Source organism: Solea solea, chromosome 11 (assembly GCF_958295425.1).
Source record: "Solea solea chromosome 11, fSolSol10.1, whole genome shotgun sequence".
Taxonomy (NCBI): domain Eukaryota; kingdom Metazoa; phylum Chordata; class Actinopteri; order Pleuronectiformes; family Soleidae; genus Solea; species Solea solea.
Genome location: NC_081144.1, coordinates 1109909 through 1385580, shown reverse-complemented (window position 1 = coordinate 1385580; position 275672 = coordinate 1109909). Strand labels below are relative to the sequence as shown.

General features: G+C 41.2%; 17 protein-coding genes and 3 non-coding genes across 30 annotated transcripts; 12 read left to right on the top strand and 8 right to left on the bottom strand.

Moving 5' to 3' along the window:
* The first annotated feature begins 402 nt into the window (after window positions 1–402).
* LOC131468175 (tumor necrosis factor receptor superfamily member 14-like) lies at window positions 403–1910 on the top strand. The gene is made up of 3 exons (XM_058642163.1): window positions 403–570; window positions 1058–1145; window positions 1628–1910. Exons 1-3 carry the CDS (start codon window positions 429–431, stop codon window positions 1857–1859), a joined length of 462 nt encoding a protein of 153 aa, XP_058498146.1. The 5' UTR covers window positions 403–428; the 3' UTR covers window positions 1860–1910.
* Window positions 1911–10478: 8568 nt separating this feature from the next.
* LOC131468181 (tumor necrosis factor receptor superfamily member 14-like) lies at window positions 10479–11884 on the top strand (the record flags this gene model as incomplete). The annotated part of the gene is made up of 3 exons (XM_058642174.1): window positions 10479–10599; window positions 11083–11170; window positions 11653–11884. Coding segments are annotated over 3 exons (441 nt in total), but the record flags the coding sequence as incomplete, so codon positions are not given.
* A 2644-nt stretch (window positions 11885–14528) lies between these two features.
* Window positions 14529–20375, top strand: haus7 (HAUS augmin-like complex, subunit 7). The gene is made up of 9 exons (XM_058642147.1): window positions 14529–14634; window positions 15229–15344; window positions 15449–15534; window positions 16090–16151; window positions 16273–16463; window positions 16923–17034; window positions 17126–17338; window positions 18808–18919; window positions 19146–20375. The coding sequence occupies exons 1-9, from the start codon at window positions 14578–14580 to the stop codon at window positions 19205–19207; spliced, it is 1011 nt and encodes a 336-aa protein (XP_058498130.1). The 5' UTR covers window positions 14529–14577; the 3' UTR covers window positions 19208–20375.
* A 452-nt stretch (window positions 20376–20827) lies between these two features.
* mrpl49 (mitochondrial ribosomal protein L49) lies at window positions 20828–21656 on the bottom strand. Its single transcript, XM_058643236.1, has one exon. It carries the CDS (start codon window positions 21636–21638, stop codon window positions 21102–21104), a length of 537 nt encoding a protein of 178 aa, XP_058499219.1. The 5' UTR covers window positions 21639–21656; the 3' UTR covers window positions 20828–21101.
* A 16289-nt stretch (window positions 21657–37945) lies between these two features.
* Window positions 37946–41842, top strand: si:dkey-93l1.9 (uncharacterized protein LOC562339 homolog). The gene is made up of 4 exons (XM_058642444.1): window positions 37946–38083; window positions 39178–39412; window positions 39940–40075; window positions 40168–41842. Exons 1-4 carry the CDS (start codon window positions 38030–38032, stop codon window positions 40250–40252), a joined length of 510 nt encoding a protein of 169 aa, XP_058498427.1. The 5' UTR covers window positions 37946–38029; the 3' UTR covers window positions 40253–41842.
* Window positions 41843–41924: 82 nt separating this feature from the next.
* emd (emerin) lies at window positions 41925–47491 on the bottom strand. Its single transcript, XM_058642446.1, has 8 exons — window positions 47285–47491; window positions 46000–46071; window positions 45286–45364; window positions 44517–44612; window positions 44173–44207; window positions 44059–44084; window positions 43404–43466; window positions 41925–43311 (listed from the first exon to the last, which is right to left on the bottom strand). Exons 3-8 carry the CDS (start codon window positions 45362–45364, stop codon window positions 43119–43121), a joined length of 492 nt encoding a protein of 163 aa, XP_058498429.1. The 5' UTR covers window positions 46000–46071; window positions 47285–47491; the 3' UTR covers window positions 41925–43118.
* A 70-nt stretch (window positions 47492–47561) lies between these two features.
* On the bottom strand, window positions 47562–50839 carry LOC131468337 (tubulin alpha-1C chain-like). The gene is made up of 4 exons (XM_058642443.1): window positions 50689–50839; window positions 49143–49365; window positions 48873–49021; window positions 47562–48782 (listed from the first exon to the last, which is right to left on the bottom strand). Exons 1-4 carry the CDS (start codon window positions 50689–50691, stop codon window positions 47811–47813), a joined length of 1347 nt encoding a protein of 448 aa, XP_058498426.1. The 5' UTR covers window positions 50692–50839; the 3' UTR covers window positions 47562–47810.
* A 1020-nt stretch (window positions 50840–51859) lies between these two features.
* On the bottom strand, window positions 51860–113743 carry flna (filamin A, alpha (actin binding protein 280)). Of its 3 annotated transcripts, XM_058642440.1 has the most exons (49): window positions 113488–113743; window positions 103772–104243; window positions 85722–85970; window positions 84259–84356; window positions 82295–82442; window positions 81270–81388; window positions 81102–81179; window positions 79774–79936; window positions 79502–79702; window positions 76048–76185; window positions 75040–75166; window positions 74724–74860; window positions 74429–74625; window positions 74148–74261; window positions 73534–73677; window positions 72880–73003; window positions 71763–71923; window positions 71583–71673; window positions 71270–71439; window positions 70910–71027; window positions 70395–70507; window positions 70123–70272; window positions 68837–69155; window positions 67814–67987; window positions 67550–67712; window positions 67305–67465; window positions 66594–66761; window positions 66369–66492; window positions 65317–65473; window positions 65049–65238; window positions 64177–64200; window positions 63424–63671; window positions 61934–62008; window positions 61103–61202; window positions 60851–60991; window positions 60621–60749; window positions 59997–60170; window positions 59745–59906; window positions 59460–59663; window positions 58745–58897; window positions 58538–58660; window positions 57664–57930; window positions 57443–57580; window positions 57177–57292; window positions 55778–55910; window positions 55471–55647; window positions 54503–54721; window positions 54210–54407; window positions 51860–53449 (listed from the first exon to the last, which is right to left on the bottom strand). In XM_058642440.1, exons 2-49 carry the CDS (start codon window positions 104139–104141, stop codon window positions 53265–53267), a joined length of 7632 nt encoding a protein of 2543 aa, XP_058498423.1. In that variant the 5' UTR covers window positions 104142–104243; window positions 113488–113743; the 3' UTR covers window positions 51860–53264. The 3 variants fall into 3 exon arrangements, with proteins under 3 accessions (XP_058498423.1, XP_058498425.1, XP_058498424.1); XM_058642442.1 differs by lacking the exon at window positions 61934–62008; XM_058642441.1 differs by lacking the exon at window positions 64177–64200.
* A 24556-nt stretch (window positions 113744–138299) lies between these two features.
* Window positions 138300–143596, top strand: rpl10 (ribosomal protein L10). The gene is made up of 7 exons (XM_058644009.1): window positions 138300–138422; window positions 139891–139949; window positions 140760–140867; window positions 141072–141210; window positions 141314–141476; window positions 142100–142280; window positions 143398–143596. The coding sequence occupies exons 1-6, from the start codon at window positions 138400–138402 to the stop codon at window positions 142253–142255; spliced, it is 648 nt and encodes a 215-aa protein (XP_058499992.1). The 5' UTR covers window positions 138300–138399; the 3' UTR covers window positions 142256–142280; window positions 143398–143596.
* On the top strand, window positions 140461–140593 carry LOC131469297 (small nucleolar RNA SNORA70). Its single transcript, XR_009241785.1, has one exon. It is a non-coding gene; the product is annotated as a small nucleolar RNA SNORA70 (small nucleolar RNA).
* On the top strand, window positions 141902–142034 carry LOC131469307 (small nucleolar RNA SNORA70). The gene has a single exon (XR_009241795.1). It is a non-coding gene; the product is annotated as a small nucleolar RNA SNORA70 (small nucleolar RNA).
* Window positions 143214–143346, top strand: LOC131469306 (small nucleolar RNA SNORA70). Its single transcript, XR_009241794.1, has one exon. It is a non-coding gene; the product is annotated as a small nucleolar RNA SNORA70 (small nucleolar RNA).
* A 1507-nt stretch (window positions 143597–145103) lies between the features above and the next one.
* Window positions 145104–152186, top strand: dnase1l1 (deoxyribonuclease I-like 1). Its single transcript, XM_058644160.1, has 9 exons — window positions 145104–145243; window positions 146480–146664; window positions 146793–146881; window positions 147619–147708; window positions 148694–148800; window positions 148902–149014; window positions 149107–149264; window positions 150544–150640; window positions 150763–152186. The coding sequence occupies exons 2-9, from the start codon at window positions 146506–146508 to the stop codon at window positions 150922–150924; spliced, it is 975 nt and encodes a 324-aa protein (XP_058500143.1). The 5' UTR covers window positions 145104–145243; window positions 146480–146505; the 3' UTR covers window positions 150925–152186.
* An 844-nt stretch (window positions 152187–153030) lies between these two features.
* Window positions 153031–155986, top strand: las1l (LAS1 like ribosome biogenesis factor). Its single transcript, XM_058644114.1, has one exon. It carries the CDS (start codon window positions 153205–153207, stop codon window positions 154954–154956), a length of 1752 nt encoding a protein of 583 aa, XP_058500097.1. The 5' UTR covers window positions 153031–153204; the 3' UTR covers window positions 154957–155986.
* A 627-nt stretch (window positions 155987–156613) lies between these two features.
* crebzf (CREB/ATF bZIP transcription factor) lies at window positions 156614–159712 on the top strand. 2 transcript variants are annotated; one of them, XR_009241739.1, is made up of 3 exons: window positions 156614–156828; window positions 157828–158890; window positions 159305–159712. XR_009241739.1 is itself a non-coding variant. In XM_058643354.1 (2 exons), exon 2 carries the CDS (start codon window positions 157881–157883, stop codon window positions 158658–158660), a length of 780 nt encoding a protein of 259 aa, XP_058499337.1. In that variant the 5' UTR covers window positions 156614–156828; window positions 157828–157880; the 3' UTR covers window positions 158661–159712. The 2 variants fall into 2 exon arrangements, 1 of the variants encoding a protein (XP_058499337.1); XM_058643354.1 differs by having other exon boundaries at window positions 157828–159712.
* Window positions 159713–176167: 16455 nt separating this feature from the next.
* On the bottom strand, window positions 176168–230121 carry atp2b3b (ATPase plasma membrane Ca2+ transporting 3b). Of its 4 annotated transcripts, none has more exons than XM_058641910.1 (26): window positions 229502–230121; window positions 221131–221925; window positions 216486–216683; window positions 214211–214468; window positions 213368–213493; window positions 212353–212478; window positions 208554–208595; window positions 208029–208193; window positions 207079–207150; window positions 206856–206998; window positions 205933–206065; window positions 205172–205281; window positions 204873–205007; window positions 202289–202395; window positions 202109–202184; window positions 199585–199743; window positions 199302–199481; window positions 198075–198162; window positions 197572–197678; window positions 196454–196645; window positions 195234–195447; window positions 193194–193405; window positions 188980–189087; window positions 187834–188016; window positions 185087–185173; window positions 176168–178503 (listed from the first exon to the last, which is right to left on the bottom strand). In XM_058641910.1, the coding sequence occupies exons 2-26, from the start codon at window positions 221381–221383 to the stop codon at window positions 177973–177975; spliced, it is 4005 nt and encodes a 1334-aa protein (XP_058497893.1). In that variant the 5' UTR covers window positions 221384–221925; window positions 229502–230121; the 3' UTR covers window positions 176168–177972. The 4 variants fall into 4 exon arrangements, with proteins under 4 accessions (XP_058497893.1, XP_058497891.1, XP_058497890.1 ...); XM_058641909.1 differs by having other exon boundaries at window positions 178339–178503; window positions 185014–185173; window positions 229502–230118; XM_058641908.1 differs by lacking the exon at window positions 185087–185173 and having other exon boundaries at window positions 229494–230120.
* An 11569-nt stretch (window positions 230122–241690) lies between these two features.
* On the bottom strand, window positions 241691–248936 carry ccnq (cyclin Q). The gene is made up of 5 exons (XM_058644135.1): window positions 248517–248936; window positions 246705–246888; window positions 245324–245456; window positions 244488–244706; window positions 241691–243553 (listed from the first exon to the last, which is right to left on the bottom strand). The coding sequence occupies exons 1-5, from the start codon at window positions 248665–248667 to the stop codon at window positions 243464–243466; spliced, it is 777 nt and encodes a 258-aa protein (XP_058500118.1). The 5' UTR covers window positions 248668–248936; the 3' UTR covers window positions 241691–243463.
* Window positions 248937–249988: 1052 nt separating this feature from the next.
* Window positions 249989–253066, top strand: cfap126 (cilia and flagella associated protein 126). The gene is made up of 5 exons (XM_058642173.1): window positions 249989–250044; window positions 250150–250212; window positions 250715–250789; window positions 250907–251083; window positions 252836–253066. The coding sequence occupies exons 1-5, from the start codon at window positions 250018–250020 to the stop codon at window positions 253064–253066; spliced, it is 573 nt and encodes a 190-aa protein (XP_058498156.1). The 5' UTR covers window positions 249989–250017.
* Window positions 252724–262779, bottom strand: LOC131468468 (alpha-1,3-mannosyl-glycoprotein 4-beta-N-acetylglucosaminyltransferase C-like). Of its 2 annotated transcripts, none has more exons than XM_058642753.1 (6): window positions 261772–262779; window positions 260950–261004; window positions 258078–258176; window positions 256446–256596; window positions 255149–255403; window positions 252724–254349 (listed from the first exon to the last, which is right to left on the bottom strand). In XM_058642753.1, exons 1-6 carry the CDS (start codon window positions 261909–261911, stop codon window positions 253439–253441), a joined length of 1611 nt encoding a protein of 536 aa, XP_058498736.1. In that variant the 5' UTR covers window positions 261912–262779; the 3' UTR covers window positions 252724–253438. The 2 variants fall into 2 exon arrangements, with proteins under 2 accessions (XP_058498736.1, XP_058498737.1); XM_058642754.1 differs by adding an exon at window positions 259699–259820 and having other exon boundaries at window positions 260950–261882.
* A 94-nt stretch (window positions 262780–262873) lies between these two features.
* Window positions 262874–275455, bottom strand: ap4b1 (adaptor related protein complex 4 subunit beta 1). Of its 4 annotated transcripts, none has more exons than XM_058642750.1 (15): window positions 275422–275455; window positions 275267–275344; window positions 274592–274727; window positions 273678–273902; window positions 273094–273224; window positions 272545–272692; window positions 272158–272443; window positions 271154–271252; window positions 270495–270606; window positions 269396–269479; window positions 269190–269293; window positions 267892–268099; window positions 267305–267619; window positions 265122–265247; window positions 262874–263424 (listed from the first exon to the last, which is right to left on the bottom strand). In XM_058642750.1, exons 3-15 carry the CDS (start codon window positions 274702–274704, stop codon window positions 262904–262906), a joined length of 2472 nt encoding a protein of 823 aa, XP_058498733.1. In that variant the 5' UTR covers window positions 274705–274727; window positions 275267–275344; window positions 275422–275455; the 3' UTR covers window positions 262874–262903. The 4 variants fall into 4 exon arrangements, with proteins under 4 accessions (XP_058498733.1, XP_058498734.1, XP_058498731.1 ...); XM_058642751.1 differs by having other exon boundaries at window positions 274592–274720; XM_058642748.1 differs by having other exon boundaries at window positions 275267–275434.
* Window positions 275456–275672: the final 217 nt, after the last annotated feature.

Sequence of the window (275672 nt, the reverse complement as noted above, 5' to 3'; positions counted from 1 at the left end):
GAAGCTGTGCTCCAGGTAGATGTTGTTGTTATCATGTTTCCTTCAGTTAATCAAAAACCTGTTTAAAACTAAAATTATTATAAATTAATTCACCCTTTTCTACTCAAATTTGAGCCGGCTTCTTCTCTGAGAAGTCAGAAATTAATCAAGCATCATATTCAACCAATAAAACTATTGTTTTCTGTTTATGAATGTAAATTAAATTATTCCAATTTGATTTTTTTTGTAAAACGGTAAATTTGACAATAATAATTATATTTTATATATATTTCACTTAAAGCGCTTCTACATACTGATGTATTAACTGTTACAGAAGCTCTTGTGTCCTTAGATAAAGTTTTATGTGTGGCAATGGAGTGAATGTGCTTCCGTCATGTTTTTCCTTCAGTGATTACCTCTGTGTGTTGTTGACAGATTCTGGCCTGAGGATGGCCCATCCATGCACAAGAATATGGGATGCACTCTATGAGCCTCTGGAAGGATTCTTCTGTATAGAATCCAAAGGCTTATACTGTGAAGCAGCGGAGAAACACAGCCAGTGTAAACCAGGACAGTACATCAGAGATAATGGTACGTATACATGTGTGTGTGTGTTTACAAATATTATTTTAGGTAAAAAAAATAAAATGAAACCATTCTAAATGATGAGGTACCGACAGAAGGCAAACTGTCATGACCCAAATCACAGCTGTCATGTGATTTGTGACTAATTTGCAGTCACATCTGTATTTATTTGTAATTGGTAAACAAACATTTTCCAAGTAAACTTGATTTTATGTGCGTTATTTAGAACGCAGGCGCATTAATATGAAAAAGTCGCGACCTATTTGTGTGTCCCGACCCAGTGTTTTGGAACCACTGAGCTGGACCGCCTTTTAAAATGGGCTGGTGATGGAAATTCACTCAAAAACACGTCGTCCCTCCCTCGGGTTTTATTTTTGTAATGTTTTCTTTGACACTTTGAATGTTTTTGTCGGATGTTTTGATGTGATTTTAAACTTGTATCCCATCATTCTGTGTTCACTCCTCACTGTATGTGTCATTTGCATTTGTACAGGAACAGCGTTGACAGACACAGTTTGCGCTGACTGCAGTGCCGGGACATTTTCAGATGGGACGTTCACCACTTGTCGGCCGCACACGCAGTAAGTGACGCTTTCACGACACGTCCATCCTAAATCAGTCACAACATTACATTTTGTATTTGTATTCAGAGTGTGGACGTGGGACGGGTGTGGCCTTGGACACTAGACAGAGGGGAGCAGACTGGGTTTGGACAAACATCCAGAAATGACTTTTTGGGCTTGGAAACTTGTCAAACTGACATGGAAAATTCAAGTTCTTTCAGTGAAATACGGTGTGTCCATGGGGCCCGTGGAGGATAAAGCGGTAGAAGATGGATGGATGGATAGTTTAGTATTTGCTTCCTCCTGTCGTGTAACGATAACTTGCTGTTTTCTTGCTGTAACCATAAATGAAGTCTACAAACACCTGTGACAGGAAAAATCCTGTGTGTTGACTTCAGGTCGAGCTCTAGTCGGGTTTTTATACGGAAAATGGTTTGTTTTTAGCTGCAGGTAATGTTTGTGTGTTTGTGTCCTGAGAAAATGTCCCTCTGTTGTTGCAGGTGTGGAAACCTGCTCAGAGAAGGAACTGCTTCAGCTGATGCTGAATGTGGGGAAGATGGTTCAAGCAGCAAGGTCACTGTCGCCGTCGTCGTCGTCCTTTTAGTAGTTTTCTTATGCGCTGGTATAAGTGGAGCTTTGTACTTCCTGAAGAAGAAACGTATATCAGGTAGGGTCTGTGTGGAGTTACAGATGTTAACATGGTTCAATGAAAATGATAATGGTTTCTGCTGAGTCATGCCACTGCTGAGATGTTATTCATTGTTTTTGTTTGTTACAGACAAACGTGGAACTGTCCCAACAAAGGTATGTCTGTTACTTTCATTTTGACGCCGTGTGTACGATTTGCTTTACATTGTGGGGGAGGAGTCTTAGTGATGATGCGCATTGTAACAATGTTTATCTCAATGACAACAAGAAAGAGAAAGTCTTAATACTGAGGTACCAGAGGGAAGAGGGACAGAATGTCAACAGCAGCGATGGATAGGTCGTTTGGTGAAAGATGACATCACTGATAATTATTCTTTTTTCTTTTTTTTACATTTCTCTTAAAAGGGAGAGGAAATCAGAATGATACAACCACCAGTCTGAGCAGAAACAGGTGAGACAGTAGTGTCATGCACTATCTTTCTGTGACGTAGTAAACAGTATGTACAACTGAGTGTTTTCTTTGTTCTGTAAGTCAACACAGAGGAGATGATGGCAGGAGGAAGGACAGCTGTCTGTTCACTGCAGAGTGAATGTGTTCTAATATCCAGTTCTAACCTGCTGGGTGCTGTCACATTTTCTTTGTAGAGTACAGAAATTAAACTGCTGCTGTCTCTGTGAGACTGTGGGCAGCACATCACCCTCACACTCAAGATTCAACCAGCATTTGCCTCGGTGGCCCCCTGAGCCACGGACTGTCCAAGGAATGCTCCGTAATAACAAGGACTTGGTGAGAAATTTTGCAATTGGCTGTCTGAGACAACAGAGGCGTCTGACAGGATGGTTACGGGCGTCCAGTGAAGCACCAATGCCTTTCGCTTTCTTCAAAACAGACAAATGCAATGTGTAATTATAACGAGATAGTTTCTCGTTATAACAAAATAGTTTTTCTCTTTTTCTCGTAATACTGAGCACTCCACTTTTTTTTGTATGTGTGGCAGCAATAAGCTTCCGTACAACGCTGACTGACAGCAAAGGTGAAACTGAAACTTGGAGCTTTTTTGTTCACCACTTTTAGTCGAGTTGTGACCAAAAGGAACCATCGATAAGGAAGTGTGGGGTAGAAGGGGTCAAGCTCTACTCAAGTTGTCCAGCAGAGGGCACTGTGAGTGCAGCTGACTCCGGGCTCTTGGAAACTTTCAGTCAGTAAGATGAAGGGAAGTTAATCTGGGAGTTGACGACAGAAGAATAATGTGTCCCTGGATCGTAAAAGCACGCCGCTGCATTATAAGGATCAGATATATTCAGTCTGTCAGTTGTGTGATATATCGGGTCGATCTCCGTGGATTTGTGCATAGTTCATAGTGAACTCTAAAAGGGTTGAAACAGTGCTGGTCATTGTTGCTGCATCTTTTCCTGCCAACATGAAGGTTCAAATAATGCCCTTTAAAGTTGTGGAGCCCAGACAAAATGTCCCCGTGTAGACAGGTTTGCATGCTTTTTGTCACACACACACACACACACACACACACACACACACACACACACACACACACACACACACACACACACACACACCTCTCTATTCATGAACAGCATTCTTAGTGAGGACAGTGTTGCAACAACTGGTGTTACGCATCTGAATTATCCTCTGAACTTTGAACTTTGATTTACCTGTGGATTTATGCAGTGACAGTGTTGTAATATTGGGTTCAAAGTCAAAATTAAGTTATAAGAGAAGTAGGTCCACACACCTTTTATTTTAGCTTGTATAAAAATGTATAGAGCAGCAGAGGAGCAATATTCACCACATGACTCATCGCCCATCGATGTATGTTTTTGAAATTTAAAGTCTGCAGTGTAGACTCCATAGAGAATAAGGAGGAAGGTGTTGATGGTAATCCAGATTAGGATTCTTATTGGATTTGTTTGTGATTTAAATTTGTTTTAAGAATGTCTGACTGTTTGAAAATCTATTTGATGTCATTTCTTCCCCTCTCTCATCATAGCTTCACTCTATTGGTTAATGAAAAAGATTTTGATTTCAATGTTTGCTGAGATCCTTTTGTTGTTGTATTGTTTTATGTCTTCTATTTGTTTTGCACTGTTTTCTTTGTAAGAATAAAGTTTTTTTACATTTATTTTCAAGAAATCAAGCATGTATCTGTAGTGAGGGAGAAAAGCAGCAATGGGAGAGTGGTAAAATAAATGGGAAGTAAACAAAAGTCAAGTTTACACACAATAATGCAGTGAAATATCACAGATTAAAGAGTATGTGGAAGAAGATCTCAGGAGGCCTGGGGTTTTAAGCATTAATAGACTTATGAATGGAACGGACAAACAAAGTCATATTTGGTTGGTAGAATGGCTGACCCACACTCAGCAGCAGGAGCAGAAGGTTTGCTGTAATGCACCCGTTAAACAATAATAAGAAGAAGAAGTGAAGAGAGGAAGAGGGTGTAGTCTGGTTTGGGGAATTCCTATGACGTCAGCCCGTTGTGTCTCTTGTGATACGCTGTGATGTTTTAAAACAACAAATGCCGAATTGTTGTGCATTGTTTGTCGCCCTGTAAAATCAAAACAATGGTTTCCCCTCTGTTCTGTTGAATGTTAGCTCCACAGTCATTCACTAACCGCTCCAACTCACCGGTAACAATCCTCACTGTGTTCGTTGAACACTCACTAACGTAAAGCACGTTTCCCAGTAATGACGTAATGCTCACGTGAAAGGTTTTACGCCAAAGATTGTAGTTTCCTTATCGTTATTATTATTATATTCAGCGATTTTTTATTGACGCTTTTCTGCCGTTGACGTTTTTTTAGATATGTTGTCCGTGTCGCTGTTGTTTGGTAAGTGCCACAGCAGAGCTAAAGCGTTTCCCCGAAGTACGTCGACACAGAAAGTTAGCATTAGCTTAGCGACATGTGCTAACTTAGCTGTGTGTGTGTGTTTAGTTGTTAGTTGTTGGCCTCATTGTTCCCGGGTCGTGTTGTCAAGAAAAGGAGTACAAGAGCCGTGACGGAGACTGCTGTTCGAAGTGCGACGAAGGTATAAAACACGACAGTTTAATTCTGAACCCCCACTTTACGTGTTAGGGGAGACCATGGATGTATTATAAGAACCGGATAGAGCGCCGCTACTTTGGCTCCGTTCATTCCTAAAGAGTTGCTCACCCAGTCGTCCATGGGTCTTTAAAGGCACTGGACCACTTCAAAACTGTGCTCTCCTGACCTCTAGTGGCTCAGTCTAACATGCACTATATATACAGTGGTATGCAAAAGTTTGGGCACCCCAGTAAATGTTCATGATTTTCATTTGTAAATCATTGGTCACTTTCAGTTAAATATATCATATAGGAGACAAACACTCAGACAAAAGCTGAGAGCTGGCAGCCCGTGGCCAAGTGGAAAGGGAACTTGACTTGTAACCGGAAGGTCGCCGGTTCAAATCCCCACCCGGCCAAAAAGGGCTGGGGTACCCCTGAGCAAGGTACCCAACTCCCAATGCTCCCAGGGCGCCACTCAGTGTGGCAGCCCACTGCTCCTAATTCTAGGATGGGTCAAATGCAGAAGAATACTTTCCCTAAGGGGATTAATAAAAAAATTAAACTTTATTAAACTTAAATCTCTGAGATAGCTTTCTGTATCCTTCCCCGAAACCATGAGGTGAACAATCATTGTTTTCAGGTCATTTGAGAGTTGTTTTGAGGCTCCCATGTTGCCACTCTTCAGAGAAGATGCAAATAGGAGAAACACTTACAATTGCCCTCCTTTCTCATGATTGGATTCACCTGTGTATGGAGGTTAAGGGTCACTGAGGTTACCAAACCAATTTTGAGTTCCAATAATTAGTGCTAAAGGTATTGAAATCAATAAAATGACAAGGGTGCTTAAATGTATGCACATGCCTAATGCTGTTTAAATAATTCTTGCACACTTTCTGTAAATCATATAAACTTTATTTCACTTCTCAAATATCACTGTGTTTGTCTCCTATATGATATATTTAACTGAAAGTGACCAATGATTTATAAAGGAAAATCCTGAACATTTACAGGGCTGCCCAAACTTTTGCATACCACTGTATATATATATATATATATATATATATATATATATATACGCAACATATATAAACAAAAAACTGCCCACAAACCCTCCTGATGGCCCTTTATATCAAATTTCAAGAGATACAATCTATGAGGAATACTGTAAAATCAGAATTGCATGTTTAATATTATTTAGAAGTTACTTAAAATTTGTGAAGGAAAACATTATTTTCCAATTGCAAAACTCACTGGAAGTCTTTATTATTCTTATTCTTATTATCTATAAAAGTCTCAGATGACAATGTACAGCGTGATAGAGATTTGGAAAGTGTCAAACCTAATTTAAATGTAATGTTAGTTTTCATTAAAAACATTGACTGTAGTTAAGTGATAGTGTTTTTTAAAGGTTTGTATTTATCTTCTTAAAACAGGCTCACCAAGTAACATAAGATAATCCTTTATTCGTCCCACAAAGGAGAAAACATTGTTCTATATTGACTATACAGTACAGTGAGTATTTTTTGATGCAGTACCACGAGTGGCCACCATGACAAAATTGTCTTCAAGGCAGAGGGGCGGTGCTCTATCCGGTTCCAATATACGTCCCCCAGCTGACGGCTGCTAGTGCTTCGTACTTGGATCGTGCGTGTTGAATATTCGACCTGAAACTTCTTGGTTTCACTAATAAACGTCATCAGAACTTCACGTGACGACTGGCTTAGTCTGAATAAATAAAACCTGACTGTTCGTGAAGGTAAGTAGTCTTGTAGTCTTACGTGTTTACTTCTTGTGTTACATAAACACTGAGGGAGCGAGAACCGAAAGAGAAAGTAACAGTATTTAACACAAAAACCAAATCATCGTGAACAGTGAGAGACTTGACTGTTAATTATTCATACAACACTTTAACTAACACTTAAACACAAAGAGCAGCACACGCATGGTGGATTGTTACAACATGTTTCTGTCAGCCTGTTTATCTTGTTCATGTAAACGATACGCTGACATGTTATTTTACACTTCTTAGACTTTGGCCCCTAAAAGTCAGAATCAAAACAATTTTTTTCTAAAAAATTAGACTTCCTTTCTTGTCATCTTCCCTGTTTTTGATGTATTGTCTTATTTTGAATGTACATTTTGTTATAATGTTGATGTTGCTCCATTATTTGGAAATGAAATGTTTGTTCACTGTTGTTCCCCATGTTTGTAAAACTTTGATATTTACATACATGTGTTTTTGATTCATACGTAGATTATTGAATAATTGATCATTTAATGTTCACAAAAGATACTTTTTTTATTTAGGGTCATTAAGCACCACCTGGTGGCCAAAATAAAGCTTTCACTGTCATTCACAGGTGATATTGTAGTTTTCTTGTTAATGTTTCATGTTTCTGTCAGCCTGTTTATCTTGTTCATGTAAATGATACACTTAACTCTGAAAACTGCATTGTTTGTGATCAAATTAATACAACAATAATAATAATAATAATAATAATAATTAAAGTTTTTGGTCACATTTTAAGAACCCCACATGTGTACTATTGTACGACCTTAATGGGAGCAGCCCAACCCCTTTCTTTTTATAGGAGACTCCCTCCCATTGGCTCAACTCAGCATTGACTGCAGCTATCAGACTAGTCTTCAGAGATAATGATATATGATAAATTTCCTCCATAGTCTCAGATTGGAGAAACTTAAGTCTTGGAAAACCTGAGTGGAAATAAAAAGGAAAACTAAAAATATTCTCTTCATGTGTAATAAATATCTTGTGACAAGATGTTTGACATATGATGTGAAAGTGAGGTCTGTCTGAACACTGGCTGTCAGTACCATGTTCACTCTACCAATTATGCAGCAGAAATCTAACTGCAGCTCACTTTATCGCGGTGAATAATTGGGAATAAATCACTTAGATTGTAGAACCTGCTGAGACGAGAGCCTTTTTTTACATACAAGAGAAATAACATTGTTATAAAACCAAAATACTACATAGATAAAAAGAAAGAGAGAAAAGAACATACAAAAACAAACATTGACACAAGTACATACACAATTCAAACTACAACACTAGGCTCTGTTGGAGTTTACTGTTAGTTTTTAAAGTTTTCTTCTTTGTTCTCTTCATATACAGATCTTATATCTCCCTCAGCACAGATCTAATTGAGATGGTGTCTTCAGCACAAGAAACTCCGCCAAACACTCTGTCAAAATGTTTTCTGTGAGAAAACCTTTAATAGCAGCATCTTTGTTGGTAACGTATTTTTAACCTCATCTCTCTCTTACTGTTTGCTGTTTACCTTTTAACTCAAGCATAGATGTCATCACCCACTCAGTAGAGGGTTCTTTTATGTGGTAGTGGAGTTTGGCCATGAGTGTGAGAGTGGATGGCTGTTTGACTCTATGTGATGAACTGACGACCTGTGTAGGATAAAGTGGTAGAAGATGGATGGATGATGGATGGATGGATGGATGGATGGACGGTCACCAGTGTGATTGGCAGCTGTATCCTCCAATAAGAGCCTGGTGGCAGTTGACGTCTGTGGATTAAACACTTCACAATGGGAGTTGATTTGGCAACAGTAGCTATAACAAGCTAAAGAGCTTATTTTGGTCTGGTCATCCTCGGGGTATCCTCTTCTTCCTTTTTCCTTGAACACCTCGCCTCTTGTACTCTGGCTTCCTCCCACAGTCCAAAAACATGCAATGTGGGGATAGGTAAATTGGACACTCCAAATTGACCATAGGAGTGAATGGTTGTGTGTCTCTATCTGTGTGTGGCCCTGCGATGGACTGGCGAACTGTCCAGGGTGTACCCCGCCTATCGCCCGTTGTAGCTGAGATTGGCACAGCACCCCCCGCGACCCTCTGGCAGAGGATAAAGCGGTAGATGATGACTGACTGACTGACCTCGCCTCTTGTCGTCAGTCATGTCAACATTTCTGATCAAGAGATGGGGAAAAAAACCTTGCTCTGTTCTCCACAGCTCTGCGTGATCATTGTCTGCAGAGGACGTTCACGTTGTATTCCATCATATTACCAGGCGGGAACTGAGTGCTGTCCGAAGTGTCGACCTGGTAAGATTCCTCCGAGTGATCTTTCATTCTTTTTAGTATTGTTATTTTCGTTAGAGTAACGGCTGCAGTCTTGTTCTTGTAGCCGGAGAATAAGCTGTAAAGGTGAAGGCCCTTGCTTTACAGCAGCCGTAATGTGGAATAACATTAATAACACAAACAAAAATGAACCACAAAATCAAAATCCACATATTCCAAATACAATATCAAAATGAGTGTTTTGTCTCCTTATCAGGACATTTCAGCATGTCCACAGACACATTCATTTGTTTTGGCTGTTTGTTGGTGGAAAAAACCCCAAAACCCTACCATCAGAGAACTGGCAATAAAAAGTAACACAACATCTCTGACAGCAGCTTAAACTTGATTTCTTTCTTTCTTTTTTCCTCAGGAGAGTATGTAAGAGCAGACTGCTCGGATGAATCCAGCACTAAGTGTAATCCCTGTAAAGACGGAACCTTCAATGATGTTAACAGTGGACTCAAACATTGTTTGAACTGCACAAGCTGTGCTCCAGGTAGATGTTGTTGTTATCATTTTTCCTTCAGTTAATTAAACTTTGTTTATAGTAGCTTGTTTAAAATGTTATTAGAGTAAAAGTTACTTTTTTAGTTCTTTTTTTTCGTGCAAAAGGGACAAGGGGAAATCTCACAGTAATTGTTTTTAATTAAAGGCAAACCTTTACAAATTAAAGTGCTGTCAAAATAAAATCTGTAAACACATAATGTAGCAGTAAAATATATATATAAATATATTGATGTTGCTCCATTATTTGGAAATGAAATGTTTGTTGTTGTTTCCCATGTTTGTAAAACTTTGATATTTACGTACATGTGTTTTTGATTCATACGTAGATTATTGACCAATTGATCATTTAATGTGGAGGGTGGAGTGACTCAGTGGTTAAGACCGGCACCCTGTGTGCGAAAGACATCATGGTTGCAATGGTCGCAAGTTTGACTCGACCCCTGACTGATTGTACTCAATTCCATTGTAAGTCGCTTTGGATAAAAGCGTCTCCTAAATTACATGTAATGTGATGTTCACAAAAAATTTTTTTGGGTTAGGGTGATTAAGCACCACCTGGTGGCCAACATAAATCTTTCAAAAACTTGTTTAAAACTAAAATTATTGTCATTTATTTGACAAATAACAAACAGAATTCACCCTTTTCTACCCAAATTTGAGCCGGCTTTTTCTCTGAGAAGTCAGAAGTTAATCAAGCATCATATTCAACCAAGAAAACTATTGTTTTCTGTTCAGGAATGTGAATTAAATAATTCTAATTTTACTCTTTTTTTGTAAAACGGTAAATTTGACAATAATAATAATTGTATTTTAGTATTTAATTGCTTAAAGAGCTTCTACATACTGGTGTATTAACTGTTACAGAAGCTCTTGTGTCCTTAGATAAAGTTTTATTTGTTGTAATGGAGGAAGTTTGCGCTGTGCAGTTCTACCTGTTTGCACACACACCACATACATACCTTTTCATCTTCAGTCATGTGATTGATTCCTTTAGTGATTACCTCTGTGTGTTGTTGACAGATTCTGGCCTGAAGACACTCAGTCCATGCACAAGAATACAGGATGCACTCTGTGAACCTCTGGAAGGATTCTTCTGTATAGATTTCAAAGGCTTAAACTGTGAAGCAGCAGAGAAACACAGCCAGTGTAAACCAGGACAGTACATCAGAGATAATGGTATGTATACGTGTGTGTGTGTTTACAAATATTATTTTAGGTAAAAAAAATAAAATGAAACCATTCTAAATGATGAGGTACCGACAGAAGGCAAACTGTCATGACCCAAATCACAGCTGTCATGTGATTTGTGACTAATTTACAGTCACATCTGTATTTATTTGGAAGTAGTAAACAAACATTTTCCAAGTAAACTTGATTTTATGTGCGTTATTTAGAACGCAGGCACATTAATATGAAAAAGTCGCGACCTATTTGTGTGTCCCGACCCAGTGTTTTGGAACCACTGAGCTGGACCGCCTTTTAAAATGGGCTGGTGATGGAAATTCACTTAAAAACACGTCGTCCCTCCCTCTGGTTTTATTTTTAATGTTTTCTTTGACACTTTGAATGTTTGTGTCGGATGTTTTGATGTGATTTTAAACTTGTATCCCATCATTCTGTGTTCACTCCTCACTGTATGTGTCATTTGCATTTGTACAGGAACAGCGTTGACAGACACAGTTTGCGCTGACTGCAGTGCCGGGACATTTTCAGATGGGACGTTCACCACTTGTCGGCCGCACACGCAGTAAGTGGCGCTTTCACGACACGTCCATCCTAAATCAGTCACAACATTACATTTTGTATTTGTATTCAGAGTGTGGACGTGGGACGGGTGTGGCCTTGGACACTAGACAGAGGGGAGCAGACTGGGTTTGGACAAACATCCAGAAATGACTTTTTGGGCTTGGAAACTTGTCAAACTGACATGGAAAATTCAAGTTCTTTCAGTGAAATAGGGTGTGTCCATGGGGCCCGTGGAGGATAAAGCGGTAGAAAATGGATGGATGGATAGTTTAGTATTTGCTTCCTCCTGTCGTGTAACGATAACTTGCTGTTTTCTTGCTGTAACCATAAATGAAGTCTACAAACACCTGTGACAGGAAAAATCCTGTGTGTTGACTTCAGGTCGAGCTAGAGTCGGGTTTTTATACGGAAAATGCTTTGTTTTTAGCTGCAGGTAATGTTTGTGTGTTTGTGTCCTGAGAAAATGTCCCTCTGTTGTTGCAGGTGTGGAAACCTGCTCAGAGAAGGAACTGCTTCAGCTGATGCTGAATGTGGGGAAGATGGTTCAAGCAGCAAGGTCACTGTCGCCGTCGTCGTCGTCCTTCTATTTATTTTTTTATGCGCTGGTATAAGTGGAGCTTTGTACTTCAGGAAGAAGAAATGTATATCAGGTAGGGTCTGTGTGGAGTTACAGATATTAACATGGTTCAATGAAAATGATAATGGTTTCTGCTGAGTCATGCCACTGCTGAGATGTTATTCATTGTTTTTGTTTGTTACAGGCAAACTGTCCCACCACAGGTATGTTTGTTACTTTCTTTTTGACGCCGTGTGTATGATTTGCTTTACATTGTGGGGGAGGAGTCTTAGTGATGATGCGCATTGTAACAATGTTTATCTCAATGACAACAAGAAAGAGAAAGTCTTAATACTGAGGTACCAGAGGGAAGAGGGACAGAATGTCAACAGCAGCGATGGATAGGTCGTTTGGTGAAAGATGACATCACTGATAATTATTCTTTTTTCTTTTTTTTACCTTTCTCTTAAAAGAGAGAGGAAATCAGATTGATACAACCACCAGTCTGAGCAGAAACAGGTGAGACAGTAGTGTCATGCACTATCTTTCTGTGACGTAGTAAACAGTATGTACAACTGAGTGTTTTCTTTGTTCTGTAAGTCAACACAGAGGAGATGATGGCAGGAGGAAGGACAGCGTCGCTGTCTCCAATGTCTGCAGCAAGCTCTTCCGGATGTTCTACCAGTCTGTTGTTGCCAGCGTCCTCTTTTATGCTGTAGTAGGCTGGGGAGGAAGTACCAAGAAGAGGGCGCTGAACTGGAGTACATCACTTCAATATCACACAAAAGTAATCTGAACAAACTGATGAACATTTTGGACAATGACTGTCATCCACTTCACGGTATTATCACGAAGCAGAAGAGCATGATGTACTGTACAACTGACAGACTGAGGAAGTCATTTGTCCCCAGGGCCATACAACTCTTCAATGCTTCACTGAAGGGAAGGGGAGAGATAGACTCCACCCTCTCCTCCACTTCCACTACCTCCTATAATAATGTTTGGGTAATGTACTGTATTGACTGTTTACTGCTACACTGTCTACAACTGTTTACTGGCTATATTAGCCATATGCACAACCAAATCTTTAACTAAATGGTTGTTATTGTTATTATTATTATTATTATTATTATTATTATTATTAGTAACAAATTTAGCCTCGCTACGTTTTGTAAAAGATGTGTCGACTGTGATTTTTTGCGTTGACTTATTGTTTCGACCTCTTGTGATATTTGTGTCGCAGTCGTTTACATACTTTTTCTAGCTCTTGGCGTCAAAAGTCAAACACCACCAGGGTAGTGTTCGATTGGGCGGGGAATAGTGATTTGTCGTTCGTGAACGATTCGTTCAATATGAACTAATCTTTTATATGACTCGGGAGTAATGTGTCGTCTCAGCGAGTGATTCGTTCATTTTCATGCAGTACCTTCCTTCGCCACATGGCAGGCAGCTGCATAAGCTCAGTCAGCAGGACAGGAAACAGAAATGATTAGTTCACGACTCACTCAACTGTGCGTCCGTCCTCAGGTCCTCGTTCATTTGTCACGTGAGAGCTACCTAGTCACCGTCGTGCTGTTAGACAACAATGGCAGAGAGGATACAGGACACAAGTCACTTTATTGTGTATTTGCTTTCCTAGATTTTCATATGGTTTGAATTGCCTGTGGCATTTTGTTTATTATACTTTGTCAGCTGAAGCAAACCATGTTGCCTTCAGTGTTAAGTGTTTGAGAACCGCCACAAGAGGGCTACAGCGCCACCCGCTGTAAAAATGAACAAAATGCCTCAAAAAAAGATTTGTTCAATTTATTGTCCCAGAGTAAAAGATCCAAGTCAGTAAAAAGAGTCAAACTTCCAAACACTAGTGGGGAATCATTTAGTTTGGTTCACCTACTCCAGGGGTAGGCAACCTTTGGCACTCTGCGGCATAAACACTGGAATAGAATGACAGGGATGTTGGAAATGTGTTTGTATTTTGTGTCATAATTTAACTTTGTGTTATTGTTGATAATGGCACACTAGATGAGCAGAAGATTTCAAACTGGCACTCCATGTCACAAAGGTTGCCGACCCCTGACCTACACACTGCACTTTCTCAGGGGGATCATACAGTTTTTACCGCTCGCTCACCATTCCTTTGTTTTCTACTTTATTAGTTATCTTGGCATTAATCCATGTTTTGTTGTAACCTTTTTGTCTATTAAATGGTAACCTCATCCGAACATGGACAATTGTTTGTTGACTCTCATGCAGAGTTACTACAGGAGGGCAGGAGAGTCACTATAGTCATGGTGTATGTGCAAAATGTGCATGTTCACACTAATTTATTTAAACATAAAAAAATGAAACTGCTTTCTTTTTTTAAAGTGTGTGTGCTGACATCTGAAAAGGAGCTAAAATAACAACATTAACAGATATAACTAATAAAAAGTGACTTCAACTTCTACCAATGTCATTTTCTAGTAAGATAATTGTACTTTTACTCAAGTATCCCCTTAACAATACTGATATATACAAGATTGTACAAAATAAAGTAATAAAATAAAAAAATAGTCTATAGTAGAATCAAATCAGGTCGTTCCAATGTCAACAGCACATCCAAAAATAATAATCAAACAGGTTTGTGTGAGCACTGCCAAGTTACACACACTTATACAGTGTCAGAAATATCACAAACAGAGTATGTGTAGAAGAAGAGCTCACTTATTAATCCTCCGAAATAACAAAGTCATATTTTGTTGAGCCAGCACGATAAAGGGCAACGTGTGATCCACACTCCGGAGCAGAAGGTGGCGCTATTGCACCTATTACAACGGACGATGATGTTGATGAAGAAGAGTTTGAAATAAAAAATGGCGGCTGGTCTGAAAGAGAAGGAGCTCGCGCGACTTGTTTATGATGCTTTACAGGTAATATTTTAAATAACATCCACTATAGTCCACTATTACTGCAAATTAATGTCATTGTCTCTTAAATGTGACACATAACGCTTACACAGTATGTTAATGTGACAGCGCGTAACGATAAACTTCGCCGTTAGATCGCGAAGGCGTTTTTAAACATTTGTAATATGGTGTTCTGTCTTTAATGTAGTCAACAACATGATGTTGTCATTTAATTATAGTTTCTCTCGACGTACGGCTGAGCTTACGTGAGCGTCTCAGTATCTGTATGAACTTAACATGGCAAATGTTACTAATTTTAACATTTTAATTTTTTCACTTGATCAAGCCTATTCTAACATTCCACACTACAAAATAAGTCATTAAAGTATGTTTGATTCGTGCTGATATCGTATCGTATCGGCCAATACTCAAGGCTGCAATATCGCTATCGTATCAGAAGTGAAAATGTTGTATCAGGACATCCCTAATAGTTTGTTTTTGTTTGAAGTTTTACTGTCATGAAGCTCTGGAAATTCACTGTTTTTTAAAGATTTAAATAATGCAAATACTGTGGACACAGTATTTAGGATTGTGTGTGTGTGTTTGTTCCTTGTTGAGGTTGCATCTTGTCCACTGGTGGAAGGTCTGTACTTGGAGGAAGAAGACAGCATGCTGCAGCTGCTGTGCACTCCCTCTCAGCACCGCACCGACATATTGACGTGGATCTGCAGCAGGTGGGATGCACTCCATCCAACATCACATCAGCGCTCATCCTTCATAACCTGCATAGAAGTAAAAAAACAAAACACCTCTGACCTGTCTGTCCTACACTTTACAGTATCAACCCACATTTCGCCACTTCCAAGGCGACGTCGGTCAGATCCAGAGACGTGAATGTTCTGATGAAAGGTGACATTTATAAAGGTAAACTATCCAACACAGTGTGTCGTGTGGTGTATTTTTGAAGAGAAAGCCAGAGTAGTTTATGTTTTGCTTTTTCCTGTTGACATTACAGTGGGGGAAATACTTGATTGATGCAGTACAATTCTTCCTTGAACAACCATGAATAAATGCAGTATTAGGATAAGAACTTTTTCCAATAATTAATACAAGTTCTCTGATTTTTCAGCTTCATAAATGTGAATATTTTCTTCGTTTCTTTGCTCCATATGACAAAGAAATTATTAAAAGTGAAACGTTTTGAGACATCATTTCCATTTTTCTGGACATTTTCTGACATTTTCTGGACCACACAAGTACTCGATTATTAGAGGAAATAGTCTAGATTGCTGCTTGCAAAAAGAACATAGTTTGAATGAAAATAAGCTTCTCCTTCTCACTTGATTTTAAACGTCAATAAACATTTTCCTAATCAATAATCAATTTGATAATCAAATTTATGAGGTGCGCAGAGATTCCCGCTCGTAGTTTACACTGATCCCTAATGTTACTGCGGTATTGTGTGTTTTGTATGAACAGAATTGGCCTTGTTTGGGCAGGAGCTGATGCTGTGCAAAGCAGGGGACCTGGACCTGGTCAGGGTGAGAGGCTGCATTGAATCCGCAGTGACGTAATAATCGTTTTAAACACAAATACATAACCACGGTAAACACAAGTGTCAAGTCTTTTGGTTCTGTTTTCTTTGTCACACCGTGTATCCAGGGTGACGCGAGTCTCTGTCGCCAGCTTCGGTTCCTGGAGCAGCTTGTGTCGCTGCTCCCAGGCGAGAAGAGTTCTGCAGGTCAGAGAGTGGACGGAGAGCTGCTACTGAACGAACTCTTCACCGCAGAGAATCTGCCTCACCTCACGCAAATGCTCGAACCGACATTCGACCCCTGGCCTGCGCACATCAAGTACAGTGTCTCTGATTATCCTGTCAAAACACAAACATACAGTATGTCGTCTATAGACTGATTAATCGAGACGATATTTGCCTCTTTTTCCTCATATTTTAATCTAGAAGAGCTTTACGAGTTCGGAGTTTGTCCTCTTTCTCCAGGACTCCTGAGTAACTTGATGCAAACTAGAGATGCTCGACTTTAGCCAATATCCAATATATCGGGAGTGCCTGGGCCAATAACCGATACCGATATATAGATTATCTTCATTCTGCATTAAATACACATGAAAAAAAGGGGCAAGCACAGACGTCAGGGAGGTAGCAGCACATTCTGCCCACTGTTTTAATCATCACTCCTATCGACGGATCTGGGCTTGTTTGCTGATTTCCGATCTCCGAACATTTTAAAAACCGTGGCGATACAGATATCGTGGCTCCCTCCAACCTCTTCCTGCTTCTGCTCACCTCACAGGGCATTATGCAAAGGTACCAAATCCTCTGATACGCCGAGCAAAGAAGAGGATACTGATGTTGCTGCCCTCCTTCAAGTGACTCAGTCAGCACTGGAGCAGCTACAGTCTGAGGTTTGTGTTTTTATAGATCCTTCAACCTCAACATTTGATCGCCGTTGCTGCCTGAAGTCCGTGATCGTAGCAGCTTCTGTTTTCTCCTCAGTGCGAGTTCCTGAAAGTAAAGGAGCAGAGTCCTGGCGTTTTCTCTCCCAGCTCATTGCGCGTGGCGGCGGGCGACCTCCAGCAGCTGATGGCGACTTTCAGCCACGTTTATGAAACCGATTTGAGGTCTTACTGCAACAGAGAACCTCCCAGCTTCAGCACAGAGACCGATGTCTTCCAGAGAGTGCACCGACTGCTGCTGGCCTGCAACACGGTAATTCAGAGGTTGTTGTATGAGGACCGGGCACATTCTCAGTGAAACACAGCGGCCACTCAAGAAAAACAGACTTCACACATTTAACAAGAGGCTCACTTTATCAAATCTACAACAACATAAGTATGGACTGTCTTATCTCAGTGTTTTCAACTGGGAACTGGAATTTTGTGAGTTTTGATTTGTAAACTGCTCAGTGTTGTAATCTACATGATACGTGTTTATACACTGTATATCCACTACAAAAGGGCCAGGATTTCCTTTTTACCTTTTTAAGAACGCGCATGGATACATATCAACACGGTTGTTTTGATAGAACTTGAACAAAAGCAATTGTTTTTGCAAATAAAAAGTGAGGACGGCGAATACTAGTAAACTGGACTCGTCAAGCTCCACCTCACAGTTTACCCCAAATCTATCTACAGTGATGTTAGCCTCATGCCACTGGATGGAACACACAACACCTCACTTTCCCACACTAAAGTCCATAGAGACATTTGGCATTTGTAGCTCGCAGGGAAACAGGAGTTGCTGGTTCTACTGCTGCCTCCTTTGGTAAGCGTAGTGGCATTCTAGTTACAAAAATGGCCACAACTCATGGTGGTGTGTAAAAATGAGATCCGCCATGGGAATAAGTTTGAAATCTTTAAAAAACACCTACAAAAAAACAGGTCCCAAAAGACTTAAAACAAGCTTGTGCAAAAGGACAAAAATACTAAGACTGTGACACAACCCATTCGGCCGTCTCACACACCGACATGGTTAAAAAAAAAAAAAAAAAACACTTCTTCCGTGGCTTCCCTGATCCTAATTCCCTGCCACTCCTGAGCTGTGTCTCCCTCATCAACCTTTGTGTGACTAATTAACCACCCTGCCCACAGGTGTGCATGTAACCCATAGCAACCACAGTGCCTCACCACTGAAACACCCACATTCATTCCTACAAGTGCACACACACACACACACACACACACACACACACACACACACACACACACACACACACACACACGCATCCAAATTGGCAACAACAGTCCGTTTGTGGCACTTAAGTAAATCCTAATTAGACATTTTAAAGTCATTAAATTCATTGAAGTGACAAAATAAAATTTTAACTTGGTTATGGAGGCAGCAATAGATCAACAACTCAACAACTGTGATATAAAATCTGTGTTTTTCTCTATGGGGTTTGGTGCAAGGAGCAATGAGTGGGTTTCAAAGGAGTAAAAATATTTTACCCAGTTGAAAATGACTGTCTAACTAGAAAAAGCTGCTAGATCATCATCATCAGACATATTCTTACGTTACTGTACACTTTAACTGACATAGATCTTATTTGGCTAAAGTGGCTAAAAATCAGTTTTTCCTTTACGGGGCGGAGTCTCAGGCTGGTTCTCTGACTCTGCGTCCGACGAAGCCCAACCTATGGAATCATATCCCACTGATGCCTTTTTTGTCTCGTTTGTTAGGAGTTGGAAATGTTTAATGAAGTATTGGAAGCTTCTGCCTCCATGAAGGAGGAAGTGAACTTGCTACAAACGCAGCCTCGGTACTGGAGGAGAGGGGAGAAGCACACGCTACGTAAGTTCTGACTGTTGGTGGAGGACGCTTGTTTGCGTGTGCTGGCAACACCTGCATGTGTACATGTGCCACTCTAATATATATATATATATATATATATATATACATATACATATATGTGTATGTATTATCTCTGGAACAACTTTTGAGGGAATTTCAGGACATCTTTGAGCTCCAGGAACCAGCAAACAAGCTTCGTCTTCAATTTATTTTCCTTTTTTTTCAGAGAACCAACTGACAGAACTTACAAAGCGGAATCGAGAGTTTCTCTCCCTGATTCGGTCATGATGGACAGGAGCTGAGACCATCGGGCCGTAAAACACTCGGAACAACTCGGTTATACTGAAGACGGTCTCATCTGTCCTTGTGCTAAAAATGTTGTCGCCGTGAACGTCAGACGAATGTTGACCAGTGAGAGCGACACACTTCCAGCTCAGCGTCTCTCATCTCAACAAAGTCAGTGCAGACATAGGTGGTTTACAGCTGATGGACTAATTTATATGACCAGAATTTAACATTTGCCTTAACTTATATTGTCCTTTGAAATCTTAATAAATCAAAGTATTTTTTAAATGTGATATATATGATGTCGGTGAACAACGTGCCACATAATATATATATATAAATACTTAAGCCATTATTAGATGATGTGTCAATGCATCACACGTTTAATTCCATGTGTTTTAAATTGAAACAGCCTCATATAGACCTGCTCAGTAGCTGTCAGTAATAAATGCAGGTTTTAATCCATCAGCCATTTGTTCCATACCAAGCCGAGACTGAGAAACACTGCTTTTTATGAATCTTCCAATTTAATAAATCCAATCTTTTAGCAGCCAAACATGCTCTATTTTTTCTTTTTCTGTGTCTCTTTTAAATCCAACCACCGCTACTACCATTTCTGTGAATATTTTTAAGATTGATGTGAGTGGGAAACACTTTTCTGAAAACTACTCTTATGAATTATAAATCAACTATTTAAGTTCGGTAAGGAGGAAGTTAAGTATTTGCTAATTCAAAATCGTTGCTTCTACATTGTTTAGTATCAGTTTAAAGGTGTGTAAAGTGTTAAATGTGTAGGACGGTTTTTAAGTGCTTTTTTGGAGGCCATCATGTTATCTACAGAAGCCTCAAAGATCCAAAGTTAGCCAGAGCGTGTCTTTACATTGTGTTCTCAAGAACCTTTTTAAAGCATAATGCGTGAAAGATTGTGATGTAAACTATTCACTCACATTGCCTTGGTTTACTTGGATTAACTGCCGGAACATTAGTGTCAGTATTGAGTTGAACTTTTGTTCATGTTGTTTTACTAATTTTGTGGGCATTTCTCACATTTGGGTTGTTTAATTGTATGTTTTTATGTCTATTTTATGAGCATACTATGTGCATACAACACTTGGGTGCAACTGTTTGAAATGTGCTTTATAAATAAAGTTGGATTGGATTGTAAAAACAACTCAAGTAGATGCACAAACATAACTCTGTCATGAACGTTTGCAAATGAGTCCTCATTTTGTTCATCTGCAGTCTCACTGTTAGATGTCACTAATTCTTACTCTTTCCAATCTACATTTTAGTTTATAAACGTTAATATTAAATACACAAAACTATTCCATACATGACTTTATACGTGACTTTATAAACTTCATGAGAAAATTCTAATTAGTAAAAGTTGGCAGATTAATAAACAATCAGTCAATACCAATTATTTTGTATTAATAAAAATAATAATAATTATTATACTAATAATAAAAATAGAAAAAATAATCAGGGTAGCTTTAAATAATACCTATAAAGCAGATTCAAGTTGATGAATACTGATTTATTCTTACCCGTTGTATGACTGCTATAGGAGGAATTGCAACCTGGAGACTAAAAGTTTATAACCAAATAAATTAAAACAATTAGTTAATTAATACACTATAACTTTAATTCAGAGAGAACCTTGGACAAAAAGGTGGAAGAAAGCCGATCTCGTGATGATATTAATTGTTGTTTTCTTGACATAAAAGAACGAACATCCTTTTAATATCATGTTAATACCACAGCTTCATCATCTCTCTGGTGGAAGTTCAGAAGTTCAGTAAAGAAATCAAACACTGTCTCTTCATACAGAGTTCAGTCCAGCAGATGCTGAGTCTCTTCTCCATGTCCTCATAAACAGCTGTGTTGTCCCCACAGCTCAGAAGCCTTTACTGACCAACCATTCCTTCAGCTCCTTGTCATAGTGACCTTTGACCCTCAGGGTCATGGTGACCTCGTTGACCTGTGTGGGCAGCTCCTTCCCCGTCACCTCCATCAGAAAGTGCTTCACGTCCTTCTCCAGAGCCCAAATGTCCCCCTCCACTCTCCGCACCAGCGTCGTCCTGCGGCTGCCGTGGGTCACGTCGGTGTACACGGGGACGTTGTGCATGCGAGAGCGGCGGATCATGTAGGGCAGAGGCGGCGGTGACTCCGCTGGAGGAGTCCAGCCAGACGGAGGCGGACCGGTGTGTTTAGGCGGAGTGGGGACGCGAGTGGGCGGGATGAGCCGCTCCACGAACCTATACTCCTCCGTGGACTCGATTATCCCCGGCGTTTTAACTTGTCGAGCGGCGTCACAGACGAACCTGAGCCCGACAGCGCTGACAGGAGCTACCGATGTCCGGCCGTGGAGCCTGAAAACTCCGGGCAGCGACCTCCGCAGCGCGGCGGACGTGAGGGCGAGGCAGGCGGCCATGTTGTGTGTAGCAGCCTCAGCACCCGACCCGGAAATAGTAAATGACTTCCTGTAAGCGCGAGGCAGCTCCGTTTAAATATTAAAACGTTAAATTGGTATTTCTTCCTTTTTTTCCTTTTTTTTCTTTCTTTCTTTCTTGTCAATATGGCAACATAATACAATAAATACATTTATTGTATTATGTTGCCAAAAATGCATACATGAGCTGCCGGACCAGGACCAGGACCAGGAGGAGCTGGAGGAGGACGAGGAGCAGCAGCGGGGACAGGTGTGGTAACTGCTGCTTAAAAATGTTCCGCACATTTCTTAGATGTTCTGTTGACGCTCTGTTCACACCTGCTGTTCACATCCGACCTGAGGGATCCGATCACAGGTGTTCAGATTACACCTGCTACTGCTAATGCTAATGTGACGTCACTGCTCCACATGTAAACACACACACCTTTCATTTCTCTTCATCTGGAAATGATGATTCTCAAATGTTTTGTTTTTTCTCCCACAAACCAAAAATTATTCGGTTTGAATTCTTTCTTTATTAAAAGGAACAAAGAAACCGGAAAATGCTCAACATTTGTAATAAAAAAAATTAAAGTATTTGACAATTCATTTAGTAATGGTTTAATTATGCAGTAATCGTTGCTTGTTTTATATTTTAAAAAGAAATCATCAGACACACCATGATGCGATTTACCGCGATAATTGAGAAATCATATATTGCAATACACTGACTCAACAGTGCTAGTGAAAGTGAGGACTGAAATGTTCATGTATTTAGTTCATTTTTAATGACGTTTATTTGTAAAAATTAAAAAAATAATAGTAATACTCTGTGTCTCAAATGCGAGATTTCAATGTATTAGTTTTTCTACTAATCATTTAAACAGCGTCACATCCTGTGTGCAACCATAGCAACCAAGACAATCCCATCACAGATGTATCAGCGTTGATATATGCTGTATATATGTCTTTGCTTTGACTGCAGAGGTAGTTAAGTTCAGGTGTATATTAACAACATCTTTTGTTTTTTAAAGAATTAAATCAAGCTTTGTGATTTTCCAGTTTCTTAAATGTCGACATTTTCTCTTTTCTTCGCTCCATAAAAACAAAGAAATCATTCAAACTCAATCATTTTTGCTCTGTGGACAAAAACAACCTTCATTTCCACGTTTAAAACACCCTTTTCGACATTTTAGGACATTTTATGGAGCAAACCATCACTCTTTCACCTGTGATTTCATCCCCTCACACGGACGTTAACAGCACTTGTCAACAGAGCCTCTGATTCATGTGTTCACATCACTTTTACATTGTTAACAGGTGAAAACTGTGGACGAGTCAAAGTGGCAACATTCAATCAATAAATACACCATTAAATAAAATAATGAATTTGGTATTTTAATGAATGAATGACACATTTAATAATGAGACAATTATGTATTTAATTCTAATGTGAATGAATGTGAGACACATTTGAGTCATTATTTGATGGTGTATTTATTGATTGAATGTTGCCACTTTGACTCGTCCACAGTTTTCACTTGGTAACAATGTAAAAATGGTATGAACACATTAATCACAAAGAAGTCTCATTCATGTGCTCATCATTTTTAAGCTGCAGTGACTGGACACCTGGACCCAACTGTGTGGTCAACAGTCCAGGGAGTGGACCCCTGTCAATTTTTTTTGTCTTTTTTTAGGAAAAGTTATGGAAAAAAATATGAAATAAAATGGTATAACCCCCTGCTGACATACTAAACTGTGACATTTTTGTCTAATTTTGGACGACATACTAAACTGTGAAATTTTTGTCCAATTTTGGACGACATACTAAACTATGACATTTTTGTCACATTTTGGACGACATACTAAACTATGACATTTTTGTCACGTTTTGGACGACATACTAAACTATGACATTTTTGTCACGTTTTGGACGACATACTAAACTATGACATTTTTGTCTAATTTTGGACGACATACTAAACTATGACTTTTTTGTCTAATTTTGGACAGCATACTTAACTATGACATTTTTGTCACATTTTGGATGACATACTAAACTATGCCATTTTTGTCACATTTTGGACGACATACTACACTATGACATTTTTGTCTAATTTTGGACGACATACTAAACTATGACATTTTTGTCACTTTTTTGACGACATACTAAACTTTGACATTTTTGTCACATTTTGGACGACATACTAAACTATGCCATTTTTGTCACATTTTGGACGACATACTAAACTATGCCATTTTTGTCAAATTTTGGACGACATACTAAACTATGCCATTTTTGTCACATTTTGGACGACATACTACACTATGACATTTTCGTCACATTTTGGACGACATACTAAACTATGACATTTTTGTCTAATTTTGGACAACATACTAAACTATGACATTTTTGTCACATTTTGGACAACATACTAAACTATGCCATTTTTGTCACATTTTGGACGACATACTAAACTATGCCTGTTTTGTCACATTTTGGACGACATACTAAACTATGACGTTTTTGTCACATTTTTGACGACATACTAAACTATGCCATTTTTGTCACGTTTTGGACGACATACTTAACTATGACATTTTTGTCACATTTTGGACGACATACTAAACTATGCCATTTTTGTCACATTTTGGACGACATACTAAACTATGCCATCTTTGTCACATTTTGGACGACATACTACACTATGACATTTTTGTCTAATTTTGGACGACATACTAAACTATGACATTTTTGTCTAATTTTGGACAGCATACTTAACTATGACATTTTTGTCACATTTTGGACGACATACTAAACTATGACATTTTTGTCACATTTTGGACGACATACTAAACTATGCAGTTTTTGTCAAATTTGGACGACATACTAAACTATGCCATTATTGTCACATTTTGGACGCCATACTAAACTATGCCATTTTTGTCTAATTTTGGACGACATACTAAACTATGTCATTTTCGTCACATTTTGGACGACATACTAAACTATGACATTTTTGTCACATTTTGGACGACATACTACACTATGACATTTTTGTCTAATTTTTGGACGACATACTAAACTATGCGGGTCACACGGTAGTGTAGTGGTTAGCAGTCTCGCCTTGCAGCGAGAAGACCCGGGTTCGAGCCCCGGTTGGAACAAGGGCCTTTCTGCATGGAGTTTGCATGTTCTCCCCGTGTGTGCGTGGGTTCTCTCCGGGTACTCCGGCTTCCTCCCACAGTCCAAAAACATGCAATGTGGGGATAGGTAAATTGGACACTCCAAATTGACCATAGGAGTGAGTGTGAGAGTGAATGGTTGTTTGTCTCTATCTGTGTGTGGCCCTGCGATGGACTGGCGAACTGTCCAGGGTGTACCCCGCCTATCGCACGATGTAGCTGAGATTGGCACAGCGACCCTCTGGTGGAGGATAAAGCGGTAGATGATGACTGACTGACTAAACTATGACATTTTTGTCTAATTTTGGACGACATACCAAAATGTGACATTTTTGTCACATTTTGGACGACATACTAAACTATGCCATTTCTGTCTAATTCCGGACGACATACTAAACTATGACATTTTTGTCACATTTTGGACGACATACTAAACTATGACATTTTTGTCTGATTTTGGACGACATACTAAACTATGCCATTTTTGTCAAATTTGGACGACATACTAAACTATGTCATTTTCGTCACATTTTGGACGACATACTAAACTACGACATTTTGCTCACATTTTGGACGACATACTAAACTATGACATTTCTGTCTAATTTTGGACGACATACTAAACTATGACATTTTGTCTAATTTTGGACGACATACTAAACTATGACATTTTTCTCTAATTTTGGACGACATACTAAACTATGACATTTTTGTCTAATTTTGGACGACATACTAAACTATGACATTTTTATGAAATTTTGGACGACATACTAAACTATGACATTTTTGTCTAATTTTGGACAACATACTAAACTATGACATTTTTGTCACATTTTGGACGACATACTAAACTATGACATTTTTGTCACGTTTTGGACGACATACTAAACTATGACATTTTTGTCACGTTTTGGACGACATACTAAACTATGACATTTTTGTCTAATTTTGGACGACATACTAAACTATGACTTTTTTGTCTAATTTTGGACAGCATACTTAACTATGACATTTTTGTGACATTTTGGACAACATACTAAACTATGACTTTTTTTGTCACATTTTGAATGACATGGAGCAGTAATAACTTAGGGTTGGTGTTAGCTCATTTGGTAGAGCTGCAGCCCTATATTGAGGTTACCGTTCTTATGCAGGTGGCCCAGGTTCGAATCCCTCAGTGGACGGTCCCTTCCTGCATGTCGTTCCCCATCTCTGCCTCCCCGTTTCCTGTCTCTCTGCACCATACTATCAATTAGAGGTATTAAAGCCCAAAAAATATACTTCGGACGACATACTCAACTATGACGTTTTTGTCACATTTTGGACGACATACTAAACTATGACATTTTTGTCACATTTTGGACGACATACTAAATTATGACATTTTTGTCTAATTTTGGACGACATACTAAACTATGACATTTTGTCTAATTTTGGACGACATACTAAACTATGACATTTTTCTCTAATTTTGGACGACATACTAAACTATGACATTTTTCTCTAATTTTGGACGACATACTAAACTATGACATTTTTATGAAATTTTGGACGACATACTAAACTATGACATTTTTGTCACATTTTGGACGACATACTAAACTATGACATTTTTGTCTAATTTTGGACGACATACAAAACTATGACATTTTTGTCACATTTTGGACAACATACTAAACTATGACATTTTTGTCACATTTTGGACGACATACTAAACTATGTCATTTTTTTCACATTTTGGACAACATACTAAACTATGACATTTTTGTCACATTTTGGACAAAATACTAAACTATGACATTTTTGTCACATTTTGGACGACATACTAAACTATGACATTTTTGTGACATTTTGGACAACATACTAAACTATGACTTTTTTGTCACATTTTGAATGACATGGAGCAGTAATAACTTAGGGTTGGTGTTAGCTCATTTGGTAGACCCTATGTTGAGGTTACCGTTCTTATGCAGGTGGCCCAGGTTCGAATCCCTCATTGGACAGTCCCTTCCTGCATGTCGTTCCCCATCTCTGCCTCCCCGTTTCCTGTCTCTCTGCACCATACTATCAATTAGAGGTATTAAAGCCCAAAAAATATACTTCGGACGACGTACTCAACTATGACGTTTTTGTCACATTTTGGACGACATACTAAACTATGACATTTTTCTCTAATTTTGGACGACATACTAAACTATGACATTTTTCTCTAATTTTGGACGACATACTAAACTATGACATTTTTCTCTAATTTTGGACGACATACTAAACTATGACATTTTTATGAAATTTTGGAAGACATACTAAACTATGACATTTTTGTCACATTTTGGACGACATAGTAAACTATGACATTTTTGTCTAATTTTGGACGACATACTAAACTATGACATTTTTGTCACATTTTGGACGACATACTAAACTATGACATTTTTGTCACATTTTGGACGACATACTAAACTATGCCATTTTTTTCACATTTTGGACAACATACTAAACTATGACATTTTTGTCACATTTTGGACGACATACTTAACTATGACATTTTCCTCACGTTTTGGACGACATACTAAATTATGACATTTTTGTCACATTTTGGACGACATACTAAACTATGACATTTTTATCACATTTTGGACGACATACTAAACTATGACATTTTTTTCACATTTTGGACGACATACTAAACCATAACATTTTTATCACGTTTTGGACGACATACTAAACTATGACATTTTTATCACGTTTTGGACGACATACTAAACTATGACATTTTTATCACGTTTTGGACGACATACTAAACTATGCCATTTTCATGAAATTTTGGACGACATACTAAACTATGACATTTTTGTCACATTTTGGACGTCATACTAAACTATGACATTTTTGTCACGTTTTGGACGACATACTAAACTATGACATTTTTGTCTAATTTTGGACGACATACTAAACTATGACTTTTTTGTCTAATTTTGGACAGCATACTTAACTATGACATTTTTATCACGTTTTGGACGACATACTAAACTATGACATTTTTATCACATTTTGGACGACATACTAAACTATGACATTTTTATCACATTTTGGACAACATACTAAACTATGACATTTTTGTCTAATTTTGGACGACATACTAAACTATGACATTTTTGTCTAATTTTGGACGACATACTAAACTATGACATTTTTATCACATTTTGGACAACATACTAAACTATGACATTATTGTCTAATTTTGGACGACATACTAAACTATGACATTTTTGTCTAATTTTGGACGACATACTATACTATGAAATTTTTGTCACATTTTGAATGACATGGAGCAGTAATAACTTAGGGTTGGTGTTAGCTCATTTGGTAGAGCTGCAGCCCTATGTTGAGGTTACCGTTCTTATGCAGGTTGCCCAGGTTCGAATCCCTCAGTGGACAGTCCCTTCCTGCATGTCGTTCCCCATCTCTGCCTCCCCGTTTCCTGTCTCTCTGCACCATACTATCAATTAGAGGTATTAAAGCCCTAAAAATATACTTCGGACGACATACTCAACTATGACGTTTTTGTCACATTTTGGACGACATACTAAACTATGACATTTTTGTCACATTTTGGACGACATACTAAATTATGCCATTTTTGTCTAATTTTGGACAACATACTAAACTATGACATTTTTGTCTAATTTTGGACAACATACTAAACTATGACATTTTTGTCTAATTTTGGACGACATACTAAACTATGAAATTTTTATCACGTTTTGGACGACATACTAAACTATGCCATTTTTATGAAATTTTGGACGACATACTAAACTATGACATTTTTATCACATTTTGGACAACATACTAAACTATGACATTTTTGTCTAATTTTGGACGACATACTAAACTATGACATTTTTGTCACATTTTGGACAACATACTAAACTATGACATTTTTGTCTAATTTTGGACGACATACTAAACTATGACATTTTTGTCTAATTTTGGACGACATACTAAACTATGAAATTTTTGTCACATTTTGAATGACATGGAGCAGTAATAACTTAGGGTTGGTGTTAGCTCATTTGGTAGAGCTGCAGCCCTATGTTGAGGTTACCGTTCTTATGCAGGTTGCCCAGGTTCGAATCCCTCAGTGGACAGTCCCTTCCTGCATGTCGTTCCCCATCTCTGCCTCCCCGTTTCCTGTCTCTCTGCACCATACTATCAATTAGAGGTATTAAAGCCCAAAAAGATATACTTCGGACGACGTACTCAACTATGACGTTTTTGTCACATTTTGGACGAAATACTAAACTATGACATTTTTGTCACATTTTGGACGACATACTAAATTATGCCATTTTTGTCTAATTTTGGACAACATACTAAACTATGACATTTTGTCTAATTTTGGACGACATACTAAACTATGACATTTTGTCTAATTTTGGACGACATACTAAACTATGACATTTTTCTCTAATTTTGGACGACATACTAAACTATGACATTTATATGAAATTTTGGACGACATACTAAACTATGACATTTTTGTCACATTTTGGACGACGTAGTAAACTATGACATTTTTGTCTAATTTTGGACGACATACTAAACTATGACATTTTTGTCACATTTTGGACAACATACTAAACTATGACTTTTTTGTCACATTTTGAATGACATGGAGCAGTAATAACTTAGGGTTGGTGTTAGCTCATTTGGTAGAGCTGCAGCCCTATGTTGAGGTTACCGTTCTTATGCAGGTTGCCCAGGTTCGAATCCCTCAGTGGACAGTCCCTTCCTGCATGTCGTTCCCCATCTCTGCCTCCCCGTTTCCTGTCTCTCTGCACCATACTATCAATTAGAGGTATTAAAGCCCAAAAAATATACTTCGGACGACATACTCAACTATGACGTTTTTGTCACATTTTGGACGACATACTAAACTATGACATTTTTGTCACATTTTGGACGACATACTAAACTATGACGTTTTTGTCACATTTTGGACAACATACTAAACTATGACATTTTTGTCACATTTTGGACAACATACTAAACTATGACATTTTTGTCTAATTTTGGACGACATACTAAACTATGACATTTTTGTCACATTTTGGACGACATATTAAACTATGACATTTTTATGAAATTTTGGACGACATACTAAACTATGACATTTTGTCTAATTTTGGACGACATTCTAAACTATGACATTTTTCTCTAATTTTGGACGACATACTAAACTATGACATTTTTTTCACATTTTGGACGACATACTAAACTATGACATTTTGTCACATTTTGGACGACATACTAAACTATTACATTTTTGTCTAGTTTTGGACGACATACTAAACTATGACATTTTTGTCTAATTTTGGACGACATACTAAACTATGAAATTTTTGTCACATTTTGAATGACATGGAGCAGTAATAACTTAGGGTTGGTGTTAGCTCATTTGGTAGAGCTGCAGCCCTATGTTGAGGTTACCGTTCTTATGCAGGTTGCCCAGGTTCGAATCCCTCAGTGGACAGTCCCTTCCTGCATGTCGTTCCCCATCTCTGCCTCCCCGTTTCCTGTCTCTCTGCACCATACTATCAATTAGAGGTATTAAAGCCCTAAAAATATACTTCGGACGACATACTCAACTATGACGTTTTTGTCACATTTTGGACGACATACTAAACTATGACATTTTTGTCACATTTTGGACGACATACTAAATTATGCCATTTTTGTCTAATTTTGGACAACATACTAAACTATGCCATTTTGTCTAATTTTGGACGACATACTAAACTTTGACATTTTTGTCACATTTTGGACGACATACTAAACTATGCCATTTTTGTCACATTTTGGACAACATACTTAACTATGACATTTTTGTCTAATTTTGGACGACATACTAAACTATGACATTTTTGTCTAATTTTGGACGACATACTAAACTATGAAATTTTTATCACGTTTTGGACGACATACTAAACTATGACATTTTTATCACGTTTTGGACGACATACTAAACTATGACATTTTTATCACGTTTTGGACGACATACTAAACTATGCCATTTTTATGAAATTTTGGACGACATACTAAACTATGACATTTTTATCACATTTTGGACAACATACTAAACTATGACATTTTTGTCTAATTTTGGACGACATACTAAACTATGACATTTTTGTCACATTTTGGACAACATACTAAACTATGACATTTTTGTCTAATTTTGGACGACATACTAAACTATGACATTTTTGTCTAATTTTGGACGACATACTAAACTATGAAATTTTTGTCACATTTTGAATGACATGGAGCAGTAATAACTTAGGGTTGGTGTTAGCTCATTTGGTAGAGCTGCAGCCCTATGTTGAGGTTACCGTTCTTATGCAGGTTGCCCAGGTTCGAATCCCTCAGTGGACAGTCCCTTCCTGCATGTCGTTCCCCATCTCTGCCTCCCCGTTTCCTGTCTCTCTGCACCATACTATCAATTAGAGGTATTAAAGCCCTAAAAATATACTTCGGACGACATACTCAACTATGACGTTTTTGTCACATTTTGGACGACATACTAAACTATGACATTTTTGTCACATTTTGGACGACGTACTAAACTATTACATTTTTGTCAAATTTTGGACGACATACTAAACTATTACATTTTGTCACATTTTGGACGACATACTAAACTATGACATTTTTGTCACATTTTGGACGACGTACTAAACTATTACATTTTTGTCTAATTTTGGACGACATACTAAACTATGACGTTTTTGTCACATTTTGGACGACATACTAAACTATGACATTTTTGTCACATTTTGGACGACATACTAAACTATTACATTTTTGTCAAATTTTGGACGACATACTAAACTATGACATTTTCATCAAATTTTGGACGACATACTAAACTATGACATTTTTGTCACATTTTGGACGACATACTAAACTATGACATTTTGTCTAATTTTGGACGACATTCTAAACTATGACATTTTTGTCACATTTTGGACGACATACTAAAACTATGACATTTTGTCTAATTTTGGACGACATTCTAAATTATGACATTTTTGTCTAATTTTGGACGACATACTAAACTATGACATTTTTATGAAATTTTGGACGACATACTAAACTATGACATTTTTTTCACATTTTGGACGACATACTAAACTATGACATTTTTATCACGTTTTGGACGACATACTAAACTATGACATTTTTATCACGTTTTGGACGACAAACTTAACTATGACGTTTTTATCACATTTTGGACGACAAACTAAACTATGACGTTTTTGTCACATTTTGGACGACATACTAAACTATGACATTTTTGTCACATTTTGGACGACATATTAAACTATGACATTTTTATGAAATTTTGGACGACATACTAAACTATGACATTTTGTCTAATTTTGGACGACATTCTAAACTATGACATTTTTCTCTAATTTTGGACGACATACTAAACTATGACATTTTTTTCACATTTTGGACGACATACTAAACTATGACATTTTGTCACATTTTGGACGACATACTAAACTATTACATTTTTGTCTAGTTTTGGACGACATACTAAACTATGACATTTTTGTCACGTTTTGGATGACATACTAAACTATGACATTTTTGTCTAATTTTGGACGACATACTAAACTATGAAATTTTTGTCACATTTTGAATGACATGGAGCAGTAATAACTTAGGGTTGGTGTTAGCTCATTTGGTAGAGCTGCAGCCCTATGTTGAGGTTACCGTTCTTATGCAGGTTGCCCAGGTTCGAATCCCTCAGTGGACAGTCCCTTCCTGCATGTCGTTCCCCATCTCTGCCTCCCCGTTTCCTGTCTCTCTGCACCATACTATCAATTAGAGGTATTAAAGCCCTAAAAATATACTTCGGACGACATACTCAACTATGACGTTTTTGTCACATTTTGGACGACATACTAAACTATGACATTTTTGTCACATTTTGGACGACATATTAAACTATGACATTTTTATGAAATTTTGGACGACATACTAAACTATGACATTTTGTCTAATTTTGGACGACATTCTAAACTATGACATTTTTCTCTAATTTTGGACGACATACTAAACTATGACATTTTTTTCACATTTTGGACGACATACTAAACTATGACATTTTGTCACATTTTGGACGACATACTAAACTATTACATTTTTGTCTAGTTTTGGACGACATACTAAACTATGACATTTTTGTCACGTTTTGGATGACATACTAAACTATGACATTTTTGTCTAATTTTGGACGACATACTAAACTATGAGGGCCACACGGTGGTGTAGTGGTTAGCACTCTCGCCTTGCAGCGAGAAGACCCGGGTTCGAGCCCCGGTTGGAACAAGGGCCTTTCTGCATGGAGTTTGCATGTTCTCCCCGTGTGTGCGTGGGTTCTCTCCGGGTACTCCGGCTTCCTCCCACAGTCCAAAAACATGCAATGTGGGGATAGGTAAATTGGACACTCCAAATTGACCATAGGAGTGAGTGTGAGAGTGAATGGTTGTTTGTCTCTATCTGTGTGTGGCCCTGCGATGGACTGGCGAACTGTCCAGGGTGTACCCCGCCTATCGCCCGATGTAGCTGAGATTGCACTCAACTATGACGTTTTTGTCACATTTTGGACGACATACTAAACTATGACATTTTTGTCACATTTTGGACAACATACTAAACTATGACATTTTTTTCACATTTTGGACGACATACTAAACCATGACATTTTTATCACGTTTTGGACGACATACTAAACTATGACATTTTTATCACGTTTTGGACGACATACTAAACTATGATGTTTTTGTCACATTTTGGACGACATACTAAACTATGACATTTTTGTCTAATTTTGGACGACATACTAAACTATGACATTTTTATCACGTTTTGGACGACATACTAAACTATGACAGTTTTATCACGTTTTGGACGACATACTAAACTATGACGTTTTTGTCACATTTTGGACGACATACTAAACTATGACATTTTTGTCACATTTTGGACGACATACTAAACTATTACATTTTTGTCAAATTTTGGACGACATACTAAACTATGACATTTTCATCAAATTTTGGACGACATACTAAACTATGACATTTTTGTCACATTTTGGACGACATACTAAACTATGACATTTTGTCTAATTTTGGACGACATTCTAAACTATGACATTTTTGTCACATTTTGGACGACATACTAAACTATGACATTTTGTCTAATTTTGGACGACATTCTAAATTATGACATTTTTGTCTAATTTTGGACGACATACTAAACTATGACATTTTTATGAAATTTTGGACGACATACTAAACTATGACATTTTTTTCACATTTTGGACGACATACTAAACTATGACATTTTTATCACGTTTTGGACGACATACTAAACTATGACATTTTTATCACGTTTTGGACGACAAACTAAACTATGACGTTTTTATCACATTTTGGACGACATACTAAACTATGACGTTTTTGTCACATTTTGGACGACATACTAAACTATGACATTTTTATGAAATTTTGGACGACATACTAAACTATGACATTTTTTTCACATTTTGGACGACATACTAAACCATGACATTTTTATCACGTTTTGGACGACATACTAAACTATGACATTTTTATCACGTTTTGGACGACATACTAAACTATGATGTTTTTGTCACATTTTGGACGACATACTAAACTATGACATTTTTGTCTAATTTTGGACGACATACTAAACTATGACATTTTTGTCTAATTTTGGACGACATACTAAACTATGACATTTTTATCACGTTTTGGACGACATACTAAACTATGACAGTTTTATCACGTTTTGGACGACATACTAAACTATGACGTTTTTGTCACATTTTGGACGACATACTAAACTATGACATTTTTGTCACATTTTGGACGACATACTAAACTATTACATTTTTGTCAAATTTTGGACGACATACTAAACTATGACATTTTCATCAAATTTTGGACGACATACTAAACTATGACATTTTTGTCACATTTTGGACGACATACTAAACTATGACATTTTGTCTAATTTTGGACGACATTCTAAACTATGACATTTTTCTCTAATTTTGGACGACATACTAAACTATGACATTTTTTTCACATTTTGGACGACATACTAAACTATGACATTTTGTCACATTTTGGACGACATACTAAACTATTACATTTTTGTCTAGTTTTGGACGACATACTAAACTATGCCATTTTTCTCTAATTTTGGACGACATACTAAACTATGACATTTTCATCAAATTTTGGACGACATACTAAACTATGACATTTTTGTCACATTTTGGACGACATACTAAACTATGACATTTTTGTCTAATTTTGGACGACATACTAAACTATTACATTTTTATCACGTTTTGGACGACATACTAAACTATGACGTTTTTGTCACATTTTGGACGACATACTAAACTATGACATTTTTGTCTAATTTTGGACGACATACTAAACTATTACATTTTTGTCACATTTTGGACAACATACTAAACTATGACATTTTTGTCACATTTTGGACGACATACTAAACTATGACATTTTTGTCACATTTTGGACGACATACTAAACTATTACATTTTTGTCAAATTTTGGACGACATACTTAACGATGACATTTTTGTCACAATTTGGACGACATACTAAACTATTACATTTTTGTCAAATTTTGGACGACATACTAAACTATGACATTTTGTCTAATTTTGGACGACATACTAAACTATGACATTTTTCTCTAATTTTGGACGACATACTAAACTATGACATTTTGTCTAATTTTGGACGACATACTAAACTATGACATTTTGTCTAATTTTGGACGACATACTAAACTATGACATTTTTCTCTAATTTTGGACGACATACTAAACTATGACATTTTTCTCTAATTTTGGACGACATACTAAACTATGAAATTTTTGTCCCGTTTTGGACGACATACTAAACTATTACATTTTTGTCACATTTTGGACGACATACTAAACTATTACATTTTTGTCAAATTTTGGACGACATACTAAACTATGACATTCTGTCTAATTTTGGACGACATACTAAACTATGACATTTTTAAGGAATTTTTGGACGACATACTAAACTATGACATTTTTGACGACATACTAAACTATGCCATTTTTCTCTAATTTTGGACGATATACTAAACTATGACATTTTTGTTACATTTTGGACGACATACTAAACTATGACATTTTTGTCTAATTTTGGACAACATGCTAAACTATGACGTTTTTGTCATAGTTAATAATGACACATTCGAGTCATTATTTAATGGTGTATTTATTGATTGAATGTTGCCACTTTGACTCGTCCACAGTTTTCACCTGTTAACAATGTAAAAACGATGTGAACACATGAATCAGAGGCTCTGTTGACAAGTGCTGTTAACGTCCGTGTGAGGGGATGAAATCACAGGTGAAAGAGTGTTGGTTTGCCCCATAAAATGTCCTAAAATGTCGACAAGGGTGTTTTTAAACGTGGAAATTAAGATTGTTTTTTTCCACAAAGCAAAAATGATTGAGTTTGAATGACTTCTTTGTTTTTATGGAGCAAAGAAAAGAGAAAATGTCAAGACACAGAGTACTACTATTATTATTATTATTATTTTTTTACAAATAAACGTCATTAGAAATGAACTAAATAAATAAACATTTCAGTCCTCACTTTCACTAGCACTGTTGTGTCAGTGTATTGCAATATATGATTTTTCAAATATTGTGATAAATCGCATCATGGTGTGTCTGATTATTTCTTTTTAAAATATAAAACAAGCAACAATTACTGCATAATGAAACCATTACTAAATGAATTGTCAAATGCTTTAATAATCGATGAATTGTTTGTTTTTTATTACAAATGTTTTAATAAAGAAAGAATTCAAACTGAAACATTTTTGGTTTGTGGAAGAAGAAAAAGAAGACATTTGATAATCATCATTTCCAGGTGTGTGTTTACATGTGGAGCAGTGACGTCACATAGCAGTAGCAGTAGCAGGTGTAATCTGAACACCTGTGATCGGCTCCCTCAGGTCAGAGCGTCAACAGAACATCTAAGAAATGTGCGGATCATTTTTAAGCAGCAGTTACCACACGTTAGTCCACGTGTTTGTTCCCCCAGCTCCTCCTCCTCCTCCCGTTTCTGTCTCTGCGTAGAAGAAGCTCCGCCTCCGACAAAGGAAGTGGAACATTCCAAATAGATCGACTCAGAGGGGAGGAGTGGAATGTACCAAGTCATGGAAAGTACACAAAGACTTTTACATCAGTGTGTGTTTGTGCAGGAGCAGCTCCACCTGTAATTCATCAACGTTCATGTCCTCGCTGGACAAATAAAAGTAAAATGGCAGCTGAAATTGTTGTTATTTCAAAACATTTCTGATAAAACAGAGACAAAAAACCCACCACCTGTAGGAAATGCTGCCACCTGCTGGACTGACACACACACACACACTGGGCTGCTCTCCTCTCAGCTGTGTTTTCACTCCAAATATCTCCAAATAACGCTGTCATATTAATAAATGAGAAACAAAAAAACGAAAAACCAAATTTGTGTTTTTTTCATTTTTTTGATGTTGAGAGCAATATCCGTTTTTCTGTATTTGGTTCAATACAAAAAAGGAAAAGGGGGCGCTGTTTCCGTATTCTCGTCAGAAATACAGATTATACTTTAGTACCCTGACCTGTTGACCCATGAATGCCACAAGTAATGAAGACAAGTAATTAGATCAACATATGGGTTGGATTATTTTTACTATTTCATTGTTAAAATCAACAACATTCTATTGTTGTTGTAGCTGTAGTACACATTCAGAGGCCAGAATAAGGTATTCACATTGTTTGACCAGAAGAAACTAAATCTGCAAACATAAAACTATAGATATTATAACTGATTTGTAGTGTTGTAGTAAAGTGTATATGGCCAGGCCTCAGTGGGAGGGGTCTTTTCCTGTGTCATTGTAACTGGAGTAGCTGTCTGACTTGTTTGTCCTGCTCACTCCCTTCACTTTTCTTTCTGCTGCTTGTGTTGCACTGAGCAGCACACTCGGTCTCTATCTGTGGTGAACGAGTGAGGAGTGATCCGAGCGCAGAACATGGACCGACTCAATGGGCAGGACATTCCTCTGAACAAACTGGACGACATAGAGGTGAGTGACACATGATATTGTATTTGTATCCATCTATCTATCTATCTATCTATCTATCTATCTATCTATCTATCTATCTATCTATCTATCTATCTATCTATCTATCTATCTCAAACTATGCCAAATGTACAGCCTGGAAGAGCAGAAAGCCCTACATCCGTTTTTGATTTCACCTCTGACCCTTCACAAGGTCTGACTGAGCCATGTGCTAATCAGTGGTGCAGGTTTTCTTTCCCACAGTTGTCTTGTCTGTACAGATGTGACTCTGAGACAGTCATACCCAGGTGTGACCTCCTATGTTCAAAAGGACTGAGAAAGGACTGTAGATCTGTGATGTTACCACAGAGTAACCTTCTCTCAGTGCTGCTGCCACATTATGAGCAGGACAACAGCAGTTTACCTGGTTTCAGTTTGGGACCATCACCTCTAGTCTGTTCTGTCTTCATGTGGTGAAGTTTGTGGTTCCTAGTCTAGAGAACATGCTGTGTCTTGTTTTTCTTTTCAGCCCAGGTGAGTCATCACCTGTCTCTCTGACACTCCCTCATAGCCACACCTGAAGTCATAGTAACAACAAAAGAAACAGGTCTGTGTTTGGAATAATAATTAATAATAAAAAATAAGAACCCTGTGACGTTGTGAAGGTTCTCAGTCATTCAGGTCTTAGTCATCTTCAGTAGATAGCGGTGGATTACTTTACTTCTCATGACCTTTACGTGACCTTTACTACCTTTCTTATTACAAAATCTCTTGTTACAAAACCAAGATACTACTACTGATACTGATACCCAAACCTAGTGCAGGTTTGTTAGCACTGGTTTATGAATGAAAGCACTGAGAGTGCAAACCTCCACCAAAGCAGTTTCATATTTTTGCATCTCCACCAAAATGTAATATTTTCTTTCTGGGGTCGTGACCTATATGCCCAGAAAACTTCATCACATTCTGTCCTTTTATTTTTGAGTTATTGCACTCTCAAACACACAAAGCACAACCTCCTCATTCTGCATGTAAACATCCCCAAGTGTGACGTTGTTCTTCAACAGGAGCCGAATCTTGACCTTTGTCCTGCTAACATGTCCTCTCTGCACTCGCAGGCTGCAAAAGGCGCCTCCAGAAAACCGCTTCGCCCCATCAACATGAATCACTATGCCACCAAGAAGAGTGCGGCTCAGAGTATGCTGGACGTGGCCCTGCTGATGGCCAACTCGTCCCAGCTGAAGACCGTCCTGTATGTGGGACCTCATTACCGCTTCTACATCCCCCTCATCGTCCTGCTGTCCTTGTCCATCACGTTGCAGGTGGCTGTGGGGCTGCTGCTCGTCTTCATCGGCAAGTTACTGCGACTCTCTGGTTTCCCTCTTCATGTCGAGAGGATTTTTTTATTTAAATGTCAGAGACACAATCATCCTTATGTAATCCATAACTTATCCAAGATGTGTACGTCCAACATCTATAGGGATGGAATTCTAAATGATTTCCGTTATAATAAGTTAAATTTCAGTGACCTAGATGTCCAACATACAGTCCTAATGATTTATTTATAAGTATCACAAGAGGGAGCCTGCATTTTTCCAGTCAGGACCTCGTGATTTATGATGAACTTATTGTATTTGTGGATCTTGTGTTGTACTTTAAAATGTATATTATCTGTGATAAAAAACACAAAAATAATATAATTTTAACATCTTAATATAAAGTAAAGTGATTTAAGTGTGTCCCAGAGATATTTCTCAGTAATATTGTGAACTGCGGTACTTCTGTGTTAAAATAATCATGACCTTTTCCTTTAAAACATCGCACTCATCGTCATTTCACGGAGCTAATATTGTCTGCGTCCTGCGACTGTTTGTCAGCAGTGAAGTACGATCTGAACGACGTGAGGAAACACGCCAAGCTCAACAGGATGAACAATGTGGCCACGGTCTTCGTCTTCTTCACCGTCCTCATCAACATCTTCATCACAGCCCTTGGCTTTGAAGGACACACTGTCAGGTAGGCAAATACATAAATAATATAACTAAAACTGACGTGACGTACAGTGAGTCTGAGCTAATGACTCACATCATTTTTTACTTAATCCCCAGTTCTTCAACGTCACCTTTGGTTGCAGTACCACCGCCGAAACTTACCGTGCTGCCGGGTGAACTGAATATAACTGGAGCCATTTAAGCTGAAACTCATCTTTGGACCAAAATGAGAATGTATCATAGTTCATGTAAGCTCAAAGCCTTGTTGTTGTTGTTGTTGTTGTTGTTGTTGTGGTGGAACACTGCACAAACTCTCAATCTCTGGTCAAAGTGTGACTGTTATGGGCCTAAATTCACCGGATGGAACTAAACTTTGACGTCTGATCTCACGGATCTCATGGAGCCTTTTCTTAGGGATCGTCTGAGGCTGAAGATGGACCACCAACTACGTGTATCTTCAGCCATTAAAGCTGCAGTAAGTAGGCTGGACTCACAGAGAAATTGTTGACCCTCAGGTTAAAACCTTGCACAGACGCACTTATTATAAACATGATGAATGACCAGAAGCAAACTCAATCTCTGAAATGATTAGTTAATGTTTTATAGTCTTTACTGCCCGATTCTCTGTCTGTTACCTTGCAAACGCAGTTGTTTCTCATACCTACTCGATGCTTTACTGCGCGTGCCTGATGCTACGAGCTGGAGGTGGCTATTGGAAGCTAATGTTTCTAAAGCAATGGCGACATGATTTCCCCCGTTGTTGTCCGCGCTTTGTCCAACAAAAACACCAACAAACGGCAAGAACTGCCTGGTCCGAGAGCTCCACCTTGAGCATAAATGAGATTTGAATTGGAAAGCACCTGTGCTTATAATATTAGCATGTGATTTGACTGACTGATGCTCGCACTGCCACGTGGAACATTTCTCAACTAAAGCAAAGGCAACACAACTGGTCCTCGACGCAGTTCAGTAACGTGATGCCGACACCATTACAAAATAAGGAGCAGCGTCTCAGTTGATTTGCTATGCGAGTGTCACGTTATCAAACCTTTCCACTAAAGCTGGGGACACACTGCGAGATGTTGGGGACAGTGGGTGTGGCTAGTTGGCACAGAAATGTGTTGGTGTGTGAGGGGTAACACAATCGATGCAACCTCAGTCGCAGTCAAACAAGCATGTTTGAATGTTTGGAAGTGTTTGCTGATTACCGACCCAACTGCAAACACATGCTGCCAACAGCCAATGCAGAAAGAGTAGGTGGGACACAAGAGATAGACGACAGGAAGAAGCGTGGACATAAAAACAACGTTTACCCTTTAAACTGTTGCTCTCATGGACTCAGTCACTCTCACGAGATCCCCAGTCTTTAATAAGTCGTCATAAAAAGTTGTGTGGTGTGTCTTCAGCTTAAGGGGAAACGTTTGAATGCATGTATGCCGAGTAGAAGGGCCAATAGGAGGCGCAATCTCTCTCTCCGAACTGCCCTGTCAGTCAGGCTGGAAACGGAGGCTAGAGCAGGTGCAGGAGGCGACTTATTGTGGAATTATTGATCAATCACACCGTTGATATCCAGCCTTCACCGGCTTTAAGTTAAACTCAGGAAAGCTTGACAACTAAAGACCTCAGTTTGAAGACAGTCTTTGTAATCTGGCAATTTTCTTCACCAAACGTCTTAAAACGTCTGTTTTTGTGTTATAATTTATTGTATTGTTTCTGTATAAATATTGGTGGGACTAAACCGGTGCATACATGTCCTTGTACTTAAATGTCTTACATTAAAAAATGACTTTTATATTGAAGAGAAATCATCTCATCATTTAGAAATCATGTCCTATATGAATTCTTCATTGTCATATTCAAACAATACTCTTAAATTCAGTTTCAGGTTTTTAATGCACAAGAGTCTTTGGTTTTTCATTGCACATATATAAGAACACTTCAGCTTCATGATATATTATCATGTATGTTTAGTAAAACATCACAAAAAAGGGCTTCATTTAAGAAATATAATCCACAAATCTCTGCATGGCAGGAAAGCATTTTTGTGCAAGCAAAGCAAAGCAATTAAAGGAAAGCAGGAGCATCATTCTTTTGTTTTTCTTAGTGTCAGCACATCCCATAATAACAAACCATGTCCAGATAAACTGTGTATTGGCCCGTTTAAAATATGTTTTTTTCTAAAAACACACCTGGACAATGTGGTTCACCAGGACTGATCCATATTTGGTGCCACAGTGAAGACTCAAAGCATCTGATGATGCCAAGAAAAAGCATAGACGATGGTTGGCCTTAAAAAGGTGCACGGAATGTGGTGCTTTTTTGCATTTTTAGGGTCCACTCTACATGTGTCACGCTGCATTTTAAAATAAGAATACGACAAACTCAAACTAAGAAAAATAAGTCAACAATAACCCCAGAGACCCTCACTTAAATATTAAAGGGGAAGACAAAACACCTTGAAGGATAGTTCTTTGGGTTTAATCGCTGGGTCAATGCTGTCTGCACTGGAATCATTCGGAGCCACAAAGTCTCGCTGTCACTGAAAACGTGACTGCCAGTGGTGACAAGATATTAGATTTAAGCGACTTAATAACCAATCAATTCTATGCCTGCTTAAGTCTGCAATAACTTTGTGTTTGTTGCTTTATCTTACAGTTTAAACAAACTCAAAACTTTAGTTCAAAATCAAACCACACACCAAAGTTTACATCACAGCACACAGGAGTTGTTGGTCCACTGCTTCATACATCAGTAAATTAAAATGGGTTCTTTTATGACATTTATTTAGAAAATCTCTTAATTCGGAGTTACCTGAGTGAAAAAAAATGTAGTAAAAATGACAGTGGTAGACCAGCAGTTACCATGTCCCAACACGCTAAAAACTCTGATTTTCTCTATGGACTTTGGTGTGGAAGAACGAGTTGTTTACAAAAGTTCAGTTTCCAGGTGGGAAAGGCTTTTAAATGGCAAAAATAAACTGTCATTTCACATCACTGTAGACTTAAGTGGCTAAAATCCCCACTGGCAGCCACGTTGTCAGTGACAGTGATATATATCAACACATTAAATCACTGAACACCTGTAGGATTTTCTTCTTTGTTCATCACGTAGCAGTAGACATAGTAGAGGAGAGCTGCTAACACGGCTAACGACAACAGCAGCCGAATCACGGTCCACATGCCGCCTCCGGACTTTGTGAGCGGCTTCCTGGATTGGACTGCGCTGTGATTGGCTGTTGTGCTGGTCATCTGTACGGCAGGTCTGACGCACAAGAGAATAAAAACCCCCAAAAAACCAGCAGATTTAGACCAAGTCAACAACTCACTTGTTATAGCACACATTAACAGACTCACTCTGTGTCTTGGTCCGATTCCTCCTCTTCATCGTCCGGATCCGTGTTGCCTCTTCGTTTCACACTGAGTGGAGAAATTAAAGCACACAGATCCTTAAAGTTTAGAACCTCACAGTTATGTTAGAAAACTAATCACACAGCACAGAGAGAGACCAACAAACGGCTGGTATTATGTAAAACTAGCAATGGAGAAGTGAAAAAGTGAGGAAATAAAGGAGAGAGAAGAGAGAGAAGGAAGTGAGGAAAGGCCGTCATGGAACTCACAAAAAACCCTGGAGAATAAAATAGTAATGGGTGGTAAAAGATTGTAAAAGAGAAATTAAAAACAGAAATAGTAACACAAAATAAGTAACGAATAAATTAAATAGATGAGGTAAGAATGTTCAAGGACACTAAAGGGATATAATAAAATCATTTGTGTCAGAGCCTAGAATTAAATAAAATTGTTAAGTGTTAAGTTTGTTTTTAAAAACCTCCAAAGACGAGGACTATAACAAGAAAAAAAGATTTGGCAGAGACTTTTTACGCCGCATCCCCTTCTTGACACAACCCTCCCATTTATCCGTACATTAGTTTAATTAGTATCTGAGCATTACCTGGCATCATTATACTGAATAGATGAGGTTTATGAGTGTGTGCTATGAAGCTGTACTCACACGTTTGTATAACTCTCATGTTTGACCTGTGAAAATAAAGAAAGAAACAGACCGTGTCATGATTCTGGCACAAACGGTCGGGTAAACAGGAATAAGCGGACAATCCGGACTCACCGGAGTGTGGTAGGTGATGTAGGTTATTTCCTCCTCTGTGAACATGATTCAAAAAGATGTAAAAACACAGACGTTTATGTGGATTCCTTTAAAGAATATAATATTAAGTAATAACTAAGCTCTTATTTTGTTAAAGACGTCTGATGCTTCAGCACACGTTGGACCGTTCACGCGACTACTACATAAAGCAGATGTTCATCACATGTATAATTTCAATACTTTACTCTAAACTGTCAAGATTTGATCAGCAAATAACATTAACTAGACACCCATATACACTGGTTAGACTTTTAAAACAAATATGTGTGTTATTAACACGACCAGCAGACTGAAGAGCGTCCTACCTTCCTCTCTGTAGTACGTCTTATCGGGCGAAGCGTTCACTGAAACATTCTCCATGGCCGTTTCCAGCTTCTTCTCATACAACCTCCGAGTGGAGTCTATGTTCAGACAACATTTTCTGATCAGTTCATATAGTAATTATCATGTTGAATGTCAGAGAGTCCACTCCAGTCCGCTTTAAGGGCCCGTACACATGATAGATACACATGTTGAGGAATCCACATGGAACGTGTGAAAAACGTGAAAGCCCCCCCAAAAATGCGATATTTGGAAACGGCAACGGTTGCTTCATTTGGTCAGGTCTAGGTTCAGCATAAAGGTCAGTTGATGACCTACTGAATGGCCAGGTTTTCCAGGCATATTCTACCACAGAGTCAAGACCTCACCTCCATCAAGAATCTCTGGGATGTGCTGAAGAATGCCGGGATCAGACTACGCGATATTTTTGTCTTTCATGATCATGATTATCAATCACAGGGCTATGGAAGCGCTGTGGGTGGATGCTCGTGGTCTTAGTACAAAAGAACTAAAGATTGTGGACATGTTCCTGGGTGTCTTGAAGAGGACAATATGGACAGTCTGTCCTTCAGAGAGAACTTGAGGAATAGCAGCAGGTCTGTATGTTATGCCTCTTTAGTGCACTCACTGAGGAGCACATCGTAGGAGACGTCAGACTAAGCAACTTTACTTTGGATTCTCGTAATTGCACTCTGTAACAAACTATAAAACCAACATTGTGCGTGTGTGTGTGTGTGTGTGTGTTCTTCTTACCCACTATGGGTCCATGTTTGATGCCATACTCAGCAAGTAGACTGCTGATCTCCTCATCACTTTTCTCACTGAGTGACATCTACAGACACACACGGACAGGAGGACAGGAGGACCGGAGACAGATAAAACAGTTGACAATAGGACATGTAAAAACGTTTGTATTCATTTTTGTGTGTAAAATATATGATTAAATAAACACTTTCAGGACTCCTACTGTACTACAGCTTCACTGTTATCAATCATTATCAATCAAATGAGTCAATGTTGATTTTAGATAGATAGACAGATAGACAGACAGACAGACAGACAGATAGAAAGAAAGAACATGGAGATGACAAAATGGGGGGAGACTTGTAGAAGTGGATTAACTACAGTCGACATCTGCGCGCCAAACAGAAGCAGGTACACTTTAATAAAGTGCTGTGTATGTATTCAGACTATAGTCACAGTACAGGAAAAGCAAACCCACACTTATTAACAACGGTCATTTCACAGTAACTAACAACACAAGTTCATAAGAACCGCGATAAAGATTCACAAGGTTCAGTCTCGCGCCGCCACAAAACGGACAGGGCAGCAATTTTTGAAATATCGCGGGAACAACAAACGCGACACGAGGTATTTACGAAAAGAAAATGGTCGTTGTGTGTGTGTGTGTGTGTGTGTGTGTGTGTTTTAAAAGAACAACGAGAGAGTTTAGTAACTTTATCTTACCTCAAGAAAATATAGGCAAAACTGTCCCGCGTTGAAAAATGAGCAGAACACACAGGAGGAGACTGAGGAGAGCTGGAGCAGGAACATGGGCGTGGACAAACGAGTTTAGTGCCACACCCACACAAACAACAGTGGCACGATAACAGGAATGAATAAAGACTCATTCAAAAACAACAACTACACTATCAATTATCATTTTTTACTTATCTGTTTATGTGTGGATCCACTTTTTAAAGATGACAAACCTATAACCAGCCTTGTATAAAGTATGGAAAAGTATGTTAGCAGAAAATGACTTTGGTAGAAGTTGAACTCACGTTTTTAAATAAAATGACTTAAGTAAAAGTCTTAAAGTATATGACATTTACTGTACTTAAGTATCAAAAGTCCTTTTCTGATATAAAGTAAAAGTATTTAAAAAAGTGCGGCATGAGGATTGAGCCACGGTACCTCAGTGGTAGGGTGAACTGTCTTTCAACTGAAAGGTTGTGGGTTCAGTTCGTGGCTCTGCTGGTCTAACTGTAGCGTAAAGCAGCTCATCAAGACTAGAAAGCTCTAAATAAATACAGAGCACAATACCATAAAAGTCTTCTTCTGATTTCATTTGGTAGTAATGAGTAATAAAGATAGTAAGAGGAAATGCATAAATAACACATGTAAAGTACAGGTATGTTGTGTGTACTTAAGTACAGTAACTTTGTTACATTACAACACTTCTATTAATATTAAGCTAATATTATTTTGTATAGTTGGACCAGACATTTCCAAGAAAAACATATTTCATAGTTGAACCACAGCATTTTGTGCACTTCCATTCAAAGTGTGTAATTGAACCTATATAGCCTTCAGTCAGCTGCGATGTACACTATATGTAAAAGACTCATTCTCAGTTTGTGAAAAAATATAGCCATACCAAATTATCATATATTTAGTATGATTTTTTTTATCCCCAATTAAAATAATTTCACTAACATTTTACACATTGGACCTTAAATTGACAGAATAACTGAACATTAAGTGCAATACAACAGTGTTCATATAGTTTAGTGTAATGTAGAAGCCTATTACATTTGACAAACTAATACTGCTAAATTTAAAAACAAACTGTGTAGCCGTGTGATTTTTCAGTCAGTCAAAAAGTGTTTGCAAAATTTAGGTTTTAGAAGTTTCCTGAATACATGAACTGAGAAATCCAGCATTTTCACTGTAAATTAGTAGAATCAAACCCAACAGTGGTCTCTTGAAAGACTTACATGTGATGTCATTCAGCAGCAACAAAGATTACCTGCGTTTGACTTGATTTGCTACTGAAGTATAGCGTGAGCTCAATATCTGCTTGACACCACTGCCCCCAAGTGGCTAAACTGTAGAACACCAGACAAGTATTCTGTGGGGGGGAAAATATAAACCATAAATCCCAGACATCAAATATTTGACAGATATCCCCAACAATACAACATTTTATGTATATCAAAGAGAGGAAACAATAGTATTGTCAATTAATTTTATTAACACAGGGCATAGTTCAGACATAGACAATGCCAGGTTTATATTCTTCTATCTCTTCCCCCCCCCCCCCCTTTGGCAATAAACACAGAGCACTCTGCTCCTTAAAATACTCGACAGCGTATTCTTAATTTATCCCCAACACTTTTTAACAGACACATGAACACTGCATTGCTCCAATTAAATAACTCCTTTACCACAAGCATTAATAGAGCCCCCCCCCTCTAATGAACAAATAAACACATTCAACAAAAGTGTTTTCTGAACACATAAAAAATAGAGGGAAACACATACTATATGCCTGCTTAGTATTCATCCTCATCCACCTCATCATAACTGTCAGCTCCCACCTCCTCATAATCTTTCTCCAGCGCCGCCATGTCCTCTCTGGCCTCTGAGAACTCTCCCTCCTCCATTCCCTCCCCCACATACCAGTGAACAAAGGCACGCTTGGCGTACATCAGATCAAACTTGTGGTCAAGCCGAGCCCAGGCCTCTGCAATAGCAGTGGTGTTGCTCAGCATGCACACAGCCCTCTGGACCTTGGCCAGGTCTCCTCCAGGAACCGCAGTGGGCGGCTGGTAGTTGATGCCGACCTTGAAACCGGTGGGACACCAGTCCACAAACTGGATGGTGCGCTTGGTCTTGATGGCGGCGATGGCAACGTTGACATCTTTGGGCACCACGTCACCACGGAACAGCAGGCAGCAGGCCATGTACTTGCCGTGACGAGGGTCACACTTCACCAGCTGATTGGCCGGCTCAAAGCAGGCGTTTGTGATCTCGCCCACTGTCAACTGCTCATGACACGCCTTCTCAGCGGAGATGATGGGGGCATAGGTGGCCAGAGGGAAGTGGATACGAGGATATGGCACCAAGTTGGTCTGGAACTCTGTCAGATCCACGTTGAGGGAACCATCAAAACGCAGAGAAGCAGTGATGGACGACACAATCTGACTGATCATCCTGTTCAGGTTGGTGTAGGTGGGACGATCGATGTCGAGATTCCTGCGGCAGATATCGTAGATGGCCTCGTTATCCACCATGAAGGCACAGTCGGAGTGCTCCAAGGTGGTGTGAGTGGTCAGGATGGCGTTGTAGGGCTCCACCACGGCAGTGGACACCTGGGGAGCAGGGTAGATGGAGAACTCCAGCTTTGACTTCTTTCCATAGTCGACAGACAGACGCTCCATCAGCAGGGAGGTGAAGCCAGAGCCAGTTCCACCTCCAAAGCTGTGGAAAACCAGGAAACCCTGCAGACCAGTGCACTGGTCAGACTGGGGACAGAGAAGAAGACAGTGGTCAAATATGAAATACATCATTATAATGATTTATATTCAGACACCCTTTGATTTGAAGTTACCCACCAGCTTGCGAATCCTATCCAGCACATTGTCAATGTGCTCTTTGCCGACAGTGTAGTGTCCTCGGGCGTAGTTGTTTGCTGCATCCTCCTTCCCAGTGATCAGCTGCTCGGGGTGGAACAGGCTGCGATAGATTCCAGTGCGCACCTCGTCTAAGGAGCGGTATCAGTATCAAACAATGATCAATTAGGTGTCGCGGTAAATTTCCCAAGTAGCGTGGCACTTATGGTAACATGGTATCTAAATTTACTAGTGAGAGGTGATAACACTAACCGATAACACTGGGCTCCAGGTCGACAAAAACAGCTCTGGGGACGTGCTTTCCAGATCCAGTCTCACTGAAGAAGGTGTTGAACGAATCATCTGCTTTACCAAGACTGTGGTCGCTGGGCATCAGTCCGTCCGGCTGGATCCCATGTTCCAGGCAGTAAAGCTCCCAGCAGGCATTGCCAATCTGGACTCCAGCCTGACCAACGTGTATGGAGATGCACTCACGCTGTGGAAAGAAAAGGACACAGGGTTCATTTCAAATAAAACATTTAAATTTAAATTTAAAAAAAGAAATTCCTCTATAGCAAGTCGTCACAGGTGGAAGACCTGTTTTGCAACTAATGCTCTATCTAAGGAGGAGGGGGAGGAACAAGGCTCTTTTGTAAAAGAGCAGATACCAGTGTGACGACTTGTGTCATCTGACAGATGTTGCTCCCTCATTTCCCCTCGGTGGATTAAACCTGTCATTAGACCAACACATTCCGGACATGTGCTTTGAGAAAAGCATGAAGAACAAGAGTTTTGTTTAACAGCTTAAAAGCTTTAAACAGTGCACACATTTCTACTATTATGTTAGATACATAAAGTGAACATTAGATACATTTGAAATTCCAGTGCATAATTAAGAGGGTTTAAGACAAATATAATATACAAGTCATAAGCATGTTTGCACATGACTTTCTGTAGTCGTAGAACTTTTGTCACATTGCAGCTTTTTTTAAATTACTGTCATTTAAATAATTATTTTATCTACATTTTAGTTCATTAATCCTTTGATTAGTTTGTATGCACCAAAAAAACTGGATCATCAATTGTTCATAAAATGTCAGAAAACGTATAGAAATGTTGACAAGCGTGTTCTCAAATGTCTGGTTTTGTTGACAAACAAAAACAGTATTCAGTTTTAATGGTTTTCTTTGAAAAATGTGTGAATGGTAATTTTACGATGTATGAATCTGTGCAGCTCTGTGAGAAACCAAGATATTCTCTTCAGTCTGTATAATAACATGTGTAATAACTAATCTAAAGTGATATTTTGATACACATTTAGGCTAAAACAAATATTGTGTCTCCTGCGATTTGAAAATGACAGTAAGCAGTAAAGGGGGGGGGGGTGCACGGTATCTTATTTTAACTTTCCCATAACGTGGTTCATAAAGGCGGTAAAAGTGAGCAGAGTGTTCAGACTGACAGCATAAGTGGGTCAATTAGCAGACAAAGACAAGAAAAACAGGAACTCGACAAAACCACCTGAAGCCATTTCAGTCACGAGTCATCGTCGAGTCAAAGACAAAAACGACATATTTCATATTTCACACACAAACACAAAGGCTGCTCACCAGTCCGACATTTTAACGTTTCCTTTGGTTCAAACTAAAATGTCGACTTCAAAAAAAAAGAAAAAAAGAAAAAAAAAATCTTCCCCTTCCTTCAACAGTGAGGCCGGTTAGGCTGCAAAGTTATTACGCTAAAAAACGCCCTTGAAACGTGTGATTTTTGTCGACATTTCGACGTGAAACGAAAGAGAAGAGTATATTTCCACACTTACCATGTTTCCTGAGGGTTTTTCTGAGGAAGTCGAAGTGAAATGACTCTCACGGAACAGGACGAACGGATCCTCTGTAAGAAGTAAGTGAGCAAATGCACCTGGGCGGAGTTTTTATATTCTCGGACTGGGCGGGAGGAAAGAAAGAATAGGATTGGTCGACAAAGGGCACGTGCTCATTTCTCGGCGTTGCTATTGGTTCACGTGAACGGGTCACGTTTCCGGCTTCTTTGAAATGCCACAGACTCAACAGGGAAGTGGAAAAAACCGCAACCGGGAAGTGAAGCAATACTGACGGGTGTGATGCGTTTAAGGTCATCGGTTATTTTACATTTTAGTAGTAATATGCAATAATTCAACATTTCCTGGTTAAAATTGGCATTTCACATCAGCGCAGTCATAATATTCCTGTCCAAAGTCGCCATTTCATATATCTACACATTTGTTTAGGATAGATTTGTGCCACATAATAGATTAATGTGTCAATTATTTTCGCGATTAATCGTGTGCGAGTACTTGTTCAGTCCGTAAAATGTCAGGAAATGTTGAAAAATGTCGATCGACGTTTACCAAAACCTGGAAATGATGATGACGTTCTCGAAATGTCTTGTTTTGTTACTGCAATAAAATATAGATTTCACACAGTCGGGCAGTGAAATAGGACATAAATCCAGTTTCTTTTCAAATATGAACCACTTTTGATGGAATGTTTCTTAGGTTTGTTAACATAGTTTATTCTCTACAAAGTTTAAAGGTCCAGAGGGAACTGTGGTTCTAATACATTTGTTATTATGTTACCCATCTCTGCTCGCCCCAGGTACTGGTGATCCAGATGTGGTGACAGGAAACCGGCATCCTCCCCGAGGAAGAGTTGAGGGAAGGAAATTGTGGAGACACCAGTGCGTTTGAAGCTTAAATAATCCTGGCAGAGATCTGTGTGTTCTGTGTAGTTATTGTAAACAGCGTTGTAAAGTTAATTTGTGCGTTTTACACAGATATCGTGATGTATTGCTCTATGATTGTCTTGCAATATATTGATAAATAGTGATATTATTGTTATATCATACTTGTATATGGTATAACCAGGTTTGGCTGATTATACCCTCCATAATGTTACACATTGGACCTTTAAAAGACAGAAAACACACACCCATTAGATTAACAACAAAAAAAATACTTAGACAACTTTATTGTGTATCAAAATACTGTCTTACAAACACTTTTAAAGCCTTTTATTTAGGACAATAGGATCCATTTTTATGTTCTGAAATATAGATCATGCACATAGCAAGCTGAAAGAATGAGAGGGGAGGTGGTGGGGTGAGATAAACACTGAGCAGAAAAAGCGACATCTGTTCTCTTTTGTTTTTTTATGTGTGTGTGTGTGTTTCTTTTCTTTTTGCATCATGACCCACCACAACATCATCAGCCCTTCTGTCCTTGAACAAACTTTAACTTTAAGATACTTCCCTTTTTTTTTTAAAAAACATTTTAATTTAAAAGTTCCACAGTCAAATGTAAAGCACGCCAAAGGACCATGTTGACGCCACTTTGATTTTATTTTCTGTTATGTGACATGCAGAGCACATGTTTGCATCACGCGCGCTAAAAACACACAGAAAGCATTGTTTCCCAGCGGCAGTGTTGACAGAGCATGTGTGACGGGGGAAACAAGCAAAGAAAAGCTACTGGGAAAATGTGTCTTCTCTCCGTTGACCTCATTTTAAAAAGTATTTGAACTCTTAGGTCTAAATCCCTGTTTTCAGAACAGCAGTGGCTAAACGTGGATCACACTAGCAGCAGGTAAAACAACTGGGTTTAGTTAAAGAACGTCGTGAACGGCATGAATGTGCTGGGAGTGGAGTTTACTGCGCACCGACAACACTATGAAGACTCATAAGTAACAGATTAAAAACAAAGTGTCACAGATTAAACCCACAGGTCAGGAAGGCGCAGGCACTCTTTGCTCATATTTAACTGAATCCATTCTTTTTGTATATAAGAGTAGCTCCTCCAGTGTAAAATGTGACCTTCCGTCCAATGATGGGCTTAAAAAAAAAAAAAAATAATCTACTGCTGCTACACTATGCTAAGCTATTCTATCGTCTTACTCTAAGATCAGACACATCTGCTCATGTCCATGGCAGAAAATGGAAAATAATCTAAGGCACAACTGAATGCCAGCTTACAGTAATGAAAAAGGTGCATCTTATCCCTCCATTATTGTACAATAATGGAGGGATTAACAGAAATAAGAAATGGAGTGAAATGGCCATAAAGTGAGGAATAATCAGTGTCTATTGTTCTCTATTTTTTGAACGAGTTTCCAGTGAAAATGATGTGTTTTCAAAAATCTGACTAATTTTATTTTTTTTTCATTTTAAAGTGGAATCTAAATTTAATACCATTTTATTTTAATTCTCCACCTTTAAATACTTGCGCTGTAAAATAATTAGCACATGTGTAATGTAGGAAGGGCCATGTAGCTGTAAACTTCTTTTGGTTTTGGACGTTCAGTTGTTTTGTTTTTTAAACACTGGTTTAAGTTTCTGGGTGTGGGCTGGGCGGGGGGGCGGGGTTTAGACAGTGATGTGGTATGGGCTGCCAGGGATGTGCTCGTCACCCCATTTGACCACCAGGATGTACTCTCCCTTTTCTTTGAGCTGGTAGCTGACGTTGTACAGGCGGTTGCCCAAATGTTTCACTAGGATCTCCTCGCAGGGAACCTTGGGACCGTCCACGCCAACAAGGAGCATGTTGCGACCTGTGGATGGAGACAGAGCAGACGGAACATCTGGGTAAGTTTGACACACGACTGACCGAGATATGAAAGCATGGCGTCTCTAAGAACATATGGCGCTTTTATATTATACAGTTCTAGCACGGCTCGGCTCGGCTCGACTCGTTTTGTTTTGCTCTTCCATCAGGGATAGTACCTGGAACCTGGGGCTTTTTTTTTGGTACCTGCTCTGGCGAGGTGAGCTGGTTCCGATACTAAAATGTGACGTCAGCAGACTGCCGGTCACTGATTGGTCGAACAATTACCGAACTGTAGATCAGTTAAAAAGACATTTAGCAAAGGAACATTTATAAAATCTCAATATTTAACACAGGAGTCTGGTGTGTTTAGCGACAGCTCTGCCAAAGTGATCGTGAGCTGAATCATAAAAAAACAAACCCTTTTAATGAACTGATTCTAATGATTCAGTTGCACCGAAAACAAGTCACTAGTTTGCGTGTTTGTGTCGTGTACAAAACGACGTTGCGGCAGTTGCTATGACGACTCCTCCCATGTTGAGGAGGTGCTCTAAAGTAATGGGAAACGGCGCGACTCATACAAGACCGAGTAGAGTACAGCGGAGTAGTGCTAGGACTGTGTGTGTGTATATATATATATATATATATATGTGTATATATATGTGTATATATATGTGTATATATATATGTTGTACACATATATACACACACACACACACACACACACGTGTGACATGTGTCTTGGTTGCAGTCACAGTCGTACACACCTGCTTTGCTGCAGTCAACACTGAAGCTATTCTTCTGACCAATGAAGCCCTTGGTCAGGCCCAGGCCCTTGGCCACCACCTTGGTGGCGTCTGACTGGACGGGAGCTCCCTGCTGAGAGCAGCTGATGGCCCGGGTCAGAGGGTCAACCATCACAGAGGAGGTTTCATGCATACTGTGGCTGGACACAAGCTTGGCACCTGGAGGACAGAGAAGAGAGCGTTGGACTAATCCTTGAAATAATCCCACTGAGGTTCTTCTTTGTTTGGCATTTTTCTTTTAAAATCTTCCTTACCAGTGATCTTGGCCTTGAAGGGGCTTCCGACGATGTGGTAGGGGCCACCGTATTTGATGGAGATGAGATAGTTGCCTGGGGCCATGGGGGTGTACGTGACCCTGTAGCCCTCGGGGCACTCCACACAGTCCATCTTCACCTTGGACGGCCCGTCGATGGTCACAGCCAAAGCGCCGGGGCCCGCGGTGCTCGTGTTCACCACAAAATCACAAGCAGTTCCTGGGGAGAAGCGAGGAGAGCAGAGGATGGAGGCGAGTGTCGTGATTAAAACAAGATTTCCGATTGTTTCAGCTTCTTAAATGTGAATATTTTCTTCATTTCTTTGCTCTGGATAACAAAGAAATCATTAAAAGTGAATCATTTTGGTTTGTGGACAAAACAAGACATTTGAGAACATCATAGTTTCCAGGTTTGACGAACGCTGATCAACATTTTTTACATTTTTTTGATATTTTGTGGACCAAACGATTAATCGATTAATCCAGAAAATAATTGACAGATTAATCGATTATGAAAATAATTGTTAGTTGCAGCTCTAGTGAGGTTAAGTCGGGAAATGCATCCGATCACCAGTCACACTGTTCAAATCAGATTAGTAGCAGATGCAACTTGACTGATAATATAATATATATACATACTTATATATAAGTTATAATATAACTTATAATATAAGTGTCTCGACCTCATATTTCTGTTTAGAACACAACATACAGGCTATTGAAGCCCTCTGGAGTGAACAACTCAAAATAAACCAAGATGAATGGATTATCAGTGGTTAAGGTCCAACAGGAGTTAAATAAGAAGAACCGATGGTCGTTAATGGCGAGTCTGAACAGTTCTAATCCTCATACGTGCTGGAAGAAGAAGATCAAACTGGTCTTTGAACCTCTCGTCGTCCAGATGAGTTGGTTAAGGACACAACTTTATGCTGCTGGTGCATTATTTAATTTTTTTTTTTTTTTTTTTACCTGTGGTGCCTCCCTCTAGTCCTGGTCCATAGGCAGACACCATGCCTGGGTCTCCAGCTTGGCCCGTCTCTCCGACTCGGATTTTAAACGGACTACCGGGGATGTGGCTTCCGTTGAACTTCACATCGATGAGATAGAGGCCGTTCTCTCTGGGGATGAACCGCACTGCGTATTTATCTGGACGAAAAAGAAAACAACGAGAAGGCGAAGGGTCAAAGTGTCCAGAGACTCCACACACACTGAGACGTGACTGCAGACCAGTGTGGACATGACTGCAGACCAGTGTGGACATGACTGGTGTCATTACCTTGGTCGATCTCCGTGACACAGCACTCCTCCAGGGCTCCGGACGGGCTGTGGACCTTGGCGTCGATGACGCCCTTGGCTCCGTTGAGGCTGACGGCGAACGAGGCGGGCTGGTTCACCTTCAAACCTGACTCCTGCTCGACAACACACACTCACAAACTCAACACTCTTTCTCCATTATTTAAACCCCAGCCAAACAACTAAACCAACCCTTTAAAAATAGGTAACTCACGATTGCCTACTTAAAAAGGTCCAGTGTGGAGAATTTAGCAGCATGAAGGTGTAAAGTTGCCTTTTTCAGTTAAAAAGTTCTATTCTATTTATGTTAATGTTGGTAGATTCCATCCTAAATTCTACACACTGGACCTTTAACTGCACATATGCTGCTACTGTTTATACGTTACCTGGAGGTCGCTAACAGGGCTAAAGAGGAGGGCTGTGCAGGGAAAAGACAGAGGTTTTCTTCTATGTGTGAAGTAAAGTTCACAGGAAAATCAGAGGAAGGAAAGGAAAGGTTTCAAGAGTCAAACGTGCAGAATGTTGGACATGAATAAACCCACCTGTGGGGATGCATGCAGATGAGTATAGTTACATATACTGTATATAATATATATATATATATAAATGTATGGAATGTGTGAACATCTATTTCTAACAGAATGAAAATAGATAATTTGTTATGCTGGAAGAAAATAAGAATTTTCATGATCAGTGCACATTATGAGAACTATTTAATCTGACTTTAAATCTCGTAATTTTTATTCAGCAACTCATAATTTCGTTTTTTGACTTAAATGACTGATAATATTTGCATTTCTTCTTTATTTGTGTTAAAATTTCACTTGGAAATGGAAAGGTGGAAATGGTGACCTAATATTCTGTGTATGTACTTTGTTTCTCAGGCAAGTGATTTCAGTGTGTTTTACAATCATCACAATGATATTCTGAATGACACTTATTTAGGTCAGCGTACGTTTGCCATACCTAATTGTTATTGTGAACAGCTTTTATCTGTGTTGTTGTTGTTGTTGTTATTGTTGTTTTCCTGTGAGAAAAAAGGCCGACACAGACTGAGCTGTCGTCACTCACTGAGATGTGAGTGGAAACGAGAGTGAGAAGAGAAAACAGCCCCATGTCACACCTCTTTAACCCTTTAGCGCCCCATGTCACTTTTAGAGGCTGGAGGCTGTTGAGAGCCTTTAGAATGAGGCACGAGAAACACACACAGTCCTCTCCATATCCCAGAAGCCCTTGCACTGCCCAACAGTGCAGCAGCAGCTGCTGATGATGATGATGATGCTGCTGCTGCTGCTGCTGCTGCTGCTGCTGCTCTGTGGGCAGTGTCCTGTGGCCTGGCGTGTGTGTGTGCACACGGATGTGTGTGTGTCTCAGAGCCTCACCTGAAGACTGGCAACAGTGAGGCGACGGGCGTCGTCCGAAGGCGAGGCCACGGGGACGATGAAGGGGCTGTCGGGGATGTGTTCGTCGTTGAAGCGGATGGACACCTCGTAGTCTCCTGCAGGGGGCATGGATTTCACATCAGAATGGAACACCGAAAAGCAAACAAGAGAGACAGGGACGGGCGTCCACGGCACAGGAAATACAACATGGACTGAAACAAACATCTACGGCACATGCTCGGGTCTCATCGCAACTCTTCTCTCACCAGGCTCCTGTACGATGTACGACACGCCACTGGAGCCGTCCTTGCGATCCTCAAAGGCGATTTCGGCCTTGCTCGGCCCTTCCACAGCGATACTGAGGCCTCCAGCTCCAGCCTCCCTCGTCCAGATACTGAACTCAGCTACACACGACAAGAACCACGACAAAGTCAGGCACACAAAAACAAAAACACACACATGCTCATAATCCAGTCGCCACACTAACCTGGTACTCCAGCTTCTGCTCTCTCCAAGCCGGGTCCTCCAGCGCGAACCTTGTGAGCTCCGCCTTCTCCGAGGGGGCCGACGGTGAACTGGAACGGGCTGCCGGGGACGTGCACGCCGTTGTATTTCACACACACGGTGTGCACACCCGTCTCAGTGGGGACAAAGCGAATGCAGTAGGTGTTGTTCTCTCCCTCCATGATGTCCGCCTTGTGAACCTGACCAGACGGGCTGGTCACCTGAGCCGTCATGTCGGCTATGCTGATCTCTGCAGAGACACGCGTTTCAATCAGTGACAACGCACACGCACGCACACACACGCACACACACGCACACACACTCTCTCTGATAAATGAACATGTGGTGCATTCCAGTTGTAGTAGAACGTCAGAAACCTCACAAACCCCTCGTACAAACACACACACACACACACTGCTTCTTTTACTATTCATTACATTTTGGTCTAATTAGTTTTAATGATATAAACGCATAGTTATCTGTGAACATGACGCAGCGCTGCTTGTGGAAAATACTGTATAGATTGCTTTTATCGTCTTGTGTTGCTAAAAAATGACAGTTACACAAGTGTGCACTGGTCAGACTGTAACCAGAAGACCACGCCCACTTTTACATACAGTGATTATAGAGTCTGACTGGCATTCAGTTGATAATTTCATCTTTATATTTCAGAGCTTATGCCGTCAGATGTTTGGATATAGTTGTACTTTTGTCGTCTACCTTTCAACGCACAGTGTGTCCTTATGTCCTGAAGTACATCCATCTATTAAAAGCACTCTCATCTGGGTTTTATCTCAACAGGGTTTCTTTCTGTGACGGTTACAAAATACTGCAGCGTCATTTCCTGTTGTCCTCACCGGGGATTTTGAGGCTGAGGTCACACTGGCTGCCGACGTTGGCGACCGACGCTGCTCTCCTCTTCCTGGTGATGCTCTCCTTCATCCTGCCCTCCCCGGTGACCTTCACTGTGAACGCGCTCCCTGTAAACAAACACAAGCGCGTCAGGCTCAAAGGTTCACAACACAACAACACACTCTGACTGTTTTCCAAAAAGAAAAAGCAACCTGGCACGTGTTGGTCTGCGAACTTGATGTTGATGATGTAACTGCCAGGCTCAGTGGGACAGTAGGTGACCTTACAGGTGCCGTCTTCCTGGTCCTCTGTGTTTATGTCCACTTTACTGGGTCCCTCAATGGACAGGCTCAGGCCGCCATAGCCTGCAGTGGCCATTAACATAACATACGGATGACTTCAAATTAAAGCTAACAAACCAAATCTTACAATATCAAAAGGGTAGTATATTATATACTATATATATTAATAAATTAAATCTATAAGGCAACAATAAGTATTACTTTGCATAAAATGAAGACAATAAAATGAGTCAAACAAAAAGGAATCATTATTAAAATTCAACCAAAGCCATCTATAAATGCAAAAAAAATGTCAGTTAAAGCTCCAGGACATCGACATTGTTTGGATGAGAACGGGTATGACACACATATTTGTCCTCAGTTTGATTTAAACAGAGTTTAAGAGTTTAAGTGAAGTTGTAAATGCAGTAAAATATGGTTCAGATACAAAATTAAACTGAGAAATGCTGTGTTGACTAAAGATTCCATGACATTATTCAGACTTTTGTAATGTTTTTGTGATTTTTTTTTCTTTCTAATGTTTATTTTTTTCCTCTAAAAAAGTATAATTTTTTTAATTTGTAATTTTCCTCTGACGCTTTATTTACAAAGGTGTAAATGAATCAAACTAAACGTGCGTGCGTACCTGCGTCACGTGTGTCGATGATGAACTCGGCGGGCTCAAAGGTCCGCGCCTCGCTCAGGCCCGGCCCACTCACACGCACGCGGCTGGCATCACCGATCTCTGACTGGTTGATCATAACAGAGATGGGGCTGCTGGGAATGTGGCGACCGTTCTTCTTGATGTTCACCAGGTGCTCGCCGATCTCCTTGGGAACAAACGAGATGCCTGCAGGCCGAGAACGGGGTCAGAACAAAACCACCACAGCGATGAACAGAACAGTTTCTCCTCCGTCACACACACACTCACCGACGTGTCCGTTGCGCAGGATCTTCAGCAGGCAGGGCTCCTCGCGGCCCGAGGGCGTGGTGAGGGAGGCGGTCAGCTGACTGAGGTCGAACTCTCCGATGTCCAGAGGGATATCTGCGGCTGAGCCCACCTTCAGATGGGACATCCTCATGGAGTCGTCGCCTGGAGACACAGCAGTGACACGGACACAGTGTTATTATTTCACTCTATTATTGCAGTAAAACTAGACGATAAGAGAAAGGACAAAGTTACCAGTGATTCTAGCAGCAAAGGGGCTGCCGGGAATGTGCTTGTCGTTGTATTTGACCAGGATGCTGTAGTCTCCTGGCAGGACGGGCAGGTAGGACACCGTGCACGTCCCGTCCTGGTTGTCCACGCAGCTGATGTCGGCCTTGGACGGACCCTCGATGGCCAGAGACAGACCACCTACAAGGTGACGTGACATGAATGCTGTTGTTGTTGTTGTTGTTGTTTAAATACGAGTCAGTTAGCAGTTAAACACGAGAGACTGACAGAGGAGAAAAGTAAATAATGATGTTACAGTTAATAAATACAACTAAGATAATGTTAATGATGTAAAGTAGAGTAAAATGAACTGAAATGTAAAGTACATCAAAGTTCACTTAAGAGTCAGATTCAAAAATACAAAATAAAATAAAATGATTAAATAGACTAAAAACTTACACTATTGTTAAAAATAACAATAAATAACACAACACAAGGTCTTAAGTTTACTTAGTGTAACCTGAAGAATGAGGGTCCTATACGATTTGTGGATTAAAAGCAATTTTTATAAATTGAAATAAATCCAGTAGAAGCTTTAAAAATAAATAAATAAATAATAAATAAATATCTGCCCGGGTGACTGGTACATACCCTCTCCAGCGTCTTTAGTGTCAACAGTGAAGACAGCAGGCTTGTTGACGGTCCCATGGATGAGTCCTGGTCCGTAGGCACTGACATTTCCGCTGTTCATGTAGTCGACGTAGAACTGCAGGGGACTTCCTGTACATGGAGAACAGAGGAATGTTGATTTATGATGCCAGTTTCTCCTCCAGCACAATTCTCCATGTGTTTTCTTCTCTATTTAAAAAGGTCAATTGTACCGGGGATGTGGATTCCGTCGTATTTGATGTCCATCTCGTGCAGGCCGGCCTCGGTGGGAGCGTACTTGACGGTCACGGTGCCGTCCTTGTTGTCCGCGATGTCAGGTTTGGCCACTGTGCCGGACGGCATTCGCACCTCACCTTCAGGATAAAAAATCAAATAAAAAATCAAATAAAAAATAAAAAATAGACCTACTGTTAAGACATCACGCAAGACTGGAATTCACAATCTGAGCTCATCCATCACGATACCTGTGATCTCTCCCTTCTGGATGGTGAACGGGATGACGAGGTCAAACGGTCTCAGCCCAGCCACATCCAGACCGTTCAGTCCCATTGGCCGGTCTGTTGCCTGAGGTGACAAGAGGTTAGAGGTCAGATAAACAGCCCGGGATGATGGACGGATGTAATGGACACAGTGCAGCACAGAGAGGGGCAGACAAGCTTCCGACCACCAAACAAACAAACAAACAAACAAACAAACAATGGGACGAGACAATCATGAGGTGAAATGATGGGAGCAGATGACAATGGTGGTGATCATGGTTCAGGATGATGACACCGACACAAACTGCGAGAGGAGAGAAGAACGAGATGAGACAAAAACTCAAGAGATAGCAGCGGGGGAGCCATTTTGTAAAATGTGGAGCAGCCGACTCGTCCACATTGGCGATTCTCAAAATGGCCGCTCTTGTCTCTGGACATGGAGCACTGCTCAACAGACGGGCTGCGCGATTATTACCGCTAAATAAACAAATTTCCTGTGCTGCTGAATACAACCTGTGAGCACATGTTTTGAAGTTGAAATTGATTTTTATTATTTTTATTTCATGATGCAGCTCTGTTGCATTGTCCATGTCTATGAGGAATCCTGTTCCTGAGAGAGGGAGTGAAACAAAGAGAGAAAGCCCCGCCCCTTTTAGAGATGAAACACCTGCAATAAGAGGCTGACGTAGGCTGACGGTGATAATGATGTTTAGGATGATAGAGATGATGAGACAAGGAAGAAAAAAAAGAGGAGGAAGTTGAATAAATAAATTAAAAAATAGGATAAGAGAGGCTGGAGACAGAGTTTGTGGGTACCCAGGGCTGTTGAGCGTAGTACTGGGGCATTTGGCTCTGCTGCATGAGCTGGTCTGATGGAGCTCCTTCCAGTGCCTGACAGGGATGGGAGGTGGAAGACAGGGGGGGTTGGAGAGGGTACAGAAGAGATTGGAAGGGAATAAAACAGTCAGAGTGGTTTAGAAAACGTCTGGTGCCACCAGGAGCCAAATCACAAAACTCCTGTAGGGAGACGACCGTGACAGGGAATTCTGGCGTCTCCTGCTCGGTTTATAGTTAAAAAAACTGTCAAAAATGAAAATGTAAAAGTAAGTGACGCCAACATCTCAGCTTTTACTGGAGAGAACAGTGTGATCACAGTTAAGTTAGCTTTGCTGCACCATCATACGTATACAGTATGTACACAATCCAAAAGCCTTTCATTTTTAATAAGAAATCAGTGAATTCTTCTCAAAAGCTCAAGATTCTGCCAGGATTTGATCCACAACACTTAAAAAACTCTGTTTGTAATGAGATATTAGCTGTTGCTGAGGCGTACGATCACTCTATATGCAGACGATAGACGAGGTTATGTTGTTACATTACAGAGTTTACATCATCAGTGTTATTATTATCAGTTATAATTTAAAATCTACAATATCACACTTAAAAATGTGCACAGGGGGGTGGGGGGCAGGGTTGACAACTTGTGTAATAAATGCTTGTATAAATACTTTTGATATGGAAAAATTATAAATAAAGTTGGAAAAAAAAAAAAAAAAAAAATGTGCACGTTCTTCTTACATTAATATTGATTGTTTATTATCACTACTTTAATGTTGTTGCTCATTTATTGGTGAGCCACAGTCTATTCTATACTATTTCCTAGCGGTGGGTCAAAATATTGATGATTTGTTGATATCATTAGATGTCGTCGTTCCTTGTGCAATACTATACTCGATATTCCGCTGAAAATGAGGATATTTTGATTAACAAACTGCCAGGTGTCACTACTTGATGATGAACTGGCGAAATCCTGCACTTTTAACTTTCTCACAGATGTTTTCTTTTCATCAGAGAGACAGATATCATGATGTATCACTACATGATTGTCTTACTGCAATATATTCATTATCACAGAATATTATTGGTATCGTGGACCATGTATCACTGTGTGGTACCCTGTGATTCCCACCTTTACCACTTTACCATTTCCTATTCTATTCTCAGTAAAGTGACATGATAGGACGCAGAGTTGACAAATAAGTCTACTCTGTCCCCACATGTTGATTACTGCTTTTATACACTTTATTTATGCTTTTATATTCATATTAAAAGGTATAAATATGGTGCAACTGCTTTTGCCTTCAGCAGTTGAGTGTAATAGTTTGGAACAGTTGTCGTTCTTCATAGTTTTCTGGCTGTGTTTGTTGATTCTGCACCAGGTTTATTATCTTTTCTTCATCATTAATTCACTCCCCTATTCTACTACACTGTTGCAGTGAAAACGGCGTGTATTCGCAGTGACTCACCGTGACTTGGAAGGGACTGTTGGGGATGTGCTCCCCTCCGAAACGAACGCAGATGACATACTCGCCAGGCTGTGGCGCCGTGTAGAAGATGTCGAACGTGCCGTCTTCGTTTTCGACCACGTCCACGTCCAGCTCCGCCCCCTCGGGTGTGCACACGGTGCACGTCACCTTGCCTTTCCCGGCTGCCTTGGCGTCCACCGTGATGACCGTCTGCTCGCCAATCTGGATAGTTGGGCCGACGCCGGCGCCTTAACAATCGACAAGTGAATTATTTGTTTTGTGACTTTTACACCGACACACACACACACACACACACACACTTCATTCAGCATGCACATTCCACAACCATGAGACCAGGTTAAAGTCGAATGGAATCCAGTCGTGTTATTTCCAGCTAACGTTCAGTTTGTTGTTACTACGACTCGTACGACCATCATACACTTTTACACAGCTAGGTTTTGCCATTCCACCATGCCATCCTACCTCCTCTGTTAGTCCATTAGTCTGTCCAACACAATCGTGAGAGGCAAACAGTTACAAGAGAGAAACGTTCATGAGACGGGAGGAGGAGGAGGAGGAGAAAGAATCTGTTACAGGAGGGAGAATGAAGTAAAAGCAGGAGACACAGAGACGGGATTATCCTGTTGAAAGCCGGTGCCACTATCCTCCATGCTGACAGAAAGGAGGAAGAAAAGAGAAGAAGGAAGAGGAGTTCCTCCACATCACATGACACATGTCGTTCCGTGGGCTTACCTAAACCGTGACCGCCGATTGAGACTGACAAGAGGAACGGTGAGAAGCAGGGGCAGCGAGAAAAACAAAAAACAAAAAACAAAAGAAGTGACAAATAAAAGACAGTCAGGTGGGGGTGGGGGTGGTGAGAGGCAATAACTGTGCTCCAAACACTTGGATAAAAACAACGGTGATGGTGGAGTGTGAAGCAGGGAGGGGGGTGTGTGTATGTGTGTGTGTTTGTATACAGCAGGGACTTGAGTGACAGTATGACTGAGGAGCACAGCGTGAGGAACACAACAACACAACAACACAACGATGCACGATAAATAACGAAGACAGAAGCAGCTGAGAGAAAAGGACTCAATTTGTCACAAATAAGTATTTACATATAAATAAGGTTTCTGCTCCACCACCAGTCAGGCTGCACGACATTCACCCCGTTTATAAATTTATCGAAGTTTCAGTCAGAAACACATAATAACATCCGAGTGAAGTTTAGATTAATCATGTTTTGGTTCAGTTACACTGATGTTTTGTCACTGAAAGTATCTGTAATCAGCACAAACATAAAAATGAAGATCTTTGTAAATATCACAATATTAACATTCAGTGTAAGGGTAAACAGCGTCCTCTAAGCTAAAATAAGTGATGCAGTACTCGAGTCTCGAGTCCTGAAACTGACCGGGACAGGGATACAAACTTGACTCTGACACAAGATTCTGGTGATTTAACAAATCATCACATCGTGACGACATAAGAAAACCTATCAGAAGAAGCATAAGTAACTGAAATCTGTGATGTTTTGTGTACAGAAGTTTTTAACAGATACCCAGGGATGTCAAATTCTCTTCAAAGACAGAGAGGACGGAGAGAAAAGGACAAGAACATACCTGTGACTGTGCACTTGCTGGCGTCTCCGGTGGGCAGCGCTCTGATGCGGTAGGGCGAATACGGGATCTCGTCCCCTCCGTACTTAATGAGGATAGTGTATCTGCCCGTCATGTCCGGCACATACGACACCAGGTAGGTGCCGTCATGGTTGTCACGGATGTTGGCCTTCTTGGGTTTCCCCTCTGGGTCCTGTGGCGGGCGAGAGAAGGGAGTTACCACAGTTTGACCAACAGAGACATTTGTGTGATGTCACCGGTGAGCACTCACAGTGATCTGCACAGCCAGAAGTCCCTCGCCCGCGTCTTTGGCATCGATGGTGAACTCCACCGGCAGAGAAGCGGGAACCCCGGTGGTGTTGAGGCCCGGCCCGCTGGCTCGCACCTTACTGGCATCATGAGTGGGCAGCACCTTCACCTTATAAGGACTAAAGAGGAACACGGGGTTTTTTTTAGTTTGAAATGAAAGAAAGACAGTGAACAATAACCATTTTAGGTCCAGTGTCTTCCACACAGGAGGATTTATGAGTGTGTGTGAATATAATACACATAGGTATGTTTGTATAACTGTATACATGGTTTAAAATAAAACTCTTTTTGTGGATCAAACCTATAATATGTGCTTTAGACAGGAGGCCCCAGTGTTTCTACAGCAGCTGGAACAGATGTGCATGTTGCTTTTATGTAGAAAGACTGTATATAAGAATGGATGCAGAAAAGTATCAGTTAGCCACCAGGGGGCGCCTCCCGCAAAGTGCAAACAGAACACCATTTCACAGTGGAGGTCTACAGGAAAGTGTGACTACTTCTCACTAGATTTACAAATGTCAGGAAACAGTTTCCTGTAAAGTTAAATGTCTCCATCACTAGTTTAATCTCGTCTTCAACAGAACACACTGAAAATAATGGTCCCACTTCGATGATTATTACACTGGGATTGTCCAATAAGGGCCTGGTTGCCGTTGACTGTGAATGATCAGCTTCAAAAACTGACATGGCGGTTGTTCATGGCGGTTGAGTCACAGAAGTCTTCACACTTTGTTTTGCAGCAGAAGATTGTCTGTGCTTTTACAGCAGAGCTCTGTCAACATAAAGCTAATTCATAAACCAACACAGGGAGGAGGAAACAGCAGAGAGACCACGGTTGGTTGTGAAAAAGCATCTTTTTTTTGATATGCAAAGGGAACTGAAGTTCCCGGGAACGCTTATGTAAGCGAGGGGGCGCCAGAGTCCTCTGGTTGTTGCACTTTGCAGTCTCACCATTAGATGTCACTAATTCTGACACACTGGACCTTTAAATCATTTACTTTAACTTCGTCTTACCTGCGTGGGATCTCCTCGTCAGCATATAACACATTAATGGAATAAGGTCCCTCTCTGGTGGGAACATAGTTGACCGTGTGAGTCTGGTCACCGTTATCCACCACCTCCACAGGCTCCACCACACCTACACACACACACACACACACACACACACACACACAGAGCATTAGAGGGGTTTTGATTCCTGGCCCCCGCGACGTTGACGATGTCAGAAAACACACGTACCTTTAGGGCCTTGAACGCGGACCTGCAGCGGGGCCACTCCAGCTTTGGAGGCGTCCACAGTGAAAGCCTGGGGAATGTTGGCCCTGACATTGTTGCCCAGTCCTGGACCCTGGCACTTCACCTTAGTGCTGTCCACAGTGTCACTGACTGGCACAGAGAATGGGCTGCCTGCTCGGACACAGCGTCGGTCAATTTAGAAAATACATTTTAGACAGAAGGGCAAAGGTCACAGCAGTTTAGAAACATCTTTATTTTATGGGAAAACCTACTATTTCTTACTCAATGATCTGAACTCCCTGGACCACGTGTTAACAGGTTAGAGCAGCCACGCCGCTGCTGTGAGACTTACATCGAAGCTACTTTTCCTACATGTACGCCGTGATGCTCTTGTTGACAATAGAGCACTCACCAAGTTTCTCCACAGTGAAAATTAACTTTGACAACAGTTTCAAGTCTGAATCTGTCTAAAAAAAGTCACCGACAAAAGTCTTTCTGCACCCATTTCAGAGTCAAAGGGAAACCTTATGTAAGACATGCAGCAGCTTTGCAGCAAACACCAGGATATTTATTTAATGTGGCCTTGGTGAACATTTCAACAAACGTGTCTCTCATTTTAGGAAAACAAGCCAATGTACAGTGAGTTTGATTCAGATAACTAGTAAAATACTACAGTAAACACGTCTAATAACTCATCCAACAGTTGACGTTGACCTGTGATGGGCTGTCCTCCGTAGGTGATGTTGAGGTTGTATGTTCCGGTCTCGTATGGGATGTACTCAACACTGCAGCTGCCATCTTTGTTGTCAGTGCAGGACATTTTGGCCTCTGACGGACCCTCCATGGCCAGACCCAGACCACCGGTACCTGCTCCGCTGCAGAGAGACGTTAAAAATCGTTAAAAAGGAGCAGCACATTAACTATAGATTGAATGTTCAGCCTCTTCTTCAGTCACTTACCGGGTCTCCACTGTAAACTTGTTGGGTTTGTTGGTGATGCCACCTTTCAGGCCTGGACCGTGCACGTGGACACGAGCCGGATCGCAGCCTTCTGTGACGCCGACACGGAACGGACTCTTAGGCACCGGAGAGCCATCGTAGCAAACCTCCACACTGTGTGGGCCTGGAACACACACACACACACACACACACACACACACGTGTGATTTCAACATCCAACAACGGAAGCACAAAGTCAGCACCCATCATCACGTTCACGCTCACCTTCCTCGTAGGGAGTGTACTCCACGTTGTAGGTACCGTCTCCCAGGTCAGTGATGAGCGCGTCGGTGCGGCTGCCGGACGGGTTACTGATGAGAGCTTTGACGTGGTCGCCTCCGGCCGGTCTGAGAGCACGAGCATCCACAGTGAAGTCTGTGGTCGCCTCGCGGAAAACACCTGAAAACACAAGATCAGGGAACGACATGTTCATACTGCCGATTTCTTTATTTTTAATCTAAAACCTGCACACACACAGTAACATGAGGTGTGTGATGTGTCTAGTTTGGTCCGTAGGGGCCGGGCAAGTGGAAAAAAAGCCCAACTTTTTGAGAAAGACATTTAAATAATTACATGTATGATCAGATTTCATATAATATAAAACAAAAGTGTTCGTTTCTTGATATTAAGTGGTGGGCCACATGAAATAACCTGTGGGCCACAAGTTCATGACCTCTGATCTACCCGATACCAATAGCACAAATTTGATATCGGTCCATTACAGTCATTTTAGGCGTTTTAAACTATGAAGCTGTTAAAAATACGTTTGTGCTAACCATTTCGAGACATGTTTAAAGTCATAATTCTCCAACTGTGTAACAAATGCTTACTTCTCTTACGAACCACTCAGGCCAGACTTGAATGATTTGAAATGTGTGTTCAAAACTAGGTTTCAAATAATGTAAAATTCTGTGTCCACTGGGACTGGGGAGGACACTTTAGTGTGGACCAAAGCAGCTGAACGTCGCCATTCATCAGAGTTTGTTCAAAATATAAAACGTAATTGCACCAGCATCAAAACTTCCTGTGATATTTGAAGATTTGAAGATTTCACATTCAAGTTTTTATGTGCAAATAAAACATTTGCATAAAAACAGGTCAGTAACACTGACGAGAAAAACACATAAAACTCCAAAATTCTATTTAAAACATGAATGAATGAGGAATTATCATTAAAATAATGAAAACAACATTAAAAAGAAATAAATAAACTCTACTGAACAAAATACTTAGGACATATTGTTTTACCTTTGCCCTCCACTCCTGGTCCAAACACACGGACCCCACTGGTGTCGACCGCGGGCTCCACGTTGAGCCGTGTTGGGAAGTTGGGCACATCCTGGCCACCGTAGCGGATGGTGAGCGTGTACGAGCCGGGGTACAGAGGGATGTATGTGATGGTGTAGGTCCCGTCTCCGTTGTCCTGGATGTGAACCTCTGCCTCGGTGCCGCTGTCCGAGATGATCTCGATGGTCAGCTCGGCGGGGCCGGCGTTGGTGCAGTCCACGATGAACTCCCCCGTCTCCCCGACCTTGGCGCGCTCCAAGCCTGGGCCAGAGCAGAGAACCTGAGCGGGGAGGTGAGGAGACGGATAGTTAATGACCACGTGTGTCTCAGCTAATGATAATACAAATTACAGGTAATAGGAAAAAAAACAAAGTTATACCTAACTTTAGGAAGATTACATCAAAATAACAATCCAAACTCGACTGTTCCGTGTACAAAAGTATACAGAACAACCGCAACTTTGACGCCCCCTAGAGCCTGCATCGTGTGATATTAAGTGAAGCTTTTAATAACATTTAATCTGTATCTTGTACAGACTGACCTGAAAATTTAAATATGATAGGATTGAAGGTCTAGGAGGAATTTGTTTAAATGACACACTCAAAATGTCTGTTTGATCCAAAATGGCTGCCTTCCTGTTGGACTTGGGGCATGGGTGCAAAAGACTTTTTTGTAGGTTTCATCCTGACAGACATGTGTGCCAAGTTTCATTTGTGTAGGTGAAAGCAGTTGCGGGGGCTGTTTAATTGAAATATTCTAGGGGTGTGCAGTGATTAAAATCACTAAACCGTACAAACAAATTGATCTATAAACGCAAAAAAGGATCATCTGTCTGTCAGACTTTTAATCGTATAACAGTCCAACGGTTCAGTGCCGACTTTGACATTGTTTGTTTAAGAAATGCAAGAGATATCAGTAAAAAAAACAAGAGACACATAGCACTAGTATAAGAAAAGAAAAAATCAGTTTTAACCTATTTAATGGCAGATTATAGCGATAACTCTTCCACATTTTGACTTTTGGGAGTCTAACAGTGATATTTGCTTGTTAAATATGTCAGATTTTTTTAGATTATTTGTACATCTGAAATCTGCCAGTTTATTTGTTACACAGGGAGTAATTATAATTCCTCTAGAATAGTTTGTTTTTTAAGGACACGTGTGAAAGAGCAGTAAAATATGCTGAACGATGTGTTTCTCATGCACACTATAGAACAGATGTAGTGTCAGTCAGTAACGGTGGCTCACCTTGGAGGGGTCTGTGGCGGGGTAAGCTGTGGGGGTGAAGGGTGACCCAGGAACCGGAGCTCCGTCATAGGTCAGTTCCACCTGATATGGCCCCGCCTCCCTGGGAATGAACTTCACCTGACTGGTCTCTGGACTGAGGCCTGGCTCCACCTGGACCAAGAAAAAAATGACCAGGTTTTACTAATCATACAAAGATAAATCCAAGATTATAACTGTATAATTTTTTACATCAATAAGACTTTTTTTACGAGGGAAATCACGCGTCCTCGTACCTTGCTGGACACTGGTTTTCCTGAAGGTCCGGTGACCTTGGCGGCGACCTTCCCCTGACCTCCAGCTCCCTTTGATTTGACAGTGAATTCCTTGTCTTTGCCAACAGTCATCTCTATAACAACAACAACAACAACAACAACAACACACACACACACACAGAGAGAGAGAGAGAGAGCACAAGATTTAAAAACAAACAATAACAGGGTAACCCTATATATATATATATATATATTTTTATATATATATATATATATATATATATATATACGTATATATATATATATGTATATAAAATATTATCTTTCTCTATTGTACTGTCACATAATGTAGAAATGCATGTTTATTATTTTATTATTTGTTACCTTTATCTTTACTGTCTTTGCTGCTTTGACAATGTAAATGTCCTAATAAAGGACTAACTTCTCTTCTCTAATCTAATCTAATCTAATCTAATCTAATCTAATCTAATCTAATGAGTGAAATGTAAAACAGGTGAAGACGGGCAGGTGCGTACTGTCTCCGAGGCCTGTGATGTTGATCTTGCTCAGGTCGAGTGTCGGAGCCACGCCCACGTTGAACGGGCTCTTGGGAATGTGATCTCCACCGTAGGTCACCGCGACTCCCAGAGGTCCCTGAGGCAGAGAGAGTGGAGCGGTCACACAACGTCACTTTAATGGTCTGTGAAGGCCACCGTAGTTTCCTTGACATGTCATACATTCGATGTCACTAATCCTTACAAACTGTACATTAACAAAATAAACATTATTCACTCCAGTGAAAGGACTCATTTAAACTTGTGGGAGCTTATTCATGTGCATTGCCAAGAGCTGGATACTTTAACACGGAAGCGGCACCAGCCAGGCTCTTACTGTACCTGCTGCACAGGTGTGTACTTGACGGTGTGTGTGTTGTCGTGGTTATTGATGATTTCAAAGTCTTTGACGGCTTCTCCTTTGACGGGGCTGCTGAAGTTGCAGTCCAGGTTCGCCTTCCCTGCTCCTTTAGTGCTCACAGTGAAGTGAGTGGGCTTGTTCAATTCAACACCTGAGACGGAAGAAGAAGAAGACGGGGACAGTTTCTTATTTTGAAATGATCCAATCCAACTTTATCTGAAGCACTTTAAAACATTCCTATTCTACAGAGCGGCACAAATATCACACAGGGATCATTTGAAAGAAGTCTCTTACCACTGCGGCTCAGTCCTGGTCCCTCTGCCTTGACTTTGCTGGCGTCATGAGAAGGATCCACTTTGATCCTGATGGGCGTCATGGGAATGGCCTGAAACACAACAAACACAAGCTCTTAAACACTCACTCCTTCATGCATTCACACATTCACACGACGACTGAGAACCTGTGCGCTCTCACCTGGTCGGCAAACAGGACCATGATGGTGTAGCTCCCTGCTCCAGGTGGAGTGTATTTCACCGTGAACGTGTCGTTGTCGTTGCGAATGATGTCAAAGTCGATGTCGGCCTCCGCAGGTCCCACCACTCCGGGGGCGCACTTGATTCCTATGCTGATGTCACCTGTGGCCGGGAGGCGAACACACACAGTCATCATGTCAGCGCGGTCTCCAAGTCAAAGTCATGAGTCATTTCTGTATGTTTTTCTTTCATTTAATACATTTACTTTGTATCATAAATATGTTTTTTTTTATTTATTTATTGTCAAACTAAATATTGTTGCATATCTGGATCCTATCAGCCTCGTTCCCAGGACTTTCTCTCACTGTCGGAACACAACGATTATGTTTGCCTGGAATTAACTGCTGAAAGATTTAAAACATAAAGTCTTGGTCTCACTGGATGTTTTTTAGGAGAATGCTGGACGACTCCGAGGCAGACACACGTGTCTGTACACGTCCTTGCAGATTTATGGGATCTTTAATGAATCTGTGATTAAGATTGTGATCCTGAAGATTGTATTGGATTATTTTATGTTTTTCTATCCTTGTTTTTGAGACCCTTGCTCTAAGACGTCGACCGTAGCCAATTTATCAAGTTTCCTAAAACCTAGAACCTGTATAAAAGTTAGACGTAATACTCTGGTTACAAAAGAAACGCCCATTTTGAAGGATTGAGATTTGAGATCTGACCAGATGGACACCATGCTTGTCTTTATAGGACGACACCAGCCGTCGCTCACACTCATGTTGTTATTTATCATCTACTTTCCTCTAAAGAGGAAAATAACTTGTGCTCATGAAGAAGAGCGGAAATTTCTCAGGAGAATGTAAGACACTCTTACTTCCTTCAAACTTTGGTTAAGTCAGACCATAATATTAACCATTTTCAGACGTGACCTTCGCGTAATGGCATGAGATTTAAGGTCGGAACATTCTTTACGGAGATTTCCTGTACGCTCACATGTGACCAGGGTTCACAAAAACCTCCAGAAGATCCAGAGGTAAAAAAAAAAAAAAGGAGCTCACACGGATGTTGATGAATCAGAATTTATACAAGGAGAAACTACAAAGTCTTACCTTGACCAGCCTCTGCACAGTCCACAGTGAAGTATGTGGGCTCGAAGGCCTTGAGACCAGTTTTGGCGACACCAGGTCCAGACACCTTCACCTTGTTTGGGTGACAGCCTGCTCCGATGTTCATCTGTGGTAACAGATAAGATTGGTGACGTTACTCATCCTCGAAAAAGGAAACATTTCCACATTAAAACATGTAAAAACAACATGTAATGTAACTAAATCCATAAACCCCCCCCCGTCATAATTATATGGAAGGTAACATCATACATCTGAGCTACGGAGTCGCTGCTATCTTCTACTTATGGTTTGCCTTTAAAAACGCACTCAATCTTCATCGTGCTGTAATAAAACGCCAGGACTTTTCAGTATGAAGCCGCACATTTGCTGCTGGGGATTATTTCCACAACAAAAGCCTTTGTAGAAAAGAAATGAATGGAAACACGGAATGGAAAGGCGGGGCTTCACTGTGGAATGATACAGACGCTAACGGCTGACGAGTGGAAAGAGAGATCTTTGCAGATTCTCCTGAACTTGTTCTCGTTTGTACAGGCGCTGGGTCTTTTGTTATGTTTTGATGGTGAGAGAGACCCCTAGTGGCAGAAGATAGTGTGTGTGTGTGTGTGTGTGTGTGTGTGTGTGTGTGTGTGTACTGACCCTGAATGGGCTGTCGGGGATGTTGACTCCTCCCCAGGAGACCATGACGGTGTGTTTCACAGGCTTCCGTGGCGTGTAGGTGCAGGTGTACGTCCCGTTGCCGTTATCCTTCACCTGCACATCCATAGGATTGCCTTCACCATCCTGTGCAGGTGCGGGAAAAACCAAAGAGGTAAAGACCTTATTAATGATATAGAATAAAGATTATGCCAGTTTATGTAAGTAAGTCAGTAAAGTTTATTTATATAGCACCTTTCACAGATACCCTCGTCTAAATAAAAGCCTGCTTTTTTAAAAGAACCCACACAATTTAAGCGACAAAGTCCTTAGTTTGTCCAAGGCAAGCTCTAAAAGCAAGGACCAGGATTTTAAAATGAAGTGATAACCAGTGGAGTGATGCTAAACCTGGTGTGATGTGTGTTTGAAGTTAAACCACAGGATGTAGAGCTTCCTCTGTTGCTGCCCCTGAACTCTGGAATACGTATTTACTGATGTTTTAACTGACTTCATGTCACGGTTTTCATCCCATATTTGCACAGTGTTTTTGTCAAGCACAGCGGCTCAACAAAAACAGGACAAGTCGATAACATACGCACTCAATAACACAGCCATACCTGAGCCACAATCTTCAGAGGAGCTTTTCCTCCTTGCTTGGCATCAACTGTAAACTCTGTGGGTTTTCCTACAGCCAGGCCACTGCTCTGAAGGCCGGGACCGTACGCCTTAACCTGCAACACACAAACACAAACAAGCAGTGTTCATGTAAATATCTAGCAGTATCTATGGATGTGTATCTGTTAAAAGCAGAGGAAAAGCAGCTGGAACTCAGGTGAAGAGTCAGAAACAATAGAAAACAAACCCCTGAGATGAGCCTCTCTTTGTATAAATAATGTACCTTGTCTGGGTAGAAGTCTTTGCCCGGCGGGTTGACGATCTCGGCCATGAAGGGCGAGTGCTGGATGTCTTCGCTGTTGCACAGCACGTGCACGGCGTACTCTCCGGCCTCCGTGGGCCAGTAGCGCACATCACAGGATCCGTCTCCCTTGTCGTCACACTCGATCTTGGCCTGAGACGGACCTTCCACAGAGAAACCTGCGCGGGAGAGAGAGAAACCAAAACACATGAAGCAGTGGAGCAGCAGTTCGCCGTGTGTGACTGAAGGCTTGGTAACCCCGTCATTCTCCACTCACCCAGTGTGCCGACATTGTCTCCAACTGCCTCCACCACAAAGTCGGCGGATTTGCCGACGATGCCGCCCTCCAGTCCTGGACCCCAGGCCCTCACCTTCTGCTGACCGGCCTCAGAGCCAATCTTCACCTCAATGGGACTAAACAGAGCAGCGAGTGATGAGCTACAACGACTCAACTCAAGCGCTTGGTAACTTTGTGGGGACATTTTTGGCACGTCTACACAACATTAACATGCTTTTTGAGGATTAATACCTGGTTTTAGGGTTAGAATTGGGTTTAGGTTAATTTAGTTGTGATGGTTAAGTGGTTAAGTTACCTGCGGGGGATGTGCTGTCCTCCCCAGGTGATGGTGATGCTGTATGTTCCAGGTGTGGTGGGGTAATAGTCAAATCCATACACGCCATCGCCAAGATCTTTCCTCTTACACGGCTCCTCCAGACCCTCTGTAAACACCACACACAGAACATGATAAATAACATAGTTTATAAATGTTTACAGGGGGGGGGGGGGGGGGGGGGCACTTGGCCACTTGGGGGCATTTTAACCAACTTTAAACACAACATAAAGTCACTTTTTATTAGTTATCTTTATCTGAATTGTAAATGTTTAGGCAGATCTTACCTACTGTACCTTAAAGAGGCATAAACCAAGATCACAGATTTAATACCACTACTAATAATAATATGTCCTTTCTATTATTGTTTCTATAACGTCACAGAAAATGATAAATAACAGTTTATGAAAGTCTATGGGGATAAAGCAGACATGAATTGGTTCTTTGGCCACTTGGGGGCGATGAAACAAACTAAATTCTTACTTTTTGTAATTAAAGTGGTTTTTAAAGTGGTTCTTTATCTGAATTGCACATTTTTATACAGATCTTACCTACTGTAGATTACAAGAGTCATAAATCAAGCATATGGCAACTAATATTATTAATAATAATAATAAAAATAATAAAATGGTGTTGTAAATTGAAGAATTATCAAATGACAGCACAAAAATATACAACGATGTATATACTAATGCAAGAATTTAAAGATATGAAGATGAACTGGAGCCATTGCAATACTTTCTATGATTGTTTCTATAATTTAAACAGAAAATCGATTAAACTTGCGACTCTATCTCTTAAACCCACGGTTCTCAAACTGTGGTACGTGCACCACCAGCGGTACTTGGAGTACATTCAGAAATACTGTTCTGCAGGTTACACCAGGGTATGTGATCAGAGTGGAGTGGAGGACTTTTTAATAAGAAAATGAAACAAAACTCACTTAACATGGTCCAGTCTTTTGTGTGTGTGTGTGTGTGTGTAACTCACTGGGGCCCTTGATGGTGACCTTGAGCTCGCCGGTGCCGGCTCCCTTGGTGTAAACCTGAAAGTCTGCAGTCTCCTTCACCCTCAGGCCCTTTGGCTGCAGGCCGCGGCCCTTGGCTCTGCACAGGCTGGGGTTACACGCTGTAGAGACACAGACACAGACTGGGAGTGAGTTCTCCATCATTATTACCACAGGAGTTTTCAGTGGTGGTTACAGTGGAGGGGGAAAGAGGAACGAGGTGCACGGGGAATGATATGAAACCCAAACATTTTCCATACTAATGGTGCATCCATCACAATGAAGGGCTGCTGGAAACCTCCCAGTCGCTTGCACGGCCTTCTTCTTGTGCCTCCTTATCCAAATCTGTCTTACTCCACACAGAGTGAAGGAAGTGAGCCTCTAGTATCCTCACAGGAAGTGTGTCCTTATCTCCTAATTAAAAGTATATACGATGGAGAGAGGAGCCGCTAAGTCACAGCTCAACGCTCGGCAGGAAGCAAAGGAAACGCCCACAGGAACATGGGATATTTTTATAATAATACATGACACTCTTTATGAAAGGGGTGTCAAATGTACTTATGAATATTTTCTGGTTTCTTTGCTCCATGTAGCAAAGAAATCCTTAAAACTGAATCATTTTGGTTTGTGGACAAAACGAGACATTCGAGAACATCATCATTTCCAAGTTTGGTAAACACTGATCGATATTTTACGGCCCAAACACGTCGAGAAAACAATCAACAGATGAATCGATTATGAAAATAATGGTTAGTTGCAGCTCCAAATTAGAACGTTTGTATTAAAAAGGTCCTGTGGGTAAGAATTAGTGACATCTAATGGCGATACCGAAGGGCTCCTTTCTTCCTCAAACCTCTATTTTTCCATGTGCACTCACATTCTTTACTGGTAGAATAAGCTTCCACTTCAAAACGACTTGTCCAAAAACCAAACTATTTTTATTTTAAAGCAATTATACACTTACATAAGCATATTTATGAGTATTACATTCAATTTCTGCCAATAAAACCTCCAAAATATTAAATAAGATCTGCTTATATTAATGTTCTTACTCATGGCGTACCTTTTTATTTTATTTTATTGCTATTATAGGCGCTACATCCACATTTATTGACATTACCAATATTCTTGATTGAACAGTTCGTTCTTTATGGGCTAATTTCGCGGGATGGAAACACCCAATAAAACCTCAGTGTTGTTTCATGAAAACATGAACCACATTGTGCCAAAGGCTGTAGTTTAGACAAATGCCGGTCACGCCACACAAACACAATTCTTGACGAATTGTGTCAGCGTGTAAACGCATTACCAGTCGCGAGCTGGAAGGAGTGAGGCATCGTTCTCCGGGCAAATACAAACAACACAGGGTAACGTAATGGTGGACGTGTCAGTGGATTATTTAGTCATGGACATGCTGAAAACCTCTCCTAATACGGAGACAAAGCACCCGGGATGATTGAGTCACACATGCACACACACACACAGGGAAATTAGCAGATCAAGAAAGGACATGCAATTACACACACAGACACACACACAGACACAGACACACACACACACACACACACACACACACACACACACAGAGAGTGGGTACCCAAGAGAGATCCCAGGAAACAGGAAATGACAGCAGAAGGAAGGGGCGGTTCCAGAGAGAGGAGGACAGATACCACCAGGTCTCTACTATCAGGGACAGGAAGAGACAGGAAAGCATTAGACAGCAATGAAGAAAAAAACAAAACAGCAGAGTAAGCAAATATTTAAAGCTGCTGTCAGTGATGTTGTTTTGTGCTAAACTTCCTGTGTCCGCCGCTGCTGCTGCTGTTTGCATTTACCAACCTACTCCATATCAACCCATGAATGTGTTTGGTGAGTTTGGGATGAAGTGGATAAAGACGGGGAAACTAGAAAGCTTTACTGTCTCAAATGAGTGGTTCCTCAACAGTGGGCTGGGAACAAAATTTTCCCACCGTTTGTTAAGATTTATGTGTACGAGTTTCACATAAAATGTATAAAATATAACAGCAAGAAGCGATATCGGGTGCTCGACGTCTTCAAGGAGGGACTTTTATCAATCATAGCAGGTCTGGTTCAGGTCGGACCTCGTATCGCAGAGTTATAACAGTCAGTGTGTTTACACCCACCGTTTAATCAAGCATAAGTCTGACTAAGGGCATAGTCTGACTAAGACAGGCAATCAGGACACCTCGCCGAGTCCAAGTATACACGTGGAGGAGAAAATCGATTTATTGGCCGTGTACGTCTTGACTCTGAAATTCTGGTTCATGTGCAGGACACCTAAGCCGGACTCCAGTCAGACTAAGTGCATACATGCAGGAGTAATCGGACTATGAACCGCATTATCCAGATATGTCAGTCCGACTAAGACCAGCTCGATCTAATCGGACTAATGTGTTTACATGGCATCGAGAAAATCGAATTATTGTCTTAGTCCGACTAAAATCAGACTTTAAACATGCATGTAAACGCACTGACTGTTGCGATTTTCAGCAAGTCATCAGAATTAGTTGCGACTTTGACGCCCCCTGGTGTCTATGATGACGCGTGACGCTACATGAACTGGCAAAAACTGAAGTTAATGTCAAATCCAAACATTCACCCAAACATCACTTGGAAATAATTTGTTTACCAGTTTAAAATGATATTAGCTTTTAAAGACATGGGTATAAATATGTCACTACATTACACACAGATTTGCTCTTGCCAGAACAGAATAGTTCTTTTTAAAAAGTGGGAACTCGCACATTAACACTGCGTTGATCGGTGATAGCTTTGAGATTATAGAGCTACTGCATTTGATCCCGATTTAAACGAAACGCGTTTCACTGACAGCAGCTTTAATGGCAAAGTTCAGCTTTTTCAACTGCAGTTATACGAGGTACTGACACATGGTCAGATCAGCACGCTGCTGTCGACGGGAGCCAACTCGAGACACTGGCTGCCAACGGTAACACATGGAAAAAGAGGTTTTAGCCATTCAACCAAAATAAGATCTATCTGTTCACTGATTTATGTCAGTGTTAGACAGACTTTTCCAACTGGAATCTTTCCGGTCTCTTTGTAAACTCCCTGCACCAAAGTCCATAGAAAAAAAATGTGTAATGTTACATGTCTGGACACAGGAGTTGTTGATGCACCCCCTGCCTCAGCCGTCAGTAAGTTCAAACATGCTATCTCATGACTTCAGCGTTTGAAATCCTTACCAAACAAGGCAGCGATAGAGCAGCACCTCCTGCCTCCCTGTGAGCTTAAAACACTGATTTTCTCAGTTTACAAACGTCAGTTTTCAGCCTAAATAGTGAGATTACGAGGCAAATATATTCTGTTGTTGAGTGGCTAAATTCTAAAATTAAAAAGCTACGCACGACAGCAGTGATATTCTAACGTTCGACTACGATCATTATCTATAAGTCTTACCCTCTCCAACGCTGACAGTGAAGGGACTCTTGCTGATCTGACCACCAGCGAATGTGATCCAGAGGGTGTGCTGTCCCTCCAGCGTGGGTTTGTAGGTACAGCGGTAGCTGCTGTTGCCCTTGTCCTCGATGGTGCAAGTCACTGTGTTCTTCTTGCCGGCAGGATCCATTATCACCACCTCCACCTCGCCAACACCAGCACCTGAGAGACAAAAGTTAACTATGCATCAATGAGGCGGGAACAGGTTTGTAGAAGTGTCTCCGTTTAGTTACCTGCTGTGTAGACGTCAAAGTAGGTGGCCTTGTTGGCGATGTTCCCTGAGGGCTCCAGACCCGGTCCCTGGGCTGTGGCCTTGCTGGAGTCTCCCTGAGCCATGCCGATCTCCACCTCAAAGGGGCTTTTTGAGATGTGCTGCCCTGCAAACAGCACCGTCACCTACGATGCAGAGAGAAGAGAGATTAAAATCCCTGCTTTCACTGAACAGAAAGACTTTAAACCATGGAAATGTTACAGCAGCACCGACGGTAAAGGAAATAACTAGTGAACATGCGTTCATATAAATGTGTTATCATCACGGATATCATCACTGAAATGAATTGCAGTACAGGACTGTAATTACACCACCATAACACTAGTTGGCAGTATTGTTTCTAGGACACTGTGTGTAATGAAGCAACAGCAATTAAGCAAATCCATAAACTAGAGAACAGAATTATGTGCAGTTCCATTGTCAAATGTTCACTGATCACGACACAGTCAGGTTTTGTATTTGTTCGGCTGTGGAAACCGAGCTCTGGTCTCACTGCGATTAGTCGCTGATTTGTTGACAGAGAATCATCGCTGACGTGCGACTGAAAGGAAACGCAGCGCTGCTTTTTTGTTGTTGTTGTTCCCTGCAGTCTTCTTTCAAACAAAGCTCGTCTTCTTCTTCTTCTTCTTGTGATAAACAGCCACATGCAGAGGAGAAACGACGCGGAGCGGTGGATGTCCTCCAGTGTTTACTTTTTTATTGCCAAGCTACACTGTGTACACCGTGTGTGACGTTACAGTATTTGTGTAGCTGATGCGTGTGATGTAAACAGTTATATAAATTACACATCCACAGTCCAAACTGTACTGTGGCGAGCTGGACTGCGCTGGTAGAAAACGACGCTTACACCTAATTTGATTTTCAACATCAGTAAACATCTTCCACCATGGTTCTCAAACTGTGGTATGAGTACCACCGGTGGTACGCAAGCTTCCTCTGGTGGTACTTGGTGAAGCATCTTAATCTAATTTCACTAGTGTGAAGTATTTGTGAGGAAGAGGAGGATGAGGAGAGAGCAAATGATCTTATTGGGAATAAATCTGCCTCCTGTGACACTGAGGTGTTTGAGAACCATTGTAGGATCTCAAATACTAGTTTCAGTTCTTCCGAGTTCCATTTCGTGAATCATGTTCCCACCTAGAGGCAAATAGACGATAAAGCACAGCGTGGACTTAAATATAGAACAGCAGCTACTTTTATTTTAAAGGGTGGTTCATCACGGTTGTTGGCAAAAGATGAAACGCATGGCGGTGGCGTACGTTCAGACTCGTGCTCTAAAAATAAACCTACCTTGTGCATGCCTGTGACTTTAGGGATGTAGAAGGCCGAGTAGGTGCGGTTCTTATCATTGTTGGCGGTCACTTTGGCCTGCAGGACATTTCAAAAGAGAGAAACAGTTCACCGTGATGACCAAACGGGTGAAAAGACGTCATCTAAAGAGGACATCCAGTGTCTCACCTCCTCTCTGTGTCCTGCAGGATCCTCCACGTAAACCAGGACCTCGCCCATTCCTGCACTGATGGTCTCCACAGTGAAGTTGGCTCTCTTCATCACAACATTTCCTACGGGCTCGATACCTGCGGAGAGAAAAGAGAACAGTTTGTTTCACGTCCATGTAAAAGTTAACGACAAAAACGACAAGAAATCACAGAACACGGGTGATGAAAGAAATGTGTTTCCCTGTCAAAGTCTAGTTGGACGTGTGTTTGTGCGTCTTTCCACGGACGTGACAAAGAAATTTGCTTCCTCATAACTTCAAAGGGCTTTTTGAGAGTTAAAGGAAAAGCTCAGGTTTTATCAGCAGTGGCTTCACACAGAGTCCTGAAAGAGCCGAGACAGAGACGCTCGCTCTCACTGAAAGCATGGCTGCCAAAACCGACCAAGGAAAAAGCTCTGAGGTCAAATACAATCTACAGCACGTCTACTGCAGGCTACTATAACTTTATTTCCTCACTGTTAAGACATTTTCATCATTGTGTAAAGCACTCACTCGTCACACCAAAGTCCATTCAGAAAATGAGTGATTTTACGTCACGGCACACACAGGGTTGTGGATCCACCGCTGACTAAATCAGCAAGTTCGTGTGTGTCATTTTGTGACTTTGGTGTTTGTAATCCTTTGTTCAGATTCACCTCGTTGACACAGACTTACTAAATGACGCAGCAATAGACCAGACGGTTTCCTGTGGGCTTAAAATGGTGATTTTCTCTATGAGATTTGAGCGGTTTACAAACCTCAGTTTTGAGTGGAGGGAAAAAAGCAGAAGTAAAGCAGTGAACATATTATGAAGGTATTGTAAAAATAAGCAGACATATATTTTGTCATGTGACCTTTAAGTGAAGTTAGTGCACGTTTCAATTTCAAGGGCTTTTAAAGGGCTTTTAAAGAGTCAAGACTTGGCTTAAGGGTACGTTTTGTGTCTATAAGTGTCCTCGCTGAGAATACTGTACAGGAATGTGTGTGTGTGTGTGTGTGTGTGTACCTGGGCCATAGGCGCGGGCCTTCTTGGGGTTGAGTTTGGGTCTGAGAGGAGCTCCAGGCTTCAGTTTAGCCTTGGGGAACTGGGACAGGTAGGTCATGACGGAGTGTTCGTCCACATTGGGGTCAACGATCTCCTCTGGTGTGATCACCTAAAAGACAGTAGAGGAACAACAACAACAATAGGTCAGAATTTCCCTTGTTCTCCATCGTTTACTGATGACAGAGACGAGCCTGCGGCAGCGTTTGATTGGTTGCCAGGGCAACATCTACCCACAATAACAATCCAGCGTTGTGTAGTGATTGACTGATGCTTATCACACACGTTAACCGCTACAGAAAGTACCTGTGGCAAACTCGCACGCAGACCGGCGGGCAGAGACACGCGCACGCGCTCCCTGTCTGACTCTACAGCCCACAGACAGCAGCGGGGACAGTTTCTCAGCAGAAGCAGAGCTGACGGCGGAAACAGCGACGACCACAGAGTCAACTGTCGGCACGCGAGGCTGCAGCAGCTGCCAGCGCTGTGCCAATCATGCCAACACAACACTATCAAACATTCACCACAGCAACACAACCCACAGACCAGCACAGACAATGTACATCTAAACATCACATTTTAAACCTTCTTCTTCTGGGGAAACACTAAAATACTACACTGTTATAGTTCAGGGTTTTTTTTTGGAACCCCACAAATCTGCAGGGCCAGTTTTTGCTATGGGTAACGTGGGCGAACTCAGGGCACAATCTATGTGAGGGCGCTCGAAAAAGGAAAAAACTCAAAACAAAACTCGCCAGTTTTCTAGACAACCGCTCATTTCCATGCCAAGTTATTGGAGTGAGCGCTGAGGCGCCCTCATTGTCACGTCAACTTGCTGCGGGGAGTCATACAGGTCTGACTGACATAGACTGATCCCAGGCCACACAACACAACACAACGGCTGCCAAATAAATTCTATTTCAATCCTAAAATTAACATAGACCCACAAACCTACATGTAATAAATTGGGCGATGTGAAAAATGAAAAAAAAGAAGAAGTTTTAACGGTAGTTTCGCCCAGGGTGTAAATCTAGCCAGGACCGCCTCTGCAAATCTATACCTACTTATGTCAAGATTATTGTCTTCTGTGAGTGGAAACTGAAGCCGGTGTCACTTTGTTAACCGCTCACTCCCTGGACCAAAGTCCACAGAGAAAACCTATGATTTTTATCACAGCTTACATGAGTTGTTGATCCACTAGTGGATTCAAATGTGTTTCTTTTCTTCAAAAGGTTCAAAAGGATTTGTTCAGATTGAACTGAAGTGGCACAAACGCATCCTCAAATTCAGGAAGGTGGTTTTGGGAATAAGGTCTCGTTTCATCTTATTTTAATATTTTAACTTCTCTTTTAATACCAGGTCTGGATGGGGGTGTTGCAGTGGGTCAATAGAGTTTATTCTTTACTAAGGGGTGGGAACGTTCCCTTTTTTTTTTTTAAATCATTATTCTAGGATTCTTCTGTGTCCCACGCCTTGAAGATGACAGATACGAACAAAAATGTTGCTGCTTGACCCAAAGTCACACAAACAGTTTGGGAAAAGAAATAATAATAAAAAAGTTTGTGTCTACTTGAAGAGGTTATTTGCCATCAACAGCTGTGTAAACAAAAATGGAATCACTGTTTTCAAAGAGTTTGAAGAAAATATGACATGTTTACTGAGGTCATGGTGCTCTTGTTTTGACGTTTAACCAACAAAATCATTTAATCAGTTCGTCCTTGTTAGCTCTTATCCTTACAATTCCTGATTCACAGTTGCCCTAACCTCCCTATCACATTTCTACTTGACGGTGCATTAATGGATTTTTGTGCACCTGTAAACATGTAAAAAAACTAAAAAACAAGGACAAAACGTCACGTTTGCCAGAATTTAATGTCATTTGTCACCAATAAAAGAGGCATACATTTGTGTTGTTGATGTTATTTTACCTGTGGGATGCCCAGCCAGTCGTCAGCCTGCTGCATGGCCTCGCGGGCGTTGTCCACTGGCTTGGTCTGATCCCACTGGTCCCAGTCAGGACACAGACCTGCAGCAAAGAAGCATGAAAACACAGTTAAACACAACAGAAAACTATATTTAAAGGATTTAATGGAGGGGAAAAAGAAGAGAAATATGGCGACGTCAGCTCAGGTGAATCATTTCCAAAACCATTATGTAATAATTATGGATTATTCACATTGTTTAAGGCTAAGTGAGTGCATGAGAGTGTGTGTAAAACAGAGACCTCCAGTAAAATCTGACTCCACGGAGGCTGAGAGCTTCTTATGTTCCCGACAGTCCCGTTACATTACGGCCAAAGTGCTGACGCCACATTTTGCAGCCTTGGCGACATCCCGGAGATAAAGGGCAGAGTGAAAAACAGGCCTAATCGGAATGTGAAGGTGAATCTTACAGCTGTAACTTCAGTGTGGGCTCATCAAGCATCTCCTCCTCCAAAGATGTCTGCCCTTGGATTTTTCCATCGCATATTATTCCTCCATTATCACGCAGACGTATCCTGCCATGCGTCTGTCTGTCTGTCTGTCTGTCTGTCTGTCTGTCTGTCTGTCTGTCTGTCTGTCTGTCTGTCTGTCTGTCTGTCTGTGTGTGTGTCTGTCTGTGTGTGTGTGTCAGCAGTTTCGTGTTTTTTTTCCTCTCCCCTCAAACTTCATTATTGACTCTGTGTGTTGCTTTTTTTGGCCACTGTAGGGAAATCTTTGTACTGGCTTATCGGCGGCTCCGGGCTGACAGCAAGCCACAGGTATGCCAAACATCCTGAGTATGTAAACAGAAACCTCCATCACTATGCCTCACTTTCACTCATCTACAGCCTTTGTTGTCTTAAAGTGTCTTTCATGCTGAAATAAGTGGGTATACATGGGATTTTTCAAGTGATGGTTTTTAACGGTGTGTGTGTGTATATATATATATATATATATATATATATATTAACGTATATACAGAGGTTACAAAAGCGGCACATTTCCACCGACTCTACTTGCCTCGGCACGACACGGTTGCATCTCCACTACAGAAAAGTACCTACTTAACGTGGGCGGAGTCATCACTGCATGGCTGAGTAAAACTGCTGTGACTTCGTTACCCTAACCCTAACCCTTCGTGATGCGATGTAAAATGAATCATAACTTTGACTCAACAACACACATTTTGTAAAACCTGAAGACGTCCATATAAGGAGTTCTGTATTATTACCACTGTACTAAGGGTTAACTAGTAAAACACAGCCAAGCTTTTATTTTGAAACGGGAAAGATCCTTTCCTGTGACTAAATGTTGTATTTTTTGCAGCATTTTCACTTTTACAGTGTAAGAAATGGGTTTAATTTCTTTAAAAGCTTTAATTTGAGGCCCTCTGTTAATTGGAGGCCCCTGGCTTTGGGACACACACTGACCTGGAGCACAGCTGTCAACCAGGGCACCCAGGGCCCGGCCAGTCTGCCAGTCCCTGTTGAAGTTGGTGATGGGCAGCTCGGGCAGTTTGTTCTGGATCCATCCCAGCAGCCTCTGCTTGGGCGTCTTCTGCTTGCCGTCGCCTTCCTCATCCTCGTCCCACATGGGCATGGAGATGGAGTAGTGCAGGATCAGGGTCCAGATGAGACCCAGAATCAGCTTCAGGTTCCCATCCACGATGGCTTTAGAGTCTGGAGTTGAGAGAAAGAGATTTAAAGTCATGCTACTCCACAGAAAAAACAACAAGAAGATTTCAGAAGATAACTCGTCTATCCATCAAATTACAGTCAGGTTTATAATCACTACATAGAACGCAAAAAGGAGAATTACAATGAAGTTTAATTCTCCTTTTCTCCTGAAATGTTTCAGAATTGAAACTCTGTAATGATCCTTGCTTCAAATTCCCCTCAGGATCACGTCTGCTATCTCATCTACGTCTTTAAAGAGGCAGGGACTGCACACCTGAAGCCATAGAGTGCGCTCTGGTCTGCAGAGAGATAAAGGTAGTTAATGTTGGCTTCCACTGTGGTAATGCATGGCCTTTTTCAACAGATTTCATATCTGGATTCAGACCAAGAAAAGCTGTTAAATGACATGTGTGAAAATGGTGATCCAGGTGTAAAAAAAGCGCTGCTGCTGCTAAAGTTCTGGTAAAAAAACATGTTGCCAGGGGTGATCTATAATCTGAGCATGTTTGCTCTGCATACACTGAGATGATTCAAGCACAAAATATGAAAGACAATCAGAAAGACATAGTGTAAAAATCATGGGAATTTTCTGGATTAATCATATTGCAAAATTCCCATAAATGGCCGCACTTCTGCATCATTACAATTTCTATTTCAACAGACTCCAAAGGTCTGATGCATATTTACATAACTCTGTTGGTCTACCTATTATTGAATAATAGGTAGACCAACCGTAGCTGTTGCTGCTGTTGCTGCTGCAGCACATCTCCAAACATGTCTGCTACTTCCAAATTCCATCACAGGCATTCATCTGTGTTCAGACAGAACCACAGTTTGCACAAGGACAGAGTGATGCAACCAGAAGCTAGCCTGGGCATGAGGGAGATAACACCCCCACCACCACCTCCATCCCACACACAAACACACAAGTAGCACTTGATCAGGTTGATAAGGGAGGTCCAGCCTTGAGGAAAAGGGTGGAGCTGATGAGGACATAGTTAAGGCGGAAACTACGATGGGAGGCTGTGGAGTGTGTGCAGGCGAGTGTCTGTGATGTGTCTGAAACGTTTTAGACTGGACCATCGAACGGAGACGAGCGTGTGAAGTTCACCTCTGACAGCAGCGTCGTCCCGTTGGCAGTCTCTCAGACTTGTCAGCGCTCTGATAAGAGCTGCAGAGACACGGGGGGTTACTCTGCTCCCAGTGCTACTCACATCCATGTTGTTTGTTATTGTTGTCTAGACTGGAATAACTGGTAGTAACTCCAACACTGCAGGGGATGTTTTCTTTCTTATTCTGCATTTACCAGAGGATGGGGAGGGGGGGCCGGGGGCGAGTGAAAGGGCTGAATATTTAACGCCTGCAGCAGGAGGCACAGAAAGCTGTTTGGCAGCAAACGTTTGAGGATGGGGTCAGAAAGAAAGGAGGTCTGAACCAAAAGAGTGTGTGTGTGTGTGTGGGGGGGGGGGGGGGGGGGGTCGGTCGATGCATGATCAAGAAAGCAGAGCCACTCAGGAAATGAAGCCTGCATGAAAAAAAGTGATATCTAACACAGAAAATGACTTTGGTAGAAGTTGAAGTCATAATATTCCTGAAGTAAAAGTATTAAAAAAAGTGAGGAAATGTAGTGGAGTAAAAGTTGCTAGAAATGACTTAGTTAAAATTTGTAAAATTCAAAATAACTAAGGTTTCACAATGGTTTCAAATGAAAACAAAAAGAAGTGTCCAAGAAAAGTTTCAGATAGGGCTGGGCAATAAATAATAATCCACATTAATTATTAATTCATATTTGATTTTAATAAAAATAGTTTTTCTTTTTAATTTGTACCATTGACGCTCTTCTTTGGGCTCCCATAGTTAAAATAAGATCCATGAAAGTTGGACTATTGTTTGAAGCCAATAGAAAGCTGACTGACAAGTTATATTTTTGTTGTTGTTGTTGTTGACAGTGTTATCTTGTTCATATGCTTGTATTTTGTTGCACGTTAACCCTAAAGGGGAAACTTTGTTTGAAACCCACCATGGAACTTGTTCAGTATTTTAAGTTTTTGCAGTTGTTGACTAATATCGTACATCGAGTTCGGTGTGAGAAAATTCTTCTTAAGCTCTGGTTGTGAGTGAATTCTGCTCATAAAACCCAGTCATTTGGCAGTTTGACGGGATAGAAGGTCCTTGTGACACACACACACACGCACACACACGCACACACACACGCACACACACACACACACACCCACACACACCCACACACACACGCACACGCACACGCACACGCACACGCCCTTGTTTCTGTTCAAAAAGACTAAACAGACTCAGAATAAAAAAACAACAACAACTGGGACACGTCTCGGTACATCTTAGCCGGTTGTTGAGAGAGAGACACACACAGAGAGAGACAGAGAGAGAGAGAGAGACAGAGACACAGAGAGAGAGAGAGATGTGCTCACGCGCTGCCAACACTGTCATACATGACATGTCGGCTGCTGCTCCCAGTGGAAAAACACACTCCACACAGTGATAAAAAAATGAGTCGGGTCAGACACAGGGGCCTGTTTGGATGACCCATCACCATGGGAACTTTGAGAGAGCTGCGTCGTTATAGCGACAGAGTGGCAACTCCGTTTGCTCAGGAATGATGGGGGGGGGGGGCGTGGCGGGGGTCATGGAATGAGAAGCAAGAAGCAGAAGATAAGACAGGAAGATGAGAGATGAGAGATGGAAGGAAGACAGACAGAGTAACATGGCCTAGAAACAGGGAAAGATGTCTGACGGCTATAAATTTACATCTGTATTGACGGAGGAGGGACCGGTGAGAATCGCAGGCCGCCACTTGCAGCAGGAATGCAGATGAGCAGAGGGAGGAGGAGGAGAAGGAGGAGGAGGAGGAGGAGGAGGAGGAGGAGGAGGAGGGGTGTGTCAGTGAGTGTAGCAGCGTGTTGAACAGCACAGCACAGACAAGACCACAACATTACAGCACAGGAAATGCCACTGGGTTGTTTTTTTTTATTTATAGTTTTTACTTTTGTATTTGTCCTCACTTTATATAGACGTGTTCATATTTAACTGCATAATCAGTTGTGTAAAAGTAAAACAAAAACAACTGTGATCATTTCATCATTTCAGAGTCGACCCCCGACGCCAACCCCACAAATTTTCCTCTGAAGCCCTTGAACTGTTTCAATGAACCAAGTGTCAACCGTTAAGGAGACTTCACCGATGAGACGCTGGATATCACCTGCAACCCGGTGATATCCAGCTCCTATTGAACGACACCGTCTATTTTGCTCTAAATTAGAACATCGTTGACTAAATTGACATCATTGTGCTGCTGCCGACGAGCTGAAACTAGAGATTTAGACTATTAACTGACCTTCTTCATGTATATGGTCTGTGTAATTCAGTGTTAAACAGATGTCACTGTGTTGCTGGTTTGTTTTTATCTATTCTATTTCTACCGGTTTGTTGTTTTCTTCTGTTAAACTTTGACTGGGTCTCACTTGTAAAGGAGATTTAAATCTCAATGTGACGTCCTAGTGAAATAAAGGTTAAATAAATTCAAAATGATGGATGGGAATTGGTGTCGTCGTATATAACAATCCAAAGAGCCAATAAATCGCATGCTTCATTATGCACAGACTGTAAAAATGTAAATAAAAAATGGACAAATTAACAGCTTCATAGTTCATAAATGGTTTACAATGAGCGTATGAGACTAATATCGGTATCAGTAGATCCTGGAAAAGTGGCATCATCCCATCCCTTTAAATAAATGACAGTTTAGCGTTTAAGAAGAACTGAGTCAGTATCAGAGCCTCACTGGAGGTCAGCGCTCACCAACGCTGTGATCCGTACTCTGGGGTACAGTTGGGGCACATGTACATTCACCCTCTCACCCTCACACAGTCTAATAACGTGTGGTTAGATGTGTTGCAGCTCTTTGATTCATGACTCTCACACACAAAGCCACTAAACATGCAAGGAATCCGCCAGCATTCCCGGCACACCACAGCACATAAGCCCCGACGGAGAGGCCATATACGGACACACACTGGTCCCAAACTCTGCCTCTGCTGACTCACACACACACACACACACACCCCCATGTACTAGTGTGTGTGTGTGTGTGTGTGAGTATGGAAGTTACCTTATGGAGAGTTTATGTGTCAGTTGATTTGTTGATGCCCCTTTCACCCCCCTCAAAACTGCCATGACTCATCAGTTTGGCTCGCCGCTGCGACCCCTCCAACCTTCCACCTACCCACCCCCACCCCAGTGACACTGCTATGACATCATCACAACCCCTGACCCCACAGCGCGACCTGGTCCCTTTCAAGGAAGGAGAGGGGGGAAGAAGGAGGAGGAGGAGGAGGAGGAGGGGAGAAGAAGAGTGGTAACATAGGGGGTGGAAATGGTTCTGCACAATATTAAGGTCGCACTGCAACATCTGGAGAAGTTTAGCTTTCGAGGCTGTGGTCGGGACAAGGATGGAAACTCACAGCAGGTCAGAACAGTCCTGAGGTCTCGCTCTTATTATTGTTATACGTCAGATATGACACACAGAAATACTGGAGAAGGCATTCCAAAAGTCGCCCAGTTCCCCTCTTATCTTTTTTGTAATCTTACTGCACGGTGAAGAGCAGAAATACTCTCAAGCTGATCATCCAATGGTCAAGTCGGCCGATCGGTGAGCTGCAGGTCAAACATGTACCGACGACAGTCACATACAATTTAGACAATGCAACTGAGCAGGTTTGTTCCTGCAGCCATTGCACAATATTGCACAAGTAATATGGCACATTATCCATTTACTTCTTAATGAATGAATTGACTTTTATTTGTCCAGCTGTTGTGTTGTTTATTTTGCATCATGTATTTCTTGGAGCATATTTACCTCACTCTACTTTGGGTTTACAATGGTTATCACGTATTGTTTGTCATGTCTGTGAGATGTTTGTTCATGGACGCCTCCGCCTTAAGATTGCAAAACAAATCTAGCGGCGGTACAAATGAAGGGATATGACTTGTCTAACTACCAAATGTCTTCCTTAGGCCATCACCTACTGCACATCCAATCATTCTCAACTCTTTAAGTTACGCTGCTCACGGTTAGACAAGCACGCTAACAAACGGAACCTCGCTGGGAAAAATGCTGAGAAATCTACAAATTGAACACGTCCATTACTTATATATATATATATATATATATATATATATACACAGTATATATATATATATATATATATATATATATATATATATATATATATATATATATATATATATATACACAGTATATATATAAAACCCATCACTAATCACCTCATGTATGTGCAGATTATACCTGTGATCGTCTCACGTCATCACAAAATACAGTCGACCGGCAGCTGTAGCTTGATGTTGTTGAAACTTGTGTTTAACTGAATGGCCATGAGGAAGCAACTCTTCTACATACAAACAAATGAGTTTATTTAGAGCTGATAATTAGCTGATAACTAGTATTGTCCAATAAATGTAGGCTGTGCAGTGGATGAGTGGATCAGTCAGACTTACCTCTGCTTTTCCAAAAACACTTTCTTCTACTTTCAAAACAATCACGCCACTGGGTTGCCACTTTTTGCTTAGGTTAGCTGGTGTTAGCTAGCTAGCACACTAAGCATCTCTTTCTCTCTCTCTCTCTGTCTGTCTCTGTCTCTCTCTCTCCACCCAAAGTTTTACACACTTAATTAAAAAGATGTGTTTGTACCTCAGACACATTCCACATCTCATAAAAGTCTAAAAACAAGAGCAGAACAGGCTCCGACAGACCTGGACGGAGCAACACAGCTAATAAGCTAAGAGAGCGTCAGCCATTTTCTCTCCCTGCATCAGTTAAACAAAGCATCACAACTATAGATTTATGGTGGTTATTTTCAACAAGTACTTGTTTAGTCCATAGTAAGACAGAAAAGGTTGATCAGTGTTTACCAAACCTCTAAATGATGATGTTCTCAAATGTCTCGTTTTGTCCACAAACCAAAACTATTCAGTAGTAATGATTTATAAGTTATATGGAGCAAAGAAAGCAGAAAATATTCATTTAAACAGATTATACAAAATTTGGTGACAATTCAATTATTAACTGATTAATAATCAATGCAGCCCTGCGGTGTATGTCACACATGAATAGAGAGAAATCTGCAGTTGTCATGGAAACATTGTTTGTTTACTGTATTGTCTGGACAGACTGTGCAGCCAATTAAACAAGTCAAAGTAAACTACGTGTTTTACAGAACAATGGTACCACACACACACACACACACACACAGTCATGTCTGGAAAAATTGGTAAAGAAAAGCGGGTCAGCCTGAACACAGTGAGGAAATGTCACACATTCCACACTGCCCTTATCTCCCAAACACACACACACACACACACACAAGTCTAATATAGTAGCCTGTGCAGTATCCGCCTTAGTAAAATATTCCCATAATACAAAATAATCATGAATTAAAAGGACAGGGAAAAGTTTTACAACTGTGACATGAATTCAGTTTGTCATACAAAAGCTGAAAATCATTGACCTGGAGTTCTCTCTTTCCTTTCTTTTACTTCCCCACCCCACCTCTAACTCCATGCAACAAGCCAAGCTACTACACTTCCTCCTCTTCCTTTCTACTCCTTCCAGTCATCCTCCCTCCCTCCCTCTACTCTCCTTCTCTTCACTCCCTCCACTGAAGAAAGAAAAAAAAGTTCCTTCTGGTTTTTTAGCCTTAAAAGGGCAGAAGCAAACTGGATCTTGGCAGCCCTCCCTTTCCCTGAGCTCTTGTTACAGACAGAGGGAGGAGGGAGGGACAGGACAAGAGAGGAGAGGAGAGGAGAGGAGAGAAGAGGAGAGGGGGGGTGGAGGGCCCAGAAAAGAAAAGAAAAGAAAAGCAAGAGGCACGGAGGGAAAAGTGCCGTGTAGGACATTTTTAAAGCCTGCACTGACAGGCGTGCACGCTGAGGATGTGCCGAGATGCGTCCATGTGAGCGAGGACACTAGAGAGGCTGAGGGAAAGTGAAGTTTGGAGGTGACAGACAGGGGAAAAGCGTGTGGGGAGTGGGGAGTGGTGAGTGGGGGCAGGCTGAGGAGGTGAGAGGAGGACACGGGGCACCACACAAAAAATGATGAATGAGGAGGTTTTATAAATACCATGCGGCTTTAATCAACTGTTTGCTTCCAGGAAACATCGCAGAACTACGATCGACCATGAGAGCAGAGCATGGCTTTCCAAGTAATTGATAGTTCTCGGTCTGGCAAATATGATTCAGGTCTGGAAAAGTAGATCCCCTCCAGATGCTTTTTGGCACAGGAACACCAGCATGTGTCTATTTGTAGGTAAAATCTTGTAAAGCAACAACCCCCCCCACGATTTCACATTTTATTAAAAAAAAAAAACAAAAAACAGTTTACATCGGTGAATCGTTTTAACGACGACAGCTTTTGTGAGTAACTTAAAGAATGTGTTGCTGTCTGGACATGAGGCATCATGGGTGCGAGGGGGGGGGCGACTCTCATTCCAACTCTGATGTCATGCAATAGCCTGAATACCACTGCGTCAAATGCAAACGTGCACTCCCGCTAATCCTCACAATCCACTTGACCAGTCGCATTCCGCCCGCACACACAGGAAGCTACGATAATGATAATGAACGGGGCAGGAAGCCATTCATTTTGACCTAACGCGACGGCCTTATACTCGGCCGTTATCACACTCCCAGGACAACGCTCCTCTCCGCCCTGCACCACCACACTGTCACTGAAAATGAAAGATTACATTTGATGCCTTTTGACGTCACCAACACGAGCAGACTCTCGGTAAATAAACTACTGTATTCAGACGTCCCAGAGGGTCCATACACCGCTCTCTCCACTCATTATCCGACGACTGACGGTGCAGTTAAAGGAGCCATGGGAGCCGCTTTAGCGTTAATGCTGAACAATAATCACTCATAGTAAAATAGTAATAGGTTTAAAACGGCATTAACTCGTGTGTTTTTGGCCACTGTGGACACCCAGCTGTGTCTCTAACTGTGTCTGTCTTCTGTTTGTACAATGTGTCTTTTTTTTTCTTTCTATTGGCTGAGAAAACAGATGCCTGAAAACACTGCTGAGGACATATAAGCATAGACTTCATATAAAAATGGACTAATGCAGTGTTTCCATCATGGTACAGTTCAGTTTGGTACAGTATGGATGTGCTTGCTTGGTACGGTACATACTTTTTTGCGTTTCCATTAGGAATAGTACCAAAATAACCAGGCCCCAACTGTTCCATGTTTGGTACCCTTCCCTTGGGGTACCAGAGTAAAGTGGTAACTACCTTGCGACCGGTTTTTCATCAACGTCCACAAACTTTTCTCATAAAAAGCTTGACGTCTTGTGAAGACAAACAACCAAGCTGTTGGATGTCCTCTGTTGTTGTCCTTTGAGTGGTTGTTTGTTGCGTCAGGTTTGTTGTCAAACAACAGTACAACGTCATGCCACGTATCTCTCAGACACGGCCATCGGGGACAGTAAAGGTACCGTTCTCAGGTGAAACGCAAGCCTGACTGACCCCAGGGGTCGACCGTGGTACAGCTCAGGACGGTAAATCCAAGGGTCAGGCTTGTGTTTCGGTAGGTACTTGGTAGGTGGGGCATGAGCACAGTTGTGTAGCGTGACGTCGTACCAGTGCAACAACAACAAACGACGGCATCGGAAATTACACAACAGACAACAACACGACAGGGAAGGAAGGGAGACAGCCAGTTTAGCTCCAATATTTTGAGTTAGCATTGGGGGAGGAAATGTGATATATTACAGTAATGCAGTATTCGTTTGTTACTGATCGGCCTAAAAGACTTGCCGTACTTTTGAGTTGTTGTGCTGCACGTGCTCAGTAATGTATCCGAGACTCTCGCGTGTTACTAGCGACCTGCTAGTAAAGTTGTTAAACGCGTGCAGCTGCCTCGTTACTGAATACACCACACTGACCGTATCCCAAGGGAAGCGTGCCATAGAATGGAATGGTTGGGGCCTGTTATTTTGGTACTATTCCTAATGGAAATGCAAAAAAAACTATATGTACTTTGCTGTATCAAACCAAACTGTTCCACTCAGTGGAAACACAGCTATTGTCTCTCGGGATGAGCCAAAAGTGGTCGACTGGTATCGATCCAACATTGGCTGAAATCACTGAGAAAAGTAAAAGACTTTTTGTTCTTGTCAGTCTGGACAGTGTGTTCCTGAGTCAGCATGCAACCAGACACTGAGGAAGCTAAATGGAACTCAGCCATAATTAATTTACTCATTTAAATGTGAGTTTTTTCTACTGTGATCTGTCAAAATGTCTCTCATTAAAAAAATAGGCCCATTGTTAGCAGAAAAATATGGATCGTAACAGCTTCACCGGACAGTTTCCTCGGAATTGGACTGAAACTGGTGGGTGTGTGAGTCACTGGAGCAGCTGGAGACTGATCGTCCCTTTGGCTAATTTTATCCAAAAACAGATTTTCTTGGTGGATTTACTATCCATGTGAAGTTTAGGATATAAAAGCACTCACACTGTGATTATACATGTCGCCACCCCAACATGGACATGATGATTTGTTAGAGAATTTAAAGGAAAAATAGAGAACATGATACATCATAATGATTCACCTGAAAGTTAAATATTAATGAGTGATTCATCAAACCGGATCAATGCAGGTAAAGCAACACTGAATCACACAGCGGGAGTTTATTGCAGATTTATACTAATCTTGGGAGTAAACTGGATTTTGCCCAAGCTACTTGCTGGTGGCTGAATCACATGTGGTCTTTTAGTTGTGACAACAGCGAGTGTTTGTTAGCAACCGAGGTGTAAACACAAAGAGCTTAGCATCAGTTATACTGGAAATGAAGAGTATTTCAACAGTGAGGAATTTCCTTCATGGATCTTCATGGTTTTTGCTCCTTTTCCTGACTGACTGACTGATTACAGCCATGATAAATTGGTTTGAGTGTTTGTTTTAGTTTCTCTAATACAACCAGTTCTGTGATTTCTACGCCTAATTATATAAATTGAATATGTTTGGTTTGAGGACGTTGTCATTTTAAGGTTTGGGAAACGCAGATGGACATTTTTAACATTTTTCTGACATTCAATGGAGCAAACAACCGTTCAATTCAGAAAATTATTTTTTGTATTGACCCCCCCCTCCCCCTTTATCAAAACATGTTTGCGAAAAAGCTTTGCCAGAACCAGATTCTGTGCAACAAACTAGCTGCTGTTTCGGGTTGGATACATCAGAATGATTTTGGCTGGAGCTAGAGATCGTGCTTCAGAAAGGCCATGTTTAGTTTGCGTGCGAATGGGTTTAAGGTCATTTAGAAACAGTGGCACCATTACACAATGTTGTGCTTAACAAGCCAAGCAGTTAATACTGGAATTTGGCTTAGAAGTCTGATAGTTACAATAGATCAGTGTGTTAGAACGTGCTTCTTCTAAACTTTTAGCACAGAAACATTGTGTAACAGTAAATTGTGTCCATGTGGCGATGGCACCATCTGAAGAGAGCCACGATTATCCTGACAGGTATCGTGTTGCGCTTCAGACATTCTCAGGACCTTCCCCGGCTTTGTCAAATTGACAGATGATGTTTCGAGTGAGCCAAGGTGAGAACACAGGAGGAAAATTTCACAAGTGGAGAGTGAGCAAGTGTCCGGCCCGATCACGATCAACACAAGCTCCATCCCCTCATCTCCATGTTCAGGACATTCTCCTGCTCAACATCTGACCTAGACGATCTCCTGCTGTGCTCCTCTTATGTGAACGTCAAAATGTCCAAAGTTCAAGTCTAAAAACAGCCAAACTTAATCCCAGCAAGAGCGAAGCATCGGTTAATCAAATTACATGAAGCAAATATTCACTAGTCCAGATGGAAGTCTCAGACAAGGCCATTCTCCACATTTTTGACATTCAGAGGCCAACCAACACTGAATACTGGTTTATAAAATACCAACAGTGTGGGCAAGTGGAAAGGGAATTTGGCTTGTAACTGGAGGGTTGCTGGTTCAAGTCCCACCAGGTCAAAGGGCTGAGTGAGCCCCGAGCAAGGTACCTAACGCCCATTTCTTTATTCTGGGAAAGTTTCTAGCAGAGGATGGGTTAAATGTAGGGAAGGAATTTCCCTGCAGGGATGAATAAACACAAAAGCAAAACAGGAGTCCAGACCCCAGAAATATTATTTACCGTCGTTGTCGGACAAAATAAATAAAAAGTGCCTCACACACACACACACACGGTACAGCCACATTTTTCTGGAGACATGGATCAAACCAACTCCTACCAAGTAGTTCATACACACCAACTTGTATAACTTTTGATAACTGATTAGTAATTAAAACCAGCTGTGCTATTACATTAACCACTGTTATTGGTGTGATGCTACTGCTCACATGAGCCCATGTAGAAACTGCAGTGTTGAACCGAGTGTACAAAACAATTCATTTATTTCCTCTTTTACGCAACACATAGATGGACCTGGGTCTCATTCACAAGGACACGACTTGTGCTTCGACAAGCCTCTTCTTATAGCACTAATATAGAACATGTTTCATTATTATGTAACTATGTAACAGGAGGAGTCTGCATGTTGCCACACAGGCGTCTGTCTCAACCTGTACGTCTCTTCTCCTCCCAGGCAAAAGACAGGGGGAGGTAACAAGGTACATAGTTACACCACAGATCTATTCACCTCACAGCCTGCCCATGTGGATGATGGGAAGAGTTTGGCAGTCACTGGCATCTTGTTGTTTCAACAGAGGGTTTGAAGTGTGTGCTGCTGACAGACTGTAGCCCAGAGGACACAAGGGCAGTTGACAAATGCATGGAACGCACATTGTTTTATTAACAGTAGCCTATGGTTTTTTTGGGGTGTTGATCTGCTTCAACACAGCTCGGGTGTTTAAGATTCATCACACACACACACACACACACACACACACACACACACACAAGGAATGAAGCCAAGTGAAATGATTGAGCTTGTTCAAACATGGGTGTGATGATCACAGAGGAATATTCTTGCAAGTATTGACTCTGTGTGCACAACACAGTCATTCTTACACAACCCAATAATTAAAGATAAATGAAGAGATTCATGAATGTAATATTTTGCCAATATAGTCACAGAGAGAAGCAGGAAAAGTACATTCCGACCCAAACTGAGGCTATAAGGACAGAGGCAAACTATCATTTGGGTATAAATATATAATATAATATATTATATAATACGGGCTGCAGTTTCTAGGTGCATCTCCAAATCAAGGTAGGATCCTGAAACAGTTGAATTTTAAAGATGAAACATCATTTGACCCTGTTAAAGGACTGGTCTAATGTTTAAGATCTTTCAAAGTATTTGAGAGACTTATTCCTGTGCACAGTGAATCTGCAAGTTTACATAATGTGTATCCTCAGTGCAACAGAAGTACAAACAATGCTTTGCACGAACACGTTTTGCCAGGCTTGCCATAGCGGAGCTAACACAGTGACAGCTATAGATTGTTTTTTTGGTAGATTTTCTTGGTGGATTTACGGTCAGCGTGAAATGCTACTGTCATGTTAGTGACTTTGACGTCAATAATGTCAAATACGAGCAAATATAAGCAAAAACACACCAATGGCAGAATAAGTTGGCATGACTCAACTAGAAACGGCTAATTCGCTGCTATGTTTGTTAGCTCGACTTTGCTAGTTTGCAGAAACTGCTGCCAACACAAAATGTGTGAAATAAATTGGAACCGTTCTCACAAATCAAGGCTTTAGTGTCTGTTTAAATTTTCAACCAAGCAAGTAATGACACACTAGCTAGCTTCTTCTGTTTATGCTTTACCCAATAGCTACAAGGAGTCTAGCCTAGCTTGTCTTGCCTCGTCTACGCAGACAAAAATACAACAAATAACAGCCTTCATCTCAGATGATGCTAATGGTTCGAGTCAGGACAGGGAGATAAAAGCTGGTGGAGATAATGACATATGAGGGTTTCTTTAGATAATTGCTACTTCTTTTCTACTTCACCTTGGGGCTTAAAGAAGCCGACTAATCAATAATTATTTTCCAACATTGTCATTTCCCATTTAAGGTGGGGCCATACCAATTCAATAACAATACATTTTATTTATAGCATTTGCAACACAACAAAATCTAAATATATCTATGTTTAAAACCACTAAGTGGTTTTCTTCGACGTTCACTCATTTATCAAAGATAACGACGGATTGATTGTTCGTAATTTCCTTTTGGCTAAAACATCCAGCCCTAAATCATAATATAATGATCTAAAAACAAAATAGTTTGACATATATTATACATTCATCAAACGTTTATATTCAGATATAAACAACAAAAAACGTTTTCAAAAACTTTCACTTAGAGTGAATGTGACATTTATCACGATGAACTGATTATGATTAATAACAATAATATCTTTTCTTATCACTGTTGTTAAAACAAAGTGCTTAGTAAGAGAATTAAACCAAAGTATGTTAAACTCAAACAAAAAGCTTTCAAAGAAAACTTAAAAAAAATAAAAGGTCCTTCAAACCCGGCTGATTGATGTCGACTGACTTTATTATTTTTATCTTGATCATTTTTGGCCGTATAACCCAGTTCTAACTAGCCGCACCAATGGCTAACAGGCTAATCTGGCTAAAGTTTTACTGTATGACGGCCGCGCCAATTCTCTCATCAAACTCTTGGCGAGACGGTGAAAAAACACTAACACGTTAATTTTATTGGACAAAAATGCCACAAATACCAAACATTAAATGCTCTCTGTTTCTCAATTATAAGTTTTTCTTGAGTTTGATTGTAACGGAGATTAAAATGAGGTTTTAACAGCCTAGTTTTTTTACACTTTAAAACTAATGACAGTGTGAATTACTTTATTTATTAATGATTGATGTTTGCAGCTTTTGTCCTGTTCAACTCCAAAATGTGACCTTTTTTGGCTTTTCATTGGTAAAGCAAAGTACTGGTTTGTGTTGAGTAAGTCAGGATGGGAGTCACAGTGGCCACTGTTGCATATTAATACTTTCTACACTCGAAGAAACGATACGTAAAAAGAAGAAATGAAAGAGGTGTAGTTGTCGTTTAAGAAAATTAGGTGCAGAGAAGATACAGTCAAAACTAACTGGTGACAGGAATAAAAAAAGAAGAAAAGAAAAGAAAAGAACAGAAGCTTTAAAAAAAAGTAGACAGGACCAGAGTGCAAGAGGTCTGTGGCCAGTGTTTGGTAACTTGTGGTGAGGGTTTGCTGACTGGGTGTGTCTACTTTTGCAATGAAAGGAGGAAGTAAAAGAGGGGAGAGCACTGCCCTCCTCTCTCATCTTCACATTGACATGACTCAGAAGGAGCAGCTCCGATGAGGGTGAGTCAGTGGGAGGCACACACAGACAGATAGACAGAGAAACAGACAGACAGACAGACAGACAGGGATATGCAGGATGGCTCATTGGTTCCTGGCACTGATCCCTGAAAAAGTACCAGCAACAGAGCTTTCCAAACACAAACAATCATCTGCAGTCAAGAAAAGTTATCAACCTCGTACTGCCCAAAAAAGGAGGTTTGAAAACGGGACTTTTGCAGCTTTAATGTTTATATAGATGATATTGGGCCTGCAGCTAATGATTATTTTCATAATCAAGTAATGTAATGTATTGATTGTAATGTATATTATATTGATGTGTAATGTATTTTGCCAAAAATGTCAGAAAATATGTTTCCCAAACCTCAAAATGATGATGCTCTCAAATGTCTCGTGTGGTCCACAAACCAAAATTAATCAGTTTTTATATTTTTTGCTTGCTGGAGCAAAAAAACCTAAACATTCACGTTCAATAAGCTGAAACGCATTAATGCTTTAAAAAAAACACCCATACCAATGATCAAAATAGACAGTATCTACGCACAAGCTTGATGAACACAATCATTACTAATGATGAAATATTGCGTTGGAGAATGACCTTTGGAGAGTGAACTTTTGACTGTGGCTTCACTGCAGGTCAGTGGAGAACAAAGATCTGATGGTGCAAGTCACTGATTCAGTTTCAAGTCAGGACTGATTCAACCTTTACACGGGAACTCAAACAACATGAAACTAACTGAGTCACTTTAAAGGTAGATCGATTTGGCTGATTAATACCAGAACAATAAGAATCATTCAAATGATCTACCATAATCAGGCAATTACGTTCACAATAATTGGATGATTATTGCTTATTTAGATCATTTGCCCTAATCTTTTCCATCCAAACGTTTATTTTTCATGCATTTAATACTTACTTTGCATTCAGATTACTTTTATTTAAAATACCGACATGCCGGCACAAAATTATTGAGTAAATGTTTTTTCACCTTAAGCAATGTTGTGACACAACATTTACTTACTATTAAATGTTTTACCTCAGATTTCTGTCTATAATAAACTGGTTTCTTCAAATTTAACTCAAGAGCAAAACTAAAAACTCACTTTCTATTGCAATAATTATCAATAGCGACTGATTTGGAACTTTTTATCGTGTAACCCACAGGAGTCAAACTCTATCAAAACCACCATCCATCCAGTGTTGTGAGGAGAAGAGCAGCTGCATGTCGGCAAAGCCCAGAAAAACCCACGTCCATGTCACCAAACAGGAGCCAAGTCCTGTAGAGGGAGACCAAGCCCACTGCACGACATGAGCACAGACAATAGCCTTGTGTTCCTGTGTTTCTGTGTGTGAGTGAGTACAGGATCAGCTCTCCTGTGCTACTAGGCCTGAAGTGAATCCCCAGCCTTCACAGTTTGGCTCGGAGCGGCCCAGCCCGGCTCCGGCTCCGGCTCCGGCGGCGGCAGGGGGAACAGGAGAAAGGGGCCTGGGGCCCACCCTCAGCACACTCATGTCCCCCTCCTCCCAAAACAACCCGCCTCAAATCTGGACAGCCTGAGACAAAGCGGAGCTCCCCTGGACACCGCGGGGGGAAACGCCTGCTTTCTCACTGGAAACATGTACACTCACTTATTTTCACACCACTACACAACAGCAAACTCCACATTCCAGCATGTTTCTTTACAAGGTGACAGATGCTTGATTTGTTTTCCTACTGGGTAGCGACATGTTTCACTTTAGGCTGCGCACACACACACACACACACACACACACACACACACATCACATCCAACTACAGCTGAACAATTAATCTGTTTCAAACAGCAAGTGGAAACTATGCAAAGTGGCAAACCACAAAGGATGCCATTTATTAACAGAGCTGTTCTGACTCTACGACGTACACAACAGTTTATAGAAGAATTAGTGACATCTAATGGTGAGATGGCAGATTGCGACCTACCCTTGCCTATGTTTGTCATGGCACCAGAAAGTCGTTCTTCTTGGTTACACTAGTTGTTTTGTCTGCTTTAGAAACAGGGCCGTGCAAGATGGTGGCCTCTGCAAAGCAAGAGGCAAGGCCCTTGCCCTGAGCACGCAAAAAATGGAGCTTATTCAAAGGCGCTGCTTCAGAAGATGGCAGCCTTTGGAAAGCAAGAGTCGTGCTTAAAGTCGGAAAAAGCTATGATACACTAATACAAACAGACTTTTTCATTTATATTTCAGTGTTTATTTAACAGAAATGTGTAGAAATGCATTTGTAGCTACTGCTAATTTTCAGCGCCCCCTGCCTGAAAGAGATTTTGAGGGTAGAATATTCAATTTCTGCCAATAAACCCTCCTACAAGTTACACACTGGACCTTTATGTTCTCATATAGTACTGAAAATGATAAAATGATAAATAATATACATAAATTGGATATTTTAATCAAATTACTCAGACTGCTACATAGGGCTGAACATTAGGGCGGAGTCATTTTGAATAAATATCTAAATGTGATTATTTTGACAGGAATTGCGACATGAATTTTACATAATTATACTCAAAACCATATTTAAAATGATTACTGTGTGATATTTGTGCAGATCCATGAGAAACAAAGATGTTCTCTTCAGATTGTAGATAGTTGTGTACAGATCAAGACAAAAATGAATCTAAAGTGACATTTTGACACACATTTGAACATTACAGTAGCGATTTGGATAAAATCTCAATTTATTCTTCGGCCCTAATTGAATCATCATTTAATCATTTTAAGATGGCCATGCTGTACCAGGATTCAGTTGGTTGCAATACACAGCTTCACCCCTAGAGGCCATTAAATCCACCTCACTGGTCCTTTAATGTTTTTGATGCTGTGGTAATCCTACGTCACGGTTTTTTTTAATTATTAAATGATGAATATTGAACTTAAGCCGACTTTTAAAAGATTATATTGCAATTCAAGTCACAATATCAGTAGTTAGGGATGATCGTAATCAAAAGAAAGTCGCAATTCTATATTTTCAGCTACTTTCAAATGTTGTATCGCAATTTAAGACACAATATCAGTAGTTTGGGTTAATCGCAAACAAAAGAAAGACGCAATTATATACTTCCAGCTACTTTCAAAGATCATATCACAATATCAGTAGTTAGGGATGATCGTAATCAAAAGAAAGTCGCAATTCTATATTTTCAGCTACTTTCAAATGTTATATCGCAATTCAAGACACAATATTAGTAGTTAGCGAATGAAAGAAAGACAATTATACACTTTCAACTACTTTCATGACTCAAAGTTAACAGTGGAGACACAACCTGAATGAAGGTGAAGGTTTGTGGAAACCTTCGCTCTGGTTCTGGTTCTGGTTTTGCAGTGTGCGTGTGTGTGTGTGTGTGTGTGTGAGACCCACCTATGGACACCAGCTTGATGTTCTCCTTGTCCAGGAACTCCAGCGCCACCGACACGTTCTCCAGCTGCATCTGGCGGAAGGTGGGCCTCTGGTTGTACTTTCGGAACATCTTCTTCTGGGACAACACCTCCAGGAGCCCGATGAGCCGCAGCCCGTCGCCCAGGTCCGTCTGCAAGCTGCCGATGCGCTTGTTGACACATTTCAGATGCTCGTTGCACCAGCGGGTGAAGGTGTTCTCCTGGATCTTCTTCCACGGCGCGTCCTCGGCCAGGTCCTTCTCCGTGGCGGGCATTTCGGCGTCCTTGTCCGAGGAGAGAGCGTTGGGAGCGGGCGAGGCGCTCTGGTGGAGCCGGGGGTGGGAACCACTCATTTTTATGGTCTCGGCTGTGTCTTGGTTCGCTGGATTTCTTTTTCTGGGCGGAGTCTGCTCAGCTTTGCTTGGCCGCGCCCTCTCTCTCTCTTTTCACTTTGACTGTGTGAGAGAAAAGGAAAAAGGAGAAGAGTGAATATGAGAGTGCACACTTGGAGCCTGGAGACACTTCCTTCAACGTTACTTTAAACTTTAAAGTTAATATAAGTAAAACAATTATCGGTACACTGCACACACACACACACACACACACTCTCCCAGGAACAAACACACAACAAAACATTCAAAAACTAAATATAGAAGACAAAGAAAGTTGAAAAATGTTGATCATTCTTTCTCAAACCAGGAAATGATGATGTTGCACAGGTCTTTGTTTTGTCCACAAACTAATATTATTCAATTTTTTTAATGATTTCTTTGTTATGTGGAGCAAAAGAAAACATTATTTTCTCTTATATGGAGAAAATATTCACATTTGACACTGAAAAAAATCAGTAAACTTCTTCAAATTCTTTAAAAAAAAACAAAAAACATTTAAATTTATATTTTCACACACACACACACACACACACACACAGCATCCCATTAAGGAGTGTCAGTGACCGGTGCAATAGAGTGCAAAGTGCCATCACTTGTTAGATCAGTGCAGTCCAAATGATGTCATTAATGACTCTTTTAGTCCACGTCCAGGTTTACACACCCTGAGTTTCACAGTACATAACACCGGGGGGTTCAGAGTTGTGAGCTAAATTTAATGTGAGCTGCTCTGTGATTAGAGAAAACCTGCAATTACTGTATGAGGTGTATAAAGAAGGATAAAGACATGTTGTCTTCACTGAGTCTCAGACACAGACACTCGCTCTCATGGTGGGGACACAGCAACAATACAGATTTTTAACTAATAAAGATTTGCTGCACCAAAGTCCATAGAGAAAACCAAGGTTTTTAGCTCACAGGGACAAAGGAGTTCAGCGTCTCCTGCTCCTTCATTTGGTGAGTTAGTGTTACTTAGGTAAATCCAAACAAAGTATTTCAAAACACTGAAGTCACATAATAACACATTGGCGCTCACTCACGGAGGCAACGGTGGATCCACAACTCCTGCACTGTGATGTAAGAATCCACAATTTTCTCTATGGGCTTTGGCACTGCGAGTTTTAACAGTTCCTCGTTTTAACAGATCAGAACATTTAAAAATGTACTTTTCCAGTTGGAATAAGCAGCAAACATACTGTAAAGAAATTGTGGAGTCGATTTTTGTACTTTTTTATTAGGCGAGTCTCTGTTAAGTGGCTTAAATCTGTTTTTGTCCCCACTGGCAGCCAAGCGTCCATGTCTTAGGGCGGTTCCACAGTTAGTCCACTGGTGGCATGAGCCACAGAATCAGCTCTAACTATGTGTCAGTACCACATACAACCACACTGCAAAAGAAAATCTGAACAACCACCTCTTTAATGTTCACAAAAGTCTGAGCACAGCTATAAATAATAGTGGGAATAGAGGGAAATGTTTTCTGATTATAATGTAATTTGGGATTATGGGAGGCAAACAAGATCCTGCTCTAGATGAGTTCTCTCTCACAAAATGAACATTCCTGTGAAGTAATGTTATCAGCTGTTCTTAGGGGCCCCCGCCTCCATCCTCTCAGCTTTGGGGGCCCCCCAGGCAATTACCTGCCTTGACTATTCTGTTGCTACGCCCCTGCATTCTGCTTCATGGTCATTGCAAACAGAACAAAGTGAACTCTGAAGTCACTCACAGCGAGTGAATGGGTGAGTGTTCAGGACGGGTGGAGGTGACACCTCCTCGTCTGGACATTCTACGGCTGTGTTCTTCAAACGTGACCCATAATAACCACTTAAAGACGCTCAATGATACCGATATCACGAAAACATATTGGTATTGGCCCAAAACAAAGATTTTCAGGTCAATCAAACATTTTCCTTCTCGTTATATTTTAAAATATAACTGCGTGGAGGTAACGCTCACGTCCTTCACAGTCACATGACTGGTGGTCATGTGGTGGACGTCTGTCTTTACAGTGCGTAGAATGTACTCACGTGTTTACAGCATATTTACAGCTAAAAGCTCTTTTCACGATATTCAATCCAGTGATTTTGGCCAGTATCAGACCGATATCAGTACCAAGTATGATATCAGCTCAGCTCTACCACAGATACAAACCAGCGATTGAACTCATAGTGTTTGTTTTGAAGCTGTTTACTTCATTTCTTTCTCTTTTTGTGGCTTCTCCCTCTCGAGGGGTCAATACAGCGGCGGCTCTTCCTGACGTGGGTCGGGTCAATTTAGGAGTGTCCAATTAACAATGAGCAATGGGGATTGGGCACCTTGCTCAAGGGTACCCCAAACCTTGATTTTGATTGGCAACCCCACGCTTACAAGCCCAGTTCCCCTCCGCTTGTCCATGGGCTGTATGTCCAGGTACTTTCTGTGTTTGTTTGGACGTCAAATTCATCATTCCACGCCACGTGATCCCTGTAGCTCAACACTTTCCACAACAAAGAAGACGGTAACCATGGCAACATGCTTGAGGGTTTTTTTGAGAGGAAGTCTGCTGGTCAAAACCAGGACTTTAACAAAAGAGGAAAGACTTATTAAACAGCCTTATTTAAAAAAGAAAATGAGACAACATGCTTCCTCATTTCCAGCCCTGATTTATCCTGCATCACCTGGTGACAGGCCCCGCCCACAGGCCCCACCCCTTCACCGCAGTCATGTGTCACTGTTAATGACTCGGGTACTTACACACACACACACACACATACAAGCTTTTGTCTCTGTGAGTGTGACAGAGTGTGAAACAGAGATCAGTGACTCCTCACAGAGTCAGAGCTGTGTTTGTTTGAGTCTGCACACGAGCAACTACGAGCCGCGTGAATGTCAGCGCATATACACTGTGTGTTTACAGGCCTTATCTGTGAAGAGGTTACAGTTTGGATGGGCCAGACGTGCAGCGTCTAGACTCCGGCCTCCTCTGTTTGTCTTTGCTGTTACTGGCCAAACAGCTGGATGAGATCACTCACCAAATATGCACTATATGATGCTACTAATGACGGCCTGGCTGGTTAACAACAGCAGCAGCAGCAGCAGCAGCAGCAGCAGCAGCAGCAGCAGCAGCAGCAGCAGCAGAGGAAACAACTGCAACGATGGGCAGATTCCTTCAGAAACATCCTTCACTTGTTCCTCTCAGTCAGTTTTGTAGAAGCTAAACTACGGGGATGAGGTGGTGAATACTGCAATCCTTAAATCTGAAAGAGGAACCGCCTCAGGAGAGAGGACTTTATTCCTGGAGCACATTTAAAAACAACGGTGGTATAACGACAAGGTATAAAACACCACAGTTAAACAGTAAAATAATAAAACAATAAAAACCTAGATAGAAGTTGACTTTGAAGGCCAGAGAGAAGACGTGGGTCTTTAAAGGTCATTTCAAAGGTTCAATGGTGCGGGCAGATTTCATTTCAATGGCTAAAGCGTTCCAAGGTTTTGGGGCAGCTCAGTTTTTAAGTCCAGGTTTTGGGCAAATCTAAAAGCCCAAGAGTCCGGTTCAGAGAGGTAAGACAATAAGAGCTTTAAAAACCAACAATAACAGTTTAACATCAATCCTCAGCGAGTGGAGGGAGCAGCGAGACAGGTGTGATGTGGTCTCACTGGAGTCGTTGTTTATAAATCAGCAGACTAGATGTCTGGTCTAATCCCACGTACAGAGAATTATAATAATCCAGCTGAGATGTTATGGATCGGTGTGTAAAGTTAGGAGTTTAGTTGTTTATCTTGGCGATGAGTCTGAATTTAACGACTGTGTGATTTATTTTTCTAGATTAGATTAGCAGACGATCCACTGTGGCGACCCCTACAGGGGGAAGGTGGAAGAAGAGGATTGGTCTATTTGTGCAGTAACAATAAAGTTTTATCAGTCTGTGAAACACAATCACAACAAGTTCACTCACTCATCTTCTGCCGCTTTAGGGTGGGACGCTGGTGCTAATCCCAGCTGACATAGGGCGAGAGGCGGGGTCACGTCACCAGTCGCCATCACAGCGTTGCACATATAAAGACAAACAACCATCCACACTCACACTTACTCACTTCAGAGTGTCTATTTTGACCTAATCCCCACCAGATCTGCATGTTTTTGGACTGTGGGGGGAAAATGGAGAACCTGGATTAAACCCCACGCACACACGGGGGAGAACATGCAAACTACACACAAGTGAAGAAAGTGAATCAGTTATAATGACATTATAAAATGTGACGTGTGTCGTGTTGTTTTGTTGTTTCTTTGAGGAAATCCATCTTCTGAATCATACGAGAGGCAAACGTCAAGAAACAGATGCAGGTTCATGTTTCTGATGTGTTTTCTGATGTGCAGTAAAAACACTGCAGCTTTTTGACTAAATAAGGAGCTCAGTGCCAGGAGCCACAGTGTGGCCAGCAGTCATCAAGAATGCCTCGGCTCACTGTGTATGTGTGTGTGTGTGTGTGTGTGTGTGTCTGGTCAAAGGAGAATCTGAAGAATGCCCCTCACCCCCATAACAACCCTGCAACTGTGAGTGACTTAATGAAAGAGCTGGATATGAATCAAACACACACACACACACACACACACACACATTTACATTAAAACAACTAAACTCTGCTCCCACACGCCGTGTCATTCAGACTTTTCTGCTTTTTACAAATAAAGTATCAGTGGAGATTATATGAGAACAGCAGCAGCAGCAGGATTGAGATTACAAACATGTAACACACACATGTTCTGATCCACTCGTCTCTTCACAGCTGCAGCTGCACGACAAAGTCACTGAGTCAAAGTCTATTGTTTCACTGGAATTCACCAAATAAACACGAGACAAAACACAGGGCGGGGACAGAGACACAGTGGACCAGGACACTGAGGGACGGACCTCTCTGCTTTGTCATCTGCCTCCCTCTAGTGTTCACAGGTGACACTGCGCTTTTCTCACTTTTCTATTTAACCAGGTAACAGCAAAGTCATTAGAACATTAAAAGTTTTTCATGTCTGATCTGAACCCATTCTAAACATGATTAATCTGGATTTAATTTGGATCATTGCAGTACCAGTGGATTCATTAAAGGTTTACTGTCTTTTGTCTTTTATTTAAATAAATGTTTCCACAGGCGTCTCCATTTATTTAAAGGTAACTAAACTGACAGTAACTCTCCCTTTATGCCATTCCTTTATTATTGCCCCACTGTTGCACATTTTACATTTTATGTTTATAATTATTGTATTGCTGCGATGTTGAAACAATTTCCCCTCGGGGATGAATAAAGTATTTCTATTCTATTCTAAAGCTTCACAGTAGAATTTTGACACAATCCCATAATTTCCTCTCGTAAATCTAGTACTGAATTTAACTATAGTTTTGAACCACTAGTTTTTATTATATTTTACACTTTCTTTTAATACTTGTTCTGAACTACACTGCAGAGGACAGGATGACTTTTTGTGTGAATAAACTCAGTAAATAAACTAAATATTAAGTTGTGTTAAAGTTGAATAAAAGCTATAAAACTTTGAATGCAGGACTTTTATTTAGTATACTACCTACGGATGTATTTCTATCAATTACATTTAATTAAATTATAATTTAAAGCACATAAAGAAGATTGTTTTTCAGTGTATTTCAAAAACCCAAGTGTTTTAATGTGCTTTCAAACTGGAGCTCAGGTTCAGACACGATGCTGACTGCTGAGGTCTGAGTTAAATCATATTATCAAAGTTATTCCATTTGTTTCTCACTGTCTTAAATGTGAGGCCTTGGGTCAAAGGTGACAGCAGCAGGATGAGGATGATGAGGATGATGATGATGATGATGCACCAGAGAGTGCTGAGAGACTGTGACATGATACTGTGCACACTCAGATTAAATGAGGTTAAGTGTTAAGATGAATGTAAGTGTCACACACTCTTCTTCTTCGCCTTCTTCTTCAGGCTGATACTTGTGGTTTTCTCACCAACACACCCATCACACCAGAGCAGTCACAGGAAGTTGGTTCAGTGAGTTATACCCACTGTTGTCTATAACCACCTGACACAAGCATGCAACACAGCGGTGGAGACAGAGAGACAGAGAGACAGACAGACAGAGAGTCAGACAGACAGAGAGTCAGAAGCAGAGATTGCAGCACAGCGTGTCAGGGTGAAAGTAGGACAAGACAAGAGTCAAATAAGGACAAGTTCACCCTCTTCTTCTCATGGCACGGATCACTTCCTCCTCTTGATACTTGAGAAGTCAAAGTGCAACATGTGTCAAGAAAAGAAGAAGTCTTAACGCTGCAGGGTGTGGATTGAAGTCTTTTTTGTTTTTGTTGTACAATTTGGTGCCTGTTGACCTGTCTATAAATATAAAATATAATTCAAATATTTAAAAAAAAAATGATGTTATTATTCCATATGTGTATATTGTACATATAGATATGCATTTTTATGAATAAATGTGTGTGTTTGCAGTTTCACTGCCTCATTAGGTGAATACAAAACACACAACATGTTGTTATTATTCTGCCTCTATTTAGACGTCATGAATAAAAACAATAAAACATTATTTGAAAGAAGCATTTATTTTAGTAGCACTTATTTATTTATTTTTGTTTCTATTGCTTGTGTTTGTTTTGAGATATAAACAAATCACTTCTTGTGTGCAGTGTGGCTACACAACATTTAAAAACATGTGCTATACTAACAAAACTGTCACTTTAAGTGAAGAATTTAAATGAAGTAACAAATGGGAACTCTTTAATTTAATTACATATATATAATTACAATATGGTAATAGTACAGTACAGTATATAGGTAATAATTTGTAATTAGGAGGCAATATTATAGAAATAACATGGAATAACTAGGTAATAACAATGAAAACATTTGTTTTTCAACTTGTAACTTTAAACAATTCACTATAATATGGTAATTATCATAGCATATTACTTTAGAAATAACATTATTTTAATATTTCCTCCTTATTTTAACCACACTGTGTTACCATAGATATTACAAAGTTGGAAATAAGAAGGTATTATATAATAATACCTCACATTACACCATGTTTTAATGTAACATCATGTAAAAAAAGTGTTACCAAAAAAAGGGTAATAAAAGTAAAGTTTTGTTAAAATATTTCTAATTTAATTTAAAACAAACCAAATCTTTTCCCAGGTTATTTTAGGAGTCTGGATGTTTCGGAACAAAACAGCAGATAAGAAAGAAAGGAAATATTTTGGCCTGAAAACACTTTATATAAACCATCAGTGGACTCTTGACACTGCGATAAGTCGTCTGAGTCTCAGTCTGGACAGTTTTTGGCCCTCGACGCTGCTGCAGAGTCAGAGTCACTGGAGCTGCAGTCAACAGCCGACAGACAGACAGACAGACAGACAGACAGACAGACAGGCTGCCATCTGAAAACACATTTTTCCTCCGCACTGTTTTAGATGAAGCCTCTTCAGGAATGTTATGAGCTCAGTGTGAAATCACCTGCCGCTTACATCTATGCAGAGGATAAACACGGCACATTCCACCTATTCAATCATAACAGCAATGAGGTTTGAGAGGAGCGACAGACAGACAGACAGACAGACAGAGAGACAGAGAGACAGAGAGAGAGAGACAGACAGACAGAGAGACAGAGAGAGAGACAGACAGAGAGCGAGGCCTTCATTCACTCTGAGGACGTTTAAGTATCAAAAGTCATATTCTGATATAAACTGTACTTAAGTAAAAAAAGCTGTTGTTTTGGTGGCGAAACAGGGATGAATGTCACATTTGAATGTTTCTCAGTGCCTTATACTGTACACTCTCCAGCCACTTTATTAGGTACAACTGTTCAACTGCTCGTTCATGCAAATATCTCATCATCAGCCAATCACAGGGCAGCAACTCCAGTGCATCTAGGCGTGTACACATGGTTAGGATGAGCTACCGAAGGACAAACCAAGCATGAGAATGAGGAGGAAATGGGATTAAAGTGACTTCAAATGCAGCATAGTTGGTGGGCTGGTCTGAGTATTCCAGAAACTGGTGATCTACTGGGATTTTCACATCCAACTATCTCTAGATTTTTACAGACGATGGTCAAAAAAAAAACAAAATAAAATATCCAGTGAGAGCCAGTTTTCTGCCAGAGGTCAGGGACCAGACTGAGATTATAGAAAATAATCTCTCACGAACAACAAAGATCGACTGTGTGAATGCACAACGTGTCAAACATCGATGGAAGCAGCAGAAGATTCTACAACATGTCACACAGTTCCAGAACATATCTGTCAAATTTAGACAAATCTAACTCACTGAAATCAGAGTATACTGCTGTATATCAGCAGGAAAAGACCTGAGCCACACAGGATCTACAAACTGCACCTGTGTCCGTTATCCTGGAAGTTTCACAAATAAAAAGATTACAAAATGAGTAAGAATCTTCAGTATCTACCATGAGTGACATTGGTCCAATAAAGTCATTATTCATGTTTATGAGCTGTTTTTGTGACACATAACCACAAGTTCAAACACAGTTTTTGTTTAAATTGAACGTAAATTAAACTACACAACAAGTCCACACACAGCTCCTGGGATCACGATCATGTCAGATTTGTCCTTCTGATTCAGGGATTTTGACCGGAAGTGGATCAACAGAGATACAGACCATCACATCAGCAAAAAGTCTGGGTGTGTCATTAAAAAAACCTGTTAGTTACTGTCATGAGCTCTGTTTCCTGAAAAACACAAACGTGCCGTAAACTGCACTGCACCGTGGGAAAAATATGTTTAGAAAAGATAGAACTCGGTGTCTCTCTGCTTGTCCTGCGTCAGAAAACCACCTGAGTTTGGATGGAGCAGGTGAGTCTGCTCATGTGAGACCCGCTCTCGGCGGCGGAGGGCGCAAGTGGCCATCACTCCCTCCCCACTCCCACTCCCCCCCAAAAAACTCAAAAGCTCCAGAGCAGCAGCAGCAGCAGCAGTCAGTGTCCGTGTTTTACCTTATTTGGTGAGGAGCCCCCTCGTTGTAACGCTACAGAGATGCTGCTGCTGCTGCTGCTGCTGCTGCTGCTCACGCGAGGCTCACAAACAAACTGACGTGACATGGAAGGAGATGTTAGTGGCAGCGAATGCGTAAAAGCAGCAGAGTTGGTGGTGGTGCGTAAAAGGCGCAGGACCCCCCGCCGACAAACCGGTCTCTGTCGCTCCAATCACACTTTCACCAAACTATCTCAAACATTGTCGCAGCAGCATAAAGACAAAAACACGTGGAAGAAAGAGTCCACGCGGGCGGCATCACGCTCTCACTCTCCCAGCGGGACTTACATGTGTGGCAGCCTGTGGTCCGGTGCGTCTCCAGTGCGTCTCCAGTGCGCGCAGCAGCAGCAGCAGCAGCCTGCAGTTACCGGGGTGTTAGTGAGTGTGAGTGTGTGTGTGTGTTTGTGTGTGTGTGTGTGTGTGTGTGAGCTGCACCGAGGTCCTGGACCTCCCTCCCCACGAGCAGTCCCAGCGGGGGTGAAAGTGGGTTTATTGGTCGTTGGCGTGACGCGCAGACAAGAAGAGGTAGTCCCTCTTTCTCTTTTGCTCTTTTCTACCTCTGCGTGTGCTCGTCTCCCTCTCTCTCTCTGTCCCGCGCGGCGAGAGCCTTAATTGGTAAACGGGTGAAGCATCAGAGGTGCAGGGAGTGTTGCTCTCTCTCTCTCTCTCTCTCTCTCTGTCTGTCTGTGCGTGCTGCCTCTGAAGAAACAGATGACGTCATGACCGCGCCTCAGGGATTTTTAAAGGTATGATGTCACTTACCAACAAAGTGCACCTACCTTCTTCTCATCTTTACCTGGGGGTGGTCTCTGTGTCTGTGTGTCTGTGTCTCTGTGTCTGTGTCTGTGTCTCTGTGTCTCTGTCTCTGTGTCTCTGTCTCCCTCCACTATAGGAGACACATATGTCCATGTATTGGTCAGCTGATGTTTTAGATCATGGGTTAAAGAAAATCCCTTAAAAAACACTTTTACTCTTTGGTTTTTGGACCCAGTGTGAGACGTTATTGTTGTTTTTACCTGTGTTGCTGCTGAGGTATTTTATTGTTTAGGTCTTATGTTTCTATATTTTATATTTCCCTCATGTACAGCAGTTAAAATGCTTTATAAATAAAGTTGGACTGGACACAGTTGGAATGAGGCATTTTTACTTTTCATACAGTAAAAGTCATTGCATTAAGAGCATTAAATAAACTACACACACAAAGAAAGAAGAGTCTGTTAAATTAAAGTCTTAAATGGGTAAAATAAGTAAAAATACAAACATGAATTAAGAATAGGTTAAAATAGCAATTTTAGCAGTATTACAATAATAAACAAAGTGACAATAAAAAGTTAAAATGCATTTCACATACATATTTTACACATGCAGATGTTTTTAATCTGAGTTTTAATGAACATTAAATGCTAATTAAGATTCTCCCGTGTGCTTGGAAAGGAAACGTGAGATGAGAGATAATCAGCTGCAATATGCAACGTCACCAATAGATGTCACTAAATCCTACGCACTGTACCTTTAAGATAAAGGTGTGTTAAAAAGAAGAGTTACATTACATTACATTACATTACATGTCATTTAGCAGACGCTTTTATCCAAAGCGACTTACAATAAGAGTTTTGCGTTGTTACATGAATCTCTCCACAAGTGACAACGTGTGTGTGTGTGTGTGTGTGTGTGTGTGTGTGTGTGTGTCCTCTCTTTCCTGTTATCTGTTATTATTCAGGAAAACTAGTGAACAACAGGGACATGGAGTCGTGTTTCTCTCTCTGTCAAACCCTGCTCTGATTCAGTGTGGTGGTGGGAGGCGTGTGTGTGTGTGTGTGTGTGTGTGTGTGTGTGTGTGTGTGTGTGTGTGTGTGTGTGTGTGTGTGTGAGTGTGTGTGTGTGTGTGTGTGTGTGTGTGTGAGTGTGTGTGAGTGTGTGTGTGTGTGTGTGTGTGTGTGTTAGTGCTCTCCAGCTAAGCATTGGCTCAGGAAACAAGAATGTTCGGCCTCTGCTGTGCCCTCTACTTACAGTTCATCAGTGTAGTGGGAGGATGCGGAGGAGGAGGAGGAGGAGGAGGAAGAGGAGGAGGAGGGGGAGGTTAAAGTGAGAGTTGAGGAGAATGAGTTCACAGAAATCATTAACATTAACCACAAGTTTTTAAAATACTAACATTTTAAGTCACGAGGTCTTCTCATCACATGACACAGACTTTTTTAACTGACTTACAGTTTGACGTCGTTCACTTTGATTCTTGTGACGGAACGTCGCGCTCGTGACTCTTCCAGTGACGACACTCTCTGACCAATCAGTGGCCGGCAGTCTGATGACGTCACATTTTAGTATCGACTCTTAAAAAAGGCACCAGGTACTATCACTGATGGAAAAGCTGCTAAAACAGAGTCGAGCCGTGCTCAGTCTTGTATAAAGTACTTGAAAGTGATACTCGAGCAAAATCTTACCAGAAAATGACTTTGGTAGAAGTTAAAGTCAGATTTTAGAATATCACTTGACATTTACTGTACTTAAGTATCAAAAGTCATTTTCTGATATAAAATGTACTTAAGTATTAGAAGTAAAAGTAAGAGTATTTATCAAAGTGAGCGATTTCAAATTTGAATATGACATTTATTGTGGCTTCTTAACAATAAAAGCATAACATGTGACAAACTCTCTCTCAACCTCCCTGTGTCTGCTTTTATTTTTGAATCTTTTGGAGTTTGTGACGCGTCTCGACGTCACACTGTGTTTTAATTCAACTTTAATTAACTTTAATCAACTTTAATTCAACTAATTCAACAATGATATCTGCGTGAGCTCGCTGGCTCACCGGTCGGCTGCTCAGCTGATCGCTGAAACCCGGAGCCCAGAATGTACAACAGAAACCCGGAGCCCCGAGCCCGGAGCCCCGGTGTCGGACGCGATAAACAACAAGTCCACATGGAGCCGAAATCTGCTAACGGCTAACAGCTAAAAACAACTAGCGACAACAAACAGACATTACGTCACCAACTCAACTTTATACTCAACTTAAGTTTTATTTACACTTCCATCTTTTCTTACACACTCACATTCCGCCGTCACAGTGTCAGTGTCTTGCCCGGGGACACACCAGGAGTCGGGGACTGAACCTCTGACCTTACGAGTGAAAGCAGACCCGCTCACTGAGCCACAGTTCGGCCCCTGGAGGGAAAGACAATGTGCCATTAAAGGTTTAGAGCGGGGAATTCTTTTTTATGCCTCAGACCTTTAGTCCACAGCTGACCATACTGGAGACAGGGTCTATTTTTAAGAGCAAAAGAGATTTACGATCCTCAGACATGTGAGTGAAACAGTATTGGATGTCTGGTCGGTGCAGTGACCTCAGACACGACAGAATTAAATTAAATATAAAACAAGTTTGTGATACGGTCACTCTTAATGAAAACGTGGCTGCTAGTGGGAACACAAGGAAAAAGGCTTGTGTAATAAAATCATACATGTCTATGGTATCTTAAAAATGTTTTTCCTCATCATGTGACCACTGTAAAAATAATTCATGCACCAAAATCCATAGAGAAAATCACCAATTTAACATCACAGCACACACACACACACACACACACACACACAGTTGTTGATCCACTGCTGCCTCCGTCATTAAACTCAAATGTGTTGTGTTGTGACTTTGGTTTTTGAAATCCGTCCTTCAGGATTTAACAAAGAGACACAAACTTACTAAACTAGGCAGCAGGACAGACACCAGAAGCTCCTGTCTCCCTGCGAAGCAAAAACTTGGATTTTCTCTGTGGAGAAAGCAGCAAATATACTCTTTAGATATCATAAACTCAAGAAAAATACATGTTTTACCATGTGTCAGTGCCTTATGTACAACCACATTTAAAAAATAAACCTGAAGTCCACCTTAAAATGAGCTTACTGCTATATCATGTATTTGTAAAAGCACCACATTTATTGACCCTTTAAATTCCAGAGTGACCTGCTGAAATCTTCCTGACCCTGTGATTAGTCACTGAGAGGAAGAACTTACAGAGGAGTATGAGGCAGGAAGAGAGAGAGAGAGAGAGTGAAAGGATGTCATGGTCAAGGCCGAGGTCAGGCTTATTTACATAGCACATTTGAAAAACAACCACTGTTGCCCCCAAAGCGCTGTACAAGTTTAGATAAATGAAGTTGGTGTGGCAGACTGTTCCAGAGCTCAAGTTTCAAGTCCTGAACATGGAATGACTGAGAAGGAGGTGACCTCAGTGCTCCTGGTGGAGACAAGTAAGATGGTACGCTGTCATTTAGAGGTTTAAAAATAAGAAATATCATTTCTAAGTGGATCCTGCGTCTGCGTCTGCGTCTGCGTCTGCGTCTGCTGCAAACGTGCTGCTGTGTTTGTGAACCAGCTGTAGACGGCGGAGAGACAACTGATCAAGGCGTTGTGGTATCCAAACAAGACGTAATGAACGTATATGAATGATGTGGAAGAAAATAAGATGTCTGTGTGAACAGATGGAAGAAGAAAGAGGAGGAGGAGGAGAAGATGAGACAGAAACAGAGAACGGGAAGGAGGTGATGGATCCTTTCTCTGTGAAAGAGCCCATAAAATAAAATGTAGAGTCCGACTTATCCTTTTAACCCAAGTCATTTTCCAACAAAGAGGGGCGAGCTAAAGTTCTCTCTCTGTGTGTGTGTGTGTGTGTGTGTGTGTGTGCGTGTGTGTGCGTGAATCAGTTTGTATTAATCAGAGCCAGATGTTTGCTGATGTGGTTGTGAGCTCGTCCACTCGGTCAGTGACATCATCCGTGTGCAGCTTGTTGAAGTTACATCACCAGAGGCGTACTTGTTGGGGTAAACACATGCATATGCGCTTGTGTGTGCGTGTGTGTGTGTGTGCATGTGTGCGTGTGTGTGTGTGTGTGTGTGTGTGTGTGTGCACACTCACACATGAGGAGAGAGAGAGAGAGAGAGACAAAGAGATAAAGCAGAAGAAATTGACATTATAATGTTGTGACAAAAGCCTCTGCACACCGCGCACATTCACAGTTAATGACACACAGATCTGTGTGAAACAAACCAGTGACGGACTCACACAAACCTGCTGCACAGAAATGAAAAACACAATAAGTTATTCTTTTTCTGTCTGGGAGCCGTTTGTCCTCGTGGGGTCTTCTGCTCCCTGTAGTTAGGGTTCTCTCAGCGGTTCACGAGGAGCTTACATGTCCTCACAAGTCTCCTCCTACTCTAAATACAAACAGACGTTCTCTTTAAAGTTCACGCTGGGTTCCATCGACATCAGAACCTTCAGACGTCGGAAACGTGGGAGTGACGTCACCTTCTAGTCCACTGTGTTCCAGAGAGGAAACGTATCCTCAGGGATACCAGTCGATACCAACCTCTAAATTAGGGTTCTCAAATGGCGGGCCAGTTTGACAACTCTGCTCTCAAGGGTCTATGGATGAAAATGAAAGAGTACGACGTGTAAGACAAATACAGCACAAGTGCAATAAATGTAGACAGTGTTCTAATCTGATTAATCACAGGGTATCTGTGGATTCATTATGATTAATCAACATTCACGACGAGCTCTGCTTAACCATTTGTTTTTTATTTATTTATGAGAAATACAAATGATGGTATTATTAAAATATAAAAAAATAACTTATATCAACTTAATCATACCACAGTAAAACTCAACAAATGTGTTATTCAGAATCAGAACCTTTTCAAATCAATTTCAAACTAAATCTGTTAAAGATAACCTTAACTCGAAACAATTTGAAACACTTTTGTCAACGAAAAAAAAGCTAAAATGTGAAAATGTTAAAATACTACAATACTAAATCAGCACTGATGGTAGGTCTGGGTGCAGCTATCTCGGAATCCTGGGAGGTTGCTCCAAGTTTCCAAGTAGGAAATCTGGTCTTCCCCCGATCATCTGAAATCCCGAGTTCCGACTACAAATGGAACGCACCATGTCCTGTAGGACCTGTGACGTTAGCTCCATCATGTTTCTCTGGTAACTGAAAACTTCTGGCAACTTCTGTCTCTCTCTCCTCCATCACAACACAAATACACACAGCTGTTGTGTGCTCATGACTTACAGAGCGTCACATAAACACTCATTTTTATAAATTCAAAACACAACCAACACTAGTGTCTGTGTGTGTTTTGGCTTCAAATCCATTGAAATGATGAAATCAATTCTATCGTTGTCTTGTTACAGGTGCAACATGAGTGAGACGAACTGGTAATCACAGTGTTTCATTTTGAAGGTCAGTGTTTCCAGCAGCTGTGTTCCATGTAGTGTATGATATAGTAATAACAACTTCAGTCAAACAGTCTTTTTTCAACTGGAAACGGAAGTTTCTATAGCACTCACTCTCCTGCACCAAAGTCCGTACAGAAAATCAACGTTTTTAGTTTCTAAGAACGCAGGAGTGGGTGTTGCACTGCTGCCACATCTGGCAGGTGTGTGTCACTGAGATCACTTCAAATGAAGGATTTAAAAGACAGAAGTCCCAAAGTAAAGAATTTTAACTTATTGACTGAACCAGTAGCGGATCAACAGCTTCTGTTTGCCGTGATGTAAAATTGCTGATTTTCTCTATGGACGCATATTTCAGCTTCCTGTTTTAACAGACTAACAGTGAAAATAATGAACATATTCTCAACATATCGCAGACTCCTGTGGCATAGATTTGAGTGGTTCCTTGTATCTCCACTGGCAGCGACGGGAGCTGGTTCTGGAGGTCAGCTGACGTCCTAAATAGACTGAAGTATCAAATGTTTTTTGGGCACATTCCAGGACAATTGTGCCAGGATTGTGAAAGAATAGTTCAGGAAATATGAGTCATACTTTTCACACATTGGATTGGGTCACTACAGAGTCCAGACCTTAAACCCCACTGAGGATCTCTGGGATGTGCTGGATATGATTTAACACAACAGGTCCAACAAAGAAAAGAATCATTATAAAATGTTGTTAAATTGCAGAATGGTGCTGTTGGCCTGACCGGGTCCTGGCTGACGAGTGTGGTGTGAGGAGGTCAGTGAGATAAGTGGGGGCATCATCGTGCAGACAGTGGTGGGTGTGCAGGAGGACCTTTTGAAAAGTGTGAACATGCTTTGGAAAATGGTTAGGTTTGATGGTACCTGTGTCACAGAGTCTATGTTTATTATGGGATTGGTCAGTGATGCATACTGTTCACGATGTCTCTGATATAACTTATGTGGCTGTAATGTGTGTAATTATCATGGGCCTGAGATATATAACTGAATATATCTGCTAATGTTGTCTGTTGAGGGATAAAAATAATGAATAAAAACTTTAGTGACACAATTGAAACAGTGTCACAGCAAATGCATGACAAAAATATTCAATTCAATTCAATTTTATTTGTATAGTGCTGAATCACAACAAGAGAACATCATCGAGAGCAGAGGAACCCAACAGTTCACAACGAGCAAGATCTAAGCATCAGTGGAGAGAAAAGAACTCCCTGACACAACCAGACTCAAACAAAGGTAAACTGTTTAATGGAAAGTGATGGAGGAGGCAAACGCCAATGGTTCTTGTTCAGTCACACACACACACACACACACACACACACACACACACAGATGTTTGCATAGCTATTCTTCTTGGGACACTGCATTGACAACTATTATAATATATTATAACCTTAAACATAACCAGTTAAACCCTGACCTTAACCTAACCACAATTCAAATGTTTAGCCCTAAACCTAACCAGAAATGCACTGCCTCATTAGGACCAGGTTTTGGTCTCCATGAGAACTACTGATCCTGACAAGGTCAGCGTTAATACCAGGTTTTGGTCCTAAATAGGTATTAAATACAAGTACAAACATTCTCGTGCAGTTTGGGGTCAGTCAAGTGGGAAAAAGGCCCCTTAAAATGATATCAAGATATTTCATCATGGTATCATAATACCAATATGTGTGATGATATTTCACAGAATTTCAAAATAAAAGTGCTTGTGTTTGATATGGAATGATATATCGATCACAATAAAAACATATTTATGAGCAAAATTAATCTATCGATAAAAAACTGTCAGAGTTTGCACCAGAGTCAGATACGTGAAATCAAAAATGAGGCTTTATTGCTCTCTCAAAAACATAACCAAAAAAAGATGCTGAAGGCAAGAAAAAAGGTGAAAAAGCAAACCTATAACGAGAAAACGTAAACTAGATCAACTTGATTCTACACTCTAAGCATGAACAAGGTAACGATGAACATGGACAAAGGGAAATGAGTGACTTAAGAAGGGGAAAGGGAACCAGGTGCTGACAATCAGGGAATGACACCAGGTGCAAACACTCAAGGTAATCAGACAAGAGACAAAGTGCAGACCAACAGGAAACCCTAAACCCTCACCAAAATAAAACAGGAAATTACAAAAATTGTGACTCCCAAAACAAACATAACTAACAAATTTGCAAATTGGTTGGAGGGCCGTATGGGGCCCATGAACAATTTCCCCCCGGGGATTAATAAAGTATTCTGATTCTGGTTCTGATGAGCCAAAGGTTTGAGACCACTGCTCTAAGGTTTATACGTTTTTTTTCTGTACACATACAAGACGCACATAATTGTAAGACTGAGCAAAATTCAAATATACATGTTGATAGTGACATTAAATGAATTGTCACTACTCACTAAAGTCACTTATACATGAAAGAAGCTGTCACATGAAAAGTCGGAGTAAATATGGTGAATGCTAACCATTAAATTGAACAGAGACCATATTTAGACATGTGACTTTTATGACCAGCTGATGCAGTTGAATCGGTTTCCACGGAAAAAGCACTTAAGAGAGAAAAGGGTCTGAGGGATGGCCACAAAGTACGTGTGACAAAAAAAACATATCACAGTAACTCTCAAAGGTAATGAGACACTGTTTGTACTAACTTAATAAGCTGAAAACTGCACTCACGTCTTTATGTGTTATATGCACCCTAATAAAGTGTCAGTGTGAGTTCTTCTGCTGTTGTTGTAGACCATCTGCTTCAGGGATCTGTGTAATGCACTTTCAGAAATGTTCTTCTGCAAACCTTCGAGTATGGCAAGTGTTTAATTTGAGTTTCTTTTGCCTGTTTGTAGTTTATGTTTGACAAAAAAACAAAATGTTATATTCCAGGAACTGTTAAAAGCTGATCAGTGTATGGTTAGTGTAGATCTAAGCATGTATATATGAACTGCATGTATCAGTTTAGTTAAGTTGAGGGTTTTATTGTCCTTAAAGGGATACTTTGCATTTGTAGCTGGCAGTACAAGAACAATAAACATGATCAAAATATCATTAACGATGACAAAGGACAATATCGACACACTGCACGACTAAAATAGACAAATCTCCAGTACGGAACCTCTATCGCCCCCCTGTGGATTACTGAGTAATCACCAAAACAGTGTAGTCCGTATGACCCTACGGTTTGTGTCATGGGACCTGATTTTTTCTCCTCTGGCCCTACCCATAAACACACACAGTCTGTTTTCCATGACTTCATCGGACATTACATTGACCATTCCCAGGAGTAACGGGGGACTTTGATATCTGAAATCCTCTCAGGCCCACAAAATCACAATTCTTATCAACACACAAGACTATGAGCAATCATTCCAATACATATACATATATGTATATATATATATATATATATATACAAAAATTCACTGCAGATTAATAATCAGTCCACTTCTTTATTTAGAACTTTTTGAAAGGTTTAGCCTCACAACAAAGTGCTCACTCTCAAATTGCGTAACTATCCATCAACACAAATAAAGAATTCTGAATTAAAATGAACAAATGAACATTGAGTGCAGTCTATCCTGGGTTAGGGTTAAACAACATACAGCAAACAAAAGTGGTTTGTCACTTATTTTTGTGTAATGACATTTCATGACATACTACTGGCGTAACTCTAAAGTCATGCTAACCATACAACATGTCTTAACCTTAAATTTAATTATTTAACTATTAACTATGAGGACTTCTTTTTGTCCCCGTAAAGAAGACGAGTCCCTATAATGTGAGTGTGAAAACACATTTGCGTCCCCAAAACATGACACACACACACAGATATGGTCCATATCCACACACAAAGTGGGTATGGTTTTGCATTTATGTGAATGGATGTTTGTCTGTGTGTGTAAACATAGTACATGTATAATGCAGTATAAGTATAATGCACTGCTGGTTACTGTGTTACTGTGTCATTTTTTTAATGTATCTCTAACCCCGAAACAATAGCAAATCAGGTGGATAAAGCTAAAAGGAAGTGGAGAGTAAAACCTTATTATGCAACAAGGCACCAAACACAATTACAGCCATTGTGATGCAGTAATTACGACACAAACCAACACTTAAAACCTCCTCCACCTGCACATAAAACACTCCTTTACTTCACTTAATACTGTAAGTGGTATCAGCTCTAACCACAGGTACAGTAAAGTGTACAGTGAGCACCTGAAATCATAAAAGAGGGTCAGTGCTGAGTAAAGTCTGAGCACTGAGTCACCAAACAGCAGATGTCTGCTGCAGTCTGAGTCACACACACACTCAAGATGATGCGTGTGTGTGTGAGTGAGTGAGTGAGTGAGTGAGTGAGTGAGTGTGTTGGACATGCATGCGTGTGTGCATAGTTTGGTGTCTTGCATATATGCAGACTGTATGTCATGGAAAATGTACTAATATCTCCTGAAAGGTCCTCTTCTGGGAAAGTCCTCTGTGTGGTTGATACCTCTTTTTTGTTTCCTCTAAGACTTTTTAGACGAAACTAATCTTTTCAGGACCAGTAGGACCAAGTCTAGTCCTAACCCAGCCAGCTAGTCCATGAGGACCCAAAAAGGCTAAGACTGAGGGTCTAAGTGGGTTTGTCTGGTGTTTCCAGGGTGGCCCCACACGTTTGCCATGTTACTCAAACCATAAGGGAATGTACAGAATGTGCCCACTTAGTAACCACTTAGTACACAGGTATCCTGGAAAGGTTATGAAGCGGGCACAAGCTTGAAGTGGGCAAACATGGATGGAGCCACCATGGAAACCATAGACAAATCTGTTTGGATCCCACATTGTCAGCCCAGAGATAACCATTATGGGGGCCCACATGGACAAGCTGGCTGGGAATAAGGAATAATCTCATTTTTGAGGCTCTGGCCCTGTGATGGACTTCCGAACTGTCCAAGGTGTACCCGCCTGTCGCCCTATGTCAGCTGAGATTGGCACAGCAACCCCCGCGACCCTTGCAGCAACTTGATGCGCCCAGCTCACAGACATGCTTGAAAACAACCTGATGAAGTTTAAAATGAGAATGGGAAACAAAATGTGATTATGTGACTTTGAACATGACATGGTTGTTGGTCGAAGTCAGGGTTTCCCAATACTGGAGACCCAGTGCCCTGCATGTTTTAGGTGTTTTGGAGGTGTATTGGAGCAGGGAGACATATCAAACATGCAGGGCACTGGGTCCCTGAGAAACCCCGGTCTAAATGTTTCAGAAACTCCTGATGTACTGGGATTTTAACACACGACCATATCTGGCGTTTACACAGAATGGTCGTGAAAGAGAGAAAACATCCAGGCAAAAATGTTGTTGACGCCAGAGGTCTGAGGTCTGAGGACAATGACCAGTCTGGTTAATTACAACCAGAATACAAGGGTATTTCAAAAAGTTCTCAGCCTCACCCAGAAAACAAGGGGCTTCACTACCATTCTGGAGCATTACTGTGTACTATACAGACACAGACATCAAGTTTCATAGACACTCAAATATTTCATCCTATAAAAATCAGCAGGCGAGAAGGAAACCAAAACATGGTCAAGAGGGTGGCAGAGACAGAAGAACTCTCACTCGACGTGACACCGTCTGAATTCTATCTGTTTTCCATATTTAAATCGCACTCACATATGTCGCAAAGTCTTCTGTTACCAAGGCTTTGGAAACCGGTGAAGAAGTCTCTGGAGTCAGAGATGATTTAGGTTTGAAGAATTTATAGAAGGCAGCTCAGTTCTAAGGAGAACCGGGGTATCATCAGGCACGAGCAGCCAGACGTCACCACAGATTCGGACAAGCAGTTTGATACATATAGTCATCTGTCAATGGACTTAAAACTCTCTGGAATGATCTGCTCCAGGCTCCAACACTATCTAAGATCGGACAGTGGCTTCTTCTGATTTCTGTGGAGGTTTCTCCAACGCATAATCTCCCTTCAATGAGAGTTTAGGTGCAACAGTCCACATAGTTTTGTTTTTAAAAATATCTCCATCTACACAATGAGCCAAACAGCGACAGAAGTCATGCAAAAAATTCTAGTTCCATTCTTCTGGAGGGATGACTCCAGAAGACAAATTGATCCCACCATCCAGAGGTTGGTCCCGATCTGGACCAAAACCGGCACCGGTGTTGGGCGATTGTGTGTCTGCATCAAGGACGTTGGAGTGAGTTTATCATGACTGTGTGTAGTTGTAAGAAGACAGATCGTGTGTGTACGCATACAGAAACACTACTTTGGCGGCATTCATTGCAAACACAGGTCACACACGTGACGTAGAACAGGGCATTTGTGAACCCGGACAAACATAAAAGTGTTTACATGACGAAAAAGCTCTGTTTTAATGATACTCGGCTATGTGTGGACAAAGTGTGACTAACCCTTTACTTTAGTTAAAGCGAAGCTCAAACACCGGCGAGTGCTTTGACGTTAAAGGAGACTATGTTGATGAAATAAAGCATGAACAATATTTCTCCTGCATGTGATATTTTCTGAGTGAGACTGTGAAATTCTGGAAGAACCCATGTAGGCAGAATATCATCCTTGACAGGTCAAACCTTGAAGACCAAATGGACCACTTAATCAGGTGACCTCTGTACCTAATAAACCCCTTCTTCTTGCATTGTTGTGTTGGATCATGTATTGTTTGTTTTATTTTGAAAGGCATCATTATCTCCACCCCCTTTTGATGAACACAATTCTCTCACACCTGCTTCACAATCAAGAAGATGATTTCAACAAGTAAGATTTGATAAGAGTGCTTCAGGAACAAGTTACAGAGCCAAGCAAGAACCTGCGTGGAGGGGGTTAAAGAATCACAATAGACACGGTAGTTGGAGGCCTTTTGTCAAAGTAAATAAAACGTCTCTGACTGTGTAAACCTGGTGGTGATTCCTGTGCAGGCCTAAGTGGCAGACCCCACCCGTGCACTCTGTGCAGATTAAACAAACACTTTGAAATGGCTCTGGTTTGGACAGTGACGTGACGAGTGGAGATGGATGGACTGCCTCTGGTGAAATCCAGCTACACTCTCCTCTCCAGCCATATTAAGGAAATCTGGTGCAAGAACAGGACTGAGAGAGAGAACCTAGACCTCGTCCCAGTTCTTCAGTTCCTGTTGGGTAATAAGTACATGGCTGTTTTCTTGTTTAGTACGTGCACATCATTAGAAAGATAAGTATGTGTGAAGAGCCAGTGTATTAGCAAGTGTCTGTCTGTCTGTCTGTCTGTCTGTGTGTCTGTCTGTAAATACTGAAATTAGACAACACATCAGTGTCAGAGCATCAGTGCAACACATATACAGACTTTAAAAGGATAAAAGGAGACCTGAGCGAGAGACAAAGAGAGAGAGCTGAATGAATCAGACGAGAGGAATCTATCGCCAGTAGCTACTGGGCCATAACACACACACACACACACACACACGCACACACGCACACGCACGCACACACAGACACACGCACGCACGCACACACACACACACACAGACACACACACAGACACAGAGAGAGAGAGAGAGCGTTGATTACCTTACATTCATTTCCTGGAGATTAAATCTGTCTGTGTAACCTTAAATATAACCAGCACCAACCTGAACCTAATAATAACCCTAACACAAAAAAAGCTAAACCCAAATTGAATCTAACTTTATACCTTCACACGCACACACACACACACACACAATCAAGCAATACTGTCTCTTGTCATAAACTCTTCTCCTATGTTGTTATTGATTGTAATTCTTGAACATGGCTCCTCTTCCTCTTCTTGTATATTTCAGATGAATCTTCGAGGTTTATGTCTTTCATTTAAACAAATATAAAAACAATAAAAAAAATAGTTTAAGAGTTTAACAATGAATTAAGTGATCGATCTGTAACTTGTCATAAATCTGACATCAGTTGTTATAGTACATATTTATTTAGTTATCGTTAGATGTTATTCATTCATTCATTTTCTACCACTTTGTCATAAGCCATTTACTGTACCTAAGTCAGTCAGTCATCATCTACCGCTTTATCCTCTGACAGAGGGTCGCGGGGGGTGCTGTGCCAATCTCAGCTACATCGGGCGATAGGCGGGGTACACCCTGGACAGTTCGCCAGTCCATCGCAGGGCCACACACAGATAGAGACAAACAACCATTCACTCTCACACTCACTCCTATGGTCAATTTAGAGTGTTCAATTTACCGATCCCCACATTGCATGTTTTTGGACTGTGGGAGGAAGCCGGAGTACCCGGAGAGAACCCACGCACACACGGGGAGAACATGCAAACTCCATGCAGAAAGGCCCTTGTCTTTTCGCTGCAAGGCGAGAGTGCTAACCACTACACCACCGTGTGGCCCTACTGTACCTAAGTATCAAGAATAATTTTCTGATATAAAATGTACTCAGTGGTAGGGTGAGTTGCCCTTCGACTGGAAGGTTGTGGGTTTAATTCCTGGCTCTGCTAGTCCATGTGTCCTTGAGCAAGACACTTAACTGGTTCATGTTGAAGCATGTGAACGTGTGAATGGCAAAACTGTAGTTCAAAGCAGGTCAAGACTCGAAAAGCGCGATATAAATACAGCAATAACAAAGTATTTGTGCGTGGTTACATTACAACAATGCTTCATTGTCACTAAAGATAAGATAAGGACTGAACAGTGAGGTCAGAGCAGCTCTAAGGAGGGCTGGCTGCTGAATCCCCCCTCTGAAGTCTTGTTTCTATACTTTAATACTTCTATAAGCCTCTGTCCTCTGCTCCAGCACCATCTGTTCATACAGGTTGGGGACATTTAACAAGCAGCGAGTGCACGAGTACACGAGAGTACATTTAAACACTCCGACGCCCGTCTCCATCCACAAACACAGCCTTTTAAGGTAAGCTCTCCCGTCCCTTTCTCTCTGCCTCTCTCTAACTTCACTTTGTTTCTGTGCACTCCTCACCCTACCCTCCCCACCCTCCCCACCCCCAGGCCTCCACCACCCGCTTGTTGTGGGGTTTTTTTTCTGCTTCTCTTGCCCTTTTCACCAGATAGGCACTGATGGATTCCCCCGGGACCCCGCGTGTGCCTCTCTTGGGGTTTTCTAGTCCCCTGAACTCATCTAAACAGAATTTTCCTGAGAAGAGCAGGCAGTGAACGTTCCGAGCTGAGGGAAAAGGGCAGCGCAAACAAACAGAGGCTTGCAGTGATGTGGAGAGAGATACCAGTGTTTTTGTCTGGAGTCAGAGGGTTGTTGAGGTTCTGTTGAGGCCACATGAAGATGAAGATGAAGATGAAGATGAAGATGAACCCCCGACTGTTTGTAGTTTGGTGGCTTCTGCATTTGTGAGTGTGTGGATTGAAAGTTGGACTCCAGTACTTTTGTCCATATATGGGGGGGAGGAATGTGGAGAGAGAGAGAGAGACAGAGAGAGAGACAGGGAGAGAGAGAGCAGCTATGAATGACTGATCTCCCTTTCACTCTCCCCTCTCCTCCTCCTCCTCCCCCTCTGCCTCCTCTTTCCTCTCTCGCACTAAATCATCCAGATTTGTGTTGTTGCTTTCATGTGTGCACATGAAATGTACATGACTGCAAATGTTTATGGAGACTGTATGTACCCAAATACACACACACACACACTGGTTTCCATGACTTCAGAGGACATTGCATTGACCTACATTAATCCCTAACTACTACTGGCCGAATCCTAACCCTGACCTCATTCTAACTTTAAAACATGTCTTCGCCTTAAAATGTAAAGTAATTTACATTAACCATCACAACTAAATGTCTTACCCTAATCCTAAAAAGTCTTAACCCTCAAAACAGAGCACAGGACATGAGGACGAGCCCAAATTTCCTCACTTTCCCAATATGTCCTCACCTGGTTAATCTGGAAAAGTTTTGAACCTGTGGGAACCTAAAACCATTAGAGCCTTGTAGAACATGTAAGAACTTTTAGAACTTCCTCAAACCATTAGAGCATACTCGATCCTTTAGAATCGTTTACAATGTTGAACCTTTAGATTCCATTTGAACCTGAAACTGTAAAACCAGCTGGAACCTGTACTGTTTGTAGTTGTTTTGGTCCTCACAAGGATACCATACCAGAACACACACACACACACACACTGGGTCAAACTTCTATAAACACACACAGTGGTAATGTTTCAGAGGCTGCGTGACCCCTAATGACATCATCATGACCCCAGTGCCTCTCTGACCGTGAGTTATGTGTGTGTGTGTGTGTGTGTGTGAGAGAGAGTCTTCCTGCACATCCAGGTGACACTGTGTGAATTATGAGCATTACATCACCAGAGCTGAAACAACACAGGTACCGCACACACGCACACACACATACACTGATTAGCACATCACACCTGTGAGACACAGCTCTGTGTGTGTGCGTGTGTGTGTGTGTGTGTGTCTGGAATCCCTTTGTCTCTCTGTCAGTCATCGTTCTGGCAACACTGCGTGGACACCTGATGAAATATAAGGTGAACACATGATGAAATATAAGGTGAACACATGATGAAAGATGAGGTGAACACATGATGAAATATGAGGTGAACACATGATGAAATATGAGGTGGCAGTCATCCTCGTCACCTGCGTCTGTGCTGAATCCACTGGAAACAGATGTGAAAGGAAACAAATGATGATGTCACCGGACATGGAGGGTATCTGAAAATGATGCATTCCTCGTGTGTGACTGTGTGTGTGTGTGTGTTCTTGTCTTTGTTGCCTCTTTAGGACCTTTTCTTGGCATAAACACTGGAGTCTGCAGGACCATTAGTTAGTTCTCATGGAGACCAACACCTGGTCCTAATGAGGCAGAACTTCATTTTTTAGGAACTAGGGTTTAGGGCATTATTTGTTGCTTTGTGAGGACCAAAAAACAACATATATAAACCATATGAAGTGAGGACATTTTGGCTGCTTTTGGGGGTTAAGACATGGTTTTTCATTCAGTTGTGATGGCATAGCTCAAAACTGTGATAAGTGTTTTTATTTATGAATAGATTCATTTTGCATCATACACATGCACATATATATATACACATATTGTGAACTATAAGTTAAAAAAAACACATGTAAAAAAAATTAAATCAAATATCATAAATATTATTATTTCGATGTCTTTTTTTCAAAAACGTGGACTTTTTCCTCACTTGAGGCTTAGAGTTAGAGTAATTACTGTTTACACAGTCATATTATGGGGACTTGTCTTTTTTTATGGGAAAGGTAAGATTATGTTTTTATTGTACGGTCCTCTGACGTCATGGAAACCAGACTGTGTGTGTGTATATATATGTATCATTAAGGTAACAAAGGTATTTTTTCTTGCAGTTGTGAATTCATGACTTTTCTGACCGATGGTTGGACGTTGAACAAGCATTAAAGGGTAACATATGAAACCGGACAGACAGAGTCACAAATATAAAGGTTCATGTGATTAATGTGGGAGGAGCCAAAGCTGAACAACAGTCTATGGATTGAGTTGTAAAATAAGTTTGAAAAGTAAACCTATGTCACCAAATAACCATTGACTCCATGTATAGTGTTTATGAAGAAGAATTTGATGCTGCTTTTTTTAGTATGTCAACACTCAGTTAAACCTGGGCTGACAGAACAAGTGATGACATGTGGAAAACCAGAATACAAAACTTTTTTTGTTTTAACTTAAATTTAAAATGTTAAAAGAGTAAAGCGTGAGTTAAGGACTTAATTTGATGGAGAAATCTGCTGATTAACAGTGTAACAGTGTTAACAGTGTTCTTCTGGAACAAAAAGTGTATTGACAGAAAAGAAAAGATGCCTGGACGCAAAGATTGAACAGGTTCAGGTTTTGACGGGTGATGACAGGTTAACAGACTCTAAAGTCTTAGCAGGTTCTAAAGGTTCTAACAGGAAAAGGTTTTAATGGGTTATTGTAATAGGTTAAAAAGTTTCTCACATGATCTCAAGACTTCTAGAAGTTCTCACAAGTACAGGTGTCATTGGTTTCTAACAGGTTCAGGTTTTAACAGTTTGTAACAGGTTAACAGACTCTGAAGTCCTAACAGGTTCTAAAGGTTCTCACAGGAAAAGGTTTAATGGGTAGAAGACCTTGATGCTACTTTTTTAGTACGCATAATAAACTCTAAATGAAAATGATGCAGTTAAAGCAGGGAATAGAAGAATAAAAACCGTCAACTCAAATTAAAAAGTTAAGAATAAAGCACGAGTTGAGGGTTTAATTTGCTGATTAATTCTTCTGGAACAAAAGTTTATGGACAGAAAAGCAATTATCTTTATTGAATTCGATTGGTCGTGAAAACATGTCATTTATTAGATTAAAGATTAAAACTGTAGTTGGGCTGTTTCCTGTGAAGCCCTACAATGTAACCCTCTCTCTCCCTGTGTCTCACACACACACACACACACACACACACTCACACACAGTCAGACTGAGCACAGGGCTGCTGCTCCCACGTGAACTGCATGACATCATATGATCTCATTATTGAAGCAGTTGAGTCTGAGACACAGACCTGCAGAGACACGACCTGCACACACAGAGAGACAGTGAGACCCAGCTCTCACAGCAGGCTCCTGCACTGGCACGCTGAATGATTCATGTACACGACAGAACCACATGTAGAACACACATGTTTGTATGTCCCTGCCATGGACTCAATTCCATATACAGTAGTTTACCTTTTGGGTTTTTAATATGTTTGCTGTTTGTTCCTTTTCTTACCAGTAAAACAAAGTGGAAAAGTGGTCGTGGGCGTGTCAACACACTTCAGGAGACATGATCAGTAATGCTGCTGTGGAACTCAGAACTGGGAGTGACGTTCTCAAAGTTCTAACAGGAAAAGGCTTTAACTGGTTATTTTACTAGCTTCAAAAGTTTGTCACATGTTCTAAAGAGTTCAAGAATGTCTAAAGGTTCTCACAAGTACAGGTGTCATTGGATTCTAAAGGTTCTACTAGATTTAACAGTTTATAACACGTTCTAAAAGTTCAAACAAGAAAAGGTGATAATTGTTTTTTATTTTACATGGTTCAAACAGTTCTCACATGTTCAGAAGAGTTCTAAAAGTTCTCCCAAGTACAGGTGTCATTTGTATGGGTTCTAAAGGTTCTATTAGGTTCTACAGGAGCTAACAGGCTCATGTTTTAACAATTTATAACAGGTTCTAAAAGTTCTAACAGGAAAAAGTTTTAATGGGTTAAGTTCAAAGGTTTCTGACATGTTCTAAAAGGTTCTAGAAGTACTCAGTACATGGATTCTAAAGGTTCTAGTTGTGAAGTCCTGACAAGCTCTAAAGTCTCTCATGTATGTCTGCAGACTCCCAAAGGTTCCTGCAGATCCTAGCTGGTTCTACAGTTCCTAACATGTTCTTAAAGTCCACATTTTAAAGTATTCTAATGATCAGAGTATGCTCTAAAGTGTGGGTGGGTTCTAAAGGTTCTCCCATGTTCTAAAATGTTCTAAAGACACATGTTTTTGGTGGATCTACAGCTTTATATAGTTTACAGAATAAACAGGTTGTCCTCATGGTTCTAGAACTTTTTAATGGGCACTGACGTTTCATCAAGGTTCTACAGGTTCTTATAGGCTCCAAAGCTTCTAATTGGTTGGGTTCTAATGACCTGAGGATGAGACGTTTTATGAGAAAGCACGGTATATCTGATGGTGTGGTGGTTTGCATTGTCACCTCACATCCAGAAGGTCCCGCGTTCAGATCCCATTTCTGACCGAGGTCTCTCTCTGTGGAGTTTTTCATGTTCTTCTTCTGTGGGTTTTCTTCGAGTGCATGATCTTTTCTCCCAAACTCCAAAGATGTGCAGATTGGTGTGAGAGTTCATCTGCAAATGATGCCAAGGAGAAATGAATGAATGAATGAATGAACGAATGAATGAATGAATGAATGAATCGCCTGTTTATGTTTTCCTTGACTATGGTCTCCAAGGCAACTCTTTATTTTATAACTTCCTGAGCAATAATATGGGCCATTCAGTAAAAATAACCTTGTGTTCTGACACATAAGCTCTGAGAGCTTTGAGAGATGATCCTTCAGAGACTGTAACAGAATAACACACACACACACACACACACACACACACACACACACTGTGCTCTGGTCCTATCAGAGGTGTTTGTTTGGTAACTAGTGGACTGTTTATAAGGCAGAAATGTAAACAGGGAACAAACCCTTCCAGAGCCAGTTGCACAATTCTATACAGAGTGCACTTAATGTTATGTGAATCTACAGTCTGCTATGCACTAACATTATGGTGTGTTTAAAATATTAGTATATACAGTACATACCTAATGTTTTACGTTAACTTATATGGTTGCATGCATAACCTGCTGTGAGAGGAATGGTTTGAGTTGTATTGTATAATACATTATGAATAGCACATGTTTGCACTCGTTTAAGATTGATTTTTGCACAGCTCAGTGACTGACAGCTTTCTTGATATGTCGTATGTTATAACCACACCCAATTACAATTCAATTTTTTTTAAACTGAACTAGTTTCTCAGCAGATTTTGGTCTCTATGAGGACTACTGGTCCTGACAAGGTCAGTGTTTATACCAGGAAAGGTCCTAAAGAGGTGATAAATACAAGAACACACACACATGCTGCCTGTACACACACTCACTCACTCATGCTTCCGTTTTCAGGGTAACACACACAGGGTGTTAGCGACCACACCCTCACACATCAGTCACACTGGTCAGAGGGTGATTTGTGTGTGTGTGTGTGTGTGTGTTCTTGTATTTATATCTTTGTGAGGTCTAAAAAGAAAACATACAAACCTATTATTGTGAGGACATTATGACCATTTTGACAACTTTTTCCAGGTTAAAATTGGGTTTAGGTTAGGGTAAGGGTAAAGGTTAATGTTAGGTAATTAGTTGCGAAGGTGTCCTCAGTAAGATATAAAGACAAGTGTGTGTGTGTGAGAGGGTGTGAGGGTGTGAGGGTGTGGTTGGCAGCATCACTGATCAATTTATTTCTGTACTAAGGTTGAACAACGGGTGACAAAGTAAACCTCACACACAACATTGTTGACTTAATAGAGAATCATAATCATAATCAACAATCTTATCTTTTCCCACTGTGAAAATCTGGCAAAGCAGAAGTAAACATACCACTATTACTGCAGTGACATTTTCCTAAAAATGTACTATTTTATTATACATTAACCTGTCCTAATCTAACACATTTGTGTTTGTCTTGTTTGTTTTGTAATGTCTGGAAGACGGACTGAATGCATTACACACAAAAAATGTGTTACATTAAGTGTATGAATGCTCATGTTACATCATGTACTATTTAATGTACGGTATTTATACTAATTTAAAAGTCCATGTGTGTAAGAATTAGTGACAGACTGAAAATCATGTGCTTTTGCTTTGTTTGTCTTGTCAGTTTCGCTGCACGTTCTCACAGTTTTTTTTGTCAAATTGAATGGCTGCAGAATCATGACACTGCCATTATACACTTGAATACATACACTACATGGATATAATCTCCCTTCTAAATCAGGGGTCTCAAACTTAAATGACCTGGGGGACCATTGAGTGCCTACTGTGGTCAGGAGGGGACCAGTCAAGCCAGGATTAAAAGTTCAAGTGCTCAGTTAAAGGGTTTGCAATTTCAGTTTACCAATTTATATCATGATTTGTGGCAATAGGTCACAGAATTTCAAAATAAAAGTGTTGGTTTTGATATGGAATGATATATAAAGCACACAATAACAAACTTGTAACTGATTGTAACTAATTCATGTCCCCCGCTAGGTCAAGGGTCACTCTCCATTGCTTATTGTTAATTGGACCCTCTAAATAGACCCCAGTGTACTGTATGTGGTGGCCCCATGTTTGGATAAATGGGAGGGTTGCGTCAGGAGGACCATCCGGCACAAAAATCTCTGCCAGATCAAACATGCGGATGGATCATCAAGACAAAAAAACCCATAAATATCAAAGCCAGACATTTTTTAGGTGATATTAAGAGGTGATGTCTGCTCTACATTTTACACACTGGACCTTTAAGCTATGTAAACAGCTTCTGGCTCTGAATTCATACTTCAGTCAGTAACGTTCAGCAAACATAAACTAGTATTTCCTTCATTTTGTGACTCCTAAATCTAAACTGGAAAACCTGACACAGTCGGCTGTGTCTGTTGTAGTGATAGGATCTGGGCTGTGTGTGCGTATGTGTGTGTGTGCGTGTGTGTGTATGTGTGTCACTGGCCACCAGAAACAGGCACAAACTGTAGGACCATTTTTGGTCGTTGGTCTCTTTCCATCGTCACAACATCGTCCCTGCCCTTCACCGAGCTTCGGCTCAGAAACAGGAAAAGGTCTGGAAGAGATTCAGACAAAACAGAAGGACAAGACCAGATAGGGAGGGCGACTCAGCTGTGATAGCTGACCTTCACATGAGGCAGTACAGGCATCCCAGGCAGAGAGTTCAGTGGCTTTCCTGACTGAGATATCCGCTTCATGTTTGACTCACTCACTGAGCGAGGAGTTTCCAAATCTGGGCTGAGCAGAAAAGAACTGTCATCATGTTTTCATTTCTATTCGATTCATGATTTCATTCATTTACAGCCGTCTACACCTACAACAACAGCAGATATATACAGTTTACTCTAAGAGTAACAGCCAAAACAACACCTCTTACACCAAACATGTTGTATTGACTACAGTGACCTCAGCACGTCCCTGTGGGGCCCTGTGATAACACGCTGACTCATGTGATGCTGGAGCAGAGCTCAGACCGAGCAGAGTCAGAACCAGGAAAAGAATTCCTCACATTCCCCTCACGAAAGAACATTTGTTCTGCATTAACAAGAGTTTAAAGTTTAGATATGAGCTCATTGTTCCTTTTCAAGAATTATTAATGTGGGGTGCAGATTATTAGATGTTATATGGTGTTGTAGTGACCCCTAATGGCCATTTTGTGAAGTGCATTGGGAGCTCAAACGATCCAGGAATATAGGATAGATACAACCCCTGGCAAAAATGATCGAATCATCAGTCTTGGAGGATGTTCATTCAGTTGTTTAATTTTGTAGATAAAAAAAGCAGATCACAGACATGACACAAAACTAAAGTCATTTAAAATGGCAACTTTCTGGCTTTAAGAAACACTAAAAGAAATCAAGAAAAAAGTTGTGGTAGTCAGTAACAGTTACTTTTTTAGACCAAGCAGAGGGAAAAAATTATGGAATCACTCAATTCTGAGGAAAAAATAATGGAATCACCCTGTAAATATTCTTTCCAAAAACTAACACCTGCATCAGATTAGATCTGCTCGTTAGTCTGTAGTTAAAAGGATTGATCACACCTTGGAGAGCTGTTGCACCAAGTGGATTGACATGAATCATGGCTCCAACACGAGCGATGTCAATTGAAACAAAGGAGAGGATTATCGAACTCCTTAAAGAGGGTAAATCATCATGCAATGTTGCAAAAGATGTTGGTTGTTCACAGTCAGCTGTGTCTGAAATCTGGACCAAGTACAAACAACATGGGAAGGTTGTTAAAGGCAAGCGTACTAGACCAAGGAAGACGTCAAAGTGTCCAAATAGAAAATGCACAGCAAAACAAATGAGGAACAAATGGGAGGAAACTGGAGTCAACATCTGTGACCGAACTGTAAGAAATCGCCTAAAGGAAATGGGATTTACACAGAAAAGCTAAACGAAAGCCATCATTAACACCTAAACAGAAAAAACAAGGTTACAATGGGCTAAGGAAAAGCTATCGTGGACAGTGGGTGACTGGATGAAAGTCATATTCAGTGATGAATCGCAAATCTGCATTGGGCAAGGTGATGCTGGAACTTTTGTTTGGTGCCGTTCCAATGAGATTTATGAAGACGACTGCCTGAAGAAAACATTTTCCACAGTCATTGATGATATGGGGCTGCATGTCAGGGAAAGGCACTGGGGAGATGGCTGTCATTACGTCTTCAATAAATGCACAAGTTTACAAATGTACATTTGACATTTTGGACACTTTTCCTGACTTATAATTTTTCCAGATGATAATGCATCTTGCCATAGAGCAAAAACTGTGAAAACATTCCTTGAAGAAAGACACATAATCACTGTCAATATCATGGCCTGCAAATAGTCTGAATCTCAATCCAATTGAAAATCTGTGGTGGAAGTTGTAGAAAATGGCCCATGACAAGGCTCCAACCTGCAAAGCTGATCTGGCAACAGCAATCAGAGAAAATTGGAGCCAGATTAACTAGAAATAAAATAATGTTGGTCATATATGTCATTCATACACCTCAAAGTCTGTAAAAAAAAAAGTGCTGCACAGTATTAGCTGTTACTGTTTAAAATAAAAAAATAAACATGTTTTTAGTGAAAATCAAAAAGGTGCACAATATTCCCATTTGTTTCTACATATACGGCCCACAAACACCTCACAGTGCATTTAACAGAATACAAAACAACTATCAATGCTATGAAACCTGTCAGACTACTGTAAAAGGGACAGTGAAGGTTTTTTTCTAGTTTTTTTCACAGTGTTTCTGGTGGAACCACGATGAAGTTAGCTCATCTCATAAAACTACATTTCCCAGCATTCACTTACACGTAATACAACCATACAACCACGTAAGCTGTAGTTAAATACAGTTTTGAACGGGAACATGTTTGAATAAATAACCATGTTCGTGTTTTTAATAGCGAAAGATGGAGGCAGAATCTAAAAATAATGCGTTAATGAATATATAATATATTTTAAACACTTACTCGTCCATATGAGGAAGCGGAAGTGACATCTACTTCCTTTCCTCCATTAGGTGAGTGCGTGGTAGGAGCGCGTTTTCATCGGCTCTCTACGAAATATTCACATTTTTAAGTTCTTTACCGTAAATCCTGGCTCCAATTTCACAAATTTAACGTGTTTTTGTTTGTTATTTTCCAGATCGCAGCCATGGGCCGTCGACCAGCCCGATGGTAAGTCCCCCCTCTGCGTCGTGTTTGAGACTCGGTAGCTCAGAGGAGACAGAACTCGGGAAGAAAATGGCAGCGGCTCCGGGTCGCACCATGTGCACCAATGCCGGCGGGACCTCCTGTCACTTATACCGCTTAATGTTGCATTTAAAACACGATGCTCGGTATTCTTGCCGTCAGGTGTAACGTTAGTGAGCGTCTAACGTTGTCTCAAGTGTAACGTCGCGTCGCTGACAGTAACCGCTAGCGTGTTGAGCTAATGGTAGCTAGTTAAAAGCTAGTTGCTCGCTTGCCAGTTCCATTCCGCCACTCGTTTTCTCCTTAAATGTAACTAGTTTTAACTTTTCCACTTGTTTTTAAGGGTTGCGTTCATGAACAAGTTATCTTAAAGTCTTGTTAGTGTGGAAATGTTGACAGCTTCATGTAAAACATGCGATTTGACCTGCCTTTAAAACTAAAGCGCACACAGCTTATGTTGACAATTTTGGAATTGAAATAAATACTTAAAGTGTGAAATGAAGAAGTTATATATTGATGTCCCCAATTAAATATTATAGGGCAGGCCATTAATGCAATACAAATGTGTCAATGTACCAAATGTTCAATATATATCGACATCATTAGAGCTGCTTCTAACGATTATTAATCAAGTAATCGTTTGATCCATAAAATGAGAACGTATTAAATGTTGTTCTGTTTGTCAAACCTGGAAATGATGATCTGCAATGTCTTTTGTCCTTAATGATTCACTAATTATATGTAGCAAAGAAACAAAGAAAATATTCCCATTTAAAGAAAATAATCAGAACTCTTGTTTGAATCAGGGAAAAGAGCTTCAAACCGAGTATTCACTATCTAAATAGTTGACGATTAATTTAGTAATCAAGTAATTGTTTCAGCTCTACATTCGCTGTGAAAATATAATTTGAGATACAATTGCAAAGCATGTTTTGCCTCACACACTTATTTTCTTCATCATTTTGTGGATTAATGAAGTAGCTATTTGGTCCATGAGATGTCAGATGTTAGTTCTCAAACCTGGAAACAATGTTCTCAACTGTTTTATCCACTAACCAAAATTATTCAGTTTTAATGAGTGTTTTGTTGTATAGAACAAAAATAAAACTGGACATTTACATTTGAAGCTAAAAAACATCAGAAAACTTTTAATTATACAAAAGTGTCCTAGTGAGGTAAATGGAATATTGAAATCCAATTGCAAAGTGTCACATTCCAATAATTTAACTTGGATGAGCAACTTTGTAGATGGTCAGATTTTGTGTGACAATACACTTCAATCTGTTCCATTCAATATTATAGACCCTTGAAATGCAACCATTTTTGAAGGCATACCTGAGGTTTTTAGAGTGTTGGGCGAAGATACATTTTTTAACTTATTCTAATTTATCAGTTGTAAAAGTCCTGGTCTTAAATGGGTGATTGATTTTGATTTTCATTCTGTCCCCCTCAGCTACCGCTACTGCAAGAACAAGCCCTACCCCAAGTCCCGCTTTTGTAGGGGTGTGCCTGGTAAGCCCTTTCTGCATTTTAATCCCTCAGGAAATCCAGTACAGTAGTCGGTGCAGTGGAAATACAACTAAGGTGGCTTCAGCCTTGGACTTTAATTTAGTACACACAGTAGGGCAGGATGCCACTTGATGTTCTCTTAACTGATTAAGTTGTCACTGGTGGGACAATCTTTGTGTGGCAAGTTTTAAATTACAATATCGGTACTCTTCCCACATTAATCCATCATCTCAGGGTGTTTGTGATTAAAACAACCCCGTATTCACACCTTAAATTGATCAGAACATTGACTTGAATGTCATAATCGTTTGTGTGGCTGCTTTGTTAGAAACACATCAACCAGCACACTCTGCATCATGTACAGAAAATGAGATGGTGTTTGTTTGTCAAGCTCCATCAACTTGGACTTCTCGTCCATGTTGGCTAATCAGGTTTTACATTAGTGTCTAGTTTTTGGCTGACCACAGTCTTGACTTCCCGTGTAATAATGACCAGTGCTTTGGTTCTGGTATTTCTGCAGCTTATTAAGCCGACCAGTTCTGCTGGAGTGCGTCTCTGGTGTGCAAAGGCTGCAGACAGTAACTCTGTGGTTGTGTATGTCCTCAGCTGGGTGGTGCTGAGTGCTTTAAGGGACCACTGAGACAAAATAATGTCCATCCGATGAGGGATGATATTTTACTGCCTCTCACTCTGTTACAAATGTGTCTGATTTAACTGTTGACATTTTTGATTTAGTCATTTATAAACGGGATGGTAGTCTGTTTTGTTTTTTTTGTTATAAATATTCTCCCTTTAATTTTCTTCCCTTTATAGATCCCAAGATCAGGATCTTTGACTTGGGCAGGAAGAAGGCCAAGGTAGATGAGTTTCCTCTGTGCGGCCACATGGTCTCTGATGAGTACGAGCAGCTGTCTTCAGAAGGTGAGAACCCTAAAGAGCCACAGCCAAACATGTATATGGTCATGTGACCTGGCAACAGATATTTAGCCATTTTTGTTCCCGGTTAATCAAAAGTAATTTTCACTGGCATATGTGTGTAAAAATAAAAAACATAATAGTATATACATAGTTAAAACTGCACTAATGTCAGTTGATTTTTCTCCTTTCCCTCCCCCCTCTGTGTAGCTCTGGAAGCTGCCCGTATCTGTGCTAACAAGTACATGGTGAAGACCTGCGGTAAGGATGGTTTCCACATCCGCATGCGCCTGCATCCCTTCCATGTCATCCGCATCAACAAAATGTTGTCCTGTGCTGGAGCTGATAGGTGAGCATCTGTCTGCTTTATTGAGGGAAGCTTTATGGAGTCTGAACTGTGAGAATCAATTATGTGGGGCATGTAGCAGTTAGCTCATCCTCCTGTGTCCCAGGCTCCAGACTGGAATGCGCGGTGCTTTTGGCAAACCCCAGGGCACCGTGGCCCGTGTGCACATTGGTCAGGTGATCATGTCTGTGCGCACCAAGGCCCAGAATAAGGAGCATGTGGTCGAGGCTCTGCGCAGAGCTAAGTTCAAGTTCCCCGGACGCCAGAAGGTAAAGGACCGCTTCACACCACTGTCAACACTGAAACCTTAGACTACATTTGTGCTACATTTTCATATAAGCGGATGTTTTCAGTTATAAATGATCTGTCCTGACCACCATTTTAGTTCTGTATCGTAATCTGTGTTCATATTAATATGCCTAAAAACATTTCATGTGACCATTCATGCACTGAACATACATGTCAGCGTAAACAGTTAATTCTACTACATTGTAATGAAGAATATTTGACTGACATGGAACTGAAGTCAAAACTGAGCTTTTCTTTCAGTCGAGTCACAGCTGATGAAAACTAGTCAAACAAAAACAGCCCTTTTTGATGCTGTAAAATGCTACGGTAGTGTGGATGAGTGGTGTTTCTATAGCGGAATTTGTTTAGAAGAGAATGGTATGTGTGTGTCTTCAGTTATGAATGACTGCAGCTTATTAAGCCGACCGGTCCTGCTGCAGTGCAGTTCCAGTGTGCAAAGGTTGCAGACAGTAACTCTGTGGTTGTGTATGTCCTCAGCTGTGCAGTGCTGAGTGCTTTAAGGGACCGCGGAGACAAAATCTGTTTATCATGTTTGTTTTGTCATGTGTGTGAACGGACTTCATGTGTCATTCTCAACCTTCAGATCCATATCTCCAAGAAGTACGGCTTCACTAAGTTCAATGCCTGTGACTTTGACGACATGATGGCTGAGAAGCGTCTGATCTCAGACGGCTGTGGCGTGAAGTACATCGCCAGCAGAGGCCCTCTGACCCGCTGGAAGGCCCTTCACGCCGTGTAGGCTTTCTAACCGACAACCAATAAAAGTGGGTTTGATTACAAAAGTGACGACTTTGACTTCATTTCACAACATGATGATTATTATTATTATTATTATTATGAATCTGAAGTGTGTGGTACAGGTAAAGTCAATTTAAGTGGGGATTAATGTTAAGTGTTCTGAGCTGATCACTGAAGCGCAGTTGAGTGTTTTATTTCAAATGAACAGTGAATTATATAAACACTTGCTTAGAAATGTGTAACTTTCACCTAAATGATCAAGTTGTGGTCTTCTGCCACTAGGGGTCTCGCAACCAAAATGATATTAGGATCAAAGTGAGACTTCTTGGTTTGGCTTATTCCCAGAATCCATGGTTCAGGAGGTTTTAACAAAGAGCTCAGTTAGTGTCAGGTCTCCTCTCAAACAAACCTGTGGCCCGTGTGCACATCGGTCAGGTGATCATGTCTGTGCGCACCAAGGCCCAGAATAAGGAGCATGTGGTCGAGGCTCTGCGCAGAGCTAAGTTCAAGTTCCCCGGACGCCAGAAGGTAAAGGACCGCTTCACACCACTGTCAACACTGTGAAACCGTAGACTACATTTGTGCTACATTTTCATATAAGAGGATGTTTTCAGTTATAAATGATCTGTCCTGACCACCATTTTACTTCTGTATCGTAATCTGTGTTCATATTAATATGCCTAAAAACATTTCATGTGACCATTCATGCACTGAACATACACATGTCAGCGTAAACAGTTAATTCTACTGCATTGTAATGAAGAATATTTGACTGACGTGAGACTGAAGTCAAAACTGAGCTTTTCTTTCAGTCGGGTCACAGCTGATGAAAACTAGTCAAACAAAAACAGCCCTTTTTGATGCTGTAAAATGCTACGGTAGTGTGGATGAGTGGTGTTTCTAAAGCAGAATTTGTTTAGAAGAGAATGGTATGTGTGTGTCTTCAGTTATGAATGACTCTGCAGCTTATTAAGCCGACCGGTCCTGCTGCAGTGCAGTTCCAGTGTGCAAAGGTTGCAGACAGTAACTCTGTGGTTGTGTATGTCCTCAGCTGTGCAGTGCTGAGTGCTTTAAGGGACCGCGGAGACAAAATCTGTTTGTCATGTGTGTGAATGGACTTCATGTGTCATTCTCAACCTTCAGATCCATATCTCCAAGAAGTACGGCTTCACCAAGTTCAATGCCTGTGACTTTGACGACATGATGGCTGAGAAGCGTCTGATCTCAGACGGCTGTGGCGTGAAGTACATCGCCAGCAGAGGCCCTCTGACCCGCTGGAAGGCCCTTCACGCCGTGTAGGCTTTCTAACCGACAACCAATAAAAGTGGGTTTGATTACAAAAGTGACGACTTTGACTTCATTTCACAACATGATTATTATTATTATGAATCTGAAGTGTGTGGTACAGGTAAAGTCAATTTAAGTGGGGATTAATGTTAAGTGTCCTGAGCTGATCACTGAAGCACAGTTGAGTGTTTTATTTCAAATGAACAGTGAATTATATGTACACTGTTGCTTAGAAATGTGTAAATTTCACCTAAATGCTCAAGTTGTGGTCTTCTGCCATTAGGGGTCTCGCAACCAAAATGATATTAGGATCAAAGTGAGACTTCTTGGTTTGGCTTATTCCCAGAATCCATGGTTCAGGAGGTTTTAACAAAGAGCTCAGTTAGTGTCAGGTCTCCTCTCAAACAAACAAACCTGCTTATTAAACCCTCATAAGAATGTGAGGTCAACATTTATATATAAGTGGTTCAACCTAAAGGTCTTTTTCACCAGGTGACCATTACTTTGGTTAATACTAATATGAAACATTTGAGTTATGACGGGTTTGTTACCCAAGTATTTATAAAGCGGCACACGCATTCTTGAGTTATCAGCCTGTAACAAATGATTCCATTTAAGAGAAAAAAATTAAAAACTGTAAATGACAATTAAATGAATCTGGGTCCGGTAAAGGTGATAAATAACAAACAGGCATTTTCACATCAATTAATGTACAATATAGAAAATAGTACTACAGGTTATATACATGGGGTGAGTGAATGTGGTATCTGAGTGCAGTGCTTGTTTTAGAACCTAGATGCAGCCCTCTGTGCAAAACTACACTTTATCTATTGTTAACTAGTGTAAAAACATCTTCAATTTCTACCAAGTGAGAATAATTTCATTTAACTTTTACACACTGGGCCACTTTGCCCAAAGAATATACAATTTTTTTGACATTAATATGCTATTTGATCATGAGACAGTGGATCTGAGATGTGTCTCATTCAGGATTGAAAAAAATAAATAAAATTAACGTCAGTCACGTCCTTCAAAGAAAATGAAAGCCCTTCTCTGCCCTTTTCTGTGTTTCTGTCAAGTTTTATCAGTAAAAGATGTGACAAAAAATCAGACTGTAATAGAATGTGAATTAAACAAAGATAATGATTTTAAATGTATTCTTCATTTGACCAAGTGTGGTAGAACTGTGTGAAAATGCCAGAAATGAAAATGTACCTCATACAACCACACTTTAAAAAAACAGATTTTTACTCATTAGAATATACATATATATTCAGTGGGTTACCACTGTAAGACACAATGAAACATTAAAATCCCTTTTCAGACAATAGTTGTTATTGGCCTGTCCTGGGATTTGAACCAGCAACCCTTTCAGTTCCTCTCTTCTTGTCCCATGGGCTGCCATCTTTGTGTGTAAACTTGACTGTCAATCAAAGGACAACGAAAAAAATGACTGTCAATCAGAGGACAACAAAAAAATTGACTGTCAATCAAAGGACAACAGTGTCCTTTGAGTCCTGCAGTCTGTCAACTTCAAAGCTCCTCCTACCGGAAACACATGGTCTGTCCAGATACAGGTTTCACTAGAGAAGAAGAGAGAAGCGGTAAAGAAGGAAAGAAGGAAATAAACAAACTGGAAATCCGAAGAACCAAGCAGCTGTTGAGTGAGCGTCCTCGTCATCTGCCTTTATTCTTCTGCAGGGTGAGTCGAGGACTTAAAGTGTGACGTGTAACCTGAGACGTCTACATTTGAGAGAGTTTGTGTTTGTTTTTAACCATGTTTGTCAAACTCGTCCACTTCAGAGGCGACAGTGTCTGCAGCAGGCAACAGTCACAGATATGAACTGATAATAATGTGTGTGTGTGTGAAACTAAACGGTCACCGTTGTTAATGAATATCTCATGTTTGCCGTGACGTCATATTCTTCTTTTAGCACAGCCGCAAATCTTGAGTAAGAGTTTAACAATATGTTACCAGAAAATTATGTTTTTAAGGACATGACATTTACTGTCAAAGTCAACAATAACACACACACACACACACACATACACCAAAGTTAAGTTTGCGATATCATGTTCAACTAAGTGAGTGAATCACGATAATAGCGTTACATTCACACACGACTTCACAAAAGCAGCATTGACCTGATCACAGCAGTGAAAGTCGGGCTGAACAAATCTTAATACGGCCTGCTACAATTTTTAAATCCTATTTGTTAAAGTCAAAATATCATTTGAGATGAATTGTTGTCTTATTCTACAGACTGAAGTGAACATCTGTGTTTTTGAAAGAATGATGTCAAATTGGCCACTCCCTCTGATACCGCGTCTTATCTCAATCGTAATTCCTGTTAAAATAATCGCAATTCGATAATTATTCGAAATCCTTCGGCCCCAATTGAAAGTGATATTTGACTGAATCTATGTCCTAAACTGTCAAACTTAACACAAAACGACAAACGTCTGTTTCACTCCGAGTCATCAATGGTATGGATTTTGAGAGAAACTGTAATAGAGGAAGCTCTGCTGTGAATGAATGATGAGTCATGCTACAGGACATAACACAGTGACCGTCCTTAACGACACATTAACTGAGCATCTGCTGACTCTCATTCTTTGTGAAGATTTTATTGGACACCTTTCAACGATAGTTCAGAGACTTAAACAGTTCTACAAAATGGTCACTATATATTTGGGTATTTGACTGAAAGAAAAGAGTTGTGTGTGAGTGAGTGGACATAGCTAATACAAGTAGATGTTAGTTTGTCCTCGTGTGCAGGACTATTGGACGTTAAGGCTAAAAAAACACAACATACTTTACAAAATCAAACAACTATGTAGAAAAAAGAGTGACAGGTCTGTACTGTACTGGTCCATCATGTGTTGACAGACACTGTTGGTGTGCAGTCAAATCTAAATGTGTTTTTCTCTTTGTTAGGTTTGAGTCTCTGACAGCTCGGGGTCATGAGGTCGTCGCTCCTCCTCCTCCTCGTCCTCCTCTCCTTCCTCGCAGGTGTGACACATGTTCAGGGGGCGTCAGACTTCAGAGTGTGTGCCTTTAATCTCCATCACTTTGGAGAGTCCAAGTCCAAGAAGGCAGCTGTGATGCACACTCTTTCCCGGGTAAGAAGAATTCCATGTCAGCCCCACGTTTCTCTGTAACTGGTTTGTGCAGTAAATCAAAGAATTATTGTTCGGTATGTTTTTATGGATGTTCATGTAACGTGTTTCTATCTATCTATCTGTTTCAGATCATCACTCGCTGTGACGTGTGTTTGCTCCAGGAAGTGAGAGACAGTAAAGAGAAAGCTCTGCCGCTGCTGATTTCACGTCTCAACAGGTGACATCAGTCGCACACACACAAATATGCTGCTTTCAGAAATAGAATTAATTCCCTAACCCCAGGGGTGTCCAAATCAGGGCCAGATTTGATATTGTGAAGGTTCCCAGGTGCCAATAATCCCCCTTTTTAAAAAAAAAAAAAAAAAAAAAAAACAGTAAAAATTACATACAAATGCACTGTTTTATAATAATTAGATTTTCCTTGTCACAATTGTAATTTTTGAAATGCCACGCAGGAGTGAACAAATGAAAACATACTTACTTTCATGTAGTGGAGTCAGATAACATAATAACATCATTACGAGGTGAATGCATGAATCTGGAACTCTGGTTTCATAGTGCAACTCGGCCCTGAGTCAGATTTTGTACCGCCGCAGTTTTGGTTTATGTTAATGTATAATTTATGTCCCGGGGACAGAGTGGGACAGAAAAGGCAGAACTTTTTCATTTGTTCACTCCTGCGTTGCTTAGATTTGCTTACTTTGCCATTTAAAAAGGATAATTGTGACAATGAAAAATTAAATTATACTAAAATGGTGTATTTGTGTGTAACTTTTACTGTTATAAAATAAAAATAAAAAAAGGTCTGAAGGGATCAATGGCCTCCAGAAATCTTCACATTATCAAATCTGGCAGCAGCCGCAGCAGCAGCAGCAGCAGCAGCAGCAGCAGCCGCTGCCGCAGCAGCAGGTCGTACTCACCTCTGTGTCTGTGTCTGTGTCTGTGTCTCCTCAGCTATGACACCAAACATCGGTATGATGCTGTGGCCAGTGAGAGGCTGGGCAGGTCTGAGTCGTACCAGGAGCAGTACGTGTTTGTTTACAGGTGAGTTTCTGACTCATTTTCCTGCTCGATGCAAGAAAAATGCTGTTTTTTTTGTTTTTGTAGTCTGTAGTTTGTTTCTGAAAAGAATAAGAGTGTTTAGGACAACTCAACACTGCCTCTGCTGCTGCTGCGTCTTTGACCAAACCACCGGGAAAGTTCTCTGTTGCCTCTTTAACAGTGGTGTAGTGATCCCTGGAGAAGTGGCTATACTCTCAGTTTTCACCTTTTTTTTTAAGTAGTCCAGAAAAAAAGTTTTAGAAACAGTGACATGTAAGACTACTCTATTTAGTTTACCCAAAAATCCATCATTTCTACTTGCTCTATTATAAAATGATCATGACTTGATTAGGAGCAGTTTGTAGTAACTACTGGTCACACAATCAGCCTGGATGAATGTAAAATGTATTTATCATGAGGCAAACGTGGTGTTTCGGTTATTTTTTGCACATTTATTTAAATAAAATACTTCAAATCTGAAGTTGACAATGCATCCTTGTTCATATTCCATCTTAAATAAAACACAAAAAAGTGCACTGTCGTAGAAGGACAAGTTCTTCAACTTTGAACATAAATACTGATGATTTCCACCTCGGAGGCTGATATTTCCTCTTCATAGATTGTACACTGAACGCATCAGGAGTTGCTCGCGCTCAGTGACGTCAGCGATGGGCGGGGCTTGTGGTTGAGGAACACGGGTCTGAAGCTCAGCTGCCTGTCACACTTAAACGTTCTCACTTAAAGTTAACCAATCTAATCATTGAAAGCAGCGATTACCAGCCAATTATAGGCAGAGGAGGGTGGGTGATGGCTTCACCATCCTTGAGGAAAAAATGGGCAATCTGGCTCACAGATATTACTGAATGGTGCGCATCGGGGGGGATTTAGAAGTGGGTATACCCAATGCTGACTGAAAAAAAAGTAAAAAAGTAAACTGGGCTACATCACTGCTCTTAAATGTTCAGGTTGTGCTCTGTGTGTCGTGCAGGACGGACACGGTGACCGTCACCGGACAGTACCAGTATCCAGACGATCAGCTGGGAGATGCTTTTTCCAGAGAGCCTTTCGTTGTCCGCTTCAAAGCCCCAAATACAGGTCAGTTCTCCAACGCTCGTGGTGAGAAAAGGAAACTTGACCTGTAGGCTCTAACAAACCCCTGCATCCTTCCTCTCTTCTCTTCTGTGTTGTTTATTCAGCGATAAAGGAGTTTGTCCTCATACCTCAACACACCACTCCGACCAACACCACCAGGGAGCTCGACTCGCTGTACGACGTCTTACAACATGTGAAAAATATGTGGAAAACAGAGGTAAGAGCTCATTCACACAGCGTTATTTTTTTTTTAAATAACACTGTTTCAAGGTCTTCAAACGTCATGAACGTTGTTGTGTTTGTGAGCAGAATGTGATACTTCTTGGAGACTTCAACGCGGACTGTGGCTACCTCGCTAAGAAGAACAGGAAGTACGTGCGTCTGATTACAGACACAAGTCTCATTTGGCTCATAAAGGATAAAACGGACACCACGGTGCGATCGACCACCTCCTGCACCTACGACAGGTGAGTCATACTTATGAGTTACTAAGTCGTTATTATGAGATACTTAGTCATTATTATGAGATACTAAGTCATTATTATAGTTACTAAGTCATTATTAGTTACTAAGTCATTATTATGAAATACTAAGTCATTATTATAGTTACTAAGTCATTATTATGAGTTACTAAGTCATTGTTATGAGATACTAAGTCATTATTATAGTTACTAAGTCATTATTATGAGATACTAAGTCATTATTATGAGATACTTAGTCATTATTATAGTTACTAAGTCATTATTATAGTTACTAAGTCATTATTATGAGTTACTAAGTCATTATTATAGTTACTAAGTCATTATTATGAGTTACTAAGTCATTATTATGAGATACTTAGTCATTATTATGAGATACTAAGTCATTATTATGAGATACTAAGTCATTATTATGAGTTACTAAGTCATTATTATGAGATACTAAGTCATTATGAGTTACTAAGTCATGGTTATGAGTTACTAAGTCATTATTATGAGTTACTAAGTCATTGTTATGAGATACTAAGTCATTATTATAGTTACTAAGTCGTTATTATGAGATACTTAGTCATTATTATAGTTACTATATCATTATTATGAGATACTAAGTCATTGTTATGAGATACTAAGTCATTATTATAGTTACTAAGTCATTAGTATGAGATACTAAGTCATTATTATGAGATACTTAGTCATTATTATAGTTACTAAGTCATTATTATGAGATACTTAGTCATTATTATAGTTACTAAGTCATTATTATAGTTACTAAGTCATTTATGAGTTACTAAGTCATTATTATGAGTTACTAAGTCATTATTATGAGATACTTAGTCATTATTATGAGATACTAAGTCGTTATGAGTTACTAAGTCATTATTATGAGATACTTAGTCGTTATTATAGTTACTAAGTCATTATTATTATGAGTTACTAAGTCATTATTATGAGATACTTAGTCGTTATTATAGTTACTAAGTCATTATTATGAGATACTAAGTCATTATTATGAGTTACTAAGTCATTATAAGGAGATACTAAGTCATTATTATGAGATACTAAGTCATTATTATGAGATACTAAGTCATTATTATGAGTTACTAAGTCATTATTATGAGATACTAAGTCATTATGACATACACACTTATGACATACATTCTCATATCCTAATTCTCATAATTAGGATAATTAGAAGTCATAAGAGATGCTGAGTCTTGATAATGAGGAAAGTTCATAATCAGTGAATTGCTTAATTTTTCTGCAACAGGATCGTTGTGAACGGGGAGAGATTTCTCAGAGAAATTGTGCCATTTTCAGCCAAACCATTTAACTTCCAAACAGAATACAGACTCACAGATGAGCAGGTAACACCAGTGTGTGTGTGTGTGTGTGTGTGTGTGTGTGGATGCAAATGTGCACAGACATCAAATTTAAAGCCAAACTCTCTCTCATACTCAGTGTCATACTGCCTCCTCTCTGATTTCAGGCACTGGACGTGAGCGACCACTACCCGGTGGAAGTCCTGCTGAAAGTTGTCAAATCACGATTCCCCTTCAACGGAGCCACTTCTTTGACGTTAAGTGGCATCAAGGAGACTCTGTCAAAGCTCTGCTCTTTTTTTCTCCTCAAACATCTCGTGGTAGTTTAAAGTCTCTGTGTAAAGCGATGGAGAAAAATACCTAACTTTGTCACCCCACAGGAAATATAGGGGTGGAAGTGTTTGGTTTCAAATCATTATTTAGAGCACCTTAATTTGTTAATCATTTGTGATTATCGTATTGTACGAGGAAGGATGACGATATATCTCCAAATTGATATTATAACCCTCCCCTATTGTTCATCATTTTCCTGACTCATTAGACTCTATACTGCCCCTGTGGTTTCCTCGTGGTATTTCTCTGTTTCGTCCGCCATCGGAAGCTCTCCTGCGACAGACGAAAGTATAAATGAGCCATAGACATATTCGCTTTAGTGTGAACCAGTGGAGTGGCTCAGTGGAGTGGCTCAGTGGTTAAGACCAGAAACCCTGTGTGCGAAAGACATCATGGTCCCAAGTTCGATTCCACCCCTGGCTGATTGTACTCAATTCCATTGTAAGTCGCTTTGGATAAAAGCGTCTGCTAAATGACATGTTATGTAACCAAAGCAGCTGGTTTGGCCACAGTCCTGCTCTATGTCGCCCTCTGTCTCTATCTGTGGTAACTGCAGCCTCACATTCAGGTTAAAGGTTACAGGACAAAGACATTTCAGCTCTCAAACCAAAGGTAATATTGTCACAGCAGGTACAGTTAATCACGGGTGAGCAGTAAAACAGTTTATATATCATTACAGTGTTTTATGCCAATGATGACTCCAGAGCGTCATGAGACATGTTTTTTTAAAAGCCTTAAAAATCCTGAAGAGGAAGTCTTTACTGCATATTTGTATTTAAAAAAAAATATGTTTTTAGCCACTATTTTTTAACATATGCTATATAATGTGTAAAAAGGAGAAACTCTTTAATATATACCTTATATGCTGAGTGTGTGTGTGTGTGTGTCTGTGTGTGTGTCTGTGTGTATATATACATGTATAAACAGTATCTCAGGGCAACTGATGCCATGGACTGATGTAAACACAGCTGTGCCAAACATCGCTGTTGTTAGCAGAAATAACCCTCTATATTGGGTTTAAGGTTAAAAGGGAAAGTGCAGTGTTAAATACTTTTGATTTTGGGTCGGGGGGGATGTCCATGAAATAATCTGAAATTGTTCCAATTTGTACTTTAAGAAACAAAATATTAGTCTATTGATCCTGAATTGTATCCTTTAAACTATGTGTGTGAATGCATTTGGCATTAAATGTGATTCTAAGTGGGTTTGGAAATGTTTTTAAAAAGTCTGAAATTTGATTTGTGAGTATCCTGATTGAGATATTTGATAAATGAAAATTGTCCCTGAAAAAACATATTTTACACGGGAGAATTTGGGGAACATTACCTGTTGTTAAAAGGAGATTAAATCTCAATTTTCTTTAATATATACCTGTATATGATGCACAATTGTATTTCTTTGTAAGTAAACATATGCTGTGCCATAAATACAGATGGCAAATGGACTGAGTAAAATCCCACAGTGTTGATAAACCTGTGACTCAACAATAAACTGTTTTTCTAGTGATCCAGCGTACTGCAGCTTTAATCAAGGAGTGATTTCTCATCACTCAGGTCTTCTCTTTCACAGAAACCCAGTAATATCACCTTAATATTACTATATACATAATAGTCTGTGTCTCTTCTGAACTCATTGACTGTGTGTGTGTGTGTGTGTGTGTGTAAAATCAGAATTAGTTTGATTTGCTGGTGCCTTGCTCAGAGGCACCCCAGCGCTTGACTTTTCCTGAGGTTTACATTATTTGTAGTTCACACTTTATTTGCTTTTAAAACTTTTAGTTCAACTCTTGTTTTGTTGTGTTTGTTGAAAAATTATTTTAAGTAATTTTATAGTAAAATATATTTATTTATATAAAAACACACTAGAACTGTCCAGGGTGTACCCCGCCTATCGCCCGATGTAGCTGAGATTGGCACAGCACCCCCCGCGACCCTCTGGTGGAGGATAAAGCGGTAGATGATGGATAAATACACTAAACATAACTAAACAAATACACTAAAGTCCTGCATTGATTGCTGATTTAATCTCCAGGCCAGTAGGTGGCGGTAATGCGCGTTAAAGCTGTTTGACGCGACGCAGGAAAATAAACAGAAGAAAGCTAACATCCGGGATTTGATGTTTCCTTTAGACTCGATAACTCGTAGTTCGTGGTGTTTTGTTCACGTTGCGAGAAAGAAGAAATAACTCGGTTTGAGAGGAAGAAACCGACGTGATTGTAAGTTCTTAAAGCAGGTTTCTGTGAATCCACTGAAGTGTGCGCCGCGTCCACCGCGAACATGAAGAAGAAAAGCTCGGAGAAGAGGCGCCATGTGGTCGCGTGGCTCAACAAAGCTGAGTGGGACCAGGTTCTGGAGTATCTTTACTCCAAAGACTCGTCCTTACAGCGGTTTGCACTGCAGAGAATCTCCGCCTGGAAGTGCAGGTACGCCAGCAGCTGCCCCGTGGCCGTGGACTGCACCGCGGACCTGGTGCGGTGTCAGGTGCTGGACCGGACTGCACAGCTGAGCGCAGACGACCTGGTCCTGCTCTACGGAGCGGCTCTGGTTCGGTTCGTGAACCTGATCACTGAGCGTCAGCAGGGTAAAATGGCCCGGCCTTTAAGGAGACTGGCCGGAAACCTCAACATCCCCGAGTGGGTAGTCAACCTGAGACATGACGTCACGCACCGTAAGCTTCCCACCCTGAAGTGGTGCAGAAAAGGTTGTAAGGTGGTCTTGGAGTGGCTCCAACACGAGTACTGGTCCAGGCAGCTGGGAGGAGGCCCGAGTGAGGACTGGGACACGCAGCTGGATGGAGAAGACGAGGGGATGGACCTGAAACGTCAGGAGGACGAGCTCATTGCGAGGCAGAAAGAAATGGAGGTGTACAAGAACGCTCGTGAACTCCTGATTTCCTTCGAGAAGGAGCAGTACCAGACTTTAAATGAGCTCCCTGATGCTAAAGACAGCAGCCAGTGGCCGGAGCCCTTCGCAGACATGAGCTGGTTACTGGGTGAGATCAAGCAGTTTGCTCTGGAGTCCAGTGAGCTGCTGTTCGATGTGATGTTGGAAGAAGGATTTATGGTTCCTACTGTTGAACAACTGGAGACATTAGGCTGCAAAACTTCTGCCAGTGATTCCAAACCTAAACTCCCTCTAGCTGTGCAACGTTTCTGGCTGCCCCTCCTGAAGATGCTCAACTCCCCAGTCTTCGTTCACCTCCTCCTCGAGAAGCTCTTTGCCGAGCTGAAGCTGCTCTCCAAGGAGCCCAACGACCACAGGGCTTTCTACTTGTCTGCGTGGATTTCTGAATTCCTCCTCTGCAACAAGAAGTCCGAGATCGGCAGTGAGACCAAGAACCAGAAGAAGGCCAGAACGAAAGACAAGATCTTTGTGAATCGCCTCCAGCTGAGGTGGCAGCAGCTGCTCTCTGCCTGCCTGGACGCCCCCGGTGCCAGCACGCCTCACTTACTCCAGTTAATCCTGGATGATATGGAGCATCCTCTGCCCCAGGAAACCAGACAGGGGCTCCTCAAGCTCTGCTCCATCTACACGCAGACAAACTCACACTCAAACTTTGACCCTTACACGGAGCAGCAGCAGGAGCAGCAGCAACGACGACGACGACGACAGCAGCAGCAGCAGCCCGTATACACTCTGGAGAGTTTGCACGAGAAGCTGCGGTGTTTGCGGCGCCAAGGCCACCCTCTGCATTCCCAGGCTCACTCTGAGCGGAGCGAGTTCCACGCGTCGGCCGACAGTTTGGCAGACACGGCAAGGGTTCTGCGAGGTTCTCCGTGGCAGGTGTGCGTTGATAAGGTTTCATGGAAGGACATTCCTCTGGGTAAAGTCCCCGGACAGTCAGATGACCCCGCGTGCCTCATGTTGGAAAACTACTCGACAATGACAGTGTTTGACCAGCCGGTGGAGATGGAGAGCAGTGTGGCCCACGGTGCCACGGGAGCGTCCGTGCCAGTGAGGGCGGCAGATGGCCTCCTGTGGAGCCACAGTGACGTGAACAAGCTGAAGTCTGGACTGCAGCTTTTTTAACTTCAGACTTCACAGCTGCTCACTCATCACCAAACTGTCTCTCTAAAAATCATCAAAACCTTCACTTTGTTAAGGCACAAAACAAGATTGTTACGCAGGTGTTGGACTGTAGATGGACTGGTTTAGGGGCTGCAACTCACAAACATTAGTCATGTAAAATGTCATCAAAGTGGACATTATCAAATATTTTCTCCTAAAACCTAAGATATTCAATTTTACTGTCATAGAAATGCAACTAAACCTAAAAAAAAGTATATAATTAAGTTAATTAAATAATTAAAACAAGCTCTTCAGTTTTTCTGCTTCACAAATGTGATTATATTCTGGTTTTATTTGCTCCATATCACAAAGAAACCATTAGAACCGAATAACTGTAGACATCTGAGGACATTTTATTGACCAATTGCTCAATGAATTGAGATAATCAATGACATATTAATCGACTAGGAAAATGATTGTATGTCGCAGCCTTAGATGGCAACTAATGATTGTTTTTAAATGACTGTTTGCACTAGGGCTGAACAATTTTGAACAAATATCTAATTGCGATTATTATGACAGCGATTGTGATAAGATTTGCAATATCAGAGGGAATGGTAATTTTTCTTCATTCTGCAGAATAAGATGTGTATAGATCATGACATGATAATTAATCTAAAATGATGTTTTTGTTGTGATTTCGATAAGATTTAGATTAATTGTTCAGCCTCTAGTATGCACCACATTTCATGAAGTAACATAAAGTCCACAGAAGTGAAGCCCTCGGTTTGTTCATCTGGCCAAGTCTTAGTCATTTTAAGCCTTTGTGTCATTTACTGTGTTTACATTATTTCTAGTACAATTCAAACCATAGAAAGAGTTCAGATTTTAAATTCGTCATATAAGAGGGTGACATGCAAATGTAATGTATTTATTTTCCTTTCTCTCATCTGTCATACAAGTTCAGTTTCTGCTAATACACTTGTCTATTGGAGAACATGAGCTCTATCTTCTGTTGTGCACTTATGTTAAATAAAAAGTTTTTTCTCTCCCGAGGGAACATGATTGTGTTTTTGAGGTAAAACAACACTGCCACAGACAATAGGTACAAAATATAAAATAAATTGAAATAAAAAGCCAGGGACTTTAGTTATATAGAGTTGGATCTCATTATAAAAGCATGTAAATATGGGTGTGGTCTTTATAAATGTTGCCTTGTGGATGAAAGATTTGGCTACAATATTATAGAACTATTATATATATATAGATATGTATATTTATATATATATAAATTAGATGTCTGTATGTGTGTATTTATACATATATATGTATATATATACATATATAATATGCTTAATGTTTGATATGGGAACAGTTTTTCAAAAGTATTTGTCATATTATGAAGCCTCTGGCAAAACACAAATTCCTCACATGACTCAACTGAACAGTCAGCCTTCAATATATATATGTATATATATATATACATGTATATATGTACGTATATATACGTGTATACGTAGTTAGTGAGTAACCACGCTGTATTGTTTATCTTTCCATTTGTGATGTAGTAGTAAGCTAATTCCACAAGAGGTGGCGGTAATGCACCAAATCGTTGTTTGCCAACCGCCATTAAACCTCAGAAAAGAAGACGAAGAATTCCACAAGAGGGCAGGAGTGTAACATGTAGGCTGTGTTGTTAGTCCAAAGAAGAAGAGTGATATCCGGTCTTCGGCGTTGGACTTCAGTCAGATTCTTCAGATCGTCGCTTCATTTTCTGTCATATTTTCATGCTTTAGTCGTTAAAGAAGATCTTTTCGCAGCCAACATAATTTTTGTAGGCGATTCTGCTTCCGTGGCTTGTAATTTTTGCGTCTTTTTTTTCTGATTTGTACGGTGAGTTTACGCGGGAACGCCTCATGTCTTTTAGTTTACTTTGTGTTTTAGCTGCGGCTAACAAAAGCCGAGCCTGCGCTTGTCGCTCACGCATAGCCATAGATATTGTCTTTAAATGCACCTCAACATCCAGCGAGGATGTTTTTGGTTTTTATCTACCATCAGCCACATTCAGCTAACGTTAGCTCGGCGTGAAAGAGCAAGGACAACTAACGTCGGCTAGCAAGCTAGAATGCTAATGCCAGCGCGCTTTACTAACAACAAAAGTAAAAGAAATACAGAAAAATATTAACTCTAACGTGTAATCATAGCCTTTATAGCACATACAGTTGGACATAAGTGTTAGCGTGCGAATGATGACGTATTCATGTAACGTACGTGTGAGAAAGTATTAGTGCTAAAGCTAACAGGCCTAGCTTACATAATAAGCCTGTTACGTTGATCGTACGTTGAGCCAACACACACACACACACACACAGGCTTTTCTAAGCCTATTTTAAAATGGAGGCTGTCAGAGGGAATTATATTAAATATTAAGATGGTGAAACCAATTGTTTTCTTTTTTAGAACAGATAATATGACTTTTGACAACTTTTGAAATGCCGTGTTTATGATAAGCCATAAAGAAGACGGAAAAGAAATATCAGTAAATTACTTTACCTTAATCGTGTTTTAATTACCACCTTACAGCAGAATGTCCTAATCTGAATAAGTAAATGTTACGATTTCGACGCACTTTGTAAGCAAAATTTAATCTTATTGAGGGATTCGGGATTAATTACGTTTGCAATATTACTTAATACACAGCATTCCTTAGGTTTGAAGTTTGTCTTTGACCTTGAAAGTCTTCCTGTGTTGACTTTGATCAAAGAATAGTACTGATTGTCACTGTCGTGATCGGTGTGAAGAAGAACAAACGAACTAGCTTCATTAAATTAAATGTTTCAGCTGCTTTACGCTAGATTACCCATTTACACTGTGTCTTCTTTGTCCCTACAGGAGATAAATTATAAGATATTGCCGTGTCCTTGCAGTTCTACTGTAGATCTACGATGATCACCAGAAGAAGAGGCCGCGTCATGAACAACACTCAGTCTCTTGAGGTTGAAGTGATGGATGCAGTGGAAACTGTAGAAGATCTCCCCAGTCCTACTGAAAGCTTCCTGGCTGAGGAGATTGACGCCAGTGGAGCCGTGCTTGATGACCTGTTTGGGATCGAAGACATGGCATGGACTCTTGAAAGAGACTCAATGTCTCCCATCCTTGATATGGAGCTTGCTGATCTTGGCATGTACTACGGCAAGGAACAAGATTCTGGGTTCGACGCTTCTACAGCCTCATCTCCAGAGAGAATGGAATATGATTTAAAGAACAAGAACAGGCGTAGCCACGCAAGCTGCCCGAGCAACAAAAACGCCATCGCTGCCAGAATGAACCGTCTTAAGAAGAAAGAGTACGTCAACAGCCTGGAGAGGAAAGTTAGCGTCCTGTCATCTGAAAACAACACCCTCAAACAGGAAAATTCTCAGATGACCAAGAGAGTGGAGGAACTGGAAGATGAGACCAGGTACCTGAGAGCTGTGCTGGCCAATGAGAGCATGTTAGCCCAGCTCTTGTCCAGACTGAGCGGTGTGAATGGGATGAAATTATCTTCCTCGCTTTTCCAGGGGCCCGGCGAAAACGACCACGACTACGCCTTACCCAGGAAGCGTGTGAAAGTGGAGGAGAAAGAGACATCCGGTGGTGTGTGTCTGCACGTGGACAAGAACCACGTCTCTGTGGAGTTCTGCACCAAGTGTGCACAGAGTGCGAGCACGTCGCTCAAAATGTAGGGTCAAGTACTAATCTGTTTTCAGAATTTGAGACTGAACTTTCTTGAAGGTGGATGAACACTGTTAGCTAAAATTACCTAAGAACTGCTGAATGTGCATGTGCATTTTTGTGTGATGATGGTTTGAGTACACGTTACTGCTAAACCTTGTTGACAGTTTCTTCTAGGTAATGGTTGATCCTCCATGGGGGCTGAGTGGCTTCTGAACACCTTTACCTGCTTGACTCCATGGTAAGGATCAGTCAAGACAAGACTTCTTTTGTTGATGATTTTCACAGGCTTGAAAGCGTCCTGCAGCGACCTTTTGTAACTCCAGTTTTTATTCAGTTCTTGTTTCCAGTTAGTCGATGTTAAGTACTTTATTTCCTTTGTTAATGGTTTGTTTAAAGGAAATTGTTTAATTTTAGTCAACATGTCACTAAGTTGAAACAAAGTATCCTGAACGCTAAGATGTTAAGATAAAGGTGAAGGTCCACAAAGAGTGGGAAAAAAACGTAAATACACAAATGGGAAAGCAGTAATCTGTGGGGGGGGGGGGTAAATAAGCATATTCTGTTTTGGTCAGAACTGAGCTCTTTGTGAACTTGCACCACTGTACAAAAGGATAATTTCATTTAGCACCACCTATTTTTCTTTATGCTGAAGTGGATTCTGCTGGTGGAAGGCGAAGAGGCTGGACAAGCTGCTGCCAACGTGGCCTGGTATTTTTTTAAAGGTAGTATCGGTATCAAACGGTATAAGTGGCTTTTATTTCACCAAAACTCCACACCAGTAGCTGTAGTTGTTTTTGCAGTTTTTGGACGGCCAACTGCAGCTGCTCCTGTTTATATTTGGAGCAACGCTACCTGAAGCTAAATTGTCACAGAACTTTGTCTTGTATATATTTACATGTAAAAAAAAAAAAATTACACACATCTGCTTTAAGTGATGAAACTGATCATTTAAGTGTGACAAAATGTAAATGTGTATATATTATATAACTCTTGGATACATATTGTTTGAAGTAAATGGCCTCTGAGAAATGTTGGATCAAATAAATCATATTTTCATTAAGTTTGAGTTACACATATCTACTGTGTCTTGTTGTGCTGTTGATATTAATGCATCTCTTTTTCTCTCTCTGAACAGCAAGCTCTCTGCCGATACAGATCTTAACTTTCCCTGAACTTTTGGGTCAAGTCTGGTAAAGGTTGTCAAAAAACCCCAAAACAAATGACCACGATTTGACGGATGTACAAAGCACAGGAGTAAAGCAGGGCCAACAGGGATTTGATACATTTAGGGATCACACATTTCCTTCAGTTTTCACTGTATGACACCCACCTGTTTCTTAACATCTTGTGCCATTTCTGTAGACCTACCTGGGAGCTGAACACTCGCTGTTAACATGACTGCCAACAGAGATGGAAAGGAGAACCTATATTAGCCGCTTAAATATCTACACCTGCATACGTCTTCAGTAGCTTTGTCTCACAGTAGGGCAACCTTTTCTGGCTGGAACAGGAAGTTTAAAAACTGTCACTCCTGCGCCAAAGTCCATTAAGAAAATCAGCATTTTTAACTTGCCGGCACACAGAAACTACTACTGCTCGTTTGTTAAATTTGTATCTAGGGCTGAAACTAACAATTAATTTCTTTATTATTTAATCTGTCGATTATTTTCTCGATTAATCAAATAATCGTTTGGTCCATAAAATGCTGACAAATGTTGATCAGTGTTTGTCAAACCTGGAAATGACAATGCTCTAAAATGACTTGTCTTGTTTTTTGTTCCAAAATGATGTTTTAATGTTTTCTTTGTTGTATGGAGCAAAAAACCCCAGAAAATATTCACATTAAAGAAGCTGATACTAGTTTTAATTCTTAAGAAAACATTGAAGCAGAATTATCGAAACGGTTTAATGTGTTTAATTCATTATCATTTCAGCCCAATTTGTATCACACAATTAAATCCAAAAACAAAATATATAAAGAATTTTTGAAGAATGCTTTATTGATAGAGGCATCTAGGGATAACTGTGCTGTCATGTAAAAATGCTCATTTTCTCTATGGACTTTGGTGCAGAGTTTTAGCGTTTTACAGACTTCAGTTTCCAGCTGGAAAAGTCTGTTGATCTGTGAGGAAAAGCAGCAAATATACTTCTAAAATACTACTGTAGACCTAATATGGTGTACATGTAATTTGTAAAGTATTGAATATCACATTTATATGCTGAAGTCTGTCCCTGGTGGCATCACTGTTTTCAGAGAGAGTCCAGATACCTGTTGGGTCAATGGCAATGGCACAAAGTCAGCGTTGATAATGTGTCAGTACTTCATACAACACTCTAAAAAACAACTATCCTTTTAACAAATACACCACAGCAAGGAATCGCCTATGATGTCCATGTAATATTAAAATCATGATTTCTGGATTGACTGCTCCCTAACATAAATATCTTGTGAGCCCTTTATCCTACACTTGGACAGGTCCTCTTCCACAGAGCCCTACATCTATGCCTAAATGATATTCAGTTTGTTGTAATAAACAGTTTCACCTCTAGGTGCCACTGAATCATACACTGGTCCTTTAATGCAGATTTAGATGCCCATGGGACCTCTCAAAATGAAATAGAAAATGCTTGATTGAAGAACTCCAGGATTGCGTTTTAGAGACAATGGTAGAGACGCTGCCACAGATTGTAATTTTTGTAATAATGGGATGATTTGAATCTCTGAAACCTAAATCACAACTGGTATCTACCGGTATTAGACAGATGGTTATTTTAGACCATGTATGAACTATGAAGCTGTAAAAAACACATACGTTTTTACAGTCCGTGGATAGTGAAGCATGCCACTTGTAGGATTTTTGGGTTGTACTGGATTTAAAGTTTTTATCTCTTATCAGATCCAGTGATTTTGACCAGTATTGGACTGGTACTGATATCCATCCCCATCCCTATTAGTAACATGGAAATCCTGGTGTTGCCAATTATACCAGGCACACATCTTTCATCCATAATGTTGGACTTAGCAGAACACTTGTGTAATGCACTTAAAGGTCCACTGTGTAAAAGTAAGTAGAAATTGGCAGAAAATGATGATGGAATAATTGTTTTTATTTAAGTGTCTAGAATGAGCCATAAAATATAGATAAGGAGCTGGTACTGCTCTGCAAAGGCGGCCATTTTGGAGCACCATGTGCTTCTAAAGCCTGCAGTGGACAAACTGAACATCTTAAGTTTGTGACACTAATTGAAGGCGACGTCAGTTCTTCTGGAAACATTTGGAGAGGGAGGGTGAGGTGAGGGATTCTCAGCCGGAACATGAAACAATCACTAAAACACATAAGTTGTTGGTGAAATAAAACATCTTTTACACTGTACCTTTTACATATTGGAGAGGTTATAGACTACATTAATTTCAGACTATTTATATGGTTGTGTAATAAGTCCATGTTGGCTTGAAAGGAATTGCTAATATTAGTTTTAACTGTACATCGGCTGTCTCAAATCACAGACTGCTCACTGTGCAGTCCACTTCCACAGATCTAATTTTATTGTTAAATTAAAATGTTCTGATATAGTGTAAAATACAATATTTTTGAATGATTAAATCAATATTTATTTTATCTGCTTATAAAAATATTGACACAAATCTAATTACATACACTTCCCCATATCGTCAGGTATTATATTAGAGTTGTGATGAATAGAAATAAAATGCATGTCATGTGAAAGTTTCTCCAGAAGAGGGCGTAATATGTCCAGTACAACAGTTAGTTATCTTCATCCCTTTTAAAGGTGCATGAAACGAAAAGGCATTCCTGTGCTTTTAGTATTGTCTTTTAAACGTTTAGAAGATAAAAAAAAATGACAATACGAAATGAATAGGTATTTTCAGACAAAGACTTCCTGTTTACCTGTCATTCCATCACTTTCACATGCAGTTGTATAAATCTTTTTGGAGAGTCACTGATTTGAAAATTTCTCCTGCCTTTTACATTAGATTTATGTGTTGATTGATTGATTAATCAAACATGGCTCTTAGAAATTAATGGTCCAGGATTACTCAAATTAACGGGAATTACATTCATTCTGTTAGAATAATTGAGTTTTTTTTCTTAACATTGCTCTAATAGGTACTAAAAACTTTGATTATAGTAAATGAATCCAACTCTTCTGAGAGTACTGTATTATCTACGGTAGCCTTCAGGTAACAGAAATATCACAGACAGACCTCAGTTTGTCCATCCACAGCCACCATAGAAGATGCTGTATATTTTGTTAAAGTCATGAAAGCCCTGACTCTTACTTACGTGTGACTTTGAAAACTACATGGTTATTACTTGGCATGAGTTGATAGGATATTCTAAAAATAACTAGATCAGACGTTATTTGTTAACCCATGAAAATCACAAATGCATCACCAAGCATTAAAAACATTTTGACTAAAATGTTGTCTTTGAAAGCAAAATGAGCTCAAACCTTTCCTTCATAAACGTCATTTAAAACACGTGAAAACACTATCGCTCTGATAAAATTAGAGGAATATGTAAAAGTGGTGCGACCATTGGAATTTTGACCATACGCTACAATAAGATAATGGGGTCTGTCATTTTGAAGTCATAGATATCCTGAACACAAGCTATGAACATTTTTGTTTTTATTACATCTCAAAGTTGATCATTTTCAATTAAAAAGCGCAAATATGTGATCTTTAAGCGTATATTTCCGTTCGAGTGAAAATGTCTGATTTACTGTGGTAGAAGTCACACGTCCTGAACACAACCTAGTCAGTGTTGAACAGAACTTATGGAAAATGTAGTTTTTAATACATCTCAAAGTTGCTAATTTTTCAATTAAAAAGTGCCAATATGGGACATTTATTTCGAAATTTCTCAAACTATATAGTGAAAATGTCTGATGTATAGTTTGCTAGTACTTAATAGATAGTTAAAGTCCTGAATACAACCTTAGACCGAGACATCAGTGTTTTCATCCACTGAGCCACCTGCTCCCACAGTTCTTTAGGTTTTCTTAGAGCTTTTGTCCGTTTACATTCAATCTTGAACTCAAAAACTTCACTTCATCACCAGACTTGAACTCACAACCTCAGACATTGAAGTCTGAATCTCACAGCACAAGCTGTTCTAAATTTCGAGCACGCCTGCTGTTCTTGCTGCCGATGTCGTCGGGTGCAGGACTTGTGCTGGTAAAGGAGTAACATTTGGGTGGATTGAACCTTTAAAACTTAAGGTATTTAGACAAAGTGGTATTTTGGTGGAATCATCCCTCACAGCTTAAGAGTCAGTCTCTTAAGCTGTGAGGATCCAAACTGGGCTGGGTTGTGATCATTTCATCGATTGTCTCCCATTCATGTGTTTGTGGAAATTATTCGCAGTTTTTTAAGTTTAGTGTGTTACCCAAAATTTAGTGTCATCCAAAATTTGACAAACATGTCATAGTTAAGTATGTCGTCCAAAATCAGACAAAAATGTCATAGTTTAGTATGTCGTCCAAAATAAGACAAAAATATCAAAGTCGTCCAAAATGTGACAAAAACATTATAGTTTAGTAAGTCCAAAATGTGACAAAAACGTCATAGTTTAGTATGTCGTCCAAAATAAGACAAAAATATCATAGTCGTCCAAAATGTGACAAAAATGTCATAGTTTAGTATGTCGTCCAAAATGTGACAAAAATGTCATAGTTTAGTATGTCGTCCAAAATCAGACAAAAATGTCATATTTTAGTATGTCGTCCAAAATCAGACAAAAATGTCATAGTTTAGTATGTCGTCCAAAATCAGACAAAAATGTCATAGTTTAGTATGTCGTCCAAAATCAGACAAAAATGTCATAGTTTAGTATGTCGTCCAAAATCAGACAAAAATGTCATAGTTTAGTATGTCGTCCAAAATCAGACAAAAATGTCATAGTTTAGTATGTTTGTTATGGCTGCTGGACGTTGTCCTCCTTAATTAACCTTAGCGGAGTATGCAAATTGATCTGTGTGATTCCTCACGTACCGTTGGAGCAGATTGGCGGAGTCTCAGGAGGACCGGACAGCGTTTGGTGTGGCCATGGAACCAGAAATTGCCTCACGCCCACCAGAAGAGGACAAGAAGCTGGCTCTCAGTCCACACCCGGCGCCTCTGAGAGTCAGAGCTCCTCATGCTGAGTAGTGAATTGTGACCTTGTGTTTGAGTATGTCTAGTAATGCTGAGTGGCATATTGTTTAAAGTTGGCCTTACAAGAAATTGAGCGTAGGCCCTAAGCCTTAGGGCCGTGGACCTCAAAAAATGTTATAGTTATTTTCAAGCAGAGTTTCATTTTGTACTGTGACCGTAACCTAGCTCTTCCGTTGGAAGAGTCCTTTTTCAGTGTATTCTTGTTTTATTTGCACAGCATCGTCTGTCCTCTTTCTGTTTGCCTTTTTGTAAATAATTATCAACTCCTATGGAAAATAAATTCTTTTTTTTACCATATTCCACCTAGGTTTTATATTACTTCCTCTTAATAAGCTGAGAGGTAACAATGTTGTCCAAAATGTGACAAAAATGTCATAGTTTAGTATGTCGTCCAAAATGTGACAAAAATTTCATAGTTTAGTATGTTGTTCAAAATTTGACAAAAATGTCATAGTTTAGTATGTCGTCCAAAATGTGACAAAAATGTCATAGTATAGTATGTCGTCCAAAATGTGACAAAAATGTCATAGTTTAGTATGTCGTCCAAAATGTGACAAAAATGTCATAGTATAGTATGTCGTCCAAAAACACACAAAAATGTCATAGTTTAGTATGTCGTACAAAATTTGACAAAAATGTCATAGTTTAGTATGTCGTACAAAATTTGACAAAAATGTCATAGTTTAGTATGTCGTACAAAATTTGACAAAAATGTCATAGTTTAGTATGTCGTCCAAAATCAGACGAAAATGTCATAGTTTAGTATGTCGTCCAAAATTTGACGAAAATGTCATAGTTTAGTATGTCGTCCAAAATTTGACAAAAATGTCATAGTTTAGTATGTCGTCCAAAATTTGACAAAAATTTCATAGTTTAGTATGTCGTCCAAAATGGGACAAAAATGTCATAGTTTAGTATGTCGTCCAAAATGTGACAAAAAAGTCATAGTTTAGTATGTCGTCCAAAAACACACAAAAATGTCATAGTTTAGTATGTCGTACAAAATTTGACAAAAATGTCATAGTTTAGTATGTCGTCCAAAATCAGACAAAAATGTCATAGTTTAGTATGTCGTCCAAAATCAGACGAAAATGTCATAGTTTAGTATGTCGTCCAAAATTTGACGAAAATGTCATAGTTTAGTATGTCGTCCAAAATTTGACAAAAATGTCATAGTTTAGTATGTCGTCCAAAATTTGACAAAAATGTCATAGTTTAGTATGTCGTCCAAAATGGGACAAAAATGTCATAGTTTAGTATGTCGTCCAAAATGTGACAAAAACGTCATTGTTTAGTATGTCGTCCGAAATTTGATAAAAAAGTCATAGTTTTGTATGTCGTCCAAAAACTCACAAAAATGTCATAGTTTAGTATTTCGTCCAAAATGTGACAAAAGTCACAGTTCAGTATGTCGTCCAAAATTTGATAAAAAAGTCATAGTTTAGTATGTCGTCCAAAATTTGACAAAAATGTCATAGTTTAGTATGTCGTCCAAAAACTCACAAAAATGTCATAATTTAGTATGTCGTCCAAAATGTGACAAAAATGTCATAGTTTAGTATTTCGTCCAAAATGTGACAAAAATGTCATAGTATAGTATGTCGTCCAAAATGTCACAAAAATGTCATAGTTTAGTATGTCGTACAAAATTTGACAAAAATGTCATAGTTTAGTATGTCGTCCAAAATCAGACAAAAATGTCATAGTTTAGTATGTCGTCCAAAATCAGACGAAAATGTCATAGTTTAGTATGTCTTCCAAAATTCGATAAAAAAGTCATAGTTTAGTATGTCGTCCAAAAACTCACAAAAATGGCATAGTTTAGTATTTCGTCCAAAATGTGACAAAAGTCACAGTTCAGTATGTCGTCCAAAATTTGATAAAAAAGTCATAGTTTAGTATGTCGTCCAAAATTTGACAAAAATGTCATAGTTTAGTATGTCGTCCAAAATTAGACCAAAACGTCATAGTTTAGTATGTCGTCCAAAATTTGATAAAAAAGTCATAGTTTAGTATGTCGTCCAAAAACACACAAAAATGTCATAGTTTAGTAAGTCGTACAAAATTTGACAAAAATGTCATAGTTTAGTATGTCGTCCAAAATCAGACAAAAATGTCATAGTTTAGTATGTCGTCCAAAATCAGAAGAAAATGTCATAGTTTAGTATGTCGTCCAAAATTTGACAAAAATGTCATAGTTTAGTATGTCGTCCAAAATTTGACAAAAATGTCATAGTTTAGTATGTCGTCCAAAATGGGACAAAAATGTCATAGTTTAGTATGTCGTCCAAAATGTGACAAAAACGTCATTGTTTAGTATGTCGTCCGAAATTTGATAAAAAAGTCATAGTTTTGTATGTCGTCCAAAAACTCACAAAAATGTCATAGTTTAGTATTTCGTCCAAAATGTGACAAAAGTCACAGTTCAGTATGTCGTCCAAAATTTGATAAAAATGTCATAGTTTAGTATGTCGTCCAAAATTAGACCAAAACGTCATAGTTTAGTATGTCGTCCAAAATTTGATAAAAAAGTCATAGTTTAGTATGTCGTCCAAAAACTCACAAAAATGTCATAGTTTAGTATGTCTTCCAAAAACTCACAAAAATGGCATAGTTTAGTATTTCGTCCAAAATGTGACAAAAGTCACAGTTCGGTATGTCGTCCAAAATTTGATAAAAAAGTCATAGTTTAGTATGTCGTCCAAAATTTGACAAAAATGTCATAGTTTAGTATGTCGTCCTAAATTAGACCAAAACGTCATAGTTTAGTATGTCGTCCAACATTTGATAAAAAAGTCATAGTTTAGTATGTCGTCCAAAAACTCACAAAAATGTCATAGTTTAGTTTGTCGTACAAAATTTGACAAAAATGTCATAGTTTAGTATGTCGTCCAAAATCAGACAAAAATGTCATAGTTTAGTATGTCGTCCAAAATCAGACAAAAATGTCATAGTTTAGTATGTCTTCCAAAATCAGACAAAAATGTCATAGTTTAGTATGTCGTCCAAAATCAGACAAAAATGTCATAGTTTAGTATGTCTTCCAAAATCAGACAAAAATGTCATAGTTTAGTATGTCGTCCAAAATTTGACGAAAATGTCATAGTTTAGTATGTCGTCCAAAATTCGATAAAAAAGTCATAGTTTAGTATGTCGTCCAAAATTTGAAAAAAAGTCATAGTTTAGTATGTCGTCCAAAATTTGACAAAAATGTCATAGTTTAGTATGTCGTCCAAAATTAGACCAAAACGTCATAGTTAAGTATGTCGTCCAAAATTTGATAAAAAAGTCATAGTTTAGTATGTCGTCCAAAAACTCACAAAAATGTCATAGTTTAGTTTGTCGTACAAAATTTGACAAAAATGTCATAGTTTAGTATGTCGTCCAAAATCAGACAAAAATGTCATAGTTTAGTATGTCGTCCAAAATCAGACGAAAATGTCATAGTTTAGTATGTCGTCCAAAATTTGACGAAAAAGTCATAGTTTAGTATGTCGTCCAAAATTTGACAAAAATGTCATAGTTTAGTATGTCGTCCAAAATTAGACCAAAACGTCATAGTTTACATTACATGTCATTTAGCAGACGCTTTTATCCAAAGCGACTTACAATGGAATCAAGTAGCCAGGGGTGGAATCGAACCGGCAACCATGATGTATTTCATACACAAGGTAGGGTCTTAACCCCTGAGCCACTCCACCCCATTTAGTATATTGACCAAAATTTGACAAAAGTCATAGTTTAGTATGTCGTCCAAAATTCGATAAAAAAGCCATAGTTTAGTATGTCGTCCAAAAACTCACAAAAATGGCATAGTTTAGTATTTCGTCCAAAATGTGACAAAAGTCACAGTTCAGTATGTCGTCCAAAATTTGATAAAAAAGTCATAGTTTAGTATGTCGTCCAAAATTTTACCAAAACGTCATAGTTTAGTATGTCGTCCAAAATTTGATAAAAAAGTCATAGTTTAGTATGTCGTCCAAAATTTGACAAAAATGTCATAGTTTAGTATGTCGTCCAAAATTAGACCAAAACGTCATAGTTTAGTATGTCGACCAAAATTTGACAAAAGTCATAGTTTAGTATGTCGTCCAAAATTCGATAAAAAAGCCATAGTTTAGTATGTCTTCCAAAAACTCACAAAAATGGCATAGTTTAGTATTTCGTCCAAAATGTGACAAAAGTCACAGTTCAGTATGTCGTCCAAAATTTGATAAAAAAGTCATAGTTTAGTATGTCGTCCAAAATTTGACAAAAATGTCATAGTTTAGTATGTCGTCCAAAATTAGACCAAAACGTCATAGTTTAGTATGTCGTCCAAAATTTGATAAAAAAGTCATAGTTTAGTATGTCGTCCATAAACTCACAAAAATGTCATAGTTTAGTTTGTCGTACAAAATTTGACAAAAATGTCATAGTTTAGTATGTGGTCCAAAATCAGACAAAAATGTCATAGTTTAGTATGTCGTCCAAAATTTGACAAAAATGTCATAGTTTAGTATGTCGTCCAAAATTTGACAAAAATGTCATAGTTTATTTAGTATGTCGTCCAAAATGGGACAAAAATGTCATAGTTTAGTATGTCGTCCAAAATGTGACAAAAACGTCATTGTTTAGTATGTCGTCCAAAATTTGATAAAAAAGTCATAGTTTTGTATGTCGTCCAAAAACTCACAAAAATGTCATAGTTTAGTATTTCGTCCAAAATGTGACAAAAGTCATAGTTTAGTATGTCGTCCAAAATTTTACCAAAACGTCATAGTTTAGTATGTCGTCCAAAATTTGATAAAAAAGTCATAGTTTAGTATGTCGTCCAAAATTTGACAAAAATGTCATAGTTTAGTATGTCGTCCAAAATTAGACCAAAACGTCATAGTTTAGTATGACGACCAAAATTTGACAAAAGTCATAGTTTAGTATGTCGTCCAAAATTCGATAAAAAAGCCATAGTTTAGTATGTCTTCCAAAAACTCACAAAAATGGCATAGTTCAGTATTTCGTCCAAAATGTGACAAAAGTCACAGTTCAGTATGTCGTCCAAAATTTGATAAAAAAGTCATAGTTTAGTATGTCGTCCAAAATTTGACAAAAATGTCATAGTTTAGTATGTCGTCCAAAATTAGACCAAAACGTCATAGTTTAGTATGTCGTCCAAAATTAGACCAAAACGTCATAGTTTAGTATGTCGACCAAAATTTGACAAAAGTCATAGTTTAGTATGTCGTCCAAAATTCGATAAAAAAGCCATAGTTTAGTATGTCTTCCAAAAACTCACAAAAATGGCATAGTTTAGTATTTCGTCCAAAATGTGACAAAAGTCACAGTTCAGTATGTCGTCCAAAATTTGATAAAAAAGTCATAGTTTAGTATGTCGTCCAAAATTAGACCAAAACGTCATAGTTTAGTATGTCGTCCAAAATTAGACAAAAATGTCATAGTTTAGTATGTCATCCAAAATGTGACAAAAATGTCATAGTTTAGTATTTCGTCCAAAATTTGACAAAAATGTCATAGTTTAGTATGTCGTCCAAAATTAGACCAAAACGTCATAGTTTAGTATGACGACCAAAATTTGACAAAAGTCATAGTTTAGTATGTCGTCCAAAATTCGATAAAAAAGCCATAGTTTAGTATGTCTTCCAAAAACTCACAAAAATGGCATAGTTCAGTATTTCGTCCAAAATGTGACAAAAGTCACAGTTCAGTATGTCGTCCAAAATTTGATAAAAAAGTCATAGTTTAGTATGTCGTCCAAAATTTGACAAAAATGTCATAGTTTAGTATGTCGTCCAAAATTAGACCAAAACGTCATAGTTTAGTATGTCGTCCAAAATTAGACAAAAATGTCATAGTTTAGTATGTCATCCAAAATGTGACAAAAATGTCATAGTTTAGTATTTCGTCCAAAATTTGACAAAAATGTCATAGTTTAGTATGTCGTCCAAAATGTGACAAAAATGTCATAGTTTAGTATGTCGTCCAAAATTTGACAAAAATGTCATAGTTTAGTATGTCGTCCAAAATTTGACAAAAATGTCATAGTTTAGTATGTCGTCCAAAATTAGACCAAAACGTCATAGTTTAGTATGTCGTCCAAAATTAGACAAAAATGTCATAGTTTAGTATGTCGTCCAAAATGTGACAAAAATGTCATAGTTAAGTATTTCGTCCAAAATTTGACAAAAATGTCATAGTTTAGTATGTCGTCCAAAATGTGACAAAAATGTCATAGTTTAGTATGTCGTCCAAAATTTGACAAAAATGTCATAGTTTAGTATGTCGTCCAAAATTTGACAAAAATGTCATAGTTTAGTATGTCGTCCAAAATTAGACCAAAACGTCATAGTTTAGTATGTCGACCAAAATTTGACAAAAGTCATAGTTTAGTATGTCGTCCAAAATTCGATAAAAAAGTCATAGTTTAGTATGTCGTCCAAAAACTCACAAAAATGGCATAGTTTAGTATGTCGTCCAAAATTAGACAAAAATGTCATAGTTTAGTATGTCGTCCAAAATGTGACAAAAATGTCATAGTTTAGTATTTCGTCCAAAATGTGACAAAAATGTCATAGTTTAGTATGTCGTACAAAATTTGACAAAAATGTCATAGTTTAGTATGTCGTCCAAAAACTCACAAAAATGTCATAGTTTATTATGTCGTCGAAAATGTGACAAAAATGTCATAGTTTAGTATGTCGTCCACACAGGAATATCTCAGACCTGGGATTGAACCCACCACATTCTAGCAACAGTAGCATAGTTAATACCTACTAACCACTACGCCACCATGCCACTCATTACAGTAAAATGTCATAGTTTTAGTATGTCGTCCAAAAACTCACAAAAATGTCATCGTTTAGTATTGTGTCCAACTGTGGGAGGAGTTACGCAGCGAAAAACAGGAGGAAGAGGAATAATATCAAGCAGAATATGCGCCAAGTACGATTACAATAGATGCTTGCAGCAGCAGGCACTAATTGAAAAGACGAAATATTGACATAAAAAGTAATCACTATGACAAATTGAAAATATGAGATAAGTCAATTGCGAGATTTAAAAAGTCTTAATTTCAAAAAATTACAACTATGAGATAAAAAAAAATCTTAATCCTGGGATTAAAAGATTAAACTGTGATAATACAATTTACCCAGAAGATTTTTAAGCAACAACTTTCTTTAACAGTAATATTTGTGATTCTACTTAAATAATCACATATTCCAGACTTTTGTACATATTTTAACTTGTGATGGAGGCAAATATGATTCACTGATGTTCTCCTCTGGATTTTCTTCAGCTGAAAAAACTTCATGTTCCTGCTATTCAAAGTCTGTCTTTTACTGTCATTCCAAACACTTTCCTGCACAAAGTGTCCATGTCTGTAATGAAGCCATTCTGTCTCTGATTTTCTCTGATTCTTCTAAAGCATTTTAGAGAGTGAGGTTTGGTTTGAGGTTTGAGGTTTATCAATCTCACACTCATGATCGTCCTTGTCTCGTGTGTTTTCCCCAAAATCGAGAGAAAGATTTTTCGACTTCGACTTTTTATATAATAATTTCGATTTCTATCTCATAATTTTGACTTTTTACCTTAGTGTCAATTTTTTATCTCATTGTTTCAACCTTTTATCTCAGTGTTGATTTCTTGTCTCATAATTTTGATTTTTTTTCCTATAATTTCAACTCTTCTCATCAACTTTTGATAAAAAGTTGAAATTACGAGATAAAAATTTGTTTTCATCTCGTAATTTCAACTCTTTACTTATGAGCGTCAATTTTTTTATCTCATAGTGTCGATTTCTTATCTCACCATTTCAACTTTTTACCTTATTGTGTCAAATTTATTATCTTATCTTTTCAACATTTTATCTCATAGTGTCGACTTCTTGTCTCATATTTTCAACTTTTCTCATCATGTCAACTTTTTACCTAATAGTGTTTTGGGTATGAGATAAAATGTATAAATTATGAGATAAAAATTAGTTTTTTTCTCATAATTTCAACTTTTTACTAAATAGTGTCGCCTTTTTTACCTCATCATTTTCAACTTCTCGTTTTCTTATTGTGAACAGTCGTGATAGTTGGAAAAGTGCTGTTGATGAGGTCAGAGTAAATGATTGTTGGAAATGTAAATAATAGTCTCATCAGTCAGTCAGTCAGTCGTCATTATGTGAACAAACAACACAGGACCACACAGACTTTGTCAAAGTTATTATTGTAGAATACTTTGATGTATTTTTTCTTTCATACAGACAAAAGGTGTTGGACTTAATTCCCATTAAATTCTCTTAGATTTCCGTACAGATTTAGTCTACAGTATACAGGTGTGTTCTTTCTCATATATAGATATTTATTCGCTTAAATAACAGGCAGGTAACTCTTTAATATATTCAATAGTCTTTATGTTTTTGTTTGTTTATTTTTGTTTAGGGTTTTTTTTTCGTGGGTTTTTTCCTTTTTTTGGTCTTTCGTTGTTTTGTTTTTTTGAAGTTTTCAGCACAGTTGAAGGCTGCATTTTCTGTCTCCGCAGAACAGCACTGCATTGTGCGAGGAGGGGTGGGGGGGATGTGGGGGGGGGCGACCATTCCACACACACACATTATTTACAACAGTATGTATAATGAATAATGTAAAATCTTCCATTATCTTTCCCCTGTCGTAAACATGGCAGTAAATACTCGGCAGATCTAAACAAGAGCAGCCTAAACAGCGCACATGCCGCTGCGCACATGCCGCTGCACTTCTGTAACTCTCTAGCTCTGCGTCGGCCTCCAGATGTTCATCCTCGCCTGGGTCCCCGCGCTTTCTTTTGTCCAGTCCTTTGAGTTTATAATGAGGTACACTTTGTATCTCCTGTTCTGTATGTACATAAGTGGCGTCTCTGGTCTTTAAGAGACCCGCAAACATCTCCACACCTCGGCGCACACCAGGGGGCTGTTCCATGGACAGAAAACACAGCCCTCACAATTATGCTCAGGAGAATGTGCAACTGTTGTGTTTTTCCCCATCAGTGGCAGTAAATAAATAATCATAATATTAATCATAATAATCATAATAATATAATACAAGCGCTTCCATTTGTGTTGTTCCTCTCTTTACAAAAAGCAATAAATAAACGTCAAAAAAATAAATAAGAAGGTGTAACAGGAACATAGTACCTGTAAATCAAAGATGCACATGTGCACATTTTTGGGCGATCTGTACAGTAGTGGTGCAAGTTGTACAATTTTTATAACTTTTGATAAATATAATATATTCTTTTTCACATTTGTGTGTGTGTGTGTGTGTGTGTGTGTGCGTGTGTGTTTCCGCCATAGCTGTGAAACGGTCTCACAACATCATGATGTAACGTGGCTGGACAGATGGACAGAGATGGCTGTTGTGTGTCTGTGTGTGTGTGTGTGTGTGTGTGTGTGTGTGTGTGTAAGCCTAAAAGGTGCTGACATAGACTGGGTTAGACTTGAACAGAATATGAGTGTGTGTGTGTGTGTGTGTGTGTGTGTAAGAGAGAGAGAGAGACAGCAGATGTGGAGAGATCATAGCACACAGTAGAAGTGACAGTAGCCTAAATGGTTTTTTTTACCAACACATAAAAGAGTGACATTAATGATATCAAATGCATGCTTCAAAACAGACAGACCAATACAATGTCACCACCTGACACGGTGGCGACGATGAAGATGAGCATTCAAGACAGAGTTCTGTACAGGAAAAGGAGGAGGGGTTTGTTTTTTTTCCCAGAGAGCGCCGTGTCACGCGTCCTGGAACGGAACTATAAGTTCTCTCACTGTGTTTGCATGTGTTATAACAATCCCTGTCAGACAGCAGCTCTAATCTCACGGCTGGGAACAGCGGTTGATAAAGGCAGTCTGTTGCATATTGTCTGCCCTCAACGTTCTCTGGTGGTGGTGGTGGTGGAGGAGGAGGAGGAGGGGCCAAGTTGAAAAATCAGGGACGTAAACAGGGGGCGTGAGGAGGGAGAGGTGGAGAGGTGGAGAGGGAGGGGATGTCGAAGGTTTGCATTGCAGTCACGCTCCGAGGCAACATGATGCCCGAGGTTCACCCACACCTAGTGCAACATGGGATACAGGCGGTCACTCTCACACACCCAGTCTGGAATGTGATGCGGTTGTCTGGAATGTACATGTCACGTGGAATGTTGACGGCGGCTCGTGTCGTGCTGCACCCGTGTCGTTTACGTCGAGTGTTTCTCTGTCGCGCAGTGACCCCTGTGCCCCCGGGGGGGAAAGTACAGTCTTACCAAAATGTCATGCTGAGAATTAGATGAAAACACTTGACACACATGTCTGGCTGACGCTAGCTGCAGGTTAGCCGAGCTTAGCTTTAAACCCAGAAAACTATGGTCTCCGCTGGCCATAATGTGGTTTTGGGGAAGAGGGTTTGTTATCTTTGTAATCTGAATGATTCTTCCACTGTACTCTGTATCAGCACCTAGCTACTGTGCTAGGTTATCGCTAATACTCTCTTTAGCTGAGACAAACCGGTGAGTGGAAAGACCAAGATTATATTTTTATTAAATAATACATAGGAGTAAGTAAGTGGGAGCTAATGCGTCTAAATGATCAGTTCTTTTTTTAATTAGCATTTATTTTAAAAGTGCGTAAAGGCTCCTGACCGCCAGATAATTACTAATTATTGAGTAAACTTTAGGGCTGAAACAATTACTCAATTAATTGATTATAATTTGATTACTAAATAAATAATCAACTATATTGATAATCGATTACTCGGCTTGAGTGTTTTTAAGGAATTAAGATTTTTCAGCTTTGCTCCATAAAATAAAACTAAATCCTTTGGTTTCTGGACAAAACAAGACATTTGAGGACACTGATCAACATTTTCTGACTGATTACTCGATTAATCGAGAAAATAATCAACTTATTAATCGATGATGAAAAGAATTGTTAGTCACAGTCCTAGTAAACTTGTTGGAAGATGTTTTTGTCTTACAGACGTCGCCATCTGTGTTTCTGGAAGTCTTGCTTTTAATATGTTATTGTCTTTTGCTGCCAGGACGCAGTTTTCGTGCTATAATGACGACTACATTTACTGCACATTGGAACAGTGTTATTATTCCGTAGTCCGTGACAGGACACAACTACCAAATACCTGTGTCCGTGCAGAGCTAGTGACCTCACAGATACCGTTCAGTCCACAACATTAGTCCACTTTTAGAGAAGCTAAGCTAACCTCACCGTGCACAGACATTGTTGTTGTTTTTTTATCTTACTCTCAGCACAAAAGGAAATAAGCACATTTTCCTCCATTAAAGTGTCATAATCGACGTATTGTACATCGTGATGGTGTGTGTGTGGGGTGGGGGGGGGTGGGGGGGTGCACAGAACAGGACGCACAGACATAACACATAAGCTCTCGTTGGTCGTACCTGATAGAGCCGAGTGGACTTTGGGCCTGAAGCTTAAATAAACTGAACACTGACATTGGAACTTAACACTTGAGCGAGAAGCTGCTGATGTTTCAGGTGAAGTTTTCTCCCCACTTTAACGGTAAAAATGACAGATAGATGGATGAAATGAAACAAACCCTGCGTCCACAGTAGTCATGGAGACAGGGCACTGGTACATAACGATGAAGACGACCCAATGATGACACATGAGCAGGCTTGAAAGTGAGTGCATGTTTGAAGTCTTAAAGGGCCATCGCCTGTGCATTGTGTGTGTGATGGCATTTAAAGGGTTAATGCTTCACAAGCATTCAGCTTCTTCTTTTTTTTTTTGTACCTTCAGGAAAAGCTGAAACACACCCACACCCACACCCACCGACAAAAGACCAGACGAGACAAGGTGAGCGTAAGAAAAACCAAGAAAAACAAAAACAACGCAGACTGAGGAACCGCAAGAGAGAGGAAGGATGGACGTCACCCATGGGCTTGTGTCCCCACATGAGGTCCATAGAGGTTATACTTACATATCATGTCATCATCATGCCAGGAGACTGTAAATTAAGCTGTTTGGATACATCAAAATCCACTGTATCACCTCATGGACGAGTACGGAGAACAGATCATGTGGACTCATGGGGTGACATTCAAGGATCGTGCAGGTCGGGGCTGGAGAAAGAACAGCAAGGAACTTGAAAAGTTCTGTGTTGTCACTTCTCAGATTCAAATTTTAAATATATATATATATATATATATATATATATATATATATATATATAAACGTATGTATATATACATATATGTACGTATGTATATATACATATATATACGTATTCCCCCAGCTTTCAAATTAACCTTTTTTTTCCCCGTAGAAGAGACAAGACAATACACATACACACACTGAAAGACAGGAATTAAAGGAAAAATAAGATTTAAAAAACGGAATAGAAGAAAGAACGAGCAACGCTATGCTGAGAAATGAGCGAATCAGAGGGGCCGAGAATGAGTGAAGTCTGGAGTTAAAGCTTTCACAAAAGCCTCATAACACAAGCAAAGGAGTGGCTGTAGATAAATGACGGTGCCATGGCAGGTGTGTAAGTGTGTTGGGTTATGATAACGACGTTAATGATGGAACACTGATAGAAACAGAGTGAGTCAGCCCCCACGGCCTCATGGCCCTGGTCCTGTTGAAGCATTGAGGGATGTCGTGTTTTCTTTCTTTTTTTTTAAATGTTTTTTTTTGTTTTGGATGTCTGTCCCCGCCTCCCTCCTTAGCCAACTGTCCTTAGCTCAGGACAACGCAGCGAGAGCAGACCTGTGCGTATGTGTGACGAGTGTGCATGAGGTCAGGCAGGGGTGAGGTGGGCGGGTTCTTCGAGCAGGGTCATGGACGGGAACGGTGGGGTTTGAGGGTGGAGAGGGGGGGCGAGCGGCTGTTGTGTCGGGGGGTTGAGGGGGTTTCTCGGCTGAGAGGGCCGGAGCGAGGGCGAAGGGAGGGAAAGCTGCAATGTTCTCAGGGAGCTGCGAGCAGCAGAAGTCTCCAGCCATTGTCCACTCCCTCCTGTGCCTCCCTTGTCCTTCACTCCTTCCTGGTAGCTTGATATAAGAGATGGAAATGTCATGTGTGTCCTCGGCCCTCTCCTCCACTCCCCTTTTCCTCCCCCCCAACCAAGACTCCGTTCCCCTTCTCCACTCCCCCGCCAGACCCACGTTCAGATCAGTTATAAGGAGGTCTCCACGCAGTAAAGGTGAGCCAGGTGAGGGGCGGAGGGTTTCACTGGCCTGTCCCTGCCATGATGGTTATGGCGGTATTGGTGGTGGTTGTGGTTGTGGTGTTGGTGAGGGCTCCGATTGCTGGGAGTAACTGCATTGGTGCTGTTGTTGCTGTTGTTGCCGTGGGTGACCGCTGAACTGCTGCTGCTGCTGCTGCTGCTGCTGTTGTTGTTGTTGTTCCGGTTGCACGGAGTCACCGGGAGGCTGTACTGCCGATAGGGGCGGGTGGGGCGGGTGCGTGCTGGGGGCTGGGGCTGGGTGGGAGGGGGCGGCGGCTTGCGGAGGGCCGGGTGCAGGTGCTGGTATCTGCTGAGCTCTGATTCGTCGTCCACGTCAGTGTCGTCGATCAGCGGAATGTTGTGGATGAGGTCGTTGATGAGGAACTCCGGGTGGGCCATGAAGTTGTGGATGGAGTTGCGGGATTCCGGTTTCTCCCGGCCCTCGTACAGCGAACTACGGAATGCTTTCACCACTCGCATCTGCCGGAGGGAGGGAGGGAAGACAAGAGAGAGAAAGAGAGAGACCACAGGAAACAGAGAAGAGAAAGTCAGTCGAAAGAAAGAGGCGGAAACAAACCAGGGAAACCCAGAGGCAGACAGACTTGTGTCCTCCAGCAGACAGACAGACAGACAGGCAGACAGACAGATGGACACTCAGGGCCAGGTGGCTACAGTCACTTAACTCATAATAACCCTCTTAGTTACTTTGGTGTTCAGGATATTTTGCATAAAATGTTAAAAGTATTCTAATTGACTGGACTGGACAAAAGTGCATAAGTCAAAAGTTATTTTTTACATTTTTTTTAATTATCTAATAGGGCACCACCCTCAAGAGCCTGCTGATGAGCTGTCCATTTGAATCAGCTAAACAGCTGGTCTCTAGAACCAGGATTGAGAAACCCTTCCCCACACCTACAACATTTAAAGCCCAAAAAGTTAGCCAGTTAGCTTAGCTTCCTTAGTTAGCTAGCTGGACCAAAGTGAAATAATCTGCCTACAACAAAACTCAAATGAGTAATTTAATCTGTAAAAAACAACTGTAGATTTGTAATGTTTCACGAGAGTTTCAGACGTAAGATTGTTGTTGTTGAATTTTTGAACAGGTGTTTCTAAACTTTCACTTATTTCAACAGTCTACAGACTTAAATAGATAGTTCTGGGTTTGTCTGTTTAAAAGTGAAAATGTCATCAATGCCTGTGAAAACTGGTAGACCAGTTCAAAATATGCCAACCAATGTTAGCTTTATGACAATAACAGTTGTTTATTTAAATTAGGTTCATCTTGTAAGTATCTCATAACCTTTTTGAAGTCTCCCCTTAAAAATGTCATTTTCACTCTACATCTACAAGTTAAAGCCCATCATGGAGGGTCAGGTTAAACTGTAGGGACAATGGGTGGAAAAGGGTTGAACCTGAGACCTTTGGAGCTCTAATTTGAAGAATATTTCTTTTTTGGGAAATGTGTTTTACTCGCCTGTTTTGAGTTAGAGTTAGCCAGTTTGCTTAGCTTCCTTAGCTACCTAGCTAGCTGGACCAAAGTAAAATAATCTGCCTATGAGCAAATCTCAAAGTCAGTAATGAAAAAAAAAAATAGAAATTTGAACTAATGTAGATTGTAGAGTGTTTTGAGAGAGTTTCAGAAGTCAGATTGTTGTTATTAGACTGCTCTGAACCACGTTGTGGCATTAGTTTGGAGCTTTCAGCAGGTGTTTCTACAACCTCACCTTACAACAGTCTACAGACTTAAAGTGGAGAATTGATTGTATTTTCTCAAGTTACAAACTTGAGTCCACCTGACCCTGTTTGTCTCCAACACACAAAAGTGGAAAAAAAGAAGAAAAAAAAGAGTTTAAATGAGTTGGCTAATGACAATGTTTTTGTCAGTTCTTGCACACCAATCAGACCTCACAAGACGGGAGGATTCAGTAGCCACCATCACAAAAACCACAGAAGCTGCTGCAGACACACGTGGCTTTGTGTGCGTGCGTGTGTGTGTGTGTTTGTGTGTGTCTGGGGGGGAGGAGGAGGAGGAGGAGGAGGAGGAGGGACGGGTGATACAGTATGTGTGCGGGGGGAGAACACTCATACGTCAGCATACTGCATCACATGCGTGTGTACACACAGATGAGGGTTGTTGTTGTTGTTGTTGTTGTTGTTGTTGTTGTTGTGAGGTGCAAAAGGAGAAGAAGCAGGGATGGTGAGTGTGTTAGTTTGATGTACAGTAAGAAAAAGTAAGAACTTTGCCAAGAACCTATAGCAGTGACCACACACACACACACACACACACACACACACACACACGCATGCAGCAGCAGTGCAACAGACTAAACCAACAGTTGAAAGTTGTTTCCACATTGTGCAGCTGGGAAGTTGTCGTCCACATGCATCACACTGTTGTCAATAATGGGTGTTTGTTTAAAAAAATAAAAAGAAGAAGCATTTCATACACTCAGAGACGAGGACAACCACACACACATGCGACCATGCAGCAGTGACAGAGGAGAAGAAGAATGAAGAGAGAGCAGAGTGATTGAAAAGGATGATGATGATGATGATGATGCTGAGGAAGTTGCTGCAGGATATTAAAAAAAACAAAAAACAGTCTTGCAAAACTTGCAAAAGAGGTGACATCAGGTTAGAATGTGATCGGTTAGAACTCTAGAAAGAGAAGGTGACTGACCCAATCAGCCCTGTCACACACACACACACACACACACACATCAGAGTGAGGTCTATGAGGTGTACTTCAAGGTGCATTATGCAGTGTGTGGTGTGGTGTGGTGTGTGTGTGTGTGTGTGTGTGTGCGTGCATGAACACATTCCTTTGCCATGGGCAGCAGGTCCATGCACCCTCCTCCCCCCCCTCCCCCCCCAAAGCCCAAACAGAGGAAAAGAAGCAGCATGAGCTCAAAGAAACAGAACCCGTTGAGTGCAGATATACTGACACAGGCACAGGCAGGCAGAGCCGTACATAGAGACAGTTTGATCACACGTGACATCGACAGAGAAGAGGCTGCAACGCCGGCCACTGGAGTCCAAACTGTGACTTATGAGAGGGTGAATGCAGTCGGACCAAACTGAAAGTCGTCTCTATATACGACTCTGGCATAATATGACAGACAGACAGACAGACAGACAGACAGACGGTCAAGCAGTAGGTTCAGTGCTTATCTGTTTTTCCAAAGAGCCTGTCAGACAGTAGAAAAACACCACATGCAGACTGAGAAGGCTTCAGAATGTCACTTTCTCACTTCGTCAGCGCTTGGTTTTGTTTTCATGGAAAGAGTAAACTTTCGAGTATAATGACGCCCCACAGTGTGACCGGAGAGGTCAGGAGGTCAGCGCACTGCTGTGCTACTTATCGCTCTCTCACCCACTTTCCTTCTCTCTTTCCCTCTTTCCCTGTCGGCTGCTTCAGCAGAGCTTGATGGAAAAACGCTGACGGTTAAAAGAACGAGAGAGAGAGGGGGGTGGGGGGAGTAGGGTAAAGGCGCTGGAAGGTAGAGAGGCTGCTGTGTGCAAAACAAGTGCTGATGAGAAGAAACCCGCAACATAAATACAGAGAGAAGCTGTGAGGTAGATGACTGGTTAATGGCCCCCGTTTCTCACCATGTGTCCCATCTGTGAGCAGCACCCGCCCTTTGACACGTGATGATGGCTGCGCGCTAATCATAGCAACACCTCAGCAACACCTGCCTCAGATCGTTGCAAACGCACCCTCCTGTTCTACTCACAAGGAAACTGAGGGAATCTTTTCATTTTTGAACATGAAAGCAGGTAACGGAGGAGCTAAAGATGTGGCCCTAACGTGCCGTCGCCCTCCACCTCTCTCTCTTCACACTGTCACAGGACTGTTACACTCACTGCAGGCACATAAAAGTCACACCAAACTGGATCTCTGGAGTGGTTCTGGATAATGTATAACAATGAAACATTCAGTTCTAAAATCTCAGTATAATGAATGTTTTCTTTTAAAAAACACTTGACTCTTTCTTTACTGAGTAATAATGGAGCATAAAAGCCAGGGAGCTGATGGCCGTTGACGTCAGACCCTGCGTACATCATACTGCACACGGGATCAGTGACAGCGAGGAGACAACTGTGAGCACTGGACTAAAGTAAAGTAAAGTAATGACCCTGACGCTAACAGTGCAGAGGGAGGAGGAGGAAGAAGAAGAAGAAGACGATGATGTCTTAGCACACATTGTTTTGTTTAGACATTTCCATCAACTCTTCTTTATGCTAGAGCAATTTAGCAAATGTTAGCTTACTAACATTCAACAAAATGGTGGACATGCTAAATATTATGTTGAAAATGAGCCTCGTCACTGTTGTCATTAGCATTTAACTGCAAGCACAGTGTAATACTGCCTTCAAATAAGGTTGGTTTGACATGTTTCATGTTTTGTTAGATACGTTTGTAGGTTTAAACAACTCCGAGTCACATGACGCCCACTAAAGTACCGTCTACAGTGGTAAAAACATGAGGGAGTGACCTACTGGCTGCCATTCATATGTGGCCGCTAAAGCGATGTCCCTACAGGACAGTGTCCCAACAGGACAGTGTCCCAACAGGACAGTGTCCCAAAGAGGAAATGAGATTGAAAATGCTTATCTCTGTGATAGAAATGAATGTGTGGAGGTCCATATACAGGTCCACATGAAAGTCAGTCCCCTAGTGGTGCCTGCTCCACCGGTGCACAGTAGGTGTCCGTTTGATTTTCACCCCTGCCCTTCCAAAATGTCTGCGCAGGCCCACAGGGTTTTTATGTAAGAATAAAGGTTTGCTATTCCTAACTGTTCATCATCACTAGGCCTTTGTTTCCTGGCTGTTAGCTTGCTAAGGGAGAAGGAAGTAAGAGAGGGAGGCAGTCAGGCAACGTTACCAACGCCAACTGTCATAAAACACCAAAGACACAACTGTCCACGTCCAAAACCACAAGCTCACAAGTTCCATTTGAACTGCTAGCAAGGTGATCGCTAGGCTATTAGCCTTAATAGCAGTTTTGGACAATGAAACTATGTTTGTTAAGGATTTGTTGACAGTTACAGTTAAACTATAGCAACAACTGTCAACTGTACTGTCTGAACTATGTTTTTTTAATTCTTTAAAGCTAACAAAAACTTAAACTTAATGCTAGCTCCTTCACATTTCCACCTGGTCCAAATCCATTAGGTTCCAATCCTTAGCGATGACTTCAAAATGCAAGCATATGTCATACAGTACTGTTGTTGAAGGACAGATTAGGAAGCAACAAGGTCTTTGAATTAAGGGGAAAGTAAAGATAAGCAGCAGTGAGTTTGAAGTGCTGGGATATGAACCCACATTCTTTGACTGCATATCATAGAACTCTTGTTTTTCTCTTATTTACATCATAAAGTGATGGAGGAGAAAAAATAACAGATAACTCCTAGTGAGCTGAGGTGTCGGCAGTGTCAGCCTGGGCTTCTCTGCGGCTACACCTGAAGGTGATGGAGCAACATGGGGAGGAAGGAAGGAAGGGAGGATGGAATGAAAGGGGGAAAGGGTGGATGGAAGGGAGCAAGGAAGGAAAGGAGAAGCAACTGAGAAGACGAGGATGGAGACGATCAAATGAGGAGGCAAGCACAACCACACACGTGCATGCGCGCGCGCACACACACACACTCAGACACAAACAAGCATACGATCACGAAAAGTCAAACTACGGCTCTCAGATATGTGACATCGCACATAAACACACGCAGTCAGGCACGCGCAGAACTGACATACGAAGAAAACTCAAGAGGAAACATGAGGGGTGGATGCTACGCTAGTCAGGAGATGGAAGGATGACAAAAAGGGATGAGTTTAAGGAAAAATAAGGAGACAAAAAAGTAGAAAATAATATAAATATATAAAAAGGAACGTACTAAAGAAATCTTTTTAGTATGCTACACAAGAGCCTGTATTTAGATTTGGTACAATCTAAATACGTCTACAAACGAACAGCTCTACTTGTGCAGAACAATAAGAACACATTTCCCAGAATATTTCTGCAAACGAAGAACCTGTAATGTCTCGTAAATAAAGAAGAAAGAGGAGACAACTGTGATGGAAAGAGAGAGAGACAGAGAGAAGGAGGAAAAAAAAATTTGGTGAGACATCGTGGGGCCAAACTTGTGACGTCGAAAGCTGGAAATACTGTTACAGAAATAACCAGTTGACATCAGTTGCAGCACCGAACAACAGCGAGAGGAGCAGAAGGAGAAAGAAAGCAAGAGCAGTAGAAAAAGAGGCAACTTCTTTCAGTGTAGGGACTATTGGAAACAGCAGTGTGTTACTGGGCTTTTATACTCGAAGGTTTACAGTTTGGACAATTGCAGACGCCATTTGGTAATGTGTGGCAGTAAAAATCAAATTGCAGCGTTGGAGTCACAGAATTATTACAGCAGGACTACACTGATTGTTTTTGTGTTGTTAGAGTCATTGACCACGCTTGACCTCATTCACAGACAAGAAAGAACACACAGTGCAGGAGGAGTCACCATTTGCTCTCTGAACTGAATCAGAATATCTCAGACTCTCTTAAAAAACACGAGTCGTTACGTAAACAGTGCAAACGCTGTTCCGTTTCCACTGGGACTCCTCAGCCAGAGGGAGAACAGTGAGCTGCCTCCTGCACCGAACCAACACGCAACAACAAAACAAAGATTCTGGACTGGGACCGGGACTGGATCTGGGAACCAGACCAGATCAGACCAGAAGTACACAGCCAGGTCAGGACTGGGTGCCGTCTGAAGGGGAGAATAAGAAGAAGAAGAAAAAGAAGAGAGGACACATTGCACACAGACGAGCAGCGAGCGAGCCGGAGGGGACACAACCATGGAGAGTCAAAAATACTGCAGTCCACGTGCCGTGCAGCAGAGTGTGTGTGTGTGTGTGTGTGAGGGAGAAGGTGACTGCAGGTGTGTGAGTGTGTGAGTGTGTGCATGTGTGTGCATGTGTGTACATGCGTTCGGCGGACTCACTCCCAGGGGCTGGGCTGGTATTGGCTGTTGCGGTGGAGAGAGCTACGTGAGAGGGGGTAGAGATAGTGTTTACGTCGTGGAGCTGACTGAGCACGGAGGAGCGCCGTCTCACCGCTCCCTGAAACGAACCGCTTCGCTTGAACGTGCTCACTACCTCCATCTGCAGGACAGAGACAAAACAGCAGCACTCAGTCAGGGCAGGAAAGGCCAGTCTGAGAGCGTGTGTGTGTGTGTGTGTGTGTGTGTGTGAGAGTGAAGATAGTTCCTCCCTCAGTCAGTGTGACAGAAGCAAGAGTCCGTCATCTGCACCTCAACTGCTGCCTGAGTATTACTGACAAACACGATGGCGTCTGGATGTGAATATGTAGCCGACGGCGCGGTCGCATGTGTGTGTGTGTGTGTGTGTTCTGTACGCTCTGATTACTCCACACACTGATGGCACTTAACAGAGAGTGTGAGTCATCTGAGGATGCTCATGTTGACGCTGCTCTGCCATCTCAAGTCTGATTTCAGAGCTCTACATAGAGGTTACTCTGTAAGTCTACGCACATACTTCACCCAGTGGTTCTCTAACTTTTTACACTAACACCATTATCACCAACGTTCAAATGCAGTGGTGAAAAAAGGCCTCGTAAAGTCAGCTTCACACTCTTCTCAGGAGGCAGATTTACTTCACACACTCAGAAATCAGATTAAGACGGAGCGAGAGATAAGGTGACTCTAATTATTATTATCTAATTTATTATATATCTTTTCTTATTCGTTTCATTTTCTTTGCACTACAGTCACACACCCTGGAACCACCAGAGAACCACCAGAGGAAGCTCAGTGGAACACGCATCACAGCTTGAGAACCATGGCATCTTAGCTGTGTTCCATCACGCTTTTACCTCTTCAGCACCCGCGTTAACAGATTAACGTGTTCACACCGCACGTCTCAGGTGCATCTACTTTTGACCAATGTTCACGTGTGACGCACACACACGACGATCTGTCGATAATGATAGTGACATTCTACCGTCATGATCACATCAAACTGTGGTGTTTGGGTGATGAGCGAACACGTGTGTGAGCCACACTTTCCCAGAGACTTTTTAGTAAATAAATGAGCACATTTTTCTTAAGATTGTTGAATAACATGCGTGAAATTAAGTTGTGATTCATTTATCAAACATTATCTCCAGGAAATGTCTGGTTTATTCGATTAAAAATACAGAAATGGCAGTAAAGTCTTTTCATGATTGATATTGCAATCTGCGCTGCACTACTCTTAAAAAGTGGATTCTCATATAAATATATCTATGAAACCTCGCCTGATAACGTTTTGAGCACAGGTGTTTACGTGTCGCGCCGCCATTACACTGCCAATCCACTAGTTGGCAGGCGTAGGATTTCTCTGCCACTGTGTTTCCAGTGTCTACTGTATGTGTCTATTTCTTCCACCTGTGCGTCTTTGTAACGGGAAGACGAGCAGTTGTACAAATTGCTGCACTTCTTGACAAAACAGTCAGATTCACCCTTTGTTAAAACTCGACTGGGCTTTGGAGGAAATGACGACACCAACAACGGACCAATCACAGCTGCTCGCTGCGCGTGTCGTGAGCCCCTGAGCCAAGTGTCCGCCTCGGGTTGTTGTTGTAGGAATGACGTGGAACCGTAAAATCAGGATTGACTGATCATTCTCGCACTGAGTAGCGAGCGAGTCAGTCTGCTTTGTAATGGGCTACACACACAATGTGTGTACACTCAGGTACGCACACACACAGTCACAGCATTAATCCTCTCTCATGATCTCATCTCAAAAACCACTTGTGAGTTAGAGAACTCAGAAAACAACCGTTGGCTGTGAGAGAGAAAAAGACTGGGGTCAGAGTGTTTGGCACAGGTCAGAAGAACAGCACACACAAAGATGGAGAGACTCACTTTTGGAGAGTAAGAACAATTCAGATACAGAGATAAACCTTTGAATATCTTTCTGTCTTTCTTTCTTTCTTTCCAAAAGTCTCTGGTGTTAGTTAGTAAAGGCCATGATACAGTGAACCATGACGATTTCATCACAAAGCACTGGATTAAAGCTGCAGTCAGTGAAACACTTTTCAGTCAAATATGTGTTAAAAGTCCAGTGTGTAACATTTAGGAAGAATGCTGCGTGTCAGTGTATAATCACATTATAATAATATAACAGGTTGTTTTTCATAGTCTTAGAGTAAAACTTAACATAAGGTAACGGCCAGAGGCCACTATTTTGTGGCACCACGTTGCTACGGCAACCCCCAAACAGACAAACCATCCAGAGCACGCAGTTTGAACTGGAAGAAGACTATTTAAGACCTTTGTGGTGTGTGAAGGCCACCGTAGCTCCCTGACACGCTCTCACCGAGCCTCACCACTAGATGTCACTAACTTTTACACACTGGACCTTTTAAATAACTCTATACTCTGACAGATGTCACTGATAACTAAGTGTTGGAGAAACTTTTCCACTATTCCACACAACACTGGAACTCTCCACATAGAGGCGGTCCTCTCTCTTAGCCCCGCCCCCTCACCAAATACTTCCAGGAGACTGTGTGTGTGCCAAAAGTGGACACCACTGACAGCAGCTTAAGGAAATCCAAATATTCTGCATTATTGTGATACAGTTACATTATTTTCTTTTTGCACATTCCCAGTTTGTCCATGAAGCATCTCAAACAAACATCTCTGTATGATGATCTCTACGTGTGTTTGTGTTTTCAAGTGTGAACTTCTGGTTTTATTTTATTTATTTATTTTTTTTGGGGGGGGGGGGGGGGGAGGGGGGGTCACGTTAAACAGTACCTGAGTCTGGATGCGGTTGAGGCCTCTGAACCAGAGGATCTGTCCGCGGCGCAGCTCTCTCTCGGCACAGTCGATCTCCTCCTCATCCTCTGCCATCTCCTCCCCTTCCTCCTCGCTGGGCTCGAGGCCCAGCCCCGCCTCCTTCAGGCACGGAAGCCGCTCTGTCGGCACTGTGGCAATCACCTGGAAATGGGGGGGGTTTCAGCGTTGTCATTTGACAGAAAGACACATGTATGTGTGGGTTCAGGAGATAGAGCGGGTCACCCTAAAACCAGAAGGTAAGTGGTTTGATCCTCCACTAAAGATAATACAGTATCTTTCTATACTATATTTATTATTTAGCCTTAACTGTTTAGTATCATGTGTAGTATCACGTACAGTACAGCAGTTAAGTTTACAGAAAGTTTCACAACACTACGATGTGTTTTGGTGAATTTATTGAATATTTCTAACTTTGCGTGGAAAAATCTAAACTGGATGAAAAACTGAGGCAGAAACGAGGCGACCTGGAGGGGCAAATCTGCACAGCTGCTGATCCATAACAACATATTATGTTGGTCAGACTGCGGCTACAGTGAAGGATGATCGGGTGGCTGGAGGGTGCGGGTATTACTTGTTGAAAAAACATTGCTGCGGGTGGATTATTGATATTTAGCAGTGGGTGCGGATGACATCACAGCTCTCTATCACCTATTTTACTCTCACTGCTGTTTGATTTGTGATTAGATCTCTTTTTGTTTCGTTTAGTTGTCGGTCACTGCTTTGATGGTCTATATTGGACATTACAGCCATGTTTTTAAGCCTAAAATGAAGTCGTACAGTGTAGAATATTTTTATTTTTCACCCTCCGCACTTTAAACAAAAACAAAAAAGGCTGACAATGCGACAAAGATTCAACAATCGACTCTCAAAATGCCGTGTCGTTCCCATCCCTAGCATCCATTCTTTAATTTTTACTTTTATTTTGAAAATCAAATTGATGGATGGATAATTCCGTGTTTTGTTGGGCTGGAGAAGATTTTCAGACATTCTTAAGTTACGCCTATGACAGAGCATAAGTGGTATCTACAGTAAGTCTTTATTTCTCTAGGTAAATCAGGCCTGTCAGCCTTGATTTTGACTCAGCGAGGCTGAAGAGCTGCTTACCTGCCCCCAGAGCAGCTCTCCAACTCCCACGAAGAGACACCAGAGCCACTGCTCGATGTTGAGAGGGGCACAGCTGAAGGGCTTCCCTCCCCACTGCACGATCACGATCTGCAGCACAAACACAGACAGACAGACAGACAGACAGACGGGGGGATGCAGATTTATTCCCATCATCCTCCTCTTCCTCACATAATATACTTCAGACTTTATTCATTTTCTGTGATTTAGTTTCATTTTCTACACACTCCGGTCAAAATTCCTGGTATAAACAGTAAAAAACTGTTTTTCTGATTTACCACCAGAACACGCATGCGTACCACTGGTGGTACATGTACCACAGTTTGAGAACCATGGCTCTAGAGCCTTCGTCAATGTTCAAAAAGGCCATGGTAACAAAAACTGGGCATTTTTTACCTCGTAGCTCCAATAGGAATGTAATATAAAATCGACTCTTTTGATAATATGAGGTGACATTTCAAGCAAAATATTATGATTTTGATGTCATGGGGGTTTGAATCTCCGTTTCGGGCGCTTGAAAACACAGCAGCCACATCACAACTCTGAAAACAAAGTGTGGATGTAACGCACACACACACACAATACAGAAAGTCAATATGTCTTTGAGTTACTCTTTAAATATCATTTATTTCCTATCTGTGTCTTTAAATTTGGACCCCGGTGACACCATAATCTTATCAGTCTAATAATAATAATCATTTTAAAGAGCAACACAAACACAGCAGGAAGCAGACAGTGAAGCACAGTCATAAACCTCAGTGGGACGAGCATGCGGCGTATCATCAACACTGTACAGTAATAATAGCTGCCTGTAGGGACGAGGGATCCATCTTTTCTCCCTTATCGCTGCCACTCTCTTTCACCTTTCTTTCACTGCCTCCAGTCTTCACACACACACACACACACTCCACTTCCCTGCAGCTCCCTTTCTTCTCCCATTTCTCCCCAGAGTATCACCGAGCACTCACTGAGGAGCTTTGGGAAAAAAAATATCCGCCTTCCATCTCTCTCTCTCTCTCTCCATCGCTCTCTCTCTCTCTCTCTCCATCGCTCTCTCTCTCTCTCTCTCCATCGCTCTCTCTCTCTCTCTCTCTCCCTCTGTCATGGTTTGTCACTTGTGTGTTTGTTGTGTTGTCACATTTCCACGCTCAGTGAAGTAAAATTCACTTTAGGGCAAAACAGAAGTTCACTTTTAGAATCTTAAATGTAGTGGAGTGAGACACAAAGAAAAGAGCACTTTATTAGGTACACTATTCTTGCTACATTACTTATTATTGCATTACATAGCCGTATCAGTGATGCAATAAGGATGTTGAGTGCATACAGTACCCAGTCATTTACTTAGATGTGCGTGCGTATTAAAGCTAAGCTAATTAAAGGATTATTTCCCTAATCGATGACTTGTTATCAGAAAATGTTCATCGGTGTCTCCACAAATCGAAATGATTCAGTATTCATGATTTCTGTGGAGCAACGACACCAGAAAATATTGACATTTAAGAAGCTGTAAAACCAATAATTCCACAACAATGTCTGACGATTCATTTAGGAATCTATTAGTAATCGATTCATCGTTGCAACTCTAGTGTGTACTGTGTATGTACTGTGTATGTACTGTGTATATAACGTTACCTTCTGTTCTGACATCTTGATTTTCTGAATAATTGAATTAGGGAGAAAAAAAACTTCCTGACCACTTTATTAGGCACATCCTTATCATTAAATAATATTACATATAGTGGTTTTTTTTATCTTCTCAGGGAACAACATGAAAGCTTGAAATAAAGCACTAACAGGAGAGAGTGCAGGAGATCACATTAAAGGACACATCAGGGTGTGATGGGGGGGGGGGGGGGGGGGGGGCATCAGAGGAGATGAGTCGACAAGATGTTCTTGAAAATGGAGAGAACGCTGACCCTGCGTGTGCTGAATGCATTTGTTAAATTGTTCAATAATCAAGAACAGTGTGGTCTGTGATTGCTGCGTAGACTGTGTGTGTGTGTGTGTCAGATGATGTTTAAGTGGCCACAGAAGAGAAGAGGAGTACTTTTACGCTTCTTCTTCTTCTTCTTCTGACACATATTCTTCCTTTTACCAATCAAGCAATGGACAGTCTTTGTTTAACTCATCCTGAAATCTGCTTCTCTCAGATACACATACGTTGAGTGTATGATGTACAAACAGAAACAACAAACGTCATAAATCCAGAGTTTAACAGGCATTATAAATCCTAAAGGCCCAAAATTGATATCTCAACCAAAAGCTCTGAAAACGGGAAAACAACGGCTGCCACAGCTGAAGTGTCTTGTCTTTCTAAAGGCAGTAATTATGCTCTTTGAGTCAAATACACCTTGAAATGAGGAGGTGATTCAGTTTCCCTAGAGAGAAAAATACACGTCTTCAAAATATAACGTGACGACTATAAAAATGTGCAGCAAACATTTGATGGTGTCTGTTTTCTCGTCAGCAGTAAAGGATTATACCTTCAAGGTGATCAGTGAGTACTTTTTGCTCAGGTGTGTTTATATAGTTTGGTGAAAATTAAAGCCGCTGTATATAAAACTGCTCTATGGGTTAAAAACCTACTCTTACTGGACTCTTTTACTATGCTCTATATTGTTTTTAAGCTTTCTATATTTACTGATTTAAATTTTTGTTTTTTTATGTCATTCTGTGCAGCACCTTTTTAAATGTGCTCTATAAATGAGTTTGAGTTGAGTTTTCCTGCACAATTATCGCTACGTTATATCACATGAGCTTGAATGTGACCTATAAACACACACACACACACCCAGGATGTTCATATAAGGCGTTGTGTATTATTCCCACGGCCAGAACAAAGAGCATTAAGGGTTTAAAGGCCACATAGACCGGAAGCTCCAATTAACGCTGCGTTTGTGTGTGTATCTGCGTCATGACCTCGTTTATGAAACCCTAAAGTTTCAGAACAAACAGTTCAGCCACTGCTGAGAAAATAGTGTTGTATTGTTTTCCTGGGCTCTGCGAAGTGGATCGGCACTTCCTTAATTTGATGTCGTCATCAGAAATCCTCACCACTCCTCTCACCACCGTAGCGCCTCCCGGTGCGGGCACTCGTCCGGGCACATCCGGTTGCGTACATTCAACCGCAGAAGAAGAAGAAGAACTACTCTCGTTGTAGCTGCTGAGATGCAGAGCATCCACCGTGCCAGAGGGGGAGCTGTGTATCTGAGAGCTGGCCTATCTATTACATCACTTCCAGGTACCTGGCCAATCACAGTACAGTAGGAAAGCTCTCGTTGGCTGGCCAATCACAACACAGTCCACGTTCTGGGGGTGTGGTTTTGGTCTGAAACAGCGCGGCTGACGAGAGCGTCAGTGAGGAGATATTTTGATCGGCTCGTTTGCAGCGATTAGGAGGTTTTTAATCATGAAAACAAGTTAATATATGTAAGTAGACCTCCATAACTAACATATGTGTGATACAAGCATTCTATGTCACCTTTAATAAATAAAGACAGGTGTTTGAGTCTAATTCTACCTGTAATAATGACTTCATTAAGGAATTAACAAAAATCCAGAGGTTCTTTAACTTGGCCACAATGCCAAAACTGAAACTTCACACGGAGCTAAGTACGTCTGCGGGGCCGGCCCCCGGGCTCCGGGTTTACCTGTGGGAGGAGCCACTCACCCTGTGTGGGTTGGGCTAATCCAAAATAGGGAAAACAAGGGGGGTATTCTCTTTCAGACACGCTGTTACCTGTGAAACACGGGTGCTCTGAAAACACCCCCATTAGCACTTGGTACTTTCCTCCTGATGAAATGAACCATAGACTGTATGAAATTAACATGGAAAAAAATCAAATATTCTTCTGTTGAAGGTTAAAATCCCACTGGTTAATAATAAATGGGTCAGTTTTTCTCACACCTACTGTTCTCTGTTTAAGTATTATCACTTGATCAAGCCTATTCTAATATTCCACACTACAAAATCAGTCATTAAAGTATGTATGATTCGTGCTGATATCGGATCGATATCGGTATCGGTATCGGTCAATACTCAAGGCTGCAATATCAGTATCATATCAAGGTGATCAGTGAGTAGAAGTGAGTAGAAGTGAAAACGTTCCCTATCGTTTAGACAAACTTGAAATCTGGTCCTAACACAGACATCAGACAGCAGGGAGAGGATGAGTGGGGTTTATTTTCCCTTGTACCTGCACAGCGAACGTCCCCAGCACGATGGAGCAGAAGATGGGGTTGCCGAAGATGCCGTCAAACACGTTCCTCTCCCCGTGGATCTTGCGCGCGTTGATCTCGTTGAACAGCTGCATGAGGACGAACGTGTTGAAGATGATGGTGTAGTGCTCGGAGGGAGGCGAGTGCAGCGGAGCGTTGCGGCCGCAGTCGATGTTGAACATGCGCTCGCCTGCGCGGGGAAAAAAGACGAGAGGAAGAGGAAGAGGAAGAGGAGAGAGACGTGAAGAGAATCGTCTGCTGTTCTTCACTGTGTTTGATATCGTTATATCGTTTTTGTTTTTTTAAATGAGCCAATTGTGGATTTACTGTATGATGCAGATTTTCTTTTCCCCTCTTATTCTGATATATAATATAATAATAAATGCTACATACTGTGTAACTGATTACATTAGAGATGATGTTATTGTGATGGAGCATCTCACATAATAAGTTGACAATGAAAGCAGACCTCTTTGTAAAAAGCTAATGGTTGACATATAAAGAAAGACACGATTAAATAAGGACGCTTAAACATAATAACACAACTGCACACAGGCTCTGTTCTTTTTGCTTTGGTTTTTATTTATATACCTTGATCCTCAAAGATTGTATGACACTGTATTGATAACATCAGATAAGATTGTTAACTAAATAAATAAGTAAACTGTGTAACTGATTCATTTCGATAAGATAAGAACTACTTTTAAATTGAAATTGATTCAAAATTAAAAAATTCTGATTCAAGGTTATTAAACACATTTATGATTTTGTTTTTTCTTTTTTTTAAATGTAACCTGTATTGAATAAAGACTCATTGAGATTAAACATCTCTTGCTAAACAATCAGTGGTACAATTATAAAATCCACATAATCAGCAATTCTTTTTTAAATTTATTTATTTGTGAGGTCCGTTTAGGGCCATTTTGTCTGGTCACCACAACTTCAAAGGGCTTTTTCAAGGTTAAGACCTGGTTTTAGGGTTAGATTTAGGGTAAGGGACTAGGGGCAGGGGTCTGCAACCTGCGGCTCTAGAGCCACATATAGCGCTTCAGCTGCTCTACAGTGGCTCCTAGAAGAGCCACACCTCTTATTTAGAGATCAAGGCGATAAAGTGTTTTAATATTTTGTGAAATGAAACAAACTATCGTTCTGTTATATAACTGTATCGTATATCTGTATAAAGACCTTTAAAGGTTCATTCAAAAAAATTTGTCCCGTTCGGTACGCTTGTCACGGTTCAGTGAGACTTGCTCCACTGACCCAGGGAAGTTTTTTTTTTACATTAGGTACGAGGAGGCGTGTCCTGTTGAGTGCTGCAGGTCAGTTGCAAAAATGTCACTAGAAAGACGCAGGAGGAGCCCCAGAGTTGGAGGACGCCCCAGCAGCAGCAGCATCGTTTCCTTCTCCTGTGTGGGAGCATTTCAGATTTACTGTAACCGATGATGACAGTGGATAAAACTGTAACTGCATGTAAGCACTGCACACAGCAGTGAAAAGCTCAGTTTTGCAGACCCGCCCACTTTATGAAAGCCACACCCGTGAGCATCTTTGTGAAGCACTGACACAAGCGGTGACAGAATGGAAACTAGAATAAATATATAAACGTGTAAATGCAGCAATGTCTCTCCTCTTACTGTTTCAAAATCTCTGGATTGTTACAATGATGCCTGATTATTTCAGTTTTTGCAAGATTGCATGACATGTCCTTAAGAATATCTGATAAAAAAAAAAGAAATCTAATTATTAGGCAATAGATCTGATACATGGTATGTTATGAGTGTAAAAAAAATACAAAAAAAACAGCCGAACTGGACCGAAAACCGCTTAATTAACCGAACCGTGGCTTTTGTGAACCGCTCCACGTGTTGTTATCTTAATTTTGTGGGTCAAATAGGATTTGCGCCTCCAAAGGTTGCAGACCCCTGGGATAGGGAATGCATTATGTCTGACAGTGTCCTCACTACGATATAAAAACAAGTCTGTGTGTGTGTGTGTGTGTGTGTGTACGCATGCAATACCTATAAACAACAGGGTAAAGATGATGACCAGCTGGTACACTCCATGGCCCAGGATGTTCTTCATCATGGTCAGTGAGATGAGTGGGTTGTTTCGGCCGTAAGGTTTCCGTAGCAACAGGGCCTCAGTGGGGGGCTCGGTGGCCAGAGCCAGAGACGCGAACGTGTCCATGATCAGATTCACCCACAGCATCTGCACGGCCTTCAGAGGAGAGTCCTGCACACAGAGACATTATTATTAATAATAATAACAGTGTGAGTATGAGGGACACGCTGAAGAAAATAACCTTTATGTTATTGACAAGAAAAGTTGTAATATTAGCAAAAAAATGTGCAATATTCAGAACAATAATGTACGAGAATGAAGTTGAGACATTCAAATGAGTCGTACTATTACGAGAATAATGTTGAAAAAAAGTCAGAACATTACAATTTCATTTCTCATAATTATATGACTTTTTTCATTATTTTGAGACTTTTAACGAGAAAGTTGTAATATTCACAAAAGAGTCGTAATATTACAAGAATAATGTTGAAATTTTACAAAAAAGTTGTGAAACAACGCAAACAAAGTTATAATACTGCAAGACAAAAGTTGCAAAATAAGCAGAATAAAGTAATATTCCAAGACAAAAAGTCATAATATTAGAAAGAAAAAGCTACAAGATTACGAGAATAAAGAAGTTAAATAAAATCTAAAATGATCAGCTGTAACCTGCAACAAGATGAGACATTAAGTAAGGTTACACTTTAGTGTGAGTTTCACAAATAAGCAAATATTACATGTTTTGACACATGAAAAAGTCTCTTCTGAAGAACGAACCACAGACTAAAACAGTAAAGCTTCTCTTGTGAGGAGGGAAAATGGCCGATAAACGTGGACTACAAGGCTGAAAACGCTGCAGAGAGGTTTTTATACTTTCTGAAGAAACAATTATGTCCATAATTAAGATTTTGGATCCAGAAGGAGCAAAACTCCCGTGAGCGTGGCGGCGTCTCCGACATGAAACACTGAATCCATATGGCAGGCACTGCAGTTCACTGCGGCATGGAAGGAAATAGCTGTCACATCATCACGTGGATGGAGGCATACGCCACTAAACAGTGACTAAAGCGTTGGAACTTTTTTTCCTCATAATTTTACGACTTTATTCTTCTGTACGTCCCTAATACTCTTGCTCTGTCTCGACACATACAGTGTGTGTGTGAGTGGGTTAGCCTACCTGAGTGATGCAGGCCCCGGTGAAGGCCACGATGACAGCCACCACGTTGACCGTGAGCTGGAACTGCAGGAACTTGGAAATGCTGTCGTAGACGTTTCGCCCCCACATCACTGCCTTGACAATGCTGGAGAAGTTGTCATCCGTCAGGATGATGTCAGACGCCTCCTTCGCGACGTCTGTCCCCGCGATACCCTGGCGGAGAGGACGAGACAGAGACAGAGAGACAAAGAGAGTGAAGAGGGAGAGGCAGAGACCCGTGTGACAGGACTCATGCAACCGCTCAAGCATCCAGATCATTGTGGAGTGTTACTGTCCTGCCTCCAAGTGCTCACCCTCAGACTCACCCTCAGACTCACCCTCAGACTCACCCTCAGACTCACCCTCAGACTCAGACTCAGACTCAGACTCAGACTCAGACTCAGACTCAGACTCACCCTCAGACTCAGACTCAGACTCAGACTCACCCTCAGACTCAGACTCAGACTCAGACTCAGACTCAGAGCACCAAACATGTTTACAATACCTTTATTAACCCTTAGAACACACAGCATTTCGGCTGCTACTATGTTTAAACGTACAGTATATACAGAGGCTATAAGAATGAGCGATATAGAGTGTTTTATATCCTTTTTTTCAATGTTTAATTTTCAACAACTCTATAAACACGTGAGCAAAAAGGAATCACAATGTTTAAAATTGGATTGAATTTGTGAAATTTGGAAATACGTTCATGTTCGTTTTTATGAACAAAAAGAAAAGAAAACAGTCTCAATTTGTGACTTCTGCCTAATTATTGCTACTTTATATCACTACTAAAAACGCAAAATAAAATGAATCATAACTTTGACTCAACAACGCACATTTTTGCCTCAATATGTCTAATTATAAGGGTTAATCTACTCATACTTGCTGTTTTTTTGTCAATAGCAATGTAGGTCACACTCATTTCAACCTGTATTTCTGCACGTGTTGACATAAAATGATAAATAAACATGTATACTGTACAGACCGTACAGTATACATGTTTATACTGTATTATACTGTATATTAAGTACTGCACTTGAAGGCTTTAACACCACATAAGCATTCACGGTGAGGAAAAAGAATTGTGGGGTTACCATGGCAAAGCCCACATCAGCCTTCTTCAAAGCGGGTCCGTCATTAGTTCCGTCCCCCGTTACCGCGACAACCTGCCTCTGTTCTAGGACGGTGCTGTCAATTATGCCTGGATGCAAACACAGAGGGAAAAATACGCTAAATAAGTGTGTGTGTGTGTGTGTGTGTGTGTGTGTGTACCTGTATTTGTTACCTCTTTAGGACCTTTTCAGGAATAAACACTGACCTCAAAGAGACAAAAACATGGTCCTAATGTGGCAGAACCTCATTTTTGAAGAAGTTTAGGACTAAGATTTGAACTGCGGTTATGGTTAAGGTTAATGCTTTGTTTAGGCAGTCCAAATGAATGGAAATCAATGCCGAGGTCCAGGAAGAGTAGCTGCACAAACCTGTTTGTGTGTTTGTGTGTGTGTGTGTTTGTGTGTGTGTGTGTGTGTGTGTGTGTGTGTGTGTGTGTGTGTGTGTGTGTGTGCGTGTTGTGGCTGCATTTCATTCTGAGACTCACCTTTAACCAGCGTGTGTTTGTCTGTCGGCGAAGATCGAGCCAGAACGCGGAGCTTGGGCCAGATTTTGTCGATGCGTTCCTGTTCGATCTGTCAGACACGAGACGGAGGGGAAACATGTGTGATTGTGTACAAACACCATTGACTTATTATTAACTCGTCTTCTTTCACTAGATGTCACTGTTGACACAGATTATGGTTCAGGAAACAGAAGAAAAACACTGTCAAACTAGAACATTATTTTAAATCTACTTTCACATGAAGATAATTGCATTGAACAGAACAGCAGTAATTAGCAGCTGTCCGTCCCACTTATATTCCTGACAAATCTAGATGATAAAAATAAAAAGTAATACCTTCATAAATGAGTACTAACTAAAAGCTGCTGTCAGTAAAATCATCTTTTGACTAACAAGCTTTTCCTTTGCTGCTGTTAGCAGGAACACGTGGGATGCTAGAGCTAGCAGAGAGCAGCTAACTGCTAAGCATTGGAAATACTAAATGAAATCTAGTATTTCATAAATAAAAATCCTCAGTAATCTTCTAAAATAATGTGTAGACCAGAGGAAGAGAAAAGATATTCTTTCAAATATAAACAAATATGAGCAGAGAGGAATTCCAAAAAAGAGGCTTTAGCCAAGTATAGTGCTAACAATCTCTCTTATACACTTTGTTGGTGGATATTCAACGTGTATAATGTTGTCACGTATAAATATAATGCTTTATAATGCTGCTCTAAAGCAGGCACACTTTCACTTTTATAGGTTTAATGTTTATACAAATAAATAAAACAGACACAGGGAAAGTTTGTGTGTGAACACAAGCTTCTTATTTTTGTATTTTTGTCTTTTATCTGTCGACCTACTTAAATCACTGTAGTTGGTTTAATTATGAGGACTGACAGTTTAATATTCATTGATTATTGTGGCGTTTTTGTTTCACAGAGCTCGAGCTATTGTTCGGCGGCAGGTCCAGTGTGTAAAATCTAGGTGAAATTATTTTTATTTAGCATAAATTGAAGATAAAATATCTGCCAGATTGTATTATAGTTTTTTATTAGCCCTCACTGTGGAGTCAGCACCCACAACCCAGAATGGACAAACTAAACAAAATAGTTTTTTTAAACTAAACTAAACTAAATCTTTTACTTATAATATAATATTTCTTCATTTACACACAGGCTCCACCCATTATTTAAATTTGGATTGGATTTTCTCGACACAACTCACCTCTCCCTTCTCGTTCCTGATTCGTCGGTTGAAGTCTTTGCCCTCTAGACAAATAAAATCATCCCCGGGTTGGATGATGCCACATTTAGCAGCAATGGCCCTGGCTGTGTTAATGTTATCGCCGGTCACCATTCGCACCGTGATGCCTGCACGCTGACACTTACGGATGGCTTCAGGCACCTGAGAGGGACATACAATGCTGGTCATGTCATGGATTACACACACATTAACACACACGTGTACACTCCACAGTACACAGTACACAGTACACAGTACACAGTACCTCAGGCCGCACTGGGTCCTCTATCCCAACCACGGTGATGCAGGTCAAATCAGTCACTATGTCGGCCTCACTTTCCCAGTCTGGCTCCGGATTGCCTGGCAGGTCGCGGTACGCGATGCAGATGGTCCTCAAGCCCTCGCATGCCATCGGCTCAATCACCTAATAATCAATCAATATTGCAGCTCTGATCAGAAAACAGGAAAAATGTCTCCCCAGTTTCACCATCGTAACCACAAACTGCGACACTTTTTTACACTATTATCGATTGCATGAACCTGGATTTTCACTATATAGTTTCAAGTTTGTCAAATGTTTGATTCGATCCGTATTAATGATTTAATCAGTTTAACTGAAAACAACATGGGCGATAATGGCCTTAAATCTTATCACGATGATGAAAACTTTCAGGATCGATAATTATCGCCATAAAATGTCAGATAGTTCAAGAGTGAGTTGAGTTAATTGAGTTTTTAAGCTTCTTAACAGACAGAAAACAACAACAGCAAATTTGGGGCAAAACCTTCATTGTAACTATATGTGTTTAGATACATAAGACATATATACACATATTTATGAAATTAAAACATTTATGTTGCAATATATGTTGTTATTGAAGGGGGAGGGGCATGTTTTTCCAACTCCAACTTATTGTCATCCAACCTCAATCCAAAATCAAGTAAATAAATTGTGAGTGAGGGTGTAGTAGAAAACTGTAGGGGATAAAACTATGGAGGCAGATCAGGGACAAAGGTTTTATTCCTCTGGGAACAAATATTTTATTTGAAAAAATAAATAAATAACTGAAAACTAGAAGTACAAGAATGTATTAAAATTTTAAAAAGTTTTTAAAACAAAATCCTTTAAACAAAATTCTGGAATTCTTTTGAATAAATAATACATTTTCATGTTTTATATGATATTTTTTTGATATTTTCGATATTTGAGGTTTTATTATTTCAGTTGCACAGCAAACGTCTTTTTAACAGTATACTATTTAAAACAATGGACACAAATCTAACAAACTGTTATTGAAGCAGCAGCAGCTGCTGCTTTTAAAAATTAAAATTAAAATTAATTAAAATTTTAAATTTAAATTTTAAATTTTAAATTAAGATAATTCTGTTCCCATTAAACGACTGCACACACGTGTGGGCACCAGTTTGATTGACAGCTGGCATCATCCAATAAGAGCCTGGTTGCAGATGAAGCCTCTGAACTTCCGTTTGCAAAAAGAGCAACATGGCAACGGGTCAAATCTGGAGGCTGTCGAGGCATCACCGAGTGTTTCCTCGTGGTGTGAACCGTCGTTTCGCTCTATAATGTTCAGGGGTCACGACCTTAGCGCCTTGAGTTAATGTATGTTGTGATTCGTGGCAACACAACGCTGCAATTGAAATTGAAATGTGTGCTGACCTTTTAAGTACTTTTGAATGGTCCGTGTCAAAGCTGCAGGGGTAAAAAGACCCGCGGCCCAGTGCAGACAGCAGAGGGACGACAACGTGATGCAAAGAGGAGATGACATGAAACTGCCACAGTGCAAAGTGAACGAGTGAGGCGGAATAAAGTTGTGTGTGGAGCAGAGAGAATTATTTCTCTCACGGCAAAAGCGGTGCTCATCGCGAGCCAAGACAGTCAGAGAAGAAAAACAGGCATTATTAATCCGCACATGTGGAAGGAATACAGCTAAATATCCCTTTATGTAAAACACATTTGGAATAAACAGTATGGTGGCTCTGGCAGTGGGAAAAACCTCTGCCTACCTAATAATAACCTAATAAAAGTGTATAAAGTTAATGAAAACTCAGCTTGAGTTTTACATTGAGTTTCACCTCATTATCTTCACCTGTCCAAACTTTATGATCAACTCTCAGCAAAGAGCTTTTTTCCACATTAATATAACCAGCATTTGTTGACTTCAAAGGAATTTAAAGGGGTAAGGTAGTGACGCATTGTCAGCTAAGCCCAGCATGCCACTGAGACACAAACCCTGGTTCATAAACAACAAAAACCTACTTAACAAAAGGATCACCTCATAACATCTCTTTCTGCTTCAGTCTACAATGTCTTAAGAATATGTGTGGCACTTTAGCTCAATGTTACACAGCTTTTTCTGCAGCAGTGGATCAACAACTCCTGTGTGTCATGAAGTCAAATTGCAGATTTTTTCTGTGGACTTTGGTGCAGGGAGTGAGTGGTTTACAGGCTGCGGAACAGCAAAGATAAACAAGCAAAGACACTTCTACTCTAGATCATAATCTTAAGAGGCTAAAATCAGTTTTTTCTTGTGTCTCTGCTGACAGCCATGTTTTTACTGTCTGCTGCTTGGCACCTTCTGGGTTCAAGAGACAAAGTGGTCAGCACAGAACTTGATAGAGCAAGTGTGTATTTTATCCAGTGAAGGGAGGAGGTGTACTTGTTTTTATTAGGCAGTATAAACACGGTACTGTCAGAAAAATAAGGAAAAGGGGGAGAAAGAGAGGAGGGGGACGTCACTAGTAAAGAGCTTTAAAGGATGAAGTCTCACCTGTTTGACCATCTCGTCCCGGTCACGTGGTCTGAAACTGCGCGGCTCACCGTTGGCATCAAGAACGGAGGAACATCTACAGAGGGAGAGAGAGTGGACAGACAGAAACTTCAGTGACCAGTACGACCACAGTGACATCAGAGCATCCTCCGTGTGTCTGGCTCCTCCTCCATCACTCACTTCTTCAGTAGAATTTCAGAAGCTCCTTTGCTGTAGAGGCGGAAGGAACCGTCGGGCAGCTTGATCACCGTGCTCATGGATTTACGCACAGAGTTGAATGTGTACACCTGAGAGAGATGGAAAAAAAGAGAGATTCTGAAAACAGATGAATGTTGTACCTGTATCGTTATAATAATAAATAATGTTGACATTAACAGGACCATAGGCCCCGTTCCAAACTCCCATCACAAGTGGACAGCAATAAACCTAAGCTCTGCATGCATAGCGTATTTTATAATGACTTGTTTTATTGTTGATGCTCTTTTCATTCTTTATTGTAGCGTACAGTTTATTTCTGATTTTATTGCTGTTATTTTTTATTTTTGTATTATCTGTGCAGCACTTTGGTTAACTGGGGTTGTTTTGATATAATATAACATAACATAACATAACATAACATAATATAACATAACATAACATAACATAACATAACATAACATAACATAACATAACATAACATAACATAACATAATATAATATTTCAAATATTTAACACATAATTAAAAAAATAAAATAAAATCAATGCAATTAAGCGGAGCTAATTTACTTGACCAAAAATACCAGCACACCCTCCACACCCACACTGGCTAAAGGTTGATGTGGAAAATTTAGAAAACTTTGAAAAGTTGATTGATGGATCCAGTCTATGTTAATAATGTAAATAAAAAGCTAACTACCGCTTGGACTCACTGGATACCTGGAAACTCATTATTATATTATCACTGTAGGGGACGATGGACTGTGAGAAATCACTGAAATAACATTAGGAGACAAATGCTAAGACTCTCCTCTCCAGAGGAACTATAGTGTCATGATGCCCACATGATGGACAGCTTGTCAGGTTGACCACAGTGGATCATCGCTCCAGTCGCTGGTGTCTTCTTCTGTTGCACCAACTGTCCTCATGTTCTCCATGAACCTTCTCTTTCTCTGCACTTGACCAAACCAGCTCAACCTTGTTGTACTTTATCTCCAAACCGCTGTAACCTGAGCTGTCCCTGGAATATGCTCATTTCTAATCCTGTCCATCCTGGTCAATCCCAACAATAACCTCAGGATCTTCAGCTCTGTCCCGATTGTCTCTCACTATCGCGTCTTGTAGACCTTCCTTTTCACTGGACTCAGTAAGAACAATCGATTGTTCTTCACGACATCACTTTTCCACTAACTGTGAGTAAAACCAAAGCTGAACAATAATATTTTATTATAGAAACTAAAAAACTTGGAGCTCGGTTCACATTAGCAACAGTAAGTCAGACTCAGTTCTTGTCAGAGTTGGATTCTGCCAGGTTTGCCCTTTATCATCGGCTCTGTTCATGACTTCTGTGGACAGGATTTGTAGGTGCAGCAGGGAGGAGGTGGAGGGTGACAAGGTTTGGGGGTCAGAAGATTCTATCCCTGCTTTTAGAAGATGACATAAACCTACTGGCGTCATCAAACGGTAAACTGCAGCTCGCTTGGGGACAGTTTTCACCCGAGATGAGGATCAAAAACGTAAAGTCTGAAGAACCTATGTTCTCAGCCAGAAAAAGATGAATCATCTACTTCAGGTTGACGAGGAGTCACTCCCCCAAATTGAGGAGACCAAGTATCTCAGGATCTTGTTCAGGAGTGAGGAGAGAGTGGAGCAGGTGATACCAACACTATACTGGTTCACTGTGGTAATGTCGTTCAGTTTACTGGTCAATCTATGTTCCGTCCCTCACCTGTGGTCACGACCTGTGTCTAGTGACCAAAAGAACGAGATCGCAGATACAAGAAGCCACGATGAGTTTCCACCTTGGAGATAAGGTGAGAAGCTCAGAGACCTGGGAGAGGCTCAGGGTCGAGCCGCTGTTCCTCTGCATCTAGAAGAGCCAGTTGAGTGGGTTTGGGTATCAAGTCAGGAAGCCTCCCAAACATCTCCCCAGGGAGACGTTCTCTGGTATGTCCAACCGGAGGAAGGTCCTGAGGCAGAACTGGGACAAGCGGGACAGATTATATCTGTTGGCTGGCCTGGGAAAGCCTCACTGTCCTCCAGGGAGAGCTGGTCGAGGTTTCTATTTTCTTCTACATCATTAAAACGGCAGAGATGGTTCTTTAGTTTGGTTTAGGTTTTGTTTTTCTGTTTCTGTACATCTGTAGTTCACAGCAGACAGTCTGTAATCTGTAAGTGCATTTAAACATTTGGGTACAAATAAGAGCTAGAAGTAAGTAAGAGCTTCAAGTAAGACAAACTATGAAGTGCTAGTCATAAGTGCGATGTATAAGTTTTTTGTTTTTTTTTTTTGTTTTTTTCTTGTCGTCGTCGTCTTAGTCGAGGTAGAGTCAGAAGAAATGTGTTTTTAGTCGGCGGTGGAAGATGTGGAGGCTTTCCGCTGTCTGGATGTTGATGGGGAGCTCGTTCCACCATTTGGGAGCGAGGACAGTGAACAGTCTGGAGTTCTGCGAATGCCTCTGTGATCCTCTCAGTGAGGGGGCAGCGAGCCGGTTTGCCGACGCAGAGCGGAGTGGGAGGGCTGGGGTGTAGGTTTAGTCGTGTTGGATGTTGTAAATGGTTTCCTACCTTGTACAGTCTCTCCTCGGGGATCTGCTCTCTGACCCGGGCGTAGTCCTGCTGAAGGTCTAAAACAAACCCCAGCAGACCACACTCTGTCTTGTTGCCCACCTGCTTGGCCAAACCTCCCTCCACATCAGGTGGCTGATCAGGACGGGAGAGAGAGGGGAGGTTAGAGGGGGCGGGGCGGTGAGAGAGTCACAAAAAAAACAAGAAAAAACAGATGACGAGTCAACACAAATAAAAGCAGGGAATTCATTCCTGCAAAGAATAATGCCGTCTCTACTGTCTGTTGATGTGTGACTCACTAAGATCTTGGAAGTGTAGGCGCTGTTGATAGCAATAGCGTTGACTAATAAGTCCACAGTCCGGGGGTTGATCTGTCCAGGGTCAGGGATGACACGGTGGTGCACATCACCTGGGCAACAACGAACTCATTTCAATGCATATGAATAACAGTCGGTGTTTATTCAACCTACATGCTTTAAGAATGCTGCTGTTTTCTGAAAATCTGTGGTTATTGATCCTTACATATGTGGTTACTTACATATGTGGTTATTTATCCTTACATATGTGGTTATTAATCCTTACATATGTGGTTATTTATCCTTACATGTGTGGTTATTTATCCTTACATATGTGGTTATTTATTCTTACATATGTGGTTATTAATCCTTACATATGTGGTTATTAATCCTTACATATGCCGACTTCACGTTAAAAAGAGACAGATAAAGTGCTATAAAAGTGAATTATGTTGTGTTTCCCACTGCCCTGCATGTTTTTAGATGTTGCCCTGCTCCAGCACACCTGACTCAAACGGTCAGCTCATCATGAAGCTCTGCAGAAGCCTGATAACGACGCATGCGTTTGAATCGGGTGTTTTGTAGCAGTGCAGTAACAGTAGAACCACAGTTCTAACACATATCATTGCTTTATATGCACGTTAAAGCACAGTAGGGCGCCTCAGCTCCTATATTGGGAACGTAACAAAGTAAAAATAGCACTTCATGACCCTTCCATGGCAGTGAGGATGGTTATTAAATACATTAAACTGAAAATCTAATACCTAGGTAAGTCTGGACCACAGTCATGCGGTTGGTGGTGAGGGTGCCGGTCTTATCGGAGCAGATGGCCGTGGCGTTGCCCATGGTCTCGCACGCATCCAAGTGGCGCACAAGGTTGTTGTCCTTCATCATTTTCTACGTACGACACGGTGATCGAGAGCAGAGGGAAGTGAATGATGACGGATGAGGAGGACAGAAGGACAGAGTTGGAAAAGAAATGGATTGATGAAAGAAACACAGAGGGAGAGAGAGAGGGAGAGAGACACGGACAATGAGCAGCTGTTCACGTTGTAAATGACATCTCAGAGGCAGATTTACTGTTTTCATCCCAGATAAATTGAGAGAGCAAAATGTTGTTTGGGTAAAGAAACGTCACACTCGTGCTGATGTCACTAATATGTTGTTTGGAAAGCTGTGGATATACCCACTAATAGTAGCTGCACACCATAATGTAGTGTTTAGTACAAGAGTCCAAGACTCAGACCTGAGTCAGACTGGGATTCTGTTTTTCAGGACTTTTTCTAGTTAGGCGCTCTTTGTTCTGCACGGAATCTCACGTCAAAGACGGAGAGAGAGACAGTGGACAGTGTCCACAACACCGCTAGTAATCATGACTCGGCGTTTGTCCTGTGTAGACCTGGTCTACGTACATCAAGCAACGCATGAAACAGTAGGTGGCGTCGTAACAAACAAGGGGACATTTACCTAAATATCAAGCGTAACTTCTTTCCTGCACAAAATTCAAGCACTTTAATGACCCATGCCTATTTAAGGCACTTTTTTCACTTTTTTTTTTTTTTCAAATTCACAAGCTTTCAAGGATTACAAGGACCTGTGGGAACTCTCTCTCTAACCTTTTTAATCCCTTTTCCGCCGTTGAACACGCATTTATTTAAAAGACAGTGTTGTTGGTTGTTGGATCTACCTTGACAGAGTAAGCCAGAGAAATGGTGACAGCAAGCGGTAAACCCTCTGGCACAGCCACCACCAACACAGTGACTCCGATGATGAAGAACTTGACAAAGTACTGGATGTAGACTGGAGTACACTCCGCCATCCAAGTCTGACCTGCAGCACACAGAATAGGTCAACGTTTAAAACCTGACTTGTGATTGTGCGTTTTGTTAGAGTAGCAGACACACACAGACCTTCAACGACAAACGTGTTGATGACAAAGAAGAGCACCAGGATGATGACGGTGATGGCTGACATCACCAAACCTGTGAGGAGAGAATCAGAGGAGAAGGACATTTCATCAGTGTCAGCTTGTTCTCACACTCGCTCTCCTGGGTTTCAAATATAAAGTTTCTTCAGGCAACGAAGAACAACACAGTGCGTCATTATTCACTTCAATCAGTTACCTGTGTGATCACACCGTTTATCACTGCAGAACCTAAGTCTGTTATGTTTGTTGTTACCCAGCGAAAACAAAGCATGAGTCACAACACGATGTGGAAACTTCTCTCAACGACATGTGAAACCTGCCCAGGCTGTGGCATGTTATATTATATCTGTATTATTATATTAGATTTTATAGCTATCGTCATATCGTGGAAAGATATCTGCGATGACTTTTCCAGGTTTTAAAAGCTGTTGCATTAATTATCATCACATTTATTATATTGAATACACCTCTTTTTTTTTGTCTCCCGGCTTCTCCCTCTCTGTCAAATTATGGGAATTAACTGGAAATTTGCGATAATGGAGTGGAACTCTTGTCTTTTGGGCACTTTGCAACATACTGCTGCATTTTTGTGTCATTCTACACGTATGTCTTTGCACAATTAAAATGAAAATTAAAAATTAATTTTAAAATTTTATTTTAAAATTAAAATGAAAATTAAAAAAAATTAAATTAAAATTTAAAATATTTATACATAAACAAAGACTTTCCATCCACTTTAGCTGGTGTGAAATACCTCCACACACACTGTATGGCGTACGTAGCATTTTTTCACAAGGTATAAAACATAAAATCAATAAGAACATACAACAGTAAAATAGTAACATAATAAAATAGTCAAATCTAGATAGAAGGGTTGACGATTGTTATCCTGAAGTCTTTCTTTATAAAAGTGATTGAAAATGTTGACTTTACCTGCTTTTCCGATCTGAACGGCCAGTTTGGTGAGTTTGCCCTGTAACACGCTCTTCTCCTTCTTTGGAACGTTGGTCTTCTTCTTCTCTCTGTCCTCCATCTCCCCTCCCTCTGCACTCTTCAGGGGTTGCATCTCCATAGCAACACCCCCCCCATGCTTCTTAGCTGCAAAAACACACACACACACACATAAACACAATGTTTACAAACTCTACAGCCAATGCAGGATGAAAGAATGACATTATTGACTTAGAAACTAATCCCAAGGTCCTCGGCTAAACGTTGAACAGATGGAAATGTAGACTTTGTGGTTAGAAGTCGACCTGTTTCAGCTCCTGATCCACAGCCGTCAGAATTTTGTACAAATGACTGTAGAACAACCTCCAAAGTTTCAGGGACGTTTATATATATATATATATATATATGTATGTATGTATATATATATATATATATATATATATATATATATATATATATACATACAACCATAGAAAGACATGTACACACATACGCACACAGCCTTACCTTTGTTTTGATTGTTCTCCACAGCTCCATCAGGTTGTTTTCCTATAAAAAACATTTGATAGAAGCAAACAGAAACGTTAACACATTCACATATAAAATCATCAGCACTTCATATTTCTAATCTTAGGACAGTCAAGGACACACACACACACACACACACACACACAGAGAAAAGCACAAAGAAACAATAGTGAAGGAAAGAGCAAACACGTGTCCATACACAGGGTCAACATTTGCGTCCTCCATCAGAGGACACTGTCACTGTCACTGTGTACTGGGGTCTATTCAGTGTCTGAGGAAGGGAGCGGGACACACAGAAGTGTAGGCTCACATACCATTGGTGACTGTGCTGTAAGTGGCATCTGTGGAGATGAGCAACTGAGGACTGGCCTCTGGTCGAGGGGGATTTGTGACGAGGGAAGGTTTGGGTGGACACGTGACAGGATTGGACAAAAAAAAAAGGGGGAGCGAAAAGGGAAGAATAAATAAAATGTTTGTATGCATAACTGTTTGTAATGTGACACGTAGAGAACAAAGACAAATGAACAGAACCTCGACTCCAGCGTGACAGACGGGTCAGAGACCAAATAGTCCCACTGTAGATGATTTATGTCTCTTTGGGGCTATTTTGTCTGACACTGTTTTGTCTCTTTGTAATTGTTTCTTTGAAGTTGTTTTCTGTCTCTGAAGTTATTAAGTTTCATACTTGTTTCCTGTTGTTATGTCCTGTCTCTTTGTAGTTACATGCTGTGTCTTTGTAGTTGTTTTCGGTCTCTTTGTAGTTACATGCTGTGTCTTTGTCGTTGTTTTCAGTCTCTTTGTAGTTACGTGCTGTGTCTTTGTAGTTGTTTTCAGTCTCTTTGTAGTTACGTGCTGTGTCTTTGTAGTTGTTTTCAGTCTCTTTGTAGTTACATGCTGTGTCTTTGTAGTTGTTTTCTGTCTCTTTGTAGTTGCAATCTCTGTCTGTTGTTATGATTTCTGTCTCTTTGTACTTATTTAGTTTCATACTTTTTTCCTGTTATGGAAAAATGTCCTGTCTCTCTGTAGGTACTTTCTCTGTCTTTGAAGTTGTTTTGTTTCTTTGCAGTTGTTTTCTTAATTGTTGCTTTCTTCCTCTTTGCAGTTATTTCATCTGTCTCTTTGTAGTTACATTCTCTGTCTTTGTAGTTGTTTTCTGTCTCTTAGCAGTTACTTCATCTGTCTCTTTGTAGTTGTTTTCTGTCTCTTTGTAGTTACATTCTCTGTCTTTGTAGTAATGATTTCTGTCTCTTTGTCTCTTTATTTAGCTTCATACTTTTTTCCTCGTGTTATGTCCTGTCTCTCTGTAGGTACTTTGTCTGTCTTTGTAGTTGTTTTACGTCTCTTAGCAGTTGCTTGCTGTCTCTTTGTAGCTGCTCCCTGGTGAACGTGTTTGTATGCATGACTGTATATGCAGAGAATGAAGAAAAATGAAGAAAAATGAACAGAACCTCAACTCCAGCGTGAGAGACGGATCAGAGACGGAAAAGTAAATAGCCCCACAGCAAGAAACCACATCGCATGAGGGAGAACTAACAAGTTATGGCATTTGTAGAAGTCTTATGAATAATTCATTAACTCCAGTAAATGACTGTCTGAATGATCCGGCCCACAGAAGCTGCACTCGGTGAAACACATCCACACAAAAACGAGGACAACAAGCAATAAAAGGACTTTTTTACCCCCTCATCATCATCATCATCATCATCATCCTCGTCATCTATCTGGTTTCTGTCCAATCTCTTAGTTTTAACATGACTACATTACTGCATACAGTACATTCCCATGCAGGAGTGAGAAGTGCGGTGGTGGAGGCCCAGATGAGTGCGGTGTGTGCGCTGGTAATGATATTAACCTTAAGTGCCTGTGAAAGTCTGTGTAGCCTCTGTTGTTGTTGTCTGCAGCTCTGTTCTGACTGCGAGGCCCAGTCCAAAACAAATTCAAGCACAGACTAATGCTTCACGCTCTGACCAACCACCGCTCTTCTCTGAATCTCCCCCAGCTCCATCGCTCTCTCCCCCTGCTCTTTCAATAATTGATTCAATCTGCAGCCTCTCGCTCTCTCTCTCGCTCGCTCTCTCTGTCTCTCTCTCTCTCTCAGATTAATGGAGGGAAGGAGAAACAAACAGAGGAGACCAATGGTGAAGACGGGAAAGTGAAAGAGGGCACAGGGGTAGTGGGGTAAACAAGACAGAAAAGGGAAGAAAAAAAAAGACGCACAGAGACGTGCAACGATGAAAATGGTGGATGGAGGGAAGGAGGTGGAGAGAGAGAGAGAGAGAGGGATGAAGAGGATGTGGGCTAAATTATCTATGAGGTTAAACTGGTGTGTTTCCTGTTGATGCTCTTATCTAAAATCAGTACAGGCACCCAACTGTACACACACACACACACACAGCAGGCTGCAGTATGTGGCACTGGAGTGAGTGTGTGATGGAAAAGCCCCCACACCCCATCATTCCAACACCCACTCAGTAAGACGTCATTCCTCTGTTTTGTTCTTTCTTTTTCTGAACTTATGCGTCTGCAGATTCTTTTTGAGCATTGTTATTTTGATTGAAGTCATTTTGTCTTGCTTTGCAGTTGATTTATGTCGTTCTTTTAAGTTCTTTTAAGTATGTCGCTCTTTGAGGTTATTTTGTCTCTTTCTCTTTTTGTCTTCTGTCTCTGTAGTTATTTTTCATACTTTTTTGTCTGTTCTTGTCTCCTGTTTCTTTGTAGTTACTTTCTCTCTTTGTTGTTATGTCATGTCTCTTTGTAGTTACTTTCTTTGTAGTTACTTTCTCTTTGTAGTTGTTTTCTGTCTCTTTGTAGTTACTTTCTCTCTTTGTAGTTGTTTTCTGTCTCTATGTAGTTACTTTCTCTCTTTGTTGTTATGTCATGCCTCTTTGTAGTTACTTTCTTTGTGGTTGTTGTCTGTCTCTATGTAGTTACTTTCTCTCTTTGTAGTTGTTTTCTGTCTCTTTGTAGTTACTTTCTCTCTTTGTAGTTGTTTTCTGTCTCTATGTAGTTACTTTCTCTCTTTGTTGTTATGTCATGCCTCTTTGTAGTTACTTTCTTTGTGGTTGTTTTCTGTCTCTATGTAGTTACTTTCTCTCTTTGTAGTTGTTTTCTGTCTCTTTGTAGTTGTTTTCTGTCTCTTTGTAGTTTGTAGTTTTCTGTCCCTGTGTAGTTATTTTGTTTCAGACTTAATACTCAGTTGTTATGTCCTGTCTCTTTGTAGTTATTTGTCTGAGGTGGTTAAGGTTGGTTGGTTTTGTGTCTTGTAGTTATTTTCTGTTTCTTTGTCTGAAGTCATTTAAAATCTCTTCAATGTTTTTTGTCACATCGTCTTTTATATATAAGTATATATACATCTATACTGTATATAGATGTATATATACACATATATAATCATATAACATCGCCTTTGTTTTGCATGTTGGTTATCATTTTCGAATCACTTTATTATCATTATCATGTTTGTCACATAGTAATTTGACTGATTTTTTGACAACAAAAATACTGATTTACTGATATCTCATTTGCATACTTACTCTATAACTCCCTCATGTGTGAGAACGCATTAACTGATTTGAAAAGTCCCCCCCCCTGTGTTTTGTTTGCATCTGTTTACTTCTGCTGGTTTGCAAGTTTCAAGAATTAAGTCTCTTCATTTTGCTAAATGAGCTGAAAAAAAACAATTGAAAAAGCTGCAGGGCATCTTCAACAACAAGAAATAAAAATGTTTCAAGTGCAAATTTATCAAGCATCTCAACAATGGTTGAACTCCTCCACTTACCCTTCTTCTCCTTGCCGTCTTCCTCTAGCTCTCCAGCGCCCAGTAGAGTGAAGATGATCCCCGTCTGTGAGTTGACACCTACAGCTGTCACCAGCATCCTGCCTGAGCCCTCCATCACATGGGTACCTACACACCCAAACACAAAACAACTGCTTTAGACTAGATTAAAAACAAATAATAATAAAAAATGGTGCTTTCAGGTGTGCTCCCTCAGGTGAGTGAAAATCCCAGCAGATCAGCAGTTTCTAAAATACTCAAACCAATAACCACGTCATTCTGATGCTCAGTTTGAACTTCAGCAGGTCTCCTTGACCATGTCCACAGACAGTGAGGACAATGAATCACAAATCAGGCTTCCCACAACTCGGTTGACATCAATTTCCAGGACCAATTACCTCAAATTCAAGGAACTAATGTGCTGACAGAGTTTAAGATGGGAGGGCAACTTATACATGGCGTCCAACTTTTATTGGTTTGCAGCACGCTCTGCATCATAAATGGGAGAAAACCTCAGGAAGAACCAATATAGTGATCATATTGGACAAAAGACGTCCACAGAGAAGGTCTATGGATGTTGTGAAGGAGGACAGGACGACAGAAAAGTAAGAGAGAGGACGAGAAAATGTTCCACTGTAGCAACCTTTACAAGGAGAAGACAAAAAGAAAAGGGAGAAGAATCTGAAATAGCAAATAGATTACTCTCTAATCCAGGGGGCATCAAACTCAAATGACCTGAGGGCCAATGAGCGTCTAGTCTGGTCATGAGGGCACTAAATATGTTGGTTTGGGGGGTGTGATACGAGATATTGTTAGAAATATGACAGAGACATCGCTAATTATTATTATTATTATTACATCATTATTTCAAAAGTATAACAACTTTCATTGTTTACAGACACATAAATACACAGAAAACTGTGGGCGTGCACATGTGACCAGACCAGGAATGTAGAAAGTCTATAGAGCAGAGGTGATCAGAGATGTCGTGAGCAGGACAGGTCACGGAGAAACAAACCTGAGAGCAGCATTGGGTCCTTATCCGCAGACTTGCCTACGTGGTCAGACTCCCCCGTGAGCGAGCTCTCGTCTATCTTCAGATCGTTGCCCTGAATCAGGATACCGTCGGTTGGCAGCAGATCCCCTGCACACACACACACACACACACAGATCGGTGTTTTTAAACAGTGAGTACATACAGTAACCTGCATTCAGCTTGTTTATAAAGAGAGAGAGAGAGAGAGAGAAGGACGGGAGACGAGGGAAAAATGTGAAGAACTGAAGAAGCCTCTTGAATGAGAGGGTGAAACATCTCCAGTCAGGTCCAGTTGCCTTTCCCTTCACTCACTCACTTCACAAATTCATAGAGAAAAAAAATCTTATCATTAATATTATTCAATATTGCGAGGAGTCTATTGTTATCCTTCAGATTATTATTATATCCGTGGGTTAGTGGTAATTTTTGAGGAAGTTAACGTGTATAAAAAACATTGAAACTTGGCATGGAGGTCAGGTCTGGCGGAAATGCGATATTGGCATAGTTCCCGCAACTGTGTGTTGCTCAAGGGCTCTATAGTGACCCCTAAGGTGAAAACAGAGGCAAAATTGAGTTCCACCGAATTTCCCAAAACTTGGTGGGAAGATGTTAAAGACCAAGACGAACAAAAAAGTCAAATGTAACCATAGCCGCAACACAACAGGAAGTCAGAAGTCAGAAGTTTGAATTTTGGCAAACAATGAAAATGACTAGAAATATGGTCAAATGAGTGACTTTTGTCATCAATTGTGAATTGTGTCATGACGATATCTTGTCCCATGCTGTAATATTAACATATATAAACATTTGTAAGGGTCTCCTCACCGTATTTGACCTGGGCCAGGTCGCCCACCACCATGTCAGCCACCGGGATCTGGATGACGTTTCCTTTCCGCACGACCGTGAACCTCTGCTCCTGCTCGATGCGACTCTGCAGACCGCGGAACTGCTTCTCTTTGGACCAGTCATTGAACGCCGTCACCAGGACGACGCACACGACAGACATCAGGATGGCGGCGCCCTCTATCCAGCCAGTGTCCCCCTCGCCTTCGTCCTCCCCACCTCCTGACACGTTCCCACACGCTGGAGAGACGGAGGGACAAGGTTAGGGTTAGAGACGCGGCTAACACAGATATTGGCTTTAAAACTGGCTTTTTTTTTCATGCATATGTATATATATCTATATATATATACTGTATGTATATCTATATATGTATATATATAGATATACATATAAATATTTATATGTATATCTATATATATAGAGGCTGCCTTCAATATTTGAGTCCATCATCAATCGTGAGAATCAAGACGCACAACGACTACAAACTTGCTCTTCGAAATGAAATGAATGTGAGGAGAGTTTGCATCCTGCTGCTGTTCGAGGGAAAACACCATGTGGTTTCAGTCAGGGTCCCTTATTATTTGCTCTTTCAGTCCACTGAGCCCACGTTTTTCCTTCAGCGACCGCTCACTGTGGCAACAAATCAGTCACGTGTTTCACTCTGTGCTCCACCAGCGTCTGTCCATCTGTCGTACTAGTATCCATGTATTTGTGTTTCCTCTAGTCTTTGTTTCGTGTGCACTTTCCACACTTAAATTACTCATGGACCTACAGACGGGTGACAGATAGGTTTTTCGTCGGGCACCAGATCATCATGCACTGCCAGTAAAGCTTCAGTGCATCATTGATTCTCTGGGTCTCTAACGCTGCTCTCAGACATGCACTGACGTCCAGAGACTCTGCTGAGACTGTGTGTGTGTGTGTGAGCGGGGCTGCACGTACGAATATACACGTCCACAGAAGGTGCAGAAGAAATTGTGTGGAAATTCTGCTCACCAAAATCCCTGACAATCTCCTGCTGTGCGAGTATGAACGGCAGTTCTCAGACATAGCAAAGGCTTGAGGAGTATTAATTCAGTAACAGAAAGTGTTGTATTTATATTCAACACACGTTGAAACAGTTGTGAAAAATAATTCTCACTGTCAAAATAAGAAGACGAACTTCAGTGTGGCTGCTTTAATCTAACGTGCCTTAATGAAAAGAAAGACGTTCCATTTGGGTCTCTGCTCTTGACTTTTCCTCCCACCACGTTCAGATCTGCCCCTAAAAGCCTCTCCATGCCACCTGTGCTCCTCACAGAGAGTGGTATCATGCACTCTGGACTTGCAGTAGTCAGTCTGGAGCTCCAAACCAATTACAAGAGGTCACAAAGTCCTGGGCTGAAAGTCTGCAGTGGTTCATTAAAAAGTATCATTTAATGATAAAGTTCCACATCCATAGAGTCTGCATTAGTCTTATGTTCCACACATGTTAAGTATGAAAATCGCACTCCTTTGTGTTTCCTTGTTTCGTAGCTGCGGACTTCCTCATTCAACCTCGAGTGAGTTTTAATGGTTACCAAGACTGGACTGGATAGTGTGCCACTCACATGGAATCAAATTGGAGCTATATGTGGATTTGTGAGATGTAATTGCTGATAATTGTAGGTTGCATCATCACACGCTGTTTTTTTCTACACGGAGTGAGTGAGACATCTCGCTTTCCGCCTGCCATCTCTGCCGGGGAGCTGCACGTGCAGTGAACAGCAGGAGACGGCAGGTGAACACGTCAGAGCGACACAACTGCTGCCGATGTAACACAATCATGTTTAGATTATTCGTTTATTTCAAGTTTATTGACCGGGGGTCTTATAGAGCAGCATTAACCGTGAAGGAAAATATGCTTTTGTATCAGATTCAAGCTCTAATTTCAAGCTCATTTCCATCTGCAGTCTCTGAGACTTTCAAGGATATTTGCAAAGCCCAAAACAACCTCAAGGTAAATTGAAAACCTATTATCTAAAGAATTGTATTGAGTAATTGTGTGATTTATTATCCAATTAGGCGACTAATTGTTTAAAATAATCAGTGACTAGTTGACTATTAAAACAGTCGTTAGTTGTAACCCTGGTCTGCATGGACCAACGTAGAATTGACATCACTAGTGAACCTCTGCACACACACACACACGCACACAAAGGGACGTGTAAACTATGACCCAGCCCTTAAAACACCACCACTCCCTCACCCTCCACCCGTTTTTGCCCCCATCCTCACATTCGGTGTCCTTCCCCGGTGGCTGGTAGAAAGAGAGGCCGAGGGAGATGATGGCGGCGGCCTCCAGGATGATGAGTGTGACGTCCTGCAGGGCCTCCCACACCAGCTCCAGGAAAGTCTTGGGTTTCTTCGGCGGGATGAAGTTTTGGCCGTACGTTTGGCACCGTCGCTCCAGGTCTGCCGGGTCCCCACTGAGACCTGAGAGACACAATTTGATTTAGAAGACGGAGATGTCACTCTATTCATGTATGATCATGGGCTTCAGTGTATCTTGTAATGTGTTTATAATCCGACAACAGAAGTGGTCAAATGTTCTTCTACCAATTTGTATGTAATAGCCCCATAAAATATTTTAAGTAAATTAAATAAACACAGGAAAATCTACGAGTGACTGAAATCTCTCCACTCACGCTGCTGTAACATGAAATGAAGATTCTAAGCAGTGATGATCGGTGTGGATAACTTCATACATGTGGACAACACCACACCATTCAAGAGTGATTGGATTTAACGGGTGTTTAAACCACGTCTGAATGTGATCCATAACAGAGCATCGATTCCTGACTCCAGTCCGGAGGGTACCTCACGATATGATACCATACTGTAACGCTACCTTTTTTTGTCGTTTGCCGTCACCGTGAATAAAGGCTGTAACCGCGGTGGCAGTCAGTGCAGATTCAGCTTCGTCTCCCTGTGTCAGGTTTAGGTTAAAAACCCAGGACAGGACTGTGTGTCAGGTTCACAGTCACTATTGTCTCAGGCTCGCTCAGGTTTGGACAGATAAACTAGTCTCTGCTACAGGGACCTCAGTCGTGCTTATAATGAACACATCAGGATATATTTATCCCATTATTAAATAAGTAAATGACGCAGAGTAAGTTTTCTGTATAACAAAGAAAAGCGTTAAAATTCACTGATCAACATTTTTCAACATTTCCTGTCATTAATAATATTACGTTTTTGATTCTAATTTGTTCTTGTAATATATAAACATTCATTTTGGATCATGAATACGTGTTTTTTGTGAACACTTTTTAACATGTGGAATAATATATGATGAGAAAGACACAGGTCAGCAAAATTTCTTTGGGAATAAATGTGAGTGTGAGTTACACACACACACACACACACACACACACACGTCGTAAACTGTGACGACACTGCAACGTCTTCATCCTCCTCCTCCCCCTCCTCCTCATCCTCCTCCTCCTCCCCCCTTCAACCTCACCCCTTAGTGATTCAGTTTCCATGGTGACCAGGATAGCAAGTCCAGGGCTTCCTTCCCTTCCTGTCTCTAACAGGTTTCTGCCCAGCAACAGGTGATGTCACTCTCTCGGCGTAATGGGTCTGAGGCAGAGCCCCGTTTTCTTTTATGTGTATTTTTTTTCCTGATTGGACGTCAGGGGAGGAGGAACAGCGACGTGTGCGCTGTGATTGGACGAGAGCGGTGACTGTCGGTGTGCGTCAGTGTGTGAGAGTGTGTGAGTGTGTGTGTGTGAGAGTGTGTGTGTGTGTGCTTGCTGCAGCGAGTCATGTGTAGCTCCCAGTGTTGCTGAAGAGTTTGTGTAGCAATATGACGCTCAACAGGGTTCGGGCCAAGGCGAGGCACAGAGCGAGAGAACAGGTGACCTTATGCTGAGTAATCATAGTGAGCTGCATCCCCCCTTTCATTAGTCCATCCCTCGCTCTCTCTCGCTCCTCCTCCTCCTCTCTCTTTCTCATCTACTCGTCCATCCCTCCATCCTCCTCTTCCTCTTCCTCAGCTTCTCGGGCCTCTCTCGTCTCTTTTTCTCCCTCTCTCAATCTCCCCTTGATGTGTCCTTGACAATGCGGCAAGCTGTTCTAGCTTTCCCTCCTCACACCGCCCGCTCGCCCACCCACCCCCTCCTCCCCCCATCATCGCACTGACACACACACACACACACACACACACTCTCTCTTTTACACACTCCCATCATTTTCTCTGTCTTTCTCTCTTCAGTGTGGATATAATAGTCTCATACTGCAGTGCTGTGTGTGTGTGTGTGTGTGTGTGTGTGTTGGTTTAACCACCACTCTGCTCTGTGTATCATATTACAGATGATTTTCAACATCGACGGCATCATAATGTATATGTACATTTACCCCGGTGTGTGTGTGTGTGTGTCATACAGGTAATACTCGGGTTGTGAGGACCTAAATCTGTTCACACAGTCACATTATGGGGACATGTCTTCCTTGTGGGGACAAAAATCAAGTGCCCATAACATGAATTATTACATTTATGCTGAAGACATGTTGTATGGTTAGGTTGGTTTCTCCAGGAAATGAATGTAAGTCAATGTAATGTCCTCTGAAGTCATGAAAACTGGACTATGCATGTGTTCTTGTATGTGTGTCCTTGTGAGGACATGTTGTCTGGTCCTCACAACTTTAAAGGATGCATTAGGTCTACGATGTGTCCTCAGTGAGAATGCTGCACGAGAACATGTGTGTGTCTACGTGTGCACATGTATTCATATATTTATACATTTACATATAAGCAAACTCCTTAATCTTAATCTTAATCTTAATCTCTGAACGAGTAAAGACATTAGAGTCACACAAGGTGAGAAACATGTCGCAGAGTTTTTAACAACCCCACGAGACACCGTGTGTCATTTGTGAAAGTCAGCGGTGTGTGTGTGTGTGTGTGTGTGTGTGTGTGTGTGTGTGCCAACTGTGCTGTAGGGACAACTGCAGGTACACGGTTTTGTGTGAGTGTGTGTGTGTGTGTTTGTGTTGGGACCTGCTGCACTGATTCCTGACCAGCTCACAGTGTCAAATTAGCAACACACTACAGACTTACTGTAACTCAACACCCACCAACTCTCTCTCTCCTCATCATCATCATCTCCATCTCACAACTCTCTCTCTCTCTCTCTCTCTCTCTCCATCTCACAGCTCTCTCTCTCTCTCTCTCTCTCTCTCTCTCACCCTCTCTCTGTCTCTTGCAGACTTTTCTGGCCAACTTCTCTCTGCTGTTGTGTTGCTAGGTTACCAACTAGTTGAAGGAGTGGGCGTAGTGTGTACCACACCCCTGTTACAGCACACACGCACACACACACACACACACACACACACACACACCTACATACAGAGAAGCCCACTTTCCTACAATCACTGTAAAACCTTTAATCAGCATAATCATATTAACTTGCTAGTTTGTGTGTCAATGTGTGTGTATGTGCTTGTATTTGTGGCCTCTTTAGGACATTAAAATCTGGCCTTGTAACGAGGACCAGTCGTCCTCATGGAGACCAAAACCTAGTCCACAAACTAAGTTTTGGTCCTGGACCTGGTCAAGTTTAGCTATTGTGGTAAGGTTCTTCTTCTTCTTCTAATAATAATATGTTTTGGCAGGCTGTACACTGAGAGGTGCAACGCTGCCCCCCACAGCTTGAAGCTAATTACAGTTCAAAGTTCTTGATTTCAAGCACTCTTCTTCTTCTTCTTCTTCTTCTTCTTTCTCTACTAAATTTTCATACAGAGGTTCAAAGCCTCCCATCGCAGTCTCAAGTACTTCTTCTTCTTCTAATAATAATCATTTCCTTGTGAATATACACTGACAGGCACAATGCTGCCCCCCACAGCTTGAAGCTCTCAATTACAGTTCAAAGTCCTTGCTCTCCACCACCGTTCTTCTGCTTCTTCTACTAAATCTTCCCATACAGCAGTTCAAAGCCTCCCATCGCAGTCTCAAATCCTTCTTCTTCTTCTAATAATAATTCATTTCTGTCAGGACACTGACAGGCACAATGCTGCCCCCCATAGCTGGAAGCTCTCGATCACAGTTCAAAGTTTTTGATTTTCTTCTTCTACTATTAATACATTCTTCTACAGAAGTTCAAAGCCTCTCATCGCGGTTTCAAAGTCTTTTTTTCTAGAAAAGTTTCTGTCGCTTCATATTCTTACACACAGACCAGTTACATGAAGCAATGCCTGAAAGTCAGGTGTCGATTCTTCACCAAAGTCCTGGTTCAGTCAGTTCCATAAACGACTGTTGCCGTTCTCTTTTTGCATGTGTCTCATTGTCTCTGGACGTCCACACTGGCACAGACCGTCTGGGTGTTTTCCCATTATTTCCAGATTGCTGACTCATCCACTATGTCTCAGTCTCAGTCTGGTGAGGACAACCTCAGCCCTTCTCTTTAACTTATTTGCAACAGAGGGATTGCAGAGGGTGATAATGACCCCTCTCTGTGGTTAGGTTAAGGTTAAGTTAAGTTAAGAGATTAATGGGTTGTGGTTAAGGTTTGGGATAACGCTTTGTTTAGGCTGCAAACATTCACGTTATTGTTTGTTCTGTTTTAAATTTGTAAAATAAATAAAGTCAAAGTAATTTTTCGGTCAAATTTTTTTAGCATATCAATTTTTAACGTATGTTACAAATAAACATTTGTGGATTAGCGTAAAAAAAATAACAATTAATTGACGTTCAGTCCACTAGATGGCGCCAAGTGCTAACTCTCACGAGAGCTGTTGTGTGACTATATCGCAACATATGAAACATCGTGATAATATCATATCGTGGAGTCTCTGGCGATTCCCACCTCCAATTAACTGTAAATGTAACATAATAATATAAAATAATCGCTAATATCACATCACAACCTGCTCTGCTCACCATCAGTGACGCTGGACTGTAGTCTCTGGCAGAGTCCCTCTGTGTCTCCGTAGCTGTCCTGGATCTTCTGCAGGGCGTCGGTCCCCCTGAGCTCCATCAGATCCCTGAGCTCCTCCACTGTGACCGCGAATTCTCCCGTGGCGCCGTCCGCCCGTCCTCCTCCTCCTCCTCCTCTGCTCCCACTCCGAGTCCCTTTGGGATAAAACTCCACTGCGCTGTTTGCCATTTCGCCCATGGTGGCTGTGGTTGACATGTCAGTGAGGGTGTCCACTTATTTTTGGTCCTCCTCTCTCTCCGTAGTCTGTCCTCAAATCAGTTCCACTTTGGTTTGGTTGGTTGGGGGATGTTCATGTGCTCAACAGTCAGAATTAATATGTGTAATTAATTTTTCTTTAATATTCTTCAAAGAAATGACGGAGCGCCGTTCCTCTGTTTTTGTCTGGGCTGAGCCTCCCACTGCTCCTTTAATTCTCCATGCCAGGAGGAGGAGGAGGGTGAGGGGGATGAAGAACAGCGAGCAGGTGCACCTCAGGAGCGCTGCGTCCGAATGAATCCAGCTTCCCTTTCCTCCGTCCCCTCTGCTTCGACTCCACTCTTTCTTCGTTTCTGTCCCCCTCCCTCCAGGGTCACGGCCAGTCCATGGACGGACGGACAGGCTGACAGACTCACAGACGAGGACGGCGGGGGACGACGGACGGGTGGAGAGAGGGGCGAGCGAGGCAAAGGCGGCTGATGAATCAGAGGCGGCGAGCGGATCCAGTTCAGAGGTAGCTACTGCTGCTGCGCCACCAGGACCTGAGAGCGAGAGCACAGAGAGGAGATAAAAACGTTATCACTCCGCTCTATTGATTTCACTGTCATGACATCAGATCATCTCTGAGGGAAATAAACATGTGAAAAGTACAGTGGGATAAAAATCTACTTTTCATTCAGCACGACCTTAAAAAGACAGTGATCATTTGAAATCACTTTTAAAGAGCTCTTCTCTCTGGCCTTCACTTCAGGATGAGAACATTTTAATATTTTACTATTTTACTTTCATCATTATGTGCTTGTTGTACCTGAAAATTGGTACAAACATTACAGATGGGTCAAACTATTGATTTGGTGATATATCGTCACCCTTCCTTGTGCAATACGATGATCGATACACCGGCGCAAATATAAATATTATAAACAACAAATTAGGGTGCTCTGAAGTAAACAGTCCCTGCCAGATTCACTCGCATTATTTCTTCAAGTAAATTCTGACTTTTTTTTCTCAAAATTATTAAAATCTGACTTTTTTTTTCAGAATAAGTAAAATCTGACTTTTTTTTCTTCAGGATTCGAAAACTCAGACTTTTTTTTCTTCAGGATTCGAAAATTCGGACTTTTCTCAAATTTAGAAAATTCTGAGTTTTTTCTCAGAATTAGAAAATTCAGGATTCATTGTAAGAATTTGAAAAAATCAGACTTTTTTTCCTCAGAATTCGAAAATTCTGACTTTTTTTCTCAGAATTCGAAAATTCTGACTTTTTTTTCTCAGATTAAGAAAATTCTGACTTTTTTTCTCAGATTAAGAAAATTCTGACTTCTTTCCCTCAGAATTAGAAAATTCTGAGTTTTTTTCTCAGATTAAGAAAATTCTGACTTTTTTCCCTCAGAATTAGAAAATTCTGACTTTTCTCAGAATTAAAAAAAGCTGACTTTTTCTTGAGATTCTGACTTAATCTCTCTCTTTTTTTTTCTTTCAAAAACGTTTCTTTACATGTGGCCCTAATACTCTTCCGTACAAACCACACAAATCGGACACACAGCGAGCGCTCGGTACAGTATGTTCTCTATGACCCGGTGGAACCGCCACAGAGAGGAAGCCTCGTCCCACGTGAGCAATTAGCACCAACTGTAACTAAACACTCACACACACAGAGAGACACACACACGACACAACATATTCAGATTTCCCTATCTGGGTGTTTTACATGAGGATGAGCATTAGAAAAACAGAAGTTGGGCTCATCATTAATTCCCTTTCTCCTCCCTCCTCTCCTCTCTGCTCCCTCTTGCATCCTCTCCCTCCCTTGTTTCCTCTCCGCGCTGCCTGTATCCCGACTGAGTGTCAGTCTATGACTCAGTCTCCCCATTCGCCCTTTGAAGCTTCCCCTCACTCTCCATCTCCTCTTTTCCATCTCTTCATATCTACAGTAAAAGTCGGGCTGATGGTGAATAACAATAGTGTGAAGTGTGAAAAAAGCAGCCCTGAAAACACCCGACCACCACTTTACTGAAGAAAAAGATGTCAGTCAATGTCATGATATTCCAACAAAATATGCAACTACATTCATGGCAATATTTAACCCTCAGACCCCTAAAACACAGGCTGTAAGAATATGCAATATAAAGTGTCTTAAATCTGATGAAATTATTTCTTTGTCCATTTTCACCAACTTTATAAACACACCTGACCAAAAAACTACTCAAATATTTAATTTAATTTAATTTAATTTAATTTAATTTAATTTAATTTAATTTAATTTAATTTAATTTAATTTAATTTAATTTAATTTAATCATAACTTTGACTGAAGATTTTAACGTATAGTTTTGTTCAGTTAGACAGATATCGCGATGAATCACGTATCATATCATCGTATCATGAGGCACCCACTCATTTCCACACTTCTCCATTGACATAATAATCTATTTCCAAAAAAGGTGGCATCAACAGCAAGGTGTGACGGCTTCCAAAGACAGGGTCAGGGCCCCACAAATGGGTCGCAAGAGATTTTTTTGGGGGGTCCCTCAGCAAATCCACAGAGTTTTTACCAATCTTTTACTTAAGATTTGTGTATATCTTTTAAATACCATTCATAAATAAAGGTTTAATTAATTAACCAAATGTGGAAATGATTAATTTACTAATATAATTATCAATAAAATATCAGGTATTACAGATAAGGTTGTAGGTTATTCACACATTTGCTCTCTGCTATACAATTTGCTAATAGTTTGCTATCTTTAAAAATCTGTCCCTCTAAAGAAAGTTTGGGAAAGACGGACGTGTGTTTGCAGAAGTAATGACATTTAAGAGGTTCCTTGAATGCATCAGCAGTAAGTGTTAGGGTTTAATGGATGACATGTTAGGCTTGGGCAATATCAGGCTTGTTAAGCTGGGGGGGGGGGGGGGGGGGGTTTAGGGGGCTGAGAAGATGACGTTGTTCATCACTTCTTTAATTGTAACACAAAATATAGTAGAAGAACAGGACCTAGGAACTTCTGACCTGACATTTAAAATATGGATTTAGAATAGGAAACAATGTTGTAATAATAATAATAATATAATTATATATGAATAGAAATAATAGAAATAATGCTTCAGATAATCTCTAAATTAAACCATAAGAAAGAATCAACATGTTTGCAGAAGTAATTAAATGCATTAAGAATGCACTTTGTAGCCTCCATGTGCCTCTCATGCGCTTGAGTTTTTGCTTTTGTTTTGTTTTATCGGAGCAGATAATTATCATAAACACATAATCATTGAGATCGCGACCAAAACCACAGCTGTAGACACACATTTTCTGCAAAAAGTGCCCTTTAAATAATTAAAGCCTCTGTGTAGAGCAGGTGGAGGCCCAATCGGAGCAAATGAATTGCCTAAAATGATTAATCAGTCGACTTCAGTCCTTTATTTACTTCCTCTTAAAGTGTCTCATTACTTGTTTTTTTCTTTTTACCGTCCTTTCCTCCTCTCCTGACATTCGGTTGTTCTCTGCTTCCTGCTACTGCAATCATTTATTTACTCCCCCAATCGAGCCCTTTCTTCCGCCGCCCAGTCCCTTACTCACTGATTCTGTCTGATTTTATAACGCTCACGCGAGAAAAACCCGCTCCTCCGAAGACCGCAACTAACTCTGACCGTGTCTCTCTGTTGAGTGCAGCGCTTTGACGAGGACGACACTGCTGCTGCTGCTGCTGCTGCTGATGCTGCTGATGCTGCTGCACATGTGTATGTATATGTGTGTCCATGTGAGCCTGCATTACATAAACTCAAGAAGAAGAAGACAAAAACGAAGGAGAAACACTTTGTTACTCAGTTAGTTACGCGTTCCTAACTCTTCCACACACTCTCACAAACAGAGTCCACTTAGGCCACAGGATGCAAACATCACGGATGTACGGGGGAAACACACAAAGACACCAAGCCTCGTGCCCCGAGCGAGACATCACTTACTGTACATACAGTACACAAATGTGTCAAATGAGAGGGTGAAGAAGAACAGTGAGAGGGGTGAGAGGGTGGGCCGTCCTGCCTGCAAATGTGTTTGAACATGAAAAGAGTCGGACAAAAGGTCACCACAACCCTCAGCGCTCCGCCCATTTAGCCTGAATGTTAGCGCTGCTCCTGAACGCACCGTCCCGAAAACAAGAAGAAGAAGAAGAGAAAAGAAAGTGGCCACTCTTTTTCACTCTTTTCCTGGAGGTATTTTCTCTTTATCAGTGACAAGAAGCTTGAGCAGAGTGTGTGTGTGTGTGTGTGTGTGTGTGTGTGTGTGTGTGCGCTGAACCCAGGCTACACACACACAAACCTGAGCACATGTGACAGCAGGAGCATGCACTCGTGTGTGTTCCTATCAGTGCAAGGACATAATGGTCTTACTACATGTGTGTCCCCCCCCCCTCTCTCTCTCTCTCTCTCTCCCCAGGATCCCCACACCTTTGTTGACATCAAATTCAAGGACTTTCCAGGACCAATTCCCTCAAATTCAAGGACCGAATGAATGTGCTGACACAGCTTAAGATGGAAGGACATCTTGTAAGAGTCCATGGCGTCCAACTTTGCAGCACGCTCTGCATCTGGATGAGTGATTGTCCTTGGGATCTTGGACAGTCAGTCTTTGTAAGTTTCCTTTGGTGAGACAGAGATCTATGAAGGAAATTTCATTTCCCAGACATCACGTCTCTCTTGCTTAGCGTTACTCGCTCAATGTTCTGCACGGAATCTCACACAGTCAATGGCAGAGCGAGGGACAGAGGACAGTGTCCACAACACTGCTAGTAATTATGACTCTCTATGTACATCAGGCAATGCAGGGCATGAAACAGCAGGTGGCGTCGTACCATTTGAAACGAGACATTTACCTAAATACCAACTTAACTTTTTTCTTGCACAAAATTCAAGCACTTTAATGACCCTTGTCTATTTAGGGCACTTTTCACAAACTTCAAAAACAAATTTGGATTTCAGTTTGAACTTTGGGAGGTAAAAACCTGTTCCATTTCAAATCTACAGCCTACAAGTGCAACAGACCATCCAAGGTAATTACCACTCGGTCCAGCAGAGGGGGCTGTGAGCACAGCTGGGCTTTAGAACCACTTTGAATGCCCGCTTTGTCCATGAGAAAAATAAGACAGTAAAGCAAATCCGCACTCGGGGTAGAAACCATTACTCCATTAGTAATCGATTACTTAATTAATCTTCAACTATTTCAATATTTAAAGTTTTCTGAAATTGAATGAATATTTTTTGGTTTCTTTGCTCCATAAAACAAAGAAATCATTCAAACTGAATCATTTTGGTTTGCAGGTGAAACAAGACGTTTGAGAACATCATCATTTACAGGTTTGGGTAAACACTGATCCACATTTTATGGACAAAACAAGTACTTGATGAATCCAGAAAATAGTGGACAGATTAATAGATTATGAAAATAATCATTAGTTGGACGGAAATTCAAAACACCAAAGCATCTGGAAAGCAGTGTGTGGAAGTGTTTCGGGTTCTTAGTACGAGTAATCGTTAAGAAAATAGTATATCTGTATATTCAAACTAACTTGATTTTTGGAAAAAAGTGTCAGCCCTATTATAACCAGGTATCCATTCAAATTTACATTTTAACCAAATAAAAATAATCTGTTCAAATAAAAACTCAGTTAATGACGCGATTCAGTGATTGTATTTATAAGAACAACTTTTTTTCCACTATGACCTCACATCCGTGACCACAAGGTGGCAGCAGCGGCAGCATCTAGTTCGTTACACTTCATGTGTGTTTGAGTATTTCATGAACACATCTCAAATGGCTCTTTTCCATTAAACTGTTCTACTCGGCTTCTCGACTCCTCTGTTAAATATTGAGATTTTAGACTTTGCTAAATGTTGCAGATTAACGCAAGTTTTCAGGATTTTTTGAAGTCTTTTTAACTGATCTACAGTTCGGTAAGTGTTCGCTTTGATTCTTGTGTCGGACGTCACGCTCGTCACTCTTCCAGTGACGACACTCTCTGACCAGTCTGTTGACGTCACATTTTAGAATCGACTCAGGTACTATCACTGAGTAGTGCCGAGCCGAGCTCTGCTAGAACTGTACCATGGAAAAAGCTACGATAGACACGTGATTTCTAAACGTCATGTTTTATTCACTGAATCTGTTTCCGTTTGCACTTATTGCATTTACGATTGCCCAGATTTTCTACCTCCATCAAGCGTAAAAACTCTTGAGTTTGTTTCCATTAAGGTTTTATTTTTTGCACAAATTGAAGAGACACACTCTGTGTGTATTTGTCAGGGTTATCATCTCCTGGTCTACAGCGGCCAGGAGCCTGCGGTTCACCTGTACAGCTGCAGTCCTACTTTCCAACAGGCAGCTGAAGGGTCACCTCTGGCGGGGGGCACTTGTATCTGGGCTGCTGCTGCCGCCGCTGGCTGGGCGCCACACACACACTTCTGTAACGCCCAGTGGGAATAGCACACTTAGAATTCGACACAGTCAGTGGCTGAGCCATTAAAAGGTGGGCTGACCCAACAGGGCACACATATCTGCATTACCGTCGAGTGCTATAAAGCAGGAGGAAGAGGATGATGGCGAAAGTTTGACAGAGAGAAAGACCCAATTAAGTGTCTCACGTGAGTTATCCACCTCTTCTTTGCACCCTGCACTGACTTCCTGTACAACTTTGATATAACAAATCAAAAACGTAACCAGTTCCTCAGAAAATTAGGTTCTGCCTCATTAGGACCAGGTTTTGGTCTCCATGAGGACTACTGGTCCACACAAGAGGTCCTAAAGGGGTAACAAATACTCACACACACACTGAGGTGTATTGTGCAGCTTTTACCAAAACTAGATAACACCTGAACCTTCACTTTAACTTTAACCGAACGAACAACAGTTCACATGCTTTGCCCCAACTTTAACCAGAAATCTCAGAAATAATGAGATTCTGCCTCATTAGGACCAGGATTTAGTCCACATGCATGATGATGACTGGTCCTGGAAAATCAGTGTTTGTACCAGGGAAAAGGTCCAACACACACACACACACACACACATGTTTGCACAGCATGTGTAGTGAGGACACTCATCCAAGTCTTAATCCTGAAACAGAGCAGGAGGACCAGCCAAAATGTCCTCACTCTCCTCAAAATGTCCCCACTCTCTATGGTTTATAGGTGTTTTTTGTGGGTCCTCACAAATATACCCATACAAGAACACACACACATAGACCGGTAAGAGTGTGCGCTTGTGTGCAGGAATGGCCTCGTGCAACAGTGTTGCCCACACAAAACGACCTTTCCTGGTCACCTTCAGACGTGCGTAAGCTTCATCCCTCTCTCTCTTCATCCTCCACACAGAGCCTACATGTTATGAGTGACAGGCTTCACTGTCCACAGGCCCACGAGAGAGAGAGCGCGAGAGAGAGGGGGGGAGAGAGAGAGGGAGGGAGAGAGAGAGAGAGAGCGAGAGAAGCCTATGGTGCGCCACTCGCTTACCCTATGTCCCTCCGCAAGGTTACCGGCCTGGCCCGGCGCCTGCGCTCAGCTCTGGCCCACTCGAACGCAGCCTGTGTGCGCCGGGCGAGCGCACAGTGACGGTGCTGCCGGCCGGCGGATGATCGGCGGATCGCACCGTCACCTCAGCAGCAGCTCAGCGCTGCAGGTGCGACAAAAACCACGCAGCTGATCAGTGCAGCCCCCTCGAGCCGCCGCGGGGCCCGGGAAACACGGAGAGTGGGAGCGCATGCAGGGAAAGCGGCGCGCGCTGCTGCTCCGTGATCACGTTGCGGTTGTCTCATCAAACACAGAGACACAGGATCAAAGGATGGACGTGTATCATTAGCTTTGCCCACGCGCACACACATACACACGCGCGCGCGCGCGCACATCCACACATACTCATAATGTCATATCGCTGTTTGCCAGAGTATTATGGTATGTCGTCCTGTGTTAACATCAGGCCTGCTGTCACAAACATTCTCTCTGACACATTCATCATCATATCGTCATGATCATTGTTACAAGAAACAACGAGTGACCGCTTAACGAGGAGACACACGCGCGCGCGCGAGCGGGCGCACGCACGCACGCACGCACGGACTCACCGACTCACCGTGCAGGCCGAGCTCAAGGACATCAGCATCAGCTCGCGGGGCGGGGAGGCAGAATCCCCGTTAATCTGGCGTGTGCGTGGAGCGGAGAATAATGTCCCGAACCACCGGATGAGAGGACAGAGCACCGGGGGGGAGAGGAGGGGAGAGAGAGAGACAGAGAGAGAGAGACAGAGAGACAGAGAGACAGAGAGAAAGAGAAAGAGAGAGAGAGAGAGAGAGAGAGACAGAGCCGGTGCTGCGGCAGCTCCGGTCGCCTGGAGTCCGAAGGAGTGAAGGAGGGATGAAAGACGACGACGGTGCTGATGAATATTCCGCTCCGCGCGGTCACCTGACAGCTGGTCGGCGGTGTTCTGCGGCGGTGGAGAGAGAGAGAGAGGGAGAGAGAGAGAGAGAGAGAGAGGGAGAGGGAGAGAGGGAGGATGCGCCGGGTTGAGGGTTTAAACACCTCTGTTGTGAGGAGGAGGAGGAGGAGGAAGAGGAGGAGGAGGCGGCGTCTGGATGAGGGATGGATGCCCGCGACTGCTAATTTGGCCCAATTCGCTCAACTGTTATGTTAATGACACTGGGAGGAAAAGAAAAAGAAACGCCGCGGAGAGAGAAGACGCTCATGCGACATCTTTGGAGGAGGAGGAGGAGGAGGAAGAAGAGGAGGAGGAGGAGGAGGAGGAGTTGAGCCGCTGCGAGAGCCCGCGCGCTCGGTCGCAGCATCCGCGAGAGGAATCAGAGGAGGAGGAGGAGAGAAGCTGTGTACGTCATGCAAACCCCACACCCACCATCCCATCCTACTCGGCTGTGTGATGACGACACACACGCACACACACATGTTTGCGCAGCATCCGTAGTGAGGACCTTCACGTCCCCAAAATGTCCTCACAAACCACACACACACACACACACACACACACCAGCTATATCATCTTATAACTTAACCCTTTAACACAAGTCACATCTGACCTCTGACCTTACCAAACACTGACATCACACATCACAATGTCCCCTTTAGCTGCAAGGCAACAGCGCTAACCACTGCTCCACCGCTCTTAAATATTTCTTTAAAGGTTTATCCTGCGTTTGATTGACAAACACATTTTAACACAGCAAATTAAAGGTCCAGTGTGTAAGATTATCCACTCGTGGTCCACTTTAGGATCCACGTGATGTAGCTTTCGTGGACGTGAGCACATCACTTTGAGTCCCTGCACGCCGCCGTACGCAGCACAATCCTTTGTGGTGTTCGCTGTGGTACGCTCATGTTTTGGTCAGGAGAGACAACGAAGAAGAAGACGGTAACCATGGTAACGTGGACACTTGCTTGAGGTTGTGCAAGTAAATCCAGAAGGAGAAATCACCTCCAGTGGAATGACTACATATGCTGCACTCGACGATAACTATCACTCAGTCCTAAAAAGCGACGGTGGCATCAAATGTCCTTCCTCTTGCTTTTGCTTCAAAAAGACCAACAAATCTGGCTTTGTTTGTTCCTGCTGTTGTAGACGCTTACATAGAGCAACAAATGCTTCTTCTAAGTCTACGAAAAAGCAAACAACTTTTAGATTTAAAGTGATAACACCATGGTGCAAACACACGTATGGTAGTATATATAAAATCCTACCTAAATGTTATACGCGTGACCTTTAATGAAAGCTTTTCCATTGCTGCTCTGAACACTCACACAGTGAACGTTCCTCTGAGACTCCTGACTCAACCTCAGACTTTCCAGACCCACACGGTTTGGAAGGAGAGTGAATTCTGTGAATTGAAGTGCAAAAACTCCTGCCTTTGACGTATGAAAAACACAGCAGAACCCTGTCTTAGGGCTTGTTTGGACTGTGCAGCCCCAAATCGGATTTGTAAGTATATCATAGATCAGAATCTGACCTTCCTGACCAACTGATCTGTGTTTTCTGCTGGTATTGAAGCCACGTCCTCCGAAACCCCCGCTCCTCTATCCCACGCGAAATGATATGGATTTATTTCAGTATGTCCCTTCTAATGACTTCTGATCAGACAAATACCCCCCACACGAATCTCCTCGTCTACCCATGGTCTGTTGTTGTCCCCCAATGCTTTTATCCCGTTTTTTAAACTCTTGTCTTCCACTGTGTCGGTCGTTTAACACACCTCCAATTAACTTCTGTCTCTCTGGATCTACATCATTGTTGTTGTTGGCGACACATCTAAGACACTTAGATCCACTTTGAATGCCCTCCTGGTCCATCATCAGATTCATTGGCGTGTGGCTGTATTTTGGGTCCTGCACCATAGTTCTTACATCCACCCAAGTGAGACAGTGGGGGAGGCATCACAGACCAAAGGACCGATGCTGTTCACATCCAACATTTTACTGGAGGACAGCAGAGGTGGAACACTGCTATAGAACACACTCACCGCCAGTGTAGAGCGACCATTTCTCAAAGGTACCGTCGTTAATTACAGCGTTTAAAGCTTCTCAGTGGGCAGTTAAAGCACAACGATGCAGGATCTCTACCCTCATTTTACAGCGTCGGAGTCATTGTGGTGCTAAATGGCTTTTTGTTGTGAGGAGATTGGAGGTCGCCTCCACTGCCCCCTACTGTCTGTTTGTGGGAAACCAGCCTTTCAAGGTCAGAACCGTCGACCCAGAGACCTCAGAATCAGGAGGTCTTACCAAGTCTCGGCTATAAGATCGAGGCAGCGATAGCAGAACTGGCAAAACAGAAGCAGAGAAGAGCGTTTTCTGGTCTGACCGAGCGAGACACACGAGTAAACATCAGAACAAGTGCTTTTTATGAATGTTTGAAATTCTCTCTGAATGACCAAGACCTTCAGATTGAAGTGGATCTGTAAAAATCCAATCAGAATCGCATTCCAAAAATTGGATCTCATGTGTTTTTTAGCGTCCGTTTTGACTGCCAAAAATAAATCAAGCTAGATACAATCTGGATTATGCTTAAAAATCCAATTTGATCTGGACTGCAGTCTAAAACAAGGCCTTACACGAGCACTGGAGGAGGTTTGGGACCAAACTTGGGGGAATTCCGTGGCTGGTCCGCGGCTCTGAGGACAGCACGACAAACAGCCAGCGTCGGACCATCGTGGTCAGTGAAGCGGCAGAACCTTCCTCTCCTGCTCGACTCAATCAAACCGAGCAGAGGCCCGAGGCGCCGCTCGCTACGGTGAAAGCTAGTGCACTCTAATGCTGAAGAACAAAGAGACCTACGTTCAGCGCAGCTCCCAACACAACCAACGCACACACGTGTTCCACATCCACACACACACGCACGCACGCACACACACACACACACACACACGGCTGCTATACCCAACCGGTGACTGTCACAGCTTATTAAGCAGCGAGCCAGTGTAAGGAGAAAGAAGATAAATGTATTTATAGATGAATCAGATGAACTTATTAATAGATATCCTGTACACTGCAGGGAGATGGACCACAGGCTCGTCCATTCATGCAGATGTGTGTGTGCGCGCACACACACACACACACACACACACACACTGGGACACACACATCGTGATGAAAAGCTTTGTGGCTGATTTTATCTTTCCCTTCTCTTATCTTGAACTGTTCCGCACCCTCTCCCAGAGGCACACACATTAAAAAATAGACACACTGTCTTTGTAGATGAGCACTAATCTGTTTTATTATTTCTGCAAACACACACACACACACACACCTCTGGACACATCTGGAAACTGGAGAGATCGTCTAAGAGTAGGAGGTTTGCTCGGTGGCCAAATCATGCAATAATATTACTGTTGTGCTCTAAAGTCGCGTTTACAGGTCCAGTTTGTAACATTAGGGAGAGTTTACTGGTAGAATTTCATTATGCTAATATGTTTGTATTGGTGTACTATTGCTTTAAAGCTGTAGTGTGCGTTCACACCATTGTCAAATGAGTTTTGCACAATGCTAATTAATCCAGTATCAGCCACACGTGACTCTCTCTCTCTGTGTTTCTCAGTATGGAAGTGATTTGTTTTCGTGTCTGTGGAGACACAGAGAGGCACGTTTTATACCCAGGTTTCGTTTTTACCAGATATTTATACGTAAATCCTTACATGAATTCGGCAAACTAACAACCAGATCAAAGAAACGTGATCATTATGTAAAAGTGAAAGGTTATCACAGAGCAAATAACACACAACGACCAGCTATTCGTCTGCAGATTCCCTCACAAAATCCACAAAGGACTGAGGCAGGAAAGGCTCCGCTATCGCGTACGTTTCTGCAACACTGTCAATCAAAAACTGGCTCCACCTTTCAGACAGTTTCTCCAATCATCATGCAGAAGCCCGGCGAGAAGATGAGCTTCTGTGGAAGTGACAGAAGCTCTGGGCTCTCTGGTTTCCTCCCACCATTAAACATGTTGGAATGTTACCACCATTCGGTCGGCTCTGATCGCCTCTCCATCTGACCTCGACATTTCGTTGTGCAGTTTCCTTTGTATTATGACAATAAAAGAGATTTCCTTTCCTTTCTATTCGTCCAATCACCGTTGAGCTCACCGCAGTGAAAGAGTGGTTTTAATGCGGAGGCTGCTACGGGAATACAAAAATCACGTAAGACGATCCGGCTGATTCTCTCGTGACACGTTCTAATGCACATTTATAAATGAAATGTAAACACAATACAGTACATATGTATTTGACTTGGACATTTTAGAGGAAGCTGGGCAGCGTAACAGCTACATCAGTAATGTGTTCCAGTTGTAGTTGGAAGTCCGAATTTCAGAATTGAGAGAAGGAAAGACTGCCCCCTGAAGTTAGAATTCCATCCTTTGAGGACGTCACCATTTCACTCACTCACTCATTCACTCACCTTCTACTGCTTTATCCTCCACATGAAGGTTGCAGGGTTTCTGGTGCTAATCCCAGCTGACATAGGTTGAAAGGCGGGGTCACACCCTGGCCAGTTCACCAGTCCATCACAGACCACATAGAGACAAACACTCACACCTACGGTCAATTTAGAGTGTCCAACTGACCTGATCCTCATATTACATGTTTTTGGACACGCACACACACGCACACACACGCACACACACACACGCACACACACGCACGCACACGCACGCACACACACACACACACACACACACACACACACACGGGGAGAACATGTGACCTCCATGCAGCATAGGGCTCTCGGAACCAATTTCGTGAGTCGAATATAATTCGAATATTAAAGAAAATAATAAGATAATAATCGAATGCTGTAGTTATTATTTGAATGTTAATTTTTTTTAATACACGTGTTAAAACATGGCGACTCAAGCCCCGCCCTCTTTCCTCTGCCTATCCTCGCAGAACAAGAACGTTTTCTAAATTACAACAATCTCACTCATTCACCCACAGAGGTCACCACTCCTGACCGTGTGTCTACAAACTGAGAAATTACAAATAAAGACATCGCTCGACAACGAGGAACATTAGGGGAGGGGACACCTGCCAACACTGCAGCCCGGCAAACAGCGGAGATTAAGTCCACGCAGGCAAGAATCAGGTTTACAGCTGCTCGTCAGAATGCTCTTACGGACAAACTTGTACACTTTATTTGCAAAGACAGGAGACTGATGAACATCTCGCAGGAGTCCGGTTTCAAAGACTTAATCCAAGAGCTCTTAGCCGTGCGACCATCAGTGACAGAGCTGCCACTGGAGGCCAGATGCATCGGTGACACACTCGAGACAGTAGAACACAAGTCCTGAGTCAGCGCTCTCCATCACCACAGACAGCGCGGCTAATTATATTAACACCGTCGAGAGGCACCTGCAGGCCGCTGGTGTCCAATGCATGGCCCAGTGGACAGAACGTATAACAACCACATGATTTTAAGTTAAAACAGACTGAAGAAGGACCTTGTTCCCATGGGCTTCTTGCTGCAAAGACAAGAGTGCTCTGAGTTTGTGTAGTTATTGCATACGTTTATTTCTTCATTATTCTTTTTTCCGTCCACACCAAGCAAACACATTCACACATGATATGAGGCTACTTCCTCAGCTCGTCCCATTCATCACACACAACTTTACATTTACCATGCCACACACACAAAAACATCCCTTCCACACAAAAATCACATACAGGGCTGCACTCCCACGCAACCATGTAGCGTGTTCATCAGGTGCGTCTCCTTCACGAGTGGATGTCATACATTGGATTTTGAATCTAACGCGATCTTGTGATTGCACGTGTGCTTCCCTCTTACATGTTCCATCAAATATTTAAGTGCAGAGCGGCACTGAGCCCCTGTTTGAGTCGGTTGTTTTTCCAGGTGACAGAGACGATATTATAATGCAGAGAAGAGAAACTTCATACACTGACGCTGCTTTTTACCTTCATCTGCATCTGTAGACTTAGACGAGAAGGTGGCGCTCACACAGTATTGACTCGATGAAGGTTGGCTTCTGGAAACTGAAACTACAGGCTGCTAAAATATTAAAACAAACTAAAACATACAATATTGTTCTCGGCACATTACAATCCCTGTCATTTATTTTGGTTTACATTCAGAAAGCTCTGTTGAAGTGGACTAAAAGCACTACTGTAGCTGCTGTGCTGCAACAGGGAGTGTGTCTGCTGCATAGGGTAAAAGAATTGCCATAAATAATATAGCTTTAAATATGCCTGGGTGCTCAGTGTAATGCCAGGACTCTTCAGTATGAAGCAGCTGGTTCTGCAAATGTATCCCAAAAGCCTTGTCAAAAAAAATCCAGGTAACACAAACTCGAGAGTGCCTTTACTTTGAAAACTGGCACCGAAAGTGTTGAGTTGTGTTGTGACTCAGATGTAACAGAAACAGACGTCATTTTCACCGTGGACAGTAGGAATGTCATTCAGTCGCAAAGTTTCAACTCGAAAATCCTGTGTCGAAACAGCCCAGAAGCCCAGCAGACCGTCTGAAGAAGAAACTACCGTGTGCTCCAGCAGAGGGAGCTGTGAGCACAGATTGGCCTTAGACCCACTTTGAAATAAGAGTGATGTTAATGTTGTTGACTCAAGCGGAATAACCACACCATAGGTTCTCAAAAACTGGCGTGTGGCTGTATTTTGGGTCCTACGTCATTGAACGTAAGAAGGCGTCGCAGACCAAAGCAATTTTTGGCGAAGAACGATGCTGTTCACATCCACAGCAGAGGTGGAACACTGCTATAAAAACACACTCAAAGCGAGCGTAGAACGACCATTTCTCGAAGGTCAACGCCTAAAGTTTCCATCCAGATTTGTAGCTTCTCAGTCGGAGTCATTCTGGTGCTAAATGGCTTTGGTGTGGGGAGATTGGAGGCCGTCTCCACTGCCCCCTACTGTCTGTTTGTGGGAAACCAGCCTTTCAAGGTCAGAACCGTCGAACCAGAGACCTCAGAATCAGGAGGTCTTGCAAAGTCTCGGGTGTAAGATCGAGGCAGCGATAGCAGAGCTGGCAAAACAGAAGCAGAGAAGACCGTTTTCAGTGGAAACGACTGTCTGACTGAGCGAGACACACGAGTAAACATCGGAACGAGTGCTTTTTATAAATGGTGGTATCAGCAAGCAGAAGCATGCCAAATAGATGCCGACCAGCAAATAGACATGGTGAGGAGAGGGAATGGGAGTGAGGATAAAACCGTAGACAAAGGATGGATGTTTACGGTGGTGTCGTAATATGTTCTCACAAACAGTAGGGGGAGCTCCGTAGAGAAAAAACCCCAGACTTACACTTTAAGGGTAAACTTAAGGGGAATGCAACTTACAATCATTGTTGTGATTTTTCCCTTCTCTCTGTTAAAATGTGTGTGTGTGTGTGTGTGTGTGTGTGTGTGTGTAGCAGTATATACAGTATGTAAAGTTTGGGACACGACTGCTGTAAGTTAAGTTTCCCCCTAAACTGCCGACTCATGAAAAGCACCCAGGGTATTTTAAGAATCAGATATATTCAGTCTGTCAAGGTGCTGGGACAAACTGCTCAATGTCTGTGGATTTAAAAGTGTGTCGAGAACTCTTTAAAAGATTGAAACCAGCACTGGTGCCACTCATTCTTCAGGAGTGTCCCCAGGAGTGAGAGGCAAACCTTGACGTCCGCAGACAACTCACTTTTACTGACAGGACGGGGGGTGGACTGGACCACCCACCCTCAAAAAAAAACGGGATTTCTTTTGGAACACATCTCCTGGAAAAGATGTGCACGCCATCCCCTGACAGCGCTGCAGATTTTGACGAGTGAAATAGACTTTTCTGAGTTTTACTTCATCAAAATCTGCTCTCGCTGGTGACTCTTTTTAGCACTTTTCCATTTTTTGTGGTACAGTTGTAGCTCGACTGCTTTTCCATTTCCTCCTCAACGTGGATGGAGTCGTCATAGCACGGCTGCACAAAAAATGCTGTGATGTTGTTTTATACGTGACACAAAGAATTTATCACTACAATCTAGAGTGAATTAAAAAGATTAGTTCAGTACTTGATGCATTTGAAAGACTTGTGCAGTTACAATTATTAAACCGTTAAGACTTTACTTTCAATGCTTTGAAACTAGTACGTCTACTTACGCGACACATTTATTGTCGTTTAAAAGTCAAGCATTTGAATTAGCTGTACACGTTCTCAAAGTCATTTAAGGGTTTTTCAGCCGACCTTCAATCGATGATCGATGAGTGAAATCCAGTGAAGACTTCCTGAAACCTTCTGTTCTTTCAGTCACTGAACATTTGGGGCGGAGTCAGGTGATAAACGGTCACTGGTCAGAGAGGAGACAAAAGAGGCCTCTCTGGACCGTCGATCTTCTCATCTCACGCTTTACATCATGGGTGATGAATCAGGTGCGCGGCTCTATTCGCTCCACCTTTCAATACTTAGAGCGTGCACTGGCGCACGCACACACACCCACACACACACACACTTAAATCTATTGTCTATGCATTAGGCAGAGTGTTTAGCAGCGTTTGCCTGATGTCTACTAGATCTGAGGCTGAAGGCTTTTATCAGTTCAAGGGCACTCAGCTCAGAGACTGCAGGCCTGATACAACATTAACATCCCAGACTGTCATTTTGATGCAAACACGCGTGTGCGTGTGCAGCAGCAGCAGCAGCACAGCTGGTCATGTGTGTGTGTGTGTGACCTTCTGACTTCCCCTCAAGGCCAGAGCAACAGTATGAATTGATGTGTAAGCAGATCCGGAGCACAGGGTTCAGAGGGGAGGCGACAGGGCCAGACTGTAGAGTGTCCAAGGGTGATACCAAGTTAAAATGTTCACTCCTCATTTCCCCTGCCCCACCCATCCCTATTAAAACCCTCCCATCCGTGCCACTCTCCTCTCCTCCAACTCCTTCCCTCAGTGCTCTTTCACCACCCAATGGTTAATTTATCTGGCTGAACACGCACCCTCTCCATTATTAATCTAACAGTAGGGAGGCAGAGGGAGGAGACAGAGAGGGAAAGATGTGGGAGACACATGGAAGGAGGACGAGGAGTCAGGGAGAGGAGGGGAGCATAAGAGATGGAGACAGGAACAGGGAGAACCAAGACAGCCAGATTTCTCCCCCAGCAGCTACGTGAGGATAAAGTGACAGACGACGATGCGCAAAGAATATTGTGTAACACGTGACGCTGAGGGGACGCACGCAGAGTCCCGCGTCCCGCGAAGAGACACAGCGAGCATGAGAGGAGCGGGACGGTGGGAGGGGAGAGACACAGAGAGACGCTCAGATGTGTCAGTGCTGATCATGTGACGATGACTCTCTCACACACAAGCACATCGACACACTTCTGTCGCTGCACGAGTCACTGGCATAATTCATTCCCATGTCTCAACCACCACAAGTACCGGTCTAACACACACACACACACACACACACACACGCACGCACACACAGGTAAACCGGTAAACCAGTCGAACAGCTTTGAATTCACGTCCACTCTGTCGTCCTCGTCTCCTGCACTCAGTGATTCTGAACTTAAAGTAACTGTTATACGTCTGCTCCTGGTGTCTCACTCTCTCTCTCTCTCCCCCTCTACTTCACCTCTCCATTTCCTTTCACCCCAACCGGTCGAGGCAGAGATTGATTCCTGTTAAAAGGATTTTTTCCTTCCCCTGATGCCTGATGTCATCTGCACTGTGTAACTTTTGAATGGAAACAAACATCCCTTGCGTTGAAACCACTGTCATGTGTTCAAACAATGCTGATTTAGTTGCCTGAAGAAATCTTGTGTCTCCTGGTGACACAGGAAGATGAATGCTTCCTGTGCTGCTGCTGCTGCTGTATACACACAAGCGCTCCCTCAGTCGGGAGCACGTAACACACATTTTTATCCTCCCTCCACTGGCCGCCCATGCACTTTATAGAGTTCATTTTTAAAGTGATTTTATTTGTTTTTAAATCCTTACTTTGGTCTTGCTCCGCCTCGCCTCTCCGAGCTGCTTCATCCTTACACTTCTGCCCGGTCTGGGAGTTCAGCTGACCAGCTGCGACCAGCTGCTTACCCTTTGGCTCTGACCCTGTAATGAGACGTTGACTTTACCTGTTTTTATTGTACGACTTGTTTATATGTGTTGCTTTATTTAATATTCTTTATATTTTCTACAGTATTTTGTTGTGCTTTGTTGTTTGTTGTTTCAGGTGATTCGACATTGTTTCTTTTCTCTTTGTTTCAGGTGCTTTATAAATAAAGTTGGATTGGAATTGGATTGTTGACAGATGAAGGACGCGGCGGCACACAAATAATGTTACATAATTCAATGATAAAACAGAGAATAACAACAATAATTAACACACGTTACACACTGCAGCTTTAAATGAACACATTGTTAGTGATTGTGGTGAGATTATTATGTCACAGAATGTTTAGGATTTGGGAAATTGAATGTTCCTCTAATAAGTCTCTCACACACACACACACACACACACACACACGTGTGACAGGCTGGACCTAATTATACGAGATCACTGGGGAAAAAGTCGGAACGCTTCCTAAAAATATCAGCTCTTTGTACGTGAGAGAGAGGAAATGAAAGCAAACCTTTAACATTCACAGTGTCTCAGCGCAAAGATGTGACACAGTCATTTTTGATGATTAACAGCAGTGATGGCTGCGTTTCATACAGCTGGCACAGTTACAACTCATCTCTTAACATTCTCTCTCTCTCTCTCTCTGTGTGTAAAAAAAAGAAAAAGAATAAAATAATAAAAAAATCAGGCCGAGGTGTCCTCAAACCACCTCGACACTCACCGTGTTTTTCATTAGTGAGCCGGGGCGAGCTCGGAGCGATGTGGGATTTTAGCTCGGGGCTGCTTCACTCAGTGTCACACAGTGTTTCCACAAATGGGTTAGAAAAGACAAGGCGTAAAGGACTAGTGTGTAAGATTTATGGCCCTTTTGCAGCACACACTTCCAGGTACAGCTCAATAGTACCCGGTATTTTATGACGACACAACATAGTGGACTCTGCGGAAGGAGACTTGTATATAAAGTAATGGATGTAGATTCATGGGTTCCACTTGTCAAAATACATCAAAAAACCACCAGGGGGCGACAACCACAGGCTGCAAAAAAGAAGAAGCTTTAGTAATGGATTAATAATCGGTTGATTGTTTCAGCTCTGAACATCACTAAACATTTTCCTGAGGAGTAAATATCTCTATTAGAGCGACGACAATTGTTCATTGACAAGTTTTCCAACTTCATTAAATGAATCATTTTACGTATTAAATTAAAAACGTGACTGGAGCTGCACGACAGGACAAATGCACATGGTCATGTTTACGTTGGTGTGGTGATAATATTTACCCCCCAAACTGTAGGGGGAGCTCTACAGAGAATAAGTAAATGATGATCAAAAGCTTGATCAAAGCTGCTTTACACGTCAGTTTTGCCATTCACTCGTTCACACCCGTTCACACCCGTTCACACTTTCATAATCCAATGTCGTAATCCACAGATTAGAAACTGTCCTATCACTCGTCTCTCATACACATTCACACGTCAGGAGTCACGTGGGGTTACGCGTCTTGCCCAAGGACACATCGGCAGGTAGACAAGCAGAGCAGGGAATCAAACCCACAACCTTCAAGTTAAAAGACGACTCGCTACTGTCCCAGACCAGATCCCCCCCCTCCACAAATGTGACCAGACTTGGCCCCCCCCCCGTTACACACCACAGCCAATGTTGTTTTGGACCATTATGTTTATTGACATATTTAAAAAGACAAACGTGTGTGTGTGTGTGTGTGTGTGTGTGTGTGTGTGTGTGTGTGTACATGTGCAGAGTAAGAGCAAAGGCAACAAAACATGAATGAATCCATGAAAAAGCTCATCTCTAAGTCCCAGGTTTCTTTTTAAATCGAGCAGATAATGACAAAGTCCATTTTTAGTGAGTTCTGTTTTTCTAACTTAGTCATCACCAAAAACAAAATGCAATCAAAATCCGTCTTTGCCTTTTAGAATGATGCTGTTCAAAGGCCAAAAGAATAAGAAACATAAATCACACATTATAAACCGAGTCCCTGCGCGTTTCCCCGTCTGCTTGGTCGTAATCCAAAGATTATAAACTGTCTTTTAACTAATCCACTAAAAGATCTGTGGAAATGACAGCACTGTAAATAAACACACGGGACTTTATCTGCCTAATGTTCCACAGTCATCAAAATGACAAACGACACCGGGGAGGACGAGGCCATTAAGCCAATTAATGAAGTCACATTGGAGTATAGTTTTTATGCGACCATATGCGGCGTCAGGATGATTTACTGTACATGTTTTAAAAGTTAAGCACATGATCAGTAGCCAGTGAATAAAATCTAATTTTCCATGTTATTATGTAGATTTAAGCCGCAAGATACTAATCACATATTCAGAACTTAAAGGAATAGCTCAGGGTTTTTTTTTTAAGTGTGTTACAAATTATAGTCACTGATTTATCCCGGGTTCCTACAGCATGGTTGACATTCCCTAAAATGCAAGGACTCAATGTGCTGCCACAGCACCGCTGTTCTACACCACTGGTAATTAAGACTCCACGTTTGTTCTGCGTAGGCCTACGTACGTCAAGCAATGCAGGGCATGAAACAGTGGGTGGCGCCCTAACAAATAATTGAGTCATTGACCTAAATATCAACTTCTTTCTTGCACAAAATTCGAGCACTTACACTCAACTATGTTTATTTCAAGCACTCTCAAAAACTTTCAAGGGCCTTGAATATTTTCTTTCAAGGATTTCTTTAAATACCTGTGGGAACGATGTTTATCTTGTCAACAGAGCCAGAGATAAGTGGAAACATATTGATAACATGTTGCACACTTAACCTAATGAAGATTAGATTAGATTAGATTGGCCGTGTGGCTAAAATCTGTTTTATTCAGATGAAGACTCGTGTAAGGATCTAATAACAAGATATCCGACTGATGCTAATGTATCTCTTGTGTTCTTCTGTCTTTCTTTCATTAGAATATATTGGTGAATTATTTATAATTGGACGAGAGATTTAAGATTAACCAATCCAACCCAAGTGGTGGCATTTGAAATTAGAATGTATGTGTGTGTGAAGAGATGACTGGTCCTGAAATGATGCATGATGATGGAGCACATCAGTATTTTACAGAGCTGAGACGTCGGACACCAGAGATGCAGCGCATGACTCCCCCAGGTGGCAGGAATCAGTAGTGCACAAGAGTTATTATTATTTTATTTCACAGCTCAGACTAAAACCTTAGTTTCATTTAGATTTCAGGTTTTTGAAGGTGTGGTGTTCACGTGCACATGGCGAGTTTGGCACTTTATACCATTAATATTCGTTATAAATATTAGTTTTTTTGTATCATAATATTCATTTTCATCTGTTAGCGTTTGTCAGTGATCATTTTGTTTAATAAATTGCAGAAAATTAAACTTAAACTACGGTTCAGGGCCAACTCAGCCTCATAGCGGCGTTTTCATTTCGGCTTTATAGTCGTGTGTGTGAACAACCCTTATGTGTCTCCTGTGTCCATGGTGTGTCCATTAGATACACTTAGCCTCCATGTCATAGAGTTGAAGGAGATCTGAGATCACAGCGTCGATGTCCGCTTTAGTCACGTCGTCACACAGCACCTACACACACACACACACAAATTAAGACTTGAGCTCCACACCTGGGCCCACAGTGGACACCAAAGGTCCACACACCACATTTCACATGATCTGTATTACTTACAGGACAGGAGAAGAAGGAAAAGTCACAGTACTGCATGTGGTTTTTAGTGATTTAGAACATTTACATTACCTTTTAATCAATAATTAACAACAAGAGGCACTTGTGCCGGAGCTGGATGTTCAGGTAGGGGACGACACTTGAGTTCAAGAGCCCAGAGGTACAAAGCGGTGGGATTTTGCTGTTGGCATGGCAACAACGAGTGCCCGTCCATCTCAGCATAAAAGTGGCTTTAAGGGCTAATCTGAAAAATGCACATGCTTTAAATTCCACTAAATGTGACTCTGACAAACGCTCCATTCATTGTCCAGAGACAGAGACAAACGTCATGGACTAGCTTTTTTATTTGTGTTGTTTTCTTTGGCTTTTCATGTCTAAGTGACTAATAATAAACTACTACTAACAAAGACATAGAGAAATTAAAATGTGCAGTAAACACATCAAGTGAATAAACAACCTTTTACAACAGTAAAACTGAAGTTTGTGAAGCTTGCTTTGTAAACCTCTCGCTCTACAGGAGTCGTTGATCCACGCGTGACTTGTTCAACGATGTTACTTTGTGACGTCTCACCAACGTAAAACAAACTTACCAAACGACGCCGCAGTAGAACAGAAATCTTAAATCACTGATTTTCTCTATGGGCTTTGGTGAAGGTGAGTGAGAGGTTCACACGCTGTAGTTCACAGTCAGAAAAGACAATCTAACAGCGACATGTCGCATTAATGCAGATCATTTTGATGAGATTATATCTGGTTAATGGATGGATGGCCACACACACACACACACACACACACACACAACACACAACACACAACACACAACACACAACACACCTGCCACCACTGTTTCTCCCCGTCAGGAAGCTCCACTCCGTAGCTGTTTATAGCCAGGTAGACCATCGCTATGGCGATGTGTTGGGCTGTGTGGTGGATGCACATGGCTCCGTGGTAAAAGTCTCTAAGCAACGCCCAGGAAGTCTCGGCGACAGGGGTTCGATACCAAGCGTGACGGTTCACCAGAGACTTCACGGACAACAGGTAGTGCAGTAAATACTGAAGAGAGAGGAGAGAGAAAGGAAAACCCTTTAAATCTACAAACCACACACTCTAGATGAGCCAAACAGATTTTAGTGTTGGTGGTGATTTAATAAGGAGAATGTGGCTGAATGGTCAATCAGAGGCTGGTGGAAGTTGTTGTTTACCTTGAATATGTTTCAGCTGTCAACTGTAGCCTTCGTCACAAGAGTCACGTGATGTTACCGCTCAGCTGTTCCCTATACAGGTTTGTATTGGCTTACTTTAATTTAAGCTCATTTAAACACACAAACGTGACGACATTATTTAGTTATTTAGTGAGTCATCTACAGTGTAGAAATATTTATATAATATATAATATAATATATTGTCAGATGGATGCATCAGTGTTCTAATTATCCACTCAGGAGGACGTCCTAAAAACAACACCGGGCCAAGCTGCACTCAGAGTGCCCCCTTCTGGACCAAAGCTTTATTCCTTCAGACAGTCTGATGCGCCTCTAGACTGTATATTTTTAATTCAAACAGGTTTGTCAGGTTGAAATTTGAACTTTTCCCCCCAGGTTCAAAAGGAAATGTGAATTTCTAATAAAAACTGAAAAACAAACACACACACACACACACACACCACTTGCCTTGTGAGGGTGTTCAAAGGAGACTTGGAAGTTGAGCTGCCGGAGAATGACGAGCTCACACTGCACCACGCTGTCCCTCAACTCCCAGAATTCCTTATCACATTCTAGAGGAGCACTGCCACTGTTGAAATACCTGCAAGGGGGGGGGGGAGGAGGGAGGGAGGGGGGAGGGAGGGAGATAAAGGCAGAGAGCATTTGAGGTGACAGCAATGGAAAAAAGACATGACATGACTTACTGTAGGTCATATTTGAGGATTGAACACCGGCATGCGAACATGTGAAAACTTTACATCACAATTATCAAAGTCAGATGAAAAAGTTCAAGGAGGAGAAGTGCTTTCTTTGTAGGTCAAATCTGAGAAACACTTTCATTCACTTACTTACTGTCACTACCGCGCGGCTCATTACTCGCATTGTCCATTCCTGCGTTCAGGTGGAACTCGCGAGCTTGTAATTGCGACACAGAAAGTCGTGTACAGGACATTCTGAGCTCTCAGAAAACAGGATTATGATGTAGGGGGGCGGGGGAGTGTGACACCGTCAACAAGCCCATTTGAACGCAGCCTATTATAAAGGGTCCAGCAGTTCCAGAGGTACTCAAACGTAACATCTGACTAATGCTATGAAAACAGAAGCCAAATAAAGTCACACCTTTTTTAAAACTGTATATTTACAGAGGAAATGTTCGTTTCCTGACATCTCTTACACATTGTGATGTCTCTAAAACACACTTAAATCATTTAAACTTAACCATAAACATTAAGTGGAAAAACAAGAATCAAAGCAGGCTCCCTCCTGTGGAGACACTTTGATTTGAAAAATTTCGTTGCCAATTTGACCCCTTTATAACTCCTCATGTTGGTATTAACCACACAAATGAACATAACATGGACAGAAGAAGAAGAAGAAGAAGCCGACTGTTGAAAAGGAACCTAAAGAAGGAGCATTTTCTATCTTTCTAGATTATTTTCATAATGGATTCATCTGTTGATTATTTTCTCGATTCATTACAATGAATTACATTACATTACATTACATTACATGTCATTCAGCAGACGCTTTTATCCAAAGCCACTTACAAGGGAATTGAGTAAAATCAGCCAGGGGTGGAGTTGAACTTGCAACCATGATGTCTTTTGCACACAGGGTACCCGTCTTAACCACTGAGCCACTCCACCCCCTTTACTTGTTCGGTCCATAAAATGTCAGAAAATGTTCATTATTAATAATCAAATTGTACCATTAGCATGATAATTGTAATCATATTCTTTCATTATTTTCCCCACTATCACCCACATTCTTCAATGAAGGAGAGTTTCACCTCTGTCATAGAACTCAGGTAACAGAAAGGAAGTTGTTTACTCACGACCGAGCATGTTACCTGTGGCTTACGTTGATGATGTCACGGGTCCTAATGTGTTGCTCTTCCACTTTGCCAGCCAGGTACAGACAGCTCATAGCCACCAGGTAAGGTTCATACGCAGCCAGGTTGACACGTTTAAAGAAGCGGTGATACAGCACACACGCTGTGGCCACGGGCACTGAGCACATTCCCAGCTTCACGCCTGTGTGAGGGAGGACACAGGACACAGGACAGAGGACAGAGGACAGGAGTCAACACTTTCATTAAAAAGGTACAGTAGGCAGGATTTATTTTGTTACTGATCAATGATTCCATAATAACCTTTTAGCATAATGGAAATGAAGTGATCTGAGCAAGAACAACTCTTCAGAAACTGTCCACACACTCACAAGTCTACACTACTGCCAAGTGCTATTATGTTTTCATCAAAATTTGGCAGCAGGTTCAGCAAGTTGGCAAAAAGAACTAACTTTAATGACTTGGAGCTATTTTCTGTTCAGTTATAAAAGTACAGTATGTGAGTGACGTCTTATGGTGCGACTACAGGTGTAATAAACAGAGGACTCCTCCCTTTCTCAAGTGTGTAATAATGGTAGGAATTTAACGTAATGGAGTAGTAAGTTTCTGCTTCTTAATGCAAAACACACTCTCTGACCTGTGTAGAAATAACGATGGCCTCTGTAAAGCAAGGCCCAAAAAAGGCTTTATCAAAGGCCACAAAAACAGTATAAACCCTCTTAAATGCTACACAATGGACATTTAAGGTGTTAGCAGAGGCTATTTTCCAAATTAAAGTGCACATCTTTCTTACGATTAAAAATGCTACTATTTAATGTTGTTGACTTGTGTGTCGAGCCTAGTGCCTCCAGTCTCTTCTGCGTGGTAAGTTTATTATTCAACAATGGTATCGGATCGGTATTGGGTATCAGGTGATACGCAAAGCCCAGGTATTAGTATCGAGACTGAAAAAGTCGGACCAGTGGGTGCGACCCTAATTTGTGTTACAGTTTTGTTTTTTTTTAAAATGCCCATTTCAAGAAATATTATTAGCATCAATTTAGCACCAGAACCAGCAATTTAAGCCATACATCGATAAACAAACACCCAACCCTGGTAGCAATCCTGTGTAGAGCTGCAATTATTTTCACAATCGATTAATCTATCGATTATTTTCATGATTAATCGAGTAATCGTTTGGTCCATAAAATGTCAGAAAATTATGAAAAATGTTGATCAGTGTTTGTCAAACCTGGAAATGATGATGTTCTCAAATGTCTTGTTTGTCAACAAACCAAAATGATTCAATTTGAGCAAAGAAACCGGATAATATTCACATTTAAGAGGCTGAAACAGTCAGAAATCTCGTTTGAATCATGAAAAAAGTTTCAAACGGATTAATCGATCATCAAAATAGTTGATGTTTAATTTAGTAATCCATTAATCGAGTAATTGTTTGTAGTATTATAAACATGTCATAACTGATTCCGACCTGTCTTGTCTGAACTTATAACTTTGTACAATTGTTTATCTGCTCCTGGTCTCTTTCTTCTGGCTCTACCTCACCTCCCTCACCTTCCTCTCCTTCCTCCCCTATTGTTTCCTTTCACCCCAACCAGTCGAGGCAGATGCTACACATCTTTGAGTCTGGTTCTGTGAGAGATTCTTCTTTTCTCTCCACTGATGCCTAGTGTTTGCTCATGGTGTGAACTGTTGTTTCTCTGCTCTCTATAATATTGTAAAGGTTTCTGTCTTACATGCATGTACAGAGCCTTGGGATGTGGTGCGATACAAACACATTGAATATAATGAATAATGAACTGGGTGGGTTACCTGTCTCCATAATGAAGCGACACACGCGAAAGTGTCTTTTAATTTCCCGAGTAGAATCAGAATCTGCCTCCCCGGCTGAGGAGTCTCTTCTGGCCGCCAGCTTGAGCGGAGCACCGGGAGAGGCAGGCAGACGAGAGGACGGAGCCTCCATGGCTCCTGGAGCAGCAGCGGCAGCGGGGGACTTTCAGAGGGTCACCACGCCGACAAGAAGTGGCTACTAACCCGCCAGAGAACTGACTGTAAACTCACTCAATCAACCCGAGACACTTTACGTGTTCGTGTCATCATTTACGGAACAACCACAACACAAATGTGGAGCGATAAAGAGACATTACATTCACCAACTGACCGACGAAAATCACTCCGTTTTGTTTTTAGCAACTAGCTTTGCTTGCCCGGGCACACGTCAGCTACCGGAACATAAATAGTTTCTTTTCCGCTCAAGGATTTTCAAAATAAATGTTGGTAGCGAAACGTGTGTCAGCCATTATACTGTAAGTCTAAAATGCGCATTAATGTACTGAATAATAACATTAATACAATATAATAATTGTTATCGTTATAAAATTAGACAAGTATGTGAAATATGGGATCTATTTACTGTAATGTTTACTTATAATAACATACATGTTATACTGCGGTTTAGGGACAGGGATAAGCTTCATAAATAAAATGACATTGAAAATAACTACACCGTAATTTATTTTAAGTCGGTCTCTGTCTCACACACATACTAAGAGAATATGTAAAAGCTATAGAAGAACTTGACTTGCTGCATGGTTTTCCTGCAATGTGACCTGAGCCAAGGGTTAACAACATGACAGCGCCTCCTGCCACCACCAGGAGGCGCTGTCATAGTCATATGTCATATGTACCGTGTCATAGTCGTCTTCAGCAACCACCCATCATCAATCATAGCGGATTGGACCTTCCATTGCTCAGTTATAAGAGTTTCGTTGTTTGTTGAGAAGAATATATGTTAAGTTATGTTAATGTCTACGTTTCATGTACAGCGTGTGTTTGAAAAACCGGAGTCGAATTCCTTGTATGTGTTACATACTTGGCCAATAAAGCTGATTCTGATTCTGATTCTGATTCTGATTCTGAATCTGAATTTTAGCCAACTTTGGCGCCCCCTATCACGTGCACCTCGTACGCCATGCGTCTATTTCCAAATTTCCAAAAAAAAAAAAAAAAAAACCCTTCAATGACTTTAGATCCTTAACTGGTCCACAGTGACCTCACCAAGTTTGAAGTTCAGTCAAATACCATCGGTGCAAATTCACCAAAGAATAATAACTCCTTGCATTTCAATAGGGTTCTACGGACCTTGTGCTCAAACCCTAATAAACACCTTGATCAAAGTGTGTAGTGTTTTTATTGCAATACTTTCTTTGGCCACTAGTCGTCGCCACTTGCCCGTTGTCAGCATGCGTTTGTTGCTAAGCAACGAATCAACACTGAGAGACGCGCGAGGGCTGCAGTAAATACAGACGCAGGAATGTCGTCCAGTTACTCTGCGAATCAGGTAAAATAACAATAATAATAATAATAATAATAAAATAATAACTTTGTAATTTTGTGATGATGTCATGTTTTTGCTCACACACGTGACGTCACTGTCCATCCTCAGTATGACAGCGCCTTCAGGTCCCAGAGGCTGCAGAACTGGGGCGAGAACAAAAGCTTCAAAGAGGTACCGCTAAAAATATGAATTTATTGAAAGAAAGAAATATAATATAAAATAATAGGTAAGAAATCGAACTTTATGCACTCACTCTTTCCCCTCTGGAGGTTTAATAACCTTTGTTGTGTGTTTTTAATACAAAACTATCTTTTTAGCAGTGTTTTTACTGACACACTGTTTGAATTCAGGCAGCTGCTTCCAAAAAATAAACTGCTTTACAAAAGAATAGAATTGTGGATTCAGTGCCTACATATGATTTATGGTTTAAGGTTTTATAACGAAAATAGAGATTTATTTGCTAAGGTATGGGACCCTGTACTAACATATCTTAGGGGGCGGGGTCAATCTGAGTTGAATGACTGTTTTTTTCCTTTCAATGTTTTTTTTGCCTTATTTCATAAAACAATAAACACATTTCTATAAAAAAATAATAATAAAAAAGATTGACGAGTTACATGAGTTAACCTAACAACTTAACTCTGTGTGTGTGTGTGTGTGTGTGTGTGTGCAGAGACCCACTATAAAGGATGGTCCTACTACTTTTATTGCCAATGACAGAGGTCATCTGCTCCCCGGAGTGGTCAAGGTGCTCGCTCCCTCCCTCCCTCTCTCTGTCTGTCTGTCTGTTTTTAAATGACCTTTCTGTCTTTGTAAATCTACACTCTCTCTCACACCCTCCTGTGTGTGTGTGTGTGTGTTTCAGCGTGGCAGTGCGTGGCCAGACTTTAAGGGGACCTGGGATCTTCCTGCTCGTATCCCAGCTCGCCACATCGACCCCATGGGTCGCTCTGTGGAGGGTCTGCACAGGCTCAGGTCCTGGGGCTTCCACCCACAGCGCGCACACACGTCCAGCAGAAACTCACAGAGGGAAGACAAGCAGGTTGTTATCACAAGGCAACACACACACACACACACACACACGTATAGATAAATGGTTAATGTCCAGAAAACTCCTCCTCCAGCCCTTTGTGGTCCTGCTTCCTGTGTTCATAAACCTCATGAACTCTTGTTCACACAGTGGGTGTTTGAAGGGCGTAACCAGGGTTATTGTGTTTAACATGCACTTGCACACTTGACACAAGTTTGGCACCTTAAATTAAAATGTATGATGAATGAAAGCAAACATTAGACATTCAAATCCCACAGAGTCATAAGTGCAGAGTGGCTGTGAGGAGTCGAGGGGGTGACGGAGTTCATCGTGACACAAGACGATGCTTTCATGAACAAAAAAGGCTGCGGGAGCCTGTGGTGTTTTCAGGTGGTGGGCCCCTCAGAGGTGAGGTCAGCTGAGCTTGGTTTCTCTCACATACAAAAGTCCATAGAGAAGGTCATCGATTTTACATCACATCACACAGGAGATGTTTAATCCACTATTGTCGCCATTAGTAAGTTCAATTGTGTTTTCTTGTGACTTCAGTGTTAAAAAGTCTTTGTTTGGATTTATCTAATTCACAATAACTTACTAAAGAAGGTTGCAGTAGGCCAGCAGCTCCTGTCTCCCTGCAAGCTAACAACGCTAATGGATTTTGATGCAGCAGAGTGAGCGGTTTCCACAAACTTACAGCCACAAAAAGGCTGTCTAGTGGGTGAAATACAGAGGCCACACACACACACACACACACACACACACACCTGTATGTAAATGAACATTTCTCTAATATATCTGAAGGGCAATAACTACTTCTCTACAAAGAAACCTCAGTCTAACCAGTTTGTGTTGTGTGTTGTGTTCACAGATCACCATGTATCTCAATATCTCAATATATATATAAGCAAAGAAGAGGAATAAAGTGGATATTAGCCACGATGTGCACCCAAAGTAATATAGAAGATTTGAAAAACACAAGAGATATAAAACAAATTATTATGAAGTTTGTGTTATTTTCTGTCCATTAAGAAGTTTAAACCACTAAATTATTTCTTCAGCTTTCGCTCAGAAGCAAACGATCAACCAAGTTGTCTGATATCCATCGTGATCATTTATTGATATTTCTATTTTTTCCTTTTTTTTAACCCCATCCTTTAGCTCTATTTCAACACAGTTTAACAGTACATACATTTATTTAGTCAACAGAACAATAACTGATCATGTTTGAGTTAGCTACCTAGCTAGCTAGCGACATAGCTAGCTAGTATGATGAAGTACACAGATGAAAATTCTGGCTAACTCTGGTGCATTTACAGAAATAATGATAATGAATGTCTAGATAATGAAATCAATAAAATAATTATAGGGGGAACAGAGAAAATGGATAATTCTATTTGCACAGGAGCTAAGCTAATGTCGGCTAACATTAGCCACCAAAAGCTACGTTACGCTAAGTTAGACTGAAGGGTAGCGAACGATTTGGAGAAAATATATGGTGGCAGATGTTTAATTGGGAGTTGATTTGACATTTATTTTTCTCAATATTCAGTGTAAAATTGAAAGATACATGTATTACATTTGTTTTAATGAGCATAGAACCTTGAACAATTTTAATTAGGAAGCAAAAAGGGTTGAACTCTACTGCAGAGGGGTGTGGTTTTTTTTGCTTATTAATTCACATTTTAGTTTGTAAAAAAAAAAAGTGTTATTTTTACTTTACAAGTTAAGATAAGTTTAGTCCCATCTCTGTTCCCACTCTCCTAGACCATGGTGGACCAGCAGCTGGACATATGTCCATCCACCACAGCTGTAGCTCGTCCAGCGTCTCAGACCCGCCCCGTCAGTGGAGGCGAGAGTGTCGCCCGTCAAAACCAGGACTCACAGGCGGCTGTGGTGGACAAACCGGCTTCTCTGGCCGATAAAAGGCTGATGAGCCGGTGCTCTGCGGCTGAAGAGAAGCCAGTTGCTGGAGAGGAAACCAACGCGAGGCCCTAAACTGGCCCAGAGAGACCTGCGACTAAAGTGCCTGAGAGAGCAGAGAAGTGAAATGCAAACAATAACTGCAAATAAAATAAATGCAATTTCACATCACCAGCTTCGACTTACAACATATACATACACACATTTTACACATACACATACACATATATACATATATACATATATATATATACATATATATGTAAAATCACACACATCAGTGAATACAAAAAAATCATCAATGAAATGAATGAAAATAATGAAAATAGCCCTTAATTACAGCCCTTTTCTAGGAGAAAAATAAATGAATCTGGTGGGAATAGGAAGCTCTTCTATGATAGCATTGGCGCTGGAGATGGACCTCTCCCCCTCATTTATTCTTATTTACTATTGTTCTATTCTATTCTTTTCCGTGCTCTGCTTTGTTGTAACCCTGATTTTCTTGATAATGACCCAGTCCGTCTGTCCAGCCGTGATTTTTATCCTCAAACAGGAAGAGGCTGAGCTGTATTTTTTGTCCATCTCTTTAATATCGAACCTCCCGTCCTTTAAAGTTCCCACTGACTGGAACTCCTTGCAGCTCTTCTCCCCGTTCTCAGTGGTGACCACTTCATGGCCTATGTCCACCTGCGCTGAAACCAGGAGGTCTTTCTTGTCCAACCCTGTTTCTATCAGAATCCCCGTCACCACCGCGGGCTCAGCGAACACCACAGTCAGGTAATTTCCTGCTGCTGGGACGCGTCCCCAGAAGAATGTTTCCCCTAAGTCCCAGGCCAGTTTGGGTATGTGTTTCTGGTAGGTGGACATGTCAGAGAAGACCTCAGCCTTTGGGTTGCTATACAAACCCTCCTCAAAGTACTTGTCCTTGAGCTTGTTGTACGTCCCGCCAAAAGAGGAGAAAGTGCCCATGTGTTGGAACAGCGAGGGTTTGAAGTCGATCGGCTTCCTCTGAGTCAGCAGTTCTCGAAAGTGAGACATCAGCCAATCGCAGGGCATTTCCTGGTAAAAGAGGAAGAGGAAGCGGCTCAGCAGAGGGAGGTCCACCGACTTGTAGAGCTTTCCAATGTAGCCCAGTTCAGAGAATTCCAGCATTGCCCAAGTGTCTTTCTTGGCCTCTTGCTCGCCAACGTGTTTCCTGATGGAGGTGAGGAAGTGTTTGGCAGACAAGACGTCGTCCTCCAGCTGCAGGTAGTACTTGCCCAGACTGGCACTGTAGTGGATCAGAAAGGAGTAATCCAGGTTCTGCTTGGAGCGGAACGAAACCCTGCCAGAAGGATCGTTGTAGTTCCTCTTTAGACCTGCGGGGGGAAGCAGAGAGAGTTCAGTAATCAGCGTCAACAAAAGCCCCTTTTCCAGCTGTGGTCCCACCTCGCCTCGCCTCAACAGATACGCAAAATAAGCTGGTGGAAACACGCCAAAAATCACATGGAAGTGAATAAATTAAAAAAGGTACAATATGCAATACTTAAGTCATTGAAGCTGATAACGATACCTACATTTTTGGTGCTCTAACGTGTGTTTTCTGCTGAGATGGTGGAGTAACTTGCTCACTGCACCGTTGCTTCTTCAGCGTGTTTTCCGTTTCATATCATTAAAAAAACTTAACTCAACTTAACTCAACTTAACTCAAGCAAGACCTAAAGCTTACGACTGAAGATGTTGTTAAAAAGCCAAACACACCCTGGGAGCTGCTGAGATGACTAAAGTGGCTGCAGCCTCACTGAATACACGATCACCTTTAACTATCAATAAAATAAAATAACTGATTACTTGCTCAACAACAACAATGGTTGACAAAGACGAGGTTTAACAAACGTCTTGAGTACCAAAAAAACGTTTTCTTCTTTGTGTCACTGTTTTCCTAATGTGTGCACCAAGTTACTTATTAGTCCAGAAGGTGAAGGTCAACCTCCGAGTCCTTTCCCGGCTCATAGATCCCTGGAAATGTCCGACCAATATCAATCTCAACTCTCCTCGTCTGAAGTTTATTTTATGCAAAAAAACACACATTGGCTATAACTAACTATACCATTTGATTCCTGACATCTCGTGACCTTTAATGAATGCACAGTGAAGATGGCACGTTGCGCTGCACACCTGTAAGAGGAGGATACCAGTCCTGAGGAACATGGAGGACCACCAGCTGGCCTTGTTCCAGCTCTGAGGCAAACACACTTTTGATCTCCGTCACCGTGTTGACTCTCCAGGCAACGTCAAAGTCCGCCAGCAGCACCACCACCACCATGGAGGAGCGCTCGTCGGGGGACGACTGGGAGAAGAGGGACTGCAGGGTGGGGATGAGGTAGCTGCCCTTCTTCCTCTTCACCGATGACAACCCGATACATAAAAACCCTGAAAAACACAAATGAGCAGAGAGTTAGAATCACTTATTCTGTGTGTCATTATGTGCCGACATGTGCTCTCATCTTAAACCTGACGCCACAAAACTTCATCTATGTCCATGGTTCTCAAACTGTGGTACTTGGGAGGACAATCAGAACTACTGTTCTACTGTAAACCACGGTATGTGATCAGAGTGGAGCCGAGGGACTTTGACCAGAGTGTGTAGAAAATGAAACAAATAACCAGAAGAAAAGTAATGGTCATTAGAGTCACCTTATCTCTCGCTCCATCTTAATCTACGCTGACCCGAGTGAATGTTGCAACTGAACCGAGTCCAGCGGAGACGACTCAGTGTGAAAATGACCTCATTTCAGTGTGTGTGAAGTATATGTGAGGATGAGAGAGCAAATGATCTCACTGGGAATAAATCTGCCTCCTGTGAAAAGTCACTGATCCAACACTGAACGATGGGCATACACCAGCCTTCAATGCAAACTGAAGGCTGGTGTATGACTTACAGAGTGCTGCCTCTTGAGGTTGTTTCAAACTAGTTTGACATGATGGAACTCAGTCATCACGTGTCTCACCTGACGCTGAAGAGCATCATGACTCCCAGTAGTTACCGCAGTAAGATGTTTATATCCAGTTATATCCGGTCTTTGGGCTCTAAGATGTGTTTTTCTAAAGAGTTTCACTATCTTTTGCATCGCAGGGGCCCCTGTGTGCATTCTCACTATAGCCAGAGCGTCACTTGACTGGCTGTAAACGAGCGAGAGAAGGTTTTTGTGTGACACTTGAATGCAGATCACACACAGTAGTCACACACTGTACAAAGTGTAGCTCGTTTAAACTATTTAAGATGATTCCTATCTTCTTCCTTTTCAGTCTCCTGTGAGACTGATGGGGCGTAAACAAGCCATGTTTACATGTGTGCATGTAAACATGGCTTGTGAGAGGATTATCATCATCATCATTATTCAGTTGCTCCTTCTGATAATCTATGCTTCAGCTTTCACACGACAAATATAAAGTTCATTAAAAATTCACTCACTCTGCTGCAAAGATGGCGCTCCAGCCAGCAGCTGACAGGACACATTGAGAGGCAGGTAATCTCCCTGTGCAACCCAGGACTCCTTGTTGACCATCCTCCCCGTGATCCAAGATAATGGAGTTGAACTGTTTTCACGTGACCCCGTGGAGCCCTGAAAACAAACACACCCCATCATGTCAGTCGTGTCTTTAAATGTTTCTTAAGGCGAGTGAATGAAAACTCCAGAGGAAATGATGCTTTCTCATGAAGTCACATGTTTGAACTGGATGAACACCTGAAGTGTCGGACTTAGATGAACACATTAACACGGCTAATTCTTATTTTTTGTAATCCGGAATCATTCTAACAGGGACCAAAGGAGTCGAGTTGGATACACATACACACATACACACATATTTGAAATGAATTACAATCCCAAATCAAACCCAAAAGGAAGTTAACGGAAAGGGAGAGGTCGCAGGTGTTTCCTGTTTTTTGGAGAGTGGGAGAGCTCACGAACATGTTGCTATTTTCAAATTTGTTGTCATGCATTTGAAATTCTATGTTCAAAAGGCACGAGCATGAGAACATCAGCCTAGGATTTGAAGACCGGGAGGGACAAATAACATGTATGAAAAGGATGATTTAAAGTGTGTGGTCATGGGAAAACAGGGGCAGAGGCACCTGCAGGGTCCCACCTGACACTGGTTCTATACAAGCCTTGTGTCAGCAGCACCATCATCTCACCACCTGTTCCTAACCCTCTCAAGAAGGAAGGTCCGGTAAACGACACGCCGGCTTCTGGAGGTCATCACAGTTCAATCTTTCTTTAAAGGGCTTTAAAGATGAACTTTTATTAAAAAAACAAAAAGAGTAGTGGTTCTCAAGCTGAAAAAAGTACCACCTAGAGCTCAAAATGTTAAGCTCTTAAATTGACACCATGATCACCAACAATGTGAAAACACAGGTGGAGCAAAGTCAGATATGGACTTTTCACACTGCTATAGTGACATTAGAGAAACATAAGATATTTGTTTCTTTTTCTACACACTCGTACCACACAGAGGAAGCTTGCGTCCCACTGGTGGTACACATAGCACAGTTTGAGAACCATGGATCTAGATGTAGTCCCAGGGCTGGGTCTAGTAGTAGTTGGTGCTTGACAATTAACAATATAACACCATAGATTGCATATTCATCCATTGATAGAAATGATAGTTGCATTATATACTATAATAATAATAATGGCAGAGAAGCAAACCATTATGTTACATGGGGACGGAGTTTATAGTGTGAAATCACAACAAACATCACGCCTCGAGAAAACCAACAGTTCACACAGTGAGCAAACACTACTCTGACAGAACCACACTCAAAGAAGGGCGGCCATCTGCCTCCATCGGTCAGGGGTGAAAGGAAAAAATGGGGAACGGGGAGAGGTGGGGGAGAGAGAAAGGACAAGGGGGGAGGTAGAGACAGAAGAGAGACACAGAAGAGAGAGAGAGAGAGGGAGAGAGATCAGGAGCAGAAATACAACAATTCATCCATCAACACAGTTCTGTTAAATCAACACCAGCCTGTGTCATACATTCAAGCATATTTAACAATGGCTCTAAAGTCAACCTGTGAGTGTGTGTGTGTGTTTGCACTTACTGTTAAGGAGAAATTTGAGTGAATAATTAAGTATAATCCTCCAACGAGAAGGATCACGGCTAAGATGGCGTTCTTCCTCCTCTGATGACGTCGCATTTCCTATCACACACACACACACACACACACACACAGCAGATAGACGTCTCATCACACTGGTGAGTAACATAGTCCAGACACCTGTAAATTATTCATTCAACCGTCCATGAATGTTTCATCAGGATACAGAGACGGTGTTCACGTGCGAGCCTCTGTTTTACTCAACTTTAGTGAAGGACGTTCTCTATTTGGACCAATGAACCCATAAACACCCTCAGCACAGTCTCACTCACTCACTCACTCACTCACTCACTCATAAATAGAAACCACAGGTTCATCACTTCCTGTTCTCGTGAACCAGTTTGTTAGAAATGCAGATCACACATGCAGAATACTGTGGCCCTGCGATGGACTGGCGAACTGTCCAGGGTGTACCCCGCCTATCGCCCGATGTAGCTGAGATTGGCACAGCACCCCCCGCGACCCTCTGACGGAGGATAAAGCGGTAGATGATGACTGACATGCAGAATACAGCGAGCACCTGTTTCCTCCTTTCAGTTTGAACTTCAGTTTCTATTACTGATAAAAAAACAGGCGACAAGAGTATTAAATAGTAAATCAGTGTATTTTTTAACTTGGTCAACCTGTGAAGCCATGGAATATAACTTATCTATGAAAATGAGTAGGACTTTTGATTTTGTGTTAGCTGGGGCCATAGCCACAGCTATTCTTCCTGGAGTCCACACAGCATCTGTGCATCTGTACATTACAGTACAAAAAAGAAAGAAAATAACACGTGGTGTGTGGTGATAAGTATTAGGACGCTGAAGAGACCGTGTCAGTAAGTTGGTTTGTTCAGGAGGATAAACCCTACAAACTTAGATACAAAATGAAATAGCTGGAACGGGGCAGATGCAGATGGTTGCACCTGCGAGCGATCCAGAGAGCGTATGTTGTATCACAAGATACAAGAAGGCAACTGATCAAGTTGCTTAATCCTGTCGGTGTGGAGCTCAGACAGACGCGGCGTCTGAGACACAGACACAGACACAGACACTACCACAAATCACCTTCACACTCCACGTCATGGAGCCGTCAGTCGCTTTGTTGTGGTACGTGGTCAAGCTTTTTGGTTTTTTTTCTTTTTTTTGGCTGGCCCCTAATACTCCTTAAATCAAAACAACAATCAGTGTTTCCTCGAGAAGCTTGGATACATAAATGTGCAAACCCTTCACACAACTCTCCCTCACCTTCGTGATTGATGAATTAAAACAGTAACTACGAATCAAGCCAATTGGATCCTGCTGACAGCGAACGACTAGTCAGTGGCTTTGGAATGAAGTGTAAGTGTCAATAGTTTTGTGTCTCGTCTGTGAATTCTGACTTTAATCTCAGAAGTCTGAAGTTTTCTCCACAATGACTCAACATAGTGAGCGTTGTCCAGTGCTGCTGTGTTAGTATTTGTAGAGGGAATTGACATGTGGATACTGTGTTACGGGAACCGAGGGTGACCTTTGCATTTATATTTAGACTGTTTTTGGTGCGCATGCTTCTCCCTCCACCCTGTTTACATGCACTCACTTACTTCAGTGGCACAGATTTCATTAAAGTCCAGAAATGGTGTTAAGACCAGACCAGATCAGACCAGGGAAGGGAAGGGAAGGGAAGGGAGGGAGGGAGGGAGGGGCGACACTTTCTGGTTGTTGCCTATAAAAACAAAGAAAACATTTGTTTTTTAAAGCATTTAGAACTTATTTAGAACCCACCTAGAGGAAAATATTGAGCTCTAGAAGTAAACTGTTATCGCCAAAAATGCTCAAACATGATGATTTTTGTCTGGAAAATTCTGGTGCAATCCAGAAATACCACATATTACACTCATACCCTCACAACAAAAACACATAACATCACACAAACAATGCCCATCTGAGGACATATATTATCATATCAATAGCACCACCAAATAGCAGTGTTCAAAACTTCACAATATCAAATAGTCAAGATCGAAACAACAACGTGAGAACAATAAAACCACAATGCACGACTCATGGTGTGAACGGTGCACACCCATTATATATATATATATATATATACATACATATGTAGTCATTTAATCAAAGTCTTGTTTAAAGTACCAAAAAGGCATATTTGAGTAAAAGTACAAGTATCGTAGCAGAAAATGACTTTGGGAGAAGTTGAGGTCACTGTTTTTAAAGTTTCTGACATTTCCTGTACTTGGATATCAAAGGTCCTAAGAGTTAGGACAGAGTCATGGTAGCTCAGAGTTGTCTTTCACAGTGGGAAGGTTGTGGGTTAAATTCCTGGCTCTGCTAGTCTATCTGTGCCCTTGAGCAAAGACACTTAATTCCATGTTGCAGCGTGTGAATGGCTGAATCATGGGTGAACACTGTAGCTCTCAGTGTTATACAGACCATAATAGCAACTCTTCTTCTCCTGGTTGTATTTGGTAGTAACGAGTAACAAAGACAGTTCGAGGACATGTGTGGAGTAAAAGTTGCGAGTAAAGTACAGATACGTACTTGCATTTGGACTTAAGTACAGTAACGCAGTATTTGTACTTTGTTACATGACAAATACATCTTTAATGAGTCATTGCGGTCCTTATTCACTCAGTTGCTCAGTTTGATGTTTAAATCAAATCGTTACGCACCCACGCCAGCGGAAAACTGCATTCCCGTTGGCGTGGATTCAAAAAACACCGCAGTGACATTTGGTTTACGCACAAAATGAAACTGTGCGTACGCGCTTCGGAAACACGGCAAAGTTGGTAGGTAAAGAAAGTAGAAGATGGTGTGAGTTAAAAATCAAAACTTACCTCCGTCCGTCCGTGGACGCTGTCACTCACTCCCCGGGGTTTAAAGCACCGCTCACTTCAAAAGAACGGAAAATAAAGAGGAGTTCAGTTCAGGAGGAGGAGGAGGAGGAGAGTGAGGAGGAGGGTGAGGAGTGAGACACTGACAGCGACGCAACATGGGAGAAACTGCTCACACACACGTGCTCCACCGGCGTCTCTGTCTCTGTCTCTCACTCACTCACTCACACACACGTTTGCATAGCATTCATAGTGAGGACACTCATGACATCAGACATTCTCTAGTTCCTTACCCTCAAAACCAGGTGTTTTTAAGAGTGTAAGAATGTCCTCACTTCCTTGGGTATATTCACGTTACTTTGGTCTTCACAATGATTCACACACACACACAACAGAAGAGCCATTTTTGAGCCCTTACCACCCAAATATAATGAATCTGGAGCCACAAAAACCTATTTGAACACATATTATGAAGAGGAACATCATGTAATACGTTTCATAATAGATAGATAGATGTTTCAATTACTTCAACAAAGTCAAGGAAAAACACAAGCTCATAATAATGTAGTCCAAGTGTTCTATTTGTCACCATTATCAGTTTGTGTGTATGTGTTCAGATGTTGTTTCTCACTGTACGGAAATCAAAAACAAAACATGATTATCCATGTGGATATGTGTGGAAACCTCCTCCCTGCATCTTGTTTATAGGAAACAGCCTTATCTCACTCCCGCAGAGACACGACTCGTCCTCTTATCAAACCACCATCAAACCAAGCAAACCAAGCAGGAAGTGACTTTATAAACCTGTGAATTAAATATGCTTACTTGTGGCTGGAGAGTGAACAAGGAGCAAACGGAGAAGTGAAGACGCTCTTGTGGTTTCCTGTACAGTCATACTGAGAAGACACATCCTGAAGATACTGTGTTGGTGGAGAAGACACGTATAAAACAAAACACCATATCATCTCTGAGTAAGGACAGACACTGTCTCTTCAGGTTTCCAGTAAGCTGTCAGCCAACGACGCAGAGATGTTCTGCAGGCAAGTTCCCCGTCCTCTCGCGACGCTTTTTCATTTCAGGCCATGTTGAATCCCTTGGGGCTAAAAACTACTAAAAGACCATGTAAACAGTTACTTTAACCACAAAGCATATCTTTATGGTATTGAGGGCAAATCTTTTCTTCAAAACCACAATTCTGAAGACATTTGAACTGATTCTGAAAACTTTTGAAGTCTTTTTGAGGGTCACTGCTTGGTTTTAGGTCAGATTGAGCTAAGCTACTACCACTGCTTGGCGGAAACGAGGCCATACTTCCCGAGTCTAAATCATTTCTCATAAGTGATGACATTTACGAGGGTCTTTGAATGCCTCTTGTTAGCCGCTTGTCTCGGCTCGACACACTGTGAACCCTGGTTTTACTTGCACTGGTTCTTCATCACTGCAGTGATGATGTGCTGCTGCATGACTCTTTGCAGCACTTTTGTGGGTTTGCTTGAGTTATGCTGAAGACATTCCACGTCTCATCCAAGAGACGTCTTCAGTTCCGACTAACCGGTGACTAACCTGTTTGTCTAAGTTGAACAATGCAGAGCTAAACCTGTTCAGAGGTGGGTTGGTGGTTTCACCCAAGTTTTTGAAGAAGCCTTTTGGACGAGAGGTGAAACGACTTCAACTTAACTCAAGCAAGTCCAGTCGCCTTCAGCCAACCCCAGAAGATGCAGATGAAGAAGATGAAGAAGAAGACTATGACCCAGATGACTGAGAACCTTCACTGGCAGAAGTGAGGCATTTCGACCGTATTCTCTTGCTTTTCTTATCTAAACAATGTCAAAGTAAGTTTGACCAGCTGGACAGTTAACTGAAGGACAGATGTTCCTTGCATTTATAGATCAATACAACTATATCAATCAACTCAAAAAGACAGGTGTGTGTGTGTGTGTGTGTGTTTAATGCACATTTAAGCTCTCTCTGAGGACAGTGTGTGCAGTACAGTGGTAAGAATGGAGAGAAATGCTTTCAGGGCTTTTCCATCTCTTGGTTGCTGCTTAAGAGTCACTTTAACTTCATCCTGTTCTCCTTCAGCTCTCGGCCCGTCAGCTGCAGCCTCCTCTTCCCCTTCTGTCTGCTCATCTTCCCTGCTCTTCACCGCCACATCTCCATCACCCGGGCCTCTATTTATTGCGCTTCTCTGATTTCCCTCTCCGGAGTAGAGCAGCTCCCCCAGTATGAGCGTGCTGCTGCTGCTGCTGCTGCTGCTGCTGCTGCTGCTGGGTGTGTCAGCGGAGTTTGCATGCAGAGTGTGAGTGTACAGGTAGACCCTCCAGGGCAGCTTGTGCGGTGACGTGAAGGCCAGCATCTGGATGTTAACCAGCTGCATCGCAGCCTGAAGGCTTTGTGTGGAACAGTGAAGTATCTCAGGGCATCGGACGCGTTCTTCCATGCACAAATAATCCTCCTCCTCTTCTGTCTTCACAGAATCTAGACACAAAAAAACCATGGAGTTAAAGGAGACATATTATACCCTATTTCTCCAAGTTAAAATAGTTCCCTGGTGTCCTAATAAACATGTCTGTGACATGCTTTGGTCAAAATACCATAAGGATGAAGCACCATAGCAGTTCAATAACCCTGCCAAACCCGCCCCTTTCAGAACGCTCGGTTTTGTGCGTGGTCCCTTTATATGCAAATGAGACACAGGCAAACACACACCCACTTCTCCCAGGGGGTTTCTGATTTGTCCTTTTTACTGCGCTCACTCGCTCAGCTGCTGTTCCCTGTGCTCCATTCCTCTCCCCCTCCCTCCACTAGTTCTCTGACAATATCAACATGGCAGCGAGAGTGTCGTCACAGGAAGAGACGAAGCCGAACACTGACGAACTGTAAATCAGTTAAAAACACTTAGGGACGGCGACCGCTGGCCGCAGTCTGATGTGAAGTGGTGCGAACACACGAACACACGTTTGCTGACTTTATCCAGCACATTAGCTTCATATATAAAATCCTCTGAGGCTGGAAGTTTGTGTAAAACACTGTGCTCCACTGTGCAGCCACCAACAGCACACTTGTCCCTCCGCGTTGACATAATACCGCTCTTCCTCCCTCGCCTGCACTCTCGCATTTTATAGGAACAAGGTGGAGCTAAGGGTGGAGCTAAGGGTGGAGCTAAGGTGGAGCTCTCCACGTAAACTTACTGGTGGGGTGGTAACATTCACGGTGAAATGCGCATGCTGCCGTCATAAGCGCAGGGAATTCAACATGGTGTGTTTTATCGCCTACACTTACACTAAGGGGGACCACGAAAACATGACTGAGTATTCTTTTTCCACACTTTGGCGACTGGTAGGGCCTCCAGAGTCCCAAATATAAGTATTGAAATGATTAAAAAGTTGATTTTGTATAATATGTCCCCTTTAATGACCCCTTCAATGACCCCCATCTGTGTAGGTCATTGAATCAGTAGTAAGTGAACTTGTTGTAGATTTAGATTTCCATGTAGTCAGAAAGGGTTTTCCTCCAGGATTCCCCTTCCATTTTTATTGCATTTGTTTGTTTTTTAGATTATTATGTTTCATTTTTATGTAGAGCCATGTAGAGCTTTGGTATTGCACACAATGTTTAGACCGAGAGACATTTGCATTTTCCAACATCTTATCTTGGAACAAAGTCACTCCCACATTTACAATGCAAATGGAACGTTGCATCACTCGATGACTTTTGGATCAGGAATGAAGTCAAGGTCAAGAAACACTGGGAATGCTTACAGGTCCACTGTTATTATTGTGAAATAGAGTTTAGGAATACAGAATGATATTTTATTCAGTGGAATAGGACAAAGTAGATGTGGTCACTTTAAGGGTCTCCATAGAGAGAATCCTGGCAAACAGGAGTTGTTGATCCACTGCTGCCCTCGTCATTAAGTTTAAATGTGTTATTTTGTGACTTTGGTGTTTCAAACGCTACGTTCGGATTTATGAGGCAGAGGTAAACCAGCAGCTCATGATTTTCTCTCAGGACTTTAGTGCAGGAGAGTAAGCAGAATACAAACTTCAGCTTCCGGACAGGGAAGGTTGATTAATGGAGCGATAAAGCACATATAGAGATATATGTAAGATACAGTAGACAGAAGCAGGTGCAATTAGGATACAGAGAAAAGACTAAACGTGACCCATAGTTACCTTGCTCAGAAAGCAGATGAGGTCGCTGCAGCCACAGGCGCTCAAACTCTGCTGGGCTGAGAGCTGGGGAGAGGGACAAGCTGAGAGGAACCACAGGGCTGGGAGGCAGGACATCAGTGTCTGAACCTGGAGAGGACGAGGCAGCATGAAGAGGGAAGAGAGGGAGGATGAGTATCTAACAATAGATGGTGGACAGACGGACAGAGAGTGAAGATGGGTGAGTTGGAAGTTGCAACAAATCCAGACCATCCAGACTTACTTCCTTAAGTTCAGCTCAATTTATTTTGTAAACCAGATGTTGCTCACCCTGCATTTGACTGCAGAGAAACAAACAAACAATGAATGGCTTGACCACAGCCTGTCTGTGCCTGCACAGGATTACCTCCCTTTGTCTCAAACCTAAAACAAAGCAAACAATGCTGTTGCTGCTGCTGCTGCAGGTGTGGCCTGAGCTTTGTTTGCTTCCGTTATCTCCGTGGTGAATAATATACCACAACCTACAGTAAATAATAGATAGATAAGCTTTATTTTCAGACTCAAGGTCCATATAAAAAGTAAAAAACAAACAAGACACACAGTACAAAAGGAATCAGAATACATTCACGTTCCAGTCATAGCGAGAAGTTTCAACACTGCGTTTGCTATTGTTAGGCTGTGAAAAGGACAGACAGAGTGGAATCACAGCCTCAGGTTTAATTAAACCTCACTTTACTGTCTGGAGCAAGTATTGCCACATTTCATGTTATACCCTCCTTATGCTTGACGCACCACACACGGCCTCTCCCTCTTAAAATCTTCACAACTTACCCTATGAGGTACTTTAGGTGCACATACTTAACTGGCAGTATTTGAATAGCTTTACACATGTACAGTATCGAGAAGAAAGGTGAAAGGTGTTGCCATTGGCATTAAGTGACTTTGAACGTGGCATGGCTGCTGGGGTTTTCCTCATACAACCATCTCTAGTGTTTACAGAGAATATCCAGTGAACTCTGGGAGAAAATGTCAGAGGTCAGAGGTCAGTTTCACGACAAAAGGCAACACTAACTCAACGAACCATTCATTACAACCAAGAATGAAGCAGATGAGCTACAACAACAGGAGACCACACTGGGTGACACTAGTGCTGCCACTTTGTTAAGTGTCCTCTGTACCTATTAAAGCGGCCAGTGAATGTGTGTAATATACTCTAACCCATCCTCATCACAGCTGTAGTCTGTTGAGCAGCTTGTGGCTAAGTGGAAGAGCGCTGGGCTTATAACAGGAGGGTACAGCATATCACAGTATATTAATGCCATATTGTTGAGCGGACACAGGCATGCTTTGTACGCATATTGTGTTCTGCATGTGTATTCTTTGTTTTGCTCAGGTGAGCTACATCATCTCTACTATAATAGTCATTAGAATGTGGGTGAACACGAGGAAGTAGTGATGAATGACTAATGTCAGCAGGCTCAGCCGCTCTAACAACAAACCCCAGCTTTACAACAGAACAGACACTGCTACACAGTCTGAATCTGCCTCACAGCACAAGCCACAGCGCTCGTCTTTATCCTCACGCTGCACAGACGAGCGATTATGCCCGATCAGTCCTCACACTAAAGTAGAACCCATAAACTTAAATGTAGTGAAAAATGTGAGTGCGTTTCATTTAGATGAGAGTGACGTCCAGAGAGAGACCTCCTCTACACAGATGTCTACAGACAAAAATTAAACAGGAATATGTGTACGAGGTATTTACAGTGAAACACATACGACAGAAGTACGATTACTACTACCACTATACTATAAAAGAAAAGAAAAACAGAGCTGGACCCATTCAGTGTTTAAGGTATAACAGGTTTATTTGTGTTTTAGTGTACTGTCTAAAGTACTAAAGTGTAGTTTTATCATACTTATAGTTTTATATTTATCATTTGACAAGTGTTATTGAGTGTAACGGCAGTTATTGAGTGTAGCGTGTCGTTGTTATGCATTTGCATTTTAATGTGTTCATTTTAGCACATAGTTCTGTGTTGTAGTGTAGTTTTAAACATGTATATTCAGTACGTTGTTATACTGTTCATGTAAAAGGCCAACTAGGTACAATCAGTACCAGACTAGCAATAGCTATAAACTACTGTATTGTCCCTATTTAAATAAAATCGCTCTGGAAATAACCGTACTAACCTCTCCTCACTCACCTGAATGCACCGTCTCGTCCTGGCCACAGTTCAGCGTGTCGGACAGGTCAGTGTTAGGCTTGCGGTCAAAGGTCACGTGCTCAGGGCTCCCTCTGCTGGTCGACTCTGTCTCTACGGCGAGCTGCTTGAGAGGCCCCAGCGTGTTGAAGCTACACGCCCACTGGCCGACGGGCTCCGCGGGGCGGCCAATCAGAACGCCCAGGGAAGGGTCCGACCTCCGACCCTGCAGGACCTTCCGTGTCTCTTCTATCCCACAATGCAACAGTCGGTAGTAGAGGAGGGCCTGGTCACGTACGGACATGTTTGTTTCCTCTTCTGGAAGAAACAAACAAAGAAGAGATTCATATTTGAGGTATTGTTATTGAGGTATGATAACAATGATAATGACTCACACACACACACACAGTCTGGTTTCCATGACTACAGAGGACATTATAATAAATCCTGTTCATTTCCTGTAGACTTACTCTCTTATTCTAACCTGATTTACCTCATTTACAGAATGTGACTGTATGTGTATGTGTAAACAGAATTCGGTCCTCACAACATTAGTAGGACCTGGAACACACACACACACACACACACACCTATGCAGTAGTGAAGCAGTCTTCCGAGCATGTCCTGCGTCTCAGCAGGCCGACACAACAACACCCTGACTGTGGCCGTCAGCAGCTCCATCTTCACTCCCAGAGAAGTCTCGCTCCTCACTCCGTCGATGAACACCTCCAACGTGTAGGGGGCGCTGGAGACTCGCTCCCCATACACACCAAGCAACCACAGCAGCGCCTGCCTGCCCTGTTACACAGTAGGAGGAGGAGGAGAATGGTGTGATAGTAAGTCATGATAATAGACACAAAAAAACAACACTAACCATGAAAAAACATTGGTCTTTAAAGTGAAACTAAACCCTGGAACCATACGTGTCTATCTAGTAACGTTATTTGTTGATCCAATCCAATCCAACTTTATTTATAAAGCACACAAAACAACAGAAATAAACAAGATAAATAAAATATAAGAAATGACATCATAGGCCTAGACAACAAACAATAAAATACTGTAGAAAGTATTAATAAAAAAGTTATCCATTACCCTTTTTGTGGGAGAGCATAAAACAAATCTATAGACGTTTCAGTCCACTAGATGGTGCCAAACACTCACAACTCTAGTTGTGCAAGTATGTCACAATGTAGGATAATCCCACACACTACGTTAATATTGTATCGTGACTTAATTTTGTGATAACTGTAACAGTATTTCGTTATATATAGGTACAGTATATATAAAATGATATACCTTTTAATACCTTTGTATTACTATATACTTTGGAAAGAATTAAAATCACGATAATAGCGTATCGTGGTGCCTCTGGTGATTCCCACCCCTACTATTCAGTAAGTAAGTAAGTAAAGCTTTATTTATATAGCACTTTACAAAGTGCTTTTACATACAGAATAAAAATGCACAGAAAGGAAGAAAACAATGCGATGCGCCTAATCGTGTCGTGCCGAGGCGAGGCGAGCCGAGCCGGTGTAAATGATGATGTCATCAATCATCTCAGAGACCATGGCTTAAATGCCTGCCTTATCTAAACTGCTGCTGCTGCTGCTGCTGCTGCTTCACCCCTGAAAATGGCACAATGAAGGCAGTGTCTGTGGCATTTCCTCCGCTTTCAAACAACAATCCCCCAAAGCTCTTCCATGATGATGACTGCTATTATTTACTTATAGCGGTGATGACAACAGAAGGCCCAGTTTTGTTTTTCCAGCACATGTGATGCACTCATGTGACCACAGACAGACAGACAGACAGACAGACAGACAGACAGACAGACAGAGATTTTTGTTTTTGTGGGTGTGTGAATGTTTGCAGGGCGTGTCCTGACCTGGCTGTCCTGCAGCGTCTCCTCACAGCCCTCCACGGCCAAGCACACCGTGTCGCTGCATTGTGGACACACCCAGACCAGATCCCGCATTGTCTGCACCACAGCTGATGGACAAACAGTGCGGGGGGGGGGACGGGGGAGGTGAGGTGAGAGCCGAGAAGTGACGAGTGCGTGTGAATGTTGGCCGGAAGGAAACTGGGTCGTACCTGAAGTGATGTGGTCCTGTTTGAGTCCCAGGAGTCCGGTCAGGATCTCCAGACATCTGTCGCTGTAGCTGCGTCCGATGCGACCTGCACTCATGTCCACACGAGATAACACTGTTATTGTTATTGACTTTTAGTTTTTAGTCCTTTCTGTTGTGAAATTAACACCAAATGTTTCATACTCATGTCGCAGCAGATGTAGATTTGCACATTTTCTTCATTGTGCAAAATAAACAAACATAAATAACAGTTGGAGAGCGAGCAAGCACTGAAGTCACTGAGTCTGCTGATATTAGATGATATTTATATTACTTTATATACTTCTTTACTCTTTTTTTACTCTACTATGTTTGTACAATATTGAGACAAATAAAAATCCTTCAGTCCTTCTGTTAACTCACGATACATCGTACATGTAAGTCAAAAGAAGACCTCTGTGTCACCTGTGCTCGTCTTACAGTAATGACTGTGATGGTCATTGTATTGTATTGTAGCCATTCACATCAGACTAAATTACACTATGTAACATTTACTGAATAAGTCCGGGATATTTTTCAGGTTGTGTAGTAAGTTTATATCTATGAGACCATGTGAACAAATGTAAACTTGAATTGAAAAGTGATATTTTATAGTTTGGCTCTCAGTGTACACTGTGATGGATGTACATGTACAGCACGGTGAGGGAGAGTGTGCGGTGTCTGTGTCCATATGATGCCGTGTTTTCAGGTACACACTGTGACAGATCGCCGTCTGACACGAGCACAGACGTGTCCGCACACGGAAAGTCCTGTTGCCAATCACTCTCTGGTTACTGTTCAACAGGAGCGACGGGAACAATGTTGACTCTGCGTTACAGAGGGAAATATATGAAGATAGAGAGAGGCACAGGTGGCGTCACCGTGGAAACGTGTTATTTGACTCGCGCTTTAACGGAAGGTAACCCACGGATGGTTTAACACACATGTTAAATGAAAACTGGTCTTAATGTAAGCATGGACCTAATGATATATGCCCGTCCACTTTGGTCTGTGAATAGATGGTGAAGATAAAAGCCTGGTTGTGTTAGACAACCACACAATAACAGGATTGTGTGTGTGTTTACCTATGGCTGAGATGGCAGCCTGGGCAGTGTCCGTGTTGACGTCAGTGCAGTATCCTTTCAGCTCGTCCAGTATCATCGCTACGTTCTCGTCATTCACCAGCTCCATCAGCACCTGCAAACAGGTGAATGTGGAATTTAAAAACACACAGAAAGAGACAGATAACCGATCAAAGCAGCACTTAGTTCATTATTGTTCATTCTTTTTCATTGAAATGTTTAGATGACAGTGTTTAGTTTCATGATTGAAATATTCATTTTATAAAAAAACACTGAATATAATTGACACAAATATTTGTGTTATTATTTGTTAGCAAAACACACTGCAGGGTACACAGTACACACTGCAGGGTACGCAGTGTGTACTGTGTACCCTGCAGTGTGTACCCTGCAGTGTGTAACCTGCAGTGTGTACTGTGTACCCTGCAGTGTGTTCTGTGTACCCTGTAGTGTGTACTGTGTACCCTGCAGTGTGTACTGTGTACTCTGTAGTGTGTACTGTGTACTGTGTACCCTGCAGTGTGTAACCTGCAGTGTGTAACCTGCCAGAAACAAAAATAAATCACGAAACCTGCCAAAACGTACGAGAACTGTTGTGTGGGATGTTTGGTTTCATCTTTTAAACTGATGACACAAAACACTGAGTCAAAAAGCCAAATGACCTGCATCTTCCTTTGCTTGATGTAGGCTGGTTCAGCATAGCCACAGAAGAAACGCTTGTAGTGCGCCCCCATCAGGCCGGGCAGAGAACGCAACAGCAACTAGAAGAGGAAAAGAGGAAAAAGGTCAATGGGTGAATGAACGATGAACACACACACACACACACACACACACAGTTAATGTCTAACCCTAACTTTGACCAAACCACAATTCATTTCTTAACCAGTTCCTCAGAAATGAGATTCTGCCTCATTAGGACCAGGTTTTAGTCTCCATGAGGACGACTGGTCCTGATAAGGCCAGTGTTTATGCCAGAGAAGGTCCTAAAGAGGTAACAAATACAAACACACACTTTCTAAAACCATGTACTCAAGTAAAAGAAAGTACATCACAGATCTTTCCTGTGGTGCACATTCACTCTCTCACACTCAGGGTATGAATGTGACTTTTTATATGTCATTAACCTTGTCTCTTTCTCTCCCTAGTTTGTGTCCTTCCTTCCTTCCTTCTCTCTCTCTCTGTATTCTCATCTTGCAGGTTGCAGGATCCAGATCCAGTTTTGGAGACTATCCATATCATACATATCATCACCATTATTATTGTGCTATAATTAAAAGTCGATATCATTGACTGTATAAACTTGTGACTTGATACAGTTGTTGTGTATCTGCTCCTGGTCTCTCTCTCTCTTCTGTCTCTACCTCATCTCCCTCTTGTCCTTTCTCTCCCCCCTTTCTGTCCCCCACCTCTCCGCTGTCCCCCATTTTCCTTTCACCCCGACCGGTCGAGGCAGATGCTGCACATGTGTGAGCCTGGTTCTGTCAGAGTTTTTTCTCTCCACTAATGCCGAGTGTTTGCTGATTGTGTGAACTGTTGTGTTTCTCTGCTCTCCTTGATGTTGTCTATGTTTCATTGCCTTGAGATCATGTATGTTATGATTTGGTGCTATACAAATAAAATTGAATTGAAGTGAATTGAATCTTCATCCACTCGACCTGTCACTGACCTGAATGTGGCAGATGGCAGCGAACATCATCTCTCTGGACGCGCTCCCACAGGTGGCCAGCAGGGGGGCCCGCACTCGCTCCAGGGCGGCCAGCGTGATGGCGGGTAGAGCGGGGCAGAGGCTCAGGAAGAGGCTGAGCGTGGCGGCCATGACCGGAGGGTGAGGACTGACCAGGGAAGCGTCCAACAGGGACAGGATGTCGAAGAGCTCGTCCTCTGACTGAGGCCGGTAGCGCTGGAGGATTCTCAGCACCTCACACTGACCCCAGATGTCACACTCCTTCAGCCTGGGAGGAGAAACACACACAGGAAACTCTTCATCTTCTTGGTTTTTCTCTCTCCACCTTTGCATTGACTTTACATACACATATGCAGACTGTGGGCCGACCTGTTGAGGAGGTGATGGGCGATGGGTTTGTTTATAGCGACTCCTCCCTCCTCCTTCAGAATCTCATCCAGGGCTCGGAGGCAGTTGACCATCACCACCGGGTCTGTGTCCCTCAGCAGACTGTACAGCTCATTCACCACCGCAGCATCTGCAACAAACACACACACACACACACACACACACACAGCAGCTGTTAAATGGCCCCTTTATCGCCATTTTACATATTTAATCACAGCCATTATTGAAATGTTTGCATGTATTAAGAGATGCTGTGTTTTCATGTTGTGAACCTGCTGCAGTCACAGTTTAAAGCAGCAGAGGCAGTGAGTTAAATATGAAAGATTGAATACAACTTAGTAACATACAGTGATGATGTGTCAAGTGGCTTTATTTTAATGAGCTGAACCTCTGAGAAAGTCAATGTTGGGCGAGTACTGATCTATTTCTGCTGCTTTAAAAAGAACAAAAATCCAGATGGTTCAAAATGCTTGTACTCTTTCTTAACTGTAGGTGTTTACAGTTGAGTTGAACTCGTCACAGGGTATCTACCGATCTCAGAGTGAGTCTGGAGGTTGTGTAGTTTGGCCCAGCCGAGGACAGCGACTCGCCGCACGCAGGCGGCTCTGTCTCTCAGTCCTGCCGTCAGAGGCTGCTCCACATACTCCACCAGACTGGGTAACCTGTGTGGGGCACAGACAACAACAGACGGTTGTTCACCTGCACGTTAACCCAAATGTCTAATCAGCCAATCACAGAACAGTAGCATGATGCATTTGCTGCTAAAGATAAGAGCGATAAGACGAGCTGCTGAAGCTCAAACTAAGGAATCAGAAAGAGGAGGAAAGGTGGTTTAGGTTAAGGGGAAAATATCTTTTTGATGCCAGAGGTCAGAGGAGAAAGACTGGACTGATCTGAGATGATAAAAAAGATAAAAGTAACTTAAAAATAACCACTTGTTATGACCAAGGTTTGCAGAAGACATCCCTGAACATACAAACACCTTAGATCTTGTACTAGACGGACTACAGCAGCAGCAGCAGAGCACACCAGGTTAGGTGTTATGTGTACCTATTAAAGTGGCCAAAGATTATGATTTGTACTTTGTGCTGAGGCTGATGTTTGTATGACGTCACCTGAGGTTTGTCATGTTCCTCAGAGCCAGGCTGCGCACCATGGGGTTTGGATCCTGACAGTCTTTCCTCAGCGTGTTGATGACGAGCAGAGACAGCTCCGGGTTCAGAGTGGCATAGGAACACAGGAAGACGTAGACCAGTTTCTTCTGGACTACATCTACCGTGGCACACGCTTTGACCATTTCACTGAACAGGCTGGACACATCCACACCCTGAGACATCGCTCTGAGACACAGGAAGGCGGGGAGATAAAGAGGTGTAGGTGTGTTTAACAAGATGAAAACAAATAGACCAAAGCACAGAAAAGACAGGGAGGAAGTTACATCATTAATCTACTTTGTATCTATGAAAAAACCCAGACATGGTCTCAGGCTGAACTGTGTTTATGTTAAGGTGTCAGAAAGAAGAAAACCAGACTCCACTGTTAGACCCAGAGCCAAAGAAGCTGTGGCCATTACTACAAATAGTTAACATGACTGAAATACAGTCCACCATTCACTTTGCTAGTAAAGAGCTCATTTTGTTTTATCACTGAGGGAAATGTCAATAGTTTGAACAAAAACAAATCCCTGAACTGTCTGACAGTATCTGATAGAAAACATCCAAACATAAGCTTGGCCTCTGCTGACATGTTTTAATATTCTTTTTTTTTTCTTCTTTTTATGCTATTTATGTGTATAAAGACTAAACTTAGCATCTTAAATATGTAACAGTTTCCTCTTTTAAGCAAAGCAACAGTAATAAATAATAAAGTCATATTTTGGCAGGACGGATGTTTCATATCAGCAGATGCTCCTCGTGAAGGCCAAACTATAGTTGTTGTTACCTCTTTAAATAGTTCAAACACACTTATACACGTTCATGTTCCACAGTGTGTGTGTGTGTGTGTGTGTGTGTGTGTGTGTGTGACCAACCTGATGACTTTGAGGATGGTGTTTCTGTATCGCAGCAGGTCAGACTGGACATTGGGGTTGGTCAGAGCTCTCCTCAGCTCCCTCACCGTGTCCTCACTGCCCAGATAAGGCATGATGACCACAGGCAGCCTGCACACTTAGACAGTAAGTCAGGCTTTTATCATAATTATAATCAACAGAATTGAGTAAGTCAAGCTTTTAGCACAATTATAACACACCTGTGGAGAGTAAGTCAGGCTTACACTTAAATACAGTAAGTCAGGCTTTTATCATAATTATAATCAACAGAATTGAGTAAGTCAAGCTTTTAGCACAATTATAACTAACCTGTGGAGAGTAAGTCAGGCTTGGACTTAAATACAGTAAGTCAGGCTTTTATTGTCACTATAACACACCTGTAGAAAGTAAGTCAGGCTTTTATCACAGTTACACACACTTCAAGTCAGGCTTTGATCATAATTATAATGAATATACTTGAGTAAGTCGGGCTTTTATCACAAGTATAACCACTAGAACACAGTCAAGCTCTTATCCTAAATATGACACAGCAGTGGGAGAAACGCTAGACTAATTCGAGCTTTATCGTAAATTATTAACACAACGTTTTATTGTGGACAATTCGAGCTAATAAATAAGAAATATAACGGATCAGTGGAGAAGAAATGAGGCTTTTACCTTCTACATCAGAGTCAACGCTGAAGTCGTGTGTAAATCTTTAGTTTTACTTGCTGTAGTTCACCATTCTTCACACATCTGTAAGTTAATAATGTAAAAATGATCTTTAAAAATGTCAAACAGATAAACTCAGAATGACTCGATTGTTTACACACCGCGAACACTTCCGCTTTTCTTCTTCTTCTTCTTCCTCCTCCATCAGTGTCACATGTTTAATTGTACGCCACCCTCTGCTGGTTGGAAGAGGAATTACACACAGCTGCCATTCAGCAACGCAGCAGTTCCGTAAACTTTCGTGCGTTGGGATTTAAACCATCTTGTACAAAGTCACTGTCTCACATTATGGACAATAGAAAAATATGTAATTTGATTATATTATTGATTTCAATCAAATAAAATGCTGATT

Excerpts from the sequence above, each read along its gene's own strand:
- LOC131468175 (XM_058642163.1), top strand. The coding sequence starts at position 429 with ATGGCCCATCCATGCACAAGAATATGGGATGCACTCTATGAGCCTCTG. Across the intron at positions 571-1,057 it reads ACAGTACATCAGAGATAATG|GAACAGCGTTGACAGACACA; the intron begins GTACGTATACAT and ends GCATTTGTACAG. Across the intron at positions 1,146-1,627 it reads ACTTGTCGGCCGCACACGCA|GTGTGGAAACCTGCTCAGAG; the intron begins GTAAGTGACGCT and ends CTGTTGTTGCAG.
- haus7 (XM_058642147.1), top strand. The coding sequence starts at position 14,578 with ATGGCGGCTGGTCTGAAAGAGAAGGAGCTCGCGCGACTTGTTTATGAT. Across the intron at positions 16,152-16,272 it reads GGGACCTGGACCTGGTCAGG|GGTGACGCGAGTCTCTGTCG; the intron begins GTGAGAGGCTGC and ends CCGTGTATCCAG. Across the intron at positions 16,464-16,922 it reads CCCTGGCCTGCGCACATCAA|GGCATTATGCAAAGGTACCA; the intron begins GTACAGTGTCTC and ends CTCACCTCACAG.
- mrpl49 (XM_058643236.1), bottom strand. The coding sequence starts at position 21,638 with ATGGCCGCCTGCCTCGCCCTCACGTCCGCCGCGCTGCGGAGGTCGCTG.
- si:dkey-93l1.9 (XM_058642444.1), top strand. The coding sequence starts at position 38,030 with ATGGACCGACTCAATGGGCAGGACATTCCTCTGAACAAACTGGACGAC. Across the intron at positions 39,413-39,939 it reads GCTGCTGCTCGTCTTCATCG|TGAAGTACGATCTGAACGAC; the intron begins GCAAGTTACTGC and ends GTTTGTCAGCAG. Across the intron at positions 40,076-40,167 it reads TTTGAAGGACACACTGTCAG|TTCTTCAACGTCACCTTTGG; the intron begins GTAGGCAAATAC and ends CTTAATCCCCAG.
- emd (XM_058642446.1), bottom strand. The coding sequence starts at position 45,364 with ATGTCACTCAGTGAGAAAAGTGATGAGGAGATCAGCAGTCTACTTGCT. Across the intron at positions 44,613-45,285 it reads CAAACATGGACCCATAGTGG|ACTCCACTCGGAGGTTGTAT; the intron begins GTAAGAAGAACA and ends GTCTGAACATAG. Across the intron at positions 44,208-44,516 it reads GACGTACTACAGAGAGGAAG|AGGAGGAAATAACCTACATC; the intron begins GTAGGACGCTCT and ends TCATGTTCACAG.
- LOC131468337 (XM_058642443.1), bottom strand. Across the intron at positions 49,022-49,142 it reads CCTGGAGCCCAGTGTTATCG|ACGAGGTGCGCACTGGAATC; the intron begins GTTAGTGTTATC and ends ACCGCTCCTTAG. Across the intron at positions 48,783-48,872 it reads TGGATAGGATTCGCAAGCTG|TCTGACCAGTGCACTGGTCT; the intron begins GTGGGTAACTTC and ends CTCTGTCCCCAG.
- flna (XM_058642440.1), bottom strand. The coding sequence starts at position 104,141 with ATGAGTGGTTCCCACCCCCGGCTCCACCAGAGCGCCTCGCCCGCTCCC. Across the intron at positions 57,293-57,442 it reads GTACATCGTACAGGAGCCTG|GAGACTACGAGGTGTCCATC; the intron begins GTGAGAGAAGAG and ends TGCCCCCTGCAG. Across the intron at positions 54,722-55,470 it reads ACTAGAGGGAGGCACCACAG|GAACTGCTTGTGATTTTGTG; the intron begins GTAAAAAAAAAA and ends GCTTCTCCCCAG.
- rpl10 (XM_058644009.1), top strand. The coding sequence starts at position 138,400 with ATGGGCCGTCGACCAGCCCGATG. Across the intron at positions 140,868-141,071 it reads CGAGCAGCTGTCTTCAGAAG|CTCTGGAAGCTGCCCGTATC; the intron begins GTGAGAACCCTA and ends CCCTCTGTGTAG. Across the intron at positions 141,477-142,099 it reads AGTTCCCCGGACGCCAGAAG|ATCCATATCTCCAAGAAGTA; the intron begins GTAAAGGACCGC and ends CTCAACCTTCAG.
- dnase1l1 (XM_058644160.1), top strand. The coding sequence starts at position 146,506 with ATGAGGTCGTCGCTCCTCCTCCTCCTCGTCCTCCTCTCCTTCCTCGCA. Across the intron at positions 146,882-147,618 it reads CTGATTTCACGTCTCAACAG|CTATGACACCAAACATCGGT; the intron begins GTGACATCAGTC and ends GTGTCTCCTCAG. Across the intron at positions 149,265-150,543 it reads ACCTCCTGCACCTACGACAG|GATCGTTGTGAACGGGGAGA; the intron begins GTGAGTCATACT and ends TTTCTGCAACAG.
- las1l (XM_058644114.1), top strand. The coding sequence starts at position 153,205 with ATGAAGAAGAAAAGCTCGGAGAAGAGGCGCCATGTGGTCGCGTGGCTC.
- crebzf (XM_058643354.1), top strand. The coding sequence starts at position 157,881 with ATGATCACCAGAAGAAGAGGCCGCGTCATGAACAACACTCAGTCTCTT.
- atp2b3b (XM_058641910.1), bottom strand. The coding sequence starts at position 221,383 with ATGTCAACCACAGCCACCATGGGCGAAATGGCAAACAGCGCAGTGGAG. Across the intron at positions 208,194-208,553 it reads GGAGAACAATCAAAACAAAG|CTAAGAAGCATGGGGGGGGT; the intron begins GTAAGGCTGTGT and ends GTGTTTTTGCAG. Across the intron at positions 197,679-198,074 it reads CAAACACACGCTGGTTAAAG|GCATAATTGACAGCACCGTC; the intron begins GTGAGTCTCAGA and ends GTTTGCATCCAG.
- ccnq (XM_058644135.1), bottom strand. The coding sequence starts at position 248,667 with ATGGAGGCTCCGTCCTCTCGTCTGCCTGCCTCTCCCGGTGCTCCGCTC. Across the intron at positions 244,707-245,323 it reads CCTTTGAACACCCTCACAAG|TATTTACTGCACTACCTGTT; the intron begins GCAAGTGGTGTG and ends CTCTCTCTTCAG. Across the intron at positions 243,554-244,487 it reads GGGAGAAACAGTGGTGGCAG|GTGCTGTGTGACGACGTGAC; the intron begins GTGTGTTGTGTG and ends GTGTGTGTGTAG.
- cfap126 (XM_058642173.1), top strand. The coding sequence starts at position 250,018 with ATGTCGTCCAGTTACTCTGCGAATCAG. Across the intron at positions 250,213-250,714 it reads AGAACAAAAGCTTCAAAGAG|AGACCCACTATAAAGGATGG; the intron begins GTACCGCTAAAA and ends GTGTGTGTGCAG. Across the intron at positions 251,084-252,835 it reads CACAGAGGGAAGACAAGCAG|ACCATGGTGGACCAGCAGCT; the intron begins GTTGTTATCACA and ends CCACTCTCCTAG.
- LOC131468468 (XM_058642753.1), bottom strand. The coding sequence starts at position 261,911 with ATGATATGGTGTTTTGTTTTATACGTGTCTTCTCCACCAACACAGTAT. Across the intron at positions 258,177-260,949 it reads GCGTCCACGGACGGACGGAG|GAAATGCGACGTCATCAGAG; the intron begins GTAAGTTTTGAT and ends TGTGTGTGATAG. Across the intron at positions 254,350-255,148 it reads CTGGTATCCTCCTCTTACAG|GTCTAAAGAGGAACTACAAC; the intron begins GTGTGCAGCGCA and ends TTCCCCCCGCAG.
- ap4b1 (XM_058642750.1), bottom strand. The coding sequence starts at position 274,704 with ATGCCTTATCTGGGCAGTGAGGACACGGTGAGGGAGCTGAGGAGAGCT. Across the intron at positions 273,225-273,677 it reads AGGAACATGACAAACCTCAG|GTTACCCAGTCTGGTGGAGT; the intron begins GTGACGTCATAC and ends TGCCCCACACAG. Across the intron at positions 272,444-272,544 it reads GCCCATCACCTCCTCAACAG|GCTGAAGGAGTGTGACATCT; the intron begins GTCGGCCCACAG and ends TTCTCCTCCCAG.